We start from the raw sequence: 288358 nt of genomic DNA on the forward strand, positions 1-288358 counted from the left end.
TTTAATCCCAGCGCTTGGTAGACAGAGCTAGGTAGATGTCTGTGTGTTCAGGGATACAGCCAGCATTGGAGACATATGCCTTTAAGACCTGGAGGGCTGTACTTACAGGCAGTGACGAGGCAGTCATGTGTTTGGGTTTACAACCAATGAGAAGGCAGAACAGAAAGACTATTTAATGACATACACACAGGAAGTAGCTCTCTTTTGGAGAAGTAGGAGCACTGCAGGAGGAAGGGTAAGATTTTAGCTCTGAGCTCTGACCTCTTGGCTTTCTCTTTTACATTGTTTCTGTGTTTCTTATTTAATAAGACAGTTGGTTACAACTACATATAACCCTGGTGAGGGACCGTGTGAATCCTGCAAACTCCATTCTTCCTAGATTCTTCAGTTTGTTTGCTTCATGAGTTTTGTGACCCTCCCTCCCCTCTTCAGGAGACATTGGTCCAATTTGGAGGAAATTTCTACAGAACACACTCTCTCTCTCTCTCTCTCTCTCTCTCTCTCTCTCTCTCGTGTGTGTGTGTGTGTGTGTGTGTGTGTGTGTGTGTGTATGGACATGGATACAGTGGCCCAAGAATGTGGAGACCAGAGGTTCACCTGTCATTCTATGTCACTTTCTTCTTCTTCTCCTCTTCCTCCTCCTTCTCATCACCATATTTTTTTTATTATTCTTATTAGTTTTAGTGAGGTTGAGTCTCTCACTAAACTTGGAGCATGCTGTTTTGACTAGACTAGCTGGTTAGAGAGTCCATTGGTGTCCACCTGTCCCCACCTCTCTGCCACACCTCCCAGAACTGTGGTTAGAAGCACTCATTGCTATGCATGGCTGTCATGTGTGTACCTGTCGGAAATCAGATCCAGGTGTTTGCATAGCAAGCATTTTACCCACCACACCCTCTCTCTGTCTCCTTCTTCTACTTTTTATTCCATCCAGGCTCCAGGCTTTGGGGTGGGGCCACCTTCATCTAGTCCAGGTCTTCCCTACCCAATGGGGTCCTACCTAATGATTCTGGAAACACTTTCACAGACTGATCCACAGGAGTGTACTTTACCAATTTTCTAGTTCTGTTCTTAGGCTGGTAACCAAGGACTTTCATTATACCACTATTATTGTGCTTTTAAGTAGCTGTATTTAAAAAAATAAATTTGTCCTGTCTGAAATTACAAAGTCAAAATTCAAAGGTGACTTTTTGATTATACTTCATGTTGTTATGGATAAAGGGAAGATCAGGTCTCAAGATCACCAGAGATAATGACACTGAGAAAATAATTAAATAACCAACCATATTTCTGACCTATCTGGTACTTTGTCAAATATGGTGTCCTGTTTTATGTGGAGACATGTCAATGATACTTTAGCATGGCACTTAAAATGCAGCTCCTGTGACTGAGAAATTGAATTTCAATTTTCTGTAATTTTACTCTAAGTGGCTGAATATCAGATAACATAGCTTTAGAGAAAGTAAAATATAATATCTAAACGAAGAGGACACCCATATTCTCTTCCTGCAGCACTTTGTTTAAGAATGAAAGTTCATACTTCACATGATGAAACCCACATCTGGCACCATTATCTGGCCAAGGACCGATAGTGAGATCAGTAATAGTTTCTAGAAGAGAGCCCACTACTATCCTGCTAAATGGATAGAACATTAAACTAACCCCTAATGATCTATTGTTTTATCCATAGATTAACGCATTTCTCAGTCCTCCTCAAAAAAGCTTTTATTAGTAATATGTGGAGATGAACGCATAGACCTTCAACTGGCCAAGGTGCAGAGAATAAAAGACTGTTGAGTGGTCAAACCTAAATTGGGTATCTCTATCATACCCCTTCCTCTCAAGGCGAAGGGACCATTGTAGAGGAGATAACAGAAAAAAGTATAAGAACCAGAGGAAATGGATGGCTATGATGACTTATGGACATGTAGGGATTGTGATAACTTGCACAGACAACTTCAAGCCAGACAAGGATGTGAAGAGGAGGTGGGCATGAAGTCCCACCCCTAGGAGCTATTAGACATTGGTAGATATTAGGAGACAGAAAGTCAGATTTTTCCCTAAGAGTGTATCCCTTGGTAAGTGGGTCACACTCCAACTGAATGCCAAGCATCCCAGAAGATTTGGGCAATGAATATTGTTCGCGATGAGTTAAGACACAAAATAACAAGACACAAAGTTTTGTGTGTGTGAAAAGGAGGGGGATCTGGGTCTGGGAAGAGCAGGGGAGGAGGGAGTGAATATGATCAAAGTGTATCATACAAAATTTTGAAATAATTGACAAGATATGTATTAAAATGAATTCGGGGGAAGGCTTAAGAAGCACCTTGTAACATACCCAAAGATCTGATGATGAAATGAGTGAAAATAGTTATATCAGGTATACATGTATCAGAGTAAACATTTTCATATTCTAATATACAAAGGAGACTAGGAATGGTCTAGAGAAATCACAGGTTAAAAGCAGAAAGGGAATATAAAACTAAAAAATTTGTAATATTAATATCAATACAATTATGTTTTCAGCCTTCCATATCTGCTGGTCCCACATCCATAGGATCAATCAATCCCAAACTGAAAATACCCAAAAATGTCTATTTGCACTAAGTTGGAGGAGATATTTTTCTTTGTCATTTCTTAACACTCTAGTATATATCCATGCACATAGAATTTAATTATATGAGATATTAAAAGTAATCTTTTGATGACATAAATTATACAGGAAAACAATGGTGCATAAGATGCTGTGACATTTTATGTGAGGATGTAAGCTTCCATGGATCAGCTCTTCTTTGCAATAATGAGAATAGTGCCCTCATAAAAAGAGGTCACAGGGGGATCATTTGTCTAGTTTAGGATGTGAGGATGTGGTGAGCAGGCATCATCTATAAGACGAAGGCTCTGACCTCATCAGAGTCCAGCCAGACTGGCACCCTGGTCCTGGGCTTTGCTTATACATAATCTACATTGTGACATGTAGTTATATAGAGAACCAGAACAGAACAAACAAATATACTGAAAGCAAAACTGTTCAAAGGTTTATTTTGGTGTAGTGTAAGTAATTTAAGTTATACCATTTGAAAACTTTTATTTTTAAAATAGAACTTTCATATTTTTCCTTAACTTCTCTTTTCACTTGTTTTGTAATTTAATAGTGTTTCATAAAAAATGAAGACAGCAGTTCCTACCTCTAATTACATCCAAAAGCAATTTAATTCAAGAATGAGTACCTGAGTTGATCTCTGAACCCTAAGTATAATAGGCCAGATGTGGCAGTGTACATCTGTAATCCCAGCATTTCTATGATGAGATGGGAGACAAAGATAGAATTACCCAGAATCCACCAGGCAAGCTAGCCTAGAGTATGGAGCGTGAAAAGCCAGAGAGGTACTTTCTCAGCAAAGAGGAAAGATAATTGATTCCCAAATGATGTCATTTAACCATCCATACACACCGTAGAACATACATGCATGTACACACACACACACACACACACACTTTCTGCTAAAGATTAAAAACATTAAATTGGGCAAATTATCTGAATATATATTTCTAAAAGATAGACAAATAACCAAAAGGCTCATGAAAAAGTGTTCAAGACCATTAGTCATTAAATAACTCTAAGTCAAAACCATGAGAAATAACACCTTAACCCCAAGTTAGAAGGGATACTATGAAAAAGATCGCCAAGAACAAACATTGGTAAGAGCATGGATTCCATTCCCTTCTTCTGCTGTCAAAATTTGAAATACACAGCTGCTGTGGAGAATTGTGTAGAATTTCCAAAATGAGTAGGGACATGACTGTCCTTTGATCCAGTAACCATACCGCAAGTATATCCAAAGGAAATGGAAGCTGTGTACTGAAGAGCTAGCCACATATTGTGTCTATTCAAAGAGATCCAGAACATTTGAGATATAGAATTATTCAGGATGTCCATTCATAGGTGGGCACCTAAATGAAAAGGAATATACTCATGCATGATGGAATATGATTCAGCCATGAATAATAAGAGACTTACTCCTATCACTGTGACACTGTGGATGGAACTAAAGGGTGTTGTGAAATCTGACAGCATCCGAAAGACAAGCAGAGCATACTCTTGTTTATTCATTGGAACTGACAGGTACAGCTATAAAGAGCAGGATGACAGTTCGCAAAAGCTGGGAAGGTGATGTGGGACATGAAAAGAGAGGGTGGTTGTCAGGTACGAGGGAGTCATTGGGGATGAGGAATAAGTTCAATATTGTATGGCATAGCAGAGCATCTGTAGTTGACAACATCCTTGCATTTTCAAGTGTCTAGTAGAGTTCAGTGTTCCCTACACCAAGGCATGATAAATGTTAGAAATAACAGATACAACTATGATCCCGGTCTGATCAATTGACATTGTAAGTGTGTGCGTTGAAATATTACAAGGTACTCCCTGACTTCTCAAAGGTATTATATTTAGGCCAAAGCATCTGGCAAGAAGTTGGTACCATTGAAGGTTCATATTTAGTATAAGAATAAACAAATTCCTGGAAAGAGAAAAATTGATGTCACAAGACATTTTCCTTTCCTGACTGGAGTCTCTACCGGTACTATCCTGTTACTCCTCTGTACTCACTATCATTCTGCTTCCATGAACTCTGCCCATTTTTTTGGTAGTTCTGATATTCTATACAAGACTTCCAGAAGAGCAAGGTTCAAAAAAATGCTACAATGTGACATATTACCAAATATCTACTGGGTAATTTCACTTAACAACCCACAGTAAGCCTTTTAGGCTAAAAGGATAATTAAAAATACTAAATGAGTAGTAACATTTATATCTCTAATATGTATAGACATATTTTAAAATTTATTTTTAATTTTATTTTATGTATATAGGAATTTTCATGAATATAAAAAAACATAATTATATTTTATGTGTATAGGAATTTTCATGAATATATATCTGTGCACCACATGCATACTTGGTGCCCACAGAGGCCAGAAGAAGACTTCAGATCCCCTGGAACTAGAGTTACAGATGGTTATGAGCTACAATGCAGATGCTGGGAATAAAACCCAGATCCTCTGGAAGAGCAGACAGCACTCTGAACCTTTGAACCATCTCTCTGACTTCTGAATATATATACATATATCCATAGATATGTAATATTTGGTAATATCTATTTATGTTGTGATATGTGTGTGTTTCTGAGTATATGTAGGTGTACCACGTGCATTCAGAAACCATAGACATCACCAGATGCCCTTGAACTGAAGGGTTCAGTTGTCATGTGACTGCTGGGAACTGAACCCTCTACATCAGTAGTAAGTACTCTGAACTACTGAGCCATTTCTCTAGCCCCCCTAAAGATGCGTTTTTTTAAGCAACAGAAGCAAGATTCAGGATAGCATAAGGTTTGCTAGCCTCTGTGGAAAAAAAAAAAAAACAAAGGCAATAAAGTTATCTATTCAGAAACAATAGCACATGATAACCTAATAAAAGTGATTTTAGAAGGATGTAAACAAGTGTAGAAGCAAGAATAATTTGATTCTGAACCAACTGAAGGAATTACTGCCTACTTAAAAACTAAATTTGATTGAATGTTAAAAAGATTTAAATAAATAGGTCCAATTTTGCCATTTGATTATTTTCAATGTAAAAGTACATCTGTTACAAAGACATCTGATTTTAATCATAGCAGCAATTTAGGAAAGAAATTTGCTAAAAGATGTTAAGCAAGTAGATAATTAGTATTTAATGTGCAGATATTATCATGTGCAAAATCACCCATATTTCTAAAAGTTCATATTCTTGAGGCCTATCCTATACCATATATCAGTAGACTAGAAGGAGAGTTTGAAAACATATGTTTTATTAGGAAATTTTGGTTTGTTCATACTGAAATGTATTGATTCTACTTTGAATAATCATGATTAAATATTATGCTGTCACATATTAAAAATCTTTACCCTACAAAACTTTAACAGATTCTAGAATATAACAACAAATGTCCCTAAAGATACTGACAGGAGGTGTTTGCCATTTTCAAATTGACATTGTTTTGTTGTCTTCATTTATTCATTTAAAAAGTTCAGATTGACAAGTCCTTTTACTTCTCCAACTTAGTATGATTGGATAATGTTATGGAATCAACAACATGGATTTATAGCTCTAATATAAAGGAAAGGCTCTGCATTAGTCAGGCTTCACTAGAGAGGTAGAAGCCATAGGATACCAGAGTAAATTTATTCTGGAAGTTGGCTCAGTCAATTACAGGAGACATGGAATACCACAGTATGCCATCTGCAAGGCAGGATGAGTCAAAAAACTGTGTGGGAGAAGAGTCATACTGTGTCAGCCCAGAGTTCTGGCGACAAGCAAAGATAGTTGCTCAAGCTCAGAAAGAAAGAGAATTTACCTTTTTCTTCTCTGCTATGGATGAGAAGATGCCTATCTTTACTAATGAAGGTCATCCTTTATCATGGGGTGTAGTCACTCAAATGCTGACCCTTTCTAGGACACACTCAGACATGCTTAGAAATAATGTTTCAACACCTGTCTGAGCATCCCAAGTCTAGTCAAGTTAACATAGAAAATCAACCATCATGGTTCCTAAACTAGTTGCAGAAAATAATTTCACATGCTTAAAGTTGAATAGAGGACATTATCAGTCTAGAAATCTGCCACTGAACTTCATTACTATTTGGGAAATTCCATACTTTATAATTTGGGGTGAGCGGTAGTAACTTCCTTTCCATGCAGAACCTTGCACTTTCTCTGCAAAACATTGATTGTGACAACAATCAAAGTTCACTCAGATGCAGGAAGATAAAGATTTAAAAGAACATGCCATATTCCTTTCTGTACAGACAGTCCTGGTTCCCGGTCTCTACTGAAGCTGTCTAATGCCCTTTTAATATGTTCCCTTCCTACCTAATAAACAGAATAACTTGGTTCTGCTTCTCACATCTAAGAACTTAACACAAAGACTTGGGTTTGAAACCTGTTTAAGATGGGTCAGAGATATTTGTGGAGCAGGGATTGACAGACTGAGAGAGCCAGAGGAACAGGATGTTTGCTATGAGGTTATGTCTCCTAGAAATGTCGGAAGCCACACACCCATGATGTCTCACCAACATAGCTGCCTAAACATGAGCTGAACAAGGACAACAACAGTAGACATGCCAAAATGGACAGGGAAGAGACCATATAGCCTAAACCCTACACAAAGAACCACAGGCAGCTAAGGAATGCTGAGAGTGAGAGAAACAGTCTTCCCCACAACCTAATACTATACTACATGGTCAGCCCTAAAAACATACACATGTAAATAATATTATATAAACCCTGCAGGTTGCATTTACATATTTTTGAATACATACCACCACCACCACCACCACCACCACCACCACCACCACCACCACCACCACCACCACCACCACGAAACAAGTAAAGAAAAAGAGGTCATGGATTTGAAAGAAAGCAAGGAAATATGGGAGGGTTTGGAAGGAGGAAAGGGAAGGGGGAAATAATGTCATTATATTATCTCAAATTTTTAATTAAAAATATTTGAGAAAATGGGTAATAGCAGTTTATTTAAGGGGAAACTCAATAGATGAAGTTGCTTCTAACTTGATATAGTTCAATCACAATTCATGTTTGCTCTAAATTACCCATGTATGCTTAGGAAGAGGGCAGGGCCAAAGAAAAAACACAAAAAAGTGATTCTACAGTCCCACATTGGTGCAAAGACCTCACACACATGCTTTGGCTTTGTGCCTTGCGTCCTGAAGAAACCTTTAGGAATGAGTGTTTCAAGAGAAAGCCTTGAGCAGCCTAATAAATGTCAAAGCAAATTAAACATATGCCAGCACATATAGTAGATTTGATGATGGTCTTGTGAACATTAATTCTGAATACACCAAGCTATTTCAGGAGAGAGAAAATTTGAAACTTGTGCTGGTCCCAAAGAGCAGCATGTCCACAATATATTTCTATTATCATAAAGCAACCTTATAACAGTTTTCTTCAAATTAAAAGGTTCTATGCTGGACAATGGCTCATTAAAACAAAGAAACACACAACTCAGAAGGCTCACAAAGTCCCTAAAACTTAAAGAATTCACAAGGACCCTCAACAAGGTTATAGGAACAGTAAGGACTGCTGGAGAGAGAGGATTCTGACTTGTCCAGATTACTCCAGTTGTGACGAGTGCAGTGATACAGCTTTTGGGTGTTGTCATCTAGGCAGTGTAGGATTTTCTGTGATGCAGCTGCTTTTGAGTCATCTGTGTTTATATACATAACCCTCATTCATACTTTTGTAAGTAACCCCAAAACTCATTAGCTTTCTTAGTTGAATTTGGTGGAATAATTTTTGCCCTATTATCAGTGTAGCATCTGGGATGTATAGATGTTTGCTCTTATCTCTCCGGGAACTATCAAAAAATGCTTAATAAGTAAAGATACACAAGAAAGAAATAAGACCATTCAACACAGGCCTAATGATAATGTTCCAGAATGTAAGAAGTTTATAAATCATTAGTTGGAAGAAATTTGTTAAAATATAGATTTATTAACTCACAAAACTTAATTTATTTAAATGAAAACAGATAATTTTAATTGAAAATTTGCAATCTATTAGATATACTATGATCAATGAATCAAAAATATAAAGCACATGGGATCATAGTAGGTAAAGTTCTGAAAATAATTAGAGAGTTTAAACTGTGTAAACAGGCTGCATTATTGGGCATAAGGTTGTGTGTCCTGAGGTATTCTGTGAGGAATGTTCTCTTCCACTATCTGAGAATTCTAAAGTAAAATAACTTTCTAAAAATATCTTCAACAATGCCCAATGAGACACATTGGTACATGGTTCACTTAAAATTGGGTGTTGCACCTAGAGATAACTGGAAGTTTAAAATTTATATGCAAAGCAAGAGACATTGCAATTATTAATATCAATTCACCTTCCTAAATTTGCCAGAATGATCTTAAAGAAACATTAGTGTATAAGATTTTCTACCCTGTCTCAAAAAACTAAAAAAAAAGATTTTTGCTCAGCTATGTGTGTGTGTGTGTGTGTGTGTGTGTGTGTGTGTGTGTGTGTGTGTGTGTGTGTGTGTGTAGAGACAGACAATGTCTCATGTAGTCCAAGCTGGCTTCAACTCCTGTTTTTTCTGCCTCCACCTCACAAGTGCTGGGTTTACAGGTACCACCACTCAGCTCTTGAAAGACTTAAATAGCAAAAGCAATGAAAAAGACACAGGGAAGAGCAGCAGGAGGAAAAGAAGCTGGGTGAAATACTCATCCATCTGTTAATTTCCCCCCAGGATCTCAGCATCCAAACTCCTTCCATCTGATAAAGCCTGAGGCTGGTAAAAGGTAAAGCAGGATCGGGACTATTTCACAGTAAGATTGGCACTAACCCAGGAATAAAGGCATGTCTGTGAGTCTCTGAAAACGGAATGTGAGATCCTTTTGTGATGGAGTGTCTTAGGCTTTTCCAGGTTGGATACAAGCTCCATTTTCAGGCAAAGAATGAAATGAATATGCTTTAACCCATGCAGAGACTGGAGAGATGAAAGGTAAATATTAACTTACTAATAGCACCAGAACCCTAAGAGTCAAGAGCATGCTATTCTCTTTGTGTTTTTCAATTCTGCCTATGGTCCTTGTGAGAGCGACATTGTAGGGAAAAATTTTGAGTCTGATTATATGGTTGTGAAATACATACTTTTTTTTTATAACTGTTAGTTTTAAAGTGACTAAATGAGAAAAGAAATAATAGGTTAAGTTTTCCAGATAATTTTGATTTTTTTTCCCAAAGTAATGTAAGGTGCATATACACACACCAGGCAGGAGTTGAGGGCTGGCACAGGAGGCATGAGATAAAAATGAATGGCAAGAATAACTGGACCTGATTATTTATGTTGGTTGTTGCTCATTGGTTTTGTATTGTCTGAAATGTCCCCTCCATTTTTACATAAGACGTTCCTTTAGGATGCAGTCTGTTTGAGATGGTCGTAGCATACGACTTTTAATTATTCCCCAATAGTATAACCCTAAGGCTCCTCACAGAAGTGTTTTCAGAGAGTCACTCCTTCCCTTGTTTCCGGGCAGAGCCTGAGTTTGCTTTCCTCAGTAACCTCAGAAATCACACAACAACTCTGTTTTCTCCAGCTGTGCTTGAGAACGTCTGCGTAACCGTCTGTTCATTGCGGACGCTTTGTTCACTGTGGCAGTAACTTGACAATGCCCAGGTTCCTGCTGGTCATCTCTCTATCTCATGACTATGTTTCCCCCGCCACTACCAGTCTCTCTAACTTTATGGTCTCACTGGCTGGTCAACATGACTTGTTTACTTGGCCCGGCTACAGTTGCTTGAGCACTGTAGACGTTGACAACCTTTCCTCGAGCTTAGAGATATAAAAAGGGCATGAGGTAGTAAAAAAATTCCAAATCAGAAAAAATGGAACATTTCTCCACCACTAACAAAAATGATTTATTTATCATAATAACCACAGGTGCCATCCCACATTGCTCAGGACCTAGAATCTCCCCAATCAAGGCATTTTGGTTGGGTTTAAAACACTCTCTTTTGAGGACAGCACCACTGATAGATTGTTTATATACTAGTGGATAGTCCCACACCCATGTACATATGGGAAACACTAATCGGACTCAAGAGATATTTGATATATATATATATATATATATATATATATATATATATATATATAAATTTTGTTATAAATAACAAAAATTACAGAAGAAACTAGAAAACATTAAATTGGAAGGTATCTTAGTTAAGGTTATTGTTGCTATGATGAAATACCGTGACCAAGAGCATTTTGAAGAAAGGCCAGAACAGAAAAGAACAGAAAAGTGTTAGGGTTACGGGCACGAGGGGAAACTGAGATTAATGTACATTGTATAAATGTGTAAAATGTACCATGAATAAACAAAAATATTATTATTAAAACCCAAAAGAGATTCATCCTTCTAACACACACATCCCTCCCAGATGTACAAAAAGGGATCAAATTGATTCCTTCCTTTACTGTGCAAGTAGGCTGGTGGGGTGTTATCTCTTGACTACATGAGAACAACGCTTTAATTACCCTGTTAAGAAGGCATTCCTCCATGCCACATTCAGCTTAATGAGCCCCTGGGGTTATTTTCATCATTGATAGGGAAGATAAAACTCAAATTTTCAAAGTTTTATGAGATTTGTGTGAATGGCTCTGTGTAATGAAGTCTACTTCATAAATCCCCAACTAATTTTCTCTGTTTACTTCATCTACTTCACACTGTGCAGGTATGCCTCTTGCTTGGAGGTTCATGCCATAGCACTGGAAATTAAGCATCCATTTATAAATCCCTCCCACCACAGTAGTGCCCAGGCTGGGAGAGTTATCCCACCATCAGCTATGGTCCTCACAAGGGGACAATTTCAGTTCCATGTAGACCACCCCTACATTTTCAGGAGGAGCTAGTCTGAGATGCTCTTGTTCAGAGGAGTCCCTCACGGTTAGTCTGTAAATGACTGGTTTATGGGTTTCAACGGAGAAGGCAATGTGTATAAGGCAATGAGAAGGCATGAGTAACAGGACCCTTGTCAAAGTACAAACCATCTGAAGAGCTGGATGATTCACAAAACAGGAATCCGACAGTAAGAAGTGAGATAAAACGAGGAGGGCGGTAGGCAGTGCCTTCTGGAAAAAAAAAGCAGCAAATATTAAAATGAATTTGTAGATAAAGGGGGAACATGAGACTCCGAATATTAGCCTAGAAATTTCTGCCCTAGAAGCTGGGGACTGTAGGTTTAATATCTGTGTGTCTTTGTCAGAGATTGCTGATGAGATAAATACTCAGTAATGACAATTCAGCAATGAAGCCGATTTTCTCTGTACTGGTTCCTTTGATGATCATATCTAGTACTGGGTTCAAACCCCTCACTGGGGTCTATCCTGTTCATGTATCTGGGTGACTTCCTGTGGTATTACCTTCAGAGTCTCCTTGGAGACATAGACTCTTTCTCCAAGTTAGTACATCTAGGTCTTGTTCCCACACCTTTCTCAGCCCTCACTCCATAGTTTTCATACCAGCAAATGCATTAAGTGAGACTCACTATTTTTAGACTTAGATGCACACCATCCTTTATTCTCTTCCTTCACAGACTACATTTGCTCTTTAGTAATTTAGATTTCCTCACCAATATGCTCATTTTTTTCTTGCATTTTCATGTCCTTTTGCTTCTACTTGACTTTTCATAGACGGAAGCCACAGGTTGACTCCCCGACCAAACAAGCACACACTGGCTTCCCTGTCTAGAGCTACCTATGGCTCTTGATCTTATTCTAGAATTTCCATATGAGCCTTCCCTGGAGCAATTGTTTTACATTATGGATGGCGGGCAGATAGCAAGGGTCCTTAAGAAAGAGGTGCTAGGCTCACTCAAATTATGTAATTTTACTAAGTGATATAAGAGACTGGGATGTAATAATAAGCAGTTTCTCAACTGGTGTTCTTACTGGAATGTGTAAGTGTTTTCCTTTGAAGTTAAGATAAAGGAAATATTTCATTAAATGATTGCCAGACCACAGCCTTTTTCTGGTGTCTGAAAACCACCTCCTAATTTAATTACCCACACCACCTTCTCTGGCTACATTTCTGCAGACTATATCTTACTAATCCTAGATCTAGATTCATTTCAGCCCATTTGATACCAAAGGTGTATGGTCTTTGGGAACCTTTTCTGAATTATTCTAATTGCCCCACTGATTTTCCTTTCACTTTTCAAATAGACCCCTCTGTTTTGTCCACAAAATATGTCACCTCTTCCTCAGATGATTAACAAACTTGAAACTCTTCCACATCTGCTAACATCCACTTTGATTTTTTTTTTAAAGAATCGTGTGTGTGTGTGTGTGTGTGTGTGTGTGTGTGTGTGTGTGTGTAATTTTAGGACAATGTAGGATAACATATTTTGCTACAGATATTTCAAATAGCCTTAGTGTTATTTATTCTTCCTCTTTCCCTCTATATCTGTATCATCCTGCCTCCCCTACCTAATTAACTCCTCCTCTGTTTTTATTCCATTTCCTTCTTCATAGTACCTGTATCCTTTTATGGCATTGCTAAATGTACTCTAAATACTCGTCTTCATATTCACAGATAAGTCTAACTCTCACCCTTCATCTTTGATCTTTTTACAGCAGACAGAGAACATTGCAGATAGCCACTCCTGGTTGAAATAGAGAGCACAGCTGATTGTGAGGTGCTCAGCCCCCCACTGAAACATCTGTAACACAACCCCCTTGCCTAAGACATAGGAAACGGAAGAGGGGGCAGGAAGACTGTAAGAGGCTCAGGAAGTCTGCCGCCATGTGTCTTCTAGATGTGACTGGGAAGCTACAACCATGGAATCTGAACAATATGGCTGCTTCAACAAGACCTGGCCAAAGACAACAGTAGTACACATGTCAATATGGAGAGAGGAAATTTCGTGGGGTCCCTAGATAAAGAGCCACAGGCAAATAGGGACTGCTGAGAGAAGGAGTTTTAATCTTCCCCAGGGATGAGCCCCTAAATAGTTATCTACTACCAAGTGGTCAGGCACAAAAATATACATACAAGCAACAGTAAACAGACTTAATAGATTATATTTATATAATTATTCACACACACATGTAACAATACTAAAGAAAAAGAGGCCATAAATTTGAGATGTAATAGGAGAGCATGGGAGAGATGAGGGGGAGGAAAAGGAGAAGAGAAAAATTATGTGATTGTAATTAAATAAATAGAAATTTATAAATGCTATATGATGAAATATAGTTCTATACAAATGTATTAATCATTTTAATATTGGAGCATTGAAATGTATCCATCTGTTTGAATGTGATGGGTAATTCCTAGCAGTATTTTCTTGGCAATATGGTGTTCATTCCTAGAATATTATTTAAATCAATCATTTCACACTTACTCTTACTGTGTAATAATAGCAAATTATTTCATACAAATTGTTTCAGTCTAATGTTTTTTAATTGGACTAATTTCTTACTGATGCATGATATAAATCAAGAATCTTAATATGTGATTTATCTTCCCTCAGAAACAATTTTTTTGAACAGTAAAGTTTATCTTTACTATATTAAGAAGTTAATTACATGAAAATATTGAAATACAAGTGGTGTTGTTATTAACTCTACTTAAATATTTTAAGTAAAATAAGCAGTATTTTCTATATAAACTATAAGACTGTTTCATAATATTTTTATAAAATTCTTTTGGTCTATTAGGTTTCCTCAAAAAATTTTATTCCTCAGTAAAACCATGTATTACATCTTGAAAATGAGTATATTGATGTGATTCAGAAAAGATGCACTATTACATGTAGTACCAATTTAAATTTTGTCAGAGTTTAGAAATAGGGATATTGTGTCTACAGAACCCAATTCAATAGATGTCTGTTGTTGAGATTTATTATAATCTCACAGAAGTTTTTGTTGAAGAATTTTCATTGAGAAATACATATATATTAGCAGTACCCAAGCTATAAAAATCCATTTAGAGAACCTTGAATATCATGCTAGATATTACCAGACATTTATAAAGTGCCCCAGGTTGACACTCAGGAGTTCAGATTTATTTATTTCACATAATAAAAGAATAACTCCATGAAAATTTGATGCAATATAAGAAATTACTTTGAAAATTTGGTTTTCCTAATTCAAAAACTTCCAGTTGAATCACACTTTTCAGTAGAAATATTCATAAAGCTGTCAGTTGGTGTCAGTCAACTGCATTAGAAAGATGATGTACATTTTCAGAGTAAGTGTAACAGAACACTCATACTAACTTTTCTAACGCTTCCTTCTTAATGTTCTACTCCTCAAATTCACATTTTCTGAACTCTAATTCCCATGAGTCACGGATTCATAAAAACTCTAGCTATATATATTTCATAATGATTAAGTTAATTTAATTTTGGTAAAAAATTAGCAACTAGAGTCATTTTACAAAATTCAAATTCATCAAGGGTGTCCCTTTTGATTTTCCATTAGACAATAAAAATCATGACAGACTGACAGATGATATGGTTTAAATACTAGGAAATTATAGTGTTTATATTCTCAATTATCAATTAGAGGAGACTGTTAAAATTATGTAAGAGTAAATCATTTACAAAATGTGGTTTATCTCTATATTTTTAATTAAACTAAACAAAATAATGTAATAAAGTATAGAAAGTCTACGCTCTAGCTGTAGAATCATATTTTGATAGAATATTTTAAGTAAGTAGACTTAGTGTGATGAATAACATTGTCAGTTTGATGGGAACTGGAGTCACCATGGGGACAAGCCTCTGGGTATGCATTTGCATTGTAAGTGGTGAAAGATTATGCCTTAAAAGTGATATATTTGCAAGTCTAGTTGACAAGGAGTAAGAACTCTGAGGTTTAATGTTGACTGTGGACCTGACAGGATTTAGAGTCATCCAGGAGCTTGACCTAAGGGTGTGCCTGAGGGTTACTTAGATTAGGGTAAATGAAGTATGTAGACCTATCCTAACTTCTAGAGTAAATGAAAAGGGGAAAAACTTGGTGAAGCAAGCACTCACATTCATCACTGCTTTCTTATTGAAGACCCAGCATGATCAGCTGCCTCAAACTCCCCCAATCCTGACATCTCCTCCATTAAGGATTATACCCACAACTAAAAGTCAAAATAATGTCATTGTTTCTCTGGCTAGAACTTCAAGTACTATATTGAATAAGTATGATTGGAAAAAGCACAGGGACAAATAGCCAAACTAGTGGAAGCACATGAACTATGAATCAATAGCTGAGGAGCCCCCATCTGGATCAGGCCCTCTGGATAAGTGAGACAGTTGATTAGCTTGAACTATTTAGGAGGACCCCAGGCAATGGGACCAGGACCTGTCCTTGGTGCATGAGCTACCATTTTGGAACCTAGGGCCTATGCTGAGACATTTTGCTTAGCCTTGGTGTAGGGAGGAGGGAACTGGATCTGCCTCAGCTGAATCTACCAGGCTGGGCTGACTCCCCAGGGGAGACCTTGCTTTGGAGGAGGTGGGAATGGGGTGTGGATTGGGGGGGAAGACTGGGGGGTGGGATGAGGGAGGACAGGGGAATCCGTGGCTGATATGCAAAATTAAATTAATTATAAAATAAAAATTTAAAAAAAGGAAAAAAAAAAAAGTCAAAATAAATTTCCTTCTTTAATTGCCTCTTCAGATATTTTTGTCACAGCAACAACACAAATACCCAGTTCGTTTAGTGTCTTAAGCTTTCTTCCTGCTATCTGTTACATGGTAACAGCCAAGTCTATCCTTCATAACTCAGAGACATATCCAATAATACAAAATAGTGTAAGAATTAAAGAAATACCTATTATGAATTAGAGAGTGCGTGGAATCTGTTTTCTATGTTTAGTGTCATTTAGTGGTGTATGGTTGCTATGAGCCAAGGACGACCACAGATGACTCAATTAGAAACCCTGTGGTATGACATGTGACATATGACAAAGCTGACTGCCCTGCAGTATATCAATAAATGGTCTTGAGGGCTTGCAGTGTAGTGTAGTGATTGGCACTTGATTAACAAATACAAGTGACTATGTGAATATCAAGTGCTTTAAAACAACAGTAAACAGTCACGGTGCAGTTGAGAAGTTGTTCTTGTGGACAAACAATATCAAAGCTTACTTCACACTGCTAAAGTGTGTAACCCTAAATGTGAGGAGGGCAAAAAAATGCATCCAGGAGATTTAAATGGCACTGCAGTAGAATACCATCGTGGTCTTCATTCAGGGAGATAGTTTGTGAGTGGGACATTAAAAATAAGTAGTTAAAAAAAAGTAGTTAAAAATGTGAAAACTTGACGGCTTTAATGTTAAGACTCCCTTTATCAAAAGCTTCGTTGCAAGTATAAGAATGGCAGAGGATAAGAGAGGACTTTTACAGTGTGTGATTGACCGAGGGTTTGTGTTCAGGGCATATAGAACATGCTAGACTCTAAGCCCAGCAGAAGATAGGAAGCAAAACATGAACTCAGTAATGTTTTGAAGATTTTTTCTTTTTGTTTCGTATTGCTTTGATTGGCCATTTTTTTAAATCTTGCCAGTCCTTTGCATGTATTATGGTTTCCATTTTTTTTTTATTTTGGGGATTGTGTGTGTGTGTTATGATTTTTTTTGCAGTATTATTTCAATTCTTAAATTTAAATTTTTTAAATTTGCCTGTTTCATTTCCAAAACAGGAGAAAAAGAAAGCACGGAGTTTGATGCGTGGGGAGGTGGGTAGGATTTGGGAAGAGATGTGGGAGGAGAAACCATGATCAAAATATATTGTGTGGAACTTCAAAAACGTAATGCCTGGGAACCAAAAACAAAAATCACAAAATAAAAAGAGGAAAATGAAGAATTGCAACTTTCCAAATGCAAATAGGTATAGCTGGCCAATGTGCATATGAGTCCAGCCAGTTCTTATGGGCTGTGTATGAAATCTTACCATGCAGGAATTAATAAAGTGTTCAATTGTAGAAATGTTTGATGATATCTTATGTTAGAATATAAATGAACAGGACTTCTTCAATGCCTGTAGGAAAATGAACTGATAAAACTACCATAGAAAAATGCCTGGTGTGGTCTATTGAACTGGAAAATATACAAAACCTCAGAAGACTGAATCTATTCCTAATCTATATATTAACTATGGAAATTATTCATGCAGTGTGTGTATGTTGGAAATAGGATCACAAATGTTAATAACAACACAGCGGGAGAAAAATGAATTTCCATCAATAATAAAGCTGAGCCATGTGTTTTGATTCATTTGTACAATGGAGTAAGATAAGTTGAAAACTTATTGTGTATCACTAGATAAATAAAGAAATGTTAAACAAGTGTAACTAACCCTGAAAATAAAATCTCATACAGAAATATTTAATTTACATACAATTTTTAAACACACAAGCTGTATTACTTGGTTTAGGAATACATTTTGGCTGTACACCACTAAAGGAATTTGAGAAATAGAAAAGAACAAATTAGGAATTTTGTGACCTAGGTGGTTTATTCTTCATGTCCTAAAACTGTGAGGCTATATACACTGATTATATGTCTATACATCTCAATATATAAACTTAATCTCATTTGAAAAATTAGACTCTAGAAGTAAGATTAATAGACAAAAATTAAAACTGCTATAAAGGCTTTTAAAATAAAAACTGAAGAGCGCAGAGAAGACTTAGACCTGCAAAGACAAATCAATACCTTATGTAAACAGAACATTTAAAGCATATCTGAAGTATCCTATACAACTGTACATGACTTAACAACTTGACTTTTTGATGTCTTGTCAAATCTCTGATTTACGTCCCTACCAACCTCTGTTTAAAAGTATCATCTGCAAAGACCTCCAGCATCTATTTCTGAGTGCACACAGTAAAGTCATTTGTCTCCTATTATGAGAAATGATGACTGAGAAGCAGAACAAGAAAAAAAATGAACTGATACAACCAGAAAAAAAAAGTTTATGATGCAATATTACTTTTTACTCATCAATGCAAATGGGAAGTATTAAGAAATTGTGTTTTTATAATTAAATAGCATTTGGTGGGGAAATGTTAGATCATGCATGTACAAAATTTATCTGTGCAAAACTAGTCACAGGAGGTAAAATACGGTGGCCAAAAGGAAATGCACAAGAGAATGATGCAATCTATATCAATGCTTTATGGTTTTTTTACAAATTAAGCAATAGTGTTTTATGTTCATCTATCACATATTCAAGAAATGTAAGCTGCTACATGAACTACCTGCCAATATTTTTGGGAATGGGTGTTTGTAAATACACAAGTAGGGATTTTCACAACTGCAAGTGTGGACACTGAATAAGGGTGAAAGGCGTGGCAGAGTGTGAGAAATAACGGCAAAGGGCCAGAGTGCACCTCACTCCTGATGCCCAGGCTCTCGTCTTCCTGCTCCCCTCCTCAGTCACTTATGTCAGGGGTTTCTGGTCCCCCTGCTACTCCTTAACCGACAAAGGATTCTGCAGCACCGGCCTTGGTTCTCTGTTCTTTTCTGTTTGTTTTACTCAATAACCTCACTCTCTCAAGCGATTAAATAACTAAAATTAGATATACAGCATGAACTCCCCCAACACTGTTCATATTTACTTCTGTTATTTCAGTCATCTTCAGGACACTTCCATCCAATGCTTCAACTTTCCATTTACAAAACGTAATGTACCGCTTTTTCCATTAAAGCCAGACTTTCTTACATGCTTGAGTTTGACAAACAACTTTCCTATCCAAGAATTAGCCCAAGTAGAACCTGGAAATTTTGCTTAGTTCTTTATTCTCTACCAGCAACATATCCCATCTTCTTCTCCTCTAAATACCCATCACCATCATCATCATCTTCATCATCATCATCATTCTTATTATCCTTACTAGTCTCCAAATAATTGGGCTCTTTGTAATGCTGTCAATGTCCCCTGCTGAAAAGGCAAGTCTGAATCTACAACAGAGTTGCCTACTTAACATTCTGTACTTCTCCATAATTCTTCTGCCTGTCACTTAAGCAATGTTTAATAGTTAACAGCATATAAAAACCTAGTTTTAAGATCTGGTTTTATACTTTATTTGCATGTATATCTTCACTGGAATACAAATCTCTTAAGAACCAATCAGAAGCTTCAATCCTCTGCACATTATCATGTCTAATAAATATTTATGGCATGAATGTGTTTTTTGCATGGCTGCTTGCTATAGACCAATTAAACATAAAAGTAGGAATTATTAACTTGTAATCCATAGATAGAGCTCATGAATTGGTGTTCTCTGTGAACTGTGGCTAAAATTAGTATTGTTTTTAACCAGAAAACTATAGTCTAACCTGTAACCTTGACAGTAATAAAACGGTAAATTTTTCACAAATTTAATCTATTGAAGATGTTTGGACTATTTAACTCCATGAAATATCAACTATTCATTCCTTTTAGTATAGTCACTATTGTCACAGCTAACAGGCTATTCTTTCCTCATACATAAAGTCATGTAACTAAACAATAATTTAAAATATTTTAGCAAAAATATCCAGTACAGCATTTTTCTTCAGAACTCCCTTGTGCTTGATTTTGTTCCTTGAAACTGAGAGAAACAAACAAAATGCTAAATAGTCCACTTTACCTTTCACATTGAAAACAAAGTGAACAAAAGTGAATAAATCTCCATTAGGAGATTGATTGTGATCTTTCTGCTGGAGAAACAGCTCCCAGCAACTTTGCAAGAAGGCCCAGAAGCTTTGGGGGGTGGGGGAGGGATGGGATATGTTGTAACTAAAGGGGCGAGGGAAAAGGGTAGAGGAAAATTTAAATGTAAAATGTAACAGTATAAATAGTTAGGGATTTAACTGAGTGATTAAACTAAGAGCTAAGCCAAGGCATGAGTTAAAAGCAAAAGAAAACACAGCATTAATGTTAGATGATAAAGACGTGTGTGCTAAGAGTTCAAGAGTACTTGTACAGTAGAAGTAGGAGTCCGTTGGGCTGTATGATAAGAACCTTCTGTAAAATACTTACAGAAGACCAGAACCTTACCACGGTCAATCATATGCTCATCCAGAAAAGGTAACAAAGAAAATTTGAGGCACTTAGGAAGAATATGAGCAAAAATGATGAAAAAGTTAAAAAAAAAAACATAGACCTAACCTAATATATAATCCAGTGAATTATTATTAATCCCACATGGATGACAACTGATTGTCCAAACCTGTTGTTTATCACATAGACTCTCTTTAAGAAGAACCATTAAAGAAGCAAAATTTCAAAGAATCGTAGGTTGCTGGTTCATTTGACTTTCCATTGTCCAGCTCCTGAATCTGACACAGCCAATCTCAAAGTAGAAGGGATTCTCATTACATATATTGAGAGAGTTGGTTTTGAGGGGGGCTTGAGCAGGTAAAAGAAGCAATGATGTAGAAAGGGGGATTAGCTACTGCTGGGTTGCTTTTTCTGTAAGGGACTTCTATAACGCCCCTAGAATGGCTGGGACCTTTTTTTATGGGTGTCTAGGAATCTCACATTTCTGGTAAAGTGTGGATTCCTTGGAGATTTTGTAGCTTCCCTGACATTTCAGTTTTCTTACTTGAGACTGAACCCAAATGAATTCATTTAATGTCATCTGTTTTCATCTGTTTGGAGATCATTCCAAAACCAAGACCTCCTGTAATTTTATTTAAAAACCTGTTTCTAGATTTTGTGGATTTAACTTACCTGCTTAGTTTATTCAACTTTGGTTTTATTACACACAGTCTGTAGAATTACTTTTAAAAACTGCAGGCTTTTAACTTTAACAAATTTCAGTAAAAATTTAGGTTAGTTTTAATAAGCATTTTGCATAGACCTGTTTACCAGTGACCAATAACAGGGTGCTCTTGAATCTACCCTCTTGTTACAGATAAAATCCAGACTACTGTGGAGGAAACAGATTTACACAGTAAAACGGAGATTCTTTCAAGAGCCATGGGAAAACATGAGGGTATAGAGTAACATATTACAGAAGATACCATGCGCAATTCTTTAAATATTTTTCATTTAATTCATCCAGACACGCAGATTTCCATTTTCATTATTGACTATAAAAATGAGATGACAAGCAATGTCATTGGAATGTAGGCAGAAGGAAGCTTTTAATTAAATCAACACAAAAATTTTAACTCAATGTGACAAGTGTTATAAACACTATATAGAAAAAACATTCTTGGTGTGTAACAGCAAGACCTAATCTGGCATGCATTTTTAATATTAATGGAATGACATTTTGGCTGAAATATGGCATCTCTGGGGACAGGCGTGAACCAGAAGAAAGACAAAACTGAAGAAAGATAAACTGAAGGTGTGAAAGAATTTGGTACCGTCCAAGACAGTTGGGTAGTGGCAAGTCGTGAATGGCAATCAATGAACTATGGTAAGCATGGGGGAGGTGGCGGGGGCAAAGCCGGAAGGAAGACCACATAGGACTTGAGTTACTGATAAGTGAATATCCCCTCACCTTCACGTGACTCAGGTTTCACATGAGTAAAAACACATGACGATCACAAGTAGTGCATGTTACCTATTTCACAATTAGAAGTGGGACATACTGAATGTATTATTGTTTGAATTCTCAAAGTAGGTAGTAGGCTAAAATCATGATCTTAATTAGGAATAATGCTTGGTAGCTAATATCATGTGCCAGAAATAATTGATGCTTAAAAAAGATAGAGGATTAGCCTGTTGTAGAGGCCCCTTCCTGCAACCCCAGCAGTCAGGTGGGGAGAGGATTGGAGGCTTGAGCTTTCCCCAGGATGCAAAGTGGTACCCTATGTCAAAAATAATTCCAGAGCCGGGCGGCGGTGACGCATGCCTTTAATCCCAGTACTCCCGAGGCAGAACCAGGTGGATCTCTGTGAGTTCGAGGCCAGCCAGGACAGACACCAAAACTACATGGAGAAACCCTATCTCTAGAAACAGTAATAATAATAATAATAATAATAATTCCATGAACCTTTCTCTTAAGAGAAACCCACACCTATATTCTCAGGTGTCTCCTATCTTTTCTTTTGAATGCTTCTCTTTTTCTTAGCCCATATGCTTAAGCCTATTAAAATATTTTATTAAACCCAAATTCTACTTCAATATATAATGTGTATGTATAAAAATGAGATTTAATTTTCTATACTTAAAAACAAAGATAAAGAAAAAGGTAATAAAGCATGAACCCCCTAGCTTAATCTCATAGAATCACAAATATATATTTTTTCTTTGTATCTCCAACTTTGTAAATTTGGAATGAAAAAATGATATATTTTCTTCACTCGTTACATGCATCCTGGCTAACCCTCCTGTAACAAAAGACAGATTAATAAATGAACAAATAAATCAGTTTTGTACTGCAAAGAAAGCTTCAGAAATGAGAACTTAGAACTTAAGGAGAGCTAACTTCTGTGTTAGATCTGATGAGGGATCGGGGTATTTGTGTGGACACAATGAATTAAGAGATGTGAGACCTAATGGGGTAAGCTGAGGAACCCCAGCAGCTCCTGCTTCCTCATGCTTCCTCATTTTCTGATGGACACTTTATATAACCTTCCTTCCTTCTGGATATAGGGCAAGACTACAAGTATCTTTTGACCTATTTTCAGAAAAGTTATTTGGAAGAGTGACCTTTCTTTTAGAAAAGCATGTATATCTTTTAACATATCATTGTGCATATTTATCTGGTTTCTCTTCTAAACAGACAGATATTTTATCTTTGTTTTTAAGTCTATAAAATCAAATGCCATGATGGTGGAGCAAGGACATAGCAAGGCAAAGCTGAGATTTTATATTTTGATCCACATGTATCTGAGACAGATAGATAGAGAATTATACACATCTTTTGAAACTTCAAAACCCACCTCCAGTGACACACCTCTCTCAACAAGGCCCCACCTCCTAAAACTTCTCACATTGTCAAACAGTTTTCTATCTAGAGACCATGTAGTCAATGCATTCAAATATATGGATGGCCATTCTCATTCACACCACTACAAATGTCATGAAACACGCTTTAGATAGAATCCAAAAGTGGTTGCTTACTCTCATAACAGCTGTGACAGTATTGTGCCGGTGGGACTATCTTGCCATGACAGACACTATTGCAGTTCATTGGACTCACAGCTGGGTAAGACTGACGATTACTTTTTTCTTTTGGTAGCATTCCTAGCACCTCCCAGTGCTAGGAAAGCTAACTCCGAGAGATGAAAGTTTCAGGTCAGTACCAGTGTGGTTTCATCAATAAGTTCCATAGGGTAATCAAGAGCAGTGACAATAGCCTGTGATATTCAGGGGGAGTCTGTGGAATTCCACTGACGAACACATTTTTAAAAAGTAACTCATTCCTGGTGCTAGAATTTGTGTTTTCTAGTATGTGGTATCTTTGGGAGTTGTTATGTCCTCATTATAGGGTAATTTCATTTGAACTCCTTTTAAGTATGCACATGCATATATTTGAGGAAGCCATCTACAGTGGTAGATTTCTATATGGCCTTCTCAGAAGGCCTTTAGTGCTGCTTATCCATCTCCATATTCCATTCCCTTCCCTGCCCTCCCATTCACCAACCCATTTAATCCTACCAGCTCCACCATTCCCCTCAAATGAAAAGCAGGTTGCTAAGGGCATACTCTTAATATAAGCCATGCAGTAATTAGCATATAGACACTAACTTAAGTTGCAGATAAAAGTGACAAAACAAAAGAAACACAGGAAATCATGAGAACGGTGACCCGGGATCAAGATGTAAGTAAGGTCAGTCAGAGGCGATGGTGCACATATTTAAACCCAGCAATCAGGAGGAGGATCGTGTTAAGAGGATCATGAATCTGAGGGCAGCCTGGGTTACATACACAGTGAACCTCTGCTAAAAAAAAAAAAAAAAAAAAAAAAAAAAAAAAACCCTATCACCCAGAGTTATTGAAGATGTTGTTTCAAGAACACTGGAAATGCTTGTGTAATAATGCAGGAAGGCAAACGGGCCTGTGACATGAGAGAAGACAATGCAGAAGCATCTCGGTCATAGAAAGCGTTGAGAGTCACACACCAGTGAATCTACTTTACACCATCCTTGGGGGATGACTCCCAATCTTTCATACTCTTTGACTGAAGGCTCACTGGGGGAAGAGCATTGCCCTCTAGTTTCCCAAAGTCCAAATGGATCCTTCCTGTTAATGTTTGAGTCTTAGGGCTCTGGTCACTGAACCTCCTCCATTTTTATTTTAAACCATTTTGTAGCAGGTCTTTCGTGAGTGTATCAGTTCTTCTTGCCAGAATATGAACGCTGGCAGAAAGGCCTTTTACATTGTATTTCAAAGCAGTTGAAAGGAGAGTGTGGGTGGACCTCAAGAAGAAGGCGCAATCAATGCCCATGCAGGAAGAAGGTGCAACCAATGCCCCTGCAGAAAGAAGATGCAACCTATGCCCCTGCAGAAAGAAGGTGCAACCTATCCCTTTGCATGAAGAAGGAGCAACCAATGCTTCTGGACTGGCAAGAAATGCAAAGTGAAATGATTTGCTTCAGGAGCCAGTCTGTGCAGGATTAGAAACAGGTGGTCAGTCTTTCACGTGGATGATTTTGTGACGCTTTTAGATATATATGATCAGTGAAATATTAGGTTCAAATCTGTTCTTTAAAATTCAATGAGGAAAACAAGACCCACACACACATACCTCCACATACACACAGAAGAGACACAGAAAGAATTGGAGGCTTACGGAAATCAATTAAAGAAGCAATTATTATTATTATTATTAGTCCTTAATAAAAATAAACCATCTAGAAACAAGAGAAGATGGGTTCAAGGGAGATCATGGGGGTGTGATTATCAGAATAAAGAACCCATTAGATATGAAGAAGGAAATAGGTGAAGATAATGGTGAGTATGGGAAATCTCAGGGTGAGCTTGTGAATCCCAAGTTTTATAAATTACAGGTGGTTTTTCTCCACAATGTGCTTCTCTGAACCACAGAATCTTTAAACTTATGCCAGAATTACATTTCCATAGCAACCTGGAGGATCTAATATGTCCACAAAAGTGTTATCCCCTCTCCATTTCTTACCTCACTTTTCTCCATGGAAAAGCACTTCATGGCTTTGTCTCTTCAGGTCCATTTGTTTTCTTTAAAATACAAGTGCACCAACAATCCATGATATGTGCTGGCATGTCTCTACCTGTGTCACAGATGTTACCATTTAACTACAACTCCACACTAGATGATTAATATGGTTGCATACAGTTTATCAATGAGTACATTGGATCCAGGTTGAGGCTTAGTGCTCTCGTTACTAAGTTGCAGAAGGAGGGTTCAAACCCAGCTGTGTGAGGCCCTTTAGCACTGCCCTCGGATGCTCTCCTGCTCTACAAGGAGCTGTCCTTGCTCCCTCCCTCAGCAGGAAATCGCTGGATCGTTGTCTCATCTGAACTGCTAACCTGCTTGATCCAGAGGCCCACATGGGCTATTTCATCGCTTTGATCTATAATTGTCTATGTGACGGTTCTAACTTGACCATGCCCACTTTGCAAAGTCTTTTCAAGCGTAGACAGCTTCTCTCACTCCTCTCTGGACCTACAACCTAAGAAAGTGCATCCCCACCCCCACCCCAGCAGATTTGGTACCACCGCACATCCTGAAATCAAAGTTGAGTGGACTCAGGACTACTGACTTGCTTATGTGGTGGAACCCACCTGCCTCAGTCTCTTCTCATGAAAAATGGAAGAACATCTCTTCGTGTTTATTATGAAGATTGATTTTAACATATGTCCTGATATATACTTGGGTGTCTATTGTTTCTATTACTGGCTGAGCATAATGAACTGTTTATAAGTATTTGTAAATGTTTGATTTAGTCACTGAGATTACATGTGAATGTATCTGCTGGAAAGCATGAAGTAGCCACATCTCGTTAAGGTCACAGATGACATGTTTGGAGTGTAATTATAATCATGGGTTTTTACCTTAGTATATATTATGCAGTTAATCATCTACTTCAGGTCTGAACTTATAAAGATGAGTTTTATTTTGATCTGATACATTTTTCTTATGCATACAAAATGATACTCATAAATTCTCACACAATAGCAGATAGAGAAGACCTCAGTTCAGCTTTATTTGAAAGTTTACCCATAATATTACAGTATTTCCATCTTTACAATGAAAAATAACTCAAACCCCCTCATTAAGGCTAATTATATTTATAAGATAGGAAATTAAAATGAGAAATATTAAGAATAAATATCTAATAAGATCAATTGGGACTGAGAACTAATTATTTCATGAGTGTTTTATTGTTCTCAATAGAAGCAGTTTTCTTTGCTAAGAAATCATAGAAAATAATTTCATCCAACTCTGTGCTTTATTCTCTTTGCATTCTCATAAGGAAACTTTTCATGAAGAATGTTCTGACTCCAGGCACAATATAAGGCACATGTGATGCTCCTTTCTCAGACTGTGGAAAGGCACAGTGGCATGGGGCTCACCCACTTTGAGCGAGAGCTCAGAATCACTCTTTGCTAATACAACACAGGCTAGATTGTGAAATGTTTCATGGGCTACACAGCGGTCATCATGGCAAAGCAAATATTATATATGTACATTTCTTGCTTAAAAGTGTTTTCCAGACTAAGAACCATTGTGTTTCAGTAGATGAGAGAAGGCATTGCTTTAAACAAACATGGGTACCTTTTAAACCCCATACCCACTTTTAACATGTGGCATCTTCTTAGCCTTCACTTTCTTTTGCAATATAAATTTGTATATCTAGTTTAAACTTATGAATAAAACAGTATTTATAATGTATTGAAAGACCCCTGGCTGAGATCTTCCTCCGGGAGAGACCCCAAACCCAAGGAACACACCGAAACCACAGATCAGATGCAAAAGCAAGAGGGTTTATTTAGACCAGGTACCTGGGGCGAAGTCTCTTGGAGGACTTGCGCCCTTCCCTAGGGCAAGGGGGACTTTTTATGGGATCCCAGGGGCAGAGGCGCGGTTACAGAAGCGAGAAGCATAGTTACAGGGTCCCTATTGGTTGTTTTAAAGAAGGCCAGGGTGAACTTGGGGTCATATGTGTGTGGCTGATTTGGCCTTGTCCAGGCCAGCTGCTTATTCCTCAAGGCCAGGGGGCCAGCCATAAAATATCCTGATTTGACTTAACTGTCTTTCTCTCAAGGCCGCCGACCACAGTTATCTCTCTCAAGGCTGGCCATAGCTATCTCTGTCAAGGCCGGGTGGCTGGCTATGGCTGTGAACTCCTGTTTTTCTGATTCCATTAGAATGGCGTTTCTTAGGCTAAGTTATAGGGGGGGGGGGTAGCATTTTATTGGCCCAAAGCCCCATGTCCTCATAATGGAGCGGGGGTCTTTCAGTATAGCATGATGTCTTGAAGCATATACATGGTATGGGATGATTAAATCTAGTTAAGCAACACACATCATTTCACATAGATATCATTGCTATAGTAAGAACATATAACATCTAGTCTCTGTGTTCCTCAAGAATACATTGTCATTATCTATAGTCACTATTCTATATAACAGATCCCTTGAATTTCTTCCTCCTCGGTGTGGTTTTTTTTTTTTACCTTGTCTTTAAAAATCTTTTTGAGCAATATCTTCATAACAACCCTATTCCCTCATGATCACTATTCTTCTTCCCATGAGATCAACATTTTTAGATTCGATAAGTGGAGTCAGGATTACTTGGCACCTGATCGGTTGACTTAGAATGATGTCTTCTATTTTCTTCCATTTCTGTTACAAATAACAGGTCTTCCAGTTGAGCTGTATCCCACCTTGGGGATAGGATCATGATTCGATGTAGAGACACAGTGGAGTGTTTCTCAGTCTTTGCTTGTAGGCCTTCACTTTCATCAGAAAAGCTTCCCAGAAGGAATGTAATACCATACCTTCACAAAGGAGGAAATGCTGTGGGAGGAATAAGATTATATGCATGGGGATCATTTAGAAGGACATTTTAATCATCTCAGGGATACCTGATTAGGGCTTGAGTTAGGATTAATTCAAGTTGTCTAAAAATAACCTTTTCTCTTCTTAACCATCTCTTCCTGCAAGTTCTAGTAGCGAAAGTGTTTCCTGTTAAATGGACTTAGAATTTAATGAAGCAGTAAGCCGTCGAAGTCTAACGGTTATAGGGAGAAGATAGGTGATTCACTCAGAGGTACTAGAGTTGAAATATAAATTCATTTGAGCTCATGAGTCCCGGGGCCTCTTTGTGATCACTCAGTGCAAGAGGGGGAGGATTGAGAACCATGGAGCAGCGACCTCTGAGAAAGAAGGAGCTAGCTTGACTGATTGGAAATGGCAGAAGTTAAGTCCCGGAGCACAGAAACAAGTGAGCTGGATGAACACATTATGTCGAGTTGCAGAGGAAAACTCCTCAGGTGAATGTCAGAGCCTCTAGTGCTGTCCCGAGACTTTCCCCAGGGCTGCTGGGAGGCCACTGAATGGGGAGCATGCCTGTGTAATGGAATAACTTATCAAGGGAAAGAAACAAAACTACAAGAGATATTTTTTTTCTTTTGAGATTATAAAAATACAAAACAACATGAAAACCTAAATCAGTAGTTGCCAAAAGCTGGAGGTGGAGCTAAAGAGCTGATGGCTGATCATAGTACTGGTTACGGCGATGAGCACATTTACCGAAACTCAAGACTATACACCTACAATGTTTGAATTATCTTCAAAGGAAGTCATACTCCAAAAACCCTGAGAAAAATGTTAAAAATGAACATGTTTTACTTAGAAAGGTGGGCACAGTATTATAAGTAAAAAAGCAGATATGCATGAGTGACTTCATCTACAAAAAGGTATAGAATACTTCTCAGGTAAGAGATGAGTCTAGAAAGAGAGAGGGCCCTGTTAAATTTACACTGAGCTTGTCAAATATAAAATGCGCATCAACTAAAATGTACAAGTGTAAAATGCACTGGTTGTTCAGCCAACCAGGTAGTGTAAGGTGATCAATGTCTTGGATCAGTATGGGGTTTTGTGAAACGTTCACATAGATAGATACATTTCCTCATGATCCACCATAAATTAAGAAGGACTGAAAAGTTAGCATAGTCTTGAAGAAAAACTCCAAACGGTTATTTTTGTCCTTTAGTTGTGAATGTCAGCTGGTTCTTATATTCTCTTCTGAATGATATAGAAAAGAATCGACTCTTCCAAGCACCAACTCTAAGCTGCATACTCATGGCTGAGCCAACCTACTGACTCCATTCCACATGGCGGCAGTACCAAGGGCTATTGCTTAGCTGAGCTTGTAGTAGCTTATAACAGTTCCTCAAAAATGATGTTTATTATCCAGAACTGACACTTATTACCCTGAGATCATTACCCCTGCCTCCTTTAGAATGGCCCTGGTCTCCTTACTCTCCATAGTCCCCATCACCATGGGGTATTGGTTAGCTTTACCAAGTTGTCTAAAGAGGGTGAGCTGGGTTTGGAGACTTCATTTTGGCCTTTCTCACTATGAAGTCTTACCTAACATATAAAATAATGGTTCAACACTGGAGTTGCTTTTATTGTGGAGTTGGGATTACTGCATAGATTTTTTTCAAAATCTATGAACTGAAACTCTACCACAGACTGGTCATGCTTATTTGGAACTAAAGGTATAGGAAGGTAATTCAGTTTAGATGGGACCATGAAGGGCATGAGAATTCGTGTTCTCCAGAAAAACATAGAGCTTGCCACCAGGCTCTTTGTGGGGAAACAACTCAAAAGATGGTCATCGGCACATCTCAATTTAGTCTCTTACCAAGTACCTGGCCTGTGGGCACCTTACTTCCGCATTTCAGGCACAAATAAGTATGCATTGTTTAACGCACACAATCTGTTATATTCTCCAACAGCAGCCTGAGCAACCCAAGGCATCAGCATGTTAATCTCATAGAAGAATGGTTACTGAATGAGTGATCAAAAGAGAAAGCCAGCTCACTGAGCTGAACCTTGGTTGTATCACACTTGCTGTCTAGAACCCAGATACCCAAAGACTACATAGGGGAATGACAAATCACTGGATTTCTAGGTACCTACGTCAGTTCATGCACTCTATCAGTCTATTTGCTATGTGAATATCCTTTCTCCTAACACATGGGCATAGGTAACTTCAGGGAAAGATTGTGAAACCACTTAACAGTAACTGTCCTGGTCTTGCAACGGCTCCTGGCAGCCAGTCACCTGTGTAGCAATAGTGCTCCAGTTCTAAACCATGGCTCTAGGCGGAAAGGGTGAGAGTTTCTCAGTGTTAGAAATAATATTTATATTGCATAGTTTTATAAAAATTCCATTGACACACAATATATGGGTTTCCTTATGACATTTTCATATACAAAGGGAATGGCCACACACCTCTTTACCTTACATTAACCACCTCTAATTTCTTTTGCTGCTTCAATATTAGGAATATACTCTTCAGTTTCCTGCTAATTTTCCCTTTGGCATAAGAAGGGAAATTGATCATCTCCCTGATTCCCAACCATGCTTGGGGATGACAATAATTGTGGTATCCTAATCTCGGCAGGCACTGTTATCTGAATTATATTGGTGTCCTAGTTAGGGTTTTTGTTGATGTAAAGAGACACCATGACCACAGCAACTCTTATAATGGAAACATTTAATTGGGGTGGCTTGCTTACAGTCTCAGAGGTTCACTCCATTATCATCATGACCAGGAACATGGCAGCAGACAGGCAGATGTGGTGCTAGAGGACTTGCTGAGAGTCCTATACCTTGCAGGAAACAGGAAGTGGACTGATAGTCACACAAGGGAAGCTTGAGCAAAAGATACCTCCAAGCCTGCCCCCACAGTGACACATTTCCTCCAACAAAGCCTCATCTCCTAATAGTGCCATTCCCTTTGGGGGCCATTTTCTTTCAAACTACCACAATTGTCTTAGAACTTTCTCACCTTTATTGCTATCAGTAAGACAAGGTCGGTAACAGCTTTTCCTCCTACACTAAAGAGAACTATTGAGAATATTTCATGGATACATGCCCCCCCTCCCCCAGCACACCATGTAAGGCCTTGTTAAAAATGCTATGTGATACTCCCAGGGAATGCAACTATCTACAACAGTGGCTCTCAACCTGTGGGGTGTGACCCTTTAGGGGATATAATGACCCTTTCACAGGAGACATGTATCAGATATCCTGCATATCAGATATTTACATCACAATTCATAACAGTATCAAAATTACAGTTATGAAGTTCAATGAAAATAATTTTATGGTTGGGGGTCACTGCCACATGAACAACTGTGCTAAAGGGTTGCAGCGTTAGGGAGGTGGAGAACCACTGATCTACAAAGTCTTTTCTTTGTAGATAGTATTCCTTCCTATGAATGAACTTCCTGGGAACTTTAGTGTTTTCCATCATCATATGCCACAGTAAATTCTACATGTTTGCATTGCTGAAATGATTTCATAGTCATGTATCAGGGTGAATATTGCTGTGGAGGTATTTTTTGTAAAAGTGGTAATCATTTCAACCAGTAGCCTTTGAGTAAAGAAGACACCCTCAATAATTATGACTGGGATTTAATACAGTTAAATGGCAATCTTCGGAGACAAAACTAAGTTGTCTTAACTCAAGACTTTTTTTTTTTTTCTGAGACAAGGTTTCTCTGTATAACAATCCTGGCTGTCCTGGAATTCTCTCTGTAGACCAGGCTGGTCTTGAATTCACAGAAATCCACCTGCCTCTGCCTCCCAAGTGCTGGGACTAAAGGTGTGCACCACCACCACCACCCAGCAACTCAAGAACCTTGAGGAAGAAAGAATTCTGGCTCATCTTTGCAACATCTTTCCTCTCTACCCTGCATGCCCTGTGTGTTTCACACTTGCCACCTCACCTCCTTAAAATAAATCTGTTCACTTTGTCTCTTTATCAACTTAATGTCTAATGCCTGCTACCAAGGAAAAGCTGACAGCAGGAATGTGACTTCCTGTAACCCAAAAGGGATGTGAATCTGCTTGTTGGAGTGATGTTGGCTGTTAACTGAGACATTCTCCACTGGTTGGTGGCTGGTTGACCTGAGTAGAAGCTACTTTCAGGGGTTATTTTCAATATCCAATTTTATCTCAGTCTCATTTACTGAGCAACCCCAGAGTGCAGAGTCCTGTCACACAGAATCCTTCTCCAGCTCTATTGTTACACTGGAGTCCAATCTCTCATTGTTATGCATGCATGTAAACAACCTGGCATGTCTTTCATGCTAATACATGCTTTCACTCACATTTTCCCCCAATACTGCTGAATAGCTTTAATGAATGAACCACCACATTGTGCAGAAGATACTTGTATTCATTGACAGTCATTGGTAAATAATTCAGCTCAAAAGCCTGTACATATAAGTGCCTTCTCAAGAGTCTTCCTGAGATGAACTAATGTACATTCCTAAAAGAAGATTGGATATGTAGTAGTTATTAGGAATTGATACCTACAATCTGGGCATCTATCTTAGAGGAAAGAGTTCTCACCAAGAAATCTATGAATGGATACCTTAAGGAGTCAAAATGAATAGATGTCCTTTACAGAAATCACCCCTGACTGCAGTATTTTACATTGGGTCACAGTGAGTTGCTCACCTGATGTAGCTACTGAAGGAAGAAGCTGCTGTTAGAGGCACGGTTTGCTTTAACAGAAGTTGAAGTTGCTGCTATTTTTTTTTTCTGAGACAGGATTTCTCTGTGTAGTTTTGGTGCCTGTCCTGGAACTCGCTCTGTAGACCAGGCTGACCTCGAACTCACAGAGATCCACCTGCCTCTGCCTCCTGAGTGCTGGGATTAAAGGCATGTGCCACCACCGCCCGGCGATGTTGCTGCTATCTTGAGGCTGCCTGTAAGCCCATCCTTTAGACAACATATTTCTGTTTGCTTTTTGGTTTTATTGTTGTTATTTGTTTCTTATTTTAGATTTTAGTTCCTATCTTCATTTGCAGCTGTGTTTCCCAGAATTCTTCTCACAGGATTTTCAGCTTAGCTCTAAAGGCACATCCTTATCCTCATCCTTTAAAGGGTCTGTTGTTTTGTGAAGATGGAAGGCAACATAATAAGGAATTCTGGCCTCCTAACAGAGTTGAGTTGTTACTACTCAATGAGATTCAAGCCAGGTGGTGGTGGTACATCACTTTAATCCTTTAATCCCAGCACTTGGGCAGCAGAGGCAAACTGATCTCTGTGAGTTCAAGGCCAGCCTGGTCTACAGAGCAGGTTCCAAGACAGCCAAAGCTACACAGAGAAACCTTGACTCTGTCTTGAAATACAAACAAGCAAACAAACAAAGCAACAATAAATAAATAAATAAATCAAGAAAATGAGGAGTAGGGGTTAGCAATGTAGCTCAATTGGCAGACTGCTTGATTGGCACGCATGAAGCCCTGTGTTCAAGGTCCAGATCCACATAAGGACATGTTAGCTCAAGTCTATCATCCCAACAACTGGGAGGGAATGGTACTTACTAGAAACTGACACGTAGGAGCCAGGGACATTGCTCAGTGATAACAGTGCTCATGAAAAAATTTAGGAACCGATACCTAAATGGGAAGTGGAAAATCACAGGTCCCAGGTTATCCTCCAATACAGGAGAAACTTGTCTCAGAAAACAAAGTAACAACATAACCAAAGAAGACTTAAGCCCTATAACAGCATGGACACAAATCCTGATAGTGGATGTGAAGAAGCTTGGCAACAAATTTGCCTCCAGATTGTGAGACCCAGAGCAGAGAAACCAGCCAAACTCATCCAGACTGCTCACTTACAGCAAACTAAGTTCATAAATTGTGATGTTATAAGCCAGCAACTGTGGTCCTTTGTTAGAGCAGCAATAATGGGAAACTAATACTGACTTATGATTCCCTTGCACAAAGGAGAATTTGTAGGACAGTCATGGAGTAATTTCTGAGTCTAGGCTTACTTCCTCCTCGTTCTTGAAAACAGGGCTCAGTATACTTCCTCTTCGAGTAAGGCATCATGCTCTGATAATTCTAAATCACTTGGAGAAATCATGTTTAGATGATCCTACTGTAATCCACGTAGCAAACATGACTGAAGATGTTTCACTTGTGTCCAGACTTTTGACATTGTGACATGACGTTGTCATTCATAAAGTTTATGCTTGAGAATCATCCAGTCAAGTTAAGGGGAAAAAAAAGAAATTGGAAAAAATCATGTTGTAAGAAAGTTTGTGCTTTTGTGTTGAGACACACACATGGATGTCCTTGTAAGTTGCACATGCCTGTATGATATTAGCCCATATTCTTCTACTCCCCACTGACTAAGGCCCTATATACCACAGAGCGGACAATCAATTGATTTTTATTTTGCAAGCAAGATCAATAAGCACCATAAGATTGTTGTTGGTTTTACTACTTTTTTATTTTATTTTATAAAATTAGCAATGAGAGCAGAAAGGAAGGAGAAAAACGTTCCTTAAAATAAAAGGAGATATAATCTTTAAAGGTCCCACACCTGCAGCGGGGAAGAAGTGGGTTTCTCTCCAGAATGGGCAAGGGTCAGAGTTTCATTCTACAATCATAATTTGATTGAGTGACAGAGGACAAGAATCTCTTTGTACATCCTGCTCCCCAGCCAAATCCCTTGCTCCTACATGACAAATGGGTCTTCTTATGGTTAACCAAAGATATCTATCTTATCTTAATATGAGATTTATTTCAAGTAAGATGACATTGAAGTGATTAATTTTTCTATGAAAATTATGTCTGGATTATGCAACTGTCCAATTTGGCCATTAAAAGTGATTAATGAAAAAAGCTTTCATCATCTTGTTTTATTTCTGATGGATTATCTATTTCCTAAACATGTACATATATTGTTTTTAATAATACCATCTTTTATTTCTATAAAAAGATTTATAATTTACAAGTCAATTCCATTTACATTATCTGGCTGACATTTCTTTTTTTTTTTTTTTTTTTTTTTTTTTTTTTTTTTTTGTTTTTTTTTTTTGGGTTTTCGAGACAGGGTTTCTCTGTGTAGCTTTGCGCCTTTCCTGGAGCTCACTTGGTAGCCCAGGCTGGCCTCGAACTCACAAAGATCCGCCTGGCTCTGCCTCCCGAGTGCTGGGATTAAAGGCGTGCGCCACCACGCCCGGCCTGGCTGACATTTCTCAGTTACTAAAGTATCTTGTATCACTTATGAAGAATGTAAAATCATTTTTGTGGTCTTGCCCAAGCTGTGTATTAGTAGTATACATCTAGACCTAAATACATGTTCAGGTGCCTACTAAAATAATCATTTCAGAAATCTTATTATTTTAACATAGTAAAATACATTAATTTTATTTTGTACATTATAAAAGTCAATAATACATGTCTACAGAATTATTTATATTTACACTATATTTACACAATCTTAGGAATTTTCATACCATAGAATACTTCTTACCAAAAAAAATGTTTAAGCTACTGACTCATATCTGTACCTACATGGAAAACCAGAGTCTGTGGACAAAAAAAATGTGTATCAATCCAATTATATAACATCATATGTGGAAAAACTCAATTAGTCCCAGTCCAACAGTCTTCTGAGTTAGGAGAAAGAGTTAAAGAGAATTCAAGGAGGGCACAGCACGTTCTAGACTTATGAGAATGCTTGGGTATTTTCAAGTGCTAGTTCCATGAGTGTGTAAAATTGCCCAAATAAATCAAAATGTTACATACATAGAGGTTAATGTATTTGAATTATACTTTGGTAAAGTTTGTGTAAACTAAACTTGCAATATTGGCAAAAGACAAAACAAAATAAAAACAAAAACAAACCGCAAAAACCTACACTTTCCCTTGACTCTTTAGCTTCATAGGCAAAGCCCAATAACTTGAAGGCTACCATGGAAAGATTTCCACATCTGTTTGAAACATATTTTCAGGTCTCTAGATAGCATTGCTAGGTAGCCTTTTATGACTGTAACTAAGCACCCTAAATAATGTACTGAAACAGAGGTTCACTCTTTGGAAGTTTACAGTCCATGGTGGTTTGGCCCAGTTGATTTGGGGACTGTGGTACATGGTGGAGCATAATTGCTTGCTTCATGGCCAGTCATGGGAGAAAGAGAGAGACAAGCAGGGCCTTGATTCTGATACCACCTTCAGTAACATGCCTTGATTGACCTGCAGTTTCCATTATATCCATTAGGGGCTACCTCCAAAGCATTCCACCACCCCTCAATGGCATCACAGGCTATAGACAAAGAAAGCAATTAACACACAGGTCTAAGATCTAAGATAGAGCAATAAATAACCTTTCAATTATATAATTAAGATAATTTATTTCAATTTTATTAAAAACATAAAAATATTACTATACAAACCTCATGTCTCAAGGTTTTACTTCCATGTGTCAGTAGACATACTTATTTGGTAAGTGTTTTAGCATCTGCACCATACACACTGTGAAGGTTCAGGACCTAATGTATGATCTACTTAAGGTCATCACAATTAATAACTGAAAAATTATTGCAGACCCTTTAATATAATCAGCACTAACGTATATGCAATGAACAAGTGAAATAATTAAGATAAACATTCTAAATTGCTGTGGATCTTGTGATTCTAGGTCTGCACTGGCAAATGAACTCCTGATAAACTAAGGAAAAAAATAAGCAGAAAGTGTATAACACAAGTGATGACTAATACTACTTATTATACTTCAATCCAGTTCACAGTGTTAAAAAGCAGGGGCATAGACAAACGACTCTGAAAATACACTTCACAGGGTACAATAGACTTGAATAGATTACTGATAACTGCAGAATGACAAGATCATAATCACGAAACTATGAAAAAAGTTAAATAGCATTAAGAAACTGGCACACAATCTGTATTGAAACAGCGTAACAATTCCTGGTAGGTGGGAAGTAGAAAACCAGTGGACAATAGAAGAACAATCTGCCTTAATTTTAGAGAAATAAACCTTGCAATTGCACTGAAAATCCATCTTACTGGGAAATTCCCAGCTGAGAGAATTTTATGTGAAGGTCTCCTATGACCTTGAGTTATTATGTGAAAGCAAACAGTGACTAACCCCTGCTCACGGGCATTCTGAAGACATGACAAGTTTTACAAGGACTGAGCAGGCAAATCTATGGTGACATATTGTGAAATACCTTGTTTTTACATTGTTCTCCAAAATCTGAACAACAAGCCTATTTTTGTAAAATTTCCTATTTTTGGAAGTGAATTTGGGGGTTTCAAATAATAACTTGCTACATTAATATTTTTCATTTTTTAAGATTGTGCATAAATTTTATACTTTGTAGCCCTGAAATGCTTAATAATGTCATAGAATTTTGGAAAGTGAAGCTACCTATTAAGGTTTTCATGTAAATCCTGTGACCCTGAAAGGTTAGATGACTCTTCTTTGATTTACATGCACAGAAAAAGGCACTAAGCCCTTGGTTCTCCACCTGAGGGTCAAAACCCCTTTGAGGGTTGAATAACTGTTTCACAGGGTCATCTAAGACCATCAGAAAACACAGATATTTACATTATGAATCATAACAGTAGCAAAATTATAGTTATGAAGTAGCAATGAAAATAATTTTATGGTTGTGGGTCACCACAACATGAGGAATTATATCAAAAGGTCACAGTGTTAGGAAGGTTAAAAACCACTGACTTAAGGGAAGGGAGATTTACTTTGTCTTGCAGTGTGAGAGGATCCAATCTATTATGGTGGGGGGGCATGATAGGAGGGGTGTCTTTTGGAGGGTTATGGCATGTTGGCAGCCAGAAAGCAGCGGGTCTGTGTGGGAAGCAGAAGCTGGGCTCTTCTTTCTGGCACATTTCTTCCTATAGGTTCCAAACTTTCCAAAAGAGTACCACCAGCTAGTGCTGTGCGATGTCTTTCTGTGTGCTGTGAATATGTGTTCCTATGATTGGTTAATAAAGAAGCTGCTCTGGCCTATGATGAGTCAGGTTATAGCCAGGTAGGAAATCAAAGAAAGACAGGAAGAAGAAAGGCAGAGGCAGGAGAGACGCTGCCAGCCACCACTAGTAGAAATAGGATCTGAAAGTACTGGTAAGCCACAGACCACATGGCAAAACACAGATTAATAAAAATGGGTTAATTTAAGATGAAAAAGCTAGCTAGCAAGAAGCTTGCCTCCCGCCATACAATTTGTAAACAATATAGCCTCTGTATGTTTACTTGGGTCCGAGCAGCTGTAGGACCAAGGATAAGAGAGATTGGACTATGGGGGAGTGAGGAGTGGGGAGTGGGTGGGTGGGGTATGGGGACATTCTGTATTCAAACTTTAACAGGCACTAACTTCTTGGTTCTTTAGAGCCATATTTGGTCACTATGGAGCATACCACACAACTCACTAAATACTAAATTACAATAGGTGGCATTTCTGCAATCTCTACCTCTCTGTATGCACCTATGATAAAACTTCAAGTTTCCAATCTTGTATGCCTTCAGAATAACCAGAATATTTAGATGAAAACATCTACTAGATCCTTGGAATCCATTCAGCTTAGTTTAAAAATGAAATAATTATAGTGTAAAGTTAGGAAAACGCCAACTGATAGGTGTTTTTATATTATTTAATCTTTTAAAATTCTCTGTCTCTGTCTCTGTCTCTCTGTCTCTGTCTCTCTCTGTCTCTCTGTCTCTCTGTCTCTCTCTGTCTCTCTCTCTCTCTCTCTCATGTGTGTGTGTGTGTGTGTGTGTGTGTGTGTGTGTGTGTGTGTGCATGTGAGTACAGGTACCTACAGAGACCAGAAGAGACCAGAAGAGGTCATCAGACATCAGATTCCCTGGAGATGCAGTGAGTCATCCAACCTGGGTGCTGGTATCAGAACTCTTTTTCTCTGAAAGAAAAGTATGTGCTCTTAAGGGCTGACCCATCTCTGCTGGCCCAGAAAAGAAGTGTGATGCTGAATCTCTTGAAAGAACATCGAGATGGGGCACTGAGAGTCATTTTTCTTCTACAACAGATCCTGTAACACTATGGTCACCTTATTGACCACATGGGATGGATGAGACATGTGTTCTTCAAAACTTCATGAGAGGCTTCCACAGAAGACTTTTTCCATGTGACCTTATGAGAACGCACTCTAAACATGCAACAAGGAGGGAAGAAATGCCTTTTACATTTTGTACATTCCATGTGGCCAGGCCACAGAAGTCCCACTCAGGGCTGTGAGTCAGCTATAACCCTAGTCACAGTATGCCCCCAGGTGCATACTGTTTTTTTTTTTTTTACTCTGGTCAAGGAGGGTATTGGTAACTTGATCTTTTGTCCTTAGTTAAAAATCAATCTGTAGCATGACTTATGCATCTACTTGCTCTCAGTGCCTTGCTGTAGAGAGATTATTAGATGGATTTTGGGATCATGAGAGTGTTACTACAGCTTCTTGAAGGACACACTGGAACAATGCTGTAAATTTAATCTTGCACTGGGCTTTTGCCAATGTAACTTAAAAGCTTATCAAACAATATCCTACAGTGTTTATATTAAGATGGGTTATGTTCTCATGATGAACCAGGCCTGAAATCACAGAGGGTCACATGCAGACACAAAGACCAAACTTGTCATAATGTTTAGGGACTCCAGATTTTGCTGCTGCTTGTCTGTTGGAAACCTGGTAGGGTGGGAAAGACGGGGGTGGAGTAGCATGCTGGAACTGGACTCCCTTTACCCTGAGGTTACAGGCCACTTGAACTAGTTTTCAATGGGATCAACCAGGAGAGGAGGACCTTGAGGTTTATCTTTAAACATGAACTTTATTGAGACCCAATCAGATGTCCCCAATATAATTGCAAAGGAAGTCAGACCATGGCTCCTGGGGTTATTACCAAGAGCTTTCTCCTATTTGCCTGCTTGCAGTCCTCACAGGGCCTTTGCTGCTTTTTCCCACTAGCAGGTACAATTGATTATCTTTTGATCTGGCAGACTTTGTGAAGAGTGCTAGAAGATGTCCAAAAAATGAATGAAAATGATGTCTTTCTTTTTTTCAAGCAGCCTTGTCGATCACGGTGAGAGATATTTTAAAAGCTCCCAAGGTGTGCAGGTGTACCTTGGGTTGGAAGGAAAATGGTGTACACCGTGGTCCGTGGAAGAGCTTAGAGAGGGACAGATCGCTGTAGAATCCAGGGGAGGCTACTGAGGTGATGACCTATCGGCTGTGCCCGGAAGGAGGAAACAGATACAAGCTACACATGGACAAAAGGTGGGGGGATGTGAAAAGAGAGAAAAACATAAGAAGTTTAAGGGCTGGCTGAGGATGAGGATGGAGGCAAAGGACCTGAGCCCGAAGTGGGCAGCTGTGGGTGTAGACACTCGGGTTTCCTAAGTCTGCGCAGTGTATGAATTCACTAGTTTGTTTATTTGTGGGACATGAGCTGCTAGAGTCGCAGATAGCTTTTTTTTGTGTGTTTGTCTTTTTGCCTGTTTTTCCCATTGTTATTTCAGGTTAAGAAAAAAAAATGTCGGGGACATGCTTACGCCTGTGTTCTGGATTCTCTTCATAGGAATTCTCTTTTCACGGAATTACATTTTCTCCTTAAGCTCTGAATAATATTAATAACAAATCACAGGATTATATGCACTAATTAACTGAACTTGCTTTTAGTGCATTCTACTTTCAGATTCCTTTGTAATCCAAACAAATATTTATATACCGTGCCTGGCAATAGCAACCAGGTGATTCAGAAAAGAATTCCCAAACATAACTGGAGGGAGGCAAGACAATTAGATTCAGAGTTTGGGCGTTATTCTTTGTGTGTGTGTGTGTGGTCCTTGGAATTAAGCATAGGATATTGCACTAGGCACGCTTCATACTGTTAGGACACACTCTCGGCCTTAAAGAAAAAAAAAAAACAAAAAAACTTTTTATTTGGGAGCAGTAGTTTTCAACCTGTGGGTGGCGACTCCTTTGGGGGTTGCCTATCAGATATCCTTCATATCAGATATTTACATTGCAATTTATAACAGTAGCAAAATTACAGTTACAGAGTAGCAACGAAACAATGTTATGGTCCGGGTCACACAACATGAGAAACTGTACTAAAGGGTCTCAGCATTAGGAAGGTTGAGAACCACAGTTTGGATCCATTAGCTCACTCAATAGCCCAAGATGACCCTGAACTCACTGGGTAGCCTTGATGCTCCAGTCTTCCTGCCTCAGCCACACCACCAGGCCCAGCTGGATTTAGAGATTTAAATACTAGAAAAACGGCACCTACAGCAAAAACACGCTATGGTTCTAAAATGTTGAGTGTTGATGTCTGCCGATTTGGCAATGGGTGAAGTAAGACAAGAGACTGACAAAAAAAAAAAAAGATATAAAACACACAAGAGAAGGAAAGGAGAACAGATTGAACTCAAGAACTGTATGTTTCCTTGTGCTTCCTTTTCTTAGAAAAAGAAATAAAAGTGATGGATGAGCACACACGCACACAAAATCTTAATAAAAAATACCCAAGAACATGACCTTGCTTTGTCTTTATCTTGTTTCTCTTAAATGTTTATCACTCTTTCTTGGCAATGAAATAAAGATATTTATAGTCTTTGTTAGACATTCAAGTGTTATCTCCTACAAATATCTATCTAGGCTGAGTCCCCCCCCATTCCCCCCAAACCCCCGGAGAAAACTGGTTGCTTCTAGAATGTTCTGCCATAACTTTTAGTTTTGGATTTATTAACTTTCCTAAAAACGTTTAACATTTGTTATTATTTTGTGTGTATTGTGTTTGTGTGTGCATGTGTGTACATGTACATGCTTGCTAGGGGTGTGGAGGTCAGAGGACAGCTTGAAAGAGTAATTCCTCTCTGTCATGTAGATTCTGAGGATTGAACTCAGGTCTCCGGACTTGGTGGCACACATCTTTTCAGCCACTGAACTTTTTGGCTGGCACGTTGGGGACATGGACATCCACCGCTTAATCCCCTCAAATGCTCTTCTGATCACTTTCTACACTGTCTGACTTAAATCTTTTGGAAACAACAATCCTCTTTTGTCACTGCAGAAACCCAAGTTCTGCCCTTGCCTACAGACTGACTGGCTGGGGCAAAGCAGGATGTCCTGAATGTCTCCAAGTGGTACCACTTCACTGTGTCTATCTCCACATGTGTATAATAACGTGAGTAATTGTAGACTGCGTCTTATGGAGTACTCCATCACGGAATTAGGAAAGGAAAAGGCTGGTTAAGTGGGTTGAAAACTTCGACCAGGTTCTTATATTCAAGCACTTATTCTTCCACACAGTTTTTCTCCAAGCTGAGAGTCCACTTAAAGATACTAAAGAAAGCCAGTCTTGGGAGTTGTCTAACCCTTCCGTTTCCTCTTTTTAACTTCCCCTAAGAAGGGCATGTTAGGGGAAGAAACCAAACCAACATCTGTGGGGATTACCATCATTATCCTTAGCGTTATTCTTTGTCTTGAAAACTTAAATGTTAGCTACAAAAAGGGGGGGGGATTAGTTACGATTGACAGCCCCGCCCCCCCTCCCCAGCAACTCTCATACTTTCAGTGTCTAATTGTGCTGTTTTCTGTTCCCCTTTTGTCTTTTCCTTGGAGGGATTTGGCTCTGACCATAATCTCAACCTCCATCCTCAACCAGGGCCAGCACTCATTCTGCGCAGAAATCCTTAACTGAATGAATGAACCAAGGAAGGCATGGGCGGATGAGTCACGCGCCCTTTCCTGCCCCCAGCTCATAAGGAGGACTTGCTCTTTCCTCTGCATGCTGCAGGCTCCTCTCCGCATCCTTATCTAGAGATTGCATAACAGCCGAGGTCTCTCGAGCCGCCTCACACACCTGCCTCTCCTCAGGTTGGGCGCCAAAGCGCCGGGGTTGGGAGCGAGCAAGTCCGGGCTGCCCAGCCAACCCCCGATCGCTCCCGGTCAGAACGAAAATCCGAAGTGGAGCGCCGCCGGGAGCCACAGCGCCCGAGCTGATAGGCGCCAACCGCGGCGCCCTCAGGAGCATGCTCAGTGCGCCTCCCTTCCCTGCGCCCCCAGCCCGCGCCCTCCTCCCGCGTCCTCACCGCACCCCCCCCCGGCAACTCCCCTGCACCGCACCCAGGCGCCCCACCCCGCCTCTGCTCCCGCAACCTCCCCCTCCCTCCCCCAGGCCTCGGCGGGCGAGGCCACGTCAGGGGACATAAATAAATAAATAATTCCATTCCGCGGGTGACAGCGAGGCCGGCGAGGCGGCTGCAGCCGGGGCGGGGGCGGGGGCGACCCGGGAGAGAGCGGCGGGCGGTGCGCGCACCGGGGTGCCAGAACCAGGTAAAGGCGGTGCTCCCAGGGAGGACGAGGGGGAGGACGGGAGGAGGCGGGAGGAGGGCGAGCGCGGCTACCCAGCGACCGCACGCCCGGTGCAGAGCACCCGCAGCCCCGGCTGCCAGCCCGTGCGCGCACCGTGTGCCGTGAGCCCTTATATAGACAAAAATCCCCGAAGCTGAGCGGGCGCGGGCTCGGCCAGCCGGGAGCTGTGGAGTCCCCGAGGTCGGTCCGGGGATCCAGAGGTCGCGGGGTTCATGCTACCAGCTGCCGGTGCTGCTCCCCCCCATCCCATGCCATGCCGCCCTGCATCGGGCACGGCAGGACATTGGGCGGGTCCCGCAGGGCGAGTGCCCCCTCGCTCGCTGCTCCCAGCATCTTCCCAGGATCCACAGCATCCCGGGCGGTGTCCTTGCAGTGGGTGTGGATGGGTGGGGAACGTGCGCGGAGGGAATGGCTGCTCTTTCAGCAGAAGATGGGAGCCTGGGAAGAAGGGAAGGTGTTCTGTTTTGGTCCCCAGGAATCCGCCTAGTGAGAGGCCCGCTGGCAGGTGAGGCTTGTGGTCTGGCCCTAAGGTTGTGCTGTCTTTCAGATGCCTGAGAAGGGCCTGCGCCACCCTGGCGTCCTCTGGGCTTCCTAGGCCACTTCACCACGTTGGAGGTGCCAAGCTTGGCCAGGTAGCACACAGGTGGCTGTGAGCCTCCGAGGATGATGCTGCATCCCAGCTTGCCTCTCCATCCTTTTCTACTTCTGCTAGCTAAGGGGGCTGCAGATTGTTCTGGGAGGGGCGGTAGTGTTCTAGGACTCTCTCTTTTCTGGTTAGACTGCTCTGGTTATACTTGGGGAAATGGTGTCACACACACACACACACACACACACACACACACACACACACACCAATTTCTCTGCAAGTGTTTCTTTAACTCACTTTGGCGGAGAAGTAAGAGCAGGCCACCTTGAATGAGGGCTGTCTAGTAGCATTTCAAAAGCTAATAGTCCATGTCCTCCTCCGTCCTCAAACTAAAAGGAAATGCAGCGAAGGTATAAAAATAGCAGGGAATGACGAACATGACCCTAAAAAGCCCTGGCAAGAGGAAATCGTGGGCACCAAGGCCTTTTTATGCTGGCACTCTAGGCTTCGAGGCTGAACCCAGTCAGCTCAGACAGGAAGCCTTTCAAGGCCTGCCTAGGTTCGATTGCATGTCCCCCACCTGTGACCCCAACCACAAAGGTGTGCATTTTAAGAAGGTGGCAGGAGAATCAAAGCCGGGTGTGGGCAGCTGAAGGAAGATGAGAGTTGAACATTAGGTAAGTCCCGGGAGGGCAGTGAGATGATCCTAACTCCAATTTCTCCGTGCACCGAAGTCTGTCTAAATGAGAGGGTACCTGAATGACCCCAGTGACAGGGAAGGACGTGATGTGTGCACTGCCACAGCTCAGAGATGTTCATAGTAATACTTTGTAGTTGCACACTGCTCTTTCCTCCTCGGTTTTTTTTTTTTTTTTGGTTGTTTGTTTGTTTTTAAAGTAGTGGCTAGCAATCTGAATTTTTGTTGGGGAGCAGTAGAGGATTGAACCCAGGGCTCTATCATTGGGCAATGTCCTTACCCATTTTTTTTTTTTAAATTTCACTTTTATTTTGAAGCAGACTCTTGCCAAATGAGCCAGAGTGGCCTTGGATTCTCTGTGTAGCCTAGGGAGACTCCACATGGTCCTCCTGCCCAGGAACAGGGTTTTCAGTCAATCACACTCTTCTCTGACATGACCTGCAGAACAGTTTTTTATACACAAATTAGTGCGCTCTCCCATCAATTCCGGTTTGCTCCCAGACATGCATGTTTCTTTTATAGCATCTGCCCTGAAATTTAGGCTTTCATCTTTCCTACAGGTATGGAAGGTAGAAGGACTTAAAAAAATGCTCCTGAAAAGGGTGCCCTCTAGATGTATCTTTTGATACTGTTCTCATTCACCAAATACTTCAGAGATATTTGTGTGACAGAGGGAAACTAAATATAGAGTCAGATACCAAGATTGTTTCCATGGTGGCTGGGATTATTTTTCAAAGAATTATTTTGTTATCCAGGCTACCATTGTACACACTTTTATCCTTCAAAGTCCACACAAATTTTCCCAAAGGAAAAGGCATAATGGTGAGAAATCATTAATAATGAAAGTAAGAGAGTGCTGGAGAACTGTGATCCGCAAAGTCGAATTGCTGGGACTTGGTCAAGCAGCAATGGTCGCCATGCGGTTCATGCCACTGTAGTATCCTTAGCGTCTTTAGAATGCTATCTTCAGGCATGCTGCTGCTGTTTTCTGTCAGCATCTATGAGCCCTACAGGGTGGATTTGTCTATACTTATATCTACAGAATTGTTTAGGCACAGTTACAGGGCTTACTCTATCAACATAGTCTGTTTTTTTGTTGTTCTAACAAAATATCTGACGCTGCATAACAAATTTGTAAAAAAGAGGTTAATTTGCCTCATGATATGGATGGCTAGAAAAACCCAAATATCATGGTACTGGCATCTTCTTAGTGTCCCCTGGACAATGATAATATATTAGTGTAGTAGGGTGAACAGAGACAAACAAAAGTGGCCAAACATGTTGGGTGGTCTTAAGTTTCCACAAACTGCTGTCCTGGTAACTAACTCAGTCCCACTTGACCTGACTGATCATGAGAAGCATTATACCTCTAGGAGTGATACCCACGGAGTCCAAACTGCTTTCTCAAGTCTTCAGCACCTCTCAGCACAACACCATTTTCCAAGTAGTTCAAGGCTCTACATGTGTGTTTGGTGGGGACCAAGGAGATTCAAGCCATAGCAACTCCTCGGTGACAGAGCCAGCTTGGATAAACAGGTTGCCTGATCCCAAGATCTGTGGAATACAGAGTCTGCCTTGTATGACATTGATCAAGGGCAAAAGGCCTCTTTGTTGTGCTCTGCAGTGCCTGGCACATGGTACTGCTGAAAAGCAGATTATAGGAGGAATGAAGTCAAGAGCAACAGAAGCAGATACAACAGAGAAGAAGGAGGAGGAGGAGGAGGAGGAGGAGGAGGAGGAGGAGGAGGAGGAGGAGGAGGAGGAGAAGAAGAAGAAGAAGAAGAAGAAGAAGAAGAAGAAGAAGAAGAAGAAGAAGAAGAAGAAGAAGAAAAGCAACAAAGAGCACACAGACATCTTCTGTCTCTAGCTCTAAGTCAGGCAGGAAGTACCACAGGGATGTGTTTGAGGCATCTAGTTCGTGAGACTTGTTTGTGTGAAGTAGAAACATTGCTGTCTCCTGGATGGTGGGTTAGCAAAAGGAGCACAAAGCCCCTAATATCAGAGGGCAACCCCCTCAAAGTAGACAAGATAGAGTCAGCACACACAAAAGGCTCCTTTAGGGACTGAGTTTGAATGGCTCTTCAGACCAAGCAATTGGCTTTTGTCCTAGGTCATGTGAGAGTTGAACTTCTATGATATTTTTCTAATGCCAAAGAGGATACTGAATGTGAGATGACATAAATGGTGCCTGAGAAACAGAATGGACTGCCGCAAGTGCAAAGGACGCCCCTTGGCTGCCTTTGTCTCCCTTCCTACCCTGTCCTTTAACGGATTTCAGTGGCGAAGGCCCCTCCTGTTCCCATGACCTGATGACATCATCAGGACTCGCTTGATATTGACCTGGCAGTCTCTTCAGCCAGACAGTCCCTTTTTATCTTAAGTTCTGTTTATTCTGGAAAGCATTCTACCCGTGTTTCTGGGCTTCTTGGTCTTGAGAACAGAGAGCATATCTGACTGATCTGGGAAGCCATATGGATGGGACATAGCAGAGGTCAAGGCAGCGGCTCTGAAGACTAGCCGGTCTATATTATGATTTTTTTTTTTTTGGCTCTGTCTTTAGCCAGTTAGGACTAGTTGCCAAACCTCTTCAAATCTTGGTTCCTTCTTCGTAAAAAAAGAAGTTAAGAACAAAATTCATATAGATTAGAAAGACTAAATGGAATAGTATTTAGAACTAACCTATGCATAGAAATAATTTAAGGCATGGTAGTTGGATGATATTAATGATATTAATGATAATACTAGCCTGAGGGCTGAACAGGTCATTTCCAGCTTCACTGGCTTATTTATCTTAACTGATTGGAAACCCCAGCTTGACGACACATTGGTGGTACATAATTAAACATTGAACACACTGATTTTTTTTTTTTTTTGTATACTTTGTGGCAGACTTTCTCAAAACTAGATCAGCCAGGTATGCTTATCCATTATTCTAGATTTTGGGAGGTAGAAGCAGAATGATCAGGAGGTGCAGGGCCAGTATCAATTTCATAACTATATGGAGGCCATCCTGGGCTACATGAAACACTTTTATAGTAATTAAAAGAAGCATATTTGCATCGGTGTGTCAGGAGAAGCACTGGGAAATGATTGTATAGTGGTCCTTAATGAGTAACAACATTGAAAAGAATTTCAGAGAAAGTTTTATTTTTCTTACTTGGTCACTTAGTGTTGGACTCAGAAAGCCAGTCTACCTGTTTGGAAGATTCGGTGCTTTACATCTACCATATGATGGCGCAGCTTGCCATAGACAAACTTGTAGAAGAGTCAATATTAATAGCCCCGCCCATATTTGACATCCAGCAAATACATGGGACTGTTATGTGCATGAACTGAAAAAACAAAAAATATTAAAAAAGGAGCCAGGGAATGTATCTTAGACTGTAAACAGCCCAGGGTTCTGCCCCTAGCACTATAAAAAATGGAAATAATTAATTACAAATTAAACACTGAGCTTAGCAATAATAAAACTGGTCCAGGTAGGGCTGGAGTAATTTATACTTGGGTTCGCCAGAGACATTTCCAATATGTTCATATATACCAGGGCTGATAAATGATGCACATATTTTGTAAATAATTTTCCTGACCAAATAATAAGACTATTGCAAGCATTTTCATTAATATTCATGGAAATCCCAAAGGAGCTTCTGAAAATCCCCAAAGTTCCTGAGTGGCAGCTACACTGTGCTAAGGGAAATTTATTTTTTTCTTCAGTTTTCTTTTCTGTTAAAGGTATTATGCAGTTTATGGGTACTTCTGATGGTAGTATTCCTGTAGTTTAATTACAGAAATCAGTTATTCATATTTGGCAATAGTTGTCATAAATACAACAGCTTTCAATCAAAAGTATTTTGTATGAACAGATACAAGCGGAATGTTTGTTTAGATAAAGATTTATATAAATCATTGGTATTCTAATGAAAGCTATTTCAAATGCTTGCTGATTTCATCACTAATTATAATGCAAAACTATATTCTTAATTAGATTCCATTTAAAGCTGTTACCTGGCACAATTGTGTATTGGTTCAGACTCGTACTCCCAAGCTCTCTGAGACGGGGTAACTTAGAAATAAAATGTGCTCATTTAACTCACAGTCTCAAAGGTTCACATATCTGTGACATGGCAGGCACTGGTTTCTATTCGGTGAGGCGCATTGTCGTGGGCATGTTTAAAAGAGCAAAGGGGCGCATCCCAGAGAGGGGCTGGGATTCTGTATCCTCAGATAGCCTAAGGACCTCTTACCAAGAGGCCCTCTCTTAAAGGTCCAAGCAATTGGGTTGGGCTAGGGATGTAGTTGAGTGTGTAGATTGCTTAGCATGCTTGAAGTCCTAGATTCAGTTCTCAACACTGCATTTGCGGTGCGTGTAGAAACAACCGGAACGCTGGGCCTTTGTAGACATGCACACACCTCTGCTGGACAGCTCCCTACGCTATACTAATGTCACCTCCCACTTTGAGGTCCCTTAACCTGTCTCCCTCCTCCCTCTTTCCCCCTCCCCCCTTTCTTTCCTACTGTTTCTACATATCCTTCACGGGTGTCACATTAGACATTTGAAAGATCTCCTTGCTCAGCCTTTGTTCTCACAATCACTTTTATTTTTAGATGAGACAGTTATACATCCAAAATATACATGCTGTGAGATACTCTGCCTCTTGCAGCAGAGCCCCACCCCCACCCCCCCAACCCCCACAGATAAGTCGTAATAATAATATCAGCAATTCCCTCTACCTCTATCCCCAAAGGATGTAATTGGAAGCAGCTTTCCCAGGCTCAGCTTTTGCTGTCATCAGAACTGTAAGGTTTCTGTACTTCGTTCATCCTCATTCTATCCCCTACATCATGTCTTGGGTCATGCTACCCTTCCGTCTTGAAATGTTGTTGCATTCTAGTATTTTTCTTCCGAGTATTAATTTCAGCTTCGGAGTGGAGCTTACACTCTACATTCAGATTTCCTCTGGCCTGGGATAGGTTGGAGCAGCTTTCCAAATAACATTGTACTTCTTAGTTGAGCAGAACACCCCTGTATCTATCTGTGGTGTGACAGCTTACAAGTCCTATGCTTCCTCTGTCAGGTTAAGAGTCCCATTTCTTTTTTTCTATTTGCTTCTGCTGTGAGTTGGCAGGGCCCTTTTTCATGAACATTGCCTTCCTGAAGCATTCAAGATTAGGGAAGTCCCGAAACATGCCTGTGACTTCAGGGGTCATGGCACTTTTTTTGAACAATTTAAACAGCTCTTCATGACATATTTGATTATCAGTATAATCTAGTGAGGTGAAGTGGGAAGGTCAGGAAGCATGAAACCAAGGTGTCTATGGAGTCTACATCTGGAAGAACTCTTTTATGGTCACAGAATAAGCATTCTCTTGTGTGTGGCCTCAGGGTAATGAATTAACAAGTGAAGAAACCACTGGGAGGAATGAAGGAAACAGCACTTTAAATTGTGAATTTAACTGGAAATTAGGTAATTGTACTGGCTGGTTTTGTACCAACTTGACATAAGCTGGAGTCATCAGAGTGAAAGGAGCCTCCCTGGATGCAATGCCTCCATAAGATCCAGCTGTAAGGCATTTTCTTCATTAGTGAGTGATGTGGGAGGGCCCAGCCCATGGTGGGTGGTGCCATCTCTGCCTGGTCCTGGGTTCTATAAGAAAGCAGGCTGAGCAAGCCATGGAAAGCAAGCCAGTAAGCAGCACCCCTCCATGGCCTCTGCATCATCTCTTGCCTCCAGGATTCTGCACTGTTTTGAGTTCCTGTCCTGACTTCCTTCAGTGATGAACTGTGATGTGAAGTGTAAGCCAAATAAACCCTTTCCTCCCCAAATAGCTTTTTGGCCACAGTGTTTGGTCATAGCAATAGAAACCCTAACTAAGACAAGTTGGTACCAATGTTGTAGGGTATTGCTGTGACAGACCAGGCCGTGTTTGAGGAAGGTTTGTGGAAGGATTTTGGAACTTTGGGCTAGAAGAGCCATTGAGTGTTAAGAGCTCTGTGGGATGTTCTTTAGTAACTGGGAAGATAAGGATATTGAGAGCAGTGCAGAAGATGGAGGCCTGGCTTGTGAAGTTTCAGAGGGAAGTTTAAAGACGCCACCAGGGCTGTTTGCTATTTTGAATTAAGATTCTGTCTCCCAGGTTAGTTGGGGCTGAAGAGTCAGCTGTGATTAACAAGAGACAAGCCAAAGGAGTGACACCTTTATGTTCCTGGGACAGTTGATGCTGGTTGGCTGGAGCTAAGCAATTAGCGGAGATTGAGAGGAGGCCAACATCACTGAGGTGAAATCTTCTGGGAAGTGCTATCCGAGAGCACACAGAAGCTGTGTGCTAGAGGTGGCCAAGGCTGTACTTTGTACTGGTAGCTGGACTTGGTCATGTGCGAGAGTCACCCAGGTGGTACTGGTTTTGAAGGCCTGAAGGGATCGTGGAGAGCAGCGGAGACTTGGCACTGTGAGAGGCCAGGAGAGGATGTTAGTGAAGATGTAGCCTCAGTAGCAGATGAAGGCCCAGGACTGAAGGGGTCATGCAAAGAAGCTGAGTCTTGGCACCACAAGGAGAGCCGATGGGAGGCTATTGGTGAAAGGGCAGCCTAGTTGCAGCAGAAGACCCCAGCATTTTGGACATGCCGGTATCACGGGATGACCACCATGAACAGCAGCAGCAGTGCAGTGGAGCCAGCTGGAGCTAGAAAATAAGCTGTGTGTGCTGCAGAGGGGAGAGAATCCTAGATAGTGAATCCTGGGTAATTGGACATTGAGTCATTTATACTATTGGAACTTTTGGGTTATTGATGTTTTTAATATGGGATCTTGAGGACAAATGAGAAAGTAAGTGTTGTGGGTTAATAATTATATGTTTGTGTGTCAAATTGACAAGGGAATCGTTGTACTGACTGGTTTGTGTGTCAACTTGACACAAGCTGGAGTCATTAGAATGGAGCCTCAGCTGAGGAAATGCCTCCCTGAGCTCCAGCTGTAGGGCCTTTTCTCCATTTGTGATCAATGGGGGCAGGCCCAGTCTGTTGTGGGTATTGCTCTGCCTGGGCTTGTGGTCCTGGGTTCTATAAGAAAGCAGGATGAGCAAGCCAGGAGAAGCAAGCCAGTAAGCAGCACCCCTCCATGGCCTCTGCATCAGCTCCTGCCTCCAGGTTCCTGCCCTGTTTGAGTTCCTTTCCTGACTTCCTTAGACCATGAACAGTGATATGGAAGTGTAAGCCAAATAATCCCTTTTCTTCCCAGTCTGCATTTTGGTCATGGTGTTTCATTGCAGCCATAGAAAGCCCAATTAAGATAGTAACCAATAAAAAACTATCTTTTGTAGAGTAATGAGGTTGGGATATATGTGCGTAATAATTGGGCTTAGAGATATGAGACCAAGGAAGTTGTTAGGGAGAAATATGATAGATAACCTTTGAATAAAGATAGCTTTTCTTTATTGAGTACTTCTGTATGTCATTTATAATTACTGTACTTTATCTGTGATCTTCAAAAACTTTAGGAATTATTGTTTTTATACACTTAGGTTATTCGTGAGATTACTAATGCATCAGGCCAAAATATTTTGTCAAGGTTACATATCATCTTGGTAGAGCTCTCTGGATTTAGACTGTTAACCTCAAAACATATCTAACTTTGTATTAGTGCTGCTGTACATTTTCAGTAATTTAGAAGAAAAAAATCCCTGAGAAATGTTGAAAACAAGGAACTAGTGAAGTATAGTAATTTGGGGTCTATTACATATTTAGAAAGGATGGCAAACTTTCCTTCCTATTCGGAGGCAGTATTTGGGGGTCAGTGAGATGGCCCAGGGGTTTAAGAGCACTGGCTGCTCTTCAGAAGACCTGGGTTTGGTTTCCAGCACCCAGTTAGCAGCTCACAACTGTCTGTAACTCTAGATCCAGGGGACCTGATGCCTTTCTTACCTCTGTGGGCAATGCATACATGTGGTACACATACATACACCCAGATACACCCCCACATACACATACAATAAAATTAATAAATATCTTAAAAAAAAGTGAAGGTAGCTTTTCAAAGTGAGATAGAAAATTTAAGGAAATCCTAAAATCTTATCGATTATGAACACAAGAGAGGCGAGGACCATTATGGGCCTGAGAGTAATTTCAGAATCCCATTCTTCTCAGTTTACTTTGAAGGCATGGCAGAAGCCAGTAGAGGGCCGGGACCCTTTTGTGGTGGGTGCCAGTGGATACCTGAACAGAGTAGACGGACTTCACTGAAAGCTTTTGACACATCTAAAGGTAGAGGATGTGATCTTTTTTTTCAGACCGTTCTTCTAAATACCGCTTTAGATTCCCAGCGATGATTGTGAATGAAACAGTTAATGCTTTCTTCCTATGTACTTCTATGAATAATTAAAAAAAAAAAAAGAGTTAACAGTTACGTCTCTGACCCATGCTATTGATAAATCTAAGATGCCTTGTCTCTGTGGTCTGTCTCATTCTGCAGTTTCTGTTTTCAGCATTTTCCTGCTTTCTCAGTTTCTGTTATGTTTGATAGACACTTTGGAAATGAGCAGGTATATCTCCATTGAATTCTTAACTTAGCAATGACTGAGCTGTTTGAGCCAAGCTAGCGCATTTTCAAAACAGTCAGAAAAGCCCATTTCTTGGTTTGTTTTTGTGAGAGTAAATAATATCTTTAACTAGTAAATGATTGATGTGATCATTTAATTTTCATTTGATTATATTTCTGGTGTGTTTTCAGGAAGAACCTTTTTATTCATGAAGAATCCTTTTCTTCACATAACCGTCTGTGAGTTTTAAGACAGCGTTTCACAGCCTAAGCCAAATAGAAAGATTGAGACAGAGACAGCATACTGAATTCCCAATAATATGCACCTTTCCACTATGTAAAAATTTCTGGTTTGGGGAGCATATAGGAGAATACCCAACTATTGATATAATACTGCAAATATTTTCCCACATGAAGTTTTCATTTAGCTTTCAGGGTTAGTGTTTACATTTGGGTATTTCAAGGGCATTTCGAGGGGAACTTTTTAGCCTCCACAAGAATGTAATTGTGCACAGAAGCACATTGAAGAACCTCCACAAAGAGGAAGATGATCGTATTACAATGACTTAATAATTACTCACATGAGAATGTAAAATATATACCTACAGGATTATTGATACCATTTACACGCCTCCTATGTGTCTGCTTCCTTAACACACAGCATCTCTTCTCATCTCTACTACCATGTAAGACAGATCATATTAGTTTACAGATAGGGAGCATAAACACAAGATACCCATTAGAGTGTCCTGAGAGTCGCTGCCTCAGCAGATATTTCAGGGCTGGGAAGAGGCAAATAGCGTCTTGCTCTTCCTCCAACATCTTAAATCAGTGCAAACGAGTAAATAATTAAGGATTCTAGGTAAAGTATTCTGCAAAGAGGCTTGGGGGGAAATATAATAAAATCTTTTCTAGCTCCATCTCTTTCATGATACTATTTTTGGAAATATTATGTTCACTAATTAAAGATAAAAATCAAAAGTAGAGCTGTGTTAAAATGAACAGCAGAGAACATATTGTCTTGAACAATAGATGACAAATTACAGCTTTTGGGGGGCTGAATCCAGCCTGCTGTCTGTTTTTAAGCAGCTACACCAGTGTGTCTCCATATGTTCTAGACTTCTCTGTCCACAGGGAAGAGTTGGGTAGCTTCCAAAGTATGACACATACTATTTTGTACTTTAAGTGTTTGCCCTAGAATTTCAGAAAGGCATGTGTCTTATGATGAAGATGTCAGGTATTAGTGAAGCTAGAGAAGAGACTGTCCTTGGTGAAGTCAAGAGGAGGTGGTCATTTCAAGTACCACAAAACTAAACAATGGGAGCACTTGGATAAGTGCAAAAGTCTGCTTAACAGAAGGGTCATATTACTGCATTTGTTATAGCCACTGCCTGTGAGTGTTTTTAAATGTTCTTCTAGAACACTGTCCCTTAAGCTCAATATGTGAAATATTTGAATTAGTAGAATTTTTAAGGTAAGAGTTTCATTTTATTCAGTAGTACATGATGTTAAAGTGTAGACTTGTGGACAATCATTTTTCTAATGACTTTATTCATTTGCTAAGTTAATTTTCTGTTGATTACCAGGACTGTTATCTCAGTTTTCACTAACTATAGGCATGATGGTTAGAACACTTATATTTTTCTTATTAATGTCTAATAAGATAAATTCTAGATGTTACCTACCAACTGTGTACCAGCCCTGTTTCAAGAACATCCTATATCTTATCTCCTAAAAAAGTGCAATAGTCCAGTAAGGCAGATGTTTTCCTCTCCATTTTACCAAAGAAAGCACTGAGCAGCCAATGGGAAGGACTAGATCTACAGAACCAGTAGGAACATCTCTTTATACAACATTACCACGAAACAAATGAGAAATTTTTGCAGTTATGATACAGATCGGAATACACCTTTAGAAAATGCAAAATGAATATTCTAGCTTGTTTCTTCCTGAGACTCAATTCTTTTCTAGCCAAAGCATTGCACTATATGAAGATGTTAAGTCAGCTGTTAATACTGATGCTTCTGCAAATTTTCATTGAAAAATACTGGCTTTTAAGGAAGGAGAATTTGTTTTCTTTCTATCTCTGTTACTCTTCACAACTCCTTATCTCAGCTTTTTGCCTCTTGACATTGAACTGTTTGTGATTTCTTTTTTTTTTTTTTTATCTTGTGTAGTGTAATATCCCTTCCTAATAGTCATGTTGGTTCCACATAACTATTGTGTATCACTGACGTGCTTGATATGTTTTTGTAAAGCCAGACCTGCTTTCAGAGGAAAAAGAATCAATGGAACTTACTGCCAGCAGCCCCTGCATATCCACAGGGGATGCATTTCCAGACCCCAGTAGACGTCTTAACCTAATAGTAGTATTGATCAGCATTTCCTCCACATACATCCTTCATATATATATTTTTGCCTTGTCACTTCAAATAAGCTATTTATGGCGACTCTTTGGTGTGTTTAGACAGTCAGTACCACTCCTCTTGCCTGTGTGAGCATTGTTAAACACAATTCAAGTTCATTGAACATAGGCACCAGAGTGCCAGCATAGCATCGAGCATCGTACACTATGTGGATACACTGGACAGTGAAAATTCCTGCCATGGTTGGCAAAGACTTCATCATACCACTTGGAATGCCATCTAATTTCAAATGTCTGAGTTGCTTATTCCTGAAATTTTGCATTTATTGCTTTTGGATTGTAGTTGATCACTGGAAACTGAAACTTGGGGAAGTTAGCTGGATGAGAGTCTACTGTAGGAGCTCCCCTCTTTTTTTTTTTTCTGAACTTGAGTCAGATACCACAAAACTGTTAGCATCTCTCTCATAGATCTGACCAAATAATATGGAGATAGAGAAAATGAGTGACGGGAAGAAGCTGCAGGGAGCCTATGAAAATATGAGTGTTGTCCCGTGGGCCGCATTAGTATCTCTATGGAGAGTAATCTGGCCAACAGGCTATGGGGAGAACATTAATTACACACAATAATGACCTGCCACAGGAGGACATGCAGATATCAGATCTGAAGCTCATATGGCGATTGATCACTTTCTTTCATCATTAGTTTTCAAGTAACACATACCATTAACACAAGAAAAATAACCCAGTGAGGAAATGTATGGATATTTATTGTTTTTAATTGCATTTTTATTAATAACATAGATTTATTAGTCTGTCTTAAGAATCTGGGTCTATTATCTACATTTACTTCTAAAAATATTTAATCTATTTAGAAATTTAATTATAACTGTTTGCTAAGATATACCAATATTTATGATGACATTTCTTATGTATATGTCTTTCATGTTTCATTTTTTCTAAGGAGTGACTGTTCTAGCCAACATTGTTTTAGTCTCAAGATATTTTTAATTATTCCCCATTTTATTAATCTCTTTTTTTTTGTTAGGCCTTGTCTCTAAGTAATAAATAGTACTTAATATCCTCTGTGGTATGGACTCAGATCATGAATTATAGTCTACAAAGTTTAATGATTTTTTGTGTGTATGTGTGCCAGTGAGTATGAGCATGTGGTGTGTGCACATAGGCGTGTACAGGTACAGAGGCCGGAGGAGAATTTCATGTGACATATTCTAGAATTCATTCTTATTCAAATGAGACAGGGACACTCATTGAGCCTGGACCTGTCACTGTGCTGGCTGCTAGAAAGCCTTGGTGATTCCCATGTTTTCTCCCCAGGCAGCACTGGCACAGGTGTGCTCCTGAATCATAATGCCTAACTCTTCAGTGCTCTCTTGGTGTCGGAAAGCTTTTTCAAAAGGATTTACACACTTAGATGTCCGGGATTAGAATGTGAGAAAGAGAAGATGGTTAACGAATTCGATGTTGTTCTCTGCCAGCTCTTGGGAAGTGGGGCTTTTGAGATCCATTGCCGCACACAACTCTGCAAGCCATCTGGCATCCTCAACAGTTCTGTTCATTGTTACCACAGCCTCGTTCTGAAATGTGTTATAGAAACGCCCGGGTGAGTTAGGGAAAAGGTTGAGAAGTCTGTACACGCACAGCCCCTCCCCTGTCTCCTGGGTTCTTCCGTCCTGTATAGAATTGGCTCCTCCTTCTTTGTGCATATATACGATGCTAGAGGAAAATCATGGGCACCGTGAAAGAGAAATCACCTGTAACTTGGGCCTTTAGGTATTCCCCTGGGGGATTGACTTAATTATGTTAATTGATGTGTGAAGACCAGTCTTGACTCTGGGCAGCACTATTCCTGGACAGGGCATCCTGGACTGGATAAATGGAGAAAGCAGGGGAGCTGAGCAGTAGGACACATACATTGCTGTTTCTTGACTGTGGATCAGTGTGACCACCTGCTTCGAGCTCCTGCTGCAGTGACCGCCTTCAACTATGAGTTAGGAGGAACGCTTTCTTCCTTGAGTTGTTTTTTTTTTTTTTTTCAGAGTATTTCACCACAGCAACAAAGGAAAGAGACTAAGACATGTTTGCTTCATGCACTGCAATTAAAATATCACTTTCTTGACTCTCAAAAGATAGCCAGTCAAGGAAGTGTGAGAAATTATCAGGTACAATTACATACTACCCACTGAACAGTGCTTTATAGGGGAGAGCTGAGAAGGAAAACAAGAAATGCGCCATTTTTAAAAAATTCTTTATTCTCATACATTTACCTATTTACAATCTTTCTGTTTTGTTTTGTTTTGTTTTTCTTAAATGTTCCATTGTTAATTGAATGCTTTTGAAGGTTGGCCAAAATCACAGATTATGCCTTTTTTTTTTTTTTTCAAACAATCATTCTTTTCAAGTTGTTCACAAAAACCAAAGGACTGAAACCAGTAATTTACACAAGAGGGAATTATGTAAAGCAGGTATCCCTGAATGGATAAGGCTTCTTCTATGAATATTGCAATAAAAGGTCAAGTTAGAAACATTTAGGATTATGACCAGTATTCATGATCAGTCTCTTATCATGCTAAGTAGGATTAGCACATAAACAGTAGACACAATGGAGCCTCCAGGAAGCACATGGTTCCAGACTGTATCCCAGGGCAAGAAATGCTTTTAAATAGATAGTTTGGAATCCAAGGGAACACACACACACACACACACACACACACACACACACACACACACACACACACACATATTAATGATTGAAAAAGAAGTGGTTTAGATATGCGTCTCATGTTATTAAAATGGACCAGCATACTATGAGATGATCAGAGTGTCATGGCTTTAACTTTATTTTATGGTAGAATCCAACCTTACTGTGGGAAAGCGCATCATTTGCCGCTGTGGCTGTAGTGGCTTGGCCGTATGCGGGAACATGGCAGCCGGCATGGCAGCGTTCTGCAGTAGGGCCTTCATCGGGTGGTTCGGTTGTGAGGGTGCCTGCTTCGTCAATGGGATTAAAGCTTCCTGCAGGCCCTGGGCCTCTTGCCCTTCTGCCTTCTGCCAAGAGAGAACACAGTGTTCCTCTTCTTGGAGGGCACAGCCGCCAGCGAAGCAGCATTCTGGAGGAAGAAATGTAGCCTCTGTGCAGACTCTGAACCTGCCAGTGCTTTCATCTTGGACTCGCTTAACTGTGAGAGACAAGTTCCTGTTCTGTGGAGGTTACCCATTCCTTTTTAGTGGCCATCTTCTGTTCTACATCTCCAGACTGTGTCTTAACAGCCTGCAGTACTGAAACTTAATGCACACACGGTGACATAATTTTAGTATAATTTTGTTTAAAATTTTCAGTATAATCTCGTCTTAAATATGGCAGTTACCACGAACAAAATCCTCTTCTTCTTTTCACACTGACTTTTACATTTTGTTATTTTAGAACATGTCAGAAGGGTTTCCTGTCGGGGTGGGAAGCAGGTTTATTGAGAGACTCTCTTCCAGTGTGTCACGACTGGAGGAAATTCCGATGGAGAGTTCTCGCAGACACTTCTGTGAAATAGACACTGTACAGTCACAGTATCTGCATCGATGACAGCCCCCTCCCGGTTACCAGACATGCTTCTCTTGGTGACTATTTATACCCAAGGAGCATCATGGATGGTGCTGCCATTGCTCTGAAAATCCACTCCTGGACTTGCAAAGCTAGGTACTAACTAACCAGAATAAAGAAGTTTGTGTAAATGGCAATATTTTCACAAACTTCTCTGTACTCAAAAGAGTATTCATCCCGGCTAGCTCCGCAGTGCCAGAGAATCACCAAGGGGGCCTGCTGGAGCCTGCTGCTCCCTCATTATACACCCTGACCTGGTTCCTACCCTTGACTCAGTTAGTTCTTGGCATTAACTCTAGCCAAGGGCTGGTGACTATTCTCTGAAAGGCCCTTCAGTTTCGCTGAAAGGGGAAGCCTCGTACAACAGTCGTCGGAACCTAATCGTTCCCAGAAGCCAGACCGACAGAGAAAGGCGTAAAGGACACCCAGCAGCATGGGGTCTAAAGCAACTTTGCCACCTCAGGTCTCTGACCTTTAGGTGTAAATAGAGCAGACATTTCATTGTGCAGAGTTTCACTAGGCATATAGTAGAAAAATTAGGGACACTTGTCATTTACTGAGCATGGAAGCATCTTGGTCATTTATGGGAATCTTTCTTTTGGCTTTCAACACAAACATTTGGCCATTATTTTGAGCAAGACCAAATAGAACTAGATAACCAAAACTATAAAAATTCATTTCTCCCTCAACACAGACATTCTGGGCAGTTCACGAAAATAATCTAAATATGTATTATTTTCTTATAAGCTCATTTTCTTCAGCTCATGCCAACATTGATGGACACTCTGTTTTAATGAAAAAAGAATGTGTTAGCTATTTCTTACACATACAGTGGATAACTGTTAGCTGAGTTTTGTTTCATCTGACAGTCATTTTGGAAAATGACCTAGTGTATGTATATTTAAGGCTGTGCTAGATTTAACTCCGTGGTTAGTTGTTCAGTTGTTTGTCTTTGGCCGATGGTCAGAGTGGCAAGAAGGGATGTTTAATAAGAAGGATGAAGAAGAACTGGGTCATTTTTATTCTGAGGAAAAGTAGAGTTCCTAGCAATTAATTCTGGCATTTCTAGAGCTGTGGCATTGCTTAAACAGCATGCTTCCTTCCACAGTTTCCCCAACATCTGTCATTTAGAAGATAAATAGTGCTCATTTCTACCCAGGCTTGGTAGAATATTTTAGTACATCAGCCTGTTAAAAAATCATATTCTGTTGAAGATTTTATTTAAAATAAGACTTTGTAAGTTTTCGTTGTTATAGGTCATGGCATAAAGGCATTATTTGGTGACTGATTAAGTTGTCAATTTGCTGTTTTCCAATGAATAATTTTTGAGTTAATAGTGTGGTATGAGGACAAAATCACCTCCTTGTTTTAGTATTGTTCTTAGGCTCATTTCTCCATTAAATGAAGAATAAATGCTTAATATTCACATATTATCAATTTATTCTATCTTTAGTTGTATGAATACATTGTTTAAGTAATTTGCTCATGATACTTATACAGGCATCACACACACATTTATTACATATATGTCATCCCTTGTTGTTAATATACTCATCAAATGGCACTTGGTTAGGGTACCATTCAACTTAATCTACAATATAAACATTTCCAAACTTGACATGCATACCATTTTGGTAGAAAATTACATTTTCTAAATTTTATAGAATGCCATTCAGAAGAGAGCTTCTTCAGCCTTTTCCACTTGTAACACTTTGTCTCCTAGAATTAGTTTTATGTGGACCTGGGTACATGGATATATAAGATAATTATGCAAACATAGATTTACCAATAAGTTATTAATATGTGATAAAGTGATTTAAAAGCAATTTTACCATTTATCAAAGATGAAAAATTTTCATACTATTTAAATTTGTGTGTTTATTTTTGCATACTTAAATATTGTATGAATATTTGATAAACAGGATGTAACACATCTTCAGTATTCAAGAATGGATGGATATTTCAGTTTTCTAATTGTTCTGAGAATGCTGCTTCAAGTTAAGGCATAGTATAAAATGACAAAAGTGAATTGAGGGCCATTTTAGAATTTATTAATTCTGTCCTAGGCCTGTCTCTCTCTCTCTCTCTCTCTCTCTCTCTCTCTCTCTCTCTCTCTCTCTCTCTCTCTCTCTCTCTCTCTCTCATATCTATCTCTCTATCTCTCTATCTATCTATCTATCTATCTATCTATCTATCTATCTATCTATCTATCTACCTATCTCAGTCTGCATCTAAAGTAGTAATTTTAACACTCAAACTTGTAACATGGCACCAAGATATGCTGACCTGATTCTTCCTTGATGAGGGGTGATAGTAGGTATACTGATTACTTTTCAGTTCCTGTGATAAAACACCATGACCAAAGCCACTTATAAAAGAAAGAGTTGATTTGAGCTTTGTCTCTAGGAGGTAAGAGGCCATCAGAATGGGGAACATGACAACAGTCCACAGACAGAGACAGGGCAGCCAAAGCAGGTTTGGTACTAGAATGATATTTGACGTGGAAATTGACTTCATTTTCTGTGTAGACATTTAGGAATATATAATAATTTTGTGATTCTTTTCCTATTATATATTTATACTTGTAAAGTGATTATAATGAAAATCTCTACAAACCCATTGCTTTCCATCATCTCTAAATTTTAGATATTTAGATATTTAGATTTTAGATTTCTGAAATCTAAATATCTGATTTAGATATTTAGACTTTTAGAGTGGTTTTCTTTAACAAGCACTTCCTGTTCCAATGCACATTCACCTTTATATAACTGGATGTCATGGCATGCCCCTTTCCTTCTCAGATATATAGGATCCAAAGGGGGGACTTCTTTAACAATTCCAGATTTGCGTTGAGTTAATTGCAATTTAGTACCATGGGTTACTTCACATAGTCTCACCTTAACAAATTGAATTATGAAATCAAAGAATCTTAAAAATTGTTTACCTTAGTATTTGCTCAGTATTGCTCATGAGTGAATGCCCTTCAATCTGTGAAACACTATAAAATGGCTTCAGCTGAAAGAATTTTGGGAAAACAGTGAACTCACCACCATACAAGTAGCTATTTTTTTCTTGGACAACACCCTTGCTTATGAATTTATTTTAATATTGCATTGAGAGTGAAAGTACCTCTGCCTTGTATTCTTTGTGTTGTCACAACTTTATTACTCTCTGAATTAGGCCTGTGACCTCTTAGTGACCAATTACGAGGCTCCATGCCTGTCCACACACCCCGTGAGGAAGCCATGTATATCAGACTTGGCCTTTGGAGCTGTAAGACAGCACTCTCCTGGGCTGGTGGCGGTGTGGCACCTATGCAGTGACAGTCACTGGGTAAGGAGGGGGGTTAGAAGCATGTGTGTATATAACAAGTCCATTATGATAACGAGTTACAGTTCTTGGGCACCGTTCTGAATACTTCATGTGTTATTTTGTCTAATCCATACACCTAGGAGTGACTATTGTTATTTCCTTCTGCTGATTTCCTAGAAACAGAACCAAGACATTAAAACATAATATGATTCACTAATGTTCACCAAGTTTATAAATAATAAAGATGATGTTTGAAACTAGATGTTCTGACCCCACAGTCCACAGGCTAATACCTAGCCAATATTCCTGGCAGCTGAAACATCCAGGGCCCATGGGTGACAGAAAGTGTAGCTACTTAACACCTTAGCTGGGCAGTAGAAGTCTAGGTTGCTACATCACTGGCAGAAAAGGGATTACATATTATGTCCTTCATAAAGCAATACCTTTCTAACAAACGACAAGTTAACTGATAAACAATACAGATGTAGAATTATAAACATATATGTGTTTATATAAATAGTGACTATATATAATGACTATGTATAAATAATTCTATGCACAACACAGGACCTTAATTTTGAAGATCCTAAGCCTTAGGCTGATGTAACTCATTTTACTCTTAAGTGAAGAGTAGGTAGCTGTATAGAAATGATTGGTCCAAATGGGTGTGACCTATAAGTAATAAACTGAAGAGACTCTCAGCAAGATGGGTCTGTCCACATTGTTGGCTTCTATATGTCGCATTCCTTCCTCCCGCTTATGGTGTAGAATTCTTTCTAGAATGGAAGTGGTTTTTATCAAGTGGTCTTATTATGACTGGCAGTGAAGCACATGTGTGTGTGTGTGTGTGTGTGTGTGTGTGTGTGTGTGTGTGTGAGAGAGAGAGAGAGAGAGAGAGAGAGAGAGAGAGAGAGAGAGAGAGAGAACAAGCAAGAGAAAGAGAACGGTAGGGGGGAGACAGAGAGAAAGAGACAGGGGCATATAGAGTGTATGGGTGCATGTGCCTATGTATATATGTGTGTGAGGCCAGAGGCCAATGTGGGAGTCACCCTGTACCATTCTCCACAATTTTCGAGACAAGGTCTCTCACCAAACCTGTTGCTCACCTATTGGTTAGACTGGCTGGCAGCGAGCTTCGGTATTTTCCTTCTCTCCTACCCAGTACTGCAGTTACAGATGTTCAGGCCTGCCATGTCTGGCTTTTTATCCAGGTTTTGGAGATCTGAACTGAAGCCTTCCTGCTTGTGCAGCTTGGTGCGCTATTGACTTGAGCTCACCCCCTTAGACAATTTCTTTATGGCCAATCCTTACAGACAAATATTAGGAGGGGCCAATGCGGTGCTGTTGCCTGGCATTGGGGATAATGGATTCTGGTTTCTCCGCCCCTTCTTTGGGGGAAGATGAACAGTAGTTTCTGTGGCTTCCTTGTGCAGAAAAGAAGGGGCTGATGATGGAAGGCAGGAGACAGACGGGCAGGAGAAGGTCGGACACAAAACTTTGTTTCTGACACTTTAATTTGGAAAAATCATTTTCTGAGCCTCAGCAGTATTTTTATTTTTTTCTCTTCCCTTCAACTAAACTGAATAGATTTTGATTTGTTGGTGCCAAAAATACCTGTCCGTGAAACAGGATTGATTATGTATGTTATTCTGAGTTTTGCTACCAGAGGGGAGTCTCCAAGGATTATAGACTCAGTGTTCAAATTCTAGATGGAAAACAAAACAGGTCAACTTGGAAAATTATCTCCTACTTAGTATAACAGCTCTTTCCTCTGAGAAGTCCAGGTAATTATTGGCTGTACAATGAGGTGTATTTATGAAAGACTAAGACAGCACAATATTGTCAGTCTGCATCAGCATTAGCATTAAAGAGTCAGGTGTGACCTTGCCCAGGGGGTGAAGATATTTTTCTTGCCTGTGAATCTCAGAAGGGATGGCATTTGTCTTTACAGTTCTATCAGTCTGAAAAGTTGGTGACTATGGATGGGCCCTTCTGATTGCCTCTGTTCTTGATGTCTGTCTGCGGGGCAGAATAATGTTGTATGTCTCCAATGACGGAAAAAGAAACAGGAAGTTGGCTAGAGAAGATGAGTGAGGTCCTTGTAGAAGAGGTGGAAGCCTTAAGCATTTGGGAGTAAGAAGAAAATTAACAGAAACACTTCCACAGAAAGGAAGCACACAGGATTATTAGTGAGGAACAGATAACACACAAGAGTTCACCCCTCTACAGTGGAAGAAACACATAGTTTTTATTATCCCCAATATTACCTTTCAACAACTTACCATTCACCCTGGTTTCTAAGCTCAGTGGCTTTTGGTTTATTCATTGGTTTGTTTGACTATGCACACTTGGCTTGGGATGGCATTATTAAGCCAAGTACAGTTTGGTATGAGATACAATGTATAATTTTCTCTGCTAGGAACTGTAAAGCTCCTTGAGTGGTACTCCTTAATGACAACTGGAGGGACTTCCCCCACCTTACCCACCCCCCAGTGCTGGGAATTGAACCCAAGACATTGCTTGAACTGGAGAGCGCTTTACCATTGAGCTACACTCCCAGCAGAACTTCTAGTAGTGAGGCTTTAGCCCAGGGGCCCCTTAAGTTCTCCCTGAAGTCTAGACATCTATTTGTGTGTGTGTGTGTGTGTGTGTGTGAGAGAGAGAGAGAGAGAGAGAGAGAGGGGCGGGGAGAGAAAGAGAGAGGGGGAGAGGGGGAGAGAAGGAGAGAGAGGGAGGGGGGAGAGAGATTGAGAGGATTCTAGGCCTGTGTTCATAACCTGTGTTTCACAATGTCACATCCCTCTGCTTTGGGGGTTGGTTTATGGTAGCTCCCAACACAGTCTATTGATTATATTGAGTTTTCTGCCTTTGCAGCCCACAGTGAGTTCTGGAATTGTGCCATGTTTCCTCTAGTCTCTTTCCTTGGGTAACAGAGTCCTTGCTTCCCTGCCCAGGTGCTGAGATCCTGGTATCTTAGAGTAGATCATGTCTGGGAAGGTCTCTGTGCTACCTGAACTTCATGTCCTTCTCATCTCCTGGGCCAAGTATGGATTCCTCTTTCTAACTGACAGCCATGCTTCTATTTTCTCTAACATTTAGTCTTGTCTGCCTAGCTCTCTGGGACACCCTCTAATCAATTTGACTTTGCCTGAATTTCCAAACTGTTCTCCTTTTATTGTTAGATTACAGAGATTATGACAGGGAAACAGAGTATGTGGTCAGAACACAAGTTTGTTTCAAATGTGAGGAATGCAAAGATCATTTTTTTAATTATTATTTAATTGTAGCCTAAATTTTCTCTGGTCCCAGGTTCCTCTGATCCGATCTGGCCCTGTGGTCTCTCTGCCACTTATAAAATAATCATTCAGAGGCTTAATGTTATTTACAAACTCTATAACTTATAGCTTTAGCCACTTGCCAGTGAGCTCTTTCATCTTAAATCAACCCATTTCTATAAATCTATATGTTGCCACATGGCTGTGGCATCACCTGTCTGCTGACATCTTCTTGGGCAGTGGGGCTCATATCTCTCTGCCTCTGCCTTTCTTCTTTCCTCTCTCCTTAGATTTCCCGCCTGCCTCTAAGCTGCCTTGCCATAGGCCAAAGCAGCTTATTTATTAGCCAATGGGAACAACATCTATTTACAGTGTACAGAAAGACATCCCCCAGCATTTAATTTTTATTACAAGATTTTTTTTTCCACACAGAAGCTAGATAAGTGCATGTTTTCAAATGTCCCCAGTTAGTGTTGGACTGGGACAGAGGCAGAGGATGGTGCAGAGGATGCATGCCTTTTTATATTTATATATTTTATATTTATATTTATAACCTTGTCTACTTTTCCTCCACTGCTGCCCAGTCACTTCCCATTTGATCTCTGATTATTCAGGGTGAAGTAAATGGGAAAATGAATGCCCCAGTCCCATTAAGCCCTGCTTTCAAAGAGAGAAGATTGTGAGTGTCCTTTGAGCTTCTCACGTATGTCACCGAGTGCGCGGGGTAAGGTAAAGACAGGTTGTTAAGTGAGCTAGAAAACTGTCTTCTAATGAAGCAGAAGCTGATGGTAGAAGCACCCATTTAATTACATGTTCAAACATTACTATCAACCTACTCAGATGTTGCTGGGATGCCACGTAATCCACCATCATTTTTCTTCTCCTTTGAAAAATTTAAGTTGCAGTCGGCCTTCTCTTTCACTGGGGCTGTTTAAAATAAACATGCAGAAGTTTGTCAAATGCTTCAGTCACACAATATATTGATAGAGTAAGCCAGATTATAATTGTCTTTTCCCATCATCAAGTACTTGATAAATCTTTGTGCATTTTCTAGATGGTTTTAACTTCTTTAATTTTACATGTAATATAGATCTTGCATAGTTTTTATATATACATATTGCAGTGACATTATGTTGGATTAAAACTTTGTTTCTACTTCTTTATAGTATATCTCCACAAACGGTTCTAAATTTTAATAGATGAATTCATTGTTCCTACTGTTGTGTTATTTCTGTTTGTTATTTTTGTGTTTCACTGATTACATCTCTTCCAGTTGGTAGAGTGAAAAGTGATACCCTACATGTGTTTCACCTCTGTGTACTACACTTTTATGTAATGAATCATTTTTCAGTGATTGTTCTGGTGTTCATTTATTCCCACCATAGGAAGAAATACTCCAGTGCCACATTTCCCTATGTAGATGGCCATTTGTCCTAAAACTATAGCTTACATGCAGTGTGTGTGTGTGTGTGTGTGTGTGTGTGTGTGTGTGTGTGTGTGTACCTTTGTAATTGGTCCAAGCTAACACTAGTGTGTCGAAATGTCATGATCATACAGCTTTATGATGAGGCTTCATCTTTGGTAATGTGCATGACCTAGCCCCCACCTTGGTTCCTCTTTAGAAATAGCTTTGCTTCCCTTGGTCTTGATCTGTATCTCATAGATATTTTTGACTTCAGCTATAAAATAGAAAATAGCGATGGGATTTCCTTCATGTCACGATCCCTTTAAGATCTATGTTTCCTGAAATCAGGACCCAAGAAATGCTTCTTTATTTCAGATTGGCCAGTTTATTTCTGGAGTTAATTTGTGCAAGATGGTCTTTGTAGTTCAAAACTCCATTGTTGAAAATATCTAAACATTTATAAAATATGAAAAACAATAAGAAAGTATGAAACATGTAGAGGATAAAATTAACTGGCAAGGGAAACTGGGTGGTTAAAAGGATCTCTCAGGTTTCTTTCCTTAGATATTTGGTGCACTGGAGTCTCAAAGCCCAAATGATACATCTATATGAGAGAGAGAGAGAGAGAGAGAGAGAGAGAGAGAGAGAGAGAGAGAGAGAGAGAGAGAGAGAGAGAGAGAGAGAGGCATGGAGATGGAGACAGAGACAAATGTGTGAGGGGGGAAAAGAGGGAGGGGGGAGGGGAGGAAGGAGAGAGATAAAGAGAGGCACCTAGCAAATGCAGAGAAACCAGTCTACTTGTAAACTTGGCAGTTGTCTAAGGGAACAAAAAAACATAACCTGAGGATCTGTAATCAACAGTCATTCTTCAAATGATGGTGGAGTCCAGCATGTTTCAGAAGATCCACAGTCTACTGTGCTTGATAATGCCTTAGGCCCTGGCAGAAAGAAACATAAATTCTTAACTAGCAACCCAACTTAGCTCACCCTTTTAATAATTCCCACATGATAAAGATCCAAACAATGCTCATTTATAAGAGCTTCTTAAGCAAGAACCAGGGGAAGCAACAGATAAAATCGTCCATAAAGATGTTCATCATAAACTTGCCATGCATTTGCAACAGGAAATGATCTCACCCATCCAGTATCTACCACAGCACACTGATTCAGTCCCCCCATAGATTACTTAAAATTCTTGACATATAAACTGCAATTGGCTTAGCCACATGTATAGATAGCAGAAACAAACTAGTTAACAAATGTGTATAGAATGATTAGATCAGTAGCTAGACTGCCTGACTATCTCAGCTCCAAATTTAACTAGATTTACATCCTTAGAGAACTTTCCTGACCACCATCCAACTCATCTTCTTTCTTCAGTAAATGGAGATAATGACTAACCTAGTCAGCCTAAGGATTCTAAGTTTCTACGTGGACAAGTGAGAGGAATCTTTCCAATATAGCATTCATTCAATAGCATTATTATTTTTTTCCCTTGAACTTGATAGGGTCTATTATCTGTGAGCTGGAGTTAGGGACATTTGACACAAACATGTCTAGACATATTTCTTTAGTGCCATCTAGAAGCAAGTAGAATAATGGATGGCAATAACCGGCATTTCTAATACAGATATGAAATAGAAATCAAACAATGAACCAGGCTGGGTAAAAGTTTATTGTTTAAATTCATTTATATATGAAAAATTGAGTGCTAGAGTTGTTAGCCAAAGAGGCAAATTTTGTAAAATTTATTGACAATTATAATATGTGTAAAACTTACAAATGGAAGTTTTCCTATTTCAGCGTATCATGTATTTATTCATAATTATTGACAGCATTTTATATGTCAGCCCAACAGAAGTGGGCAAGTATGTGTAGATTTGTTACCAACACACACACACACACACACACACACACACACACACACACACACACACTAATGTATATGTTACTAACACATGTACATATATACATGTATACTAACATATATAGATATATACACATATGTGCTTATGTGTGCATTAGTAAGAATAATCAGACTATAAAATGAAAATCATGAGTATTTTAGAGAAATGAGTATTTGTGGTACCAAAATTCTAAGAAAATTATTTCAAAGAATAATTTTTTGTTCATCCTTTGAGCATCTGAGGCTTTGTGTTTGTTTTGAGGGAAGAACATGTGATTTAGAAGTGACGGTGTAGACTGAGACTAACTTGCCACAAATGAGTACAGTCAGTCATGTTCTGAGTATTCTCAGGACTTAGGTAACTCAAAAATGAATAATAAAGCAATCAGTAAGTACTTTCGGTGGGCTCTGCCTTCTCCATGGTCACAGTGCACTCATGCATTCGTCTTACTAATCTTAGCTGGACCACTCTGTGGTTATCAATTTTACAGATGATTACTACTGAGGTTTGGGGACTTTGGGGACTGTTTGGCCGTTGAACAACAGAGGCAGGGTTGGTCCAGACTTGGACACGGGAGTCCTGCTCCTTGCTGGGGAGTCTCACTGTGGAGCAAGCGTCCAGTTCTCGTCATAAATGAGCATCCTACTGTTTCTGTAGGAGAGCACACCCCTGAGGCCTGGCTGACTCAAATCTGCTCACTTTTCCTTTGCTTGCCTTTGCTTCTTAACTGCCAAGGTTATAACTCATGGCAACTTGGTCAGATTAAAGGAAAAGTCTAGTCTAATGCAGACAAATGCTCCTTAGATTTTTAAATCCTTTGCCAGTGAATAAAATGGATTCAAGCTTTCATCTGAATGCGTAGCATGTAACAGTCCACACCCACCAAGAGACTATTCTTTAACGTTCATAAATATTTATAAATACGACTTAATATCATTTTTCTACTTCCTAGAACATGGGTGAGAATTGTTAGAAGTACTCGACCTTTAAGTGTGGAGTGTTTAAATTAATTCATGTTATTACTTCAGTTTCACAGCTGACTTGTCTTGTAAATAAAACTTTTCCCTCATTAGAAATGAGGCCAATCCTGCAGCTTCCCCACAGGTCCCGTCTCTTTCACACCACGCTATGCTCTCACACATTGACCCAGACCCCAGGGGGAATCTGTGCAAACTAGTGAATTAAACCAGAAATAATTTCCTGTGGCATTGTGTCACAACCTCAGCGATGAAAAAGAAATCTATTCAGTCCTTTGCACTTAATTAGAAAAAAAAAATTAAATGAAATCTTCTAGAAATATTTAAAGTTTAATAGACCAGTATTCAGAATTTCTAAACGGTACCAATTTCATGTCTACCTCTTTGTTAAGTGGTGTTATGGAACTCTCTCTCTCTCTCTCTCTCTCTCTCTCTCTCTCTCTCTCTCTCTCTCTCTCTCTCTCCTTCTCTCCCTTCCTCTCTTCCTCTCTCGATTGTATTTTGTGATGTTTGTGATTAATTCTGCTAGAGAGAAACTTCAGCCTCAATAATTTACTTTTAGCATTTGGATAATGACATGCTTTTTGCCCACAGGTATGCCAAGGAAGTAAGATTAAACGGGACACCTTTCTTGTGGTACATACGTCATTTCTACTCACTCCCCATTCTCTTTGATGTGCGTGATGCCTCCTCTTCGCCCTTATCTCCTTCCTGGAGACCCCTTTTCCCTCTGTTACTTGGACGTTTGCCTATACCTTTTCTCGTGTTTCTTTTGTAGCAATACATCTTTCTTCACTGTCATGTTGCTGGAGAGCTTCTCTCCAGGTTCCACTAATCCCCACAGTCCCACAATCCATGTATAAAATAATCACTCAGACAGTTATCTTACTTATAAACTGTATGGCCATGGTAGACTTCTTGCTAACTGTTCTTATATCTTAAATTACCCCATTTCTATAAATCTATACCTTGCCACATGGCTGGTGGCTTACCGGCGTCTTTACATGCTGCTTCTCCTGGTGGTGGCTACAATGTCTCTCCTCCTCCTTCCTGTTTCCCCAATTCTCCTCTCTCTTTGTCCCGCCTGTACTTCCTGCCTGGTCACTGGCCATCAGTGTTTTATTTATATAGAGCGATATCCACAACACTGTCAGGTGAGTCCTGCTAAGCTGGAAAGGTTTCTGGGCTTCTGTTCTTGCTCTACAGACTTTGGTAGTGGCCCTCTTGAGTGACCACTGGCGCATGGGCTCTTCTCGATACCATGGCTAGAACGACAGACTCAATAATCAGCATGTAACCAGTGTTCAATGAGGAAAATGCCAGGGTCGTTCTTAACACTTACCACACTACACTTACACTAAATGCTTGGCCTCGATGCATTCTTAATTTTAACATCTTTTCTTTCACTGTTGCTGTCTGAGCTGTTGAGAAATTTTACATCGTCTTTCTGAATTACCCCACTACCCATCTATTTTCTCATTATTATTATTTTTTGATTCTCCATTGATACTGAACTAATTTTACAAGAAATTTCATCAACTCTTATCCTTGTACCTGGTGATCATCTACAGTGACCACGTGGATAGGGCTGTTGCAATCCTTAACTTTGTTTTTATCACATGCTGTCAGATACCATTATAGGCTTTTTCTCTCACTTCACACCCCTTCTGATCGTGGTGAAAGCCGTCACATGCTGCCTGACCCTTCAATCATTAAATCTGCATATTTTGATCTTACATCAGAAATGACTTCTCCAAACTTCTACTCAACTTTTCTTCCATGACCCTGCCAATTCTTACTTCCTCTACAAAGTCATTGCAAGGTCCCCTAGGGAATATTGGTTGCTTTCAAGCAGACTTCGTCTAAGCTTTAGCACATTTGACTCTAATTATATGCTTCTATATCTGCCTCTGCTATTATGTAATGATAGAAAACAAATAACACCCCTTTCCTATGTTTCCACCATGCTCTTGCCTTTGGGACTGCTGCATGGATAAATCCTCAGTTGATGACTAAATAACTCAACCGGTTAATTAATATCACACAATAAGCTAGTCAAACTAAATTTTTCCCAGAAGTCAAACTGGCTTAGAACTACATTAGCTTCCTCCATAATACTTTTGCCCATCTTCATTTATATTGCTTACACGTTATCTGCCAGTCAGCATATCTCTCTCCATGTTTATGTTTCCTTCAATTCATACCATATAAGCAAATATGAGCAACTATTTTGCTCAAATAACAGACATTTATTCAAGGTAAAGACAGTTTCTGATGAGTGTTCTCGCCATCTTCATTTATTGGGGGGAAGGAAAGAGAGAGAGGCCAAGTTTCCTGGACTCAGTGTGTGCTTGTTTGCAAGCACAAATACAGTATCATCTCACTTGCATTCACAGCCTCTCAAAGCTCTGTCATATAATGGCATCTCGTTTAGGACTGTAACATATAAATTTATGGAAGCACAAGCCTTTAGCCCACAACATTCTGCATCTAATTATACCCTTTGTTCTCTATTTCTGCTATGTTGTCCAGGGTAGAACTCAGCAATCATTCATTGTTTTATCAGGTATCTATGGTTGGTTCTCACTTCACAGTTGCATGTCTATTAAAATGACATATTCTCAAATTCCTTAAATGTTGTATAATGGCCACTGTATACATAACACAGCATACTTGCAATGTTTTAATCATAAGGAATAAGATGAAAGACAGTAATCTATTTTATGAGCAACTTTTAAATAGAGTGGAAGTGACTGACATCTTAAAATAACTCATTTGTCTTAAAAAATAACACTTATGTGAGAACTTGAGTTTCTTTGAAAAATTAAAACAAAGTAAGCATGAGTTTCTTAAACTTAAAATCTATTATTGCCCTTCTCTAGATTTTCATTATGTCTTTTTGGGTGCCAACTTTTCACCTGTCATGTAATCTGTATCTATCTTGTTCTTGCTGGACATCTCTAATTCCAGTTTCTTCACTGAGGCTCAGTTAAAGGACTCCAACCAGAAAATTGTATTCCTTTTGGATCTTCATAGTTCTCATTAAGTGATTAAAATCTTAAGAACTCATTGCGTGCTAAACTTGCTTTTTAAATTTTTGTGCCTATCCAGACCCTTTGACCATGGTAGGGTTCTCTTTTCATCCTGTACAACTGATACTAAGTGTTACATAAAGTCATCCTAAATCAACATAAAATCATCCTAAATGTGAGCGTGTGGTGAAACAAGGGAGGAAGCAGAGAGAACGCGGTGCTGTGTAAGAAGCCATGCATCCGACTCTCCTCTCCTCTTTGGATTTGCCTCTGAACTCCAGCCGGCGTGATATCACGTCTGTTTGCGGCTGCCTCCCTCTCCGTGCGGTGTGCTTCATCTCGGCCGAGCTCGGAGCCCGAGCCTCAGCCTTACCGCAGCCTCACATTGAGCTGAAGAGCTGGTCCGCCCATGGAATGCTCTGAAAACAGGAACCTGTTTTCTGCTTCTCGTGGCTTTGAACGTGCTATCTAGCACATTTTGTACCTGGCTGTGGGGAAACAGCTGGAAGAGCATGCTTCCGAAGTGCTGGCCACGTACCAGTGGCGTGAAAAGAAGAAATGTGCTTAGACACTCAGAGGTTCTTTCTTCATCTCGAGTGTGGGAGGCAAAGCCTCTTTCATCAGAGTGCCCTTGAAGCGAGTATTAGTGCAATGCATGTGGAAATGACTTGGCTTACTCTCGCCCTCAGATCAAGTCAGTTCTTCTCCCCCTGACATTAAACAAAACCACTCAGTGCAGAGCCAAATAATGCAGAGAGTCAGTCTCACAGAGTCAGTCTCTGACTACATGTTTTAAGACTTGTATGGCTATAAACGGCGGTGGTGCACGTCTTTAATCCCAGCACTCAGGAGGCAGAGCCAGGTGGATCTCTTTGAGTTTGAGGCCAGCCTGGTTGACAGAGTGAGATTCAGGAGAGGCACCAAAACTACGCAGAGAAACCCTGTCTCAAAAAAAAAAAAAAAACAAAAACAAAACAAAAACTTGTATGGCTACATGTGCCTTAAATTTTGAATAGATTTATTTTCTCATGATAACTGTTTCACAATAAAGTCATAATTTTGTATTCCCAGGGCCTAAAGTTTAAGGTGATTCCTTGATAACAGTTAGATAACTAAGATCAGTAGATTTCTAGTACATGCGGAATGAAAAGCCCTTGGTCATGGTTGGCAATGACGGGGATACATTTTGAGAAATGCATCATTAGGCAATCTTTGTTATTGCACGAACTTCAAACTTCATCTGGTGAACTTACACCCACTAAGGTTAGGTTAAAAAAAAGTTTCTTAAAGGATCTCTGGTAAAATGAATGAGCATGGTTCATAAGGCCTTATATATTTGCATGTTTGATCCAAAGTTGATGGAACTCTTTGGGTAGGATTAGGAGGTGTGGCCTTGGTGGGAGATATGTCACTGGGGTTGCGCTTTGTGGTTTCAAAAGCCCATCCCATTCCCAGTTAACTCTCTCCTGACTTATGCTTGTGGATCAGAGGTGAACTCTCAGCTACTGCTCTAACATTATGCCTGCCTGTCAATCTCCAAGTTCCCTGCCTTGATGGTCATAGTCTCACCCTCTGAACTGAAAGCCTTTAAATATATTTTTTTTCTATAGGATGCTTTTGACATGGTGTTTTTATTATGACAATTTAAAAAAATAACCTAGGCAGGTGGTTAGTAGCATGAACTCTAGTTTATAAATATGGGAACCACATGTAGCCAGGTTCCTTACCTTGCCCAGAATCACATGTGTAGGGTCATAGGCTTCCATTCTGTGCTGTTATATAACGCTTCAGAGCTGCGTGTAGATGACCTTGAAGCATGGGCAGAACACCTCCAACTGGTGACACTATATACCACATGAGCATTCTGAGATTTAACTTACAGATGTACAACACATGCCAAGTGAATTATACCATGTCTATTATTTATTTTAATAAGGAAAAATGTTCAAAGATATGGGTAGAAATGGGATAAGGGAAGCTTAACACAGTGCTGTTGTACTAGGAAGAGAGCATTGCCGTGGTTCCGGCCCTGGTGTAGAGGTGTTGACCTTGACTCTAATGACAGCACAGGTATGTGGGAATTCACTGGGGGAGACGGGGGACAGAAGATTCTTAAGGAAGGAAGGTTAGGGTCATAAGACAGACCTCCTGTGGCTGTTGACCCTGATAAATTTGTAATTAATGTGAAGGTCTCTTGCTAGCCTGTCTCAGCAAACTCTTTTGAAAAACTAGATTTTTTAAAAAAAATAACATGTAGAGGGCCTTAGGAGAAGATGCAAGAATGTTATGAAAATCAGTTTAAAGAGAGAATTTTGTCAAGTATTGATTTTTTTAAAGCGGGTCTCGGGGCCATCTCCTCCCTTCTCCCTTCCTTTTGTCTTTTTTTGCATCCCTCCCTCTCTTCTTCATTCCATTCCTCCTTCTCTCCTCCAAAAGAAATGGGCCTGGGTGTAAGTTAAACTGAGAGAAGGAAGCAGTTCCCATGAAAGGTTCTCGCTGGCCTCTTGTGGTTTCTGCATCCCATGCGTCTGGTACAGTTAGAATGAAACATCCCAGTTAGAACTCCTTCAGCTAGCATTAGTGAAAACTGTAGAATGCCACCAGAGTTCTCTTCCTGACGCCTCCGGCTAGAATATTCTCTGTGCATTATTTATTACTGCCGTGGAGCCATTAGCTTTTGCTATTAGAACTCTGCTTATACCAAAGGTGTTACGGCTGGATGTATGTGCTCCTGATTCTCATTACGGGCTGCTGACCTCTCCCTATAAATCTCAGCTTGGAGTTACCAGCTTTCTACTTGTTGGCCCTAATTGGAAAGTTCTCTGCTATATACAGATACAAAATGTACGATCAGAGCTTGAATTTCTGCCCCTTATTAACATTGCCTCTGTGACTTATTCCCTCAATTCTCTTTCCATTGGAAATCTAGCCGAAACAAATTCCTCAGCTTTGTATACAAGTGAGCTTAGGTAGAACCCATTATATACTGCACAATCCACTAACCAGGAGTAGTGATACTTGGGCAGTTAGAAAATGTTAAAATGGCTTTAAATAATTAAGTACTTGTACACCATTTTTTGAAACTGAGTAATCTAGATAAAAATTCATGGAGTTTTCAAAGTTGGAAAATTATTTTTGTGTTTGAAAAAAATTCAAGCATCAAGCATATAATACTAAATGGTGTGATGGATCTGTGGAAGATGTATACTAATTTCATGGAACTGTCCCTTCAGATGGACTCTATGGGCAAAGACTGATGGGTGTCCATAGGAGGAAGAGTGAATGTTACTGACTTCATCTATCAGAAGAAAGTATTTCCCTGACATAATATTTTTAATTTCTCATTAAAATAATATATTCATGCTGGGATATTTGCCAGGAGGCTATCATAATATTCATTTTAAGAAAAAGTATTAACTGTACCCTGTACTCAGAAACTGTTTAACCCAAGATGTCCCAGGACTGAGTCTTTACATATGACTTGACTAGAAGTCAGTATAATCCAGAGACTCATCTCTAGTATACACATAAAAGTGTTGATATATATACATACTTAAATAGTTACACTACTTGTATTTAAGTAGCATTTTAATAGTCATGTGGGATATTTTAAACAAATTTTATTCTCCTCAGATTTTTATCTTTTTATATTAAAAATAATTCTGAAGCAGTTTCAAAGAAGAGAAACTTGAACTCCACAATCTCATGAGATGAAGTTATCATTAACTTTTAAATTTAGATATGTGTAGAATTATTGTATCTCTAAGAAATTAAACATGATTACTCAAATATTATCCCATGTCATACAAGTACTAAAACAATATATAGCCTTTAAATAACCTAGGAAGTATTCATATTTGAAGCAGAAGAAACTGACTTTTAGTGATTAAGATTTTCAGGTTCACACAGCTCATCAATGATTGAACCAAATATGCAGATCACTTTTTTTTTTTTTACATATTCTGTAAGTAACTATCTCCAATCTTAGTAAGTGCAGTTAAAATCCCCTTCATGTTTATATGCTGGAGACCAATAGAACTCATAATAATCGCGTTGATCAATAGTTAACACATAGAAAACATTACTATAGATACTATATAGCAATTACTACTTATGGATATCTTATGAATTGTAAATATCAAATTAAAAGGAGGCCATGGTATTTTCATAGGTCTTGATGGTTTATTAAGTTTCTGGTCCTTTTTTGTTATCATCTGAGATATTCTATACCTTGGTGGTTGGACCCAGTGTGAGGTATACTAGTCAATTTTAATTTTAGCTTCAAATACTAATATAGTCACTTACCTTTCTATCCCATTTCTGTTACTGTGAACTATCAACTCAAGAGGATACATGTGGCAAAAGTTTGTAACCTCTTTTTCTTTCCTGGCTTGGACCTGAATAATTATTTTTAATATACTGATGTATTTTTGAAAGATTCTCAGTCATGTCAACATTTGGATCAGGAGTTGAGGACTCTTTTTTTTTTCCATAATACTCTTACCATTGTTACTATCTGAATCATCCAGGGTCTAGAACATAGGCCCAACAGAATACTTTTATAACAAAGAAGACTTATTAGATTGGCTTGTAGAATACTGTGTGGGAAGTCCAGTACCAGCTCCTTCACATGGGAGAGGCTGGGCACTAACTGCTTCATCCATGAGGTTGTGTGCTTTGGCAGTCCCAGTCTGGTGCTGAAGGACTGCAGGACTCCTGGAGCATCACTAGTCTTCAGTCGCATAGGAGGATGAAGGATGGTAGAGGCAGTAATAGGGTAGAAGAACTTGCAAACAACGTAGATGCACACTCTCCAGCAAGATGAAGCACTGGCAAGCAGGCAAAATAGCAAAAATGTTTTCCTTTGTCGTCTGTATATCTGGGCCACCACTGGAAGTGCTACTTACATTCAGGGTGGGTGTTCTCAACGTCAGTGTGTACAGGGGCTCTTCTCTTAGTCGATTCCAGATCTAGTCACGTTGACAGTGGAGATTATTCATCATGCTGTCTTTGTTCCTTCCTGGGGGAATTAATTTTCGGTGTGTTCCATCAATTTTTTGTTTACTGCAAAAAAAAAAAAAGCATTGTTGTACCCCTGACGAAATCTTCCCCCTGTTTAAATTTCTTATATTAAAACAGATAAGCAGAAAACAATCTACATCCATAACACAGTCTTTGTGACAGGGAGTGTATAATCAAAGAGCCGAAAGCAAAACAAAGTGACTGTTTCCAACCCCCTGACACTAGACGTGGAGATTTGTTTCCTGCTTCAATGGATTCTGCAATCCTCAGCCAACATAAGTAGATTCTGTGTCTCACGGTTTAAGGCCCCAGTCCACGAGAGCACTACCATCACACACCACAACTGATATTCGAGGTTTTCTACAAATCTGTCAAAATTTTTTGCAAGTCAAGAGTTCCCAGGACTCCCTCTCCCATTCAGTAATTCCCTAGATAAGCTTCCCAGACTTGGCTAGCATTTTATTGATTGTTTTCCCAGGTTGTGAAAGGACACAGATCAAAATGGCCAGTTGAAGTGGTACATGGCGCAAGGTGGGTGTGAAATCAGAAGACTCATACCCTGCCTGTATATAGACACTTCCAAGGAGTTGGCATGACCTTTGTGGTGGTGTCTCTTTCTCAGCTCTGTTTAAATAGTTGAAGGGAACTAAGAGGTGTAGCTAGGGGAAAATTGGAGCTATCACTTAAGTGAGTTGTCCCAAAAGAATTGGTGATTTTTTTTCTGTTTCTAATGTTTGACTTGGAGGAGGAGCACATCATGATTACAACTTATGTGTTTTATTTAAATTTTTGCAGATGTCTCTATTTTGTTGTTCACAATGTAGTCTTACTTTATCACGTACTGTTTGCAGACTGAGGAAAAAAATCAAATTCCACTTTTCTAAATAATGTGATTATTTTCGCTTGCTACTAGAAACTAAATGACTGCAGTTCTGAAAAAAAGTTGAGTGTTTTGGAAAAAAAAAAAAACCAAACCCTTGCATTCTATCCACTCAAATATCAAGAGGATTCCTGTTTGCTATTGACTGCTAAAAACCATTTATCATGCCAAGTGTTTGTGATTGTTTAGGATTTTTTTTCAGTGATTTCCTCCCCCTTCACTTTTACCATTTGATTGACAAGTATAATGAAATTTGTTGGCAGCCCCCATCAGACACAAGTGCTGCCGTGTATTATCAACTGGAAACAGTCACCTTTCGTCTCGGCAACCTCAAAAAGAGTCTAATATTCCAAGTTCCTTTTCTAAGACAATACACAAAAACTGAAGTATTTTGGAGTTAAAAAAAATTTCCGTGGTGAACGCATAGCTCATACATATTATTTGAAACCTCCCTGTGCAGTTTTTTAAGCTTTAATTTCTGTAGACAATTGAATCATGGTGGCTATTAGCACATGTGTGTGCCAGTGTGAACTTGTTTGAGAAGCACATGGAAAGTAAGTCTGTAGGTGGCTGTCTCCTCCATCTCTGTCCCAGAGGCCTTTCATGTTGACCAAAGGAAGCATCTCTCTTTCTTATTCCTACATTCTCCTCTGACAAATTTTGAATGCAGTGGTTCTTTTAATTTGCCTATTGTATTGGCAGAACAAGTCTATGTTCAGTTGATGCCAAATCTCCCATGTTATTAATAATCATAATTAGCCTTCTCTTATTTATGCATTCAAAAACCTTGCTAAGAACCATTTTCTTTGAGAGAGATATTGTGCTCAACAGTATGCAGTTCCTGCCTCGTAGGGCATAGTAAACTTATATTTTTAAATGAATATTTTAGTCATTCCAAACATATAATCATATAGTGATTTTTGAGATATATTCTTAAATTTTTCCAGCATAAACACAAATTAGTCTGTTATAGTTTTTTTTTTAAATTGCAACATATGCCTTTGTAGCATTCCTGCTTTTATATTCTAGACAATCATTTTGTGTAGAAGTTTCTGATTTGAAGAGAATGTCTCAGCAGTATTGGATATTCTGATACTTTTCTCTAGCCCAGACCTTAATGAAGCATGGCTAGTCATTCCCCCCCCCTCTACCCCCCCCCACCCCGTGTGGGTCATACTTGCTATAGAAAGTGTTTGTGGATTTTTCTGGATGTCTCTCATAGGGAAGGTTGCCTTTGCTGGTAGGATGTGTAGCCATGGCTCCCCCACTATAAGATCTCAGACTGGATCCATGTGCCCAGCAGTGATGGAGCACATCCAAAACCTCAGATATTTCCTAATGTTGCTTACACAGTGTCAAAAGGAAAAAAAAGCCTCTTTAGCACTTGCAAAGAAAATATATATTTTTCTCTAGATATATTTCTTTATATATTTTATTATGTATTTAAAATATATATTTAAAAATATGTTTTAATATATATTATATATTACATAATAAATAGGTATATAATATATCATATAATATACATAAAACTTATTTTATATCACATATAACACATAGTATCTATGTTTTATATTATATTTATATTTAATTATATATAGTTTATATATTTTTATATGTATGCTTATTTATACATAAAAGAAAATATATATATATACATATAAAATACATTTAAATAAGCACAATCTACATTATGCCTTTTCTATACATTTTCCTACCAGACATAAACTTTGTGAGTTGAACTACAGTATAACAAGAGTTTCAAAATAAATTTCTATCTTCAGATTTTATGAATACATGTACATTGCTTATATAAGCCTAAGCCTAGTATGAGCTCTTTGTCTTTTGGTCTCCTTCTTTCCTCCTAATTCTATTTTTTTAATGGAAATTACAATTTTATTTCATTTTTCTGTGTCTATTTTCTCAATTTTTTAACAAAATAAAATATAGTAACATGAAACAAAAACTATCACATTGAAGTCAGACAAGGCAAACCAGCAGAAGAAAAAGAGCCTCAAGAGAAGGTACAGGAATCAGAGACCCACTCTTTCACACATTTAGGAGCTGCATACAAGTACTAAACTGGAAGCAATAGTACAAATGCAGAGGACCTGGTGGACACCCATGTAGGACCCCTGTTCATGCTGTTTCAGTCTCCGTGAGTTCATATGAGCCTTGCTCTGCTATTGATTTAGGGGGCCTTTTATTCCTGGTGTCTTCCATCTCCTCTGGCTCCCACATTTTTTTTTCCTGCACCCTGTTCTGTGGGGTTCCCTCAGCTCTGAGGGGAAGGATTTGATGGAGACATCTCCTTTAGAGCTGTGTTTTCCAAGGTCTCTTTCTGTGTAATGTTTGGCTGTGGATCTCGGTATTTGTTCCCATCTGCTGCAGAAGCCTCTCTGATGATGGCTGAATAAGGCAATGATCTATGATTGAAGCAGAATGTCATTAGGAGTCATTATTATATTATTCTTCTTTCTCCTCATTCTTTTTTTACCTGTAGTATTTGGTTGTACCCTATGTCTCTGGGCTATCTAGTCTTTGGTTCTTGGTCACCTAAGCAGTATTAGGTATGGGTCCCATCTCCTGGAACCTTAAATGATACTGTTTGTTTGCTCCCACAGGCTTTGTGCCAGGATTGTTCTAGTGTATTTTCCAGACAGGAGAGATTATAGACCAAAGGGTTTCTCACTGGGTTGTTTACTTTCCTCTTCTGGTGGCCTTCAAAGTACCTTCACATATCAGAGTCACTATAACATGTGGGTGAAGGTTCTATGTAGGTACCAGCTCTACCTCTCAGTGTTCAATGAATTGGATGAGTGTTGTCTTCAGAATGACAGCTCCCACTGTCAGTCTGTGGGGAGCAATGTGTTGTCTTGGCAACAGCCTGGGTTGTTTGGGGATTTCCATGGGAGCCCTTTGGCCAACAACTCAATTAGATGTGACTGTCACAATACTGGAAACTTCTGGTGCTGGAAACTTCATTTGGTAACAAGACAATGGCCCTGTTGGGACTCCATTTCACTCATTATTGGGAGACTTTATTGGGATTGCTTTCATGTATTTTAGGAAGTTTCCGCTGTGCTAGGTTCCCATCCTACCCCTCAAATATCCCCCAATTCTAGCTGACTCACTCCTTATTCTGTCACACAACCTCATCTCCTTCCATTCCTGTCCTCAACTACCCCCAGTCCACTCATAAAATCTATTCTATTTCCCTCTTTCAAGGAGATCTGTGTGTTTCTCCCTTTCCTCTATGCTTAACCTCTCTGGGTCTACAGATTACAGTTAGGTTATTATTGATTTAAAGGCTGATATCCACATATAAGTGAATATATACTGTATTTATATTTCTAAGTCTGAGTTACTTCACTCAGGATGATTTTTTTTCTAGTTCTGTTAATTCTCCTGCAAATGTCATGATACCATTTTTTTTTTTTTAACAGCCGGGTAATACGCCATTGTGTAAATGTATCACACTATCCTTACCCACTCTTCTGTTAAAGGGCATCTAGTTTGTTTCCAACTTCTGGCTAATATGAATAGAGCAGCAATGATTGTGGTGAGCAAATATCCTTGCGTTAGGTGGAATGAAGCATCTTTTGGGTATATGCCCAAGAGTGGTGTAACTGAAGTACATGGATCCCCTTCTTTCTGAGAAACTAGCAAACTGATTTCCATAGTGGCTGTACAAGTTTGCATTCCTACCAGCAATGATGTCAGATGGAAGCTCAAAGTAGTTTTGTTTTTCTCACTCTTCCTTTTCTCAGGTTCTTTCCATGTCCTGCATCTTTCCCAGGTTGACTAGATATCCCTTCACAATCTTCACATAAGATCCATCATGCCTATGTTCAGTCCAGCTACTGCATTTTCTATAATCCTTTGCTTCTTCATTTGCACCCCTGAAATTATGAGTCTTTTGATACTTCAGGACCTTTCTGCATTCATGTTTGTGACTCTGTACCCACCCCTCCCAAACAGTACCTGGTATACAGTTGAGTCTCAGCAAATACCCATTGGATAAATATTTGAATGGATATTAAGGATTAAAATCAGGTCTGATTGCTCATTCAGAGGGCAAAACATCCAGGCAGGTGTAAGCCAGGAGAGAGCACAGTGTCTCCTTCAACGTGTGCAAGGTTGCTGAGTACAGGAGTACATGAACGTGAGCTGAGGAAGAGCATGAAATGTGCTTCAGAGAACTGACATATCAGTGAATTAGGACTGTTGTTATGTGGATCAGGCAAGACAGATCACAGCGTGCTTATGAATAGCATGGACATAATGCACGGTAAAGCATGCTAGAACTTAATTGAAAGAAATTTGTTGAGAAGGCTGGTGATAATTAGAAAAATAGGCACGAAAAAGTTGAGAGATTCATTTAAGTACTGTGAATCATTGATGAGTTATCACCGCCCGTATATGTTCAAAATAGATTTATATTGTCAAGCTTTAAAAGGATAATTTAGATTAATATAATTCTCTTAAAGTGACATAAATATTAATAAGTGGTATTACCCCTCTCATGTAGATCCTGCTCCCTGATATAGGCCATGCTGTAAGCTCTTGTACACATTACCTTTACTTATTGCAATGCCATTATTCACATTCTACAGATGAGGAAACAAGGGGCCTAGAGAGTTCAGTTCACTTGGTTTTTTTTTGTTTTTGTTTGTTTGTTTTTTTTCCTCACAGAAATTTAAATACCAAACATGGCATTAAATCTATCCCCCTTGAATTGGAAGTCTGTGCTTTACCGTATGATGACTCAGAGTCTCCATGAGTGCATGCTAGTTTTCTGCATGAGTTTAAAATTACTTAAATGTGTGTAAACTTAGCTGTCTGTGTTCCTTGTTCCACTTGTTCATCATTTATTGAAATTCTGGGCACTATGAGAGGTATTATGTATGTAACATATCCATGAGCCCTTGTGGGATTTTTTTTTGTGGTAGAAGATATGCCATTAGAGATATAAATAACCATGTAATAACAATTTTGATAAGTGCTTTAAAGAAAACAGTAGTGTCTTTCCTTAAGTAGATTACAGAGAAACATTCTCAGGTACTTTCTTCCCTGTGGGTAAGTGTAATTAGATTTACAATATAGCTTACTGTAACCTGAGAGGATGCTTAAAATAGCTTTAGGGAAGTGTCACCACACAAGTGTAATCAAGCCCAGAAATACGAAGACATCAGCCTTCCAGCAGACTTTTCACTGAACAACAGGGAGTTTTGGTGAAATTTGCTATTGTCAAGGAAAAGTGTGATATCTAATCAGGCTTTGAAATCTGAATAAATGTCACAGCCACCTTCCAGTTTGAGAGGGTGATTTTGGGATTATCTAGATGACCTATATCAGCTCACAAAGAAGCATGAATATCCATGGTGGTGATGAATCCATTACTACCCTTTAGAGAGTGACATGCCTTCTTCTTCAGCTCTGAACATGAAAGAGATACTATGCCAGAACTGTGGGTGGAGTAAGTATGAATTGACTAAGTGTGAATATTGACCTTCAGATATTGATGGCATTTAACGTAAAATAAAAATTCTATCAAGACAGGAGAATTTATTTTATTTAAGACACAACTCTGGGTGCTCAAAACAAGCAAAAAACTACACACACACACACACACACACACACACACACACACACACACACACACACCAAACCAGACACCAATGTTAACACATAGAACCTGGGGACTTTAGGAGGTCCAAAGTTAAAATCTTCAATTTCAGTTTCAGAACATACTTTGGACTTATTTTGAAATATCATAAATAGCTAGCCCTTAAGTGATTTTTGGACTGTAGAAAAATCAGTGACCTGTTTGTGCGATGTTTCCTTTCTCCTCGATGAACACGAGATGCAGCCCACCTTCTCCCCTTCTCTTTCCCTCTTCTGAAATCTCTTCGCAGGAAAGAGAACATGGCAGTTTCTGAACAGTCGGAGATGCATTTGTAATCGCTGGAAAAAATCTCAAAAGCATGAGACTATGTTTCTGAGCCATCGGGGAGTGCTTTATATGCTTTCGCAAATTGCAAATGTTTGTGAAAGAAAAGGAAAGCAAGAATTGAAGTCATCGTTGTTAATGGAGTCTGTAGGGCATGCTCAGCCCTTCACTAGAAACATTACCATTTGAGAAGTTCATGCTTAAGAACTTTGCAGTTGAGCTGCAAAAGATAAACATTAAGCAAAATTTCATGATGCATGGAGTCCGCTCAGGACGTTGAGTTTGGCCACATTCACAGCTGGAGTGTGTGCCTCTTCAGCCTGAGGACTCCTTCTTACTGCGTCCCCTGAAAATTTATCCTCTGAGTGAGTCTTCTGATTCCCTTTTTAATAGTCTTTCTGGTGTGCCCCACTCATAGGAGAGAAGCTTTAAAAGTGGTTTTGAGGGGTAAGGAGGAGCTCGCTTAACTGCAAAACCAGACAATTCTTTAATAGGACCTCACACATTAAGGGAGGAAAGACTCGGAGAGGTGAAATAATGTGAAAAGATCGGGGTGGGGGTGAGATCATTAGAACATTAAATGTCATTAGAACATTTAGTACAACTGTAGGAGTGTCCCAGGTGGTCTTTTAATTTCTACTTTGGATTTTTATGATTACTCCCATGGGTGGTTTGATAACAAAGACAAGATGATGGAGGTGGCTTCAGAATGGGAGCCATGGTGAAGATAGGATCCGTGGTGGTGGTGATGAGAAGTCATCTGAAGACCTAGAGAGAGTAACCAGGGCAGAAACGAATGGCAATGGAGACATTAGATACCCAGAGGGCCATGCCCAGCTCTGAGAAACTACAAACTCTGGTTATAGAAAGATTCCCAAGAAGCTGTAAAGACTTTAAAGACCGAGGCTCTCAGACGTCTTGACTCCAAGAGCTGGACCAGTGGCCATTGGGAGTGCCACACATGCAGTTGAGTAGTGTGAGGGTCTCAGCATCCAAGGTCTATTCAAGAGCTGTAACAGGAACAGACATTGTCTGCTCTTGGTTGCTGCTGCCTGCTGCAGCTCCTCCTCCCTGCTGCTAGAAACCTAGAATTACAATGAACTGCCAATCCCAGACTATAAGCCCCCAACACAAATATCAGGTGCCATGTTCCATGGCTTTTCAAGTCCAGAACAAAAGGCTCCTAACTCATAGATTAGAACTGTAAGACTGTGAAATCTAGCAGTACAGCACTTAGACATTGGGCATTGTAAGGCCTGGGGTTGCTGGCAGTTATTACCCACCAATTATTACTACTTCGACAGAGCAAAAGGACCATGTGTTCAATTGGTTGGTAACAAAATTAGAATTATGCTGAGCTTCCTGATGAAGCCCTGAATGTGTGGAGAAGACAAGTCAAGAGGCTGGGAGATGACTCTTAATTTGGAAGATGTGTCAAGGGCCTACCCAATGTCAAGGAGATTCTAGAAGGATGGCAAAGACTGTATAAAAGACAGGCATCTATAATTTGGAAATACAGTATCAATATTGAAGACCCTTGTAACAGAGATAGTCACAGTGAGCATGAAGTCCAAGTTGGAAGCGAATTCCTTTAGAAATAAGAGTCCAGTAGAGGTCATGAATTCTATGATGACATTATTGATTGCAGTCTGTGAGTATTGATTACCATAATTAATTATGATAGTATTTTGGAATGATGAAAAATGGGTCTTGAAGAAATGATCTCAAAGAAGATAGATGAGTCTTGTTATTTAGGATGATGTGGCTTTGAAATGAACCTCAAATAAGATGGATTTCTTTTCGTGAAGGTTAAGAGATAAAAATACAATGGCCACAGACTGATTGCACTGAGCCTTAATGTATAGAGAAGAAATTCTAAATCAGTCTTTAAAAGAGAAAAGAATTTGATGATGATACAGTGTCCTGGTTGAAGAGGTGTTTTTTGTTTTTTTTTATTTTTACTGTGGAAGTTTACAGGGTGGAAAAGACTGAGAAAGGCACTCAAAGTTGTATGACTAAGTAGAGAGAGTGGCCCAAATGGGAATTTGCACAGCTGGGTGAATAATATGCAGAGAAATAGAATTAATAATTAGAGGAAGTAGCTTATTTGTTTAGTGAGAGCAATAACCATAGAGACATCATGAGAACTGGGGCTGTCATGTTGGTAGATTTTTGACTGAGTTTTCCTGCTTCTGGCAAATACTCATATGCCATGATTTAACATATTTTCTTTGAAGGAAGTCAGCATGATGCACTTCTTAGGGTACTAGTCTTGTGTTCCTTGTGACTGAATTCAGAATAGCAACTGGATGAAATTAACTGGGTTTATGCATCTGGTTTTGTGGGTTTGGTTAATATTTGACTAATAAATTCTAATGTTGATATAAGCACATATTTAAAATAGTTTTTATGTTTCATTTTTGAAAGAATTAGTCTATATTTAACATTTGGACTTTACATGTCACAATTTGTGCTTATGTGTAAGCATCTTCATCCTCAATGAATTTATACTGTCGGTACATATTAAACCAATACCATTTTAGCACTTTGGTAACTGTAATATAAGTTAAGCAATTTGAGTTTGCTGAAGTGATTCAATTGTTCAATAATATATAAAAAAATCAAGGTTGCTTTTCAAGGGGATGCATGACAGTATTAAGTGAACTTTTGCAGAAGACTTAATGAAGCTTAGCGTGAATGTTTTCTATATCATGTAGTCCATTCATGCATTTATTATGAATACATTAGATATTTGTTTATAAATGATATTTCTAACTGTTTGGGTTTGTGGACAGGATGAGAAAGCTCAAGATCCAATAATAACTCCTATCCTTAAAACTCTACAACATCAAGATCTCAAATTCATTGTATCTAGTCTTTCTTGCTTCTGAAATGGGGATGTTAGCCTTAGCAGAATGTTTGGGAAGACTGGAGTATTCAATTTTACTTTTAGATTTTTTTTATATTGAATTAAAAAAATCTATCTCTGTAGTTCTAATCCATTTCCTTCAATTCCATATCCTAGAATTTAAAAAGTTGAAAATTTCTTAAAACTGAATTTCATTGTTAGTTCAGTTTCTATTATTTATGCAGCAAAAGTTTGGGGAAACTTTTTTTCCCCCAAAATAATTCTCCAAGGACAACTGAATAGGAAGAATAGAACAACCAGGCAAGGCCAACTGAAAGTCCCCCAGTCCAAGTCAGTGATCAGATTCAGGAACATGTCTGCTTTCCTCTTGTACTCAAACCCAAGCTGAGATCCACCCATGGTGGATGTGCACTCCTAGTGAATTCAGCAGGGAACTTCAGAATGGAGCAGCATTGGTTCAGGCTCAGCCCCACACTCTCTAGCTAGAGATCTCTGAGGTCTCTTCTCCACAGCTATGTGTCATACTTCACCATCCTAATCATGTGCAAAGACAGTATCTGTAAAGGATCTTGTGTACAGATGCCTTCAGAGAATGAAAGGTGGATATAAATCAGGTGTCTGTCTTTATTGCTGTCTGTCTATTCCCTCTGCATCCCCCGCCCCACCCCTTCACTGCTGGCTACACCTCTAGCTTAGTATTACCATAACTCTACCTGGTGAAATTTTGACTAGACAAGCTGATACAGATAGATGTTTGCAATGTATTTTGGCTTTCCAGCTCTTAATGGTTAATTTTTAGTACAACAGTGAACAGATTGGTTTTCACTGCTTGTAGACGCTTTTCATCTTTGACTTGAATAGGAAAATAGAATGTTTACACCCCTAGCTCAAAGATAGGTGAATTCATTCATTCAATATTTTTGCTAAAGCTTTGAGATAAAAAAATGATCTTTAGGGTAATGTTCTCTCTTTTTATTTTTATTCTAAGGCAGTGGATGCTGTTCCTTGAGTTTCTAGTTGCCTCGTAGTTCAGCTGTTTTAGACTTGTTGACAGATGTTAGGTGATAATATTTACTGAAGAATACAATAGAACTCTTTTGATTTGACCATGAACCTGCATTCACATTGTAGCCACAGGAAAGGCTCTGTAGTTGAATGTAAAGGCTTTTGTAATCTGCCTCCTGATTTCCAAAGGTCACCTTTGGTGAGTGCATAATCTTAACACAGTGGGTTTGTTTCGGGGGAGGGGGGTTGTTAGAGGAGGACATGCTGTCTCATACCAGCCTTTCAGCTACTAAAGGAATGTTATTCTTTGCCCTTGAATAACGCCCTTGCATTCTTCCACCTCGGGTTAGTCAGCTGCTGGTCAGCTGATGTGACTCCTATGTGTTTGCCCTTGTCATTACTCACTCACTTTAAATTCTCCTTCTGCACTGTTCACCAGTTGCTTCCAAAACAAACATGTTTGGGGGGCTTTTGTGGAAGGAGAGAGGAGATTTAAAGGAAGGTAGTAGCTAGCTTCTCTGTTGTTTTGTCTTCGTTATTAACACTAACTACTGTAATAATGCATGGGATTATGATCCAGATATTAATCAAATTTTATTCAAGGCAATTTTTGCTAAGCTCTAATGACCACCAAGTATTCACAAGCATGATCCTGACTAGCAAATGCTTCTGAATTAAAGGGAGAAACTTTCTTCTAAGACAATAGATGATCTTTCATTTCTCCTGAAAAATCTGAATGGGAATCTCAATAGCATTACATATTTCTGCTACATTTACTCTGGTTTCTGAAATAGTCCTTTATTTTGAGCCAGTTCTGCTTTGTTAAGGACATCAGCACAATTTCCATTCAACAGCTTAAATTTTTCTGATTTTATCACGTTGCAGATAATAAACCATGAATGGTGTTTAATTGCCTTACACTTTATATTTTACTAGGTAAATAGCGGCGCCTAACTAATTGCATTACTCTTTAAATAAAGAACTTTATCAAGTGTATGTCACTTCCAAGTTTATTAAAATGTGTTTGCTCCTTGGTTAGAAGGTATCATATGTCCTAGCTAACTCATCTTGCTCACAATTGAAATTTTTAAATCAAGTCATGAGAAGGCTAGGTACAGATGGCTTACAAAATGCCAGAGTATAAAAATAGCAGAATATATATAGGAAATAAATGGCCATTTCAACTACCTAATCATGCTCTCCAAAATTTGGAAATGAAAAATATTGTTGAGTGTGATATGTGTCTATAATTACAGTGAGTGGGAGGTTGAGACAGGAGAATTGCCACCAGTTGGATATCAACTTGAGATACATAAGTTCTAGGACAGTTACAGCTGCAACGTTAGGCTATGTCCAAAAGAAAAATGTTTGTCTGATAAAAGATTATACATTAACTTAGCTTTCCAGACTCAGACATTCATACCTGAACTTTTTTCTCAGTATTTTTCATTCCTTTTGTATTTGTGTTGAGAAAATTCTATTACTTTGGGGGCTCTTTTTAAATACAGCCTGTGGTTTTATATTCATGGGATTGTGAAACAAATTGTTCTTAAATACATGAAAGTCTTGTTAAACTTTCTGTGTTTTAGACAAGGGTTTTTAGAAGGTTGGATACACCAACCCTTGGGCAAGGTGAAAGTTACTTGTAAGGTCAAACCAAACCAAAAAGAAAAAGAAGTTTTATTTTTATTTAGCTGCCTCTTATTTATTTTTTTTAAATGTATCTGATAGACATGATATAAATGTCAAACTGGTCTCAATATTTTAATATGTCAGCTCATAAACATATGAACTTCAGGTCAATTTCTTTCATCAAAGAAATTAAAATCAAAGGCACATCTTAATGCAAATAAAAAGGCTTTATCAGCCTACTTCTATATGACAAAATAATGTAAATTGAAGAACTAAGAACCCAAAGTTACTGATGAAAATCAGCAAATTTCTTACGTTTCATTTTTTTTGGTTTTTCGAGACAGGGTTTCTCTGTGTAGCTTTGCGCCTTTTCCTGGAACTCACTTGGTAGCCCAGGCTGGCCTCGAACTCACAGAGATCCGCCGGGCTCTGCCTCCCGAGTGCTGGGATTAAAGGCGTGCGCCACCACCGCCCGGCTATCTTACGTTTCATTTTTAAAAATTTATAGTTGAGAGAAAAGGAAGAAATAAAAAGGAAAACTTCCTTATCTCATTCTCGGTATTACTATTTTCCCTAGATATTAGTAGTTTTTTTTTTATCTCACTTGAGAATCAAAATATGGGCACTATTGCTTTTAAGATCATGATGCAAGTAACATAAATATGTAGACAACCGTGAATTGTAACATAATATCAATAAACCATCATATTTATAAGTGAAATAAATCCAGAAGTCCAGTAAACCATCATATCTATAAATGGAATAAATTCAAAAGTGGCGTGTTTCCATAGCTATCACTGAAAACATGAAGTCAACCCTAGTAGATGTTATGGCTTTAAATACTCAGTCAAATATGTCAGTCTTACTCATCATAACATGGTAATTGGAGTAACTTGGTGAATTGTATTTTACTCTGCATTTTAAAATCAAGTGAGTTTAATTACTGTGACAAGGAGGCTTTTGCATATAGAATTGACATATTTTGCAAGACTTCCTTTTTTTAACTACATGAAGACAATATTGTGTAAGAAATCTGGTTATTATAATCTTGGAATTTATATAGTGAACAGATTGCCTGTTGAATCCCCCTCTGTGTACACTACATGGTCAATCAGTGCTCTCTGACCAGGTCAGGAAAATGTAACAGCTCTAACTGCAGAGATCATATACCTCTGTCCTCTCTTATCTTTGTTCCTGGGAGAGTAAGCATTCTCTGACCAGCTATAGATGTCTGATCTTCTCAGTCACACCTGAAAGTTAATTACATTGCTTTAGTAATCAAAAAAATGTATCATTTACATACGTCTTATTTTTCAAATAGAGAATCAGCAGGGATTTTGTATTTATTCCTTTATATTAAATAGTTATTTTTTCTGCTTAAGTAACAAATATTAATAGTGGTGACTTATTTTATGACTATTTCATTGATAATTACTACACAAGATATTTTCAAAACATTAATTTGATTAATAGTTATGATTTGGGGGTAGATACTATTGTATCTTTTCTTTTCCCTTTTCCAAGTTAAGTGAATTGGACAAAGAAGTGAAAATTTTGTTACAAATTCCACAGAATCAAGGAATATAGATGGTCAGATTTTAATTATATTCTGTGGTGTTTCCGGAACATTGTTTAATGTCTTACTGAAATGTTGCTTTGGGTTTTTAGTTAATATCAGTGGAGTTTCTTGTGTTTTTATGGAAATCTCAAGTTTTCAGTTTGCAAACACATGTACACTCTCATATACATTATCGTACTAAAAGTACAGGGAATCACCACTCTGAGGAGGAAAGAACATTATTATAAAAGTTCAATGGCGGTCGATTGAAATGAATCTACAACTTTTTGCAAGAACCTCTAATTGTGTAAACTTGAGCAGGGAGAGAAGACAGGAGAGGGGTCACCGCAGTTAGAACACAGGGCTGCTGCTGCTGCTGGTACGAGCTCACTGAGCTAAACGATCCTTCCATGCCTACTGGAGAACTTAAATCACATTACAGCGTTTAGAGAAAGTCCGCAGCAATTATAGCCGAGGCAAGAGAAAGCTGAGTGGTAGAACTAGTTGAGACATACAAGTGCGCACCTTCCGGTTAACATGTGCTGCGATACTTAAGTGCGTACTCTCTTGTTGATACTTCCAGGAGTCAGACGTGGGATGTGACACTTTCCTGGAGCCAGACAAGGTTATCCGGGCACCGTGAACTCAGAAGAGAGTGTCCATAGATCTGCCTTGTGAGTTCCTTTGATGTGCAGTGTATTGCCGTCTGTCTGTTTCCCTGAATCATGACATTTGTTGAATTGGATATTTTAACAGGAAGAGATCTTGACTCTCATCCTGACTTTTGTCCCCTAACAGATTATGCTTGTTGAGCATGTTTGTCATAGGTTATGTGGCTCATGGTGGATACACTTCCCTGGCATGTTCCATCATCTTCATTGTTAAGAGCTCAGACCATAGCCTCTGTTGTCTGGTTTCAACTCTTAGCTCTGTTGCTTCCTGATTAAAATCTGTTCAATAGAGTATTTTTAATTTATAAAATAAGAACATTACCAAGTTTCTTCCTATTGGCTGTATCAAAAATTGTTTTGGTGTATTTGAAGTACTTGGAGCAAATTTGACAGATCTTAGAAGCCAAATAAATGTATTGTTGTGATTGTTGTATTTATTTCTTAAGTAATATGTCCCTAAATTTACTCTCTTTTTTAAAAAAGATTAGACCTAATGGTGTCCAAAATTTAGGAGGGGGCTGCCATTGGGCTAGACATCTTTTAATGAAACTAAATACTGTTAACAGCACAATGTGATATTACCTCATTTTTTAAATGCCATGCTTTTAAGTCATTCTCTGCCTTGTTTGGACTATCACAAATATTAATGAGTTAAATATTAATTAAACATAATTAGCAGACTGCAATGCTTCCTTTCATGGGAATCACTTACCTTTCTGTCTTAGCCTCTTTATAGCTAGTCTGTTTGTGTTGATGTCACTGCTCAAGCATGCAGATATCTTGGCACCAGCAAGTATATAACATCCTGTAAGAAGGGGCCTAGATAAGAAATGTTTTGAAAGTGAAGGAAATGTATGCAGAATGTTGCTTTCCACGATGTACTGTAAGAGGTGCTTGTTAGGTGGATGGGTAGAGATGTTCTTCATCTGGCAATGGTGGTAGCTCTCTAGGTAAGAAACATAGTTGGTCAATCTGTTAGAAACTTGGTCATAAGATATATATGGCAAGATACATATTTTAATTTATTCAGCCAACATGAGATACATACATCCTAAATGGTAATGGAGAAGTGGTATCTGTACGAGGCTTTCCAGGTACAGGGCTGAAACCCCAGTGATCCCTGAAGTGGGATAGAGGCACTCAGCAGAGTTACCAGTGTGGTAAGATCTGTCTACTCCTTCCAGCTTCCCCCACACAGGCCAGTGGTACCGTGCCGTGTGTGCCAAACTGTTTTTAATTGTGCATTACTCTTACAGAGCAGCCTGTCTGTGCTTGTCTTTGTACACCCCCTGCATTCTGTAGGGGAAAAAAATCAAAACAAAACACGTTCTCTACTACCCAGAGATCTGAAGCATGAGGGAAGCCACTTATTTCAATTGGGGACTTAGACATTCTACTCACGAGTCTGTTTGGTGTGTGATTAAGAAACAGACAATGTCACTGCGCTGTGGGCTAAATGAGATTTCTGTGTTGTTCTCAAATAGAGCTGGCATATTTGTGGTACTGTTCAGGCAAGTCCTTCCATTTTCACGCTACAATTCACTTTTCCAACACTTCCTAATTCATATCTCATTTACCTAAATACAGCTGAGAGTCACGGAGCTCCGAGGGGCTTTCCCCAAAGCACTGATGATGTGGACATGTACAGGCCTTTGGTAGCCTCAAAGATGAGTTTGAAGTCTATACAAGTCATTGCTCGCCACTCAATCCACTCATCTGCCACTGTTTCTCTTCAGATACAGGCGGGCCGCTCACGGATAACAGCCAGCCAAAGTATATCAAGTTGCAGTGAGACTAGGCTCCTCCTCTTCTGTTAAGGATGGATGAGGCAATCCAAGAGGAGGAATGGGCCCCCAAAGGCAGGCAGCAGAGTCAGAGACATTCCCTGCTCTCACTGTTAGGAATCTTACAAGAAAGACCAAGTTACACAACCATAACGTAAGTGCAGAGGGCCTAGGTCAGTCCCACGCAGGCTCCCTGGTTGTCAGTTCAGTCACTGTGAGCCCCTATGAGCCTTGGTTAGTTGATGCTATAGGTTTTCTCGTGGTATCCTTGACTCCACTGGGCCCTACAATCCTCCCCCCTCCCTTCCACAGGATTCCCCAGCTCCACTTAATGTTTGGCCGTGGGTCTCTTCTGTTCCCATCAGTTGGTTGGGTGAAGCCTCTCTGATGACAGTTAGGCTAGGCACCAGTTGGTTCTGGCTGATTCATCAGCCTGCCTCGTTGTTCTTCCTTGCTCCCCCTTTAACTTAAACCCGGAAGTTAACAGAACAATAAAGAAGAGAGGAACCATCTGAATTTAAAAAAAAAAAAAAAAAAAAAAAAGCCTCTGCAATGAGTTAGGAGTTAGCAGGAAGTGTCAGGCATATTCCATTCCTCAGTATGACTTCTTTTTCTCTGGCCCTCTTTCCGAATTGTGCGCCCAGGCAGCAGCTATCTCATCCCTGTGAGAAGTGGACCACTCCTCTGCCACACACAGTCACTGTGTCCTCATTTCTAGACTTACAATGCTGATCTTGTGGGGTTACATCAGGGCTAATGAGCAAATGGGGCTTTTCCTTTCAGGAACAAGTGGCCTGATAAACATTTTGGGCAGTGTCTTTTTTGTTGTTGTTGTTGTTGTTTGTTTTTTTTCATGCAATGTATTTTGGTCATTTTCTTCTTCCCCCAATTTCTCCATTCCTTCTGGATTCTTCCCACATTCCTACCCACCCAACTTCATGTTCTTTATTTTCTCTTTCTCTCCAAAACAACAAACATAACACACACACACAGACACACACACACAGACACACACACACACACACACACACACACACACACACAGACACACACACACACGACAGAGAGAGACTAAAATCAAAATAAACAAGTAAAAACACATAAACACATAAAAACATAAAACAACAACAACAACAAAATGCTCAAGCAAAGCAAAAATGAGACAAAATTCTACAAAAATACTATTAAGTAAGTTTTGTTTTGCCCAGCTACTTTTGGGCATGGGGCCTTCCCTGAGGTATGGGTTGATATACCCAGTGAGACTTTACTGAACAAAACTGACTTTTCCCTCTGCCAGCAAGCATCAGTTGCATATAACTTCTTGGTTAGATGTGAAAGCCCATATCCACTTCTCCTTTCAATGTTGTGACTCTGTTTATCTTGAATCTGTGCATGCCTTGTATGGCTACAGTCTTGAATACTCCTGAGAGTTCGTATGGGCATCAGTCTTCTTGTGTCAGGAAGAGGCCGTTTCCTTGAAGTCGTCCATCACTTCTGGCTCTTAAAAAAATCTTCCCACCCTTTCTTCTGCATAGATCACTGAGTCTTGCTTGAGAGGAAGGCTCTGATGAAGACATCCCATTTAGGACTAGGTGCTCCAAAGTCTCTCACTCCCTGACAATGTCCAGCTGTCTGTCACTTTGTTAGTTTCCATCTACTACACAGGCAACATCTATCTTTTTTTTATATTTACTTTATTAATCTGATCCATGAGTACAGCAGAATGTCATTCCAGTCATTTTGTTGATTTTTTTTTTCTTTTTAGAACAGTAGTAGTTTCCCCCTAGGTCCCTGGCCTATCTAGTCTCAGGTTCTTGGTCACTCAAGTGGTATCAGATAAGGACTTGATCTCATGGAGTGGGCCTTTACTCAAATCAGATATTGGTTGGTCACTCCCACAAGCTTTTTGCCCCCATTGCACTATCGTATCATATCTTGCATACAAGACACCGTTGTAGATCAAAGAGATTGCAGCCGCCTTCATATTTATATTTCTCTATTGGTAGCCTACAGGGTGCCTTCCTGTACCAAAGAGACTAGAAAGTATGGGTGAAGGCTCTCTGTGGACACCAGCTTGACTTCTGCATGTTCAACGAGCTGTGTAGGTGTTTTCTTTAGCAATGAGACCTTGCTGCCAGACTGTGGAGAGCAACCTATAGTCCTAGCAACAGTTTCCAGATTCCATGGGCAGTGTCTCACACCTAGGAAAAAATTCAAACCTAGTATTTGTTTTCCTCTACCTCTCATGTGGTTCAGAACAACGAATTGAGAGTTCCTGTCAAGACTAAGTCATTAAATTTGCTAACACATCCCTAAAAAGTTGGGTCAGAGAGGATGATGTTTTCAGATACGAGGAAATGATTCTTTTATATCATCCAGAGAATCAGAACCTAGCATTTCTTAGAAGCTTTGTGATACAGAAGACACCTGTAGTACATGGTTTTATGAGCTTGCTATCACACATGTAGTCTGTGTGAATGCATGTGCTGCTGAATTAAATCCTACCAGGCTCTACAGGACATTGATGACTCAATTAAGACTAAGCCTCTATTATAGCTTTAATAATTCTGGCTGGGTAGCTCTGTACACATCTATATTCATCACAAGGAGAGCACATATAAGAGAAAAGAGCACCAGCCTTACTTACCTTGACATCGCTCCTTGTCTTTCCATAATGGCTTTTGTACGCTAGCCACCCACTAAATGTTGGCTAAACTAATTAATTAAGCACAAGGAGGAAAAAAGGCAGATTCAGCTAGCTTCTCAGATGCATCTACTCAATTCTTAAACCTGGTGTTGCACTAGAGAATGTGGTTTGAATACATAATCAAGTGGAGATTTTAATTTGAATTTATCTCCAAGCTCAGCTTTCTCTTCTTAGAGAGAGAATCTGTCCTAGAAAAGGCATCACAGTGTTCGCCTCCAATTTCATCTCTCCTAAGTAAGACACCTGAAAAGGAGCATGGAGATGACCTCACCACCCTTGCTTAGCTTTTTGGGGGGATGTGTATTTTTGATTTTTTCCCTTTTCTTGAAAAATTCAGCATCTAAATGTAGAATAGACTATAGCGTTGTTTTAGCAGATGTTTTTGCATAAGAAACTATGTGAAAACACTAGGTAGGTGGTAAGCCTGAAACTCTGGTTATGCAGCTTGTTCAAGGTAAGAATAGGCTGGAAGTCCACACTGATAAGTAAAAGCCAATATCTATAACAAAACTGGGAACCTGAAACCCCAGTCCTATAGTGCAGAGAATTGCAAGCAGTGGGTTATGTTAGACTATGTAGGGAAACAGGTGAGAAAGCAGGACAAAGAGACCCAGGGAGGACTCTGGGCTGGTGACATGGCCCATTCAAGGCAAAGGAGGCCTTTGTCCTTTGTTGCTAGGGGTTCAGCAAGGAGATCTAGTCTACGCAGAGAAATAGCAGACAGGAAGATAACACTGAAGCCTATCAAGCCTCAGGTATGCTATAATTTCCATTAACTGTCCTCGTGTGTAAATTTATAATAATGTTCATTTTTAAAGTTTACTTTTAATTATGGCATTATTATTATTATTTTTATTATTTTTATTATATTTGTGTATTGCTATCAAGCTTCAGGCATGATTAAAACTCCTGTTAACTGTGTTTCCTGTATGACTTTGCATTACTTTTCATCCTTTTTTTACTAGATTTCCCTTTTTAACATGTTTTTGAGAATTTCATACAACATAGTTTGACCTTATACTTTCTCTTCCCCTACATCCTCCCAGATCTTCCTCCATTTCCTTACCCCTAAGTGCATGTTCTTTCTCTTTATTTTAAAAAAGAAGGAAAAAAAAACATCACAGAGTCCCATTTCTGTTGGCTGACTACTGCTAAGCATGGGTGGATATACCCAGTGTCACTCCATTGATGACAACTGACTTCTCCCGTCCCAGAAACTACAGGTTACAAATGTTTTCTTGACTGGAGGTGGTACTTGTATCTACTTCCCCTTCTCTGTGCTGTGGTTTACATCTGACTTGAACTTGTGTAGTTCCTGGACATGCTCTCACGGTCGCTGTGAGTTCCCATCAGTCCTGTTTTATCTGCACAGTGTTGTTTCCTTGACGCCATCCCTCATCTCTGGAGCTCACAGCCTTTCTCTTCCGTCTTCTGCATAGATTCCCCGAGGCTTGAGGGAGAGGCGTGATGTAGCTGCTTCATTTGTGGCTGATTCTTCTCAAGTCTCTCGTTCTTTGCACTCGGTCCAGTTTTAATTACCCTAGTGTAAGAGGAAGCTTCTCTGATTAGGGTTCAGGGACACATTGGGCATCTGTCATATGTATACACTTATCTTCTATTGAAGAAAGTTGAATTTTAGTTCTTAACGTTATTTTGTGTGTGTCTGTGTGCACATGGGTGTGTAGGTATGTGTGTGAGATATACATGTGACATAACACTGATATGGATGTCAGAATACAGCTTTCCAGAGTTGGTTCCCTCCTTCCATGTCTACATGGGTTCTGGGTTCTGGGAATCAAACTCAGGTCATCAAGCTTTTATGGAAAGTTTATTCATTGAATCATCTGGCTGGCCCTACATTTCTTTATTGCTATTTTCTGATGTCATCAGGTCAAGGGCTTATGCTTTCCTTTAAAATAGCAGTAAAAAGAGGTTTTTACCAAAATATCTTAGAATGACTTAGGAGCTGACTAATTTATTCATTTAAATCATTCTCAGAATTGAAGCGGCTCACTCCCAGTGAGGTGATGTGTCTGAGACAGTCTGTCTAAAGCAGTCTTTAACTTAACTTGTGGATACCTTGTTAAGGGTGAATGCCTGTGTGTTTTTTAAAAACAGTATAAATAACCGCTCCTCATTTTACAAATGACATTAAAGACCCAAAGGACATTGAGATGTGTATGCATCCTGGTGCTGTTGCCTGTAACAGTGCATGGAATGCACACTCTGATCATACTATATTTTATTTAAAAAAAAGTTTCTGGAATTTCCATGGGGGTTGGGCAGGTAGGCAGGTGTGGTCTGTAATCAGACAGATGGATGGATAAAAATTGGAGGCTACTACAGTTATTGAACTTCAAGGCACCCATGAAAGGAAAGAAAGAAAGGTGAGTCTGTGGGGTCGGAATCTTTGATCTCGTAAGGTAGCGGGGACATCATTTTTGCCAGTCTGGACTTCGTGCTGCGTCACTGGCAGAATGTTGGGGCGTGGGACAGAAGGCAGCGGGGCTGGTCCATGCTGAGGGCGATGCCACGGAGTTCTGTGAAATCACGAGTTCTGAGATGGGAAGGTGCACTGTTTCTGAATCTGCCCGTCTGTTAGCTGAATATGCTGTGGTGTACTATTGACCCGACAAAACCAAAGAAGGAAGGGACCTAAACCTCTCCTGCGCCTAAGTCACCTTTTCGTGCTTCTGCTCTATTGACTTCCATGAAGGAGAGATGCTCTGAGGTGGTAGAATGCTTGCATATCTTTTTAACATCTTTGTCCACCCTGTTTTATTTTCCTTTGATATGTTGAAACCTTAAAGGGATGATTCCATGATGCAAATTTAACGGGTAGCTCTCTTCTTGTCCTTGATACCAAAGTTACAAACAAGATGCCTTTTATGTTGTGACTCCGAGGGATAATTAACTCAGGAAATGAACTAGGATCGTTTCCCTCTGCTCTTTGCTAATTTTGAGTTCTATTGTGTTCTAGAATTCATAATGTAAAAATCACAGTGAGTTCTGAACAATGAATATGAAGGGTATAGTACTTTTTCCAGGAAAGAAAACAAAGAGAGAAAAAAAAAAAAACTACAACTCAGAAAACAAATAGATAATCAGATCACGTTGAGAGTCATTTGTTTTATTTTTGTCTGTTTGCTGTTCAACTAATTTCCTTCTAAAATATGTACCTGGGCTCTCTGTTAGGCTTTTTAATCAGGTGAAAAGCATGGGTTTTGCTCATTCTTCCAGTTTGTAACATTTAGTCATAATGTGCACAACATCAAAACCTCACAAGGGAAATGTGCAATGACTGCGTGAAACTTGGGAATAAGAATATAAACAAATCTATTGCCAGGAACTTATTGTCACGATTCAAGCATGGGCTAAATAACCCGTTCCAAGACCACACATGCTATTCATCAAGATTTTCTAAGACTATGTCCTCTTTCTCTTGTCCTGAGCTGATTGAAGCGTGCTAAAAACTTGGGGGTCTGTAAGGAGCAAACCTTTTCATGCTCGCAGCTCCAGAATTACTCTTGAGAGCATGTAACCTTGGCAAAGGTTAGTCACCTTCTGCCCAGTTCTCCCTAGGGCTCAGTGAGCAGGAACAGGGCTCTTTTGCCTTTGTCTTTCTCAGAGGTACATGCAGCCAACACAGCTGTCTTTATCTCACAGCCCACAGAGTTGACTGTACAACTGCAATTGTGGGATTTCTCTGGGCGTATTTCTTGTTAGTTAAAAAAAGAAGAAAGAGAAAGCTTGGATGGCTCAGTGGCACAAGAGTTGTAGCCTGTGCAAGGCCCTAGACTCAAGGTCCATGCCGTGCGGTGAGTCAAGCCAGCTACACTCGCTATTTTTTTTTCAACTACAGCAAATGTTAACCCTTAAAATGACTTCTAGATAAATTTACTTTTTGGTAGAGTTAATAAGAGTGGATATTTAACATGTTAAAACAATTTAATAAAAACAATACTTCGTGAGAAGAAAAAGTACCTTGTATATTTACAAAGCAAATGGATGACAGAATTTGAGCTTTGTAACCTTTCCTAGCATATTCTGTAAACCTAACAATGTGATTTTAATCAGCACAGAGACTTTTTAAGGATTGAACATTGTAATAGCAGTAAACGAAAGACACTAAAAGTGTAAAATATGTTATCCATATTCTTGACAATCATGTAGGTTTTGTGAAATTATTTATTGATTACAGAATTGCTTTTATTTAATTTTTAGGATTACAGTATAATAATTTCTCCCTTCCCTTTCTAACCCCCAAATTTTTACATATCAAACATAAGCATATTTTTTATTTCTCTACTTAGACTATCTTGTTATATTGAAACAAAATATTATACATATAGAAGCTTAATCAAGTGATCACTTGTGGTACAGTTAATAGTGCTTATTTATTGACATTAGTGTTCTTTTCTATGTATAAGATTGAGTATTATTACCACCCTTTAATAGATAAAGCAAACAACTTCATGAACATTTATTCTTTAACAAATTATTTTTTAAGAAATTGAGGTAATGTGGAGAGTGCACAGTGGAGTTATTTTCAGTTGCTCAGTCATTTGTATTACATAATAATTGTATCCCCAGTGAATGTTCTGAACCCTGAATAGTGTTAAAAATTATAAAAGAGGCATTTTTTTTCTGGTCTAAGCTTCGTGGTCCCCACTAGACCAAGTTGAAAAGTCAAAATGGAGTCACCCATGATACTGTGTGGTTGGATCTTAACGATAATCCAGAATGTCTGGGTCACCAAGAGTGAAAATGAGCTGCATGTCTGCCTCGAGAAAGCAAGGTTACGGAGATAATCAAATGCATTTCCCAAGCAGGCCGGTTTCAGTTGGTGAGATAATGCCTTCCCCTCTCACCTTAATCTCACACAAAAGAAGCCAAATATTAACCAGTCAGTTGCGTTCAGTCCTGCTGCCCCCAGGCCCCCAGTTTACAAGGCAAATATTTGAAATGGCCAGTCCTTCTCGGTTTTTGAGGGGGTGGGGGTGTGTGGTCTGTTTTCCCTTTCTCTGTGTTCAGGGTCAACCTCTTGAGCGCAGCCCATTAGAACACTCACTCTGTGTAGTGGGAGGAAGTGCTGCTTGATGTTAAAATAGAAATAAAGCTGTTCGGGTCATTAAGCTAAGGTGCTGAAATCTGTCCTTTGACACAAGTGCTAAGTGCTGAGCTTTGTTAAGACAAAGGTGTGTTTGAAGAGGTTTCTGTAAAAATGTCATCTCTAGATTGTCAGATGTTTACTATGTCGTGGGAAAAATCCATGCAACAGTTTGTCACCATATCAAAACCTCAGCGTCAGTCTATATTTGTAGAAGGAAAGAATTCCCTTATGCTTCTATTTTATTTTACTTTGTAATTTAAGATTTTAATAGAAGAAGCAGAAACCTACTGTGTTTTTGGAAAAAAAAATAATTGCTGTATTTGGTCAATTAATCAGAGAATTTCTGGAAGAGAATTGTCTTTGTTACTTGGTCATTATAACTATTATACACATTATTAAAATCTTTGGGAAGCATATTTTGCAACTTGCTGGTATCTGGTGTGCTCTGTTCTAGAGATCTGAATCTTTCCCTTTGGAAACCATGAGTCTTGTCTTATTTCTTTGACTGTTATTGTGATAAAATACTCTGACCAGAACAACTTGAGGGAGAAAGATTTCATTTCTGCTTGTAGTTCTGGCTCCCCGCCATTGTGGGAAGTCACAGAGGCAGGGGCTTGAGGGAGCGGTGTACATAATATCTGCCCCCAGTAAGAGGCAGAGATGAAGGAATGCATGCATGTTGGCACTCCAGTCATTTTCCCCCACCAAGGACCCTCTTCCTAGGACATGAGAGATCCCAACCTGTGTTAAGATTAGCCTTCCTCCAACAATAAATGTAATCAAGATAATCACACATGCTTGCCCACGTTCCCATCTTCCCGGGTGATTCCAGGATTTGTCAAGTTCACCATTAGCATTTATGATCCTACTGACTGTGGAGACATTAGTCTGCTGTTTAGTAGAGAGGAATATGGTCCTTAGATCCATGAAAAACTAGAGAAGGAATCCAAAACCCAATATTCCTAAGCTTTAGGACCTTACATAAGTAACTGAAACTCTACACCTCAGTGTCCCCATACTTAAAATGTTTATGTAGCACCTATCTTATATTATTTAGAGAATGAGTGGTGAATGCAAATTATTTGGCAAAATACCTCAGTGCTGCAGAGAAGAAGGCTGTCAGTGAAGTGCCTGCTGCCTGTGTCCCCAGCACCAATGTAAAAAGCCAAGAGTGACAGCATGCCTCTGTCACCACAGCCTGGAGGAGGTGGAGCCAGGACAGTTGCTGAGGCTAAGTGGCCACCTTAGTCTAGCTAAATCTATGACTTCAAAGTCACTGAGAGGCCATGCCTTAATATAAGACAAGGGTGGAGAGCAACCTAGGAAAGCTACCTGAAGACTACTTTAGGCAACAAAATGAAACTCTTTGACCTTGACCTCATCAGTATTGTTCATAATGCTGTCTTCAGTATTCAGTATTCAGATTCACTTAAGATTCACAGACACAGCATTGCACATTGTACAGGGTTTCTGCTGTGTCTTCCAGACATGGTATCAAATTACATGATGAAAAAAAGTACCCTTGAAAATGTGTTCACTTCAACAACAGAGGAGAATCAGAAGATTAAATGTAGCAATTCAAAGTGCCAGACAGGTCACCTTCTTTGACCCTGGATATAATTTAAGCCCAGTCTATGTTCCACTGTGTGAAGTATGAACTAATTGTGCATGTCATAGCAAGTTCTTCAAGAAGAGAGAGGGAGCTGCCTTTCCCCTATTTGAGAGGAGAGAAGGGAAGGGAAGCGGAGACGTGGCCTCTGGAGAGCTGTGTGCAAGTTTGCTTCTGGCTAAAAGTTAATCATCAATCGCTTGTGTTCTGAGGTCTGAGTCCCCAACAAGCGGCTAATGCAGCTTTTTCCTCTCTCTCCAGGTAACTTTAAATTTCTACAAACTGTGCTCATGTTGGCTCTGGTAGATTATAGGCATGTCTCTTTTTGTTCTTTTCATTCTTTTTCATGTTTTAAGATTATTGAAAGTCGAGTTAAAACTCATGGAAAAGTACTTGATTTCTAAAGTGGACTGAATTGAGGTTAATGAGAGATTGTGTGCTTGGGGTAGCAAAGAGAATTTTTAAATGTTCTATAAAAGTTATTATTGTTCTTAGCCCTCTTGGCTGAAAGATAAACTAACCATAATTATTTAAGAGACTACCTCACATTATGTAGCCTGCCAAGTTTTGGTTTGGAGGAAAGGTTTTAAATCATCAGTACCGAATTTTTGAAAATAAATGTGATTCTTTACTCACTAAAATTCTATTTGTACCTTATGTTATCTACCAATAAAGTGCCTTTTTTTCCTATATAAGTTGTTGCATCTTATAAGTATGTGTGCTTGGCTGAAAAATAGTAAAATGAACTCTGTTGGTTTGAGTATGTAGGTGAGGTAAGTTGGCTCCTAAATGTTTGGTTGGTATGATGGAAGAGAGGAGGTGATTTCTATTTCGGGTAGTACTTCTGCAAAGTATTGTTGTGACTAAAGACCTTGCCCAATAAATTTTCACGCTTAAAGCTAGCTGCTGAAGATGACAGTGTACACTCTGTGACCTTCAGAATCAGTTATTCTGCATTAAGTGTTCTTCATTGAGGGCACAGTTGCTCAGTCACAGGAGAACATGTTAGACAAATTCAGAGAGTTTTTGTTTCTGAAGTGTCTGCCCACTTGGTATCTTTATTCGACAAATATCTAAAGCCAAGAAAATTTGTGTTGGTTGGATTTAGACTCAAACCACATGAGCTTTGAATAGCATCAGCAGCTAGATATTTCTGTGATGCTACATATGTAGTCTTCCGTTTGTATTTTTCCTCAGCTGAAATTCAATGTCAGACAATGAACGATGATTTTGCAATTGAAATTTAGAGCTGGTAGGAATACAAACAAACATCCATTTTATACGCCAGGAACAGGGTCCAGAGAGGGGACATAGCCATGTTATGGACAATGCTGGAACTAAAACAAGGCCTCTATTCATGGGTGACAAGTTGAGTTGATGGTTTATTAGTCTACACTCACGCTGGTTTTGAAAGGGAAATCATGCGTTATTCCCTAGCCAGTTTCCAGTTTGGAGCCGAGCTGGCAAAGCATGCGCAGTTAAAGAGCAGGGGGCCAGTGATGTTTTCTGGTTCACCTTTGGCCTTATAAACCTTTATCAGTTTGACTTGGAAAACTGGATCTTGTCTATTTGCTTAGGTTTATTTAAGTTCCCCATACAAAAGGAGTTTCTCAGACTTAAAGATAAGAATATCGCCAGTCATTTTGATGCACACAAAAACAACCTAGAGAAGTTTGCAATTTATAAGTTTTCAAGTGGCTGAAGTTTCCTTAATTAAGGAAATTTAAGTTAGTGTTAAAATGAAAGTATACAGTAATAGTAATAGATGAATATTCAAAGTTTGAAGTGATCCACATATAATCTGAAGATAGAGTGATTATTTGCCATGATACTGTAAAATATTTTAGGTTCTAATGACTAAAACTGTGTGTGTATCTGTGTGTGAGTTAGTGTCTCTTTGTGTATTTGTGTCTCTGTGTCTGTCTGTGTGTCTGTGTCTCTGTGTATGTCTGTGTGTGTGCATGCCCACACATTTGTGTGTGGTGTGGAATGTTTGCAGCATGCTTGCGGGTGCTCAGGTACACATTCATGTTCATGTGTGCAGAGGCAATGACAGGTGTGTAGAGTGCTTTCTCCCTTGATCTCCATGTGTCTTATTGAGAGACACAGTCTCTCACTGAACCAGAAGTTGGCCATTTTGACTAAGCTGGCTGGACAACATTCTCCTGGAATCCCCCTGTCTCTACCTTCCAATACCAAGGTTACAGGCACACAGCCATACCTGATTTTAAATATGAATGCTGGGGATTCCATAGCAGGTTTTCACGTTTGCAGATCACGCATTCTTTTTCACCTAGACATCTCCCCAGCCTGAAGTTAGGTTGCTTTTGTTGTGGTTGTTGTTTTTGTTGTTGTTCTTTCTTTTGAGTTGGATATATTCACATTTCTTCTTATAGTTGTAGTATACTCTTCAATTAGCACGTAACTCGTGTCTACTCTGATGCACTGTGCCTTTTGTCATTTCCTGCTCAGTTTTCCATCACAAGTTTACACATCACGTGACCATCAAAAAGCTTATCTCTGTTTCTTTAGCCCGTTGATTAGACATGGATAAACTGAATTATGCACTGTTGACGTCTGTCAAGGTTCTCATAGACATTAAATAACACGGAGACACATAAGATTTCAGATTCTCTTCAAAACAAAACAAAACAAAAAAGCAATTGGGCATCAATGCCACGGAGAATGCAGGAGTTAGAGAACCTGGCTTTCACCCACTGACTTCTTAGATCATAGGTGAATCACATGACCTGTGAGAACCCCCATTACATGAGCTCCAAGAGTCGGGGCTCTAGCAGTTGGCAAGCTTGTCTTTCTTGATGCAGCCTGCCAAGCAGGCCAATTACAGAGCCTTGGACCTGGTATGCGATGCAGCCTTCTTGGCATTCCTAGGTCTGCCCGAACAAAGCTGCATCAGGTGGGTGGCTTAGACCCTCTGAAAACTCTTCTCATTCCATTTTGGAGGCTGGCGGTGTGAAAGGAGGTGATGGTAGGCTGGGCTGTATGTTCTTGTCTCCTCCAGTTCTGACCTGACCTAGGCTTTGCTTGACTCACGGCCCTGTCATGCCAGTATATATACCTCAGTCTTCACATGACGCTCCCCCCATATTCCAGGGTTGCCTTCTTATAAGGACACCCCTCATGATGGCAAGCAACCAGACCACGTGTTTAAAGCAGGCACATCTGCAGCAGCCTTGTGCTAGAATTTGCATGTAGAATATCCCTCGGAGCCCTGTGTGTTAGAAGCTTGTTTCTTGCTTGGCAGTGGAAGCTCCAGGAGGTGTGGGTTAGTGGGACAAGTTTGGTTATGGTAGACATGCCCTTAAGGAGATAGTAAGATACAAGCCCCTCCTCTTCCTGACTTTACCTCTCCAGCCAGGAAGTGAGTGGTTTTGTTCTCCTATATGTGATGCGCAGTCACAAGCTCAAGGACAGGGCAGACTGATCGTGGTCTACATTATCCAAACTATTAGGCAAAATATGTGTCCTGCCTTTGTAAGTTGATGATTGAGTTGGTTTTGAAATAGAAAGTTGACCAGCATACGTTGTTTCCAAATCCTGACACACTATAGAGGAATTCCTGCTTTTTAGGAATGTAATCTAATCAGGAGATTCTCTGACCTTGATCCTGCCCGTCCCCAGATACATTCACTAGATCCCAGCGTCTCAAATACTAGCCCTTTTAACATCAACTCGTAGTCTACATCCTACAAAAATAAATGGAGAGACATGGAGTAGAGCCCAAGTTCCAGAATAAAATTCTTCTCCCCTGTGGACCTCTGAAACCTTGGAAACCAGTGTCGTGAATTCCAGGCTAAGATCAGGGGAGAGAAAGGCAAGACATTTATTCCAAAAAAGAGGAAGTTGAAAGGAAGGAAGGAAAAAAAAGGAAGAAAGAAAGGTTTCACTAGTGTAGAAGAAGCTTACAGCCCAGGAGAACAAAAATCTAACAGTTATGCACATGCATGGCACACTGTCTCCTGAGCCTGCCACAGGCGATGTGGACCTCAGTCCAGAGTCTCCAGCCTTGCTCAGTTCTGGCCCGAGCTCCATGGCCCTTCAGCCCTGTTTCTTCCATCCTTGGAGTCACCTCTGCCCCCTCATCCCTGGGTGTGGTTCTTCTCTCTCCAAACAAGAAGGCCCTGTGTCTGGAAGGGCAGCCATAGTTCTACCCCCTGTGTCTGGGAGCGCAGCCACAGGTCTACCCTCAGAGTTCTTCTTTCAGGTGGTTGTTTGTTTGTTCTTTGTTTTTGTTGCTTTCAGGGCAGGCTGGCAGTTTTCCTGATGACTGGAAGAATTTCAAACATCTGACATCCATATGTGCAGTTCAAGGGATGCCAGGTCCTCAGACAAGATGGTCCTTTATGCCTCTTTTCTTATATTCTTTACTATCTGTTTTGAATTTTAAATTTACACGTTTCCTTGAATGTTTTATTTTGTTCTTATTTATTTCATTTTTTGAGAGTTTTGTGTGATACATCTACTGTCTTTAAGATTTTTGAGGTTACAGTATTATAGAATTGCATCATTTTCTCTTCTCTTTAAAATTTCCCGTATATCCCTTCTTGTTCTTTTTCAAATTCATGGCTTTATTTTTTAATTGTTGTTGCATACTCTCTCTCTCTCTCTCTCTCTCTCTCTCTCTCTCTCTTCCTAAATACATAAATACAACCTGCTCAATCTGTATAATGTAACTTGTATCTAAGTTTTCAGGGCTGACAGTTTGGTACTGGATAACCTGTAGGTGTGTGCTTTCCTAGGAAGTCTAAATCTCCCATCCCCAGTATTCCTAAGCTGCCTGTCATTCTTTGTCTTGGGCTGAGACCTCTTGAGCTTTCCCTCTGTACACATTATCATTTCTATTGGTGTCATCTGTGTTCAGTTCCTGTTCAGGAAGCCATGTTGGTGAGACTTTATCCCTGTCACTTCTGACATCACTAGAAGACGTACTCTCAACAGTAAATGCTTCTGACTCCTAGTTTCCAATCAACCCTGAGCCTTAGGTATGGGAGCTGTGTTGGTGATGTATCAGTTGGAACTGGTCCCCACAACTCTTCATGTTAGTTGGTTGTAGTTGTCAGCAATGGTCCCCTGTTCCAAAGAGGAATTTCCTTGTTGGGTGATGAGGACTACTCTGTGTGGGTCTAAGGAAAAATAGTTCTATTTAATTAGGGATTATGCTGACTATTAACATAGCCATTGTATGTTTTCCTCTAAGATGCATGACTTCACCAGCCCAGAGAGGTGACTAGGTTTCCAGGACCAGGCATGAATTCTCTCTTGTTGAAGAGGTCTTAAGACTAATTAGAGAGCTGTCAGTTAGTGCCAAAGTGTATGCCACTGATGCACTCTTAAGGTTATTGTGCCATGCAAGCAGTGGTGGTTCCTGTGTGTCACATCTGGATGGAACTGTTCATTACTTCACCACCTTTGGAATCTTGCATGGTGCCTTGTGGTACCACAAAAGCTAGTAGCTTTCTTCAGGGAGAAAGCTGGTAGGATTAGTTCTAGCTCGAAGGCCTCTGGGCTCTGCATCTAAGTTGCATAGTGTCTTTTCAGCATTAAGGATTTCTCTTATACCTTTGAGGGCCAGCAAAGGGCAATAGGAATCACTTGTGATATTTTTGGAATCTCTTGGACTCCTCTGACCAACAACCCAAAAGAGGCCTTTTCACACCTGGTGTTCTTGCTATAAGCACATTTTACCACTCCCAATGGATTTTTGGTCTTCAAACTTACATGGCAATTGCCTGACTGACTAAAATATCCTTCCAGCTCTAATTATATATCACTTTTATTTTTTATTAAAACATTAATTATACACATTAGTGGATTCCAGTGTCTTTTCCCACCCTGCCTTCTAGTCCCTCCACCTCCACACCTTATTTGATTCCTGGGAACCATGATTCTACACTCAGGTTCATGATTTTTAACTTGCAAAGGCAAGTGGGGGTGCAAGGCATATGTTCCTTCCTTGGTTACGTCACTGAGCTTAACGCAAAAGGCAGGATTTCATTGTTTCCCGTGGCCTGACTAAATAATACTGTACACATGCTACAGTAAACACTGGCAGGCAGGTGTGTCTTTATTGACCTGATTTCATCTCCCTCAGCTGCACACTATCAAGTGGGCTGGTGGGTTCCATCTATCTACTTTTACTTTGGGGAGGCACTTCTGTTCTGTTCTTCCACGTGGAGGGGTCATTGAGGGGTCCTTTCACACTGCCAGTTGATTGTCCTTCACTAATCCAATACTCTTTGTTACTCACTAATTTTAAGTTGTTACATAATAACAGTTCTAAGTGGGTGAGAGAATAACTCAGCCCAGCTTTGGCTAGATTCTGTGACTGACTCAGGATACTCGGGCTCATCCATTTTATTCCTATACAAAGGAAAATAATAATAATAATTAAATAAAAGAAATCCACTTCATGAGTAGTTGGACCTTCTCAGTGTCTCTGTACAGCCAGCCCCCTGTGAAGTGTTTGTGTTTTTCTATACTGTGTAAGTTGTGCCAGAAGCAGTTCTTCGGTGCAGATGTGCACATCTGGAGAGAAATGAGTGGTTGTAGGTTATTCAAAGTTTTGAGTCATAGGCTCTTTTTTTTTCTTTTATCTTAAGAGAGAGGTCACATGTACTAGGTCATGTACTAGTTTGGAGCTGTGGAAATCCAGGCATCATTCTGATTTCCATGTGCAGCCCTGCCCATGTCCTCTTGGCTGAACTGTTTGTTTTTGTTTTGTTTTGTTAATTGTCCTGTGTGTTTGTGACCTTCAGGAGGACTTGAGGACTTGGAAAGCAAGGGCAGGTGGGTACCGGGCTCGTACCAGTAGCAGTCTTTCTAATCTTCCATCTTCACGGAGCAGTTAACCTCCTTCTGCTGTTTGGATGTGAGCTTCACTGACAGCCTCCAGGCTCCAGCAGATCGCGGTTTCACAACACTGCTTCTGTTCTGTGTCAGGGCAGTAGAAATGTCCATCAGTACTTAATTTGGTTTTCTCTGTTCAGCTTTGATTTTGCTTACAGCAGAGGAGTTAGCACCAAATGTAAATGCAAATGTATAGACTTTCACGATCTGGTGGCTGATTTTTGACTAAACCTAAATAGAATGAATCTACAGTGGTCAGCACCACAGTTTTCTGTGTTTCTATTGGATGTAGTTGATTTGAATTCTCATTGTGGGGTTTGACAAAATGATATCCTTATATAAAAGTCAAAGAACCATATTTGTATTTTCCCTAGATGGACGGGTGTATCACAGCTCTATAAAGATGATTCTGCTTTCATGCTTTGCAACAGCCTGAGAATTTGAATTCAGCTAATTGTCTTTGGATTGATTCCGTCATTTGAACCAAACATTTAATGAAGCCATGGAGCTCTATATCATAAAACATAAAAGACTTGATCTGACTTGAGATATGTTTCAGGCAAAACTTCCTCTTCTTTATCGCCCTTTTCTTAAAACTTACAAGACTCTTAGAAGATTCAGGACGTGGAACAGTGTAAGAGACCATCTGAGTGGCTTTGCTGGTTGACATTCCCACATACAACGAAGCCCATGTGTTGGACAGAAATTTTATCATTTTGCTTCTGAGTGTAGAAGGACATTTGCCAAAACAGATGAGTTTGTATTGGCAAAATGAGTGTCGAGCTGTTCTCTCTGACAGTAATTGGCAGGTAGATTTAGTTATTTCTTGAGGCTAGTTCAAAAGTGCACTCTAATGCGTGTCATCGAAATATACAGAATGAATACTGGATCTGAGAATCCCGCCATACTGGGCCCGCTTCAGTACTATGTCATTGATGTAGTGTATCATTTATAGGCCATGCACACCGCCGGTTATGCCACTGACATAAACTATTCACAAAATGAGAGATTTTGCTTTACTCATGGCTTAACAAGTTTAATTTCATGTATTTTTTGGTGCTATGACTTTGGCTTCAGCTGAAACAGAAAATTATGGCAGGATGCATTGTGGAGAAAACTCTGTTGTCTCAAGGCAGCAGAAAATGGGGAGGGCCAGTCAGGCAAGGGGGCCAGAGGGAGAGGGAGAGAAGAGAGAATGAAAGGAAATGGCTGGATCCCAGTGTCTTTAAGATGCTCACAGTATTTTAATGTTCTACGAGGTTGGGTCTCCCACATCCCCACCACCTACTCTTAGCCTCTTGACCTTGAAACTAAGCTTTCCATATATAAAATATTGGGGAACTTAATATCTAAACCATAAGACTAGTGAATGTAAGTTCTTTCACTTGTAATCCCCAGTACATCTAGTGTTTGTTAGCAATAAAATAATTTGCATTGGTATGTAATTTATTCATTTTTTCCTCCTTAGTATATTCTAAAAGCCATAGGCACATTGAATATCTTTCTCATAAAAGCCAAGAGGAAATGGACAAAGATAATGGAAAAATCACAAAGCTTATTTCTTACACACCCAATAAAATATTTTTTATAAAAAAGAAGTTATATGTGCACTTTGTGTGCCAATCTCTCCAAGTGACTGACTTTAAGCTCTACTGGACTTGGTTGTAATCTTTGTTGGGCACCACTAATAAGTAACTAGAAGAGGGAGCCACTGTATCCATGAAGAACATCACCCCTCTCACAAGAACCTTAGGAGACATTCCTGTTGGGTGTTTTTTTTTTTTTTTCTCTCATCTTGTCATCTTAGTAAATCATTTCATCATTTCAGGTTAAGCCAATGGAATCATGATCAACTTGGCTGTGTAGTTACACTATTCTATACAGGCGTTATTATAGACCAGCTTTGCTCAACCAGTTTGATAAGAAAATTATGCCCTCATGTCATTTTTCTCAGACCATGAAACACTCACCTTATATACTGAGCTAACTTTTTTCCTGTGCACCGAAGTATAATATTTACATTACAGAACTAAGACAGAAGCCACTAAAGCCATTTTCTCTTTCTGATGGTACAGTCAGCTCAAGCGGAGATAAGCTGCTCTTGAGGCCTATAACACCTTTTTGCGTATCTGTTGTTATCTCCCAAGCAACTATGCATGGAGTGAAGACATGGGCCCCGGCTCCTTCCATGACTGTGAGTTTAGTACGACCGACCCAACTCCTTCCACGAGGGCTGATTTTATAAGTCTTGTGGATGAAATGGTAGAATCGAGGCTTCTTTTCCGTGGCAGAACTTCAGCAAGAGAACTCTCCAAGGTGACCGATCACTCAGATCACCGGGCACAAGGAGCTCAGATTATATACGAACTGGTGTTGACATTTGAGTGATGTAGTCAGCGAGTGAGACCAGCAGTTATTCTGAACTGTGTTGATACTTGGTGTCAGGGCACCAAGGTTATCTCCACTGCTGATAGGTCTGCTTGGGGAAGGTAAAGTCACGTGTCTTGTTATTGTTCTCTACAGTGAGAGACACTGTGTGCAAAGGCTAGAAAGAAGAGAATAATGGCGGAAACGACACCAGGAACCTGTGTTCCTGTTACTGAAACATTAGAACTTAGGCAAGGAATCAATTAGTTAGTGTCTGGAGGGCAATTCAGCAGCCCACAGAGGGGTCATGTTTGACAAAGAATGATATGACTTCAAGATATCCTAAACCAAACTTGCATGTGATGGGACCAAAAAGAACTCAAGTACTTGAGAGGGCTGGGAAGGCCCAGAAATAGTAAGTTATACTTCTCTCAGAGAGTGGAATGCTGATCTTTTCAGGATTACTTGCCTGTACCTTAACGTGCCTGGGTCATCAAGGATGACTGTGGAACCAGCCTCATATCTTTCATGATTCAGTAGATGAGCTGAGGTTCCTTAGTGGGGGTTTTGTGTGTGTGTGTGTGTGTGTGTGTGTGTGTGTGTGTGTGTGTGTGTGAGAGAGAGAGAGAGAGAGAGAGAGAGAGAGAGAGAGAGAGAGAGAGAGAGAGAGAGAAGAATCAGAATATACCTTTGATGCCTGGTAAGTGAAAACAGGCTCAACCATACAATTCTTCTCAAAGGGCTACATGATTCATGTCTATCTACTACTGACTCATTCATTGGCTACAGTGTTAGAATATTCATGTTCTCCAAATTTGTGTAACCATCTATATTGCCCTAAGTGATGGTATTTGAAGATGGAGCTGTTGAAAGGTAATTGAGTCATGAAGGGAGACTCTGGTCTGGTGACATTAGTGTTCTCATAAGGACTCTTGAGGTCTTGATCTCCATCAGTCCTTTCTTGAGCCATGGCAAACAGATGATCCCACTGGGAGACATCCCCCACCAGAACCCTTCCACACTGAAAACCTGACCTAGGCCTCCAGCTACTGGATCTGGGAGAAAATCAGTTTGCATTGTTGAAGCCACACAGTCTGTTGAACTATGTTACCACAGCTTGAGTAAGCTAATAAAAGAAATCACATGGCCAAACCCTAGAGTAAATATAAAAGCAAATGGAGCTATTTCAAGAGGCAGATGTAAGAGAGGGAAATTCATGGCCTGTTTTCCAATCAGCCATAATTGCACCATAGTCTGAATAAACAGAATCCATGATGCAATGGCATTTGAGTAGCCTTTGTAGATTAACAAATGATACTTTATTTGATACATACTAATGAGTGAAATTTAACCCTATACAAAATACATAACTTGGGGTCAGGAGTTCTGAGGTTTCCTTGGTTCTTTCTAATTCTCGCATTTATTAAATGCATCTTAAGATCATTACATACTTTACTAAATTTGCATTCTGAATCATATTTACTACTGCATATGTACATAAAATTAAATTACAATGCAAGGTAAATATTCATTAAAACCTTCTCCCCATATATTGTTCCAAACCTATGATTTCTATGATTTCATTGCTGATTGACCTTCAGGCAAATTGTCAAGAAATTTATGAAGGCAATGGTATGAATATGTGTACCCGGGTGTCTCTTGGGCAAACGATGACTCACGGCTTTCTTGTTCCTGAAATGATTAAGCCTCGAACCTCAAGCTGACAGCAGAAGCGCTGTGCAGATGGATGGTCTCAGTGACTAAGGACTGGCAGTTTGGTTCTGATTGATTATGCTTCTGGGTAAAAACAATTTGCTTCATTTTAAAAGCATTTTACTATGCTCTTTCAGTAATTGAATGAAAAAACTTAAATTTCTTTTTTATTGAGGACATGTGCAGTTTGAATAAACTAATGTTTTTAAATTAGATTTCTGTTTGGAAAAAAAAGCACAGTTTCAGTTGTTTTATAGTATAGTGACATAATTTTCTTTCTTTCCTATTTAAAAAAGTGTCAAGTAACTCCTGATTTTTTTATTATATTAACAGTAAGGTATTACTCATATGAAGGCTACTTAGCAGCTATAGAGTTTTGTTAATTTATCCAAGTCCATTAATGTACTTTAAGAAAATTATAGACAATTAGGCACAACTCTTACTAACCGAAATTATAATTTCTGTAAAGCAAAGACACAAGAAATCACTTTTCTTTTTCTCCTTGAGAGTGCTTTGGATTATAATAATATTTTGAAAATTTAAGAAATAAAACATGCCACATTAACTTACTGCTGTGTTCTTCCCCTTCCTACCCCCTCTCCTTTTCTCCCTTTCCATATCCTTCTCTCTCTCCTTTCTTTCCTTCCTTTCTTTCTTTCTTACCATCTTTATTTTAGCGAGGGTCATATGTGGTCAAGACTGGCCTTTAACTCACTGTACACTCAAGGATGATCTTGAACTTCTGACTTTCATGTTTCTACTCCCAGGTGTTAAAGTTACTAGTGTATGTGCTATTATGTCCAATTTACATGGTGTAGAAGGAGATCACATGTAGGGTTCTGTGCATGCTAGACAAGTACTATACAGATTTACATATGTAATTTGCATTTTCCTCATGGCAGAAGTATCTAATAAAAGATTGTGATTTTTTTCATCATTTGAATTTTCAGTGGAATCTTCGATTTTAAGAAACTCTGCTTTTTGTTTTCTTAACTACAGTGTAATTTCTACTAAAAGCATAAATTTAGAAATTATGTGGAAGTTGATAGGTCTAGCAGATCATTAGTCTACAGACCCTGGCTCTGTTGGAAATTCTAACATCCATGCTGGAAATATCTGGGGCCACATAGCATGGATTTGGGGGGATGACCTTAGTGAAGTCTCTGTTTAAACGCTCATTATTAAAGCCAGTGGTTACTTGTAAAAGTTGCTACTCCTTGGAACTCACTCTAGGTTAAATGTGTCCTCTTCTACACTCCCTGTCTTAATGAAAGATTTCACTGAGGCCCTAACTTCAAATGTCTGTCATCTGTTTAGCCCCTGTTTCCCACGGCTCTTTAGTATCCATTTCCCAAGGGTTGGTATGGTCCTAATTCCTTGATGGTGCTCAGATCTGCCCTCTGTCTGCTTTTCCCCGAGAAATCCTCAGTGCCTTCTCTTTTCTAGAACACTACTGTGAAAGACGCCAAAGCTCTACCAGCGAGCAAAACCTAGACAGCGACTGCAGGAGAATCTAAGCAGGTTGTCATAGCCTCTGTCCTCAGCCATTTTTGCATTATCCTTAGGGTTATTTATTTAAGATGTAGGCTACCCCAATTTTGTCCTTGCTAGTAAAATGAAAAAAAAAAGTATAATTTCCAAATGGATTTTTCATTTTCACTCTCATTTCTCTCTGATTCTATATATCTTGATGTAGTGCTTTGTCTCTCTTTCAGGGAACAGTTTACTGGTATTTTTGTGATCCCCTGTTGCTTCTTCTATTCCCACCCTAGTGTAACACATCCTGGGAGTTAACAGTGTTCATGCAGTTCAGCGCTCCACTCAGTATAACTGTGTCTTCGTTACAACCGACCTGAGACTGGGTGACTTACAATAATGACTCATTTCCTAATAGAAGTGGGTAAGCACTAGGTCAAGGTAAGGGTACCTGATGATACCCATCCTATGTGCCATGATATCAGAGCATCACAGAGTGAGGCAGAGGGCATGAGGGTCAAACCTCTCCTCCTTCTCTTAGAATGCCCTGATGCAATCTCTAGTGGCCCTTAAACTCTGAATGCCAAGGATTAGAGCTCGGAATTTAGTGGTACATGGGTGTGGAACTTCCTTAGAGATGATAATTGTAACAAACCTTAAAATCTTGAGGATGTCATAAAATGTGAAAAAAAATAATCCCTACTATGTTCACTGGTTTTATGAATCCTTTGTATGAATATTAGCAATTACTAGTCTCCACCAATGTGGTATCATAAAGTTTGTATGTGTTTCACATACAAACTCTCAAGTGTTTTGACAATTTTTTAAATGCTATTTTACATGAATTTCTCAATCTTACAGGGTATGATTGATATGATTGTCATTTGTCAGTTGTGCAGTACATGTTTCTGATAGTGTATAAATTATTCAGAAACAGAGAACTGTATAAAATACCTAGTTTGTGAGTGGAGACTGCAGTGCTTTCAAATACTGAATATATAGACATAGGATTCATGGTGTTGTTTTCATTTTATCTTCAGAAATAGCTTCATGTGATTGATTTGTGGCATTGAGCCAAATTGTCTCGGTTTTATGGGAGCATTTTCTTTTAAATAGCATGAAAAATATACTTCTCCATTTTGATCTTGATTAATGAAAACTACTCCCATGATTACCAGATTCTCTGAGGATCCCCTGTGATAGCTTTTTATGGGAACTGAATTGTGGTTTGAGACTGGAACAGGACTCAAAGTACTCGTTTAAGAAGGAAGACTTAGCCTCAGGAGCATGTGGGCTTCATGGCCGAGGACAGACTGTGTCTGCTTGGATCATGCAATTCTTTCCACGATTCTTTGAAAAGCACTTTGCTCATTCAAACCAGTTCTTTGAATCTTGGGGAAACTGCACACAGGTTCTATAGATGTTCATTATTTGGTTTTGGATAGTAGTGCTGTTTCTTGGATCAGGGAAGAAGTTTATATTTCCCACTAGGAAAGTCTTCGGAAGAAGAATGGTTCAGTGTGATAGACTGACGCAAAGGGAACTCCAAAGAACCTTAGAAAATGCGACCTCTCAGCCTGTCGTTCTATGGATGAGGAAATTAAGACCCAAGTATAACTGCCACCTGCCTAAATGGTGACACATTATTATGTGCTCTGATGTGTGCATTGTGTTCTAATTCTGAAAATCACGTTTCAAATTACTGCCTGTTAGCGTCGCGCCGGTCCTTTGACTTTTTCTGTTTCTGGTACTTGTTGCTTCCCCATGAGTTTGGCACTGCATGTGGTAGCACAACTCTCTTCGGAGCATTTTTCAATCACGTGGGTGCGGATTTCGCTAGTGCAAACATTTGCACTGTACGCTTTACTGTTTGCACTGTTGTGTGTGACAAAATAACTCTCACAGAAGCGACGTGAGGAAGGCAGGGTTTACTCCGGCTCGAGGTTTTGAGAGGACAGCCTGTCATCTCCGGGAAGCCGTGGCGGCAGGGAGGAGTCACGTTGTACCCATTGTCAGGGGAACAACGGACAAAGGCCTGGTGCTCAGCTCCGTGTCCCGTTGTGTTTCATTCCTAGACCGCAGCCCGTGTGATGGCGAGGCCCATCTGTAATCCTCAGTCCTCAGTGCACCCTTCTGGAAACACCCTCGCAGACACACCCAGAAGTGTGTTTTCATGGTGATTCCGAGTCCAGTCAAGGGGACAGTGAGGACTAACTGCGACGCACACCATCACTTCTGTTTGTCTGCCACACCTCACTACATAGGTTTAATATATAATAAGGTTTGAGTTTCTCACATCGAAAGGGGTGACACACTGATCTCCACTTTTTTCTTTATTATTAAGAATTTTTCTATTCATTTTACATACCAACCACAGGTCCCCCTCTCCTCCCCCTCCTGCCCTCCCCTTTTCCCCCAATTCACCCCCCATTCCCACCTCCTCCAAGGCAAGATCTCCCATGGGGAGTCAGCAGAGCCTGGTCCATTCAGGCAGGTCCAAGGCCCTCCCCTTGCACCAAGGCTGTGTAAGTTGTCCCATGATAGGCACTGGGCTCCCAAAAGTCCACTCATGCTCCAGGGATGGATCCTGATCCCATTGCCAGGGGCTCCTTAAGCAGGTCACACTAAACAACTGTCTCGCCTATGCAGAGGGCCTAGTTCAGTCTCGTGGAGGTTCCACAGCTCTTGGTCCACAGTTCATGATTTCCCAATAGTTTGGTTTGCTTGTCTCTGTAGGTTTCCCCATCATGATCTTGATGCCCCTTGCTCACAGAATCCCTCTTCTCTCTCTTCAACTGGACTCCTGGAGCTCAGCCTGTTGTTTGGCTGTGAATCTCTGCATCTGCTTCCATCAGTGACTGGATGAAGGCTCTATGATGATAGTTAAAGTGTTCACTGATCTGATTACCAGAGTAGGCCGGTTCAGGCACCCTCTCCACTATTGCTTGTAGTCTAAGGTGGAGTCATCCTTGTGGATTCCTGGGAACTTCCCTAGGACTCTTGTTTCTCCCTGTTCCCATGATGTCTCTCTGTATCATGGTATCTCTTTCCTTGCTCTCCCACTCTGTCTCTGTTTCAGCTCAACCATCCCATTCCCTTATATTCTCACCCCCTATCCCCTACCCTCCATTGCCCCCCCACCCCCAGTTTGCTCATGAAGATCTCTTCTATTTCCACTTCCCATGGCAATCCATATATCCCTCTTAGGGTTCTCCTTGTTAGCTAGCTTCTCTGGAGCTGTGAGCTGTAGTCTGGTTATCCTTTGCCTTACATCTAATATCTGCTTATGAGTGAGTACATACCATGTTTTTCCTTCTGAGTCTGGGTTACTTCACTCAGGATGATATTTTCTAGTTCCATCTATTTGCCTGCAAATTTCATGATATCTTTGTTTTTTACTGCTAAGTAGTACTCCATTGTGTATAAGTACCACATTTTCTTTATCAAATTTTCAGTTGAGGGGCATCTAGGTTGTTTCCAGATTCTGGCTATTACAAATAAAGATGCTATGAACATAGTTGAGCATGTTTCCTTGTGGTATGATTAAGCATTCCTCGGGTATATGCCCAAGTGTAGCATGAATCTTAAAAGTTCTTATTAATAAAATCAAACCTGAGCCAGGTGTTGGGGTGAACACTGGAAGATCAGAGAACCAGAACAAGCCACAGCTAACCTCACATGGCCAACTTCTCAGCTGATATTCTCAGACTGGATGCTTCTGTGTCCTCATCCCAAATGGCTCTCAGCTGAACTGCTGCTCGAAAGCTTGAAAGCTTAACCAGGCCAAATGCTTAACCAGGCCAAATGCTTAACCAGCCAAATGCTTCTAGTTTCTGGTCCTCACGCCTTATATACCTTTCTGCTTTCTACCACCACTCCCTGGGATTAAAGGCTTGCTTTCTAGGATTCAAGGCATGATGAGTCACCATGCCTGTCTTGAACACATGGATTTCTGCCTCTGGAATGCTAGGATTAAAGGTGTGTGCTACCACTGCCTATCCTTTATGTTTAATATTGTGGCTGCTCTGTCTCTGACCCCAGATAAGTTTATTAGCATGCACAATATTTGGGGGAATACAATACCACACCCAAGAGTAGTATAGCTGGGTCTTGAGGTAGATTGATTCCTGATAATCTGAGAAACCACCATACTGATTTCCAAAGTGTCTGTATATGTTTGCACTCACACCAACAGTGGAGGACTGGTCCCCCTGCTCTGCATCCTCTCCAACATAAGCTGTCATCAGTATTTTTGATCTTAGTCATTCTGACAGATGTAAGATGGTATTTCAGAGTCATTTTGATTTTCATTTCCCTGATGACTGAGGATGTTGAACAATTCCTTAAACATCTTTCAGCCATTTGTGATCTTTACTTATTTATCTCCTTCCAACAGACTTTCTTTTTTAACTGAAAAAAAAACTGTTTAGATGTTCTCATAACATAATGCTATTTGCCAAATGATAGGTCAAGTAACTTGATTTAACCATTCCACAATGTATAGTTCTACCAAAACATCATGCTGTACACTAAAAATGATAGACCTTATTTTGTCAATTTAATCTAGTAATAAATTGCACATAAGATAAAGAAAAATTTAAAGTATGCAAAGACTAGGCTCACAGTTTCATGTTAGCCCTGGCTTGGTAACTTTGCTTTTGACATAACTTAGTTTGTTTTTTTTTTGTTTTTGTTTTTGTTTTTTTTTCTAGACAGGGTTTCTCTGTTAGCTTTGCGCCTTTCCTGGAACTCACTTGGTAGCCCAGGCTGGCCTCGCCAGGCGGATCTCTGTGAGTTTGACTTAACTTAGTTTTGATGCAAGGTTAAAGATGAGCAGACATGAAAAGGCTGTAGTTTCTATTATCTGTAATTTCATTTTCTGCAGTTCCAATTACTGTAGCCATGCTCCAAAAATTAAAAAAACAAAAAATGTAAAATTCTGGTAGTTGTGTACCATTTAAAGTAAGATGATGAAGTTTCATGGATTTTAGTACCATACTGACAGAGTTTTAAATCATGACTTTGTCCAGCCTGGGGCAGTCTCCACTGTGAGTTGCCATTCTGCCCATCATTTAGTCGCCATGTGGGCCATTCCATATGTTCTCAGAGCTTCAGATTTTTGTGTTCGATAACTCCTATTGTGTATGTATTAGTAGCCTCAAACTACCAGAGTTATAAGACTGACCATTTGATATGACAAAGAAAAACTATAAATAACTTCATCTAAGTGAAACATGAAAGTTTCTAACATAATTAGGAAACAGAAAACTGGAGCTATAACATGGTTGATAGAAGGCTTCCTAACATGCATGAAGCCATGGGTTCATTCTACAGGAGAGAGAGACAGAGAGAGAGAGAGAGAGAGAGAGAGAGAGAGAGAGAGAGAGAGAGAGAGAGAGAGAGAGAGAGAGAGAGAACAAAACAAAAACAAACACCTGAACAAAGTAGGCATGACGGCTCATGACTGTAATTCTAACAGAGGCAGGAGAATCAGCAGTTTAAGGTCACCCTCAGCCACACATGGAATTGAGAGCCAGCAGCCTGAGATACATAACAACCTCCCTTCCAAGAAAGTCCAATGAAAGTGCTCATGTGATGAGTGTTGTTATTGTTCATCTGTAGACAGTAGTCCCTCAAAAATGTTCCTCTGTGTTCCTGTGAAACATCACAGTGAAGAATAAATGAGATTTGAGTACAGAATTAATGTAATCCAGTCTTATCTAAGGTGTATTTGCTGAGGCCCTTGGAAGATTCTGCCCAGTGTTTAAAGTTGGAGGTACTGTGATGGCCAGTTCCGATGTCCCTTAATGCATGTCGGTTTTCTTTTGACATCTCTGTTTGCAGGCCTGCTAAATATGGTAAGGTGATTGAGCTTCTCAAAATTGCCAATTAATCTAGTTAATTACAACATCTGAAGCTGCCAGCATCTTATCCTTACCTCTTTCCTGGAGACTCAAATACCTTTCTAGGACATCACAGGAAAAGGGGTTTACCAGATATTTTCCACTTTCTAAAATAAGTTGCCATTTCCCTAACCTTCTCTGATAGTGCCTCCTTGCTAGCTGAGTGCTCAAGTCAGTCTCTGTTTTCTGAACCCAACCTCAGATGGTCTCTCTTCTATAAAGCCATGCCAATGTCTTTGCACTCCCAACAACGTAATTTGCTTTTTTTCTTGCCTCTTGGAGATTCATTGCCAATATTGCCTCCAGTGATGACTACAATGATTGCTGACTTTCAGGAATGTTTTTATTTCCCCCCCAGGAATCCAGGCTAATGAGATATGATGTCATTTTAGGAGGCTGGGTGAAGTTGAATGTGCCAACACAATTTTAAGCTTACTTTTGGTTGTGGCTTCTACGGCACTGGCATATTCCGTGGCTCAAAGAAGTCACATGGCCACACTTAAAGTTTGTAGTCGAGAACTGCATGCTGCCTACATGGAAACATGGTAGGGATGAATGCCAGAGGGTGAATTTTTATGGGAACTGACACAGTTTGATTGACCTAGGAATGTATAAACTGTGCTCAAATTGTGAGGTTTGACTTGTTTTTGTTTTTGTTTTTGTTTTTGTTTTGCTTGTTGTACTTTGATATTTTAAGATTAGAACATACTCAGTTGAAAGTGAATTTTGAACTCCATGCTCTTTCTGGACTTGTGGCCTGAATGCTGGATGGCGCTGGTGCATCACATGACTCCCAGTTACATGCCCTGTCATGAGAATGAACAATCTCGTCTATCATGTACCATATTGCTAAGCAGTGATGCTCCTCCGGTTGGCAGGCAATGTTTCCTCAACTCAGCACTTTTCAGTTCCCAGTAGGTCTGTGAGATGAGTGTCACTGTATACACTGAAGAACGTCTGTAGTGGAAAAAGGGAAGTGGATCACTTTCTTAGGTCCCCACAAACCCACAGTCACTCCCTTCAACAGGTTTCTATCACCACCCTGACTAAATATTATGCAGTCCTTCAAAATCTATAAAGAACTCTAGGTTTCCTTTCTTCTGCCTGTTTTGGAAATTATAAAACAACTGTTTCTTTAAGTCAGTGGAAAAGCGTTATCCCTGGACTACTAGAGGGCAGCATCCCAGTCCCACTGTGGAACACATAATGACAGCCAGAGGGAGAAATCGGAGTTGAATGGATGGCAGCAGAGGGTTCGGAGCGTTTAACCCTTCAACAGCCTTGTTCTAAAGTGAGATTCTTCCTATGGGAACATACTAAGGCTTAGAACAAGACATGAAAGTACTTTAGTTTTGTGTCTGCAGAATAGGGCCCACAGCTACCAAATAATACTGCCTGCCCCAAATCTACAAGTTGAAGTACCAGGTGCCCTGTTCGTTGACACTTAACTAGAATGTGACTGTATAAATATTATTTATACAGTTTGGTGCCAATCAGAAAATGTTATGTACATCTGTAATGTTTGTGTGGTTGCCTTCTCTGGGCACATGCTTAAAAATCTTTATAGTTATTCAGGCGTATTAATTCACTTAGGTATAACCAAAACAGAAAAGCAATAGAGGCCAACACGGAAATATTTTTCATTTAGATACAAGTTTGGCTTATTTTTAATTCACTTTATGATCGTATTTGACTAATTAAAACCATTTTCAAGGTATGTTTTTAAAAGACCCAAAAGAGCAAGAAAGCAACTGTGTACGTAATATTAACTCAAAGTATTTTGTATTTATTATATAATGGTGTGACTACACTCAGCTACTTTGAGGACATGTAATTTTTCCTACACTTCTCACTCGAGCACTACAGCTAATAGCATCACTATGACACTTTTCAATACTTCTTTGGGGGTTTGCTGACAGTGGTTAATATCTTCATTTTCACTGAACAGTTTATAATGGATACCATGTGTATTGTATACTTTTTACAGCTTTGTCTATGGAATGTATAGGAACCTAGCCAGATCATAGTATTCCTTCTAGCCAGTGTCCAGGGGGAGCATTTAGACAGTCTAGTTCCCTCATGATATTACCATTACGACTCAAAGGAGGTGGGGGCAGAAACTGTAGAATCCTGTGACCTAACCTGACTTAGCCCTGAGTGACAGAGATATGTGTCATAAATGAAACTAAGTGCCCAGGATTCTGAAAGGAACAATGGCTCACAGGAGAGACCCACTGTCCGGTGGCTAGAGGAGTCAGTAGACCGAAGCGGCTCATCTTGGTGACACGAAAGACTGTGTGGCCCCATGTCTCTGGCCAGACCAACTCACTTTGTTGTGATCATTTAATCCTGCTCGAATGGTACTGTTCCTCCCAGAAACTTTGAGTAGATTCTAGCTTATTTCTGATTCATATTATTGAGACTATAATAATAATAATAATAATAGTTAATAATGATATGGATTTTTTTCTTACTTGATGTTTGAAAAATGAGTATTTTAGTGGGAGAGTCAGAAAAGTATTCTCTGGCTATGTACTTTTGCTAGAAATATCCAGGGATTTTTAAGGATTCCGTTTTTAAGGCCAGTATTAATTTAATCCTTTTGAAATCGAGGAGGAATCTAAGGGCTAGTGTGATACTTTTTTGTTGTTTGGTTTGGTTTGGGTTTTCTGTTTGTTTGTTTTTGTTTGTTTGGTCAGTTTGACACAAGGCAGGTTCATCTGGGGAGAGGAAACTTCAACCTAGAAAAATGCCTCTACAGAGTTGGCCTGTAGGCAAGTCTGTGGGGGTGTTTCCTTCATTAATGGTTAATATGGGAAGACACAGGCAGCTGTGGGCAGTGCTTCCCCTGGGCAGGTGGTCCTGGGTTGTCTAACAAAGCAGGATAAACCAGCCAGGAGGAGCAAGCGAGTAAGCGGGTTCCTCCATGGCCTCTGCTATCAGGTACCCACCTTGAGCCCTGCCCTGACTTCTTTCATGATTGACTGTAAGCTTTAAGATAAAACAAATCCTCTCCTTCACAAATGGCTTTTGGTTATTGTGTTTATCACAAGAGGAAGTGAAGCAGGACATTGAAGATGTCCATGTAGATTGATCCCAAATCTCTCAAGTCCTGTTCAAGTTCTCTGAGACTGTCACTAGGCATGAGGAGGAAAGTTCTGGCCTTGTTCTGAGAAGTTCTAAGCATTTTATGCATACCCCAGGTTCTGTCTCATCAGAAATTCAATATTGATAGTGGGAGATCCAGCTCTCTATGGTCTCATCACCTGAACCAGACTGTCTGGTTTGGGTGGTAGGATTACAGGCAAGATTTTTCTTTCTTTTTACAAATTTTTTTTTTCATTTCACATACCAACCACAGTTCTCCCTTCCTCCCCTCTTTCTGCTACCTGCCCCAACCTCCCCTCCACCCCACCCCACATCTACTCCTCAAAGAGGGTAAAGTCTCCCATGGGGAGTCAATGAAGTTTGGCATATCAAATTGAGGCAGGACTAAGCCCCTCCCCCTGCATCAAGGCTGAACAAGATTTTTACTTCTAATGACTCCTAAAATCGTCACAGCCCTGTGCCACTGGGTTCAACTCTCTTAATATAAATAGAACAACCAGCTACTGAATACAACCATCTTATAGAGAGCAGATTTATATGTACATATTAAAGTTTTGTATTTTAGCACTTTTATGTAATAAAGCTTATAATGGAAAAATAATATGCATTCATCATATAATCTTTATAAACCTTTTTAAAGCCCCACAAGTTATATAGAGCTACTTCCCAAAAACTATTTGCAGTTAATAGCTTTTTATGTGTTGCTCTAGGTAATTTGTATGTGTATATAAGCACATGCACATTGTATGGTTAAAGGAAAATCTTCCCTAATCCCCTCTAGAAGCTTTCTTGAATGGGCCCACAACGGATAAATTAATAGGGAAATGACATATTTTTTGTTTGGTTTTGAAGTAGGATTTTACACATCCTCTGGTCTGGCCTCAAACTTGAGATCCAACTTTGTCAGCCACCCGAGACAATAACAGGCATGAGCCACCATGTCAGGTAGTACATATAAACGTACTTAACCTGTACAGTGGTGAGTAATGGGAGAATGATTACCTACCTGCCCAGGGAGATTTCAATGGTTACTTCCATTCAGGTATGGAGGGAATGTGGACCATTCCCTCTGAGGGGTAGTAAGAGTTGTTTGTCTTTTTTGTTTGTTTGTTTATTTCAGGAGAATAGAGGGAATTTAGAGGAAAAAAAAGAAAACCTATTTGCAAACAATTATCTCTGGAATTTGAATGCATTCAAAAGACAGACTTCTATGAACAGCATATTCTATCTGTGCAAATTGAGGTCATCAATCGCCACTTCTGCCTTGTTATCTATGAGATTTTAAGGTGATGGTGGAAAATAATTGTGTTCTGTCAGATCTAGTATTAAAGAGGATCAAAGGATAAGATATGGAGGCATGATGGCCAGCAATTATAATTCTCAGATTGTTTCTGTATCTCCACACTTTGTGGTATTGTTCACTCAGCCAAACACCATACCGGTATACCTGTGCAGTACATACTTTAAAACACACAGAAGCTGACTGGAGAGGTGGCTCAGCAGTTAAGAGCACCTTCTGCTCTTGTAGATGACCTGAGTTTGGTTTCCACACCCACATGGTGGCTCATGACTATCTGTAACTGTAGTTCCAGGTGATCCTCTACTCTTTCTGGCCTCCAATGACATTGCATGCGTATGATGGATACATATACGTGCAGGCAAGACACTCATGCATTGAAAATAAAAATAGATTTAATAAAGTAAAATAGAACCACATTTTACTTTTTATAATTTACTTTTATCATTTGTTTCACTCATCAGTCATATAGATCTGCTGCATTACTTTAATATTATTGGATTAGTGCTTTTCTTAATGAATGAAACAATTTGCCCTTTTATGATGACTTTCCTTAAAAAGTATTTTCAAATATCTTTGTATGATTATGTAATTAGCCATGAAAGAGACAATGTTACAGTGCAATCCCTGTGCTTATGGCTTTTAGAAACAATTTACCATGACATTATGGGAATTTCCCATGAAAATTTTAAAACATTAGTATAAGCCTTATGCTGAGAACAGTGCAGACCCGCTCTTAACACTAATGGAGACCAACATGCAGGACAGCACTCCCCAAAGAGGTGTAGAGGACTCAGCTCCATGCCTTCTCAAGCTTCTGGTGGTCATTGTTGTTACTTGATGTTCTGTTCTGTGGTCGTTTCAGTTTCTGCTTGCATCCATGTCTGTCTGTCTGTCTGTCTAAACTCCATTTCTCTAGTCTAAGGATAGTGTGATTGCAAGCAGATCTCACCTCAGGAATACTGAAAAAGCTTTTTAAACTCCTTATGTATTTGCTGTACCAGGTACCTTTACGGATCCTTGGAATTGGGACATGAACATAGCCACCACTTAGACTATTGCAGTTGTTGTCAGTGTGAGTCTAAGAGCATCATATCATAATAAGCCAGGATGATTGTCTGGTGTGAATGGTTCATTTCTAATTCTTCGCAGTTTATTATGCATTAGTTCATTATTTTTCCTTAATTTTCCAGTTCCAAAGAAATCTTTAGTTAGTTTGACCCTTAACATCAATTAGAACTCTGAGTTGTTTTAACTACAGCAAGAGTTTGCATCTAAAATAGGTTTTGTGTGGCTGACATTTTGAGGGCCATGTACTATTGATATATTTCTTGTCTGGATGTGAAAGTAAGTCAGTCAATAGGATTTAAAAGATGGTCCGCTTAGAAGAGAAGAGCCCCCAGGATCAGATTTCAATTTTTAATTCCATTACAGGTTGGAAAAGAAAAGATTCATTTCTACTTAGTTCCTGGTGTTAAATTGGATGAGCTTGCATCTCAACTTAAAACTGCACATTAATTTGGCATTGTTATACTGTTTTGTGTACGAAAGAAGAAATAGAGAACAAAAAGATCACATGGTTGTTCTTTATGGAGCATATTAATCTACTTAGCTGACACATAGGCCAGTGTTGGGAATATGTGAGAAAGAGTTCCTGCTTTAATCTAAAAATTCTGGGGGGATTTACAGTGGAGCCAATCACCTCCTAACCACACTTAATCTGGGCCTTCATTTGCTGAGTAAATTATTTCAGGATCTTGTTTTTAAAGATTATATATGACAGTATCTGGTTAAGGTTTGAGAAGTTAAAGAAAAGGACCTTCACTGTTCATAAAGGAATGTGCTGATATTCTGCAGTGTGGAATGCAAGAGAACATTGAATAGAATGGAGCTAAAAGTTCATGTTTTTGTAATAATTATTATTAAAAACAAATTCCTAAACCATGATCCTGCATTGTTAAAATTAACAATAAGCTCATATATCATGTGTATATGTGTGTATGTGCCTAAGTGTCTATAAACTACACTATGATTAATCAAAATCAGTAGGGGAAGGATGTAACTAGATTATTTGAAACAACTAAGTTGAGGCTTCTGGATTATTAAACTGTTTGTTGAAAGGTACCTATGATACAGATTTTTTTAAATATGGACCAGTTAGATTGTACACTGAAAAATTTCATGGAGACATATCCATATTGATGAGCAGGTGGAATTTGTAGCATCTGGAGATTTTTCTGGGTTCCTTTTATTCTTGCTTCTTAACTAGTGTGTGTACGACAGGAGCAATTAATTATAGCCTGTGGGTCAGAACCCAGTTTTCAGGGATGCCTCAGGCTTTCCTCTGAGGCTATGCCCTGGACTCAGTCAAGTTTACTATGCCAGAGAAAAAAGAAGATAGAAAGATTTCCTACATTAACATGGACTGGTACTTGGGATAGCGGGAGTTCATGACGTACCCAGCTTTTGAAAACTATGGCAACTCCCAAGCATTCCAGTAGGACCAAAGCCCACACAAACTACTCTACAGGCCCAGGAAGTCGACTGAGTGAACTTTTCGCTCCATTCCTTGTCAGTTTCTTAGATTCAGTCAGTTTCTTTAACACTTCTTCACACTCTTTATTGGTCGCCACACATCCTTCATCCGCTTACACAAGCACCTTTGACCCAATGGTCACGATGTCTTCTTTCCACACTTTATAACAGGTAGCTCTATAACCAAGGTGGGTGGCTGGTTATTTCCTTGGAAGAATCTAGTTTTCACTTTTTTCCTTTGCTTACTCAAGTCAAAATTAAGCTATACCAAATTTTATATGTTCAGTACCATATTAAAGTTAATATCTTGAATAAAGATATTTGATCTATTAGACATGTAGACCTGATTAGGAAGTTTGGATTTCAAATCAGATCCCTAGAATATTTTTTAAACAGTGCACTGTTAAAACCTGTTTATTGATAGTATTTAGAATTACTTTGTTAAATGTTGTATGTACACACTCACACTCACAGACATGTACACACACACACACACACACACACACACACACGCAGCTGATGTAGCACCAAATTACTTAAAGAGATAAAAGGAATTGAGTGGTAGCTAATGAATGTCAATACATTTTCTTTTTCCTAATGTAACCTGTCTAGTCCAGTCTTGTGTGATGTGTCTGTATATGTCCCAGTGTGTGTTCATTTGTGTGTGAATTTAGAAGGAAGCCAGAGGCCAACCCCCATTGTCATTCCCCTGGAACCCTTTTCAGTGTTTTTGATGCAGGGTCTCTCCCTTGGATCTGGAACTCATCTGTTCGGCTAGACTGGGTGCCTAGCCAGCCCCAGAGAGTCTCCTGTCTCCACTTCCTAGAGCTAGAGTCTTGAGAGTAACATATGCTGGACTAAATACATGGATGCTGGGAGTTTTGTTGAGTTCCTCATGCTGGCACAGAGGGCGCTTTATCCACTGAGCTGTTTATCCCGTTCCTATAATTTGTCATTAATTTTAAAGAAAATGATTTATCTTTGTCTTCCACTTTTCATGTTTGGCTTCGTGTGTGTGTGTGTGTGTGTGTGTGTGTGTGTGTGTGTGTGTACATATATACATATATATGTGACTGACAAGCATATCTATGTGCCTACACATACTTATTTAATTATTGGAGTTATAAAAGATGTGCAGAATTACTGGGGTGAATTAAAGCTAGTGACAAATGAGGCAATGGAATATGGTTATACATTTAATATTTGTTTCTCTCCTTTTTCTTTAGGTAATCTGGAGTCTGCTCTACCTCTCCCTTCATATTGCCTTCAAATATTGCTCATCAACATAAAGTGACCAGGCTTACATATACACAGCACCCAAAGAAATCTGTTAAAGTGGACATCTGACAACAGGTAAAAGAATATTTTTATTTCTGGTTCTTTTGGTCATACTTACAAATAAAATGGACAAAACATGGCAGCTTCCAAAAAAATATTATAGAACTGTTCACAAGGAAAATCATCATGAAGGAGTATGTATGTTCAGATTGAATCTTGACAGTTGATCAACTCTAGCTGCTAGTGAGAGTTTCAGAAGGTGCTGTTTTCCAAGGGTAACGGGCTGAGAACTTCATACTATGAACCATTAGTAGAGTGCCAGTAGTAAGTCCTCCCAAGGGCCTACGACCTGTCAACCCACAGGTTCTCAGGCCCAATAACTGGAAGATGCATATTCCGTGTTGTAGAGTGTGTCATACATCCAATCAGAAAGTGGTGGTTTGTTCTCAGGCCATCTGTGGCACTGGAGCTCTTTGGTTCACAGCTGGATAAGATTGATAGCACCCTTTCTCCTCTGGTGGTAATGCATACCTCCTTTAAGGGCTATGAAAGGCAGTAGGGATTAAACTCCAAGACCCCTAACAACTTGATTTCTCTGTATCTGTGACTCAAGTATGGCAAATCTCCAGTCTTGGGGTGTTACCATCAAGTTCTAGACAATAGCCAAGAGCAATCACAATAGACTTTAATATTTGAAGGTCTGTGGGACCTCAGTAGCCAACAACACCAATAAATGTAAACCACTCCTGGCTTTGGGATTTTTGGTTTTTAGCCTATATTTTCTTGCAGGGGGATTTATGCTGCATTATAGGGTAATTATATTTTGGCTTTTTAAATACATGTATGTGCTTAAATTTTAGAAATGTCCTGCAATAGTTTTTTTTTATGATTTTCCTGAAAGTCTTTAGTGTTAGTTATCCCTCCTTGAATTTCTTCCTCTACACTCTATTCCTCCACCGCCTTCTATCACTCTGTTCTGTCTTCTATCTCTTGAAAACCTCCTCTTGCCATGGCACTTTACTAATTTCCTGACCTGTATGGGTATTTCACATGAGATGTGTATATATAAAAACTCAATGCTAACATCCTCAAATAAGAGAAAATAGCTATTTGTCATTCTGGGTCTGGGTTGCCTCTCTTAGAATTATTGTTTACAATTTTATCAATTTACCTGTAAATTTTGGATTTTTTTCCTTTGTATGGGTGAATAACATTCCATTTTGTAAATGTGCCACATTTTCTTATCCATTCATTCATTGATTAATATTTAGGCTTTCAAATTACTGGTTATCATGGATAGAGCCTCATTGAACATGAATGAGCTCTCTGTAGTAAGATACAGAGGCCTTTGGGATATGCTCAAGTGGTGCAGTTGTATCATGTAGTAGATCTGTTTCTAGCTTTTCCCAGAACTTCCATAATTCTGCAATGATTGTCAAAGTGACTCCTATCACCAGTGAGTAAGTGTTCTTTCTCCATGGCCACACCAGAATTTGTTGGGTTTTTTTTGTTTGTTTGTTTGTTTTTTGTTTTGTTTTCATCTTAGATATTTTGACTGGGGTAAGATGAAATCTCAAAGTTATTTTACTTTGCAATTTGTTGCTAAGAATTTTGGCCATTTGAGAAATATTTTTCAGCCACTTATCATGTGAGAACTTTCTATTTAGTTTGGTGCCTCCTTTATTAATTGTGTGTTTTCTTGATGTTTGGCCTTTTTACATTTTTGCATGTCTACATACTAATCCTCTGTCAGATATATAGCTGGTAAAGCTTTTTTTTTCTAATTGTGTAGACTCCATATTTACTAGAAGTAAAACTCAATGTCCCAATTAGAAAAGTCAGGGGAAATCCTTACAAATGGAATGCATAAGAAGAAGAGCTGGATAATATAAGCAAAGGAAATTAAAGATGTTAATAAGCACAGGATAGGAAATATGGGAAATGCAGGACACTATACAGAAAATACAGGACACCATCAAAACACAGGATCTTCAAATTATAGGCATAGAAGAGAGAGAAGAATCCAAGGTCAATGGTTTAGACCAGATTTGTAGGAAGGCTATAGAATAAAACTTCCCCAAACTAAAGGAGGACATAACCATGCAAATGAAAGAAGCCACTGAACCCCAACTAGACAAGACCAAAAAAGAAACACCATGTAGTATATAATAGTCAAACACTAAATATACATAATAAAAAATATTGAAAGATGCAAGAGAAAACATCCAAAAGACACATATAAAGGAAAACCCACCAGAATGACAACTGATTTCCTAGGAAAACTCTAAGAGCCACAAAAGCCTGGAGTTCAATAATTCTAAAAGACCATGTCCTCCAACCTAGACAAATGTACCCAGAAAAACTACCTGGCATAGTTGAAAGAGAAATAAAAACTTTTCATGACATAAACAACCTAAAAAATTTAATACTAAACACAAGATACTGAAGAGAGTACTGGAAGCAATATTCTGAACTGAGGAGAGGAACAAACATAGCCAGTAGACTCTAGAAAGGAAAAAAAGCCATGACTTGATGAACATACACCACAGGTAAGAATATAAACCATCAGGAAACATCCAATGGCTTCAGTCTGTGCATAGCTTTCAATAATAACTCTATCAATGACTGAAACGCTCCGATCACAAGACACAGCAAAAGCAATCCCAAGCAGAAAGAACAATACTGGATGGATAGCTATTGCAGACTCAAAGACACATTTTAGAACTATACTAAATAAAAATAATATTATACTGAAAAACAGAGAGACCAATGGAACAAAAGAGAAGACCCAAATAGGAGTAAGCATAACTACAGCCATCTGACTTTTGACATAGGGACAAAACACACATGGCAGAAAAGACAGCATCCTCAACAAATGGTGTTGGGAAACTGGATGTCCCCATTTAAAAGAATGAAGCTGGGTCCATATCTATAATCCTGCCCATAAATTGGGCAAGTGGATGGGTGATCTCAGTTTGAAACCCCAAACACTGAAACTGCTAGAAGAAGACCTAGTCGGTACCAAAGACCTTACAAAGTACAAACATAGTACCCTAACCAGACATGGGCCTAGGGAAAGGACTTTGCAGACAGAACTCCATTAACAAAGGAGTTAAGGCCAAACTCAGATCTCATAAAACTAAAAATTGTATAACAGCTAAGAAAAAAAAATTCAAGTGAAGAAAAAACCCCAAAGAAAATCTTTGCCAGCTATAAATCAGAGGATTAATACCCAGAATATACAAAGAGCTAAAACCAGCCAAAAGATGTTGAAAGATGACCTAGGAATCTAAACAGAGTTCTACATAGAAGACATAAATGGCTAAATGATACCTCAAAAAGGGATTCATTTTTCCTTAGCAATGAAAGGAATGTGGGTTAAAGTAACTTTGGAGATGTTACCTCACCCTAGTCGGAATGGCTAAGATACACTACTCTCTTCTTCCTGAGGGTAGAGAAAGGAGGAATATTTTAACTATAGTCTCATAAAATAAAGATTGTTACTGCATGCACGTTTGTATGTGACGTATATTACTAAATATAACTTGTTTCCAGCTGTATATAACCCTACCTGTATGTTTTCAGGGCTGATCATTTGGCCCTGGACAACTGCTGTGCACCCTGCTGGGGAAGACCACCTCTTCCCCTGGCAGCTTTCTTCAGTTGGCCATAGTTCTTGATATAGAGTTGAAGTATGAGTACCAGTTCTTAGCAGAGACAATTGTGTTGGTTAGTAGGTTGTTTGTTTTTATGGGAACTAAAGATATAGAGTTAGGTCTTTGGTAGTGTTTCTTTGTGTAGAAATCGTGTTTCCCCTTTGTTGAATGAGTGTTTAGATGCCGGTTTTCTATTAGCACAGTTTATCAAGACTGAACATCCGTTCAGTCTTGGGGCAACTCACTGATGGGGTTTGAATGGAGTATCAGAAGTGATCCCCGCTCAACCCAGGCATGTGGAGCAGACTTATGCAGAGTGGGGGAAATGCTCATAGTCCTCAGGAGGTAAGAACTTCCCCTCAAGTAGCTGGAGTGAGTGAAGTGGCTATGGGTCTCTGAGGTCCCAACCTGGGAGCTGGGAAAGCATGGAAGCACAAGACACAGGGTCCTCAAACAAGCTGCCGGTGTGGATGTGTTGGTGGCAGGAATCTTTCCTTCCTACATGGTGGGGAAGGGCCAGCCAGTAGAAAGGAACATGTATCCTTCAGGAGGTTGTGGGAGCAAGAGGAATTGGAGTGGAAGTGATGAGTCTGGTGTCCTTACCTGGAGAGTGGTGTGTGTGTGCGTGTGCTTGTGCGTGTGCGTGCGTGCGTGCGTGCGTGCGTGCGTGCGTGTGTGTGTGTGTGTGTGTGTATGCCTTCAAAAATGATAGGAAATGAATCACGAAATTTTATGTCTAAATGTTTGCCATATCAAATGTGATCAAGACTACAGTCATTTGAACTCATGGATTAGTAATGAAAGATAGTTTCTTTTCCATTCTGCATTTTGGAAATTACAGGGCCACATCTTTACCACTAGTAACTGTCTGTACATTCTACAAGAAAAAGCTGTTTGCTACATAAATGCCTTCTGGTTTTTCCTCAGTGATTCTCCAGCTTTTCTTTTTTAGTTTACAAGCAAGAAGGAAATTGGTCACTTCACAATTTAATTTAAAAATGTGTAATGAGCTCAGATTCTTAAGACAATTTTCAAGGCCAATTGCTGTTGTCTACTTATTTAAACAATGTTTGCAATTCCCCTGTTTTCTTTAAGTATTTTGCATTTCTAAAGATGCTATTTTTGGAATGAAATGTCGTGAATTGATCAACATACAGAAATAGTACTATTTTAAAACCTAATCAGAAAATAGGAGAGATAATTAGTGTTGTGTCCAACAATTAAAAAAGATTATATCATACTGTAAACATAAACTTTTTAAAAGTAATTCTTAACAAATGTGGTATTTTTTTACATAACTTGTAACCTCTATAGAATATTAACCTAATAGAAGTGTTTTTCATTAAAAAAAAAATACACACTTTATATGCATCAGTTGTCTATGTTTAAACCTTCCATCCTGTTGCTGGTTTCTTTGATATTTTAGTAGACTTTTGTTGTGTGAGTCTTTTTCCCCCTGGGAAGACATCATAGACACACACACACACACACACACACACACACACACACACACACACACACACACAACTTACTCCTAAATGGAGACTGCCGACAGACCAAAGTCACAGTCTCACCAAAGTACAAGTTGTTGAACGAGTGAGATTTTGGGGGGTGACTTACAGGTGTACAGACGATCCCTGAAAGCCCCGAAAGCCAGGAGCTCCCTGAAGCTCTGCAGATCTCAGAATCCCCTCTCCTTTTTAGCAGCCCTGTCAGCCACTCCTTCTGCTGCAGTCTGGACCTCTGCATCCTTGGGTAGCGGCCCTGGGGAGAGGTTCTGCTTTCCCTGACTTGTGAAGTTGGCTGGCCTCTCCAGTCTCACACATCTCCTGTCTCTGTCCTGGAGGGAATGTTTCAGAGGACACTGTGAACACAATAGTTTCAGTGTGTCGAAGCTTCCCTGTGCTAGCCGAGATTTTAACTACTGTGACAAAATACCTCATGAAATTAACTTTAATGGAGGGAAGAAGTTAGTTTTATCAGATGTTCCAGAGGCTGTCATCACCGTTGCTTCATTTCCTTGTTGGGGACCACTGTTGACAAATTGTCCACCCCAATAAACCTATCTGGGGTCAGAGGACAGAGCAACCACTATGTTAAACATAGGTTAGGCAGTGGTAGCACACACCTTTAACCTTAGCATTCCAGAGGCAGAGATCTGCTTGGATCTCTGTGAGTTCAAAGCCACACTGGAAGCAGCCAGGCATGATGACACATGCCTTTAATCCCAGGAAGTGATGGCAGGAAACAAAAAAGGTCTATAAGGCGTGAGGACCAGGGACTAGAGGCTTTTTTTAAGCTTTTAGGCTTTTAGCAGCAGTTCAACTGAGATCCATTCGGGTGAGGACTCAGAGGAAACAAGATCAGCTGAGGAATTGACAAGGTGAGGTTAGCTGTGGCTTGTTCTGTTTCTCTGATCATTCAGCTTCTACCCCAATACCTGGCTCCCATATTTTTTATTAATAAGACCCTTTAAGATTTGTCTTGTGCCTGTGGTGTGACACCTTGCACAGCCATGGTGCAGTGGGAAGGGGCTTGAACCTGCCTAGGCTCAGTGAGCTGGGCTCTGCTGACTCCCCATGGGAGACCTTAATTTGGGGGATGTGGGGATGCAGGGTGGCTTGGGAAAGAAGGCTGGGGGTGGGAGGAGGGAGGAGGAGGGTCTGTGGAGAGCATGAGGAATGAGTAGAAAATTTCTTAATAAAGAAAAATAAAATAAAATAAAGATTGTCTTACAGGGGACCACTGTGAGAACACCATGATAAGGGAGCATGTGATGTATTATACCAAAGGTAATCATGATGGATGCCATGAAAAAAGTCAGAAAAGGCCACAGTCCCAGAGTTCTCTACAAAAGCTCACCCCAGGGACCCAACTTCTTTCTCTTAGGTTCCCCAACTTAAAGGTCCAACTTTTTCTCAACAGCACTAAAGGCCTGTGCCTAATCCTCCAGCACCACATCACTGAGAGATGTTTAAGATCAAACCATACAATTTCTACGGAGTGAAATTTTTAGGCTAATGATGTTTTGAAAATCAAGTACTCTTGACTGTTTCAATCCTAAAGGACATTTAGATACACAGAATATAATAAAAATGTCAAGTGGTTTATCTTTAACTTATTTTGTTCCCTGAGTACATAATAAAGTAGACTTATTTCTAATTCTTTGTATATGGCTTTACCAGCAGTTATTAATGATATCCAGTTGCTCACATATTACTTACACTAAGTTTCTTAATATTTCTGAAATTTGTCTCATCTTAAAAATAGAGTATCAAAGGATGTCTGTGGAAACTAAATTGATTAATAAATGCTCACTGGAGATAATAAGGACTTGTTAAGCAATAACAGTGATTCAAAATTTATAAAGGTATATCCCTTTATCCATATCATTTTTGTGTACCATAATTATATTTAGGTTAACTTGAATATCATGCATTTAGGTCAGTAGAATAAGAGATGCACAATTTGAAATGTTTTTAATATTTTAAATAGTTAATTTTATTTTTAAGTTGAAAATAGTTTTTTCTTATACTATGTTCTGATTATGATTCCCCTTTCCCCAAATATTCCCATATACTTACTACCTCCCCACCCTCCTAAATCCACATTCTTTCTTGGTCTCTTTAATTAGAAAACAAACAAGCATCTTAAAAAAAAATAAGAGAAAAATAAAACTTGGCAAATCTGAACAGGACAGAACAAAGAAAAAAAAAGAAGAGCCAGAGCTAAATAAAGCACAAGAAACATATATAGACACAGAGACACAAGGCTCAGCTCACAACAAAAATATAAAATGTGTGTGTGTGTGTGTGTGTGTGTGTGTGTGTGTATGTATGTGTCTGTCTGTTTGCTGTGGGGCACATGTGGAGGTCAGAGGACAGTTTTCAGGAAGTAGTTCTCAGCTTCCACCATATTGGTTCCTGGGATTGAACTCAGGTTGACAGAATTGGTTGCAAACACCTTTCCCTGATGAGTTATATCTTGCTGACTCTAATTTGAATGTTGTATTGTTACTGTGCTTGGCTCTAGCCCCCAAGCTCCTCCCTCTCTCTTTCTATGTAGTTTGGAATAACTTGTTATCATACTTTATCTTCTTGGGGACACTAGAGGATTAAAAGAATCTGCCTTTTCCATTACCACTCAGAAATTCTGTTACACTCATTTCTCACCATCTTACTCTCCCAAATAGAATGGGGGGGGGCACATTGTCATTCATTTCCTGAGTTCTTTTTAACTGTAATTTGGGAGTGCTTTAAAAATTATCATCTGATCCGGGTGGTAGTGGCACACACTTTTAATGCCAGCACTCAGGAGGCAGAGGCAGGAAGAGCTCTGTGAGTTCAAGGCCAGCCTGGTCTACAGAGGGAGATCCAGAACAGGTACCAAAGCTTCACAGATAAACACTGTCTTGAAAAATAAATAAATAAATAAATAAATAAATAAATAAATAAATAAATAATAAAAATTATCAATGTCTGACTAAGCAGTGTATGTAATAGAGAGCTAAAAACAATACAATATAAAATATAAACTTTCTATTAACCATGGTTCAATGAAAAGTGAAATCTTTTTTTTTTAAATTATGATTTATACTTCCTGTATTTCCTATGTTGTCTAAAACTTGTGTAGCTACAATAGAATTTTACGTCAACTCAAAAAAATTCATAAAATAACTCATAAAATTGCAGTTGTATCTCTGGGATTCATGAAATTACATTATCATTTAAAATAATCAGGCAAATAGTCATATGGAACAATAATGAAAATAAATATGTACAATTTTTAATAATAGCCATTAGACTGAGTGTTTTTCCTCTTCTGGGCTTTCTTCTCTACTCTCTGTTATAGGCATCATTAAACTGCACTTGTCAGTACTAGGTGAAGAAAGTGTCATCGGAAAAACCATACTCAATTATGTCTGTCATCCATGACATTAAAATTCAATTTGGATAAACACTCAGTGCAGACCATGTAGCCAGGAAACCTTACAGATTTTATTTGTCCTTTACAATAAAATCTTGAAGACCCTTATCTTATAATTAAAGTTGATAAAAACACCATTATTGATTCTATTCAAAGGCTTGTGGGATCTAGTCACCTTTGTGACAGCATGTGAGGACTCAGAGGATATTAGACTAAATTATATACATCTGACCTCAAAGAAAAAAAATACTGAAGGATCTCACTTTTTTTGTTGATTGTTAAAAAGAAAACAAAATCTGAAATCACAGGCATCAAGAATAGAGGGGTATTTTCTTAGGGTTGGAGGCCAAAAAAAAAAAAAAAAAAAGAAGAAGTTGGTATTCAGAAGAAGGTGCTGTTCAAAGGCTCAGAGCTGCAGCTGTGCAGGATCTGTTAGCGTCTGTCTCCTTCATATCACAGAGTACTGACTGTATGCCCTGAACCTGCTAAGATGGTAGACTAGGTAGTCTCAACACACACATGTATATGGGGGGGGGGGAGAGGGATGGAGGGAAGGAGACAGGATGATGGACAATGCATGAGGATATGAGTGTCAGGTTAAATTGAAGGTTGTTGTCATCTAGACATTAAAATATCATTACTTGCACCTTATACACTCGTGTGTGTGTGTGTGTGTGTGTGTGTGTGTGTGCATCTGTGTGTGAGAGAGTGAATGTAAAAACCATCTACACATTTACAAAAGCAGGAAATAAACATATCCATAGGCTGATTTTGGAAAACACTTTGAGATACACACACACACACACACACATACACACTCACACACACACACACACTCACACACACACACACACACACTCACACACACACACACACACATATAGCTTAATAACAGGAATTCTTGAACACAGGAATGTTGCTTTTTTTCCTATATTTCAATGTAGCATCTCTGTATCCCAAGAGGATGTGGAGGCAAGGTTTTCACTGTGTGTAATTTCTTACATATTAAACTGTGTATCATCTCCCTCCACAGGAGAGTATTTAAGTGTTCTTAGGTGTGTACATATGGAAGAGACTTTTCTCTATTCCCTCAACAAACCAGCACATTTATCCGTGTAGCTGATAGAAGTTCTTGGCAATGAAAAAGGAGGAGACATATTTACAAAACTGTTGGTAGTATTAATTTTGGAAAGGTAACATTTTAAATTAAGCTATTATCAGGGCTTGGTGATGGCTCAGTTGTTATGTGCTTGCCACAAAATTGTGAGGACCTGAGTTCAGTCCTCCAGAATCTGCATCACAAACAAAAAACAACAAAAACCCAACAATTCATATCATCGCAGTGCTGGGGAAGCAGAATGAGGAGAATTCTTGGAGTGGTTGCCCCTAAGAAGAGCCACATCAATAAGCTCCTGATACCATGAGAGATCCTTTCTTGAAAAATAGGTGGAGAACAATTGAAGAAAATACCATATATCAGCACCTGACAACACACACACACACACACACACACACACACACACACACACACACACGCACACGCACACGCGCATACACGCACACATACACACACATGCAGACACGCACACATACACACATATGCACACATATGCAGACACACACACAGACACACACACACAGAACAAAGCATTTTTATTATTGAAGTAAAGTAGTTATATTTCCTTTATGCTTAAAAGTGAGATTGGATTAATATTTATTTTTGTTTACTTGGTTAACACTTCAAGGTTATATCTGTCTTTCTTAACTTCACTTTCAAATGTTTTCTTTTGAAATAAATAAGTACTTTCAGATTTTTCCTCTTAATAATCAAGGCTGTATATCTCACATTTTCTGTTTTCATTTTTTTGGTAATTTTCCAAGCACAAGAATACTAAATATATTATTAATAAAGTAATATTGTAGTTACAATGAGAATGCTATGCCGGCAGCTACCAAGGGTGGTACACAAAAACAAACATACATAGAGGATGAACTGTTGTTTCTTTTTCAATAGGTTACTTAAGTCTCCAGAAGAGGTGCAGAGATGCCATCGGAGACTGGTATACCACCTCCACACCCCCTCCCTCCGGATGGAGGGTGGGGTTGGGCAGTAGTCGGAGCATCCTTTATCTCCATTGGATTTTCATATGCCTTCCCCAAAGCTGTCACAGTGTTCTTCAAAGACATTCAGGAAATGTTCCACGCCAGCTACAGTGAAATTGCGTGGATATCATCCATCATGCTGGCTGTCATGTATGCAGGAGGTAAGGTCCTTGGTGTAAGCATATAGTTCTTTGTTAACACATACTTTCTATTGACCATGTGCACATACTAAAACTCTTATTATATTATTATATCAATCAGTTAAAACCAATCAAAAGCATAATTAGAACTGCATTTTAATGATTTTTTTATGATTTAGCATCATTATCTATTTACTTCACTTTGAGTCTTCATAGAATATTTTGTGGAATGGAGAATTGTCTGTACAAATGAGGTTTGCCACATTATCAAGATTCCAAATGAATCATCTGCTGTTCAGTTTGGAATGAACGCCATACTATAATGTAGGAATTATTTCTCACCATTGCTCTAGCTGGCAAAAATGCTTTTTTATGGAAAAGGAAATGCATATTTCTGTCAGTTTATAAACCTATAACATACTCCATTTTGCACTGCCCAGAAGGACTGCTTGCATGTACTTTCTACACACATTCAAGTTTTATATGTGAAATAATTCCTTAATGCTTTAGGACTCCCAAAATAATGACATCGTTTTATTTAAGTGGCTGCTTCCAATTATCTTGTTAGAGTCTATGTTAAAACAGGAGTGTAAGTCATGAGAGAGAATGAATATATCAAACCACCCTGCATTGGAGTGTTAAATAATGGAAATTCCTCATTATTACATGATCTATTGTCTTTAAAATATTCTCAACAGTAGACCAGACTTTTATAGATTTTTTTTTATAAATCATTACTTAAAATACATGGGTTTTAGAATTTTCATTTGTCAACTGGTAATTTAACTTCAAGGGACAGTTATAGACTCAGAATATAAGAATTCAAAGGTATCATATAAATCACCTACTGTCATTTTTTTATTATATAAGTAAAGATAATGTGATCCCTAGTGAGGAAGACAGAACATTAGCAATAATAACTAATATTTATTAGAATTTGCTCTTGGCCAAGGCCTCGTTCCACACTTGATTTGTGTGATATTTCCTAATCCTCTTGACAGCCCGGGAAATGATGGCCACCTTTCTGTTCTGGGACTAAGGACACAGACAAACTAGCTTTTCAAAGACACAGGGCTCATTTCTGGATAAGAAATCTAAGCCTTCAGACATGTGGCCACTGTGCTTCCATCCTCCCTCATCTCTCTCCCTCTGTATATCTACAAAATGGTGGAGCTAGGCTAAACCAGTTCTTTAAAAAACCCAATACAAATGCTCGTGCCTTGCAGGATTGGCACACGTTCCATCTGGACCAGAGGTGTACCATTTATTCTTTAAGATGTTATCTCTCTAATGTACTACCCATATAAACATTTGATCCATAAATAATCCTACCTTATGTATATGTGTGTGTGTGATAAATGTCACAGTGTCAGTGTGTATTTTCCACTTTTTTGTTTTAATGATTCTAGATTAATAAGACTGACATGTTTAAACTGTTGAGTCTTTATTTGATTATCAAAATTATCATTTAAATTCTATTTGAGCATGTATTTGAAAAACTATGCTTCAAAAAATCTTTTCTGGCAGTCACTTTTGGATGCTTATTTTAAGGATTATAGCTGTTATTTCTTACATGTATATCAAGATGGTTGTTCTTGTGAAGTGCATCTTGTTCTTCGATAGCTCTAGCGTTCTTTGATGATGCTGTGTTGGGCCAACCCATTTGTCTTGACCTGACAGGTCAGGGTAAATATTAAGATACCTCTGAGATAATTTTTTCCTGCATTTTAACTGGATGCCTCTAGAGCTAGACCTTGGCCCATTGAATTTGGATATCAGGCTCCATTATGCCTTTCACAATGTTCTGTTGAAAATATTGTTGACTGACAGTCAGGATGCAGCCTTTGATGTTGTTAAGGCCAATATCTGAGTCATCTTCTTTCAACCTTTGATAATAAGAATAACCCCCAGTCCTCAGTGACTTCAAGACAGGCCAAGTTCATTTCTTGCTCATTCAGTGCTCTCTGTCGTACCTGCATTAGCACCCATGACTTTGTGCCCTTCTCTAAACCTACGCCCTCTATGAGATGAAGAGAAGGGATATAGCATGGAACATCATCTGCAGTGTTTGGTGTCCAGGCTTGGAATTTATGAGCTCCATTTCTAACTGTATCCTACTGGTCAGAACTGATGATTGCCCTACATGGAGGCAGGGCCCACAATAATTGAAAGCTTCCTGGAAAAATGAGAACTGGCTAACATACAGTAAGTCCTGGACAGAGTTTCCTGCTCAACAGCTGTTCTCTGCAAGCAAAGGAGAGCTGGTTTATAGAGCTGCTGCTGTCATGGCACAGACTGTGAGCTGCCTAGATCAAAAAGGGTATGAGGGTAAAGAATGACATCATTTTAATTTAATTCACCATGACTGTAATTTTTTCATATTACTTAGTGTATGTGACATCTTAATGAATAATATTTATCCGACTCATCATATATAAATGATTTTGTGAATACATTTGTTTCATTTTAAAGATGTGTATAGTATAAATTTGAAGAGGCACAAAGGAGAAACAGAGTGTCTCATGTATCCCATTCTGGCCTTGATCTCATTGTATAAATGATGATGGAAGGCTGACCTTGAACTTCTGATTCTTCTGCTCCTACCTTCCAAGTGTGGGTTATGTATTTCAGGGGTTGAACACAGGCATAAAGGCTAGATAAGTTCTCTAACAATGGGAATACATCTCCATCGCTCAAAAGAAAACTCTTGAAATTAGTAAGTACAATGGCAACGTGATATTTATAATTTTTAGGAAGATCATTAAAATATTTACAGTAATAGAAGAATCAATTATGTCTAACATAAAGTGAATAGGTGTTTTGGTTTTGGTTGCTTTGAGAAAATAACTTAAGGCATGTAAAAATACTGTGTCGGAACTAATAATGGTGACATCTAGGAGAGATACAACTAAGCTCTTGGAATATGGCCCCCAATCCTCAATTATCAGGACTGCAGCATTTTGCATGCCATTCCTGGTTATGTGGGAAATTATTCGACCTTGTGGTATTTAGCTTAAAACTGTAAATACAACCAAGGCCAGTGTCTAGTGAGAAGAAAACCCATTAAACTGCAATCCATACTGCTGGATATAGAGTTTATCCGTTCACCTAGTTCCTCAAACTGACTGTGTTTTATGTCTTATCCATATAACCAGGCTTTGGTCTCTGAACAAAAAAGTGTTTTGCATGAGGCGTGCTGGTGACCACCCAGAATCCCAGGACTCAGTCAGCAAAGGCCAGGAGGAGTGCCACAAGCTTAGGGCTAGCCTGGTCTATGCAGCAAGTTCTAAGTCAGCCAGGGCTACACATTGAGACCTTTGCTCAGAAACTAAAGGGGCCAGCTGTGGTATGGTCCATGACATGAATTCAAGGCCAGCCTGGTCTACATAGTGAATTCCAGGAAGGCAGAACTATGTAGAAAGACCCTGCCTGAAAACAAACAACCAAAAGACGAATAAGTAAATGAATAAGAAGAGCAAGGGAGTCTGCTAGGAGATTGTTTCGTCTAAATATATAACAGGGGTGCTGCATCCTTGAAATCTCAGCAATATGTAAAAAATGAAACACAAACGGTTTCGACACCAGTTGACATTTCAATGTAGCTGGGTAAAATTTCATAGAATCCTACCCCTAGACGAAAAGTTACAAGAAATTAATGACTGGTGAGGGAAGGAACATTAATCTTCCCTAGGGATGAGCCTCCTAATTGGTAGTCATGGTTACCTAATATCAAGCGGTCAGTCCCACAAACATATACATACAAATAACACTAAATGGACCCCACAGGGATATACCCACACAAAGACAGCCACATAACAATAATAACTAAAGATAAAAGAGGCCATGAATCTGAGTAAAGGAGAGAATGGGAAGGGCTGAAGGGGAGGATAGTGAGAGGAAATGATGTAATATAATTAAAAATGTAAGGGTGCTGGTTAGCTTTCCATGATTGATGGCTTCCGGCAGGGGTGTGGGAAGGGAAGGACTCTGTTCTATCCAAAGGGCAGGTCACTGAGGATTTAAACATGCTCCAGTGAATGTATAGATAACCCAAACTGGACTTGTTTGTTTTTTGGGTTTTTTTTGGTTGTTTTGTTGTGGGGGGAGTTCACAAGGGTGGGGTGGCTGACAATGAAGGACTGGGAAGTGAGTGTGATTGGGATGATCAATGTGAAGTTCCCAAAGAATCAATAAAAATATTGTGTTGAAAAAGTATTTACATTAATGAAGTATAAAATAAGACAAAAGCAGAAATGAAGGAAGAAAAGCATTGGTACTAATAAGAATAATACATTTTCATATTAAGCTATAATCTTTTATATTTAGAAAATTATATGTATATGCATAACAACAATTAATTAAAAATAGGCATGATTTTGAAAGAGAGCAAGCAGTGGTTTATGAAAGGGTTTGGTAGGAAGAAAGGGAAGGGAGAAATTATATAATTATACTATTATCTCAAAAATAAAAGAAAAGGAAAAGAATACATTTATAAAGCCAAGTAACAGAAAATGATCTGTCCAAACAACATTCCACACAAAACATGGTGACAGATTCATGAGAGCTTTAAGAATTCCTTCAGAGTGTGCTAGCCTTTGGTGATTTCTGATGAATGGGGCATTGGCTAATCTAACAGAGAATGAACAGAAGAAAATCATGATGTGTAATCCAGAATCAGAGGGACAATTTTTGTTTGTGATGGTTTACAGGTTCTTTTTGGCTAAAAGAAGAGGCACTATGCATTTAAAAAGCACAATGCTTTTTGAGATATAGGTCAAATACTGTGAGATTTATTCATTTAACATGTGAAAGTTGGTCGATTTTTGGTATGTCCATAAAGTTGTGTCAATACTGCCCCAGTTAATTGGAGAACATTTTTGTCACTTCAGAAAAAAGTATTGTAGACCCCAGTAGTTTCTTCCTATTATTTAGCCTTCTGTCTTAATGAATGTGCTTATTCTTAGCAGTCTTATAAATGTCCTTTTTCATTACCTCCTTTCACAAGGTAAATTCATATTATAGGATGAATCCATACTTCACTACTTTTTATTACATAGTAGTCTATTATGTGGACATACCACCTGCTGGTTACCCATTCATTTATCAATGGATATTTATATTATTCCCACTTTTAAAGTTAATACAAATGGTTCTCTACAAATACTTTTTGTGTATGTTTCTGTGTGGACCCATATTTCCATCTTTGCGTGGCATGATATGCTTACACTTCTATGGAACTGACAGATGCTTCCAATATTGCTAGATGGGTTTTCATTTCTTCTCACGTGCACTGGCTTTGGCTCCTTCATGTCTGTGTCCGAACTTGTGTTTTTCATTATAGCCTTCTTAGTAGATATAAAATATGTCACTGTGTTCTGATTTGCATTTTCTATTTAAGGGAGTTTATTCAGATCAACTTTCTATGAAAATGTTTCTTGTATTTCTCTCTCTCTCTCTCTCTCTCTCTCCCTCCCTCCCTCCCTCCCTCCCTCCGTGTGTGTGTGTGTGTGTTGGTCAAAGGACAACTTGCAGAGGTCGGTTCATCTTCCACCACGTGGGTACTGAGAATTGAATTCATGTTGTCAGACACAAAAATAAACTATTTGTAGAGACAATGGTTTAGAATAGAGTCTGATATATTTGATTAATTCAGGTATTAGTATTTTTACCTTTCAGTATATTTATTTCAAGTGTGATTGACAACTTTTCTGCTATGACTATTAAGTTTTCTGTCAAAAGTTCATTGTCCTAGGCCTTACCCTCAACTCCCTTTTATCATGATTTTTATGAGTAATTATGTGTAACATTGCAGTTTGTTCTTATAGAGGACAAAGTCAATATTTGATTCACAATATTTAAATTTTTGCTTACTGTTGGGAAGACCTCTACTTACAGAGGCTTTTCTTGGTTGATGATTATAAATATATTCAAAGACCATGAGGGGAAAAGGCCTATAGTTTAGTGTGAAACATAATGAAGTAACTGAGGTTATGTTCAACACAATGCTAACTTCATTCGCCTAGAGAACGTCTAAGATCTGACACTCTCATTAGGACTTTGCATTCCACCTATTAATCACTGCAGTGGGGTCACCCAGAAATATGGAGCGTTGTTCTGAGGTCTGGCCTATGATGTCAAGGCTGGAGCCTCTTGTAGTAATTAGTTGGCATCTGGGCCCTGGTAGCAAGGCATTATCTTCCCTTCTGATGTCTAAATTAAAAATGAAACTAATAAAAGGTATGCAGAAAGGGCTGAAAGAATGCAAATTACATTGATACATTACCTTATCCTTAGAATAATGGCACTAAATTACAGCAACCCATCTGGCTGCCCATATGGTCTCCTGGAGTTCTAGCAAATTTCGGCAAATAGGTCAAGCTGGGTGGTCATCCCATTAATACAGCACTAAGTGGAGGCAGAAAGTGTAGTATAATCTTAACTTTTTGTGTTATTTAGATGAAGGTGGGATTTATTGCCTGAACAGTGATGATACAAGGTAGTGTGCACTAGAATATTGTTTTGAGCTATGTTACTTTTGTTTATGTTGCATTTGTTTGACTCCATGAAGCTATGTGACTATACCCGTATAAAACACCTGATGTTCTAATAAAGAACTGGCCAATAACAAGGCAGCAAAAAGGATAGGCAGGGCTAGCAGACAGAGAGAATATATACAGTAGGGAGAATCTAGAAAGGGAGATTGAGGAGCCAGAAAAAGAGGAGGACTCCAGGAGCCAGCCACCCAGCTACACAGCAAGCCACAGAGTAAGAGTTACAGAAGTAAGAGAACCAGAAAAGCCCAGAGGCAAAAGGTAGCTGGAATAAGTTAAGGGCAGCTGGCAAGAAAGAAGCCAAGCTAAGGCTGGGCATTGATAATTAAGAATAAGCCTTCCTGTGTATTTGATTTGGGAGCTGGGTGGCAGACACCCCAAAGGAGCAAAAACCACCACCACCAATAGTGTTTTAGTGGAAAATTTGTCTGTTAGTCTGCTGAAAGATAACACAAGGGTGAATACATGCAGGACTTCCAAATACAAATTTTGAGGAGCCATTCTATATGATTGCTTCTGTGTGTGTGTGTGTGTGTGTGTGTGTGTGTGTGTGTGTGTGTGTGTTTTCCCTCTAATTCAATTTGGAGGGGAAAAAATGTCGTTCTGGTGAACAGAATTGACTATGTCACCCTGGAAACTTGTTCTGATTCATGAGGGAGGAGACTAACAAATGTGATAATGAAGGGATATTGTTTTATTATGGACCACTGGGAAGAGGGGACCAAGCATTAACCATTGATCTTCTTTCCCTGGAGGCTAAGAAGCAGAAGGTTTTAATGTAACAGATTGGTGGACATATATGATTTGTTTCTGTCCTTTATCTCTGTGAGTTCGAGGCCAGCCTGGGCTACCAAGTGAGTCCCAGGAAAGGCACAAAGCTACACAGAGAAACCCTGTCTCGAACCCCCCCCCCCAAAAAAAAAGAGATTTAAATAAAGCTATTATTTCAATTTGCTTTGTGCTTTATAGTATTTGCATATTTGGGGGAGAACATTAATATAATTCATATAATAATGCTTTCCTAAGAGCAATAAAAGCAAAGTTAGTTCTAGTCTTCTGTTAGAGATAGCTAGGGATTTCCTCTTAGCTTTCTAAATCTCAGAAAGTCTAGCAGGTCTATTTAGGCAATCTTGTACATATTACACTTACGTTACATTAGATTTTTTTTTTATCGCTGAGTATTGCCAAACATTTCCTAGGAAGCATGGAGCACTGTGGAAGAAACTATTATGCCCATCACATATGCATATTCTCTTGTATTCCTAGTTCCCTCCTCTTAGGTTAGGCCAAGTTACTGATTTTTCCAATGAAAAGTGACTGAAGGGTATTTGTCACCCTTGGATACCTCATGGACAAGCTTCCTTTGTCCTAACCCAAAGGAAAGTCCATGACCTAAAACCAGACTTTGAAATGGGTGTTACATAACACATACAATGTTGAGAATTGTTATGCAAAGAACTCAAAGTATACTTGCCATTCAAATAATGAAAACTTGCCTGTTGGGTACACAGTATAACTTGTGCAAAGTATTTCCTAATAGCTGGACCAGACTATGAGAGAGTCTTAGATTGTAGGTGAAGAATGGCTGTACAATAAGTACTTGGTTCTCTGTTGAGGGGAATGTGGAGGTGGGTGGAATCTAACACAGAAGTTCTCATGGCTATTGACCTATCCCAGCGTTCATGGGAGTAAAGGTAGGGATAGGGAATGTCCAGTGAAGGAATGCTTTTGTCCCCCCTAAGATGGGAATTAAGAAAATTAAGAGTCAAAGACATATTCCAGGTATCCGACCCATTTGAAAGTTTTCATGAAGACTGCTTCCATAGAAAGGGATTACATAAATAATATCAGATTTCAATTAAATGCACATTGACCATTTTTTAAGAAAATATTGAGAATTTCATAAATGTATTTAACATGTTTTGATCAAATTCATCCCTCATTCCCTCCTCTAATATCTTCCCATCTCACCCACCACTGTTTGCTTCCAAGTTCACATGATCTTTTTTTTTTTTTTTTCATAACTACATTGAGTGCTACCTACAGGACCATCTACAGGAACTTGGTAGCTTTTCAAGGGTCACATCCTTGAAGAAAACTTACTAACTTAAATAATAAACTTAAATAATAAACTCTATTCTGAGGACAAGTCAGCATCCGTTTATGATGTTTCTGTCAATGAGCAGCACATGTCTGTGTCTTCTGTCTTTCTATTCTAAAACGTCTCACTTAATTCCATTCTTGAACGATTAACATAAACCTTACCACAGACAGCATTGTAAATGTGCTCCGGATGAGGCTTCTCTCACGTGTGTTCTACATTAGCATATCCCAGACTTCTTATGCTTATATTCAGTAGCCAGCGCATCACCATCAAGCCTGAGGACAGCAGACCCATCAAAATCAGAAAGCACAAAAGTGCAGGGAATTTGGTGTCACTGGGAATCATGAAAGGAACCTCTGCTCACAATCTCTGAGCTCCAATAAGAAAGCTGAGCATTGCCCTCTTTGAACTCTTACCGAGAATGTAGGTGTCAGCCCATTCAGATTTTCAACACATGGCACATACCCACTAAGGACTTTGAGAGCACTTGAGCACTGATGTTTGCAATACAAGTATCTTTTAGTGAGGAAGCACATTTGCAGATAGTCTGATATAACAAGGATGGGCCATACACTTCTAGCTTTTCTGGTTGAATTATATCAGACTGTTTCCTCTGCTCCATGTATCACTAATTGCTCATCTTTATTCTAGTAAAATTCTGCCTATTGTTTTGTGGCAGTGAGAGAAGCCTGTTCAATCACAGTGCTAATTTATATAGAATATTTATGCAGCCAGACATCATTTATCACCTAGATTTTATGACAGTTCTTAAATGAACACAACTCTCACACATTATTAAAACAGTAATAATTACAGCTAGGTTTTTTTCCTAGTCACACCAACAGCACTAAATGTAAAAGCTCTGAAAAGCTGATAGGGAAGATTGACAGAGTTTTTAAAACATCAACTGATGAGCAAATAAATGATGATTCAGAGTTTTGGGTTTTTCTAACTAGAACGTGTTGTGTATGCTGTGGGGGTTTGGTACTATGGTGGTCTACAGGTTCCTGCTCTTGTTGCTTCACCTTTTACGCAGACCAATGACTTCTACCACTAAAAGCAACCTGTGTATTTTCTCAGCACACCAGGCAATGAGTGAGCATTTATGGAAGGTTGAAAGCAAATAAGACCATTCAGAAAAGCCCTCACCTGTAGGTGAATTTGTAACCAGTCTTATTAAATGAGAAACACAGAGCCAAATACAGGGGTGAAAGCCATAGAGATCAGAGAAATAGTGATAGCCACCAACTAACCTTAGCTCACCCTGCTGCCAAGCTTCCCAAGAGAACCATCTTCTTCCTGTCTAACCTGTGCCTTTATTGCCTTGCTGTTCTGCCTTCTCATTGGCTCTTAGCCCAGCCACCTCACTTCCTCGTCACTGCCTGTCTATGCAGACCTCCAGGTCTCTATGGCTGGTACTGGGATTAAAGGGGTGTGTCACCATGCTTGGCTGTGTCCTTGAATGCACAGAGACTCTGCCATCCATGTGATCAGATTAAGGGCGTGTGCTACCACCGCCTGACTTCTGTTTATACCTGGCTATCTATGTCCTCTGATCTCCAGGCAAACTTTATTAACATACAAATAAAATATTACCACACTCACCCATTACAAATTGATCTCTTCTGTTTATAACATGTGTAAAAGGCATCTCCAAATGAGGCGGGAATTGGAATGTAGATGGAGAAATGTGGAGCGAAAAGACAGGTGTGATTTATATATAGGTGATTTGGGTTTTCTTGTACTTTTTTCAGGGTTTTTTTTTTTTTGATAAACCTATGCTGATGTCAGTGACTTACATTAATATGGAAACAGAATCACCTACAGGGTCTGGGATGATGATGCTATGTGTATAAACCCCTGTGCCGGGCATGAGGACCAGAGTTTTTATTCCTTGCACCTCCATAAATTCTGGGCAGGTGTGGAAGCCTACCTATAATCAATCTCTTGCAAGAAATGCAGACAGGGGATTCCTTCCATGAGCTGGCTAGATCAACTAAACAGACCAGGGGGCTCTGGGTTCAGGTGAAAGACCCTGTCTCAATAGTCAAGGTGGAGCATAACCAAAGAGGACAACACAACCTTGACCACTGCCCTCCACATGCACGCAGACAAATGCTCAAAGGGGCGAAATACATAGATGCACACACACACACAAAAAAACATTTTCTTAAAGACTTATCTACAGAGCAAAATAGTATTTTGGTATCCATCTGAACTACGTATTAGAAAAAAAATCGAAGATTCAAACCCTTAGAAATTTTATCTCGACAGGTGTAAGCTATTGTGGTATTGGTGAAACTATGAACTGGTGTGTGTTTTTGGCAAGGACTGTTGTAAAATCTGTGTGAATAACCTGTAACTGCTGGTTTGATTCTGAGGCAAGAACTGGCTGCAGATTCTGCTGTCTTCTGGCGACACCCACCCACCTAGAAACAAAAGCCTTTGAAAGGCACACTTTTAATTCTTTGACCTGTGTTTTCTGAGAAACTTTGTTCTCCCGTTCTTGTTCCCCTCCATTAGTGAAGAGTTGAATTTTAACATCTTCATGAACACTCAGAGGCTCTTATTTACCTCCCAAATACCTGTTGGGCATCAAGAGTATTTCACAGTGAGTTTAAAAGTTATATAAAATTTGGCTCATTCTGTTAATTTAATGAGAAGGCTCAGATAAAACGAACTGTAAACATGAACATTGCTCTATATGAGAAGTACTCTTAAGCTGGGGTAAAAAAAAAAAGTGTTAATTGGTGATTTTTGTTAAATCATATGCTTTGGGTTGTAGAGGGTGGAGGGAGCTTTCTTAATCAACATAACATCTCTTCAGAACCAGCCTCAGTTTCAAACATGGCTCATACACAGCTCGCTAGAAGCTTGAGGTAAGTCGTCCCCAATTGGGAAAGTGTTTTCCAAAGGAAAGGTACCTCTTGACATAATTTTTAAGTGCACATATGTAAATTCTTGTTTGGTTTCATTGGTTTTATTCTATGAGATTCTCTATTGTTGGTTGTTTTTATTCTTTGTGGGGAGCCTGCCACCCAGCTCCCAAATAATACACACAGGGAGGCTTATTTTTTTCTTTTCTTTTCTTTCCTTTCCTTTCCTTTTCTTTCTTTCTCTCTCTCTCTTTCTCTCTCTCTTTCTCTTTCTTTCTTCCTTTCTTTCTTTCTTTCTTTCTTTCTTTCTTTCTTTCTTTCTTTCTTTCTTTCTTTCTTTCTTTCTTTTTCTTTTTCTTTTTTTTGAGACAAGGTTTCTCTGTGTAGTTTTTGGTGCCTGTGTTGGCTCTCCATCTGTAGACCAGGCTGGCCTCAAGCTCACAGGTGGCTCTGCCTCCTGAGTGCTGGTATTAAAGGCATGCACCACGGCTGCCCGGTGGGAGGCTTATTCTTGATTATGAATGCCCAGCCTTCACTTGGCTTCTTTCTTGCCAACTTTCCTTAACTTAAATAATCCCTTCACCCTCATGCCACTGGGCTTTTCCTGTTCTCTTCTGTAAATCTTGCTCTGTGGCTTGCTGTGTAGCTGGGTGGCTGGGTGGCTGGCCCATGGAGTCCTCCTCCTTCCCCTACTCCTCCTTCCTTTCACTCCATCTCTTTTCTTTTCCCTCCTCTCAGATTTCTCCTACTACATATTTTCTCTGCCTGCCAGCCCCACCTATCCTTTCTCTTGCCTTGTTATTATAGGCCAGTTCTTTATTAGACCATCCAGGTATTTTAGACAGGTACACATTTTACACAGCTTCACAGAGTTAAACAAATGCAACATAAAAGTAACACACCTTAAAATCATACTTGACAACAATTCACTGAATGAGAGGATAAATGTTGAGAGTTATTTGGTGTAGCTTTTTCCAGGCTATTCACGAGAAAATACTGTTTAAAAAAGAAGTGCTTTTCCCCATTTTAGTCCTTTGGGAGGTCTAGTCTGGGAAGAGTGATCAGGGAAAAATGTCTCATAAAGCACCTTTATTTCTTCTTGCCTGCATGCAGCCCTTTCTTGTTGCTTTAGCAAACTTATAAATATTTACCACACGATGAGTTTAATAAGTGGCCAATTAAATTAGCCAGATACGCGAACACCAGTTTTATCCTCTATGAATCTTGCGTCGTATTCATAAAGGCTGGGGTGATGGTTCGTTTGGTGCTTTATTCTACAGATGTTTCTTTTCCACGGACAGTCTTTTTCATTTGCCCTCTGTGCCTTTCTTGATTCTGGGTTCTAAGATTTTTACACTGCCTTCTTATTCCAGCGTGGACCCAAACTCTTAGAGTATGTAACTGGCTTTTTCACCAATCCCTAAGCAAAATTATCTCTCTTCCTTTTCCCTCAGTTTCACCTCATTTAGTCTTTGAGACTTGGTGCCAGGGTGGGGTAAGGGGTAGCGATTTAGAGAGAGGGCACTTCACGACACTTCATTCCCAGTGTTGCCACTATGAGCTGGGCGCTCAGGACAAGACACTCGGTATTCCTCTGGCTTCACCCCACTCCACATTATAATGGCCCACATTTATTTACACGGCTATCGTTTCTGAACCGCACTGGCCATCATATCTCTGATCACACTCACTGAGAAAGAGCTTGTGAGTCTCTGGGTAGAAGGCACTCTACTATCGAAATCGGCTTATATCAACATGATGTGTCAGCTTTGAACCCATTTAGTCTATTTTACCTATCCAAACTTGACGAGTTATGTAGATCCTTCTATAATTCAGGAGCCTGAGTGGATGGATAGATGAAAAGAAAGTATCCTATGGTAATGCCTGCCAGGCCTTCATTTTCTCCTAAAAAGAATCATGTCCGAGGGATGAAAATGGGCCATGTTCCCATCACCTTAGTTATTTTCACATCTCTAAGTACATCTAAATTAGACAGTCCAATGCTTAGTCTAGGTTTTGTGTTCTGCCTTTTAGAATCCCTTCCATGTTTTTTTTTCCTTTTTTAAAATGTAATAATTAGAGAAAGCGTTTCTTGTGTAAAAATGCATAAATCACCAAATCCATACTAATTAGAGATGTCATTGCGCACCTGTGACTTTGGCTGGAGATGGCTGTGTTTAAACAGATCGTAAAGTAATGTGTGCCCGTAGGAAACCTCCCCTGTCGCATAGGACAGCCAGAGAAAGTTCAAAGCAGAGGTGCTGAGACCAGGCTAAACACATTTGTGGGTTGGTGTTTGCCCTTGAAGTAGTCATTGTCTCTCCAAGCAGGACAGGCAAATCACGTTCTGCCTTCATTGAGCAGAAATTTCAAGTCTAAGAAGAGATATAATAAAACAATATGAAATTCTGAGGGGTATGGTTTATGTGAATAGACGTATTAACTAAATTCTACTATATTGGAATTTCAGCAAAAAGGAAAATGGAGAAGTCAGTGCCCAGAGAAGCCTAAAAAGACTGATTTTACAGCATGTGGTGTCAATAGCCTAGCGAAATTATGATGCCAATAATGAATTAAAGCAAATTCTGTAATCTAATTTAATATAATTTAAATAAATTCATTAGTGATAAATCTAGACAAATGGAAGCAATGATATTTAATATATTCCATATCAATCCATCAATCTATACTTTACTGATGATTATTATATTATGAATTTACTACAAATAAAATAGTGTTGAAAACAGGCTTAATTTCTAATCTATGTGACTATAATGTTCATGCTTCCATTCACTTTCTGTCTAGGGGCACGTAATCTGCCCATCATGTACTTTTCCCTTTTCTTTTATTCCCCTTTTCAGCATGGTGTTGTATGCTGGAGTTGAATATATTCTCTTGAAGTTTCCCACCATGGGGCATTGACTGACCAAGGAATACATTCTAGAGAAGGCAGTCACTTTGGCTCCAGATCTTTTCTGATGACAGTGTTACCTACATTTATAATAGACTAAATTTCTCTTTTAGCTTTTCTTTAATCCCATTTTTTTCCATCTTAGCAATATTTATGAATTTGGCCTACATTTCCTTTGAAGTAGAGTTAGTCTTTGGAAGGCAGAATTGGTTCCTATGCCAATTACAATAAATCTTCTGTTTAGAAAAGGATTCCTTATGGTAATATGAACTGCTTTTATTCCAGAGATAAAAAATAAAGAAGAGAAGTATAAACTGTTAAAGTAACAGACTTAGGCATGATCTGTTTGCGGTATCTCCTTAAGCATATTCCTATACCCTCAGAGATTTAATATTTTCTTTACCATTTATGTGGCCACTTGAATGAGAATGTTCCCACCATAGGCTCATATATTTGAATGCTTGATCTCCAGGGAGTAGAACTGTTTCAAATGATTTAGAAGGATTAGGAGGTGTGGCCTTCTTAGAGTACATGTGTCACTCGAGGTGAGCTTTGAGGTTCCAATAGCTCATGCCAGGCCCAGTCTATTTCAGCCTGTGGATCAGGCTGTAGCTCTCTGCTACTATACTAGCAACATAATAATGGACTCCGAAACTGTACAAAAGCCCATAATTAAATGCTTTCCCTTAAAAGAATTGCTTTGGTCATGGTGTCTCTTCACAGCAATAGAACATATGAAAAGATGTTACTATATGAAAAGATGTTAAATTCCAATCCAGGTCTTGTAATCTTTGATGAAATATAAGAAATAACTTCTATTGACATCAACATCATCATTTAATCTAACCATCTCTCCTTTCAGTCCTGTACCTTCTTGGTTTTGAAACTTGTCATGTGTAGGAATACCCTTATTTCTATGGTCATATCCTTAGACTCGTCATTACCAACAATTTTGAACGTCTTAATACCAATTTTATAATATCTTATTTTCTACCTACTGGACTCTATCTTCTAGAACATGACTGTTAACATCACAAGTATCACAATCTTTTAACACTATCCTGCTATTAATCCTCTGATACTGCCACATTCATTGATGCCCTCCACATGTTTTCACTCTGCTAATGTAGATAAGTGGTTATCTCCTGCTTGCATACCTAATGATAGTTTTCTTGGCACTATGGTATGAAGGAAAATGTGGTTAAATTTAGCTCTGTACCTACTTAATCCTTGTGTCTCTGTATTTAACAAAACCAGACAGTTGGATTCCCTGGTCTTTCTTAGTTTATCAGTAACCTCAAATGGGCCTCTAATGCTGCATTCTGTTTCCTAGCCTGAGTTCTCCTATAGTTGATGGGATAATTTTTCTTTTTCTTTTTCTTTTTCTAGTGAAAGATTGTATTTATTTGTTTTGTTTCTGTTTTTTTTTCATATTAGACACCTTCTTGGGATTTAATTCTAGTTTCTCCTAACCTCCTGGCTATCTCTGCATTGAGAAGATGAGCTTTTGAAAGTCTTTCCTATGTATATTTTTAGGTGACATCATGCTTTTTCTCTTTGATTTGAAAAGAATTATTTTTTAGTTTATTTTAAATTTCTGGTTTAGGTCAAGTATTTTTTCCCCTATTTTCTTGGGGTTATTTCTCTTTACCCTCTTGCATTTCACCAAACTTCTTTCAATGATTTTGAATTCTTTGTCAAGTAGTTCACCTATTTCCAGCTACTGGAAAAATTTCACTGTCTTATTTGGTGATTATTTCTTTCCTTGGTTTATGTGTTTGCTTTACATTAACAACTGAATATTAGAAGTAAGGGCTTATTCCAGCTTTTTGCAGACTTAATTTTCTCTGGTAAACAATCTCATTAGTCATCCAGTACAGAGATTCTAGGCAGGCTGTCTTTCTTGCCCTCTTTAGGCAGGCTATCTGGTGCCTGAGTTACCATGCAGGCATCCTGGTACCTATATCTGCAGAGTCTATGTTTACAGTGGTAGACCTGCTGACTGGGTCTTTAGAGATTTTTGGGGATCCTGGGTTCATCCATGAAGGAATGCCTGGATCCTGTACCTAAATAAGGCCATTGCGAAGTCTCAAGTTATAAGAACTCACCTAATGCTAGGTCTGCCTGGGTCTCAGTCTTTGAATGTAGTTCTTTTCCTGGATAGGTCTATATTCTGTATCTACTGGAGCAAAGCAAGCCTTGGCTTCAGGTCTGCAGAAAAGGAAGACCGACTGATGCTGGGACTAACATAGGGCTCAGGGCTGGTGACCTCGTACTTTCTCTAGCTTAGAGATTGATATTTCTTTTTTTATTTATGTCTAAACACACCTCTTCCGAGTCCAGACCGAGACTTACATGGCTTCCTTCTAACGCCTTCAGATGCCTAATAAACGTTTTTAATTTGGCCTGTTTTAATGTCTCCTCTCCCGCACTGTTCTCCAGGTCAGATGAACAGACAGCAGCACTCACGCTGTGCTTGTTTCATAATCCACAGTGAGCGAATCTGCTGTTTCTCCTGACTCAGTATCCGCAGAAATTACTTCCACTACTGCTGTTGCCATCACCTCATCCGTGGCACCGTTAGTTGCAGTTCAGGTTATTACTGATGTCCATGATTGCATACTCTCTGCTCTCAAACAACCACCAGTAGAATACAGGAAGCCAGACTCAGTGAAGTCTTCTCATCTCAGGGTGAAGACCTACTTCCCCATTTCCCCCTGGCCTTGACTCCTATCACCCCTCCTCTTGATCATTGTAATTACAGTCTCCACCTGCTGTTCCTAGAATGTGTCAGCATTTTTTTGTTTTAATTTCTTCTTTGTCCATAACGATTTTCTCTAAGGCTAAGAAATGACTTTAACTTCTGTCCCACTTGTTTTAGATCCTTGTCTGAAATTCATCTTTGTCTAATGATATTTTAGAATTACCATAAATATCTCAATATTATATCCCCAAAATTATGCCCATTTTTTCTTGCATTATGTGTTTACATTCACAACATGTCACTATCTAATTGTCTGTGAGGATCACTCTGTCCTATAGAGCTTTCCGCAGTCATAAAAAAAGCATCCCTTAAATCCGATGGCCCAGTGAATGCTATACACTAGTCACATGCGGCTATTGAACACTTGAAATGAAGCCAGTTTGCAAAAGTAATTGAATTTTTATTATATTTAATTTTAAGCAACTTAAATTTTAAAAGGCCTTGGTTAATTACAGGTTACTATGTTGGACACTACACATCTGGAACATAAACTCCTTCCCTTTACACTGGAATATATGCCTCATGAACATGCCTACACTGAAACAAAGAAATATATTTTAATGAATGGATAAATGGATGCCATTGTCAAAATGACATCACTGACCATGTAAGACATTGAAAAACTGACTCCTAGTCCTACTGTTTGACTCAATGATGGTGTGGTTGTGCAGGAGTCACGGTCTTGGTGCTTAGATTTCATGTTTGTTTTCAAATCTAATAGGAGGGTATTGAGATTCTCCTTTGTTCCCATAACCATGAGATGTTTATATATTTAAAAAGTCACAGTTTATATATAAAAATGCAAAAGTATATAGAAATGCAAAACACTACAAAAGAGGTTTCTCCAAGAAGGAAGTAGAATTAAGTTATGAAAGCTGTGTTGTGGTCTGCACGATGTAGCCATACACCGCTATTAGGGAAGAGAGAAAAAACAAAGGAGCCAGAATGCCCAGAAAATGAGTGGAAAAGAAAATAGCAAGACTTTGGGAGGAAAGAGAGGGTTTGAGGAGTTTGGAAAAAGTCAGCATTTCAGTGTCCAAGCAACAGAGAAATGTTTAAAGTTAATTCTTTCCCATAAAATGAAATGTGCAAATGCCATGGGCATAATCAGGCACAAGACATCCCATACTGCAGCTCTGTGCTCGTGTGAGGTCACAGTGTAAATATACGAAGGATCACTCATCAGTTTTGATAACCCTTCAGCTTCCTATTACACTTTTCAAACAGCAGCTACTTACTTTCAACTATCATTCTCTTTTGCATTGTCTTTTTGTTTTTGTTTTTTTGTTTTTGTTTTTCGAGACAGGGTTTCTCTGTGTAGCTTTGCACCTTTCCTGGAGCTCACTTGGTAGCCCAGGCTGGCCTCGAACTCACAGAGATCCACCTGGCTCTGCCTCCCGAGTGCTGGGATTAAAGGCGTGCGCCACCACCGCCCGGCTGCATTGTCTTTTTATTTCCACTGTGTTCTTTCTTCTGTGTCAGAAGTATTTTCCTGATGCTAGCTAACCAACATTGTGTGATGCTTCTTCTTTCCTTGGTAACAGGACATAAATATTGCAGAAATTCAAAGTTATAAGTAGAGTTGTAGAGAAAAAGAAAACCCAATATAGACAGTGTCTATTTCACAGGCGTTCACAGTGCTAGAACGTCTTAATTAAAAATTGTCCACAGTACTCTCCTGTGTCCTTATATGATTTTAATGTTATAGGTACTTCCTTGATTCCAAAAGCTGTCAGGTGCTTTCCAAGAAAACCTTAGAGCTGAAAGGCTAAAAGCAGTGGGAGTCTAGAGCAGCCACTGTGACTTTCACATGCATCTTTCTCCTGCGGAGGATTAAGTGACAGTAGAATGAGAGGACCAGTAATGTGAGGAAACGGGGCAGCTTTTTACCTCCTGCATCTGCCAAAGTACATATTGAGTGTCTCTCTGAAAGTTAAACGGTACTCCCCTAGCTCCATACCAGTTTTCAGGTATGTGTGCTCCTGTGGGCACTTGTGCATGCATGGAAAGGAGAAAATAGTCTGTAGAATTTTCTATCAATTGCAAATAATTAAAACTGAACTAGTTAATCCATCATATTAATCCCCAAGCATGCAAATGTCTTTCTATATGACAGATCACAAGCTGTTGGAGGTGCTTGGATGCTTTAAACTCAGGTGTTTGACAAGTAGCATAGAGAGACAGAGCTAGAGCTTAAAACCCAATTGTGACAAGATATATCGTTTAATTCAACAGCATTACCTATTAGTAATTTCACTCAGGAGTCTTAATTAAAACTATATTTAAAAGAAGTAATACTTTTTAATCTTAAGAATGATTTTCATACATCTAACAATAAATCCTGTATAAATTCTATAAATATGAGAGGAAAGTATGTTAGGAATTTTTACCTAGGAAAATAATAGGTAAGCTAAAGTATGCAAAGTTTACTATACTTCCTGATGAAGAATTACTACAATATCACCACATATTATTCTAACATGAAGGAATAATAAACAATGTGTCTGCAAATACATGGTTGAGCGAATGCGTTCCCTGAAGAACATATCCAGTTTAGTCACAGAGACCAAGGCTCAACTTTTTGTTTTTATTCATAACTAAGTAGAAAGCTGCTGGTGAGGTCTTACTATTATTAAGTATGGGTTGCAATTAATGAGCTGGGAATCTCTTAACTTCACATACATGAATGGTAGTATGAAGAAACACCATAGTTTTAGCGATTCCTATATTTGTACACGATGCAGGGCGGTTTCCTTTCTCACTTTACTTTCCAGAGGAAGGATGATCGGAGTGTTCTGAAGGCTGCAGGGAGGCTCAGTATAGACTATGTGATCTTGCTTCACCCTGACTTCCCTGCATTTGCAGCCCTGTGCGCCGAGGTTTTCAGACGCACTTCTCCATTGTTATTAATAGAAATAATACGTGAGGGAAAGCAAGTATTTCAGAGGAGGAACTTTGGCTTTCATGCATAATTATTTGCCAGCACAGCAAAATCCAGGTAGAAGAATAAATAAATAACATAATAATTTTTCTATTAGAAATCATTTTCCTCAGCCAAACATATTTCCCCACAAGAATATTTTCTGTGTTTCAACAGGATTTCTAAACTTCTTAATTAGCCTCTAAGATTTTTTTTTAATTGTCCTAAAGAAATAGGAACTAACAGTAATGGTCATCACTATCCTACTTGGTGAATACAATGTAGTTTTACTTTTCAGCATGCTTAGGTTTAAAAACAATGAAGTCACCACATCACCCTCCTTAGTATTCTCTCACCCAGCTCCCCATTTGTTTTGTCTTTACTAAGCATCATAAATCAGCTCTGTAACCTGTTACACATCTCACTTGCTTCTCCCTGAACTGCCTTCTGCATGCAATTGTTATAATTTATTTTTTGAGTGTTGACAGTTTACATGGCACCGCTCAAAACTTAACATCCTGCCGGGCGGTGGTGGCGCACGCCTTTAATCCCAGCACTCGGGAGGCAGAGCCAGGTGGATCTCTGTGAGTTCGAGGCCAGCCTGGGCTACCAAGTGAGTCCCAGGAAAGGCGCAAAGCTACACAGAGAAACCCTGTCTCGAAAAACCAAAAAAAAAAAAAAAAAAAAAAAAAAAAAAAAAAACTTAACATCCTGTCTTAAAAACTGCGTTGTGCCTAGTGTGGCCTCAGTAGACGAGAGAATGAAATCCCAATGTGCAAACCCACTTCATCCCAGTCCAGGATCACAGGAAGGGTTGAATTTGAACAGTCAGTGATTAGAGTTCCAGAGGGATTCTGAATTCTAGTTTCATTTTCCCCTGACCATGTTCGTACTTTTCTCTGCTAAAATTGGGTGGGTGGGTGGAATAAATAAGTCCATTGCAACTAATTTCAAGATTCTAGCATTCCAATAAAGTCACAGGAGACATTTGAAAAATTTTTTAATATAAATAATGATGTAATATTCAAGTAGCTGAAGACTGTGTATTCAATCAATGTTTTAAAATCTTTTGGAAACACCAAATACTAAAAGTTTGCCATTGTAAACTAATAAATGCCTTAAGTATAGTTCTTCTAAGTAGATGTTCTGTTTAAAAAAAAACAGGAAAAATAAGGGGCTGCAAGATTGTTCAGTGGGTAAAGGCTCATGCCATCAAGCCTACATACTTCAGTTTTCTCCCTGTTATCCACATGGTAGAGTTAGAGAATTGATTTCTTAAAATTGTCCTCTGACCTCCACATGCATTTTGTAGTACTTGCACACACACACACTTAATAAATAAAATTTAAATTTTAATTATCAAAATAGAAAAAAATGGAGGTCAAGGGAGTAAAGGAAATGGAAAGATGCTGATTAAATGCATTGTAGCAAGGAAGCTTTTTGGTTGTTTGTCTAGTACAACTTTAATGTTCTCACTGCCCTTGGGTGCTGATTATATGACCTAGATTTTGATCTCTGTGCACTGTGAGCATGTGAGTAGAGAATGCTGAACATTAAAGAGTTTATGGGATAGTTTAGAGGGGAGAAAGAGAGGAGGGGATAATGTGGTTACAATCTCAAAAAATAAAACTAATAACACACAAATGGTTAACGAGGACCAGGAGTTCTGTTTATTGGAGTTCGGTCCCTATCATTTAGCTGTTGGAGCTGCTAGGTCCTTGATTGTGCTTTACACAGTCCTGAGCTGAGACCCATAGTCTTCCTCAGTGTCTTCAAAACCCATCATTCAGTAATCATTACTTACGTATGTGAAGTTAGAGATTATATATGGTACAGCACGTGGAAAGAAGATGATAGCAGGATTTTTGCTTTTGGTCTCTATATAATAGATCAGATTAGGAGTATACAAAGCTACCTAAAAATCAGAGAGCCTCCTGTACTGCAGCAGGAACCATATTAACCATAATGAACTTATGCAAAGAAAGACATCAGAAACAGAAAATCAACAACTCTCCAAAACATCTCCAGTCTTGTGGCAAAGGGACATCAGCCAACTGACAGTGTAGTAGGAGTCTGTCATCAGAACAAAAGTGGATGTAGATATCACATTGGGAGGGAATAAGCTGCATATTCAAGTGGAGTTGGCCATCTAATCTGGAAAGATGACACACTCCTTGATGATCACTCTTTTGTCTCAAATTGCTTCTGTTCAGGTGGGTACTGAATGAAAGAATGTAGCAGTGACAAAAAATAGAGGAATAGGTATGTGGAATCTGAGAGAGTAGGAAAACACAATTATTTAAAATGCGTATAGCAGTATCAGCATACTATAAAGTCTCCTTGGAAGCCCGAGGTCCTGAAATTTAGATGCCTGTTAAAGCAGCTTAGTGATCTTATGGGGGCAGTTTTCAGATTCAAGGAAAATATACTGGTTGAGCTTCTTCAGAGCTTCAAATTCATCAATCAACAGACAGCAGAGTAAATGAATCAACACCTCCTTCAAAGAAGTTTTTGCCAAGAATCAGCGATCCGATTTAACGGTGGTAGAAGAGGGGAAAGTAGACCTTGGGGACTCTAGAGGGATGCCAGAGCATCTGTGCGGGGTCCTTGGTGAAGTTACGTGGGTGAAATGCAAGGAGAGGAATCCAAGTTGGTGAATGGGGTGGGAGCTAGCATTGGAAGTGGAGTATGGAAAGGTGCCATGTTGGTCATTGACAGATTCTAGCTATGTTCACTCAGGATGTGACTGAGTTTGATGATGACAAGACAGATGAACTCAAAAGGTCAAGGGAAATAAAAAGAGTAGAAAACTTAAAGGGGACCATGTATACTATGGTATTAGGAAAGACGACTGGATATGGAACAGGAATAGGTTCTTGGCCATGAGCCAGTTAGTTGAGAGTTTCAGATACCAATTGATAAGAGCAGCAGGAGCAGCAGAGGGTGTTAAGGATGTTATACAACCTAACAAAAACAGCTTCAAAGAGTTGGGTGAAGCTGTAATCCCAGCTACTCCTCAGAAAGCCAAGATGAAAAGATGCCAGGTTTATACAGTGAGACCCTGTCTCAAAAAAGGGAAAAAACATAGCTTCTAAGAAGCAAAGATTTACATGTGAACATGGTCTCAAGTTCAATTCCTAGTGGAAAAAAAAGATGGGAAAGGAAGAAAGAGGAAAGAACGTAGACGAGACATAGTAGATGGGGGCGGGGCGGGGCCTAGAATATGGTGATCGGGGAGAATCATGTCTGGGTCAAAAGTACTCGGTTGTGAGATGAACAACTGAGATTGTTTGAAGGAGAATACTTCTTTATGGAATGGTGGGGGGGAGTGACACTAGAAGAAAACCCAAATTCCAAAAATGAAAACAACAAGACACTCAGCATCTTCCTGGTACAAAGAACTGGGATGTGGTTTTGATCAGCAGCCTGGATATAGGGAATAACCGTGTTGAGTGGTCAGGAGCAATGAGGACTCAAGGAAGAAGTTCTCAAGCCAGAGCGGCAGAGCATATGACACTCATTCCGTCTTAGCTTTTGGGTTATGAAGGTATTTTAGTGGCTTGGTGACATCCATTTTCTCTCATCTACACACTGGGGTAGGGTCTGTTAGTTGTTAGCAAGCATTTTTAGTCAGTGTACTATGGGTCCGTGGCAGTTCTTTAAGGAGAAGAGTTAAGTGATCAGCATGAATGGTTCTGAGAAGTGGGTGTGCTCTTCATGTAAACAACAGTGGGATTCAGCTCTCAAACTAATGCCCATCATTACTGTTTCAATAATGAAGACATGCCATGAAACCTGTGGGTGGCACATAATGAATCTAGCCATGCTTCCCTATGAGGCACTGTTCACTTTTGTACACCATGGTGTACTTTATTCTGATAGAGGAAAAGAGAATCCTGGATATTCTGAAAGTGTGCCAACACCTTAAAAATAGGAAAATATTAGAGATGTTCCATCTAGATATTGCTTGGAGTTACTTACACCGTTTGTCTCAGCTTTCATCTTCAAAGTCATTTTTGTTAAAAATTGCAAAATCATTTTTGGCTTTCAGTTACCAAAGGCGCCATGAAATCATGGCTATGTCAAGCCCCATGAGTTCCTAGATCCTGAACATATTATTAGGTGTGTGTATGTGTAACTGGGAATCATCAATTTCATAGTTGTTCTCTTTTGCCAGCAATCATTTATTATTTTTGAACTAACTGTTAATACACGCAAACTTTATACAAATACATAGAATCCATAGACTTTAAGAGAATCTTTGGAGTAAGCTATCATATTCATTACCAAACTGGATTTTCTCCTTCCCATACTCTCTTCTTTTGACTTCTACCTTCTCCAAGAGAAAGGAAAGGGCCATTTGTCTGAAAACAGAGGTCTCCTCTCTCTTCATCTTTCTTCTGCTCTCTTCTCTATCAATAGCATCTTGTAATTCCCATATCATCAAATACTGTTCATCTCATTCTTTGGACATAAGTGTATTTTATTGCCCTTAAGCCTTTACACATATGAAAATCAAACTTCCTATGATTCACCTTTCTCTACAGGAAGCCTAACCCACCCCAACCTCCCTTAATACCTGATGGTTGAAGAGTCGCTGAGATAAGAATGCATTGCTAATCACATGTTTTTGTGGTTTTACAATGGTTATATAATAGGAAAATGAACCCTCTACTTTTAAACAGATCAGTTTTGTGAATATGCAACTCAGATCAAAGTGATTTGTCACTTAAAATTGGACTTAAAAAAGTAGACAACCGAATGCACATTGACAGTTCAAGACAAGTTAAACCCAACATTCAGATACCACAATGAGGCTCGCTGACAGTTTAGCTGACTTGAGATCTGCATGAAGCCATCCAGTTTTCCAAGTTAAAAGGAGCTATAGGAAGGGATCATTCTTTCAAGGTGTGGAAAAATCCGTTTGTAGAGGCATCCACCAAGCTGCCTTCTCTGCAGATGGGTTGGGCAGTTCTGCACATTATATCCAGTCTCCATTATGACTAGGCTCATTATTAGGAATCTAGGCTTGAAATTTCAAAACAGGAGCCTTCCAGCCATCACTCCAGACAACACTGAAGATATTTCCTTGCAGTTATTGCTAGCATACTTTCTCATGTTTATCAGAGTTTGTGGAATTTGCAATGGTAAAGGCAATAGCAACCTCTAGCACCTTGTGTAAGTTCATTGCTGTCTGGACCAACTTCCTGTGCTGAACCCTGACTCCTCTAATGTGTGTTCCCATACATAGTCTAATGTCTGCTCTCAAATTCAAAGTAGCCAACAAGGACAACTCCTAAAATGATAAGCCGCTGGAATTTCAAAACTTCCCCCCATTACTACCTTACATCATTATATTGTAAATATTGGGCTAGGTGGTGTGATATGGGTGTATATTAAGTGTAGCTGCATCTGAATTTTGATAAAATAAAATATTAATAAAATAATATAAAATAAGATATTAATAGAGACAGCACATACCATGGGGAATGATTAAGAAAAATTAGGTGGGCAACCTTACATCTAGGCAAAGTTCATGTATTCTTTTTCTAATTAATTTTGAGAGATTTAGATTCCAATTGGCATTATTAAAGTCAGCAACTCTCTCCTGAAATACTTATTTTTCCAGTTGGAGTTGTCTTGTACTATTCTATCCTACTAAATTATGATTTTGTTGGTCAATTTAAAGAAGTTTCAGGCTCTTAGTCTTTTGACACTTATTCCATAACATTATTTATTTAGCCAACATTTCTACACATGTCCAAAGACCTTGGAGACCACCATGTTGTTTAACATATTAACTTTCATCAAGAATAGATCCAATGGACAACACCCCCACTGGTTCTCTCCTAATTTCCTTTATGAATTATTTAATTCTGCATGTTAAGTAGTAATCCATCCTCACATAGGTCTAAATTTGTACATTGTATTCTTATGCAGATTCAATTTATGGATCAAATAACAACCTTTTCTAAGACTTTGGATTTTCTGCAAATGAACTAGCAGAAAACACTGATGCATTACATTGTAGGTGTGTTAAATGTATAACATCCACCCACAGGCATTGATTTCTTTGCATTTTAAGAAACTGAATTTGGGAGTGTTAGGATCATCACTTTCTAAATAGCAATTTCTAACTGAAATTCAAAAGGTTAAAAGATTGGCAGAGATCACAGGACTAGCTGTTGAAAGGCAAACCTGGCAACCTATCACCATGGCTTCTTAGCATGGGGTGGAAGGGAAGAGTCATGGATAAATGCTCATTAACTATTTTTTTCTTACAACAGTCAGTTCATTGGGTATCTAAGCACTTATTTGAAATGCAAAACTGTGTGCTAATCTTTATTCTTTTATGTGATGACCATGTGACTCTTACACAACTCAGCTCAACTCTCGGAGTCTGACTTCAACAGTAACAGGTTTGTTTATGTAAGCCTTGGCTCTTTCACCAAAGGTCATATGACCCACACCACAAAGAGAAAGTATTCTGGAAATGACTGAGTGCTTTTCTAAAATATAAACAAACCTTATTTCATGATACCATGGCATTTTATAACAAGAAGTATCCCAGAATAAAAAGCTATGAAGTCAAAGCTTGACTCTACCACTGAGAGTTACACGATTCTAGCCAAGTCAGGAAACTAAGAATCTGCTTTGTTCACTATAAAACAAGGCATTAGGTGGTGTTAGTATCATTAAAACATTGGGATGTATGTACTACAGGCTGTGAGGGGTCAGATAAAATGAACAGGAGTGTAGAAGTCTTCAAACACTGAAAATGGATTCTAATAGGATAAACATACAGAGAGAGAGGGGGAGAGGGAGGAGGGAAAGGGAGAGAGAGAGGGGAGGGAGAGAGAGAAAGAGAGAGAGAGGAGGGAGGGAGAGAGAGAGGAGGAAGGGGAAAAGAAAAAAGAGAACCCTCTTTAGTCTGTAGTGTACTAGACATACTCTTATGTCTGTGTCAGAGAACATAATTATCTCCATAAGTTCTAAAAGCAATAAGCCAAAGCAAGCAGGAGAGGGGGCAAACGACAAAGGAAGGTCCTATGTGACCTAAACCTTACATACAACTCTGGAGTGGCGTATCCTTACACTTCGAACTTTCTCCAGGAGTTTGATCCCTTTCTTCCTGTACCTCTTAATTTTCTCAAGCACTCAGAATGCTTGTTTTTCTACCACTGTATCCGGGCCCTCCTAAGAGCTGACCTGACAGTCCATACTGACTCAGCCCTTTGTGGATAATTCATCACCCCACTCACTCTGCTAAACCAACTTCATGCCTTAACTGGGTCCAGTGAGGCTTCTAGATTCAGCCATTGTAGGCTCCGTACCCTCTCCCTGCAAACACTAATTTTACAAATGAGAGTGTGTCGTGTCAAGGCCTGAATTCTGTAAAAGTGAATGTAGGGGATGACTATGGTGATATTTTATTTGTACTGAAATGCGATTTTAATTTTATGTTAATAAATAAAGTTGCCATGGGGTCAGAGCTATTAGAGCCATAGCAAGAGCGTGATGGTTAGAAGAGCTAGGTAGATTTCTGTGTGTTCAGGGATACAGCCAGTATTGGAGACATATGCCTTTAAGACCTGGAGGGCGGTACTTACAGGCAGTGATGAGGCAGTCATGTGGTTGGGTTTAGAACCAATGAGAAGGCAGAACAGAAAGACTATTTAAACACAGACAAACAGGAAGTAGTTCTCTCTCGGGGAAGTTAGGAGCACTGCAGGAGGTAAGATTTTATCTCTGAGCTCTGACCTCTCGGCTTTCTCTTTTACATTGGCTCTGTGTTTCTTATTTTAATAAGACGATTGGTTACATCTACAGATGACTTTTAATAATGTCTCGAAAAGAAAGGATACTTCATTCTTCTTGGTATGAAAAAATATTCTGCAGTTGTCAACACAAAGAAGACCCAACAAGCGCTCTGAAAAGTAGTCAAGCATATTTAAATGGTAACCATATTCTCTCAGTGTACAACTGTTTTTCTTTATCTGAACTCAAACCTGATTTTCTGGCTATAGCAGCAATGAACAGAACATTATGAGAGGCTCAATTAGAATCAGAATATACCTAAAATTTCTTTAAGATTATAGTCAACATTGTAGATTTTGCTAATTTAGATCATTGTCAGTTCCTCTTTTTATGTAGCTAGACCTTATTCAGATTTGTTAAAAATAAAATTATGATAATAGAATAGCCCATGATTCATTTTATTTATAATCTTAATTTTTTGAAACCTTCAAATACTGCTCCAAATACATCCATCCCTGAATTGTTCTCTAGTTTCTTAAAATGCAGCTTGAAGTTTCCATTTCCCTGACAGCAACTATAAAGCCCAATACATGTCCCATATAACTAAATCATCTTCAGAAGAATTTAAAACATGATACAAAAATGAAGGCAAAATTGTTTTTTATAGCTCATGAATATAATTTGAACACTCCCTTTGTGCTTCGTGATGCAGTATGAAAACAGCTAAGGCATGAATAGCAGAGTACAACTGAGCTCCGAAGGACTCAGTTTGATATGAGGCATATTTAACTTATACCTCAGAGCATAGTTTTTATGTCAGGAGAAAATGTTTTTACTACTAGGAAACCTCCATCCTATTCTTATTACAAGTCTGAGATGTCGCATCTTTTCTGAAGCTGGTGTATTTCATTGAATCATTTTAATGGGCTCTGGCTGCAGAATATCAATATCACTCTTCAGCTGAAAGGTGGTTCCGGTAATGCCTGATGCCTCAGCATCGTCTGTAACACATGATGGGGAGCTTGTGGCTTAATGGCCACTAATTTATTTTGAATGTATGATAGATAGCATCCATTAGTAGTAGGCCGTCTTACTTCAGTTTGTGAAGAATAGGAGTTCGGCTTGCAGAGAGTTTTATTCTTTAATATCAGATGGGGAAATATGCCCATTTCAAGAGAAAAAACAAAAACAAAGTTGGGAAGCACTCTGCTGTCATGTCATGATGTGGGGTTAGCTTATACGTTTACCAGTCCGATGTAACATTCTCCTGTGTCATGTGTTCTGCCATGCCTTGTAATGGGTAACCATGGCAGTGCTCCTAAACAAACAAACAAAAAACAACCTTTGCTGGGTTTTGCCTTTATTTAAGCATGCAGCTTCCACTGGTTTTGGAACACTGTTTCTTAATAGATACCTATCATGACACTCTTCTCCAAAAAGATTATATATTGTATTTTATACATCAGAGCTGCTGTATGTCTCAATACGCACCAGTATTAGATTAGATTGCCAGCATTTTGCTTAATTACATGGTGGAGGAAGGCAAGTTTGCCCAGGTTATTGGAGTTCTCAGAAGTCATTTTTGCTCAGTGATGGACCTTTCAAAACAATCAATGTAGTCTCTAAAACCCCTGTCCTCTGGTAAATTACTGTAGCTGAAACTGTGTTCTTTGGCATTTGATTTTTAAGCATGTTGATGTGACGCCCTTCATTGCTATGATTGTAGTTATGAAAAGGGCCAGCGGTCTGAGTGAGTGTGTGTATGGAAACAAGGCTTTTCTATTTTTTTTCCGTGATGATTCAGGATCTTAAGATGTCCACACTCTTGACTTGTTCCTGTCACACTTTCTTTTGTCCTTGAACCAGTGTTCCTCTCCCTGATGGCCCAGCAGAATTGATGAATGCCTTCTAGGATTATGTTTCAGGACCTCCTACTTGACTATCAATACCAGGGTGCCCTTGCTTCCCCTCCAGTGTTTCCCTATTCTGGCTTGTCTTCTGCAGGTCAATACTCTGTATCAGTGTATGTGGCACAAAGAGCTATTGGAGTGCAGAAACAGGTGATGCTTTGCCACTACACTATGTGATAATGGCCACCATTCCCATATTTCAATTCATTATTTGTATGTTTATATAAGAACTAGACATGGAAAATCCTGCGAGGATTCAGCTCTGTACAGAGAACTAGAGGCAACTAAGGAAAGCTGGGAATGGGAGAGATGGTCTTCCCCAGGAAATAGCACACCAATTGGTTGTCCAATGCTGAAATTGTCAGCCTGGAAGACATACATACAAGTAAAATTATATGGACTGAGCAGGTTATATTTAGGAATATATGTTAATATATGCAAATGCAATAACAATTAGCAGAAAAAGAGGCCATGAATCTGAAGGAGAGTTGGGAGAGATACATGGGAGGGTTTGGAGAGAGGAAATGGAACAGAGAAATGTTGTAATTATATTAATCTCACAACTATAAAACAGACTAAGCCTTAAAAAATAATATTAAATTATATTCTCACAGAGCCCCCATTCTTCTTATGGGTTATCCTAGAGATAATTGGATTTATAGAATGTGTCCACTTGTCCACATCAACTCTAGATCAGATATCTAACCTAACCTATTTTACACACCACACCAAGAGAAACCCAGTTCCTGAAAGGGCACACACTGAAGACTGTGAAACGTAACTATCAACCTGAGCTGATCAAGGGGTTCAGGTGACCTGGAAAGTCATACTAAGGCATGAAATCCTGCAGAGTGTTTTTTGGTAGGACTTAGGGAAAATGTGAAGGTTTGCCCCGTCAGGTTGAAGTGGTTGCTTGACCATACGCTGTGTCTTCTCCAAGTAAACAGTTTGGGAAAGTCATTTCCTCCAGAGAGACAGGGCAGAAAGAAAAGATCATGGAAATCTGAAGAGTTTTTTGAGGGGTGGGGGAATATTATTGCCTGGAATTTACTCGACTTGCTTAGGAACTACTGAGGATACCTGAGCAGCTTAGGAGACAAGAGATCTCAAGAAGACCGTGGATCATAAAATGTGATTATTGATTTTCACTCTAGCCAAAACTTTCAGAGATTAAGTATTAACCGAGGTTTGGTGAAACTGGTTCTGGTCAGCGGCTTGTGGCCTTGTCAGACAGCCCAGAGCAGCCTCGTGGAACTGGCAAGACAACAAAGAACTCATTCAAGCTGGACTGTTATCACCGTTGTAAAGGGGCGGGGGTGAGCCAACAATAGGAAGCCTTGCTCTTTGAAAACAAATGTGGACTTGAATCATTTCCCCAGCGTTGTCACCCTCTTGGCTGTTATAACACATCTGGGGAAAGACCCCTGACGCGTTTAGTTCTATTTCTCAGAGGCAGACAAAAATGAGACCAGTCAAAATGCTCATCTTGTTTCCAATGGTTCCTGCAAATCTTAAAAAACAAAAACAAAATAAAAACCTCTGGGTCATTTCCTCATGATCAGTCTCCTTCACAAATGTCCCCTGTGGGGTTTTCAGGTAGAATGACTCACTCATTTCTCACAGCATCCATACTGGATGTTTTAAAAATCTATTTATCAACTCCAAACTCTGCTCTTGATCATAAACCATAGATGGTTATGGCATTCTGCCTACCCTTTGCTGGTATTTCAGCCTTTTCCTTGTCGCGCATTCTGACTCTTACCGAAGACAGCTGGTAGTCTTAGTGGCACGACCTGTAGCCTTGCCTTAGAGGAAGGAAGTGCTGATGATTGGCCACAGGTGAAAGGCCATTGAACACAGAGCTTAAACTCTTAAGAATTGTGACCTTTAAGTGGAAAAGAATCAGTTGAGGATCCTGATTTCTCTCTACAGATGTCTGGGTCTAGGGCATCTCTAAAGATTCTACTGCATAGGGTGGATGGCATGGAAACACTTTGAAAGGTTTTAGTGTGTTTGCAAGTGTGTTATGAGGAAGCGAACATTTTCCAGAGGTAGGCTGGACCTTCTCCTTCTTAATGTTTTGCTCACTTATAGCCTTACCATGATTCCTTGTGGATGTTAGTTAAAAAATCAGGCAAAGGGGGACTGGAGGGGAGGGCTCAGTGGTTAAGATCACTGGCTGCTCTTCCAGAGGACCTTATTCCCACATGCCAGCTCATAAATGCTAAGTTCCAGGGGATCCAGTGCCCTCTCCTGGCTTCCACAGGCACCAGACACGCATGCACATTGATGCATCATCTCATAAATGCTAAGTTCCCGGGGATCCAGTGCCCTCTCCTGGCTTCTACAGGCACCAGGCATGCAAGCACATTGATGCATAGACATACGTACAGGAAAGCAATCATACACATAAAATAACTGAATAAACATTTCTTAATCTTGCAAAAAAAAGATCTGGATATAGAGTGAAAGGTTCCATTCCTGAAGAAGGAAGAGCAGGGTATGTTTTCCCTTGGGCTCAGGCTAATATATCCATAGCTTTCAGTTAATGGCATCCTTTTCACTCAGCCTTGGAGCTCTTGCAAGAAGCAAAAAGGCATTGACTTGAACCCTTGGGGGCTCCTGAAGCCAGTTGGGAGCTGCGAGTGGTAACTTATGCTATCGATTTGTTGGTTTGCCGTTAATTTTAGCTTGTAGAGGAAAGCAGGACCTTAGGGTTCAGATTGTGCCAGCCTGTACTTCCTGAACTTCATGCCCACGTATAAAGGAAGTAAGAAATCACCATGAAAATGAAGGAATCGCCCGAGATTTGTAATGAAGAAATAGGAATTTAGACAAGGAGAATATGTTAAAGATATTGGGTGGGACTCTAGGGAGACATTTAAAATTATCAAGTTGTTGCAGAAGATAGCATGATGTGAGAAACAAAAAAGAAGAATGAAGAGAGAAAAAAACAGATATTCCTATAGAAAATCATCACTATTATTGATCAGTATGAGATTCTCTAGAGTTCCCTAAGGCCGTACTAAATATAAGAATGAATAGTTCTGATGCTACACCTCCAGCAGTATCTTTTTTTAAAATATTCCCTTCTTTTCAGTATGTCTTGTACATCTCTGTAAATCCATGCACTATTAATTACCTTCATAATTTCCCAGGTTTTAGTTTTATTTGGTGACTGAGTTGACAGGGAGTGGATGTTTCAGAAAAAGAAATCTTCCCATAGAGAACTTGTATGTATCTGTATATTGTCTAAATAAGTAGATGATTTAGTGCATAGAAATTGTCCCTTAAAGGAGCCATATCTGCCTGAAGAAGGAGGAATACCTGAGATTCCAGAAGACAGTCCCTGTGGATACCAAGAGGGTAAGGAGCTTACAGTGTTCTTTCACTAATAACTAGCGACGTTGAAGTAGTAGGAGAAAAATGGAAAGCCGGGTGGTGGCGGCACACGCCTTTAATCCCAGCACTTGGGAGGCAGAGGCAGGCGGATCTCTGTGAGTTTGAGGCCAGCCTGGTCTCCAAAGTGAGTTCCAGGAAAGGCTCAAAGGCAGACAGAGAAACCCTGTCTTGAAACACCCCCCACCCCACCCCAAAAAAGAAAGAAATAAAAGAAAATTGGGATTCTCAAACTAAAAAGAGAAAGGTTTTAAAATTACAGAAGTCAAAACTAAAAGCAAAATTATTTATATTTACCTATGAAATAGAGTTTTCTTTCACTGGCATTTCATATACTTCAGAAAACGTTGTGTTGGTATAACATGTCATTTGTCCTTAATGCTTTAAAAAAAAACCTGTTGGATCCTGCTTTTTTTATTGCATATTTTTATTATTTAAAATAATTTTTAAATTTAGATATACTTTGACTATATTACTCCCTTCCCTAAGTCCTTCCAGACCCTCGTCCCCATCCTACCCACCCACCCCACTTTAAGTTCCTTATCAAAATTAAAACAAAAGACCCAAGACAACAACAAAATCCTCAAAACCAAGGAAACAAAATAAAGCCATACACTCACCTAAGAAAGAAATGAACTGTAACCAAATAAAAGCACACACACACACACACACACACACACACACACACACACACATACACACACACACCCCAAACAAACAAAAATGAAAACAACAAAAACGTGGAGTCCATTATATGCTGGTCAGCTACTCCTGAACATGAGGTCTGTCCTGTAGTGGTTAATATACCTAGTGTCACTCTGTGGGAGAAAAATGATTTTCCCTCTCCTAGCAGGTATAAGTAACAGTTCAGTTGTTAACCTTTATCCTAGTGGCTAGGTTTTCAATCATTAATGTATTCATTTTTTAAATAAAATAAAACAAATATCACATTGAAGTTGGAAAAAATTCATTGAGTTTTTATTTATTTTCTCCAAACAAGAGAAACATGCTAGGAAAAAAGCAAACTACCATAATCATGCAATTCAATCCATATGTATTTTAACTATATAAATCCCACGGATGTTGAAAATGGGGGTTGTAGCTCTTTTGTTTATAATGCTTGTACATAGCCTTAAAATTGACTACTAAATATTTGTTGAATAAATGAATGAAATGTTTTATTTGTAGCAAAAATTTTTCCTGAATTTCCTCTTAAATAACTTTAAATTTAGAAGTACATTATTATATATGAATTTAAAGTGGCATATATCATAAGGTTAGTTGATTCAAGACTCGCGTGATGTCACCAGAAGATGCAGTCATGCCTCACCCCACCTCCTCCCTTTTACTTTTTCCTTAACCAAGTTCTCTCCCTAATTACCAAGTGGTTATTACCACGATCAAATAGGCAAGGTGCACTCTTTCCAAATATTAAAGAAAAAGAAACACAAATAAAATGATGGAAGAAACTATGTATAGGTGTCAAAGCAGAAGAAATCCCAAAGTAGAAGTTAGTAGACAGGTCACCAAAATCACAGTAATAGCAGAATCAGCCACATTTTAGTAAGGGAGACAGAAACATCAGAATTGCAGTAACCATACGTATACTAGAGAAATGTACCAATTATGATACATGCACAAATGAAGAAGCAATGATTTCCTCCTGGGAGACAAGGCAGACAGATGTACACAGATGTGACCTTTGAGAATTTGGGATTTGGTGACTTACGTTGTATATCAATGTGAATATACATGTGGGAAGGTGCGTGTATGCTTGAGCATGGGAAGGCTAGAAATCAACTCTGATTGTCATTTCCCAGAAGCCTTAACTTCTAGTTTTTGAGACAGGGCCTCTCACTGGGACTTGGGGTTTGCTGATTCCGCTAGGCTGGCCAGCTAGCAAGGCCCAGGGCTACTTCTGTCTCAGATGCCCTGGCACTGCCACCCTCTACCACACCCAGCTTTTCACATGGACGCTGAGGCCCTTGTGCTGACATGACAAGTACTCTACCAATTGAGTGATCACTCCTGGACCTTGAGTCCTGTGGGATAACACTGTTGTAGTATGCTGGCTTAATAAAACGCTGATTGGCCAGGAGTCAGGCAGGAAGTATAGGCGGGGTGAGCTGACCAAAAGAATTCTGGGAAGAGGAAGGCTGAGTCAGGAGTTGCCAGCCAGACACAGAGGAAGCAAGACGACAAGGCAGAACTGAGAAAAGGTATCAAGCCACGTGGCTAAACATAGATAAGAATTATGGGTTAATTTAAGTGTAAGAACTATTCAGTAATAAGCCTGAGCTAATGGTCGGGTAGTTATAAATAATATTAAGCCTCCGTGAGATTATTTTATAAAGGGCTGTGGGACAGTGGGTGAGAGATTTGTCCTGCCTTGTGAGTTTGGGGATTTTATGCATAAATATATATATATATAAACTTATGCATAAAAGGACATATATAAAACATTACATGAAAATATTTTCATATGAATATATAGGTTTATATAAAAATATAAAATATATATGTAAGCATAAATATTTACAGAAAAGCCATAACCAAACAGAAAGGATTGCCTTCAAATACTAGAGACTAGGAAGTTTCTGTTTTGTCCATTCTATATACTTAATGCCTAAATGTATGGATAAAGCATAGAAGGCATTAAGTATTTTCAAGGTGTGTTAATGAACAGCACTCACTGAGAGAGTAGATCATAAACAAACATGGAAGCTAAGGAGTTGTGAAGGTGAAGACAGGTAACATGATGAATGCCCCATGTCTCATTTTAAAATATTTCAGCTTTATTCCAAAGCTGGTCATCAATTAGGTGTTTTACCAAAGAAAACTATGATCGATATTATGCTTTTATAGAGATTACTCTAGTGAGCAATTTATGTCCAGTAAAAGAAGAGATGAGTAACACGTAAGGAAATGCCAACAAGGGAGAAAAAGAAAGAATTGTCTGAGAGGTATATTTATGACCTAGAGTTGATATTATTGCCAATTAATCTGGCATAAAATGTGAAACACAAGCTGACCTAGGATGAGGTCTAGTGTGGGGCTTTGTTGAAAGGACAATACTGCCACTCAATGAAGCAGTTATACAGGAGTTGGAGCCAATTTTATTTCAAGAGCTTGAAGGAAACCAAATTTGTGTCTCCAATTATTTTGATGTCATCTACAGTGTCCCAAGCTGAGGATGCTGGAGAGGGCTTGTTCTGTGCTGCAATAAGAGCTCTAGTGCAGTAAAGTCTAAAGAAAGCTCAGAAGGTGAAGTGAAGATTCCTAACATTTTCATCATTTAGAGCGTCCTGAAGAGCACCCTAGTTAGTTGGGTGTGGTAGTTCATGCCTCTAACCTCAGCATTTGGGAGGCTGAGAGATGAGAATTCTCTTGGGTTCAAGACTAGCCTGGGTTACATAGTGAGTGCCAGGCTAACCTGAATATATATATAATAATGAAGAATGAGCATCCTAGTTAAGTTCTATCCACGTTAGCATTCTACACCAGCTCACTGTCTGCATCTAAACCTAGCAGAAAATTATTGTATTTTTCCTTCAAAGAATATTGACAATGTACATAACAAATAATTAGATTTTTTTATGGATGAGTAGGTTCTTGCAATCTCATTTCCCCCGCAAGGCAGGGAAGCAGTATTGAGTGTAATTCTTCTTTAAAATAAGTAATAGATTTCTACCAAGAAGTACACAGACAAAATAGGTATGTGTGTATATATATATATATATATATATATATATATATATATATATATATGCTATTATAACAGTATGAAAGAAAGTCTCTAAAACGTTTACTATTTAAACAGAAAAAGCACAACTGCTACAATGCATTGTAATAAAATTAACAAACTGTACATTTGAACAAACCAGCCATTAAATAACCTCTAGAAATACAACAAATTATTATTTAATACAATAATTGAAAATATATTAGTACACATTTAGGATTTGTGATCTTGTCCCTTTCTCCTTGGCTAAATGGAGGAACAAAATCAAAAAAGAGAAGACTATAGAGGTCAGATTAGAAACATGAGCTTTCTTTCAGCTGATAATCTTGAAATATTTGAGCTAATAAACTTGCTACTTACTTTATATATGTGGCCTATTATTTGTAATGGACCTATAAAATCCAGTTGGCTTTGGTGCTCCCAGTAATCAATTTTCTAACAACTACAAAAAAACAGTAATTTACCTGGAATCCTTGGTAACATTTGAAGAGCCAATCTCATGTAACATAACCTTACTATAATAAAAGGAAGATTTTTAATAATTACCTTAGAAAATTAGAGAAAGGAAAATTTGTAGTTAGGTTGCATGTTTTTCTAGAGAGTATTGTTTCCTGTGGGTAATGTGGTATTTTTCTCATGCAACACCTACTTTACAAAGGAAAATTAGAACTGTTCGCTTCAATTCCACGACTCTGCTTAAATGAAATCAATGCCAAGCTACGCTCAGCAAGAACAAAATCTTCATCCCATGTAATTGTTACTGAGTATCAGTTTCATTCAATATAATCTATAGGATAACAGCATACAATAATATTGATCAAGGCAATAAAACTAGGAGAGTGAGAAGAATAGCTACATTCAGCTGAATATAAAATTAATTGCTAATGATTATTCTGTTTACAGGTGCATAATGCAGATCTTAAAAACAGCAACTGCTGTCTCTTCCTGAGTGTCATTTCTAGAGAAAACAAAACTTAACACTTTTCCTAACTGTGCTAATTATTCACCCCCTTTGCAGTACACACCCACATCTCTGTGCCTCTGTATTTTAAGATAGGCCTGTAACTCACACTTAGCTGGTTGTTTGACATCCCTTTCTGAAAAAAAAAGAAAAGAAAAGAAAACACTTTCATTTATCAGATCACAGTAAAACATTTAATTAGTTTTTCTTTATATTTTCTAGCCTCATTGCCATTTTAAAACAACAGAACTCTTAGCTGACATAATATGACAGAGAGTTATGTGAGGGTCACTTGGTCTTTATTGTAGCACTTCTACACTTTAGTTTTTGTTTGTGCATTTAAGGAGTGACTTTTGTATATTCTGAACCCAGACATCTACTGATCCACTGTCTGTTAATTGTTAACTGTGGGTATCTTCTTGTGACTATGAGCTAGTAAAATGAAACTGCTGTGGGATGGTCTGTATGTCAAATGTGTTGCTCTGATTGGTCAATAATTGGCCAGGCAGGAAGTATAGGCAGGACTAACAGAGAGGAGAAATGAGAGAACAGGAAGGCAGAGGGAGACACTGCCAGCCGCTGCCATGACAAGCAGCATGTGAAGATGCTGGTAAACCACGAGCCACGTGGCAAGGTATAGATTTGTAGAAATGAACTAATTTAAGATGTAAGAACTAGATAGCTAGAATCCTGAGCCATTAGACCAAACAGTTTAAATAATATAAGCGTTTGTGTATTTATTTTATAAGTGGACTTATTTTATAATTGGGCTTGGCAGGATCCAGAGAGAAAACTCTCCAGCTACAAAATTTATCTTTTCCCAGAATAACGAAACTAAGCAAGTATCTTACAGTATATATGATAAGATGTGAAGAATATCTGGGGTATTATTAAGGCAATCTCTCTTTACATCTACATATTTACTCCCTTATCTACCTATCTGTTAAGATCTCTTCTTTACACTAGATTATCAGAAGCATTTTCCAATCACTAAATCTATATTCTTTTCATTGCTCACTGAATGGAATTTGAATCACATCCCAGAACCACTTCTTGCAGGCTAGTGGCAATAGATAGGAATATAAGCAAACTACAAAGATGTTTCCCTCAAACTATTACTCTGTAGAGCACTTTTAGCTATGATTTTATCATTTGCTTTTAGACACTAAGCACCTATGTCAAAAGCCAGTCAGGGTGTTATGACCCTAGCACCCTAGTATTAGGAAAATTGACAGAAGAGTATCTTTGGAGTTTGTTGTTTGGTTAAGGTTCCCAAATCAGTTTGCTGTAGGGTCAGTGAGAGACCCTGTCTCAAAAGCCAAAGTGGAAAACATTTGAGAAAGACATCTGACATCAAACTCTGACCTTCATGTTCCCAAATGCATGCACATATGCACATGTACCTTCAGGCACATATATACATACACAGATACCCATACATACACACATAAACTACACACACACACACACACACACACACACACACACACACACAGCCAATTGTCTAGTGCCTTCATTATCATTAATTAAATATTGGATATCAATACATGGATTATTTCATTAAATATACAACTGAGGATATTTTAGAGAAGTAACCTGAGATTTTAATACTTGATCCACTTAAAAATATTAATGTGTCTTGAAAATATGATGTGCCACACTTGTGTTTGCAGACTGAATATTTGAAGTTCTGGATTAGGGCAGCCTTCAAGATAATGCAGCAAAATGGGGGTGAATCACATAGAACATGCAACTATTGTTGACTGTGTGGTTATAATATTTAGGGGTCTAGTTTGAATTTTTTTAGGTTTACAGTTTTCTAGGGTTTCAGGACCCGGCAATAGGTTTAAGATTTTTGGAATATTTCAGTTCATAAACCTTCTGCTTTTGATATTCATATGTTTCATTGTTTGGGGTGTGCCTTATAAAATCTGTCTGGATTTGGCACTATTTCTATTAATCTGTTTTATAACAACTGCAGGAAACAATACTTGACTCTTTGGTATGTTTGGAACATATGCTGAATTCTCTTATTACTTTTACTCTTTGGCTAACAAAAAGCACTTTATTTAATTTTTCTCTTTAGTAATCATGACAATGACAAACCTTAGTACAGTTTAATTTGCATCTTAGGTAGCATATCTCTACCCTCTCTTCTACAATGATCCCTGAGCCTTAGGTATTGGAGTTATGTTATATTTAATTGCATGCAATTAATATTATACAGGCTGTGTGTGTGTGTGTGTGTGTGTGTGTGTGTGTGTGTGTGTGTGTATTCAACAATTAAAAAGAGACCATGAATTTGAAAGAGAGCAAGACGGGGTAGCATGAGAGAGTTTGCAGGGAGGAAAAGGAAGAGTAAAAGGATGTAATTATATTAAAATCTTCAAAAAATCAAAATGAAAATTCATTTTAAAAAGGAAGTTTAGAGCCAATGTGTATATCAATAAATGTCTATCATCTGCCATTCTACATTAACTAGTAACTATTCCTGTGAAAACATGGGTTCCTCCTAAAAACAAGAAGCAAGTTGTTCTGGAGCCTGAGCAGAGCTCTATGGAAATCCTGACACCAAAATTTCCAAAGAGACTCGTGATAGGGCTTCATGTTTTTTCAAAGGTTTGTCCATGACATTTCTTGGCATCGACACTCTGAAAATAAGTTCACAGGTGTCTGTGGTTAGTTTTCCTTCTTATTCAGAGAAGATGAAATGTTTTCATTTTGTAGAAGGAGTAGGCAATCTTCACACATCGCAGGTGAGCATGCTGGTTATATAACTTGTATTTTCTTAGGGCTCTGCCTTTGTGTTTTCCTTCACTGCCTTCTCTGGGCTATGGCCATGTAGGTAGTGTACACAGTACACTTAAGCCCTGCTCAATTGTTCTTTAGTATAATTTGACTCAGGGTGGATGAACAGGATCTTTGCCAGTCTACTACTTCTTTTGTGTCTTTGTATCTTGAGTTAAAGTTTTTCTGCCCCTAACCTGGTACTTAATATATATTTCTTCTTATTTCTCTGTTTGGTTTTTTTTTCCTTCAGAGTCAGAGATAAGAAACAGCACCAGGGCTATTGTCTTCTGTGCCAGCTTTTGACCACCTATGCCCCAGCCCCTATCATATTTGAGACATTTCCCTCTTGTATGTGAAGAAGGCAGGAACTCCTCATATATGGGTGCTTTGTTGCAACATTATGACACATTATGAATTGAATAAAATTTATTACAGATTTCCAAAATCTGCAATGCTTTGTAAAGCTATGTTCCAACCTGTATATCATTTTAACCACATGTACAACATTAATCACCAATGCTGCGAAATTTCCATTACAGGCACCTTGACAATTAAAAGCTCCCAAGAATGAAAACTTGACTAACAATTCTACTTAGAACTTTTTCATCATTACAAATATTTGCACAAACATAGAAATAGTAATTTCTTTCTATAATAAAAAGGTAATAAATTTTCATTCATCCTTTTCTGAGTTTGTTGTTTCTGTTTTTTTTTTACTTTGTACTTTTAGTTTTCTTTCTTTTCAAAAACATTACATCCATATCTTATTATTGAAAATACTGTGGGCTACTAGACCCTAAGTCTCCTTTACTAGTAGAATTATATAATAATGTTACAGGAGATTTAACCAAAAGAGAGAAGTGTCAAAGAATGCTAGATTGACTGCTAAGGTGTCTTCCCTAGCCTGGCTAGTTGTTCTTTGTAGCCTAGGTAAGTAGTCCTTATTAGTGGGTAAGCAGATACAAACTTTTCTTTTGTTTTTCATAAAGGCAGTTGCTGCATAATTGTTCAACTCAGACTTTGAAGACAATGGAGAATATTTGACTTCATTGGTCATATCAATCAAATCTTTAACTTACCAGAAATTTATTAGTGATACAGTTAAAAAAAAAAAAAAAACAATCATTCGTAATGATCCACCAAATAACTATTTTCTACAATCTTCTCTCTGTTTGTGAAAATATAGACTTGTAATCCACCCATTTTATTAAAGTGCTGTTTCCAGTCACTGAACTTCTCTACTTCTAAGCTGACTAAAAACATTTACCAGAACTTGCAAACCACAGACCACTGCATTTTTATCATTTAGACACAATTAGTTTTAATGCCGTGTACCCATAAAAGACAGGGAAAGTGGGGCTGGGGAGATGGTTCTGATGTCAAGAGTTCTGCCGCTCTGGCAGATGACTTGACTTCAGTTCCCAGCGCCCATGTGGTTCACAAGCACCTGAAACTCCAGATCCAGGGGGTTTCTGATGGTGTCTCATGGTTTGTGCAGGTACCAGACCTGCACAAGGTGCACATGGATCTATGCAGGCAAACATCCATTAACACAAAGCAAAAAAATCATAATTTTAAAGAGAATAATTAATTATATGTATATATATATATATATATATATATATATATATATATATATATATACCTGTATTGTTAGAAATGGATGTTTTTCCTACAAAATTTCTTTTGATAATCCCAACCTCCACATGGTGATATTTGGAAATGAGGTTCCTAAGGAAGAGTACGAGGCTGTATATTCTGGAGTTCTAAACTGAGAGGATAAGTGTTTTTTAATGAGACAGCAGGGAGCTCTCCATTTCCTGATGTATACATATGGACACACGGTGTGATGGCGCACAAAGGACTGAGGGTGAAATGTACTTTGTTCACACTCAGAGCTTGGACTTCCCATCTGTAGAAATAAATTTCTGTTCTTTAAGCCACAATGTGTCTGGCGTTCTGTTATGGCAGGTGAAGCAAACCCATGCACAGGTCAAAGAATTATTCATGATTAAAGGTTTATATTCTCATACGTTTCAAGTGTGTATTTGTGAACACCTTAGAGATGCAACTTTACCTCATTCAATGTGTTAAAAAATAGCTTCATGTAACTTAATTACCAAAAATGGAAACCCACTTGCAATATCCAATTTACTTTTTGTTAGCGTCAAATAAACACTTTAGATGCATCTGAGGATTATTTGTAAAAGAGATGCTGAAAAGTAAATTATATAATTATGTCTTATCAAGTGAGGACATAAGAGACAATATTATTAAATATGTGAGAATAGTTTAAACAGAGGTATTTTAACAGGCATTATTACTATTCTTCAAATTTAATGAAAGATAAAGGTATATTAAATATGGCCTTAGAAGGTTATCTTTTCTCAATTTTCACACCTGTGGACACTAGTAGAAGTAAGCCACACACAGAAAGAGAAATGTTCACATATAGCTCATATAAATGACAGAGATAGAGTGGGGGGGAGGGAAGACAGAGGAGGAGAGGGGGGTAGAGGGGGAGAGGAAGGGAGGGAGGGAGGGAAAGAAGGAGAGGGAGGGGAAAGAAAACAGCGGGAAGGGTGAATGCAAAGGATGAGTTATAGCCATCTCGCCTTCTACGACCCCCATCCCTATTATGTATCAGTTATTACATACCATGCTAATCCCTTTCCTTGGTATCTACAGTTACTCAAAACCCTCATTCAAATATCTTCATCTTATCTGGGCACTTGAAATGCTTGCTAATTCAAAATACCTCTTTGAAAAGTACATCACATATAAAAGCTGTTGTTTTGAAAGTACAACTGTAGTGAACTTAGGTTCATTTCTATAATTGCAAATAACTTCTTTGAGTCCTACGCAGTTGCTTAGCCTCCTTTCATTTGCCAGAATACCACAAATTCAAATTTGAAATATTGCAAATAAAAAAATAAATTACAATATTTTATCACTTCTGTTAGTGTTTATCATGTGTTTAAAATTTTATATCGCTCCAATTGATGCTCCATTCCATCCAATTCCTGTATGTAGATTTGATCAAGTATATTTTTTGAAACATTTATTATTTTACACTCCAAATTTTCCCATAGACTTTATCATGTACTCTTATTGATGGAGAGGGGAAAAAACAGGAGTGAGGGAGAACGTTGAATCTGTGTTTACAAAACGTAACAATGTATGAAACAGACTCGTTCTTATAGATGTAGATCATAACTGAGCTTTGCTATGGGAGGGCCAGTTGTGTTCAGAGACTCAGACAGTTTTCTGCTTCAGCGATTCACTCAAAAGATCCTCAAGACCCAGCTAACCTGTGAGGCTAATTCTTTGTTGTGGCTTTGATATATTACGGCAAAGACACAAGAAGTCAAAACAGGAAAGGGATAGCACATAGATAAAGTAGAGAGAATATCAGGTCCACACTTACCAGGCTTCCTTTCCTTTCAATGGAGTCACACTAAGTGTTTCGTATTGGTGAAATTATTAAGGCCACTCCATGTAGTTAAAAGGAAGATTTATTTAGTGGGTGACTTACAAATGAAGGAATAGGTAGATTACAGGGGTCTGGGGAAGGTGTATCTAGGTCCAGCGGTGTTCTCTGGAGCTCTGCTCAGTCAACCTCCACTATCTAGGGTCCAGGAACAGAGAGAGCGCTCGCCCATCCAGGTCTCAGGTCTCCACACGCCTCCCTTGGCCCTGCCTCGTAGGTGTGACAGTTACCAGAGTCTCAATGGGGGTTGGAACTTCCAGATCCAAGCTGGAATGGCTACCCACTACATCTCCCCCTTTTTTTCTAAATAAGAAGGTTCTAAACTAGTACAAGACTATATACAAAGGAATGGTTATCAAATATTGTCCAGGAATAATGAGGGATAACGATCTAGATAAGATGGAACTACAACCAATGCAAACAATATCAAGCAAGAAACACATACTAAAATCCAGAGAAGTATAGAGCATAGATAAATGACATGTTATAAAGATCATTCCAAAAGGTGTCCTATCTTAAAGAACCTGAATCTAATACTTAATATGTTCTATCTAAGATATTATATATACTAAGTTGTAACTATAACTGCTAGTCTTCAATCCCATCAAAGACCTGAGAAGGAACATAATGGTACCTGAGAAATGGAAGAGTCATGAAGAGTTGTCTACCAGGAAGCTGATTAGAGGGTTGGTATTGAGTGCTTTTTATTAGTGAGCTGGTCTCAAAGGCAGTTTTTGCAGGTGTATACCACTGAGTGTGTACCAAAACATCAGATTCCCCAAACGAAAAGTAAATATCATATTTGTAAAAGGTGGTAAATGTCACACAAACACACACACATTTGCACAGACTAGTCTGATTTAGCTATCCTGTTACTAATCACTAATTATGGAATACTACTGTGCATCTATCATTTGCCATAGATTACAAATTAAATGGTGATTCACAGCTTCAGTTCAATTTTATAATTTTTCAATTTAGGCAAAGATACTTAGGAATATAGTAATGAATTATAATGAATTTGTCCATAAGTTAGTTATTCAGTCACCACACAGAAAAATGGAATACACAATAGAAGAGCTAGATTAGTTTTAAGATTCTAGCATGTTTTGCTTATTATTTTATTCTTTATGTAAGTCAGTTGGCTTTATCCCAAGAGCTTGAGTAATGATGTCTTGAACTCAATCCAATTAAGCTGAATTAAACTGAGTCAGTTAACTAATTTTGAGAAAAGAAATAGGAATAATCCTTTATGAATCATCTACACCTGAGTTTAATAATAATGACCAATTTATTCTGTTTTTCCTTCCTTTTCACTCAAAATTATTTTAATTTTGCTATATGCCTTCCAAAAATGATGTTTTATTCTATATAATAGGGTCATATTATGTATTATGTAATATGTAATTGTTTTGTTCTTATCACATCTTCAAGGGACTTTACCATATTAGGAACACAATGGTGGTTTTCACTTGTCTTAATCGTTTTTTCCTTTATTCTTGTTTCCCAGCCCCATAGTTTTGGAATATCTGCATTCTGTTAAGTCTTTTAAAAAATGTTTTCTTGTCTGCTACTTTAAATATAAGATTTTATCTTTTTTTAGTTATCTTTTTTGAAAACTACATTGTGACTAATTATATTGAATGAATTTAATTTCAATTGCATGAAAGAATGTGGGCATAATGATAACTGAATTGCAGTATGTGTTAACTTTATCCATATAAATATTTTCAAATGTGGCATGATCAGATTTAGCAAAAATTGAAATTGTACTACAAGTTAAAAGTTTATTTTTCTAGATCCAATTTTGGCTGGCAATTCTGACCTAATGTTGTATTTTATTTCCCTTAAGCAGTATTCCTAGTATCAGGTGAAACATAATTTTAAGTTATGGAAGAGATGTCAAAGGAAATAGTTTCTGTATCGGCAGATTGTGGGAAATGGACTTTCATCACATCTGAGTTTACTTATCAAGTTGCATTAGTGTTTTGAGAGACAGAAATACTGACCACTAAAGTAAAACACAATGCTTTAATACTCAGAACTTACATTTTATAATACTTAAGACAGCTTCCCTGCACTCAATTAGATGTGCATGATTTTAGCGATCTTAATTTATTCACAAGTTGTTTTTTTGTTTTGTTTGTTTTTTATTTTTGTTTGTTTGTTTGTTTTTTACTTGCATGTCCATCCACCCAAATGCACTGGAAAAGATATGTTAAATAAATGGTGTAAGTTATTCCCGAAGCTCCTTCCCTCTGAGTCCCAGACTCAGACCTGATTGTTCTCTTTGCCAGGGAGGTAGGATTACCTCCTACCAAGGGCAGCTGGAGGAAGCTGCACTCATTCTGTAAGCTTCCATGCTGCTGCTTACGTGCTGTTAACAGAATGGGTCACACAAAGAACTTTTGGGCAAAGTCAGGATTCATTTTTACACAGTTGATGTGTGAGTGACTGTTCATGGTCATGCAAATCATGGAGTGTGTGATGTAAAACCCAAGCATGTGTAGCATGACAGCTATACCAGTGGTGGTGTGGTTGGCATGGACCAGCAACAATCAAAATCTTAAAAGAAGGAAGTATGGGCTTGGAAGACAGCTTAGAGGCGCCATGCGTTGGTGGCTCAAGCCTTTAATCACAGCACTCGGGAAGCAGAGCCAGGCTGATCTCTGTGAGTTTGAGGCCAGCCTGGTCTACAGAGAAAGATCCAGGACAGACTCCAAAACTACACAGAGGAACCCTGTCTCAAATAAATGATAGTTCAGAGGAAATTCCAGCCCCCCAGGAACCTGAATCTCTGAGTGCAGCAGCACTGACATGCATATATCCATGCATGCATTGTGTCCATGTGCGTGTATGCACACACACACACACACACACACAGACATGCACACACATACATGCATGCACTGCATACACACAATTTTAAGAATACTATCTTTAAAAAGTAAGAATCAATAAAATATGGTATTAAAGAAAAGCCATATTTGTGTGTAATTCACAACTTGAACTCTGGTTAATGACATACATACACATACATTATTTCAGAAATATAGACTAAAGCTGTGTATAATACCCAGATTTTTTGTAACAAAAATTTGGCATCATTCTAGAGATGTTTGAGGCTCGTTTGGCTGTGTTCCACTGAAAGCTTTTGCATTACATTTGATTGGTGTCAGTCTTAAAAACTATACATGTTAAATGTTTCCAATTTATTTTCATGTGTTTTTATAACATGGTTAAAAAAAAAAAAACGGAAAGGGACTGGAGCGTTAGGCTCAGCAGTTAAGAGCACTTACTGGTCTTGCAGAGACCTGGGTTTGGTTCCTCCAGCACTCACATTTGATGGCACTAGCTCTAAGGAATCTGATTGCCTCTATGGCCTTTACACACACACACATACACACACACACACACACACCAGATAATCAGGCCTTTGGGAAGGAAAAATCACCCTAGTCCAAGAATTTGAGACTTCCATCTCAAAAAAAAAAGTAATGCAAAACAAAAGTGAAAAACAAATCAGTCTGTGTGAAATGTTGGAGCCCTAATTATTATATTACATGCAAACCAATCTATCTTGATCACTAAACTTCACTTTCTCAGCATTCAGAACAAAGAGATAGTAAGGATAAAACCGTATTGTGTCAATCACTTGTCTGCCTCAGGTCCCGTCAGCAGTATCCTGGTGAATAACTACGGCAGCCGGCCAGTGGTGATAGTTGGAGGGTTGTTATGCTGTACCGGAATGATCTTGGCTTCCTTCAGTAACAGCGTGATACAACTTTATCTCACGGTTGGCTTTATCGGAGGTAAGTCAGGTTCTCTTCTCATCGGGACAGTTTGAAAAGGGTGAGGAAGATACAAATTCTTCATGGTTTGTTTCAGTTTGTTTTTAGAAAACAAGTCTATTCTGGGGCCTTTTTATCTGATGCATTAAAATACTGCTTGCAGTAGGGCTACACGTTTCATTTTAAGACGTGGTTTTTAAAGGTTATCGTTTGGCCACGTGTCATCCTACAGATATGGGAACAGGAGAAGCCTTGGTTGTTTTTGACTTGGTCACTTTTTAATTGTTGAGTCTTGTGAATACCTCCTAGTACAACGACTTCACTTATAAAACACATTTTTATTCCGGCCTAGAGTATTTGACTTACCACTAATGATAAGTTAAATATGCTGTCAAACACATATTTGGGGATAGCGGTGATTTAACACCCACGGTAAAATTACTGCCAGCTCTGCTTTGATGAGTGACAGAGAGAGCTCATTAGTCTCTAATCTAGGTTTCCCTTCCTGAAATGACCTGCTTATGAGCACTCACACAAACCCGGCATCTGACATGGCTGTGCCTCATGAGAGAGTCCTTTTCACTAACCCGACCTAAACTGTATATTTGAAGAGCACCACTTTTATTTTCCTTGTCAATAAATTTTATTTAAAAATCTACATTCCATGTTTAAAAAAAAATGGCCAATAAGGCTAAATTAACATTCTTGTCTCGTTTTTTGAGTTGAGATCCATCTCAATTTATACGTGTAAACCATTTGTTGAAGAGAACAGGTAGGTTTACAGGCTACTGTGCAGCAGACATCCTAGTTCAAGCTTATAAAGCCAGCACTAGGAAAACTGAGGCAAGAGAGTCTGAGTCCAGTGTTAGTTTGAGCTGTACGGTGAGTTCAGGACCCACCTGGGCTACATACTGAGAACAATAAAAACAAAGATCTATAATAATAATGATAATAAATGTCTGTGTTTGTAACCACTCTGTGTCACTCTGACTTTTTATACAGCAAAACACTTTTTTTTTTTGATTGTTTAAACATCAAATCTAAGTACTACATATTGAAGCTAAGCATTGCTGTTGTGGAGAGAGTATCTGTGTTTCCTTTATAAACACATCCTGACTATCTTCTGTCTCACCAGAGAAGAGAAAGAGGCTAGAGTACAGGGGCCATGGTTTTGATGTTCCTATACTAGAAAATTCCTATACAGTAACATCATTGCTATTCCAACACAATTTCGTGTGTTTGGGTCTTGGTGACACTGCTGTCTCTAGAATGAACCAGTGTATATCACTTACCTTGACATAACATCTAAAGGCAAAAAGTCCTCCTCTTTGTTCAGGGAGAAAATGAATAAAGATAAAAGAAAACCAATACGTAGGTTTTTAATTCAGCTTCCTCTGCTTACAAGCTACCTGCCCATAAACTGATGAGCATCGGTCTAATGATTCCCAGTCTGCATATCTCAGTGGTGTGTTTAAGGGAACGCATGAGGAGTTGCAGCCTGTTTTCCCTAAATTGTAGCTTTGGTTTCTTCCATGGCTTTTAGAGAACTTATTTCAGAAAAATGTCATCAAGGGTTGGAGTATTTGTACTTAGTGTTGCATATCCCAGAAGTTGAGTACTTAAACACTAAGCAACATGGCTTCAATTCATCCAAATTAGCAGGCTAAAGAATTTTTACCTTAATAGTCCTTTACATATAGAATAGTACCAACGCTATTGTAGGAAAAGAGATAGTTTACATAAATCAGTTTATATGCTTTTCAAAGAACTGGTCATCTATACTGCTGAATAGTATCATGTCTGGGTGATCTGCAAGAAGTAATTTGTCTCTCAAAGGTGGAACTAGCACTGTTAAGCATATTATGGTGGGAACTTGGCCCCAAAGAATCAACTAAAACTCCCTAAAATAAAATATATTCCAAAATTTTTTACTCAGCCCATTTGTAGATCTCTAGATACTAAATTTAGAATGTGATTGATGTGGAATGAAATAATGGAATAAATTTATTTCTCTGTTTTATTATTACATGGTGTTGAAAGGAATATTTATGAGAAGATAGAAGATTGTTAAAAATTGTGACTTTTTTAGTCTGTCCATAATTTTACTGCAATAGCAGAGTACCCTCATTTTTAAATCTCACTAGAAACAAATCTAGCCTATTTGTTTGCATAGAAGTATGCATGAGAAGGAAGGGGTTAATTTATCTGTGGGATTATATTATTCTGATTAAGAATTCATAATTTTATATGAATTGTTATAGCCTATTTTATGGTATTTCTTTCATACCTCAGTAGTTCCCAGTCTTATTTCTGGCTTTAAAACAAAGGACTCTGAAAACATTCTTAATGTTTAGTTATGAAAACCAATTTAGTTTTTTTTGTTCAATTATATTTCCATTTGTAATCCTCAAAGATTGGGATTCACAGCTGCATATCTGATTGCCTTATTCTCCATAGTGAACGTTTTGAGGAATTTATTTGGTGAGTGATATAATGCGTTTGTATTATCTATTGTTTTTGGTTTTGTGTTTCAGGTTTAGGATTAGCGTTCAACCTGCAACCAGCCTTAACAATAATCGGAAAGTACTTCTACAGGAGGCGCCCCATGGCGAATGGCTTGGCCATGGCTGGAAGTCCTGTTTTCTTAAGCACACTGGCCCCTTTCAATCAGTACCTATTTAACAATTATGGCTGGAAGGGAAGCTTCCTGATTTTGGGAGGCATATTTTTGCACTCCTGTGTGGCTGGGGCCCTCATGAGACCGGTCCAGAAAACCCCACGTAAGTCGAAGTCTAAAAGTAAGGTTGGTTCAAGACATGATGCAAATATGAAGAAAGTCAGCAAGATGTCAACAGCAGAACAGATTAATAGGTTTTTAGATTTCAGCCTTTTTAAGCATAGAGGATTTTTGATCTACCTATCTGGAAATGTCATTATGTTTCTAGGGTTTTTTGCCCCTATTATATTCTTGGCTCCATATGCTAAAGACAAAGGAGTGGACGAATATAACTCAGCTTTATTGTTGTCTGTGATGGCTTTTGTTGATATGTTTGCTCGACCTTGTGGAGGATTAATAGCCAACTCCAGGTTAATCCGCCCACGAATCCAGTATTTCTTCAGCTTTGCGATCGTGTTCACTGGCATAGTCCATCTCCTCTGCCCCCTGGCAGATACCTACGCAGCCTTGGTGGTCTACGCTATATTCTTTGGCTATGGATTTGGAAGTGTTAGCAGTGTTCTCTTTGAAACTCTCATGGACCTGGTTGGACCTGCCAGATTTTCCAGTGCTGTGGGACTCGCCACAATTGTGGAATGTTGTCCTGTTCTTCTCGGCCCTCCTCTTGCTGGTAAGCATATTTCTCATCAAGGATAGCAAAATGAATAGCATAAATATATATGAAGAAGTATGTTCTTTGCACTGATTAATATGCTTTGAATAATTCTAGTTGCATAAAAGACAGGAGGGATTTTACACTTGAAATTGTCATAATTGGTTGTTGTAACCCAAAATTTAGAACCCTGGACTTAACAAAAGTCATGAACTTAAATTAGATTGATGGTTAGTATAACTTTAGGATTTTTATATACATCAATTATTTTATGACTTTTTAAGGCTCTATCACAAGCTATTTTTGCTGAACAGAGTCATGTTTCACACAAAAGTAAGCAGAAATATAAAATAATATCCTATAAGGATTAGAATCTGTATTTTTATGAGAATACATTAGCTATGTTGATTTTGAGTTTTTACCTAAGGTATACTTTCATATCATTGACACAGAATATGCAAGAATGAAGGAAAATGCATTCAAGTTCAGTTTTTTGAGTAAATAATATCTGTTACATATTCATAAGTGACAAAGATGACATGTAGACTTTTAAGATGTTCAATGGTTTCTAAGTTGGCTATAGAAGTGTCTATTCTAAAATTCTGCTGAAGGAATCAAGTACATGTAGGTACCACCATGTCAAGAGGTTGAGAAAAAGGCTTGATATTTGTCTTTTTATGAAAGAAAGAAAGAAAAGAAAGAGAGAAAGAAAAAAAGAAAAGAAAGAAAGAAACATAGCCCAGTGGTGGTAGTGTACACCTTTAATCCCAGCACTCAGGAGGCAGAGGCAGGAGGATCTCTAAGTTCAAGGACATCCTGGTCTACAGACTGAGTTCTAGGAGAGCCAGGGCTACATAGAGAAATGCCGTCTTGAAAATAAATCAAAAAGAAAAAAAAGAGAAAAAGAGAGAGGAAGGGAGGGAGGAATGGAGGGAGGGAAGAAGGGAAGGAGGGAGAAAGGAATGAAGGAAGACTGAAAGAGAGAGAGAGGGAGAGAAAAAAGGACAGAGAAGACAAAGGGTAAGAAAAAGGATAAAATCCTTATTATAAAAATATTATGTTTTGTTGATTTTCCTATGGATTGTTTTGTGGCTTCCTTTTGAAATATGTTTGAGAGTACTCCTGGAAGGAAACTATGATAGACAGTTGTGCAATTTAAACTTAAAATATAAAGGCAAATGGCAAATGCATTACATGCATGATTTAATTTAAAATCTTCTTTAGTGTTAGATTTTAAATGTTTTTGATGATGGTGATGGTGGTGACACTAATGGTTATTTGTGGTATAATCTCTAACAGTCCTAGTATATGCATAATGAATACTGAGCTCATTCATTTAGGTTCTTGGTCTGCCTGCCTGCCTGGTGCTCAGAGCCATGCTGATAAAATTTTTCACACATCTTTAGTCAGTTGTTAAACTGTTTTCTTTAGAACATGAAGCTCCTGTGAAGATGGGAAATTCATTATCAATTTTTTTCAGTCTTAATGCTATCACTGAAATTCCATCTTCCACTTTTTCCTGATTAGAAAGAGATCCAAGTCATTGTCAGACCTTAGTGGTGTGGCTGGCACCTCCATTAGTAAGAAGCATGAATGTCTTAGATGGTAGGGCTTTCAATGCAATGCCACATTGTCAACAACACAGTTGTGAAAAGAGCGATGATCATTAGGTCTTAGTTTTATCAATCGGCTTATTTTATTGCATAAAAAAATTGCACAGCATGTCTAACTTTCCATGCTTACAGAATCAATTTCATGAATCTTGGAGCTTATGAGTTAGCGATAATAATCTATAAATAGGAAAAAGTTATGTGTGACTATCATTGACAGAATTAAAATAAATGTTAAATCAAGCAAAAGAGACACTAAGTGAGCTCTAGGGATTGAAATCAAAGAGACGAATTTGGCCACTCCTGCCTCTGCTGAGAAACTCCATGAACTAAATAACATCACTATTATTCTTACATGAAATTAATTATTGCATACATATCATATGCCATACTACACCTTTTGGAGGGCAGTGAAAAATAGGGAGTGTGTGGCATTTTGTCTATCTATTTGATGAACTATTTCATTACTCTACAAACAGCCGGTGGTTTGTTTCCCTGGAAAGCACACCTTATTTCTTGATGCTCAACTTGTTCAAACTTTTAAAAAATATGCTAAGGTGGCAGTCCAAAGTGATATTTGTTGATGAGGCCACGGCCGCTATATTTGTATGTTTATAAGTATACTAACCACTGCACTAACAGACCCCTTTCACAGAAGTTGAGGAAGAAACCATGAATGCGTAATGCTTACTAAGATAAACCCACTGAACCCTGATTGGTGCATTACAATTGTTTCTAAATTAAACCAGAGAAATTTTCTCAAATGGGTCAATATTTCAAGTAGCTCAATTTAACACTAACTATATTGTAGTCAAATTGCCAGAGACTCTGACTAAACTGATGCACTTGGAGGTCTACATCACAGTTACCTGGGGTAGAAGTAATAAGTAATGAGAATCCTCAACATTAACGTTTGTCCTTAGGAGTTATTAAGAATGTAATGCTTTCATGAGAAAAAAGGAAAACTAAATGTGAGCTGGGGGAAAAAAAGGTGCTGTAAAGTCAGCTAACCTTCAGCTTTAGTGGCAATAGTTCTAATCAAATGGGACCAAATAGATCCTTCCAGGCTAGTTTACAGATTCAATAAAACCAGGAAGGTGTTTGACCTCCAAAGTGGCATAACACCTGTGGAAAAGTTTGAGTAAGAACATCCTGCACCCTGGTTAAGAGGGTGAGCTATGATGGTCCTCTTTTAAAAGTCCACAGTCTGGGGAGTAGAAAGATGGCCCAACAGTTAAAAGTACTTGCTGCTCTTCCAGAGGACCAGAATTCAGTTCCCAGCACCCACCTTAGGGAGCTCACAATGGCCTGTAACTCCCTCTCTATGGTAGCCATCTCTCTCTTTTGGCTTCAAAGGGATACACACAAATGCATGTGCATAAACACACACACACACACACACACACACACACACACACACACACACACACACAGAAACACACACACACACAGAAACACATACACATATATGAAAGATAAGTTTTAAAGAAAGGAAAGAAAGCAACCAGGCCTTATTTTGATAACTATAGCAATGAATTTTTTTTTTTAAAGAGTATAGTCCACAGGGGCATTGGCCATGTAATCATGGTCAGATTGGTTCCTAGTCCTGATAAGGGAGATTAGCACAGATAAATGATCAGCCATTAGTGAACCACACAGAAGGCCATTGGGTCTTCCAAAATAATGTACAATTTTCATTATAAAAGTAACAAAGAAACATGGGAAAAATGAAGTGATCTCAAAGTGTCTGATGGAAAGTAGTAGTTAAATATATATGAAGCCACATGCCTGTATAAAAAAAATACATGTCTCCTATTCCTATTTATCAATATACAAACTCATGTGTGCCTAATTTATCTTGATGATACATTTTCTTGGCAGAAATAGTTTTCAATACATGTGATGTGCTGGTAAGGCAATTCTGTGGATAATTGTTCACACCTTTATTGAGCATCATCTACAGTATTTTCTGTGTTGGAGTGGGATTTGATGCTAGTTTAAATAAGAGAAGTACAGTTTGTCTGAGGAGTTTCTTGCCGTTGTATTGTCATTTTATCGGGCTCCCTTAAAGGAGGTTCTTTTATCTCGTAGGTAAATTGGTCGATAAAACCAAAGACTACAAATACATGTATATAGCCAGTGGGGCAATCGTGGTACTGTCGGGCATCTGGCTCTTCATCGGCAACGCCATAAACTATAGACTTCTTGCTAAGGAGAAGAAGAGAGAAAAAGCAAGGAAGAAGAAGTCCACCACCTACCCGTCCAGAGAGTCGGAGGCTTTGAGCAAGTCGAAAGAGGATGCTGTGGCTGTCCAAGTTTCAACCGCAAACACTCCTCCCTCAGACAGAGAAAGGGAAAGTAATATTTAACACGAGTCTCGTCTCAAATCAGTGTTTATGAATTTACTGATGAGTTTCTTTGTGTCTTTCAAAGTGTTGGAAAAGATTTTTAGCTAGAACAAAGGATCGCAGCAGACAATGATGAAACTGAGATTTTTGAGATCATGCATACAGAAATTCCATGCAGTGGCCTATTTGCATACCTGACTTGGGGAGTTGTCAGGAAAAAGAAGAATTTTTAAATCTTTCACTGACGTTTACTTTTAACTGTAGGATGAAATCTGCACCCCAGGCTCCTGGCTTACTTTAGCATATGTTGAATTCTATACAACGTCTCTCTTCAAAGTTCATTTTTTTTATTTGACATTGTTATGAAGTAAATTGGGGACAATTATATCTCTTTTCACACACAAAGAATCACATATATATCCACACAAACACTGAGCATCTGGAGACCATAAAGAAATAAATGAATTTGAAAAAAAAATTATTATAGTCATTTTTAAGTAAAAGAAAAAACTTGAGGGAGACAATGGTAATGTGTTTTATTTCCGTGCAGTTTTACAGTATGGATTAAAATAACAGTATATGTTGAAAATCAAGATGCTATTAACTCAAAAAAGTAAGTAACTTCTACAACAAGAAAGAAGAAATGTTTGTAAAGTAAGTTTGGCTAAAAAAAAAAAAGACCCCTTTGCACAATTACTTCTGTACACTCATGCTTAATCTGTGCAGTTTCTTTAAAAGGTTGTGATTAGTGCCTAGTGCTAGATAAGAGAATAACTCCCCAAGTAATTTCTCAAATTCTTAGCTAATACATGAGTTGAATGAAAATCTTAATGACATTGAACAATCAGGTGAATCCTATTGATTTAAAAAGCATCTTAACTCATAATGTACAACTTAATGGTGACTTTTTTAAACCAGGGCTCAATTCAGATTCAATGTTGTGCTGCAATATCCAAGCCAAATAAACTAGAATCCTAACTGACACTTTCATGTAGACCAGGTTCTATTTTTTTCCCCAACCAAAGTAGTGATACAAGCTCAGTCTTATGAATAATTCATAGGCAGAGAGCTGACAAGAGTAGGGGCCATTATTGAGCCCACTAATATCTTCTAATTCTTTACTAAAGTTAAAAACCAGAAACACCTAGGACTTGAATTCAGTCCTTGAAGATCTCTCATGGTAGAATAGAGGGTGAGGAAGCACTTGAAAATTCTGCCCTCTACTGATTTAAACTACCTGCTGCCTAAGCAGAGAACCAGGAAATTGGGGTGTGGGGGTGGGGGCGACACGTCTAGAAGTACAAGCTGTGGGGACTTGTAGGTATATAGTTTATAACACAGTGATGACATGTGGAAGGATTGTTGCTCAGGTTAATTTAGCATGTTCTCATTTTCCTACATAAAAGTACCTGGGATTCAGAATCATTCTTAAGACACTTTGGCAGATCTGTGATTTCATTACATATAAATATCAACTGAAATTAAATATTCATGTATGTCTCTTTTAATTTTATGATGACTAGAGAGAACTCAGTGGTCTATTACTAAGTGATGCCACTCTAACAATGTCCTTGTCTTTCATTCTTTGCAGTAGAGGTGGGTGCTACTCTTACTCCTTAGGAGACTCTACCTAGACCCTGTACTTTTACTACATTGACATTAAAGGTTTGACTCTGTCATAAAATGTATACACTGCTTCAAACATGTGGTTCATATGTTCACATTTAGGGATTTGGTGTTCCTTCATTTAACGTTTGCTTTTTTGAATATGGAAATATTTCCAACTTTCAGTTATTTAATAAAAACAAGATGTGCCAATATCCTAGGGAAATGAATCAGGACAACATGTGACACCATATGACTTACAATGTCTTTTCTTTCTTTCTTTCTTCTTTCTTTCTTTCTTTCTTTCTTTCTTTCTTTCTTTCTTTCTTTCTTTCTTTCTTTCTTTCTTTCCTTCTTTCTTTTTTTCTTTCTTTTTTCCTTCCTTCCTTCCTTCCTTCCTTCCTTCCTTCCTTCCTTCCTTCCTTCCTTCCTTCCTTCCTTCCTTTCTTCTTTCTTTCTTTTTGCAGCATCTTTCCTTTAACTTGGTTCCACTACATCTTGAGTCAGCTCCTTTGACAGGATTATCCCTTTCATACTCACTTCTGTGGTCCTAAGTCATTCTAGTCCATCATAAACACTTCCAAAAAGAATGTCTTGCACTCTTTGAAAATACCTTTTTAAACTAATATACATATCAGACAGCAGAAGGAGAGGAACAATAAGGCAGTGACCATGAGATTTTCGGGCAAACCCGTGTGCTCTGACTACCTGCTCATGGAGATGCAGTGGGTGGGCTCTAGTGCCTTTCTTTCTCCTTGGGAAGAGGTTTAGTTACGTCAATTGCTGGTGAATCAAATCAAAACCAAATTACATTTCCTTTGCCGCTTCTCAGTTGCCTTAATTCACTTCATTTCTAATGGTTATTGCATTGATTTTTTAATGGAGTGGAAGGATTGCAAAGCACATGACCTGGTACGTAGCATCATGCCAGAAACATGGCATTATAAGTATGTATATCTATCACAGACGTGCTCTAAATTAAGCCATAATTCACCCGAATCAGTAACAAAACCATTGTAGAAATAAATCTACTTGCTTGCTCTTCCCAGTCCATTGCACCCATTGAAGCACTTGTTGCTTTAATTAAGTCTTTCAAAGACTGAGGAAAGACTATTGGCCCAAAGCTTTTGTTCCTACTGTCTGCAACTTTTAGGGCTGAATACATTCCTATCACAAAGGAACAACAAAGTTTAGATGTCCAAGATAAGACTAAAGCCATATCATTAAAATCCCCACTAAAACCTAATTATCACAAAATTATGCAAAAGGAACTAGAGTACTCCTAATTTCTGATCATTAGCTGGTTTACATATTTTGCCATTTGCAAGTTGAGCACTTCTCATTTATTGGTATTTAACCTTAACTATTTCTTCATTGTCCATAGAGAGATAAATAGGTATGGATTTGTTCTTACCTGGTCTTCTCTCTAGATCCTTTTTTGAAGAGGCAATGGGCTAGGCAGTAATATGTATCACATTGAAGACATGATGTTTTCTCATTATAAATTCATGATTCGTAGAGCTCCCCTTTTTGGTCTGTGTTCTAACCACCTTCACTTCAATGGGCACATGCTCGACCTGGGTACCAGAAAATAAGTAGAACAATTCAATTTGGTATGTTCAAAATATTCTGTAAAGACGTAATTGTCTACTTACTTGCTTCCAGCCCTACAACATGACAATCAAGAACATAGAAAAGTATAAATAGAATTTTATACAGATGTTATAAATAGCTGAAATCACATTTTATCCAAAGATGCCTTATAAAGAATAAACATATATAGACTATTTCCAATCTTCAATAAAATAAATTATCCTAAATATTTGTCTTAATTTAATGGGAGAATACAAAGTGAAGAAGAAGCTAAGGGATTTGTGACATTTATTTTGCCTACATAATGCCTTTTAATATTAAAACCAAAGCCATACTAGGAGTCATTACCTTGATATAATAATAACACACACACACACACACACACACACACACACACACACACACACACACACACACACACACACGTAAGCTCAGGAAATTACCCTAGAGTTAAAAATACTATATTGTCAAACCAAAATTTAAATTTAGGTTTACCTAAAAGCAGAAAGAGTTCTCAGTGAATTCACTCAGTTTACAAATACAGTTAATAGTATCAAAAGCAAGTAAAAAGATAAATGCAAAAAAGCAAACTTTATAGGGAAATGAGACCTAACTGCAATCTGTATGATGATTTACTATAGATTCATTAGCAGCTGAATTTTCTATAAGGAAAACATAATTTCCAATTGTCTACTTCCCTTATCAAATTATCTCAAGTAAAGGTAATAATCATAATAGCTAAAAGTGCTTTAATGAAACATTTTCTCATATAAATGATGGCTTACTTACATGACATAGGTGTCATATATTTTCCCTGAAGATGGAGTAAAAGAAAATGTTCTTTATTACACATAAGCTATTCCTATATTTGTTCCAACCTGTGATGTAAACTGTAAAAATTACTGACTGCAGAACATTAACAATTGAATTTTAGTGATGATCCCATTTATAGGATTACCCCCAAGAACCAAGAAACACTTAGGAGATTAGAGAGATTAAAGTAATTCAGTTCATTAATACAATGTCTACTGATTTTCATTATTTGCAAAAACATTTCCTAAATGGTTACTTTTCAACTTCCCCTGAGCAGGCTCCTTGTTCACTTGTCTCACGGGGAACATGACTATTTCTGCTTTTGTCATCTCTGGCTAGAGTGTTGAAGCTCTTATGCATCCCTCCTTGTTTGAGGAGATCAATCTTAATGGAGTTTTCCTCATGACGTCAACTGTGGATGATGTCATCCGTGGATGACATCATGTGTGGATGAACTCCTATGTGGAAGGCCTCAGCTGTGATGCAGAGGGTCTGATTCATTTGTGCAACATAAAAGTATGCCCACCCCCCCCGAAGTACTACCTATACTTAACAACTACTCATCTTCACAAATAGGAAAAGCCCTCCTCCATCTAGGGTTGAGCATTTCTGAGATTGGAAAGGTGTTTGTGGCTTAGAAGACTTCTTTCAAGTGTGGATTTTTCTGTGGGTAAGATAAATACATAATTGAGTCTGATTTGGCAGAACCTAGCAAAACAAATCATTCTGTCGTTGGCACTTGCCTTCTGGAATTTTCCCAATATTTTTGAAAGTGTCTGAGACCTTCAAGAAGTCAACTCAGCAGTGGCACCCCACTATTTTGTCGATACAGTAGTAGCACAGTGGTATCCACAACTGTTTGTGATTCCAAAGGTCATTCATATTTTTTTTAAGCCTTGAGTGTAATCCTATCAATTTTACAAATTTGACTTCCGTGCATCCATATACCTCCACATGTTTGAGAACACAGGTAAAAAGCCAAGAGACACACATGTCAGAAGCTCCCATGTAATAATACAAGTGGTCTTTGTCGACACACTTAAATGAACAATGGACTGAGGCCATCGTTTTTACCGTTCAAACTTAGTCTTGTTTGCTTTGAGTGTTCATATTCAGTCGACTTTGAATCTTCACACAGTATTATATGGTTAGACGTCCTCTCTGTGCTTTCTTTGCTTTCATACCTTGGTGGACAGAGCCTTAGAAACTTGTGGTAATGAGCATTATGAATGATGTTTTTACAAGTCTCTACATTGAGCAAAATTAACATTGACATTGAACAAAATCACCCCTATTCCAGTCCCAGCAGTTTTCTGTTCCTACCACCATCCTCTGCCACTTAATTTTTTTACTTTTTAAACTAATTTCCTCTTTTCATAATGTTTGGATAAACGTCTTTAAGATTTTTGTCCTCCTCTTCTGGACATTTCCCACATAGAATATTCATCAGTGGTGGTGGTTCAATGATGCTGTCATTGTTCTCATGGTCTTTTGTTTTCTAGTCTTCATAGAGAATTTGTTAATAAGGTGATCAGCATTCAGCAGTAATAAAGAAGGCCAGTGTATCGCAAATTTATTAACATCACAGTGCCTAAATTTTCCCTACACACAAAACAGGCATTTGTTTCTCTGATTTTAATTTGAAGGACAAAATAAGTCATGGATGAAATCAGCTTTATATGCAAAACAAGCCCTGAATGAGTGACCAGTGGGGTATGGTAAAGTAGGAAGCATTTTTTTTCAGAAAGATTTTTATCTCACTAAATTCAGCGTGAAATTTCAAAACATTTGGCAATGATGTTTGTTCTGTAGTTTTGTTGTTTGCAATTTCATTTTTACTTTTATATGCATCTAATAATGCTTTTGATAGATCTACTTTATACACAACACGTTTGTTAAAATAGACTGCAGGTTCCGATGGCCTTTGCTTTCTACCACCTGCATTGTATTGACTGAAGTCTGAACAATTCTAGACTTCTGGCATAGGAGCTGCCAATTGAAATGCTGATTTTGAAACATTGAATGCAATTGTAATTTGACTTGTGACACAGTTTTTCTGGGCACACACAAATATCAAAGTTATGTTTAATTGATTGATTGCATTGTCTTGCCCCTCTAAGCTATTTCTTGTTAGTTGTCCCCCACTTTGCGGTACTAGAACAGAGCAGATTAAAACATCTGCTTAGGTGTATCCCAGTGCTCGGGGTAAGAGCAGGATTAAAGATAGGGCCCATCTTTTGACTTCCAAAACATTTTTTATTTCTATTCACAAGATAAGCCCTGCTGTCAGCAATGATGACCTTATAGAATTAATAAAATATTTTCCCTAGAAACATACTTAATAATTCTTCATATTCAATATAAATATATTTCTTCGATCCTACTTTGCAAAGTCAAGTTTACAAACAATTTGAAGAATATCTACTGATTGCCACAGTAGAGAGTTCTGGATTTGTCACAGATAGTGACTAATATGCTACTAAATTTTGCACAATATATGATATTATAGTAGTATCAAAGTCATTCTAGAGATACCAGTATTATGCTAATAGAAATTTATAAGTTTTCCTTTATAGCCCTTTTTGCCTAGACCTAGACCTTATTTTAAAAGAAACATTCGATTGTTTCCTAAGTAACTGCCATCATTTAAATTAAGGGCATCACTCATACAATGTTGTAAGAAGCTGAAGATATGTTAAGGAAAGTACTAGCATGAGTTCTACCAGGCAAAACTAGAAACTTAACAGGATGCTCACAACAATGTAATTAAAACTTTAATGTCAGAGAACACCGTTTACCTCTCTTCTGCCTGCATTTCTAGACTTGCCCTTTTTTTCATACCCATCCAGAAAGCAACAACAAAATCCCAAAATCATCCATAATGAGATAAGTCTCAGGAAGACGGGTGGCGACTGTTTGGAATTCATTTTTGCAAAGTTCAAAAACAGTATTCTGCACTAGATAGTGTTTGCCTCAGTCATTGGGGACATCTGCCATAGGGTCCACTGTAGTAAAAGTGTTGATAAACCAACACGGCCCAGGAGATTATCGAGTGCATATGAGAGACCTTCACACCTCCCCAGGCAGGTGTGTGGGGGTTGTACTCAGCCAGACGGATGCCATGTAACCAACTGCCAACATTGTGATGGGGAACAGCCTCGGTAACTGCAGCATTACCTATCCTGGTCATGATAAAGTCAATTATCATAATTTAGTCAGCAGTGTTGTAGCATCATTTCTATGTTGGAGGTGAAATTAGCAGGATCTTTCCAAATAGTCATTAAAACTGTCACTTGACTTGAAGAGTTCTTGTATAATGTGTTAATGAATTATTTTCTAAGTTGAAAAATTCTCCATTTGTGAAGGAAATTTTGAAAAATTGTTACAGCTTCTATGCTTTGGATAAATGTTTTCTTATCATAGTTTTAAATCGGAGCTAAGGTTGTTGAGGGGAAAAGTTAGACATAACTTGTTATTAATAAGACATATATAAAGTATACTATAACCACACTTTTTGAAAAAAATCCTGAAGAGATTGGGCATCAGAGTTAATCTGTAAAATTATAAATTATGCTGTAAGCTCTACTTCTAAGATTTCCAAGTGCAACATAATGTGTTTTGTTCTCTATGTATCTTGATGACCACTGAGCAAACCACCACATGATCACATAAATATGGGTATTCCCAGCTGTGCATAGCAGCACTTGCTTTTGATCCCAGCTCTCAGGAGGCAGAGCCAGGTGAATCTCTATGAGTTTGAAGACAGCCTGGTCTACAGAGCGTGATCCAGCTATATTCCCTATGATAGTGAAGTAAAGATTAAGGTAGCCTTGCTTGACACCTAAGAGGATTCAGTCAATTCTTTCTACGTGAGCTAGGTCATGGCCATACCTGCCTCACCTTTTGAAAGTAAAGTATAAAATAATCAGTATGGATGCTTGTCAAAGTTTAGAAATATAAGATGATAAATTGCTCTTCTGTTGCCTTCCTCAAGTGACTATACTTTGAGTCAATCTTTGTGTATATTTCTGGAAATGTTTGTAGATATAGCAATCCCTAATTAAGGAAATAAACGTATAAAAGTGACTCCCAAATGAAAGATAACTGGTGTCTTCATAGAAATTCATATTTTATTTTAGTTAAATATTATGTAGCTTTATTTAAATCAAGAATACATTGTTTGGGTGATGAGCTCATTTTTAAGAGAACTTTCCTGAGTACTAGAGTCTTGCCCTGATGTGGTGTCATATGGGCATAAAGGTTTCAGAAAAGGACCTGGTAGAATTTCTCTGTTTCGCTGTTTAACAGGTTTGAAAGAAATGTCTAATTCTTCTGTGAGAATGTGTTTTGCTTGCTGTTTCAAATATATTTCCAAGGTAGACTAAGAAATCCTTGTAGACAAGGATGCTTCTAGAATAACAACATTTATGCCCGGCATAGGGCCAAGCATAGAATAATTCCTCATGGAAATGAATGAATGGAATGGATAGACCTAGATTGTCAAGAGTCCCACAGTATTCTATGATGTGGCCTGAGGGGGATTTTCTGACTAGTTTCAAACAATAAGATGGGAAACGCCTTGGAGTCTTTTGCCTACTCAAAATTGATAGTCTGTCTTGAGGGATTCATTTTCATTTCCTTAGTCCAACTGTCTATGCAAGTATTGAGACATGCAACAGGTAAACTTGTTGGTATTTATCAATTAGTTTTATTTTCTTTATAAGGTCATAAATGCTCTATTTAGGCTTCCTGGAAATATTGACAATCATTTTAATTACTAAAGGTGCTACTTATTTTCCTACATTGACCTTGATCATGAATGCTTCTGTCGGCTGAATTTTGTGTTTTCTTTTTTTTTTAGGGGTGGGAAGAGGTGCAATAAAATTAGATTATCTTTTTGTGTGAATTATGCAACTTAGGAAAGTCTGTATCTATTTGTACTCTATTGTTACTGTATTTTAATTATTACTGCTCATAAATTTTATTGCAGGTATGTGCTATTTATTAGAAATTACATCCGTATATATTTCTATAGTATGTAAGAACAACCTGTATTGCTCCTTAAAGTTAAAATTAATGTTCATGTTGAATTTTTGAAATGAAACCTGTAACTGCTTTTTCTCAAGAACCATTAAATGCTATGCTATTCTATGCTGATCAAAACAATGTCCAACTCCAGCCCACATGTAAGGACACTCTTTTGTCTGGATGTATATAACTGATCATTGGCAATGGAAAGATTAATGTCAACATGAAAAAATACAAACCATTTCTGATGGCTGAAAAGACTGTGTACAGTTTGTTTTTCATACGACTTGTTTGAATGGATTCACACAGAGTGAGCATAAATATTTCAAAAGATTATTGTCTGCGCTGTAGAAGCTCTTTCCCTTGACTTGACTTTACAATGATCTCTATCTTTTGAACACTTTTAGAATAGTAGCAATATTAAGAGGAAAAGAATAAGATGTCCCACATACTACTGACCCATACACTTCCCAAGACCCCTTAAGTAGTATCAACCCCCACCAGAATGGGATCTACATTAGCAAACCTTCACTAACATTTTTACCTAAATCCCTTAGTTTATGGGCAAGAATTCACCCTCAGTATTGAGCATTCTAGAATTTTGAACAAAATAGTGTGTGGATATATCGTCTTTTTGATGACTTTTTTTGTGGAAGACATGAACAAGCACATAAGACACCATAAGAAACCAAAGAAATGATTCTGCCCATATTTAGCCAGATGCACCAATAAGTTAAACCTAGGTGCTTAATGGGAACATTTGTGAATGATTTTTTTATGGGAGTGTGGATGGAAGCTTGTCTGTTCACGTGTTTGTGACTTTATAACAGTTGATGCATCTATTTCTCCTTTCCACTCTCATGTTTTGGTTCTTATAGATGGTACCGTTATTCGCCTCACAAATTAAGTGGTCTTTCCTATTGGAAAACTGACTTTTTTTATGTAGCTCACCTTCTTTTAGGCCTGATTGCTTTTCTTAATGTGAAATCCATTCTGTTTGAGATTAAGTTTCTCCCTCTTTCATTTGATTAGCATTTACATGGTGTGTCTTTCTTTGCTCACTTATTTTTAACCTACATGAACTAAAAGAGGATTTCTATAGGCTGTATATCTTTTGGTGTTTTCTTTTAATGACACCTGTCAATCTCTCACTTTGTGCATCGAGACAATTAGTACTCAGAGTGGTTACTAATGTATTTAAAATCAATTATATCTCTTACTATTTTCCTACTTATGGCCTTTGATTTTTTGTTTTGTTTAGTTTTTGTTTTTTGAGACAGGGTTTTTCTGTATAAGAGTACTGGCTGTTCTGGAACTCACTCTGTAGACCAGGCTGGCTTCAAACTTATAGAAATCCCCCTGCCTCTGCCTCCCTAGTGCTGGGATCGAAGCTGTGTGCCACTGCCACCCAGGTGTTTCTTTGCTGTTGCATTTAAATTCCACTCTTTCCTGTCTTTTATCATGGTTTAAGTTGAGTATTGTATAGGATTGCAGCTTGTCGTCTTCTGGTTTGTTTGTTTGTTTGTTTTTTTGCATAAAAAATACACTGATGCTATTATTATTTCCCACTATTATCTGTTAGGTAAACTAAGAATGGGTAATATGTTTCCACTTTGCATTCACTCATTCCTATTCTTCTCTTTCCATAGATCTAAGTGTCCAACCCATGTCATTTTTCTTTTTTCAAAAGAACTTTTGCTCTAACATCTCTTTAAAGTAGGATTTTTTTCTGGCAACAAATTCCCTCAGATTTTGTTTGTGTTTAATTTGTTTTCTCTTTTGAAGTTAATTTGGGGAATATAAAACTTTAAATTGGTGGGCTTTTTAAAATACGCTAAATCCTTTCTCGTTATATTTAAAGGTTGAGAAGTTAGATGTAGTTCTTTTCCATGTTCCTCTACAGGTAAAATTCTTTACCGGTTTAGCTTCTAACATCTTTTAGTTTTCAGTAGTTGGAAAATTATATGCAAGATGTAGCTTTCTCTGATATATGCTCTATTTTTCTGTCCTTCACGATTTTCAGTCTGTTTCTCAGTGTATGATAAGTTGTGTGGTGATATATTGTGTCCCCCAATATATTGTGAACCCCAATAAAACCCATCTGGGGTCAGAGAACAGAACAGTCACTAGATTAGACATAGATGCCGGACAATGGTGGCACACACCCTTATTCCTAGCATTCCAGATGCAGAGATCCATCTGGATCTCTCTGAGCTCAAGGACACACTGGAAAGAGAGTCAGGCATGGTGGCACACACCTTTAATCCCAGGACTTGAGATCTTATGTCTTTCTTGGGAAAGACACACGCCTTTAATCCCAGGAAGTGATAGAAGGAAGCAGAAAGGTATATAAGGCATGAGGATGAGGAACTAGAAGCCTTTAAGCTTTTAGGCTGAGATTCATTCAGGTGAGAACTCAGGGGCTTTCAATCTGAGGAAACAAGATCAGCTGAGGAGTTGGTGAGGCGAGGCTGGCTGTGGTTTCTTCTGTTTCTCTGATCTTTCAGCATTCACCCCAATATCTGGCTCCAGGTTATTAATAAGGCCTTACAAATTTGTCTTACAAAGTTGGACAAATGTGTATTTTTATACCTTTGTAGCTGTCACAGAGTCTTCCATACTTTGTTATGACTTGTTTCACTTCAGTCATTTTTCTCTTTGCTTTTCAGTATTTTGAAGTTTCCATGATGATGTCCTCAAGCCTAGTTTCTCCAGGGGTATCTAGTAGACCAAGAAGCCTGTCAAAGGAAGACATTCTTTACTTCTGTCACAGGAATTTTGATCTCTCACATTCCTTTTTTGCTCGTACAATTTCATCCCTCTGTTTACATTGCCCATCTGCTCACTCATGATGTTTATCCACTAAGGCCCTTAGCATATTAATCATTGTGGTTGAAAATTTTCCAATCTTGCCATTCCAATATCCTGGTATATGCCATGAGTCTGGCTTGGATGCTTGCTCTTAAAATTCCAAAGTGGCTATTTTTGGTTGGTTGTTTGCTAGTATTTTATTTCTTTGTAAGGGTTGAGGGTCTTTTTGTTTGTTTTGATTTTAGTGTATAGCGGATTTTATTTATTTTTTTGAGCCTTTTACTATCTTACAGATTTTTTTTATTTGCTTGTTTTTGATAGCTAAGCATAATGCATGGGTAAAAGGCATTGTTGTAAATGGCACCGTAGTCAGGTATGAAACTATTTTATAGCCCCCTCATTAAGTCCCAGTGTTTTAAGGAAGCCTGAACTTTTGGGTTTTAACCTTTGCACTTTAAATCTCACCCCACACCCCCTTTAGGTGGGACAGGATGTCAGCTTAGTCTAGATGGGGTTTCTCCATTGTCCTAGTCCACAATTTCACAGCTTCTGTGAGGCAGACCTTGTTAAGAGCAGAATGCTTGATGTATTTCAAAAGGATTCCTCTCCTGTTGCTGCTAGAATCTTGAGAGAATTTTTCCCTGGCATTTTGCTATGATAGAGTTCCTGGAGGTAACTCATTTACCAGCTAATGTAGTGGCATCCATTGGTGAGTCCTTCCTGACATGGTGGCTCTCTGCATCTGCTTTTTCTCTCTCTGTTGGGTGGGACAACAGTTTGTTCTTGACCTTGCTTCTCTTAGAATCTAAAAAGGAGCTACTGGTTTGTCAGTCTGTCTGGTAAGTGAGGCTTCTTTGCTTCTATGTGCTTGGAAATCTACCCCCACTTTAATATCTGAATAATCTTTAAATTGGGTCTCATCTTGTAATGATATTTAAAACTTAGTGATAATATTCAATGTTTTCACTGTTGTGAACTTTTAGCAGCATACTGACCTTTTTAAAGATGGTGGTGTAAACTATATTTTGTCACAATAAGAAATGACTCTGGGAGTCTTCAGCATGAACATTATTGATCATGTCATTCAGGACTTTTAATAATTATATGCCATGGGGCATTGATCTGCAGTTTGTGCCAGTGTTGCATATTAACTAAACTATCCTGATGTAGTCTTATCCAGTGCTAATTAGTGATATCAATTATTAGGCATCACTTATTTTATGATTACAGTGCTTGGAAAATATTTTTTAAGAAAATATTTGTATAAAAAGGAGCTTGAGAAATAGTAGATACCATAAGTTTGTATTTTCTTTCAGAAAAAGAATCATCATGAGTATAGAAAGTATTTTCAGTATAAACCACTTGTAATGCTACTGCACTTCAAATTATATATATATATATATAAAATTAACTGCTATATATAAGCATGTATATGTGAACTATTATTTTTTATTAATTTTGAATATCATTTTACCTCAAGAAGACATGAACCCACTTTGATAGGTTAAAAATTAATAGGTAGTTCCTTAATATTGTATTAGTACTTTAATATAAATCATCGCTTTCCAATAAAGGATTTAGCAAGGAATGCATGATTGTAAATAAACAAGGTGTATGATACAGTGCTGTCTACATCAACATATTTGAATCCCCAACTCATTATCGCATCAATTAAGAATAATCTAGAAACACCAAAAAGTCTGTCATGTAGTCACATGACATAGTTGTCACAACTGGGATTCACCTCAGCAGTGCCTGCCCTCGCAGAACTGGGCCATCCACACACCATCACGGGTACCTGAGGAGCTGTAGGCAGTCAATGGTAATCTAACTGCTGGTACATTGTCAAGTCAAAAGCTCCCCACCATGTTCATAAAGGAAACGTAATTATATGCAGTAGGCTGTATACAAAGAAATGAAAGGGGTATAGTGATATGGGAAGAAGTGATTCAGTGGGCAAAGAAGAAGGGGATAGATGAAAATTTGGAGGGAAGACTTTGATTAAAGAATATGCCACTGGTGTCCCCCAGGATGTCCCCCTATAGAACTACAATGCTTGTGAGTTGGTAAAGGGTTCTTGATCCATATGAACGATGACTTATATAGCAGAAGCCTCTCCACTGTGTGTGGTCAGCACCTCACCCTAGCACTAGACTGGACAGTGAGAAGTTGTACCACCAGGATCTCCATGCAGAAGAAGCTCTTAAAATGAGATGTGGAGCGTGCAGACTCTAGCAAGACCAGTTATCTACTTACACTACTTCAGAATTCAGCATTCTGACTTCTGGGAATACTTGGGAGCATATGCCACACCTCTTACTTAGAAGCACACTATGATGCCAGGCAGGGGTGGCACACGCCTTTAATGCTAGCACTCCAGAGGCAGAGGCAGGCAGATCTCTCTGAGCTTGAGGCCAAGGTCCAGGATGGCCATGGCTATATAAAGAGAAACCCTGCCTTAAAAGAAGTATAGTTTGCCAGGTAGGCTGGATGCCAGGTCATGCCTGACTACATTTTTCTCTTATAAGAATATTGTGTGTGTGTGTGTGTGTGTGTGTGTGTGTGTGTGTGTTAATTTGTCAAAGAATAAGTGAAACCCAGAAAGCTTCCCCAAGAGCTGTTTCCTAGAAGCTACAAGGTGTGTATTTTGTCTTTGTTAGTTCAGTGCCCTCGACTGTACCCCTTACCTGCTCTGTGGAAGCCCCTTCCTCCTCACATGTACTTTATGGTGGGGAGAGGGAGAAAAAAAGGGACAGTAGTGAAGTGTAGAGGAAGAGAGTAAGAAGTCTAGTTTGGTAGACTTCCCCTTTGATCAGTAAACAGTCCTTCTCTAAAACTCATTTTGGTAGCTCCTCACTGCCATCCCCAAGAACTGTCCCCAAGAACAGAATGTCGTCATTCCTAAGCCAGTCTCCAGCCAAAGGAACTTTCAGAGTACTCTGACTCTTCTCCTGTAGCACTGGCTCAAGGGTCTTTTCTGCATTTTTGGCCTGTAGCAATAAGAGAGGGTCAAACAGACATTGTATGCCCATTGCTGTTCATTGCACATATGACAAAGGCTTAGGGGAATCCACCATGTACCATGTCAAATAGTATTCCTCTGCATCGCCATTGCATCAGAATCAACAACCATGTTCAACCTCATATTCTCTTGATTTTCTCTATATTGCTCAGTCAGATTCACATGGTGGGGCTTGATCCTATGGTTCTCTGGGTCGCATAAAGGACTTTGGCTTCAATGTTAAGAAATGTAGCTTTTTCTATAATTACTTTTCACAAAAATAGAAAAGAATATCATTGTAGAGGAATCTATAAGCAAAGAGTTTTTCTACCACGTACATTGCCACAGAATACTATGAACAAAACACAGTATTCTCTCATGTACATTGTGCCATGGCCCCTTATCTTAAATATTTCACTTAATATTCACTTAAATATTTGCAGTCTGCCATTTACTCCTCATCTCCAGTCTCTTATTTCCCCCTTCCAAGACAATTTTATATTTAATCTTCCACTCCATTTCCTACTGCAACTACTTAACCTTCACATCCTAGTGAGATTTATCAAACTACTACTAACCTACCAGGTATCCAGTGAATTCCCTAGTTTGTGAAGAAAATATCAAAATCCTGATCCATATTAAAATTCTTCATTATCTGTGACTGCATATTTTCTCAGACTTATTACTTGAGTCCTTTTATAATTTCAAATATATACTCAGATGACTCTCTTCTTACTTTCATAAATCATGTAATTCTTTCTCCTCATGCTACTCCATTCTTTTTTCCCTATTTCTTGACTGGATGAATTACTACTAAGGTCCACTGGATTTTTTACAGCTACTGACTTTTTCAATGAGACAATTACTAATTACACTTCCATTAAGATAGAGTCTAGAATGGAATCCATGCATCTAATTGCACACAAATTAATTTCTGAAGAAAATCATCAGGCTGAGGAACAACTGCATATATTTGTTGAAATGGGACAAAGAACATAGGTGTACTGGAAGTTGAATTTTCTTATAGATTAGGTATAGAGTAGGCATGTGCAAAATGCTGTAGGAACATTTTGATATTTGCTACCCCTCATGTGGCCTTCCCTTTAGAAGCTCTTACCTTACCCATATTATCATAGATGTCAAAGATACACCTTCTCTCATCAAATACTCATCCTCTACTCGCCAATCATGTCTTTGGATTTTAGCCCATTGTATAGTTAAATGATTTGATCACAATCTTTAATTATAAGGCAGGGATGATGGTGATTCATTCACTTTAATATGTTTTTTATTTAAAAAATATACTGCGAAGTCTTTAACAGCAAGCACCATGCTCGTGTTCTGCTGTATTTGTCAGTAGTGAGCACACACTAGATGTCTGTGGATTTGTACCAATTTTGAGTACAGAAACTCTCCCTGTAGATAAACCTTGTGTACTGATGATGCAGTGGACTATATCTCCCTTAACTAGTGGTATGACTTTTACAAACATCTTTAGGGTGACAATTTACCTGAAGGTATAGCTAAAAATGTACAGATTCTTCATTATTACTTGATAGGAAGCACAGATGCAGGGTTCAAATTAAGTCCCCGTGATGGAGTCTTTATTATTCATATCCGATTTCTCTGTGGTGGCTAAGATCTAGAGAGGTTTTCTTTGTTTAACCTGAAAAGTATCTGTCTGTTGTTTAGGGGTTCATACTCCGAAATCCAAGCCTATCCTTACAAATCCTAGGATCCCTCTAATTGGATAAACTCGGATCAAAGCCTCAGCTTCAGCCAATCATTGTGTCTATGACAAATCAGGTCTCTGGCTAGGCCATTGCTCAAGTAGCCTAAGACAGGCTTTTCTTGAACAGAATGAGCTGTATATGGAGGGATGGAGGGATGGAGAGAAGTTGTTTCTCGAAGGAAGCCAGAGAAGAATGGCTGCTGGATAGGCAGAAAGGAAAAATCACCACTACTGTGTACAGTTCTAAAATTGATAACGTTAAATTACTGTTTCTATTGACTGCATTTCCTCATTTCTAATCTACTTTAATTGAGCTTACTGGGCCCTCATGAGATTAAAATTTAAAAATAATCACCATACAAAGTTTCTGACTTCTATGCAAAAGAAATATCATGAAAACTGTTTGCCCATTACCGTAAATTGAAAACAATTTAGGCACTTCTTATTCTATAGAATAATTGAATATAAAAAATAGAAGTATTTTCTGTAATGAAGCTAAGTTTTCATATATCCTTTTTTTCTCCAAGCTTAATTACAAGAAAATCTATTTAAAACAGTTGTTCACGTTTTCCTCTGGATTTTTTAAAATCTTACATATGTAACTATTATTTTAAAATTAAGTCAACCTAAAGTTTGGATTTGTTAGATTTATATAATACTCAAACTTTAAATTCTATAAATTCAAATTAATTTGAAAATATGTTTTTATGGTGATAAAATGACATGAATATTATTTTCAGAAAAACACATAATACAATTTATATTCATGTCAGTAAAGAAGTTGGACCATATTTCTCTAAAATGATCATTGTTTTCTTGCCTTTCTTTCATGTAACACATTAGGTAAAGAATGTCTTTTAAAGTGTATGAAGCTATAGTTAGGAGAATAAACCATAATAGAAAGGTGTAACTATACTTATGTATGCTTTTCTATAATATTTTATATGTTTCAAATTTCTTGCTAACTATTGCTCATTAATTATTTCAGTCACAGGTGTTTGGTGCCAACTTAATTCATGTTAAGTCGAAAAGTTACTTACTTTTATAATTTTTATTGAAAAAGTTATTTAATAGAGGAAAGTAATAGAATGAAAGAAGTTACTAAGGATATAAAGGCATCTCTGAAACATTTAAACAACAGTTGGGATAGTCTCTGATAACTCAAGTCTCTATCTTCTCCACAAAGACATATGCGCCACCACACACACACACACACACACACACACACACACACACACACACACACTCTCTCTCTCTCTCTCTCTCTCTCTCTTTCTGCCTCCTCTTCTGCATGGTTGCTTGAACCCTGAACCTAGGTATTTTATGGAGACATCCTCTTTAGGGCTGAGTGTTTCAAGGTCTTTCATCTTCTGTATAATGTCTGGCTATGAATCTCTGTGTTTGTTCCCATTTGCTGAAGAAGGTAGTTTCTCTGATGATGGCTAAGCAAGGGACTGATCTCTGATTAGCAGAATGTCATTAGGAGTTATTTTATTGCTACATTTAAATTATTATTATTAAGAATAGTAGTACTTGGTTTTGTTCCAGGTCCCCCGGCTATATAATCTCAGGTTATTGGTCACCTAAGCAGTGTTGGGTACAGATTCCATCTCATGGAGTGTGCCTTAAGTAAAACCAGATACAGATCAGTTATTCCCACAGGCTTTTTGCCACCATTGTGCTAGCATATAGTACAGGTAGGACATAGTTGTAGTTCAAAGGGTTTATGGCTGGGTTGCTCTTTACATTTCCCTTTTGGTGGTGTGCAGAGTATCTTCCTATACCACAGACATTAGAAGGCTGTAGTGGTATTTGCTCCACCCATGACCTCGGGCTCGAAGGCCCAAAGGAGGCAGTGCTTCCTGATGTTCTTTGGTGACCTCTTAAAAGGAGAGGGAGAAGGGTCACCCTTCTCCCTGATCCTGCCTGCAAGGAGGATTCGCTCCCGGTCAGATCAGAGGATGACTTCTGCTGTCTGATCCGTTCTGTATTTGTGAGTGTATTTCCTCAATTTACCTTAATAATTTTCCCCAAAACCTCTTAAACAGAATTCCGTGGATTTATTGCTTTAGAGTGTAGTGATAAAGACTCTATGTAGGCACAAGCTCTACTTCCCCTTAGTCATTGAGTTGTGTGGGTGTTGTCTTCATCAATGGGGCACCTTGCTGTCCGTTTGTGGGGAGCAACTTAGAGTTTTGGCAACAGCCTGGGTTGTTGGGGGACTCCCATGGGACCCCTTTGGACAACAACTTAATTAGATATAATCCAACCCCGACCCCATTCCTGGGAGCTTCATTTGGTGACAAGAGATGTCCCGCCAGGGCTCTGTCTCCACATTATTTGGTGATTTCATTTGGATTGTCTTCATATATATGTATATATTTTAGAAATCTTCTACTATATTAGGTTTTGATACTACTCTTCAAATGGTCCTTAATTTTATCTGTCTCTCCCCATATTCTCTCCTTCATCCCCCACCTTGCTCCCCTTCCACATTTGATCCTCCAGTTCCAATCACTGTCCCCCCATCTATCCATAACCATCTATTTCTCTTTCCTAGGAAGATATATCTGCATCCCCAAGACCCTTACTCTATACCTACACTCTGGGATTCTATGGATTGTAACTTGGTTATCCTTGACTTAATAGCTAATATACACATAAAACTGAATACATACCACATTCGTCTTTCTGGGTCTGGATTACCTCACTCATGATGACTTTTTCTAGCTCCATCCATTTACCTGCAAATTTCACAATTCCATTTTTTTTAAAAAAAAAATCACTTTATTAGTTTTTTCTCTCCCCCTTCCCCCGACAGCTGTGTAGTGAGCACAATAAAAAATGCTTTTTAGACGTGTGGAAATAGCCACTACAGGAATGCCACTACACCAAGGCTGCACCTGATCACCAGAACCCAGTGTCATCCCTCACTCAACATAACCAGACCCAGCCCTAGAACCCCATGATGCCCATGGACAGTATATATATATATGTGTGTGTGTGTGTGTGTGTGTGTGTGTGTGTGTATATGTATGTATGTATGTATGTATGTATATATATATATATATATATATATATATATATATATATATATACACATACATATGCATAGGTCAAGAGCAATGCTCTGCTGTGCACATCTGGAGAGATGGAGAGATGCCACCTTGATCTGCCCTGGGGCTGGAGAGTCTCCCCAAGGATCTGGGCCCTCAAATCAGAAACAACTGTTAGAGACTGGACCTGACCTTCAGCTAAGATAATGTCACACAGGTGAGCAGCCCTGGGGAGACAGGACTGTGCTTAGAAATTGATAGTGTAACCCTTGTGTAATCTCCCTCAGCTTCATAAAATATAACTTTTGTTATTCTAACTACAAGTTTCTACCTTCTGGCTCTCAACAGGCTGTCACTGATTTCTCACAGAGAGTTTCTTCCAGTCAGTTTTTGTTCTCTGGACTGGAGTAGACCCCAGGGCTACAGGATTCAGGTCTTACCTCCAATTCTTCTCACAGCTCAGAGAAGATTGTGCTGGTATACATTGGGGCAGAATACTTCCAGACTTTTGCAAGGTTTCATTGATAACAAGCAAGGCTGACAGTTTTCATAAGACATGCATCAGTCCTCTGCCCTAATTGTGCAGGGCACATGATGAATGTCGGACACACTTCAAGTTCTGAAGCACTATCACTTCCTGTCTGTCTCAGGACAGACTGAAGAGAATGTCCCATTTCACTTTAGCTGCTTCCTGGAAATGACTCTAGCCATTGAATTAATTTCTTACATAGCTCTTAGACGCAGTGGACTCTAATCATTCCCAGGTGTCTGTGTGGCCTCAGGGGCAGTAGTAGATTGAAGGGAGTTGGTCACAGGTGCTGTCCTCATCAGGGTCTCTTCCCCGGGCACCCCCGGAGCTGCTTTCTGAGGGTTTAGAGTAATAAAGACTTACTCCATGGAATGCTCCTTTTTTCTTTTTATCTCTTATCTTTTTCTTTGTGTCAGATGAATAGATTCAATAATTTTCTCTGCTCTCTGAGCAAAGGAAAATGCTACATGTTAATTTCTGAATTAAAATTAATAAGAAGGAAGAGATAAATGCCATAATCCCCCATTCCCTGCTTGATTTGGAATTATTGATAAATCCAATTATTATTTTTTTGGTTAAAAAGAGGAACATTTCAAAGTTCTTTGCACATTAGAATTAAATTGTCCTAATATTTCAAATTTGTCATAGTAATGCATGTAAAATTCTATCACTGTTTCTAAAACCTCAGTGCATGTGTATAAATGAGGAAGATATGGTTTAATAGATGCTCATGAAAAGATGGGCTGTTTCCTTGATCATATCAACAATATGATTTGAGACATGGTAATGTGAGGGGCGAGGAGGGCATCTCAATAGTAGAATTGGTGCTGAGCATGTACATGGCCCTGAGTTCAGGCCTTAGTGTGCACCCACGCACACGCACACGCACTCGCACCCCCCCCCCCCACACACACACAATCTTTCTGCTTCCGTGATGATCCCTGAGCCTTTGTCATAGGAGCTGTATTATAGGTTTACCAGTTTGGGTTGTACACTCTAGGTGTCTAGGTAACTTATTCTCTACTCTTTGTGCTGTTGTAGATATCTGTAATCATCTCCATCTGGTCTCTAGGTACCAGGACAATTATATTGATTAAGGAAAATGACCATAGTAGGTACTTATTTAGGGTCCATGACCTGTCCAGCCACAGATCACAGTAGTTGGGGAAGTTTACAGTACTGGGCTCAATAGATGACAAATCATGCAAAAGATCCAATTATTAACTCACTGTTAGAATTTGGAAATCACTTCCTGAGACCCCATCTGTTTATTGGTCATCATCCATCGATGACACGTGCAAACAGATTATATAGCAGAGACATGCACTTGTAGTCTGTACAGCCACTGCCTCGTGTCCATCTTGGTACATGTGTGGAATCTTTGTTAATGCTTTGCCACCATGGGTTTTACATTACCTTTGGAAAGTTTACTTGTAGTATACATAATTCCTTTTCATTCTTGAATATACAAATTATGTAGAAAAAGAGGTGTTCTGACTGACTCCAGGTCCCACCAATCCTACTCTTAAATTGTTCACATACCCTCCCTTAGTAAAACAAGCTAGTTAGTCATGGCAAATTAAATTAACAGGAGTTCTTTATAACATATTTTAAATTCTTTTAAAAATGTATTCTTCGGCAGTTTCATGTGCATACAAAATATAGTTTAATCATATTCATCCCCCATTACCCTCTCCCATTGAACCCCATTTTCTTGCTAACAAGCTACTCTCCCACTTTTATGGTGTGTGTGTGTGTGTGTGTGTGTGTGTGTGTGTGTGTGTGTGTGTACTGATGAGTTTAATGAACAAAGGTTACCACAGTAAGTGTGAATGAAAGGTTATTTCTGTGCACATGGGCAACTTACCAACGGGGCTACAACACTGAGGAAAATTCTCCCTTTTAACCATTAACATTGAATAGCTCCTCAGAAATGGGTAGGGCCTAAGGAGGCCCTCTCCCATCCATGATAGAATATCGACAGGCTCAGTCTTGTGAGAGTCTTGGGTTGGTAGGTACCCACTAGGGCTGTGATTTCATGAGTGTGATGATCATGTCACATTCAAAAAGATCTTTCCACAGCACTCTTTACTAACCTCTGGCTTTTATATTTCCTCTGCTCCTTCTTAATGATGTTTCAAGAGATTAAATTTCTTTGTCCTTTTATTCCCTCAAAATTCTCTTGGGATAAATATCATATACAAAACCACTCTCATATATTTAGTGAGCCCCTCCTATGTGTTAGACATTCTTTTTTTTTTTTTTTTTGGTTTTTCGAGACAGGGTTTCTCCGTGTAGCTTTGCGCCTTTCCTGGAACTCACTTGGTAGCCCAGGCTGGCCTCAAACTCACAGAGATCCTCCTGCCTCTGCCTCCCGAGTGCTGGGATTAAAGGCGTGCGCCAACACTGCCCGGCCAGACATTCTTATTGGAGTAATGGTGTTACTTTACATCCTTCCTTCATGGATGAGCCACCAAACAGAAGATGGAGGGAAAGTATGTGATATTAAGATAAGTTTTATTCAGCCGGTTTTGTTCCTTTACAGTCTATACTCCCCTGCCAGGTGATATATGCTGCTGTTTGGGTGTTTACACTACAAAATCAGATGGAAAAGGGAGACATAAAATAAAGCCTGCTTCAGTCCTACAGTGGTCAAAGACAGAGTCCTGAAGCCACAATTTTAGATGAAATACAGAAACAACAATAAGAGGAGGTGGCTGTTATAGCAGAGATGTAGATGAAAGGTTATTTGCTTTTCAGAGAATAAAAAGACACATTGCAGCCCTGGGATGCAGAAAGGTTTCTGGTATAATGTAAAATAGTGTTCTAGGGAAGACGAAATTGCAAAAGCTTGGTAGTAGGAACATTTCACCAGGTCTTTAGGAAAGATGTCTTTTGCCACGTGGAGTTGAAGGCAAAGGCACTGCAAATAGACAAAATCATGAGACTCAAGAATCTTTGAATAATGATATCTATCTGCATACATGGGATGAACTTGGGTTTTACTAGAAATAATGAATTAGTGGATAACTCAGAGTGGAGAGTTCAGCTTAGGGAGATAAATTAGAAGAGATCACAAACGTTGCTCATGCAAGATCCAAGGAGTTTTGAGTGACATATCGATGTAAATGTGAATATGGTCTGCTTCAATTTCCATTTAAAGAACTATTTGGGGTGCAGCCCTTGTTAGTATAATAAAGAAAATCTCAAGAGTCAATGGAGAGCAATGGAATCTTACCATGTACTGCATTGCCTGGTAGTAGCCAAAATGCTGTTATAAGACTTATTTCATTAGTTAATTTTCCCACAACTTTGACCTGGTATAACAAAATGTAAGGGAAGAAAGTTTTATTTTGGCTTACAGTATGAGTAGAAACCATGGCAGCTGCTCATATTGCTTCCATTGCCAGAAAATACAGAGAGAAGTAATTTGCATTTGGCATACTTTCTTTTAGAGAATGGTGCTGCCACATTCAAGGTGAGCATTCTTACCTCAGTTAAATGTATTTAGAGATACACACACACACACACACACACACACACATATACACACACACACGGATTTTTCTCCTAGGTGAGTGTAAAACTTTTCTAGTTGGCAATCAAAATTAGCATCACAGCTCTATTTTTTTTTTGACAACTTGACATCCAAGCACTTCACTTTAAATAAAACTATTCTGTCCTTGACTCCTAAAGTTTCATAATGCAAAATTTATTCAGTCCTTCTTGAAAGGTTTCTGCCATCTTTAATAGTCCCAATACTGTTCCAAAATCCAAAGTTTATTCTAAGACTAAACTCCATCTCTTAACTGGGAATATATACATACATACATACATACATACATACATACATACACACACACATACATATAAACGCGCGCGCGCGCGTGTGTGTGTGTGTGTGTGTGTGTGTGTGTGTGTAATTTACAGTTACATGCTTCCAAAAGACAATGATACCAAATAAACATACTCATTCCTAAAGGGAGGGATGAAGGATGACAAGGAAAACAAAGAACAAATCCCTAAACCAGCAAACAGCAAACCTCACATCAGCTCCCTATCTGCCATCTGGAACTCATGGACTCTAACAGCTTTTAGCGGGCTGGCTTCTCCAGCTTTGCTACCTACAGTACACACAGACTCTTCCGTTGGGCCAACTTTACTTCAAATTTGCATTTTCTTGCATGATCCTCCATGTTCCCATGGTCTGGCATCTCCAACATCCTACAGTCAACCTTACAACTTATGCTTTGCTCTCTCCCAGCTTCATACAAAATCCCCTCAAGACCTCATTTCGGGGAGTCTAACCCTGCCACCAACTGCCTTGCATCAGTAGTTTCTTAGAAGCATGATGGAAGCCTTACTAAGCTCCTTACTTCTGTATTGTTCACACCTGCAAAAACAGTATCCCTCAGGTAAAACTTAAAACTTAACGCTGTCAGCTCAACATGTATCTGGTCTCCTTCAACCACAACAGCCTCAGCAGCTTTTCAATCCCTTGAAGTGTAATCCTGGGAAAACACTCTGCTAGGTGTCCATTTTGGAGCAGACAACCCATTCAATGTCATTCTCAGTTGAGGATTTCAATGTATAAGGCCTTGTCCTTGGGGGATTTTTGTTGTCCCCGTGCAGAGGTGACTGGAGTGATGCAAAAGTGAGGTGTAGAAAATGCCTTGATGGCCTGCAACACATCCTCTTCCACCCTTCCCAAGTTTGTGATAGACACTTCCGTACACACCAAAGCTTGCCTCCTTGGACAAGACACCCGTAACTTACTGTCTAGTACCTTTCCTTGTAGATGTAGAAGGCCCTTCCACTTATCTAGCAGCTACTGGTAGATGGGTTTGGATTTGGTGGGAAATACCCCACTTCTGTTTGTGTACGATTTTGAGTCACTCTACATGCTCCTATCAGGGTTGGGTAGAGCCCTTCTTTACCAGCATCCCTGACCTCACGTTTCACGGATATGGTGGCCCGTCTCGATGATGAACTTGATTGGATTGTGAGGCACTCAGGAAGTTAGTAAAGCAGATTTCTTAGTGCATCTACGAGGAGGCTGCAGAGAGGATTGAGTGGTGAGAAGACCTGCCTTATATGACAGCCTGAAAGCTCCACTCAGTAGGACAGGGGCTGGATGGAATAAAAGGGAGGAATAAAGAAGTTCACCAGCACAGACATTATTTATTTCATTCCATTATGCTGTTCTGCCAGAATGGTTTGCCTTTCAATGAGCAAGAAACAATAAAGACAGCCAGCATGGAATAAACTCTCTAAAACATTGAGCCAAAACAAATCTTTCTCCTTTAATAGTTTTATTCATATATATTTTTTTCTCATAAATATATATAGTTTATATATTTACAACAATAAACATTTTACCTAAATACAACTTTGGATAATAAAGATATGCTAATATGATGAATACACATAACTAACTTGAATGCCTTAGGAGTCAAACAAGACAAAGAAAAATTAAGTCCAGTTATTCAGCAGCAATCAACACTTTTACATAATATAAGTTGGATAGTCAGGAAGAACTTTAGTGCTGAATAAAAGTCCATCTGTCATTTTTTGCTGTGATGTTTATGATGGCGTCTTCCGTTGCTGTGTTTTGTGAACCAAATTAAAATGAATTGAACAAAACAACCGCACGAGTCATTCATCTCCTCGGGGTCTTTGTAAAAGCAGGCACTTACTACTTGTTTCCCATTGATAAAGTAATAAATATTCATCATAGAAAATGTGGGTATTACAGGAGTATACAGACGCATTACTGTAAGTCTACTATTACCACCAGATAATATAGTATCTGTTTAAAGATGCGCTATATAGAATTGATTTTATTTTGTTAATATAAATATGACTATCTTTATGCCACAAATATATAAAGAATAAAACCTAGACTATAGACTCTATATGAAGCTCAAATAAGCTTTTCTCCTGCTTCATCATTCACTGTTAAATGACTCTGAGGAGCCCCTCAGCTTTCAAATGATTGACCACAAAATAGCCTGTAAATATGCCATAGATTTACTGACCTAGTCACAGACAAACAGGATTTTAAAAGCTATATGAGTACAATATTGTGACAGTGCAAATATATAATACAATTAATGAGAGAAAAGTTAAAAACTTATTTTGCTTTCCAGAATCATGCCAAGTTCCTTTCTAAAGAGTGAAATGAGTCACTCTCTACCATCTAGCATTAAACAAACTCAAATGCTCTCACCCATACCAGCTTAATTTTTTATTTAGTATTTTTAATAGAGGTGAGAGTTCTGGATTGCTAGCAGCCCCATATCAAGAAAATACTGTGTGGAGGATATTTTAACAGTCCATTTCTGTTCCTTAACAAGCAGGTCCTGGTACAGAATGACAGTGAACCCTGGTGAGAATGTCACCAGAACCTAGCTAGCCCTGAGTTAAAGATTAGAATCTGCATTTAATTAACAGTTACTTGTCCATTTCTTCAAGTCTCTATTCTGGGTTTAGAATACAGAAATCTATTTAAAGAAATGTGACCCTCAGAGGTGTGATAATTTAATATGAACTGAAACTTAAAAAAAAAAAAACCTGAACATAATACTGTTTATCCCTTGAGTCAAACTCAATCCTTCCCTCATGAGTAATGCTGTCCTCATTAATGCTTTTTTTCTACCAGATGGCTTGCTAATTCAAAATCCCTGAAGTGATAGGTGTTTTATTATAGACAACCCACTTGGGTGGAAAAAGTAAGACCACAGCTTTTCACACCTTCACAATGAAGTTAATGAGTTCATATCAACTTTATGAAACTTACCCCACTTATTCAGATTTACAGAGTTGGAGTTGAGGAGGACCAATATGGATTTCAAATTCAGAAATATTTGGAGGAAGTCTTTGACCTAAAAGCTATAGAACTAAACTAAAGACACAGTGCTCGCCTCTGTTAGTATTGAATACATTGAGGACTCACTACTCAAAGCTCATGCAAGCATTCTGAGTCCACTGCCAGAGATTCCTGTTTTTATGCTTTGAGCATCTCACATCTTCAAATCTCAGTTCACACAGTAATCAGGGCAAAAATCCATCCACATCCCTCTAATATTGTGTACTAATGACACCGATTAAGGAATAACTTCCTTGACCCATCATTCAAGGTCATTTTAGTCATCCATGTCCTTTGCTTGTATTTGTCTACAGAAACGTTTATGTTTCTACAAAGATTATTCAATTAGCAGTCAATTTATTTTATTTCAGACCTTTGTTGTATTTTAATTCATGGTTTTAGGGGGTTTGGGCTGTGATTACTTGCCCCCACTCAGTTGATCAGAGTATCACGGCAGTGGGAATGTGTGGCTAAATGGAATTTGTGGTAGACGTGAGGCAGAGTTTGAAGCAGTTATGGCCAAGACCCAATCATGGGTCCACCCCAAGTGACCCACTTCCTTTGACAAGGCTCCCACAATAGGTCAATCAGCTATAGACCAAGTCCTCATCACACAATTATTTGGGAGGATGCTTCATATCTAGGCCTTGAAGTTCTGTATACTTGTATTTGTTACTGTCTAAAGGCTTTGCTGAAGGTCATATCTCCTATTCAGTCTCATTCAACTCTTATTCTAAGTTACCCATGCCTCTTTTGAATTCTCACAAAATTTATTTTCTGTAACAGTCATCATTGTCGACAAGGATATGAAAATGTAAATAAGTAGAAAAAATCATAAGAACTATATTGTGCTATGCAATATTGCTTAATGATACAGAATAATTGACTAGTTACCTCATACTGGATATTCTGGGAGGTGGAAGGCTGAGTTAGGAGACACTGACAGCCGCTGCCATGAGAAACATGCGGTAAAGATACCAGTAAGCCATGAGCCAAGTGGCAAGGTATAGATTTATAGAAATAGGTTAATTTAAGATGTAAGATCTAGCTAGCAAGAAGCCTGAGCCATTAGGCCATGCAGCTTTAATTAATATAAGTCTTGGTGTGTTCATTTGGGTCTGAGCAGCTGCAGGATCAGGCAGGACCAGAAAAACTTCAGCTACACTCACTTAGAGATATGAGGCATCATCGGGAATCCATGCGTGAAATCCAATAAGAACATAGCACAGGAATTCCTGGGCCAGCACAGGAATGCAATCACCAAATCTGTGCTTTAAACAAAAGATTTTGATTGCTGTATAGCCATAGATTGCTGAGAATAATGGAGACCATTTGCAACTGTGAGGTAGGACATAATACTGGCTTGAGGGAGGTAGAGGTCAGAAGGATGAGGAGGAGAAATCATATTAGTAGTGTTGTTTGGAAGCAAAACCCACAAGACTGGTGGATACTGTGACTATTTGAAAGCCAGAAATTAACCAAGATTCCTTGGTGACTAGCCTGGGAGAAAGAATGCTACCTTTTCCTGCCCAACAGAAAACACTGACCGAGATGAGCAAGGCTGAAAGGGGTGGCTACAAATTAAGAATTCTGTATTATTTGGGATGTGTTAGGCTATTTAAACACTTGTGTCAACAGATCAGGTAATGAGTTCCCCATGAACTGAAGGTCCCAGGAAGAAACCTCAGCTGGAAGCCAATCTCAAAACTAACTCACTACACAAAATGAATAAAGTGACTTCAACTGTATGTTAGAAATTTGCTTAGAAATGATACCACCCTGTTTATAATCCCCCTAACTGCCTCATCTGTAGGTAACTGGGACAGGAGGCAGTTCTTGCTTGATGATAATCAGAGGCTACCTTTGAAATTGAAACCCCATGGTGGGAATGAAGAAAGTGGCTGTACAATTAGCAATTATCCTCAGAGCTCACGTGGCTTCAGGTGAGTTGTTGACACAAATTCAAACAGTTCTTCCTGGAGTCTTTTACTGTTGGATGATGCTTTTTCTTTAAACCACGGTTAACTTTTTTTTCTTGCAAGAATAAGTAGGATTTTGACAGGAAAAGGAATCGGTATGGTCGAGCCTGGTGCACCACGGAAACACTGTCCTTAGCTGAAGCCTTATTGACACCCCCCATGCCCCCACCCCACCCCCACCCCAGTCTTCCTTACTCTACATTCCAGGCTTTGACTCTTCTCCACTGCCCCTCTTCCCTCCTTTCTTCTGTCCCCTTTTTCTTTTCTTTCTCTCTCTGTCTCTCATCTCTGCTTCTCTCTCTCTCTCTCTCTCTCTCTGTCTCTCTCTCTCTCTCTTCCTCTGTCTGTCTCTCTGTCTCTCTGTCATTTTTCTCTCCCCATTCTTCCTCCCACCCATCCAGTTCTCTCTTCCCTTTGTTTCTGCAACAACAACGACAACAACAAAGAATTAAATCCTGAGCTCATCTGGAGGAAGTTGCTTTTATGGCTTGTGTTCACTATCAAGTCCATAAATTTATTAATACTGCTAGCTTTACTTTTCCTAAGTAATTACGTAATTCCGTAGTCTTCAGATTGCTTACATGTTTGCTTGCAGCCGTCTCTCTCTAAATGCAGGCCAGAGTGGCTGGAGTCCATACGTCTATGGACTCCACAGCCTTTTATTTCTCTGTTGTTTGTCTTGTTGCTGCCGTCTCTTAAAGAATGAATGACTCCACCCTCACCCATCAGTATTATAAGGGAAAATGTGAACCGTGGGATATATTCAGAAACACAGTCCCATAAATTGTATTAGTGGGTATCACTCGCTTGGTGAGTGAAAGTGCATATTTTAGACACCCCATAATTCATAAAACTTTTCAGAGAAGGTTAAAAAAAATCAGTGTACTGTAAATCTCGGGGCAGGGGGAAGATATAGAATAGGATTAGAAAAGAGTACATTTGATATATTTCAGGTCCTAATCATGCTGTCACCAGGGGTACACATGCTCGTTAAGTGATGGCTGTCAAAATAACTTGAGGGCAAGAGAGTAAACTGTAGTACTCATCTTGAATTTGGAGACCAGAGGGCAGGTTAGACTCCCCCCCGAAAGCTTGCAGCAAGCAATTGGTGCAGCATTATTTGATGCTGCGCAGCTGAACCATCTGCCTCTCTGCCTGTTGTGAAACGTGGACCACTTGAAGCCAACACCGCAACACATCCTGTTTCTCTGAACCTATTGTGCCAGCCACGGAGGAGCCAGAACGACCTAATTCAGGGTTGTGTGTCACAGAACTTGATGTTGTTTTGACTGGAGACTAGTCGCAGTCATTTCTTGTGAACACCCTTTAACCTTCTATCCCACACTTCTCTGCTTCCCCTCGCTGTTTACGACACCAGCTGTCATTGTGCTACTAGCCGAGGTAGAGATGGCCAGTCCTGTTCTCCTTCAGATTCCCTGCCTCGTCTGCAGAGGCCTCCCAGTCCTACCACATGTTGCCACACATGAAATACAGATGAGACCTGGCACAAGGCATGTGGAGAAGTTGGCTTCTCCCTCTTTAAAACTAAAATGATTATTCTTCTTCTAACCTTCTTGAAAGGATGAGCTTCTATTTAGCTTACCCTAGGAAACTACCCTTTTCATTTTCACAAGACAAATATGAGTTTCTGTGAAGTAGCTGCTTTGTCCAATAGGATATCCTAGAGTTGAAGGTAGGGTCTAATTAAATCAAAACTTTAAATGATTTTAGTTTGTGTTATTCTTCATGCAAATTTATTGACAATGTCTGACTAAACCCATTAAAAACCTTTTCTAGGACAATATGAATAAAACCAAAACAATAGACAGAACTTCAAATAATACTCAAAAAATGTTTTTCTTCACAGTGACATGATTCAGTTCAAATTTAGGTGGTTATATTCCTGCATTTAAAAATAAAATCAAGTGAGATCTGCCTAGGCGTTCTGGAGCTCTCAATTCAGAGGCCACATGGGGAGTTTAAGGACAGCATGTGCTATATAGCGAAACCTTATGTCAATCATGACAGTCTGGGGAATGCAGTATTATCATGTGTGAGACACACACACACACACACACACACACACACACACCTAAAAGAACACATTCCCATACACAAATACAAATATGTTTGAAACCAAATATAATAAATTTTCTTCCTTAGTAGGAAATGTATGCTGGTTTTGTTTTATAGATTAATGAGCTAAGAGAATACAGAACTCATTTTTTCAACAAAAATGAGACAATATCTTTATTTCTTTTTAGATATTCATCCACCCATCCATCCATACATCTATCCATCCATCCATCAATGCATCCATTCATGCATCCATCCATCCATCCATCCATCCATCCATCCATCCATCCATCCATCCATCCATGCATCCACTAGCTATCTGTTGAAAGGCATTCCAGGGTAGAAGGGTGGAGATCAAAGGACAACTTGAGTTGGTTCTCTTTGATTACAACGTGGGTCCTGAGGATTGAACTCACAATGCCCACCCCCCCAACCCCAACCCAGGTTTTACTTTTGAAATGAGACAGTTTCTATCCTCATGCTTGTAGTTGTCTTGAAGAATACATTTTCTGATCTGTAGAAGATTAGAAACCCACAGCAAACTGTTAAGTGCGAAAATTTCCTCTGTTTCACCTTGGGCTTTTGATGTGCTCATTCTCACGGTTCTTCCTCTTTTGTCCCAGTCTCACTCACAGAGTGAGGAGAGCCTAAGAAAGGGTCATTACTCGGCAACACTTGCTTTCAAACTGTGGGAGAGGTTGCTCAGTGCTGCATAGCTGTTTCAGTAGCTTTCGGTAAGACTGGAAATGGAGTTGCACCTGCCCTCAGAAGAAAAAAAAGGCAGCGGAACACTGAAAGATTCACCCATTTCAACACTGGTTCATAAATCCTACTTGCTTCATAATCCAAGACCCTGTCCTTTGAAGTCTGGACATTTTCAGATGGGCTTTACAGAGGCGTTTGAAGTCTATGCCTATTCCCGCCATTGCAACGTGCAGTAAGCAGTGTTTCTGAAGCCATTATTCAACTCCACAGATGCTGCCGTATACCTTGCATCCAGCACAAACCACTAGCACTTGGTCCTCTGTTTATCCACAAGATTTATGAATGCAACTAGGGAATCTATCATCCTTCCAGGTTTTCAGAAGTCTTTTAACCAAACATTTACGAGTAACCTGCCATTGTGTAGGTAAGCCAATTCACTCTGAAATATCATCTATAATTATCGTTGTCCCAACGTTCATTTCTTGGAGTTTTTGACTGCCGGCCTATTTCTTTCTTTTGGTTTTCTAGACAGGCTTTCTCTTGTGTAACCCTGGCTGCCCTGGAACTCACTCTGTAGACCAGGCTGGCCTCGAACTCAGAAATCTGCCTGCCTCTGACTCCAAAGTGAGTGCTGGGATTAAAGGCATGCACCACTACTGCCTGGCTCATATTTCCTTTTTAAAAATATCATTGTGGTGTTGGCATGGATTTACAAGGGAGGAGAGACTTCTTATCCACACAACTGTTGAAGGGATACAGTGAGTACTAAAGCCCAAACATGGTCTACCAAGACAAAATATGCATTTAAAAAAAGTTTACATTGGACTGTGCCCTTCTATTCACTTTTCTACCACAGAAAGTTTTTTCTTTTTAATTTCATTGCAATTTAAAAATCTTAATATGTATAGCAGTGACATTTATTGATGAAATCTTTTGACTCATCTGTTGTAGAATATTAGTTAAAGATGTGTTACATTTGTTTATACTATGGAATATTTGTTTAATGATGCAAAGGTGTATAGCATTCTTTTATTTTGCACTTTTTAAACTCTGAAGTTTTGCTACTTTTCCTGTCTAAAACACCTGATTAGTCTAATGAAGAACTGAACAGCCAATAGCAAGACAGGAGGAAGGATAGGCATGGCTGGCAGGTAGAGAGAATAAATAGAAGAAAAAAATCTGGGAGGAAGACATCTAAGGGGAAAAAGAAAAGGAGAGGAGTGAGAAGAGAAAAGAAGGGACCAGCCACTCAGCTACACAGCCAGCCATAGAGTAAGAAGTAAAGAAAGGCATATAGAATAAAGGTAAAAGCCCAGAGGCAAAAGATAGAGGAATAATTAGTTAAGAAAAGCTGGTAAGAAACAAGCCAAGTAAGGCCGGGCAGTCATAAGAAAGAATAAGAGAAGACAACTCTGTGTGATTAATTTTGAGGGTGGGGGTTGTTTCCCCAAGAACAAAGAATAAAGAGCAAAGAGGAAAAGATAAAAAACAAAAAACAAGAAAAAAAGCAAACCAATGAACAACAACAAAACCATTCACCAGCCTGAGAAAGACTCTTTTGTTGTTCTGTTTATCATTTACAGCCTTTTCAGGGTGATGAGAGGCATCATCAATATGTCATCTTATTTACTGTGGGAAAGCAGGACCTTTCTGTTCCTTCCGCTGTACCTTGCTGAACATTTTGCTCCAATTTACATGCTGGCATTATTAGTTTTATTTTTCTGAGCAAGAAGTAGATCTGCTAAATAAATGGCTTCTAAGCCCTCTCAACACTAGAATTTATTCCCATTAGTTTTGGGAATGCAGTGACTGTTGAAAATACTAACACCTTTATTAAATGTCTGAGAATTTGATGTATTTGCAAGACATTTGTCAGAGGTTTGGATTACCAAGCTACGTGAACACACATTGATAAATAAGTGCCATTCTAAAGGTGATTTTCTGTCCCCTGATGAATTGTGGTGAAATGATGCAAAGATTTTTAATTCTATTTATTTCTTTTTAATAGATTTTATTTTTAAATCACCACACAGTAATTATACATATTTATGGGTTACAGTGTGTCAATTCAATACAATGTTCATTTAAGTAATCAGATCTGGGTTACTGGCATCTATTGCCTCAGACATGAATAATTTCCTTGTGTTTGGAATACTAAGAGATCCCAAGTGCTTAGGAATATTTAATTTTAATCAGCTATGTGTTGCATTAGAGGACATCAGAAGTCATTCCCCACGTGAAACCTCACCGACCCTCCTCTGCCCCTCCCTGCCCACGCTCTTTCCTGCTCTGATTCCCCATTTCTCTGAGATTGACTCTTTCCAGCCTCTACCTATGAAAGCACGTGGCCAGTTGTCCTCTGAGGCCTGAGATTTCAACTTAACATGATAGCCAGTTCCATGCCTGGCATTGCCAATGACAAAATCATGTTCTCTTCGTTAACTGATGTTATTCTTTGACAGTTTTACACATGTACCCAATGCAAGCTGATTGCTCTTTTTCTACCCTCTCCTCTCTCCTTCCTACCACTGCTATTGTCCTCGTTTCCCTCAGATCCCTGTCCCATATCAAAAATTCCCGGAGCCTTAGCCTTAGAATTCTCTTCTATCTTGACTTCAAAAAATTTGTCACTTTGAACCTCATATCAGTGTTTCTAAAACAGAAAGAGTGATTAAATGTAAATTAAGTAATTAAGCTGAAGATTATAAAGCAGACAAAAGTTCAGACATACACTTCCAACTTAGATTATCCATGTTTTATAATATTGGCCATAAGAGCAGAGCAATCTGCCCAAGGATGCCTGGAACACACGGGGAAGTTTCAACCTGAAATACTGGGAAAGTTTGCAGGGATTCCTAGATCCATAAAATACTTTATATTGCTTTAAATTCCCTCTAAGCTGCCTCAGATTCCGGATCTTATATTTTTACACCCTGGGGAAACATAAGAGAATTTTACTTGAAATATGCCTTCTCACAGTGCTCGGCATGCTTATTTAGGAAAGTACAGTCATGGCTTCATCAGATTCCTGCCACATACCTCAGACCCCAGCACCACAGAGCAGCATCTGTTACACTCCCTCAACTTTGTTGCTGATGAGAAGCAAAACAAGCAGTGTTTTCTCTCTTCGCACAACAGAAGGTAAGCCATGGGTGCTCAGATGCTCAGTGACGCCATTGTAAACAGGGCTGTGTACCGACAGGAGTTAAAAATAAACGCATCCCACTTGAAGGCTATTTTTCCTTTTCAAGCTATGACAAGGCAAAAAAACAAATAACTCCTGATCACTTTTAAGTCTCTCCTGGGTGGAGTAACAAAAACGTGGGATGTTTGAAGTTCAACTTCATGCTATAAACTTATTTCACTGACATCAGTGTGCTCAGCTTAGCCCTTTAAAAACACTAGATTATGTGTAATCCCTGACATGAATAAAAGTTGGAATAGCATCCTACATATTTCTCTCTAGATCCCAAGTAGTATCTCTCTTTCAGAATTAAGATTTTAATAGTTAAACTTGGGTGACACTCTGACAACTTCATTCACAATGGCTATACAGAGATAAAGCAATAATGAATGCAATATTGTGTGTGCTGTGATACTAATTTACTTAATCATGGATGGAACTTCCATTCAAAGATGTAATAATATTAGTATCAATAATTGTCATGATGTAAGCTGAGGCTTGAGAAGGCTAGTAAAGGATGACTTATAAACTGGCAAGAAAGAACTTCCTTGCCAGATGGGCTGGGTCTGATGAAAGCTCTACCTCCTGCCTTCTGGATAAATGAGAGTTCTCTCATCCTCAGGTCATCGAGGCAAGGACAAATCCATAGTGTTCTCATTAGGTAGTTCATGAATTCAACCAGTCAGCACATTGCCTTGTACACAGAGTGTGCAATCACCTTTATCTACTGCTCCAAGTGGCTAAGTTCCATAGAGAGAAAGGTCAATAGCTCATTGACCGTTGGAGTCATTGCACTATATTGAGTCTTCTACATTGTAGACTGTCTCTTGTTTAATTTGTCTATCATTTTTCTGCCCTGATCCAACAGTCCTAGTGTGTTCTAAAATCTTAGAAGCTCCAATTGCTTCTCTTTTTCTTTGAGCTCAGCTGAGTTTCAGTGTCTAAGGATATAGAGAAACACAGTAACATAGTTGTATAGAGGCTAATGTTTGATTCTTTTACTGGGGCCATTCAAAAACAGCTCAGCAGAGGGTCTTTAGCAACTCGTGAACTACACATACCAGAATCCTTTCTGTATTCACTAGCAAAGCCCTGTGCCTGCTCAGAAGAGCTCTGCTTGCCTGCAAAGAATGCCTTGTTATGGTCTCACAAAGAAGCATGCTATGATAGTTGTGTCTACCATTCCTCCTCCTTGACAAGGTCAGCACCGGAGTAAGGCCAGCTTTCGGCTTACTCTGAACACTTTCACATGTGATTGCTTACAGACAGTGGTTTGTCCAGTTGTTCTTGTAATGAACTCTCTCTCTCTCTCCCAACTGCCTGATTTCTTGTTCGGTCCTGCTATGGAGGTAGAATATTTCTAATATGGAGTAAGTTACCTGATTACATATCTGAAAGAATGACTACATGTAAAATTGCTGTAAAGAAACACAATTTTACTGCCTTTATTGGTATTGACAATAGTCGTATTGATTTTTTATCCTCTATACTTTGTATTATTTTTCCCAGTAAATTATGTAGGAAAACAGAAAATAAAAATAGTATCCGCATAAAATCCTTTGGCTCATGACAATTCAGAAATCATGACTCCATGAGTATTTTATAAATGTTGGATTACATACTTTTTTCCACTTAAAAAATAGCAGCCTAGGCTGGAGAGATGCTAAAGTATTTAAGATCACCTGCTGCTCTCATAGTAAACCCAAGTTTGGTTCCCAGCACCCACAGGGCAGCTCATAACCATCTATAACTTTAGGTTCATGCGACCCCGATGCCTTCTTTTGGCCACCATGGGCTCATACATGGTACATACATGTATGCAAGTAAATATGCATGTGCAAAAAATAAAAATAAATAATATTTTAAATGGAATAAAAGTGAGATACCTACACACACACACACACACACACACACACACACACACACACACACACACACACACCCCTACCAGTACCTGTCCTACCCATCTGTTTATATTTGTTTTCTATGCTCAGTCTCGTTTTTTAACCACTGTAATTCTGGACTTCCTGAAAAGGCATTTTACATTATAAAAGAATTACATAGAAGAAGTTGTTTGTAATCAAGGATTCCTGCAGAATCCTCATTGAAACACAGTGGCACAGAGAGGCAACTGTTCTTAGTGAGAACCTTTCACTGTATATATCTATCCATTTTTTTAGCTACCTTTTAATCTTTCAATAGTAGCATAAGCTATGGGACCAGTCATTTTGTTGTTGTTTTGTTTTTGTTTCTTTGTTTTTAGGTAGAAAGAGTCTATATGAATAGCGATAGGTCTCAGGAGGTGCATATACCTAGAAATGAGCTCAAGTAGGTCTATAGAAAGATTTTTTGGCAGTGAGATAAAAGCCAGCATTCCTCAGAAACTTGTGAAACAGGCCCTTGTCCCCAAAAGGAGTCATTTCCCTGTGGCTGGCTCTTTATTGACATGCCTGTGGTTGGATATCAAAGTCCATGCTGACCTCCAGGCTCCTGCAGTTCCTATTCACAAGCAACCACTACACATTTCAAAGTCCTGGCACTAGCATCTTGGTCCTTTTCACTTCTTCAGGCTTCCCTCCCCCGATACCATAATCTCCCAGGCCTGCTCCAGCTCAAGAGCTTCTATCCTTCCCAGCTACTTCATCTTCCTTATTACCCAGCTGATCTCGATATTCTCTCAATTGTCTCCACTATTCTCTCTCTACTATTCTCTCCCACCACAATTCCCTAGCCCTGGCTGTGTCCAGTCTAATTTTCCTCTTTGTTCTAGATGATTCCTGATGCTTCTGGATGTTCTCTCTTGTATTCACAGTAAAACCCTTCTCCCTAATGGAGCACTCATTTATGTTTCTTTCCGGTGGCTCTCACGTATAAATAGAAGGCTTAGGCTGAAATTCATATTATACAACTGCACCCATTAGCTTGGAACACAAAAGAGCATAGTACCTTAACTTTGAGGATCTTATACCAAATCTTCCCATGTCTGGTAATGAGAACGCTTTTCTTCCTTGCTAAGAATCCCTTTCTTGCAAGTAGTCAAAAGCACTTTAAGGAAACCCTCCCTCTCCGAGTGGGGTGATGTTCTCAGGCATTTCTATCAGAGTGGGAAGCTGGGTGTACCCTTCTGGGAAAGGAGGAGTACAAAACAGGGGCTACCGTCTAGATATCAGTGGTGTTCTTGGGTGCCTGGCAGTCTTAGGTGAGACTTTCTGCTGACTTCCAGACTCCTCGGAACCCCCTGTGCCTAAAAGGCATCGTTAAAAGGATTGCCCTTCTCCCTACCGTGGCTGGACCTTAGCAGAATGCCCTGAAGCTTGAGAAGCAGTGCCAGTTACTAGAATTTAATTGTTCTGCCTTCTGTGTGTCCTGGGATCTCTGAGCCACAGTTCTGCTGAGACGCGTTTCCCAGTGTGAACACATACAACCTGCAGTTTCTCATCTTCACTTTTTATATTACTGCGGTGAGTTTGTTATCATTAAAATGAGGTAACTTAGATGCATTCTTATTAATGAAATCTATGCTTTATTTGGATTTCCTCCACTTGTACCTAATGTTCTTTTCTGTATCTGCTATTTTGTAAAAACAAAAACAAAAAAAGGCCGTATTCCTTCCATTCAGTACATCTCAAGCTCCTCTTCGCTGTAATCACACATTTTCCTTGGTTTCCATAAAAACCTTAATGGTTTTTAGGTATTTTGTACAATGCAATTCTGTAAGAATTGTTTGGACATGTTCCTTGAGACTAAGCCAAAAAAAAAAAAAATGCATTCTGGGGAGGTAAGGTACAGAGATAGAGAACCACCTTTGTCACATTCTATAAAAGGTATTTGCTTTCAATGTCATTTGTCCTTGGTCACCTGGTTGATATGGCCTTTGTTATGTTTCTCCATTATGAACTTGGTATTCTTTCTGTGAGTTTACTAGAGATAAGTAACTCTTATTGTGAAGTAGTCAATCATATCTTTTCATAATTTAAAAAAAAAACAAAATTTTTGCATCAGAGACTTGTCTATTCAACTATTTTCCAGTCATTTGTGTGTGTGTGTGTGTGTGTGTGTGTGTGTGTGTGTGTGTGTGTGTGTGTGTGTGTGATGAGCCAGCAACATTTGCTTTCAACTTTAGGTTAAAAACCAAATATGAAGCAAATGGCTTTGGATCAAGGCATTCAAATTCAGCCACCTATAGCACGTCCAGCTGATCCCTGAAGCTCTTCCTTGCTTTTTGCTAAAAAAGATCCAAGTTTAACCTGTATATTTATTGTCTAGATCTGAGAATCAGCCCATTTCCCCAAGTGGTCCTTTTGTGCTTGTAACTGGCTCATTTTGTGTGTCAACTTGACACAAGCCAGAGTCATCAGAGAGGAAGGGGCCTCCATTGAGGAAATGCCTCCCTGAGAGCCAGCTGTAAGGCATTTTCTCAATTAGTGACCAATGGGGGAGGGCCCAAACCATGTGGGTGGTTTAATCCCTGTGATGCTGGTCCTGGGTTCCATAAGAAAACAGACTGAGCAAGCAAGGGAAACAAGGCAGTAAGCAAGCAGCACCCCTCCATGGCCTCGGCATCAGCTCCTGCCTCCAGGATCCTGCCCTATTTGAGTTCGTGTCCTGACTTCCTTCGGTGATGAACAGCAATGCTGAAGTGTAAGTCAAAGAAACTCTTGCCTCCCCAACTTGCCTTTTGGTCATGGTGTTTTGTCGTTGCAATAGAAACCCCGACGAAGACAGTCCTTTCATTGGAGAACTTAGTTAAAACACAAGATGTAAGTTTATGTCACTACTAAGATACCAATCCTTCTAGGCCCTCACAGCTACCAAAAGAATTCTCCAGAAAAACAGAACCACTATGTTATGTGAGTGGTTACAGCTGAGGTATTGACTCTCATTGTCATAATTTGCTGTCTGTAGGGTGTGGAGGGAAGGCTATTATTAAGATACCAGAAGATGAAGCTGGTTTCATTAGGGAATTTTCATAAGCTTGGTCCAGAAATCCCAAATGGTAAAACCTGCAGGCAAAAAGTTATTAGCGGAGGGCTGTAACCTCTGACCTCACAGAGCTGCCACTTCCCTGCCCTGCGGCCAGACTTTGACCAGGACTGAACTCTGAGTGCCCTTATATGCATGGCCATATTTGACTGGACCTCATTTTCCTAACAGAGTTCGCATAGAATAAAATAACATGCTCAGTGGCTCCTGCTGCCTCCTCAAACCGTACACTGGTCAATCTGGACTGCACTCCTTCACACGGTTTCACAAACCTACCAGTAAACTACACACTAAGACATTCACCCTATCTGAACAAGCACTTCTCCAAAACGGAGATCGCCCCACGCGGCTTATAACACTGCACTTACAGGAGGGATTCTAGCTATTGGCCAGCCATCTGCCCTCTTGAACCATGCCCATTAAAAGGTTTCCTGTTCCTATTTGGATCTGAAGGATCAGTTCAGTCACTGACTGCCAATCTTTATCCACTAAGGTGTTGGTCGATCTACTACAGTTGGTGTTCAAATGGTTTGAGTCCGAAGGTCTGAGAATAAGAGGCCATAATTCCGTGTCCTAGTTTGAGTTTAAAAACAAACTTGAGACCCAGAAACCCTGATGTGTGAGGGCATATTGTGGCTGTCTCAGTCTGTGACTACACAGATAATTTCTGGATGGGCCTGAAAGAATTTTTCAGCGTGTTTAAGTAAGTCTGTTTCCTGTTTTCATTCTCAACCTAATTCTGACCTCTGCTTCTAAGTATTTGTAAGCATAGTCCAATGAGAAATAAATAGCACCATCAAATGTTCTCCTGTGGGTTGGGTACTGCTCTCCAGTTACCACTTTTCACTGCTCTGAACTAACACCTTCAGCTGACTATGGTGGAGACCTATACTCCAACCACTTAGGAAGATTAAGCAGGATATGTCAGCCTGAGCAAAAGTAAACCAAAACAGCATGTAAAGAGCACCCTCAAAGAATAATTTCTCTTACTCATGTCTTAATTTATTAGCTTTTCCTGTGTCTCCCCTGAATCTATTTCTGACATCACAACTTTTCAGTTCCCATATTGAAATATACTGTTCACCAGATGCCATAGTCTACTTTTTCCTTCCAGACAGTTTTCATTCTTTAATTTCATTGACATCATATTTTCTTCATTTCCTAAACATTCACTCTCATTCAAAACAAGAGAATCCTTCTAAAATGCATAATTTATTATCAGCATTCAGTCTAAACAACCCCACGAATCCCTATGGGACTAAGGATAATTGCAGACAGCTTGGCATGCTATCCAAGAACTTTTGTCCAAACTTGGCCTGTGATGCCCAGTTTCCTACCTCTTATTCCATCACTCTAAGACCTAACTTTATCTATCATTAACTTCTTTGCTCTGTAATCAGTTACTAAAAGCCAACCAGTGATGCATTGCATGCAATGGGAGGTGCTATAGGAATGAACATGAAAACATGTCAAGATAGGTGCTGCCTATCTGGGACCAGAATTTGCCAATTACTGTAAGACTGGGGAGACAGCTCAGTGAGTAACGCACTTGCTGTGAAAGTGTGAGGACCTGAGTCGGATCTCCGTAAGATTCACAAAAGCCTAGCAAGCAAGGTTGAGCCATCGTAGTCCCTGAATACAGGACCATTATAGTCCCCAATACAGGAGGTGGAGACATGGGCTCTCCAGATCAAGATTCCTTCAGTAAACTACCGAGCTGACAGAAACATGTGGTTGCTGTTGAGAAGATCTCATCGAGGGTGCAGGCTTCCCTGGGTTGTTGAATATCATCTCTCACTAAGAAATTCTAAAATCAACAGAGGTACTTTTCATTTGTCTTTGAAGTGGTTCTCATACTCGGGACCAGTATTAGCCTTCTGATGACAATTGTTCAAAACTGACTTGTGATTTCCAAAGCAGTCAAATTAGTCTTTATTTTTTGAAACTTTTGCCTACTTCCAGCCTTTAGCTTAATATATTTTATTTCTCATTCAGACAGTGACCAAAAAAAAAAAAGTCAATGTTACATAACTGTGAGGCAGTCGATAGTAAAACACACGCTATTTTTTTTTTTATATTAGTATTGGATTTTCGTGTGATGAGTTTAGCATTTTAACATTTTATATTTAAATTCACACTTTGTCTCAACATGTCCCTTCCCACTTTGGGAGACAAACAGAAAATTGACATGCTTCCAACTTAAATTTATTCTTATAGGTGTTGGTTGTCTCATGAGTATCTTTAGTCAAGGGCTGAGAAAGCTTGATCCAGGCTCGTAATTCTTTTCTATATTCATTCAAACAAGGAAAAACCTCCACCAGTTCAACTGGATTGCCTCCTATAACAAATTGCTCTCCTAGCTCAGTGAGTTTTCCCTTTAAGCATTTCCCACTAAGCTCGAGATTTTTATATTAAAGATCCTAATTTGGTTTTCCAGTCCACTGTCTTACTGACTAAATATATGTATGCAGCAAGCTGCTTTCAGCAGAACCTCTTGCTTAGGTCTAAAGCTCTCTCTTTCCTTTATAGAGACCTAATTTCCTGCCTTTATTCTCCATGATTTGTTTCCATAAACAGGCTACCATACAGAGGTCAACTGTGAGAGTCTAACATCCTGAAATTGAGCACATGATTATCATTTAATGTGCCTCTTTTTTTTTTTTCTCATTCAGGGATAAAATAAACCTCTCTTGGAGGTAGGATGGAAGAATATTTTATTTGCTGTATGGAACAAATGCATTTGCTGAGAGCTTGGGACCTAAATGCTTTTGCTTTTAGGATGAATTATATATGGGTGAAGCATCTCCACTGTATCATATACCCTCAAACAAAGACAACAGAGGGTTCTTGTACAAATCAGTATTTAAAACAGCAGGGTTGAGGGGAGCTTAAGATGCCAAATGGACCATCTTTAGACTGTTTTTAGATTCCTGATAGGCCTCTGCAGTCAGTGTGCCAGCTGCCCTGTGCTATTGTGCCATTATGCCCAAGTCCTGACCTTAGGGACCATTACTGAGATGTAAAGGGCCGTCCACTTTCAATGACGGTTGATTACTTTGAGGCTCTGCTGAGGACTTCCAATTACAATGTCAGCTAGCAGGCACACACTGGGCCCTGCCTCATGGCCTGTCTAGTTCTTTCAGCAAGCCACTAAACAGATACTCTTTCATATGGCTGTAGACTACTCTTGCTCTCAATAGATTTACGCCCTTACAGATAAAGCCAGGCGTGCAGGACCTGTGTAAGTTGTCAAGAAAAAGTTTATATTACACAGAATTAGTTGAAAAATATGTATAATGGGAATATAGGTCCATTGTAGAGTGCTATTGGCCTAGCATGCATATATATATATATATATATATATATATATATATATATATATATATATATATGTGTGTGTGTGTGTGTGTGTGTGTGTGCATGTATATACTCTAATGTACAATGTATATATAATACACTAATAATATAATGGGATATGTATATTCTAGTGGTCAGTGGAAATATAAGGGTTAACATAATGAAGCTATAATTATGTAAGTAAAATACTTGCATATTTTCTTTGGTTTGATTTTCCCTCAGGAAATCAACAGATTGTAATAAAATTAAAATGATTAACTGCTAAAGTGAATTCTTCTCATGTAAATTTTATTATTTATCCTTTCTTAAAATAACTCTTGCTATTTGTCACCAATACTTTCTTGTCCCAAACTCTCAATTCTAGTCGGACTATTTACTACATTCACATTCATTTCTTCTTTTATCCCTGAGAGTTTTCATAAATCATCCTCCTTTGTATATTCCTATCCCTCTGCCATGTATTATCTGGAACTCAGTGCCTAAAGCAGAGATGGTTTGACCCTTCCTTCAGTTAGGCTATGGTGTTAAATATGATCATTTCAAAATTTAGCTGAAAGTATTCATAAAAATAAATAAAATATAAATAATCAAATAAAATTTCATAATAATAAACCATGTTGAGGAAGCACTTTGTCTCATTCAATTCATATTAATTTGCATTAATCTTCATATTCATTTTTAGGGTCACTGTGACCCCTCTGTGCTGGTGAGAACCATGCAGGACACATAGACTGTTTCCAAGTCCACATGACCAAAGGGTGACAGAGCTTTGAGACCTGGTAGTCAAGCATCATAATTCCTTCTCAACAACCATTGATTGAATAGTGACGGTGCTTTCCTATGGAGGCCCACAAAGGTTTCCTAGTAAGACATGAGCTTGCTTTATCCAGCATGACTGCATTTAGGGATGGCTTGACCCTAAATTATGTGTGGTTACCTGGTGATTGGAAGGGTCTGCACTTGGTTGTGCTAGAGGAGGTCTTTTGCCCTGCCCCTTGGCATTCCTATAAAAAGCTCTTTAGAAGAGACAGAAGGGGCCGGTGGGTATTGATTCAGGTCCTCCCGAAGCTATCCTGTGTTGCAGTCTGTTTCTTTCCCCACGATATTTCTAAGGTTTCTTATCCCTCTCTTGTCAAGAGTACCCTGGGGAAAATGTGGGAGCCCACATTTTCCTATAGGAGACCTGTCAAAAAACACTAGCGCCTTCCATGTGCTTTTCTCTTTATAAACCTTCTTGAATTCACTCAAATAGTCCATTTGATAAATACTCACCCCACACCTAACTAGATGTTACCTACCATCCTCCATGCTAGGATGATGGATGGCAAATGTGAATGTGACCTGTAGGGAATGTGACCTCTTCCCATAAAAGCAGTCACTGGGTGTCCTCTTTCTCCTAACAGTTTGCTCAGAGTTTAAACACTGAAGTTAGAGCAGAGCTATCCAAAAATGGGCCTCAGTTCCCACATTAAGAGCAACATAGTGTCTGCCCACTAGAGTTGTGAGATAGTTAATGATTTCATGCACAGAAAGTGGTCAGAACCATGCCAAGATGCTATGGAGGGCTCCATTGCTCAGTGACTGCTCATTTTCCCTGCCTACCCGCCGCCACCCCAAAGCCATTCATGTTCACAGCTGAATCTCTCAGTAATTATTTGTTGAATAGATGGATACAAGAAAGAAGTGCTACACCCAAAACTTCTGAAGATAATGTTATTCTTTGAAAGCTGCCGCTGCTTGACTAATTTGCTTTGATTTTTATTTCCTTTAGCACATAATGCTGAGCACAGTTCTTACATTTGCCAAAGTCTGCCTTTGGCCCCTAAAATGTGTGCTTTCATCATTAGTCAGCTAATGAATAAGAGTTCAGTCGTTGCTGGAGAGACTTGAACTCAGAAAGAAAAAGGTTATTCTTTTCACGGCAATGAATCTATTTATATGAGAATAGACCATTATGTCTTTGGTGTGAAGTCCGTGAGTTCTGAATGGTTTCTTGAATTTTGTTCTTCCTCTTTTCTTTAAACAAGCCATTATTATTCTTTTACTTATTACTTATTCTTTTTTGGGGGAAAAAAGGTTTTATTTTTTTTTCCTCCCTAAAGTCCAAGTCAGCACAGTTTCTGACTTCTCTTTTGTTGTAAGGAAAACTACATTGTCTTTGACAAAGAATTTGGTAGGGATAGACTTAATTCAGACTTAGTTCATAAATTCTTCAAAGTTGAAAGGACTCACTGAATTTTCCACCCGAATAGCAACCAGGGATATTTGTTACAAGATAAACTCTCAGAATCCAGTGTGTCCAGACCAGGGAACTGGAGGTATGCTGTCTGCTGCATCTGGGAATAGCATCACACTGGACCTGAAGCAACACAAGAAACAGCTAACAGATGAGATTAAAGGTGGTGAAGCATTTATCCACAAACAGAAAGTCTGTGGCAGATTATACTCTGCGTGTGCCCATTTAGTCAAACATGTACAGGCGTCGGGCTCCACCATGCTAAGCGGTGAACTAAAGGTGACATTCATGCTTATGTCTTCTACTCCAGTGCTCTTTGAAGAGGGGAGGGATGTTGATAAAAATAAAATTGATTGGTTTTGTTGATGTTTAGGAAATGATAGGGAAATGGAAACACACAGAATGCGGGAGAACCTGCATCGAATCTGCAGGAGTAGTTCCTGAAATAGGCAATGCCAAGGCTAAGATTTATATGTTGTGGAAAAAATTAGTTAGATAAGGCCTACAATAACAGCATTCTAGTTATGGAAATGATATGAACAAATGCATGTGGGAACTTGAGTATAACTTGCCTACAGATGTGTAAGTGTTTCTGTGTTGCTTGAGTATGAAATGTACGGCAAAACAGCATGAGATAAGCTTGAACAGGCAAGCAGAGGGAATTATGCTTGGGAATGGGAGGCATGTGTGCATATATGTATCCTCTTAAGGGGATTTTACTTAAGTCTCTGAGCTACACAGAGATAGTTATGGGTTTAAATCTGACTTGGTCAGATTTACATTTGAATAGAACAGTCCATGAACTGTGTGGGGACTTTATTTTAGAAATTCAAAACTGGATATAAGAAGATGTTGCTACAAAAGATTGTGTAAAACCTAGAAATCAGGTTGGCTTATAAAGCCAGGAGGGGAGGAATTTGAGAAGAAAGTCAGGAAGAGCTGAAATCTGTAGGAATTAAGTATTTTTAAGGATTTGGAGGATGATAAGTCAATGGTGAATTTAAGATGTATTGTTTAAAAAGCTAAGTGGATAATAAAGAGGTCAAATATTTTAAATGAATCCCTTTTATGTAATGTACACTTGGTGTATTTCTCCATGTGCACTACTAAAACAAAACAAACAATTCCATGTGTCATTATGAGCAGGACACAATTCCAAAGCAGTCTCTCTCTCTCTCTTTTTATTTTCTTTTGGCTCAAAAATAAGTGCAAAAAGACAAATAGCAGGCTTTATGAATGGACTGAAATGGGAGAAAAATCCATCATTTGTAGAAATACATGGGAACAACTCATAATTGAAGCTAAGGCATGAATTAGTTGGCCGTCTCAGGCTAGGTTCTTTAATGCCACATTGGTAATGGAACCAGAACATGGAGTCTTGGTTCTGTAATTGCACAGCTGTGAAAAACCATAGAGAGTTAAACAATGAATAATCTTTTGATGCAACTTAATGACATGCAGAGAGACAGCCTTCACGTTTGTTTCTAACTGCTGGTGTTCAATTTCTGCCAATGCTCCAAGTCCGGCTGACTTAGACTCTGCTTCCTTTGAGTTGAGGATTGTCTATACAGGACTTTCCACAGACAACAAGAAAACTCAGACATTGTAGTTTTAATCTAAACACAGTTGATATTTATTCCAATTGTATTCCTTATAAACCCCAGTAATACCTAAGTTAACAGATAAGTAAAGGAAAGTAGGAAGACATAGGGTAAATAGTGGGAAGGGTCATGAACCTTCTTACTCTGCCTGAGTTGGCTGTTCTAGTTCTTGAGCCTAGAGAACAGAGATAAACAATTCCTATATGTTGAATTCTTTGTTGTTGGTCACAACTTATTTTTTCCTGACCTTTAAAATAAATATGTTCACTTAAAGTTTGTAGAAAACGGAAATGAAATACACTAAACGCTCACTAGGTGCCTGACACATGGTTTATCGAAAGCAGGCTGCAAAGACTGTGGAGTCACAGACAGGAGCTGGGTCAGTCAGTCTCGTCTCTTTCCCAGCTATAGCCCAGGGAGTGGGGGCAGGTGGCGTCAAGGAAACAATGCCTTCTTGACACAACAGAACTGATGCACATATGAACTCTCAGATACTATGGCAGAATATAAGTTTATATAAGTCTGAGCCAGATGGAGTTCCTTTGCTGAGAGGGGAAGTGGGCAGAAGCCCCCATCCCTAACCCAGGTGCTATTGCCAATTGATAACTAATTGTAAATGAAAAACTTACTTTTCTCCAATGGAGTCTCACTATGTATGAAATGATACTTAAGGGTGATCCCCATGCCCCGCAGTGATGGCCAACACAAAGGAACTCAATGCTATTTTGGGAGTTTTTTTTTTTTAATTTTTTTTGCCTCATTATGTTTTCAGTTCCCACTTATAGGTTTTCTGCTTATATATGATGGTTTCCAATTTTGTGTCTTGATGGGATTTCTCTGTGTGTGAATGTGCGTGTCTCTGTGTCTGTATGTGGTTCTTGTACTTTTTCTTTGGCTCTTTTTCGTTTTTCTGTTCATTTGTTTTGTCCTATTCACATTTATTTTACTTTATTTTTCTTTCCCTTTCTTTCTCTCCTTCTCCTCCTCCTCCTCTTTCATGAGTGTTAGTTTTTGAGTGAAAGCAAGGTAAATGTAGACTTGGGTGGGTGGGGAAGCAGGAGTGTCTGGGAGGATTCGGACGAAGGGGAACTATAATCAGAATATATTTTAGTAGAAAAAAATCTGTTTGCAATTTTTAAAGAGAGCGTGATATGTGATGTTTGGAGAAGTTAATGAACTCACCCTAGGCCACATATTCAATGGTGTCCAATTCACTAGAAAACAGCACAAACTCTTACATGATATACATAAATTTTAAAACAGCAGTCTTCTCATCAGTCTAGTTTTCACTTGATGTTGAAGACTAGTAAACATTTAAACTAACAAAAGTAAGGTTGAAGATTTTTCTTCTTTTAACCTGTGTATAATCAAAACTAAAACATATATACCCATCTGTACTTGGACTACCCCAGAATTTAAATACAAACAGTAGAAACTAGTTTTATCTATTAGTAGTGTAAAAGATATTTATTGAAATAGCATTAATTAGTTTGGTATTTTACTGTAAATAGAGAAAGAAATAAAATTTCTTAATAATAAGGGAGAAAGATTCACATGAATCAAACCAGCTGAGTGAAGATGGACCTCATGTCACCTGGAGTCTCTTTTTTTTGCACAGCATCCTTCTCCAGTATCCTTTCCCTGTGTCCCTGGGGACATCCACACTGATTCTGATGCTGTGCTAATGGCCTCCAGACTGATCTCTAAGGGCTTCCGCATTGAGCTGTGCGAGCCTGTCAAAGCAAGGGCACTATCAGGCAGTCTTAGACTCAGTCGTCTTCGGTGGACTCTGTCTCTTCCATCTAGCAGAGGAAAGAATTTAAGACTCTGAGGAGCAGTCTCCCTCTGCAAAAAAGAAGAGTTTATCTTCTCAATGCATAAACAGCGACGATCAGGCAGTGGGACAATTTGTTTTCAGTCTGGGCTCACTATGCCCTCTCATCATATATTTGTTAGTGCCTGGAGGGATTTTTTGTTTCGTTTTGAGCTGAGTTAATAATAAATGTAGAAAGCCATTCTGTGCCATGCATTTTTAATTGACCTCTTGTATAGTACACTTTGTTAACTTTTTTTATATAAGGGGAAATTTAGGAAAACTTTGTGACTCAGTAACAACTACTCCTCAAATCTTGGTGACTAATATCCATAAGGCAATTATGTCCTATAATTAGTCAGGCAAGTGACTCATGGCATTCTAAGAGGTTAAGAAGGAAGGAAAAAAAACATTAAAAATTGGTCTGGTGAGATGACTCAGTGGCGAAGGTGCTTTCATGCAGGCCTGATGACCAGTTCTCACAAGGTGTCGGGGAAGAACTAGCTACAGAGAGAGTTGTTCTCTGACTGGCCCGCCTGCACATCTGCACTGAGGCAGTTGGTCCCATTGTATCCGTCCAAGCAAGGAAGCAGAAAGTGATGAATGCTGGCGTTCACTTCCTCTTCTCCTTCTTACATAGTTCAGTACCACTAGCCCATGAAATTGCACCACCTACATTTTAGAGTGTGTCTTCCTATATCAATCTACAAAATCCTTCACAGTCATGCCCAGAGATTTATCTTCAAAGTGACTTGAGATCCTGTCAAACTGACAATCAGTATGTCACTGCAGTTACATAGAAAATATAGACTCAATCTGTATTGAAAGCAGATCAGTTAAAATGGACAAATACTATATTACCAACTTCTAAAACTCACTACATAGAAAGAGAACACATAATTTTTGCTTTTATCGCATATTATGTGTCTCCCCATCTCATTAGGTTCTCTTATCATAGAAATAGAAGCAGGACCTGAAAGACAGGAAAAAGATAAACAGCAGGCTGCTATGTTCTGCCCAAGCACATGTGTTTGTGTGTATGTCTTTCTCTTTAATATTTTGCTCATCACAGTAAGCTGCAAACTTTCAGACAGGGAGTAGATGCTTGAACGATACTGTTCCTGAAAGTTAGAATTAATCCTTCCTGGAAAGGAATAAAAGAAAATATATATGACAGTTCAAGACAAGGCCATGTTATTGAGCCACTGAAGACCTCAAATAGCTGTGTTACGTACTATTTCCACTTACAAGTGGAACAGAGGTACCTTTGTTATGGTTATAATTTGAGAAACACTTGGCATTTTATCTCAAAAGCAAGAGGAAGTCAATGATGGGTTTCAGGCAAGGTGGACTTGGTATAAAGAGAACGTTCCAAAGACGGATTAGAAGGCAGACCAGGAGATGAGATGGAATGTTGTGGCAATTGAGAGGAATGAGGGCAGCAGGTGGCTGGCCTTACTCACTCGTCAGCTGTGATGAGAAAGGAGAGCGAAATCTAAAGCAAATTCCTACATGTAGCTTCAGACTTCCTTACAGCTTCTTGGGTATTCAGATTCCTTTAGCTGGTTTCTGAGATCGTGAATTCCCATCATGCCAGTTCCTCTAAACCCCACAAAGATTTCTCACTTATAGAGCCTCAACATTTGGTATTCTACAATGGTTCAGCGGAATCCCTGCTTTGGCCCTGTATTAGACCCAATGGCTTATAAGTCCTGGTTCTCACTGCGTTAGTTAGCCTAGGCTTCCAACTAGTCTTGAAATGATCTCTATGTGCATCTTTCTTTTAAAATGCATAAAACCAAATATGTGGTCTTCTGCTGGTTGTGTTCAGAGTCCCTGCCTAACACAGGATGCCTGTGCATACTCTCTATGCTGCCCTCTCTTGATCTTTTTAGCTTACCTACTTACTGCTTTCAGCCTTCGGAAGGAACACTTCCCATGAAGAATGAGAAATAACAGCACTTTTCAGTAATTTCAAGAATGAGACAAGTGAGCAAGCAACTGTATTTTAGTCTTAGGTGTAAAGTCTGCAGAATCATAAGGCTATTATAGAGAACAAGGGAGACCGGTTACCTTCATCTCCCCCAGGCAAGTACCTGAGGGGGAAACACAAACCTGTGGTTTCCAGAGAAGAGAATGTATCTCCTTGTGTCAATTAGACCTTCCCTGAATTATTGACCGCGGCTACAGATAATTTATTTAAAGCATTGCAATGCACTTAGCAGTGCTCAGAAGGCAACTACAGCTTGTTTATAACTCACGCAGACATTTCCAGCCAGGCTATTCCTAAAGCTTCCATTTTCATGTCACCGGCATACTCAGGGCAGAAGCCAGGATTTCCAACGTCATTTCTCACAGGCAGGTGATGCACTTGTCACAGTCATTCCACGATGAGGAATCTGACTGTTCCCGTTAGAGAGAATGAAAAGTGCAGCCTGGGCTTCAGTGAGTTGGATGGGGCAGGCGTGCATGGAGGTTATAACCGAGCAAAGCATGCATGGAGGTAATAACCGAGCAAAGCATGCATGGAGGTAATAACTGAGCAAAGCATGCAGTGAGGTAATGACTGAGCAAAGCATGCAGTGAGGTAATGACTGAGCAAAGCATAAAGAGGAGGTAATAACTGAGCAAAGCATGCATGGAGGCAATGACCGAGCAAAGCATGCAGTGAGGTAATAACCGAGCAAAGCATGCATGGAGGTAATAACCGAGCAAAGCATGCATGGAGGTAATAACTGAGCAAAGCATGCACGGAGGCAATGACTGAGCAAAGCATGCAGAGGAGGTAGTAACTGAGCAAAGCATGCAGAGGAGGTAGTAACTGAGCAAAGCATGCATGGAGGCAATGACTAAGCAAAACTAGAGGGTGGGAAGCAATAAGGAGACATAAACCCTTCTTAGCTTCACAAGTTTTTTCACAAGGACATCCACTCAACCTCACAGTTATCATCATTGCTCCATTTTGATCTTCTGGGGAGGGACCCAGGATCATGTGCATGCTAAGCAAGTACCCTACCACCGGGCTCCATCCCCATCCTTAATACTGCTTTTCATTGAACAGAAAACACTATATTTTAGTCAACAGGGGTGGATGGGATGGGGATGGGGGTCCGTTCATCCTTCAAAGACTGCTTGTCAGCTGGTGAGCTGCAGTAGTCATATAAACTCCTTGACAAATTGGGGTGATGTTGATTGCTTCGGGTGATTTTTTTAAATCAAAATAATGCATCTAAGACTATGATGTCAAGCATGCACTTAACTGATTCAATTCTGATTTTGGGTAGACAACAGCTGGATAGCCATTTGAGCAGAATGTTGTAAGCAGTTTCTTCCAGCTTAGTGTGTGTTAGATAACATGTTATGCTCTTTCAGTGTGAAGGTTTGTAGGCCCAGCTCCTTGCAAGTGGAGAAAGCATCTTTGAGTTAGATATATGGGAATTTAAATATCCAAGGAGAATCCTGGGAGACTGATGACATCAGGTTCTCATATACCATGAGAAAAATCTTATAACTGGGTAAGAACACATCAATTAGGCGTGGCTACTTACTTATTATTCTGACATTTTCTAAGTTGAAGTCCTTATAAATTATCTAGTACAAACTCAAATTCACATCAAAGGAAACTAATAATAATAAGCTAAATGACAGAAATATATCTGTCCTGGGTGATAGGGGAAGCAGGAATATAGATACACTTTTAAAAGTAAGCTATAGTCGGTGAAGTCATATATTTAAGCCAAAATTATCTGTGTTTTCTATCACAGCTATCCTAGTGACTAAGAAGTAGCATTTCACTGTGGTTTGTGTTCACCATCCATTTGTGTATCCCCTCGGGAGAAACTCATACACAAATATGGCCTCTTTCTATTTGGATCATTTATCTTCTTATTAAATTGTAAGAGTATACTCTAGACTTTCCAATCACCTTTTCAGACATGATCAGAAAATGTTGTTGTTTTTTTCATCCTTTGTGAGTTTTCTCTTTGTTTTGGAACAGCTTCACAACTAGGCCAGGCTGGCTTTGAAACTGTCATAGAGCCAAGTATTATTTAGAACTTCTAATCCTGCTGATTCCAACCCCTGTGTGCTGAGAGGCTTGTACCCCGACACTGACACCCAGTTTTGTGTGGGCTGGTGCTCAAACTCAAGGCTTTGAGGAGGGAAATAAAGCACACTAACAAGTGAAATTCACTCCAGCTCCTTTCTTTTGTAGCTTTCATGTTATGTGTAAAACTGCAGGGGGACAGAGAGATGCTCAGACTGACATCAGGAGCTATTGACTCCAGCTCCAGAGAATCCCACATCCTCTCCTGGTCTTGGCTGCCACTGTGATCACCTACACATCCACACATAACTTAAGAGAAAAATCTACTTTAAAATAAAGTGTAGCCATGGCTGGTTGTGTACGCTTGTAAGGTCAGCATTCAGAAAAATAAGAGTATAAGTGTAAGAAGTTCAAATCCACTCTCTGCTACATAGCAAGTTCAAGGCCATGATACATAGCCAAGATACATGAATGCATTACAAAAATTAAGTGTATCTGGTCAAAATGTATACTTTGATGGTTTAATATTCATTCACACTGTGAAATCATCACTATAATTTTGATAACTGATATATTAACTTACATAGTTACCATAATTGACATCTGTGCACTGAGAGCATTAAAGATCTCCTTCAGCAATTTTTATGCAAACAGCAAAATAGTTTGGAGTGTGGTCACATTATGGAGTCATGCATTAGACTTCCATAACTCACTCATCTTGTAAAACAAAACTTTATATCCCTTATCTAACAACTGGAAATATCAGAAGCCATGTTTCTTCATCAGATCTACAGATTGAACACAAGGTACAAAAGGCAAGCCTAGAGCTGATATCTTCTTGGATCCACGGACTGTACTCTTAATTTAATTCATATTTCAATAACTCAAACATCTAAGGGATTCCTGGCTTTTTACACTTCTATCCACCTTTATCAATATGGCTGTAAAATTAGGTCTGTCAAAATGCTGAATTTAGGGATGTTTGTTGACTTGATTATTTTTAAGAATGAATAAAGCCGTTGCACACTCTCCCTCCATTTAAAAAGTATATATTATTTTTTCTAAATGTGATTGTTAAGAATTTCATACATGTACAGGCTGTCTTTTGAGCATATATACAGTCCTGCTAGACCCCCTCCAACTTCACCTAGATCCTACCTTCCACCAGGTCCTCCTCTCAAACTCAGGCCCTCTTCTTTTAAAGTTCTTTTTACGTGTGTGTGTGTGTGTGTGTGTGTGTGTGTATGCACCACATGTATGTGTACCTGCAGAATATAGAGGCATGGAATCCTTCTGGAGATAGAATTATAGGAAGTCATGAGCTGCCTGATATGAGTGTTGGTGACAGCAGAGGTCTTGGGTGGAGGGGGACAGGGCACTGGGGATGGGACAGCAAACCTCCTAACCAGTGAGCCATCCCTCAAGTCCCTCCCCTTTCTTTTTAACACACTGTGTGTGCACGGGTACAGGGCCATCCATTGGCGCCTAAACAACCTACCAAAGATCACATCCCTAAAAGAAATGATTCTCTCCTCTAGCAGCCATCAATAGCCCTTCAGACAGGAGTGGCATCTCCTAAGCCTCTCCCCTTCTCATGCTGGAAAGTTGGCTGGCTTTCTCAGGGCTGGTAATTACTGCTGCTGTGAGCTTGGGCATGAAGTGACCTAGAGGACTCTGCTTCTCTGCAGTTCTCCTGACCTCTGGCTCTTATAAGCTTTCTGCCTCCTTCTCCTCCTCCATCATGTTCCCTGCACCCTGAGGAGAAGGGGGGTGTGTATTATAGATGTCCCTTCTTAACTGACCCCTCCCTTGGTTGCATATTGATCAGGTTCTATGTAGTTTATGAGTTGTTTTCACCACCTTCATGCAGAAAGGAGCATCCTATTATAGATGTTGTGGCCTATTATCCTTCATATAACTCATAACTAAAATAAATTTACTTAAAACCAAAGCAGTGTAGTGTAAACTCTGGGTTGTGAGTTAGAATCTTGGAAAACCACGTTACTAATTTGAAACATTTTTTTTCACATCTCTGAAGCTTTAGCAGTAGTTTGCTCTCTCCCCTCCTTCTGCTGTATTTCTACCATCTTAAATGCCTGCATTATTGATGCAGCTACTGACCCAGGAGTGTAGTACATTTTGCCTTAGCCCATTATACAAACACTGTCACTTTGTCAGTCCCTAACTTGGGTGGATCCCATCTCTTTCCTCTCCCATCCTTGTCATCCACCTTATCCACGTTGCTTATTTAGACATGATCACATACTGTCTTGATTGCTTCGACAGTGTTTTATCTGGCTGACTTCTTCCCCGTGGTGGCAGATCAGTGTTTCTTAACAGCAATTTAAATCACATCTTTTAATATCTCTCCATTGCAGTCGAGGAAACATCCAGTGTCCTTGTGGCCCATGTGGTCTGAGGACCACCTCTTTCTGACTTCATGAACACTCAGAAGTAGTTCTTTTTGGGAAAAGTCCACCACTACACATGTGCTCTCCCCTCATACTTGACAAGTTTTAAACTTTCAAACCTTAGCGCATGCCATTATACACTTTTAAACCCTTCCATTGATTCTTCAAAGTTTTGTCCATTGCTAAGCAAAAGATCATTTACTCAGAGAAGACTTGGCACCGATATTAAGTTTACATGCATTAGATATTTACTGTGCTCACTATTCATGATTATGCTCTGGTGAAATACCTGTTTTATTCACTGCCTCTCCTGTTATATTTCTTAAGGTGAGAGTTTGAGTTGCAGCTTGTGTCATTTTAAGGCCTAGTATAATGCTCAGACAATGTGCATGAATTCTGATTAAAGAGAAATATGAAGGCAAATAAATTATTCTTGGTGCAAAAGATAATGAAGCAGATCATTTACATTAGTAATTGAAGAACCAGAAAATGGTGGATCATCTCCATGAATATCATCAGGCAGGAGGCAGAGACAGGGGGATCACCGTGAGTTTGTGAGATTTCTTTTCTATCACAGTTGGCTAGCTGACAAGGACTAATGTTCCATAAATCTCTTGCACCTGGAAAACTTTCATTTCTTCAGAGGCTCCATTGTATCCCTAGAACTTCATAGGTTACAGAGATCAATTCCTTTTGCCTTTTATTTATTTTCTTTATGCTCCTTTCTACATTAGTTAATTCAGAGTAAACTATGAGGTTGAAACTCTGCCCCTGAGGATCACCAAGTACCCCCTTGCATTTGGAACTAAAGACAGAAGCCATCTAGGCCATATGCACTTCTTGCTATTCCTGTTTGGGTCAGGACATACCATTTTACAAAGAAGAAATTGACGTGCTGGGCCACATGTATTTCTGTGTTTGACAGCCTGTGCTATATAACAATATCTATTCTTTTTTAAAGATTATTTTATGTGTATGGGTGAATCCTGCGTTTATATCTGTGTACCATGTGCAGGCCTGGTGCCCTTAGAGTCCAAAGAGGGTGTCAGATGCTCTGGAACTGGAGTTACAGTGGGTTGTAAGCTGCCCTCTGGGTGCTAGGAATTGAATCTGGGTCCTATGAAGGAAAAACCAGGGTTCTCAACTCTTCAGTCATATCTCCTCCAACCTTGGATTCTTATAAAAAATTGAAATACTTTATGTTCTATTCAAAGGAGTCAATCAGTGTGTAGATTTTTCTCAGTATTACTGACATGTATTAAGCATTCCAAGTTTTTGAAAGTATTGTATGAATTGACAGGTTTATGTATTTTATATATGTTTTTCTTCTAAATAAACAAATATGAGATTTTTTTTTTTGACACCAGACTGTCTGGTCAATCTTTAAATGCTGGTCAATGAGTAACAGATATTGAATGTTTTGTAAATAAGATAAATTCTTATTTTTACTTCAGATAGTAAAATATTAAGAAAATATCATGGTTGTTTTACCCTTCTAGATTACTTCTACTACAAAACCATCCAAATTGTTTGACTTCTCTGTGTGCATTTGTACGTTATGTGGGGGAGGGGAGGAGTCAAGGTTACTACCATTTTGCATGCTTCTCTCTCTCTGAATAATTGTAATGCTATCTAAGTATTCTATCCATTGTTTTTTTGAAATTGCTTGGTTTCTTTTGGAGTGTCACTATAAGCATGTGACAAAGGCACATTTGATGATAAAGTACCCTGATGGATAACAAAAAATGCAAGTTATGTGCATTCAATACATAGGAAATATCAAACTTCATCTCTTAAGTGCTAATAATCAGTTCTGAGTGTGGACTCAGATAATTTAAGTACTTAGGATAAAAATAAGATTATGACAAGTTACCCACCAGTACTATTATTTGTGATAAAATAAAAAAGGATATACCACTCTTTCTTCCTTGTGAGACTAGCACATTAATTAGAAGATGAACATGATAACTAATGTGACTGGCTATTTAAAAAAGCTTACACAAATGGGACTCTTTGAAGTCATTCAAAGATGTTCTGTCAGTTCCATCGAGCATCAACCTGAAATTTGGAAATGATTCCTTTAGTAGATATTTTCCCCCAACTAGATCCCTATGAACTCCTCTGAGCTCTTCCTTGGGACCATCTAATGAGTCTCAAGTTGAGTGAGAAATGTTCCCAACTGTGAGACTGAACTACCTTGGTTACCTTATTGTCGTTGACCTCACTCAGCTTCAGTGTCTCTGTTGTAAAAAGATCTGAAGACTGAGAGAGATCCACGCAAAGAGGTCGTTTCTGCTGTGTGGGTGAGTTCTTCATTTCACACAGGTAGAGGAGCCCTCACACAGATTGACCTTTCTTTTGTTATTGTTTGTTGCCTGAGACATACATGGTTTGGCAATGTCCGGAGGGTGGATAATCTCTTGGACTTTGAGTATTAATAGTTTGTCTTCCTCCAGGCTCCTCTGCTGTGTCTTTTCTAAGGATCCTTCCCACCTTTATAGCCTTTGCTCTACCACCCTGTGGTGCCCTGGCTTCTCTCTCTGTTTCCCTTGTAATCTTGCTCTGCACACACTACTTTTCCAGAGCCAATTTGTTTCCCAGAATGGAAGAGACTGCTTATCTCGGGGAGAGGAACTTTGCCCGGGGGAGCTGTTCTGGTCAGATAAGCAGACAGCTGCTGATTGGATAGGGACAGGATTGGCTCTGCTCCCTCCTGGTCTAAACTGAGTCCAGGAACACAGCCATGCAGGGATGATGGGTTTGGGGAGCAGAGCAACACCTCAAAGCTGATAGAAGGGAATGTGTGTGTGGGGGGTGGGGGGGGGGATGAACATTCAGGGACTCTAAACTGGAAGATTTTTTGTTTGAATTGATCATTTAGTCACAGGTGTCTCTTTTTGGCTGCTGCTCTTCACTATATTCCTAGCGGATTTCTAAAGACCACGAAACAGGCAGTGCATCATGGGCCAGAGTTTTGAAAACATCGGTCTCCCTCAGAGAGCCCTCCCACAATACCCCTCTGCTAGCAGCAAGCCTCCCAGCGTGTCCTAATACAGTTTGTTCATGAAAATTAGTCCAACCTCTGTGTGGCTATATTTCTGGCATTTCATAGTCAAGAGGACCTTTCAAAATGACGAGTTAAATACTTGTGCCTGGTCTTTTTTAAGTGTGCACCAGGAGTTACAATGAAAGAACTATTTGCCCAGCTCTTTGCCACTGAGGATGATGCGTCTGACCCTGCAGCTGTGTGTGGTAGTGACCACGGCTGCACAGGGACAACCCTTGCCTGCCACAACACTTTTGTTTATTTTGTTGCTGTTGTTTGTATGTTTGTTTGTTTGTTTTTGCATATGTAACTTGGGAACTGAGACCAGCTCCATGTCTAGTTGCCTTTCATGGTGTTTTTATTTTCTTTCATTTTTCCCATAGGATAATATTACCCTACATATACTACATATGTTCTATCAATGGCAGGGGTTTCTAATATATCACATGGCCATGCAAATTGGAAGCGTTTGGCTATATCCATGGTGCTTAATCCAAAACAAGTGTGTGAGTGTCACCTGGAGACCCTGTTGAGACACAGGTCACTGACCTCACCCTCAGGGGTTGGATTGACTCCAGATGTTTTGGGATCCAAGAGTTTCTAGCACATTCTCATGACATGCTGGTACCAACCTTTTAAAGTGTCTGGGATGGAGGGAATTGTCCTATCAATGCCCCATCTGCACAGTCTGCCTTTCCATCCCCTCTGTTGTACATTTCATGGCCTTGCCCTTACCCCTCTGCCCTGAGCATCATTTTGTAAGCAGAGGACATGTTTCAGCCTGATTTTATGAATTTATAATCTCTCCCCATCTTCCTCTTCCCTCTTATTTCTGGGACGGTTCAAGGTGCTCTATTTTATGGAGATAGTGTCTTTCGTGTCTGAGAAAGGCAGTTAGTTACACGCCTTGAAGTAGACTGGCTATGTGAACTTGACAGTGGCTCCCTCAGCCGGGCTCCCTGATCTAAGTGAGCCCCTCTAAAGGGAGGCTCATGACTATCAATCTAGATCTGTTCGTTGCAAAGTATAGGCAGCAAACGGAGATTGTAAGTCTGGCTTGGCACTTAAAGCCTTTGCTGTCTTACTGTGAATTGTTTTGTGAAAACTACACACTGATTTACTTAATTAAAAAAATTCCTTGCATAGTCTTGAGAAGGCCTAATAAAATTAGGCCTGTGGATGCTGATGTTTGCATAGATGATCTGTCCAAGTATGGTGACTTTTAAGAGTTTTGAGCTGCATCTTAGGCCCTTGTCACTTGTAAAGATAATTACTGGCTACATGTAACTTTGAGACTATGATGGCAAGGACTTGAGGATGGATCACAATTAAACTCCAAGACTCCTAAAAGAGTCATAGCAATCTTCTTAATTACACTTTTAAAATCTTTGAAATACATTGTCCACATATTTGAAGATGTCGTGTTGAAATCAATATTGTTTAATTATATTATTTTTTAATTAATAAATGCAAATAAAATCATTTAAAAATCTTGACTATATTATGCCTTTAAGGCCCACACTTAATCCATGTAGTAAATAAGTAATATTAACATAATGATGGGAAATGAAAGCCCTAAGATAATGTGGGAAATTGGAACTTTAGTGTCTTAGAAGAAGTATAGATGTAACCAACCGTCTTATTAAATAAGAAACACAGAAACAATGTAAAAGAGAAAGCCGAGAGGTCAGAGCTCAGAGCTAAAATCTCACCCTTCCTCCTGCTGTCCCAGCTTCGCGAAAAGAGACCTACTTCCTCTCGGTTCGTTTTTTTATAGTATGTTGTTCTGCCTTCTCATTGGTTGTAAACCCAAACACATGACTGCCTCGTCACTGTCTGAATGTACAGCCCCCTAGGTCTTAAAGGCATATGTCTCCAATGCTGACTATATCCCTGAACACACAGAGATCTTATGGGATTAAAGGCGTGTGCCACCACCGCCACACTCTTGCTATGGCTCTAATAGCTCTGACCCTGAACACACAGATATCTATGGGATTAAAGGCGTGTGCCACCACCGCCACACTCTTGCTATGGCTCTAATAGCTCTGACCCTGAACACACAGATATCTATGGGATTAAAGGCGTGTGCCACCACCGCCACACTCTTGCTATGGCTCTAATAGCTCTGACCCCCAGACAACTTTATTTATTAACATACAATCAAAATAATAATTCAGTACAATTAGGTTACCACCACAAAGAAGTTTTCACAAAAGAACATTGAAAGTGTCAACAGAAATCTGAGTTTCTCTCTCCTCAATCTCTATACACATAATAAGTAAATGAAGGTCTCTGGGTTCTGGTGGCAAAACAGTATAATAATATTCTCTCAACTTTATTGAGGTATAATTGGTGAAAAAAAGTTGTACTAGTACATATTTAAGTTGTAAATCATCATGATTTGATATATGCAGATTTCCTTTAAAATGATTTCTACAATCAGGCCAATGACTACATCTGTTGTTTCATAGTTTCTGTACATGAGGTTAAAATATTCATGGTCTATTCTCTTAGTAAATTTCAAGTATATAGAAAAATATGATTTAGTAAGAAACACACTGCTCAAGGAATTATCTACTTTGGATATGTCAACTTTCACCCTTTACCAAAATCTTCCTGTTTTCCCATTTCTTCTTTTCTCAGGCATGATAATATGTGAAAAGCTAAAGCATTTATTTAGGATTGTCTAGCTTCTGATCCTCTACATTTCAGTTCAGATTTATCTTCTTTACAAAGACTTAAAAAAAAAAAAAAAACAAACCAGCTCTTGAAACTGTTCTTATAACAACCCATGTGGGGCTTTACCTAAAAGAGAACTATAGTGTAAATAGAAATAAAACTCAGTGAGTACCTCCATTGTAACCCACTCATATATTTATACACATATATGCACATACATAAGCATATATGCACACCACACACATAAACACATAATTATTTATATACATCACATGCATACACACATACATATATTATGTATAGTATATATACACACTATATAACATATGCATGGTACTTTACACATAAACATATACACATGTATGTACACACAATATAACATACACATACAGACATACATATATATCTTACTTGAGTTTCTATTGCTGTGGTGAAACACTATGACCATAAACAATTTGGGGAGGAAAGCGTTTATTTCAGCTGACAAGCCCCAGGTCACACTCCATCACTGAATGAAGTCAGGACAGGAACTCAAGGCAGGAATTGAGGCAGAAGCCATGGAAGAATGCTGCTAACTGGCTTGTTCCCATGGCTTGTTCATACAGTCTTTGTACGGCACCAGCCCAGGGCTGGCCCCGCCCCCAATGAGCTGTGCTCTCCCCCACCAACCATCAATCAGGAAAATGCCATAGAGACTGACCTATAGGCATAGTCTCTGAAGTATTTTCTTAATTAAGGTTTCTTCACAGATGACCCTAGCTTGTGAAAAGCATCATAAAAACTATCCAGAACAATGTACATACACAAAAGACGTATATACACCCGTCTCTATACACACACACACACACACATACACACACATATGAAAATACACTCACATACACTTACACACACAACACACAGATTCACACAGATCCATATGCAGCACACTCATACAAACACATATACAAATGTATGCCCACACCACATCTATATACATATACATACATAGACATATTCCAACATCTTTAGTTATGAGAAAACACTCTGCATAATGCCTAGACAGGAACTTTTGTATTTCATGAACATTGCAGAGTGAACTTATAAGAACCAATGTTTTACTAGTGGATACAACATCATGGGGCCGACATTGTGATATGTCCTGAATAAAATGTAATTTGAATTTGCAGCATATGACAGCACCCCCCCCACACACAACACATACATACCAGTCTTGCAGTTAATTGTCAAACATACCATCCAGTCACGTCGCCTTATGCTCACTTTGCTGATGATAACTCTACACAGTGGAGATATTAATCAGTTAACCCATGGTTTCCCACATGTATGTCATTTTACATAATCATCTATGGGAAGTGTAACACAGACTAAACACTCAAAGGGTCAGGCCCTTGCTTAGAGTAATGAATAGAGTCAAACACAGACCTTTATCTCTGCAGACTTCATCTCTTGTTCCCTAACCACACTGTCAACCCTTTTTTGTTTTGTTTTGTGTCTACCACTTAAATACATCATTTTCCTCTGAGTATTTTGTGAATGACTTTAAATCATAATGCTTTATAAAGATTTGACCAGAGAAGAGTCCCTTGACATTGTTCTCACTGTTATCTTCTTCTCCAGTTTTCTGATCTCAGCGTCCCAATTTGTCATCTCACCAACAGCGTCCTCCTGAGGTTCCTTGGTATTTCTTCCAGTGTGGATTTATCCCGGCTTGAGGATTTGTTGCTTGCTGTTTTCTACTTTACTCTCTTTTGATACATTGTTTTTTATTTACTTGTTTTTCCCCTGATGAGCCCAAAATTTATGTCTTAAGCCATGACCTCTCCCCTAAGTTTCAGGATTCCTGTGAAATATCTAATAACCCACTGTGAGCTCCAGCCTTAAGTTTCACAGGGATAACAATGTTATCTGGTCACACTGAGTCTCCACAAAGCTGTTTAAACCACTTTAATCCTTTATTGTTAATGTCGCAAGCCTCAGTCATTTGCTTATATAAAAGTACTTGACACAAAATAAAGTCACTTACCTACAGGACACCTCCAATGGAGGAATTGACTTCATCAGAGCAGCCTGTGGGAATTTCTATGAGATATTTCCTTAATGGTTAAGTGATGAAGGTGGGCCCAGCCCACCATGGGCTGTACCTTCGCTAGACAGGTGGATATGAGCTACATAAAAATGCTAGCTGTGTAAACCAGGAAAGTAAAGAAGTAAGCAGTCATCTTCATTGTCTCTGCTTTGGTCCTTGCCTCCAGGCTCTCATCTTGAGTTCCTATTGTTGCTTCTCTAAATGAAAGACTATAACCTCTCAGCCACATGAAGCCTATCCTCCCCCGAGTTGCTTTTGGTCAGTGTTTTATCACTGGTCACCAAACGGAAGCAAACTAAGGCAGAAATATTGCCTCAAATCTCTCCTTAGGAATTCTTACCAATCTCACTTCTAAAACAGTCCTTGTAAATGTCTTGTTTCCTCCACAGAGGCTGCTACCACCCTCAGCCAGAATGATAGCTCTTCCTGGGCAGACTGCAATTGGCTTCTTAGTGGGTCATGATAATTCGCCTGCCACTCTTCAGATCTCTCAGTTCCTTTTTATGCAGAGCACCTGGGGCCTTGCAGATGCTAGCCAAGTTCTCTACTGTGGAGCTACATGCCCAGCCTTGCCTTGAAGTTTTAACTACACATGTAGTACCATGTCACATGTCTCAAATCTCACAAGTACTTTTGAAGATAGATCAAGTAAAACTTAGATGCTTGATCATTACCTCCAGTGTAAAACTGTGCAATGAGGGTACTACTTTCTTACACAATATGTGATTTTTTTTTTTGCTGAAACTATAATATTTTATTTACAAATCAGTCTCTCTGACTTTCTCATTCTCTCTCCCTAGACACTTTTCTTCTTCTTCTTTTTTTTTTTTAACTTGGAAACATTTCCATATAATGTTTGACACAGAAATCATCAAATAGAAGTATACAATATTGACAGGAGGCAGTATATTTATAATTTATAACCCCCAATGTATTTATAAATTAGAAACAGAAAGATCTACAAATGAAATTATGAAGGTTCACCAAAGTCATTTAATCTGTCAGTTTCTCATTCATTTTTATGTCTTAATAATATTCTATTGTATGAATAAGCCACATTTTATTTCTCTCCAGTATTTGATAGCTATTTGAGTTGTTTTAACTTTTTTACTATTAGCAACACACTGCTGTAAACCTTCATGTACATGTTTCATGGGTGCACATTTTCAGTAGTTTGAGGATATATTCCTGAGGGTAGAATTGTTGAGTAACAGAGTAACAATGTTTTGCATTTTGACCAACCACCAAACTGTTTTGCCAAAGTGGCACACCATTTTACAATCTCACCAAACCCTTGTTTTTAAGGCTCTGATTTTTGAAGATAGATCAAATAAAACTTAGATGCTTGATCATTACCTCCAGTGTAAAACTGTGCAATGAGGGTACTACTTTCTTACACAATATGTGATTTTACTCTTCCAAATGTACTGTAGCCACACCAGCCCTCTCTCAAATTCTCCAAACTTACTCATTTCTTCCTTAGCTCTTGGCACTTTTTCTGCGTCAACTTGTTTTCTGGTTTGTATGACAAAGTTCTCAATTCAGATCTTCCTTCCATTGTGTTCCCCTCTAAGAGACCTTCTGAAATTCCCTTATCTACCCTTAGTTAACTGCAATCATATAAATATGCATTATTTTCTTTGTGGATTATCACCGGTTGGAAGTTATTCTGCAATGTTGCTTTCATTTTAATTTTTGTGTGTACCTCAACTGAAATGCAAGCTACTCTTTGATTGGTTGTCTTATCTGGTTTCATTTTTTTTTCCTTGTGTGAAAGACTTACAATAGCATGACTAGATAATGAAAGGCAAAATACAAATTGCTTTCAAAGCACAGATTGCATTATGAATGCATAAAAAACTGCAACAATGGCTGCCGTTCTCTAATGGGAAGAGTCGATTGTGCAAGGTCATTAAAAAGTAACTCAAACTCCATTATGTTAACAAAAGAAAAAATTCCCACTAATGTAGGGCTGGGAAGTCCGCTGGTAATTAAAACTATAGTGTTTACCCATGTACATAGTCCTTAGAAACCAACCTAGCTTTTTTTTTCCTTGCAGTAAGCCTATGTCAAATGATCGTCGGCAAATGATAAATATGACTTTTACTTAATGAAATAATGGAGCTAGCATATGGCAGTTGGTGGATGTTAAAACATTAAGAGAGATGTCTATGTGGAACTATTTAATGGGAGATTGAAATGAATAGATTTATTCATTATTAGCCTAATTCACATCATAGTTAACATCAAGAGATTGAAACTTTGTGTTGTGTGCCTTCTGATATAATAGCGAATTCAGAAAAAAAAAATCCTTCCAGATAGCCACAAAAGTAGAATTGAATAAGTCTCTAGATATAACTGCCAGCTAACAAAATTTATAGAAATGGAGGCACATGTACAGATACATGACACATATATAATCAAGCACATTTTGAATGCAAGGATGCAGTGATACACACTGTGATGGTTTGAAAGAAAATGGTTACCAAAGGGAGTGGCATTATTAGGAGGTGTGGCCTTGTTGGAGGAAGTAAGCCACTGTGGAGGCGGGCTTTGAGTTCTCATATATGCTCAAGCCACTCCCAGTGGAACTGACTATTTCCTGTTGCCTGCGCAAGATGTAGAACTCTCAGCTACCTCTCCAGCACTGTGTCTGCCTGCATGTCCCCCTGTCCTACCATGATGATAATGGACTGAACCTCTGAACTGTAAGCAAGCCACCCCAATTAAATGTTTTCCTTCATAAGCATTGCTGTGGACATGGTGCCTCTGAACAGCAACAGAGACCTGTATTGAGACACACACTAAAAGCCAAATAATTACATTTTAAAATCCATACTAACTAATCTGAGGAACATCTAAACATGATGGTGGTGGCTGTGGTTGTGGTATGATTTAAGCTGGCAATGAATGAACTGTTATGTGAAGAATGTTTGTGTGGCTTTTTGATATCATCAAGAAAGCTACAAATGTGAAATGTACATGTGAACAGCTACAGGTGTAAAGTGAACACATTGCTTTACAGTGAACAATTTTTTGGAAAGGAAAGAGAGTGCACTGTCAAAAAGTGATAAGCTTATACTAGCTAGGTATATGTCAGAGTTAGCTTCAGCTGTCAACTTGACAGAAGCCCAGAATCCACTAGGAAGAGGAAACTCACTGATTATTTGCCCACATGAAGTTGGCCTATGGCCAAGTCTCCTTAGTTGCTAATTGATATACGAGGGCCTAGCCCAGTGTGGAAGATGCCCTTCCTGGGCAGGTGGTCTTAGAGTGTGTGAGAAAGCAGCCAGAGCAAGGCAGAGCAAGTAAGGCAGTAAGTAGCACGTTTCCATGGCCTTTGCTTCAGTTCCTGTCTCCAGCTTCCTGCCTTGAGCTCCTACCCTGGGTTCAGTTGATGATGGACCTCTAAGCTGAAATAAACCCCCTCCTACCTTAAGTTGGTGTTTATCACAGAAAGCAAACTGGGACAGTATACTGATCAATGACATAATCATTTATTTTCCTTACCATACAGTTACACACAATGCTTAGTACTTGCATTCCTCAAGTATGAGTGTGCAGTTGTTCGCACTTTTCACGCCACACTTCTATACAACTGGCTGCAAGATGAGGTTAAGTCACAACAGAATCACCACAAACACAGGAGTAACACATTGTGTTGAGATTTTATGGTCACCACAATGTTACCAGGCAATGGTAATTTTTACCTCCATTGTAACTCACAGGACCACCGTTGTATATGCAGTCTGCTTTTAACCAAAGCATGACTGGATGTCCATACCTGTATATGTGTAATTCACATATGTACATACAAAACCAGAGTTGTATACACTGCTGTTCCTCACAGTGACATACTGCTCTATTCTTTTGGGCACTCAAACATTTCACATAATTTCCCTACCAAGCATGAGGGCAGTAAAATTCTCTCCATAGAAAATTCTAGAGAATAATTGCAAAGACAATATGGCGAGGTTTACAAAGTTACTCTGAGAATGGTGGGATTCTGAATTCATCAGATTGTTAGATGTGGTTCATCAAAGTATAGACTCGTTCTCATAAAATTTCTAGCCACTTATCACAAACACTACTCACTTCAATAATTACAATTATTTGTGGCATTATATGTCCTAATTTACTAAGCCTTTTAGTGCACATTTAAACATCAGTATTTTAAACTTGTGTCTAGCTTTGTATAAAAACCAGAAAAGTGACTATGCTTTCTCTAAATGCTAATTCATTCTTATTTAATACTTAATCTTCTGATTAAAGTGGTTAAAAAGTCAACAGGATACACAAGTTAATTTACATATAGATATAACATATTTGGCAATGTTATATAAACGTTTACAAAATATAAAAATGTAGATATGGCAATGCTAAACTCAGTGTGTACCGAAGTAAATTGTGTCTATGGTAATACACAGGGTGCCAAAGCTAAGCTGTGTGTGTGACTTGATAGATTTTTGCCACATTTTGAGAAATGGCAGGCTGAGTGAATTTCATTTTATTTTATTTTTCCTGATCCAAGAGGTGGTAGGCCACAGAATCACAATCTCTTTTCCCTCTCTGATTCCATATTTTCAGCTTCCCTCTGTCTCTAATCTTTTTTACCAGGCTCCACCTAGGAAGCAGGAATTACATCTAAGCAGTGCGTAGTTCATTGCAGGGTCTGCAGAATCAAATCTTGAGAAGGGAAAAGTTATAGCAGTTGTCATAACAGCAGTTCATGCTCACCGCGAACTGAATATAAATGCATGATCACCCCTGTGTAATTTTAATGGTTGAGCGATTGTTATGCAAACTTGGTCTTTCTCCTTTGCTTCTTCCTGTATCAACCTAGATTTTAGAAATCAGACAGAGGTTCTTCAAAGAATAATATTTATCCAGGATCAGGAGAGAATCAGGAATGCACATGTTTCAGTGAACTACATGTGTATTCAAGGAGACAGAAGCAAGGGGAAGTAAGGAAGACCACGTCTGGTGTTTGCACACAGTGGCCACTGGCCACAGTACTGGGTAGCAGAAGATGAGCAGAACAGAATGTTGTTGGACAGCCACCAGGTCGGGGTTGTGTTTTGTGCAAGTGTGTTGTCCTGTCAGTCTTTTGTGATATGATCAAGTGATCATGTGAGGTCCCTTTGCAGCCTCTCTAGTTTTGGTTCTCACTACAGCCTCTCACTACAACAACATCTCCATGGATCATCTTTTCTTGTTACAACCATTCAGAAGCCACATCTAGATTCCATCTATACTCATGATCCTTTTGCTGTAGTGTTTATCCTCGGAGGAGGAAAAACCTTAATATTTGAGTAAACTGTCTCTCAAATTCCCAAGACCAGTCCAGATGTTTGACACCCACTAGAATTAATTTTCAGGTACAAAGGTAGAGGAAAATGAATGTTCCTTCCTAGCAAATAGCTTCAGTTTGGGGTGAGGTGTTCTACAAATCACCATCATTTTATTATTTATCTGCTTATTTTTACTTTTGAGATTATAATTGCATTTCTTCCTTTTACTTTGAGATCATGACATAGTTTTACTTCTGCGTAATACAGTATTTTTAGCAATAAGATACTCAAAATTTATTTTTTTAAAATTAATTTGAGTAATCAAATACTCAAAAATACTTTTGAGTAGTGAAAATAATATAATGTTACTTTTGAGATTATAATTACAGTTCTCCTATTTCTCTTTATGGCCTCTTATTCCATTACTTTTTCCTGCATGTGTATATGTATAAGTAGGTGTATATGTATTACATATATATATATACATATACATATATATATATATATATATATATATATATATATATATTCCCAAATATAAGTTTCTTGGTCAATATAGTGTTACATGTATAAACTTTTTCAGGGCTGAGCATTTGGTATTGGATCATGGATTTCTGTGCTCTTTCTGGGGGAAGACTTTCTCATGACTTAGAACCCGTCAAAGGACCATGAGCACAGGTCAATGCCAGAGAGGGTTTCGAATAGTGACAGGGATGTGTGAGGATTATCCACAGAAACTGCCAACCAGAGAAGTTCCTCTGAGCTTCAGTGACCCGCACCATCAGGTTGTTCTTCCTGACAGCATTCTGAGGGGGAGAAGACAGACCAGGTGGGCTCACAAAGTCTTGCACAAGCTGTGTCTTATGCCAAGCAATTTTATGAAGAAGTTGTTATATACTAAGTGTGGGGGTGGGGGGGATGGGACTAAGTCAACAGAAACTATCACGCGATGGGATGAAATCAATAGGAAGCTAATCGAGCCACATTGCACCGTGGGGGACATTTGATATCTCAAGGGTACCAGAAACCGAGCACCCAGTAACCTTAGGGCTGACTGTTTACTGGGAAAACCTGTCTCTAGCTGTGGTGTGGCTCAGCCCTAGGACACATCTTTAATCTAAGAGCTTTCTGTTTGAATATTGTAAACAGGATTAAATAAAGTCAACCCTATAGGTCAAGAGGCAGAGCAAACAACCAGTTGACAGGAAGTGAATGTAGGATTTAAAAAAGAAAAAAGAAAAACAGAGACTAAGAAAGATGAAATCAGGAGGATGGATAGAGAGAGAGGCGCACAGAAAGTAGAAGAGAGGGCCATTCAGCTTGAGGCACTGGTTTGAGATGGCCTAGGAGAAAGGAGGTTGCTGAAATGTTGGCAGAGGAGGAAGGTCAGGTGGGTGCTTTCTTAGCCCCTCTGAGCTACCAGGATTTCACCCCAGCTTCAGGACATCCCAAGTCTTTAGTGGTAAAATCAAACAACTGAGATTTTTGTTAAAAACAACAAGCAGTTACTTACTGGTGACTCTCCTGTAAAGAAGACTGACTTCTTCACTACTCCATCTAGCACAGGGGAGACTTCAGTGGATAGCCTGTCTTCCTGCAATGATCTTTCCATGACAACTCTTCCTATTTACACTGGATAAAAATGTCACAGAAATCATGCTAGATACCACTCGTAAAGGACATTGATTCTTTCTCAAGACCTGCGCTGAATCCCTTCAAAACAATTCTCCTATGCTATAATTTCATGCTAATTAGATTGATACTACTTTTAAAATCTGCCTATCCCACTATAATCTAGATAACAAGAATCAATACTTATACATTTCACCAATTCTCCCATAGTATCTGACACACAGTAGGAATGCAGAACTCTCTTCGAATGAATGACTTCATAGACGATTAACTCTGCCTTACAGCAAGAAGAGTCTAAAGTCTTTGAAATAAATTAATCTTCAGAATCCTGCTGGGTGTCTGACACATACAAAGCTTACAATTAGTGTGTTTAATGACTGAAAATGAATTAAAGAGCTCTCTATCTTACATTCAGGCTTAGAGACATTAAGAGATTAAGATGTTAGACTTTAGAAAAGATTTTTATGGAGCTATTAGTTGTATTGAATTTATAATTTCATGTGAAGTGTTCTGATTTCACATTTAAAATTTCTTGTTTCTTTAGATGTGGGGAAAATTGCCATAGGTAGATGCTGTAACAAACACAGCAGTGAGTTTTGAATGTGAGGATCACCTCATTTATTATGTTTGTGATCTTAGAGGTCACCTATGCTCTCCCAACAATAAATTATTATTAATTAAGTGAGTGCTTCAGGCAGTGTTGAGGATCAAACCCAAGTCCTTCTGCATGCTAAGCAACTACTGTACCACCAAGCTTTAATTTTCGTTTTCACTTTTTTTTTTGAGATAGAGTTTCTCTATGTAGCCCTGGCTGTACTGGAACTCACTTTGCAGTCCAGGCTGACCTCAAACTCACAGATATCCACCTGCCTCTGCCTCCTGAGGGCTGAGATTAAAGGTGTGCACCACCATTCCTTGCTTAATTTTCATTTTTAGAAGCAAATAAAAATAATTATATTGAACAACAAAGAACATTTGTGAAGGCAACTTCTTAGTGTTTACCTTAGCAAATAGTTTAAAAAAATATTGGAAAATTTTGTTTATTATTGTTATTATTATTATTATTATTATTATTATTTAGTGTGTGTGTGTGTGTGTATGTGTGTGTGTGTGTGTGTGTGATACCTTGTATGTGCAGGTCAAAGGACACCTTTCAGCAGTTGGCTCTTGCCTTCCATCTTGGCATGACAGAGTCTTTCACATTTTTGATCTAGTTTAATCATGATTGTGAGATTTCAGCCTGATTCTCCTGTAACTCCCCAACATCTCAACATAGGAGTGTTGGGATTGCAGATACATGCCACCACATCTGGCTTTTTTGTGGGGGTTTCATGAGGGTCTCTGCAAACACCATGGCTGACAGAGTAATGATCCCTGTGAGGCAAGAAGGAAATCCAGTTCTGTAGTGGGTAGTTGTTCCAGCTTTGACCTGAAAGTACTGCCCCTAGTGAGGCTTCTGGTAACTGCCACACTTACCTACGACCTGCCTCTGGGGTGGGGCCAAGACAGGATCCCTTAAGACCCAAGCTCTGGATGTGCCAAGTCTCTTGGTTTCTTATGATCCTGGATGCTGGATGGCAGATCAAGCAGAGTGCTCCAAAGAACACTGCTGGACTGCATTCCACCTTTCCTGAATCCTATAATCAACCCCTTTACTGGCTGTAAGTTACCCCAAAATAAACCTCCTTTTTAACTATGTCGAGTTGCCTTAATACATTCCCCCAATACAGTTCAACATGACTCAGTAGCTGGTATTGGTTCAAACTTCCAGAGTCTGACTCCTTGCAGTATTTTTTTAGTCATATTTAAGAACAATACAACTTTAGAAAAAACATTTACTGGTGCTAATTATTGAAAGCTTAAGGTATGACTATATGGAAACTTTTGCAAAGTATGTATGACCTCTTCCATAAGAATGGCTTCTATAGCTTAAGGGCCTAGGGGAGGATCTGGTGTAGTCTAGGTCTTCGTAGAGGTCCCAAGCTACAAAGTGCATGTGACATCTACCCTAGGAATGGGTTTTATTCACTGAGAAGCAATGCTCAAGACAGAGTTCTGGGGAGGAAGAGTCTGGATAAATATAATAATCTGAGGGATTGAGTGTGGTCTGGCCCTGCAGATAACACAGATCACCAGGCTATTGACTACACCCACTCCCAGCTTTTCAGGTGAAAACAGATATACATCTCTGCCATTTGGGAGACAATCTTGTGTGTTTAGCACTCCTGGTTTCCCTAGTGCTTATCTGTGAGCAAAAGGACCTGTTGTACCCTCTACAATTGTAGGTCATCAGGGTTGTGTCATAAGTACTGTCACTCACTGTAATGCCTTACTGGCCACAAGCATGTCTTTTAAAAAGAACTCTTTCATATCTACCCCAACTGACCTGGTTTCTCTTTATTCCTCACACCCTGATGGGTCTTGTTGGCTGTGATATGTTGGAAATTGAGCACAGTGTGTTCCTAGCTGTTGGGACTATGTATATAGGTTGCACAATATTATGACATATGTAGATGTATGTGTTACACAGATATAAGAACAACATCTGTCTTAGTTGTGTTTCTCTTCATATATTTGGTAGCTTCTCCAAATCCTTTCAACTCAGCATCTGGACAAACAAGATGAATCTGCCACAGTACATAACAGTACCAGACATGTAACTATGTAGTTACAGCATTTCTGCTCCTAGGCATGCAAATGGAAAGAGCCACAATTTTACTACCTGGCAAAGAATCTTGACTATGGAGGAAGTGAATCATTCACAGGATTCATTCCCTACACATGGAGCAAACATTCCGGAGGTACCCATTCTAGCAAACTTTGTCAGATATATTCAGCTGTCCATTTTAGATATTTCTTGGCAGTTTGGAAACATTGTTTTATTTATCCCATTATGAAAATTATGCAAACAGAATCACAGACTTCAAAGAACTCAGCTGGCTGCATAAATCAAGCTAAAGTCAGTGAAAGGCAATATTGAAAGGGAGAATTTGATATAAAGCTCCACAGTGCGTCTTTGAATAATGAAAGTTTAATTTTTCTTTTCTCTTTTATTTTTCTTCTTTAAAAATACTAGCATATAGTTCTGAAAAACGGCAATAGGAAATTGAAAACTATTCCTCAGAAAAGCTAATATTGTGAAATAAACTCACTGCAGGGATTCCCGAGTTTGAAATCCTCAAATTTTACAATTGTTGATTGCAGGGAATGCTAAGAAGTATCAGAGCCAAAGTATGTAATTTTTCATAAAGTGTCCTGTGTGTCAACCTTCTGCACATGACTAGGCTATGCATTGTACTCACTATTATATGAACTTGAATGGCATTCAGTTGCTAGGAAGTCTGTCAACACATATTTAAGGGAGGCTTCCTAGTGACAGCACTGCTTAGGGACCCAAAAGAAACTGCTTTACAGACTGCTGTAGATCCAGTTTTCCAATGGGAGGAGCTAGCAGTAGTTCATTTTGGTATTAAGGTTATTACAACTAGCCAGGGGGAGAAGGAAATAAGGACAAGCGTTAACCTATCCTCAGGTTATTTCTCTGAGATAGTTAGGCTTTAACAGAGATCTTATTTAACAGGTTTAATTAAAAGACAAGAATTCAAGTAATAATAATAATAATAATAATAATAATAATAATAATAATAATAACAATACAACCTAAAACCCCGAAGTAAGCAAGACTTGCCATATTCAAGAAACTAAGCAATGCTCGGTGTATAATAATGAAAATGCAATGTAAAACCCTGATGTCACCAAATACAGCCAAGTGATTTTCTTTCTTTCTTTCTTTTTTTTCTTTTTCTTTTTTTTTTTGGTTTTTCAAGACAGGATTTCTCTGTGTAGTTTTGGGCCTTTCCTGGAACTCACTTTGTAGACCAGGCTGGACTCAAACTCACAGAGATCCACCTGCCTCTGCCTCCGGGGTACTGAGATTAAAGGCGTGCGCCGCCGCCGCCGCCGCCGCCGCCGCCGCCGCCGCCGCCACCACCACCACCACCCAGCCCAAGTGACTTTCTATATCAGTGGGAAGAATGCACAATGAAGAGAAAACAGGCTCTTTCGTGAGGGGTGCTGTGACTCCTGGCATCCACAGAAGAAGATGGACATGAACCTTTTCTCATAACATAAAATCATCACTGTTCATCACTGAAACTTAAAGCAGCACCACAGTGACAGATGACTTTCGCCCGGAAGAATAGCTGCTGAAGTCAGCATGGGGAATTCTCAAAAGCTGAAAATGATCTACCATAGGACCCATACAAACCATCTCTTGGCACATGTCCAGAACATTCGACATCCTGCTCTACAGATACTTGCTGGGCCGTGTTCCTTGCTGCTCTATTTATAATAGCTAGGATGTGGAAACAATCTAAATGTGCTACAGCTGAAGAACAGATAATGAGTCCAGTCAGCTGGGACTATGCTCAGGCATTCTGGGACCCGAGTGTAGCCCTAAGCATTTGGAGCAGTGGTCCGCATCCTTCCTAATGCTGTGACCCTTTAATACAGTTCCTCATGTTGTGGTGACTTCCAACCATAATATTTTGTTGCTACTTCATAACCGTAATTTTGCTACTGTTATGAACCATAATGTAAATATCTGATATACAGGGTATCTGAATGGTGACCCCAAAGGGGTAATGACCCCTGATGAGAACCACTGATATAGAGCAGAAGAATTTTAAAGGAAAAACAATACATCTTGGTATCTGTAACTTCAGTGTGGGGTTTGGGAGAGTACTGCACAAGTGAGTAGTTTAACAGAAGCTACATTAGCTGGGGCATCTTAACCGTGGGTTCGTAGATTAGAGATGGGTAATTTTCCACAGGATTCTCTATCAAGGAGATCAAATTCTGCTTAAATCTTTAATGGCTTCAGCAAGAATACAAGGTAGAAGCCAGGCAGCGGTGGCACATGCCTTTAATCCCAGCACTTGGGAGGCAGAGTTAGATGGATCTCTGTGAGTTCGAGGCCAGCTTGGTCTACAGAGCAAGATCCAGGACAGGCTCCAAAATGACACAGAGAAAGCCTGTGTCGAAAAACAAACAAACAAACAACAACAACAACAAAAAGATAGAGGAAGTTCTGCACCATCTTGCCTTGTCACATTCTGTATGCTATAAAGAGTTAGAAGATCAAGGCAACAAGCAAGCTTGTTGGAATACAAAGGTCATGAAAGATGATTATATTTGGAATAACTTTCTGTTTCCCAGATCTCTCGTGTAGCTAACCTAGTACATCCAACAATAAAACAGCCTTCTCTGGCAGTGCAGTCCTTAACGGGTTAAAGTAGTGGAGGTAGACCTCCACTTATGTTGTGAAAAACACTTGGACAGGAGACTGGATTTACAAGCTGGGACAAAGGCCACTGGCAAGCTCAATGTGATTATAATCATTCTGAAGATATGCTGGTGACCTGGATAAGAATGTAGACATATGGGAAGGGGCTACAGAGTTATTGGTGACATGGAAGAAGTTGGTATTCAAGTAGTATCAAGTTTTGTGTTTTAAGCACCTGGGTAGATTATGATCATTACAAAAATGAGGACGCAGAGTAAAGAGGTACTGGGAGACAGCTCAGGGTTGTAGGAATAGGTGGGGTGTTGAGCTTGTGGGCTGCAGGTTGGACATACCTGCAATTCTAGACTCACATCGTTGTCACTAGCAGGCATGTATCCATAGATTCGTGCATCAGGAGGAAGGACTGATAGAGAAAAGAGAAAGTAACCAAAGTCTCAATTTCAGCATGACCCACCTGAGAGTCAACCCCCGGCAGCTGTAAAATAGAGTAATTGAGTGCAATGGAAGCAGGTGTGCCCCCACTTCAGCTGAGAGCTGATGTTGGAGGATGAAGGCGTTCAGTGAACAGCCCGCTCTTCTCAGAAGTCCCCGTGGCTGACTCGGGTCACATGATGACAGTGGGGATGTAGCATATTAAGGAGAAGCATGTGCCTGTTCTTAGCTTGGCCTAAGAAGTCCCCTGCCTGAGCCTCTATGAAGCCCATTTGCCTTGCACTGTGGCTACATGGACAAAGCGTCAGAGGCTCCATGGCAGGAGGACACAGGTGAGGGGCACATGGGCAAACCCTGAGTGATGCTAATGACATTAATCCAGCTTTGAGCCACATTTGATCCCATTCCACGTGAAAGTTCACCACAGTAGCTTGTAAATTTGGAAGTGGAAGAAACCACCAATCGATGACTGTAGATCTAGTTTAATTTTATTTTTTATAACCCCAAATCTAAGAAAACTGCCCCCTTGATGACTTGGTTTGAACTGTTAACTGTTGGACAATTTTTACCCCTGTGGTTTCCTTTCCTTGACTTTTTTTTTTCTTTCACTTCTATGCTATAGCAGTTTAGCGTGTCACCATTCTACTGTGCAATATTGCAGTAGAGACCGAGAAAAGCATTTATCATTGCAATAATGTCTGTTACCATCTTAGATAATTTCTCTCTGGTTTTCAGCGGTTTAGATGTGACCATACCTTCTGTATTTTGTGACAAAAAGTGGGGGTTCCAGGTTCCTATTTTGGTTGGTGTCAAAATAAGGACTTACAGCATATTAAGGTTTATTCACTTTGAATTAATATATATATATATATATATATATAGCAACAAAGGAAAAACAGAGAAGTATCGTCTTCATTATTCTTCACTTTATCTAATAAGCAGCAAAGCTAGCTGATGGATTTGCTAAGATGGTTTGAGGCTTGGTTGCCCTCCTATCAATATTTAAAGCCCATTAATTCAGTTTCCATTTCTTTCCTTTTAGACATCACATGCAATGCTCCACAAGCACGCAAGCTTCCCCCCACCTCTAGATTTTCACAAAAACTATTGAAGATAACAGCATCGTTTTTGCATTTTCCCCGTGTTTTTTACTGGACTGATTACCGTCAGCTGATGCTCTCAGTATTTTCCTTAAGACCTACGTCCAGCTGAATTTTAGACCACAGTATGCTCTATTTAGTGGCCTATTGTTGAGGGTTAATACTTCAAAGTTTCGACTGCTGTCTCTAAGGGGCTTAGTGTTACAAACTTTGTTTAAAATGTTGCCCATACCATGACAGTATAAAAGAAAATTCTTCCTTCATGTTATACTTTCTATTTCTTTCTTCTTTCCTTTTTTAAAAACATTGTTATATCCAAGTTTATGGTTTTCTGTCTCTCTTGCCTTTCCCTCTAGCACCTCTCTTCTCCATCCTGTCAAGCTGATTGCATTTAAAGGAAAGACACTCCAAAAAAACAACAACAAACAATAAAATGAAATCATCTTCTTTCTTAAGTCTTATTCCCAGCTCTAACACTTGAATCACATTCTCTTTCCTACTTTTTTTTTCTTTTGAGAGTATTTCTTTCTTTTTTTTTCTTTCTAAATTCTTCACCAGATTTTACCAGTGTGGATGTATTTACCCATAATCTCACAGGGAGTGGCACTATTAGGAGGTGTGACTTTGTTGGAGTAGATATGGCCTTGTTAGAGGAAGTGTGTCATTGTGAGGGTGAGATTTGAGGTTTTTTTATGCTCAGGATACTGCCCAGTGTGTCAGTTCAACTTCCTGTGCCTGCAAGTTGTAGGATCCTCAGCTCCTCCAGTACCATGTCTGCCTGCATGTCCCCATGCTCTCTGCCATGATGATAAGGGACTAAACCTCTGAAATTGTAAGTGAGCCCCCTCAATTGCCTTGGTCATGATGTCTTTTCACAGCAATAAAAACCCTAAGACAGGTGGTTTTTGAGTTTGAACAAATTATGAATATTGGCACTTGAGAGAAGGCTCAGCCATTAGGAGCACACACTGATCTTGTAGAGAACCAAAGTTGGGTTCCAATCTCTTAGGTTGGGCAACACAGAACCATCTGTAATTCTAATTCTGGGATCCAGAACCCTCTTCTGGACTCTGTGGGCACTAGCACTCATATACCCCCAACTTCTGCCCCACCTCATTCCACAAAAAGGGGTAAATCTGTGATCTTTTGCTTTATCACTGATACTTTTGTGTGATGCATCTTCAATGAATCTACTCTTGCCCTGTGACATTTCTCCAGAGCTTGAGCTGTCCTGGATTCCTCATAAAAATAATCTTAGGACCTTTTGAAATTTACCAAGAATGACTGGATTACCCATGTACTGGCTTCCTCTTAAATCTTTCTGTTGAGGTTTCTTGCAGTCAGAGTTTCTGTGTAGTGTCATTCCAATTGTGCAGGTCCAAAACGACCACACCTCAAATCCTTTCAACCACGTGTAACCAGTTTAGGATGCTGGCAGCACAACATTCTGAGGTTTTATTTTCCTAGTTTCTTGGACCATTAACATTTTGTATGTGGAATCTTTGGTTGAACTATCTTTTTCTTTCTTTCTTTCTTTCTTTCTTTCTTTCTTTCTTTCTTTCTTTCTTTCTTTCTTTCTTTCTTTCTTTCTTCCTTCCTTCCTTCCTTCCTTCCTTCCTTCCTTCCTTCCTTCCTTCCTTCCTTCCTTCCTTTCTTTCTTTCTTTCTTTCTTTCTTTCTTTCTTTCTTTCTTTCTTTCTTTCTTTCCTTTCTCTTTCTTTCTTTCTTTCTTTCTTTCTTTCTTTCTTTCTTTCTTTCTTTCTTTCTTTCTTTCTTTCCTTCCTTCATTCCTGCCTGCCTGCCTTTCATTCTTTCCTTCCTTTCTTTTGTTATTTCTTTCTCCTTTCCTTCCTTTCTCTCATCTATCTATCTGTCTGCCTATCTATATCTATCTATCTATCTATCTATCTATCTATCATCTATCTATCTATCTATCATCTATCTATTTATCATTTATCTATCATCTATTATCTATATCTATATCTATCTGTCATTCATCTATCATCTCTATATCTCCCTCTCTATCTTATCTCTATCCATCCATCCGTCTGTCTGTCTATCTATGTATCTACTCCCTCACCACTGAAGTCTTTGACTTTTATCATTGGCCCAGTAGCAATAGAAAAACCAAACCAAACTGAACAGACCCTTTCATTGCTGTATCTGTATTGAAAATGAATTCCATTCATGGAGTGCTGCTGTGTGCTCTGTATACTTTTCATCTGCTTTCTCAGACTCTGATGCTTCTCTTGAGAAAAATCCACCTATTTCTGCTAGTTTGCCAGTTACAGTTTGTAATGTTATAAATGATCCCTGAGGCGAGTTCAGTGCCCTTTACATCGTATTGTTATGATTCAACTTCCTGACCAAGTTACATCCATAGTTTCCAGATCACCATGATACTCCACTCCAAGTCTCCCTCAATACATGTGTTTTGCCAATAAATTTGATGATGACTTCATTTAGCTTTTCTTCCCCTTTAACTCAGCAAAAAGAAATAGTCTCCATGTGATGTGAGTTTGCTATCCTTCCTCAGTCATTGTCCATTAATAAGCTATACTCTGTATGTGGATGAACATACTCTGAGTATTTGCATAGCATGTTCATTGAGTATTTGCAATGTTCAGAGTGGCAGGAGAAAAATGGGAGAATGCTTTAGTCTTTGCTCTAACAAACAGCAGAGAGTAGGTAGTTCATAAGCAGCAGAAATATACATGTCAACTTCTTGGCATGTGCTAGGTACAATATTAAGACATAGGTCTATGCAGTGTTTGATGAGGGTTCACTTTCTGGATTATAGTTACCTTGATGTTCTTACAGGGTAGAAGAGAGCAGCTGGCTTCAGAATATCCTTTTACAAGGACATCAATTCCATACATGAGGGTTATAGCACTGTGACATAATCAGTTTCCAAAGATGGCACCATCATCTGGTGGGGTTAGGGTTCAAAAGGACTTTGGGGGATAACACAAATTTTCAGTATGTTGCAGAAAGGAGCTTGTAGCTAGTTTTCCTGCCTTGTCCACAGTCAGGACAAATCTTTGTCACCCGCCAGTCCCTCAGCCACTCAGACCTAACCAAGTAAACACAGAGACTTATATTTCTTACAAACTGTGTGGCCGTGGCAGGCTTCTTGCTAACTGTTCTTATAGCTTAAATTAATCCATTTCCACAAATCTATACCCTGCCACGTGGCTCATGGCTTACCAGCATCTTTTCATACTGCTTGTCAGGGTGGCAGCTCGCAGTGACTCCTTCTGCCTTCCTGTCCTTTTATTTCTCCTCTGTTAGTCCCGCCTATCCTTCCTGCCTAGCCACGGCCAATCAGATTTTATTTATTGATCAATCAGAGAAACTTGACATACAGACCATCCCCCAGCACAGCCAAGTGCAGACCATCTCAGACACCTGCACTCAGGCCTGTGGTCCTAATCATCCTCTATGCGGACCTGCTGGGTAAAGCCACGAGGAACCCGAAAATGGGTTCCCACAGGACATACAGAACATCCCACAGCAGGAGCGAATCTAGGAGTCCTAAAAAGGTCAATATGCATTAGCACTTTATTTTTTTTCCTTTTTACTCATGACCTAATTTTACAGATTGGGACTTGTGATAAAGGACTGTGAAAAGTTTATTATGATTCTATGTGACTGTTCCTTTTGGGCAGAGGTGTCTATTCTTGTATTACAATTTCCTCTGAATTGAAACGTTCCATACTGGCGGAAGTCTCATTAAGATGCAAGAAGTACACAAACATACATGACTCAGGGCAAACAACTCACTAGTCTTAGGAAGTTCCTGAAACTTACAAGAGCTCAAGGCCCCTCCCCAAGGTTAGATGAGCAGTAATCATGTCTGGGAAAAGGACACTTTTGGGGATACTTGAAAGTCACGTAGGGAGATGGAGGACATAGCTTTTGTGAGATGTCAGTCATACTTGGGTAGTCTTTTCAGTGATATAGCTACATTTGTGTCATCCATACTCCTGTGAGTAACCTCTCACCCATGCTCAGTAACTAAGCCCAATAAACATTTTTTTCACCAAGTTGGAATTTAGTGAAATTGTTACTTTCATCTGTAGTCCTCCCTCTATCTAGGGTAGACTCTTTTTCATGTTTTTCCACTTGCGCAGAGATCACATGATCCCCACATACATTTAAATATTTAATCATGGAGAATGTCTAGCAAATACTATGTTAGGCAATATATTCTCCATTGTTAGTCAACTGTGGTAGTGTCAAGTTGGAAAGTTTACAAGGATGGAGATCTTTTGTCTACTGCATTTAACAGTGCAGCCTTACCTCTATTAGTACTAAAATAGCACAGAGATGATAAAGCTTGTTGTTTTGAAGGTTCCTGAAATCCTGTTTCAGTAAGTCTGAATAGATACAGATTCTCATCAATTCTACCATTCAATAAATGCTTTATGTATTTAATTACCTGGAAATTATGAAGAGTTTTGCATATGTGTGTAGATTAAATGATATGTGATCCCATTAAGTTTAATCAACTCTTAAGTCAGAAAAATTCATTTTGTGTGTGTGTGTGTGTGTGTGTGTGTGTGTGTGTGTGTGTGTGAGCTGATAGTGGAGATTGAATCTAGGACCTTCAACATGTTAGGTAAGTACTTTTTAACCAAACTATATTCCCTACTCAGAAAATATACATTTTATGTTTTTATGTATGTTAATGATATATAATTATCTATCTATCTATCTATCTATCTATCTATCTATCTATCTATCTATCTATCTATCTCCTGCTCATTCTCTCCCAGGACTGTTTTCTAAAATGAAATTGATATGCCACATGTATCTTTTGTAGATTTCCAGTTCACACTGTTATGTTAAATGTTCACAGAATTTATAAACACTTGATATTTCTCATGTATTTCAAGAAACTATCTACCACTAGTTTTTACTTTTTATTTTCAAGAAAAGTGATAACCAACCAAGGTCAGTTCAAGAAATACCATTCTATCCAACCATGAATTAATTACCTTGGTGGTAAAAAAGAAAAAATCATTCCTTCTTCTTTTGATATAAGTTTACCAAACTAGGATGGGTTAGAACAAGGTGTTTCTTCAAGCATATCCTCCATATCTGTAAATATATACATATCCTTTTAATTGAATAAACATAAATTTTATAAGCAAGTATACAAACATAACTTTTATGCTTTTGATACGTACTAAAATCTGTTGTTTTAATCTAGTAATAGGCTTAGTGCATTAATATTCAAAAAGAAAATGACAGAAATATGTTTGTTTCCTACTCTAAAATTATTGTTGGTATTTGAGAACAGATGCATTTAACAAGCATGGACGAGTGAGAAAATATGCAGTTTTAACCTACATTAAGAAGTTAAACATAGAAATGTTATATAAATACATACACAATCACACACACGTGTGGTGATATTGTGTTCCCCAATATATTGTGCACCCTAATAAACTTATTTGGGTTCAGAGAACAGAACAGCCACTAGATACAGAGGCCAGAAAATGGTGGCACACATGCCTTTAATCCCAGCATTCCAAAGGCAGAGATCTGTCTGGATCTCTGTGAGTTCAAAGCCACACTGGAAACAGGCAGGCAGGGTGACACATGCCTTTAATCCCAGGAAGTAATGGCAGTAAGTAGAAAGGTATATAAGATGTGAGGACTAGGAATTAGTGCCATATTATACTTTTTAGGCTTTTGAGCAGCACAGTTCAGCTGAGATTCATTCTGGATGAGGACTCAGAGGCTTCCAGTCTGAGGAAACAGGATCAACTGAAGAACTGCCAAGGTGCGGTGGCTATGGCTTGTTCTGCTTCTCAGATCTTCCAGCATTCACCCCAATAACTGGCACCGGGTTTGTTTTTATTTATAAGACCTTTTAAGATTCGTGCTATACACACACACACACACACACACACACACACACACACACACAGAGAGAGAGAGAGAGAGAGAGAGAGAGAGAGAGAGAGAGAGTTGCTGGAAGTTTTTCTGTGTCCCACTTGGTCCGTAGCCACTCAGACCCAAGTAAACACGTACAGGCTTATATTAATTAAAACTGCTCAGCCATTAGCTCAGGCCTACCACTGACTAGCTCTTACACTTAAACTCAGCCCATTTCTGTTAATCTGTTTGTTGCCACGTGTTCTGTGGATTTACCTGTGTGCTATTACATGCTGCTCCCTGGATGGTGGGCTGGCCTCTCCTGACTCAACTTTCCTCTTCCCAGAATTCTCCTTGTCTGCTTATTCTGCCTATACTTCCTGCATGGCTACTGACGAATCAGCATTTTATTTATCAGCCAATCAGAGCAATATATTCACAGCATACAGAGCAACATCACACGTCAGAAAGAGAGAGAAAGAGTGAGCGAACAAGTGAGAGAGATAGAGAGAGATTGTACCTCAAGCATATTTCTTCCTTTCCCAAACTGTCATGGAAAGCCATTACATTCAATTTTATGCCTTATTTATTATTATTATTATTAAGTAACATTTGCTTGATCTTGTTTCCCAAATGTCAAAAGTCAATGAAATATTTATCTTATATGGTAATAATATTATATTTCACAATATTTCTTTCATGCATTAGCTGTCTAACCTACATACTATAATTTATTATTAAGGATATGAGAGCACCGAGGAAGACCTATTCAGGATGGGGATTGTGTAGGCAAGTGGATTTCTCTCATTGTACTGAGAAAACTGGAAATTCCATACTGTATTATATCTCATAAGGAGAACAGGTTTCTTCCTTGAGTGCTTATATACTGCGTAATGTGGAAAGGTTATCAGCTACATAGTAAGAAATGTTTTAATTTAATTTTTATTTTGATGGAGTCAAATGATAGGGACCACACTCTTTCAGGTTGTGGCCTCAGTACTGGCATCACCACCCACACCTCAGGTCGTAGTAGGTGGAAAGCATGAAGAGCCATATCCACAGTGTCCTGATCATGGGCTTGGTGTAGAATAGAGAGGAAAGAGGATTATATTTGTCACTGCAATTTGAGGGAGTCCTGATATCTACCCTAGACTGAGTTACCCAAACTGTTTCCAGCACTATTTGACATCACGGGATGCTCAGAGGGTGCTCTGCCTGTGTGTCTAAAAGAAACCTCAGTGTTCTCTTTCTTTGAGACCAGGGATCAGACTGTGGGATTTTAAAAGCTATTACAGATGCTAGTGATGGTTTACTTCACCTCATCCTACTGAATGTACTTCCAAAAATTTAAACCCACATTTGCATCGTTATTGAGACAGGAGTCTATATTTTGAGTCTAAATGCTTTTGTTATTTGTACAAGAAAGTGATGATGGCAAAATAGGATGATTCTTATAACCCTGAGAAACTAGGACAAGAAAAAAAAATAGACCCTAGGACTTCTCTTTAGAATCGACATCCTGCTCTGGCCTTTTCTGGACACTGGTTTTATTTGTTTGATCATTTTTAAATAATGCAATTGGCTATTTTCTCTAGTGTCAAATGAGCCATGCTTTGCAGACTTCCCTCTCTTTCCCAAAGCGTGAGCATGGATGCAGAGGACTTAGAGTTGATCTTAATTAAATGTGCGTGATGCTGTAACCAGAAAAACATGTTATTTTCTTTTATCACCATGACTTAGATAAGAATTTTTAATATTAAGCATAGAATCAGATATAACTTCTTATCTATGTAATTAAATGTGACATTAACATTTGAGATAAACATAAGGTCATATTTTTTTAGTATTTTTTTTTTTTAAGACGAGATGACTGATAGAGCGGTGAGCTTCATGAGTATTGAGCAGATCATGAAAACATCCTGAGATGGAGGAGAGAGCTCGGCCCAGACAGCTGGGCTTCAGTGTAGGGCTACAGGTGTTTGCTCTCACTTTTAGTTTCAAGTTTGTTGTTGAATTTTGACATTATGAAGGACTTCAATGCAATAAATTCTGCAGAAATAACATGAGCTCTGTAAAATTCTGGAAAAGCACACAGTCACATTTTTGAAACCATGAGAAAGCCAACTATTGTATAAAATAGGGAATTGCAGCTAGACCCTTTCACATCTCTGTACAGGATATTTATTAGCCAAGGTGATCCCCCTCTATGTCTTATATCTTTTATTATTTATTTATTTATTTATTTATTTATTTATTTATTTATCTATTATCAGCTTGATACAGTATAAATTCTTATCTTAACAGTGAAATGTTTGATTGAGGCTTGCCCAGTAATTGAGTAAAACCCAAACTTATTATAAGCCACAATCATCCTAGGGTCCCCCCTTCTGTATAGCCTCCCTGGTTCTGTGGGTTGTAGTCTGTTCTTTGCTTTATATCTAGAATCCACATACGAGTGAGTACATACCATGTTCATTTTTCTGGGTTTGGGTTACCTCACTCAGGATGGTATTTTCTAGTTCCATCCATTTGCCTACAAATTTCATGCTGTCATTGTTTTTCTCTGCTGAGTAGTACTCCATTGTGTATATGTACATATTTTCTTTTTTTTTTTTAAAGATTTATTTATTTATTATGTATACAGTATTCTGCCTGCATGTGTCCCTGCAGGCCAGAAGAGGGCACCAGATCTCATTACAGATGGTTGTGAGCCACCATGTAGTTGCTGGGAATTGAACTCAGGACCTCTGGAAGAGCAGTCGGTGCTCTTAACCACTGAGCCATCTCTCCAGCCCCGTACATATTTTCTTAATCCATTCTTCAGTTGATGGGCATCTAGGTTGTTTTCAGGTTCTGGCTATTACAAATAGTGCTGCTAAGAACATAGCTGAGCATGTATCTTTGTGGTATGATCGAGCATTCCTTGGGTATATGCCCAAGAGTGGTATGGCTGGGTCTTGAGGTAGATCGATTCCCAATTTTCTGAGAAACCGCCATACTGATTTCCACAGTGGTTGTACAAGTTTACATTCCCACCAAGAGTGGAGGAGTGTTCCCTTTGCTCCACATCCTCTCCAACATTGGCTGTCATTGGTGTTTTTGATCATAGCCATTCTGACAGGTGTAAGGTGGTATCTCAGAGTCGTTTTGATTTGCATTTCTCTGATGATTAAGGATGTTGAGCATTTCTTTAAATGTCTTATAGCCATTTGTGATTCTTCTTTTGAAACAAAAGACCCAGGATAGCTAAAAGACTCCTGTATAATAAAACAACCTCTGGAGGCATCACCATCCCTAACATCAAGCTCTACTCTAGAGCTATAGTAATAAAAACAGCTTGGTACTGGTATAAAATCCAACATACAGACCAATGGAATCGAATTGAAGACCCTGACATTAATCCATGCACATATGAACACCTGATTTTTGACAAAGAAGCCAAAACTATACAACGGAAAAAAGAAAGTATCTTCAACAAATGTTGCTGGCATAACTGGATGTCAATATGTAAAAGATTACAAATAGATCCATATCTGCCACCATGCACAAAACTCAAGTCCAAGTGGATCAAAGACCTGAACATAAATCCACTTACACTAAACTTAATAGAAAAGAAAGTGGGAAGCACTCTTGAACGCACTGGCACCGGAGATCACTTCCTAAATATAACACCAGCAGCACAGACACTGAACACAATTAATAAATGGAACCACTTGAAACTGAGAAGCTTCTGTAAGGCAAAAGACATGGTCAATAAGACAAAAAGACAACCTACAGAATGGGAAAAGATCTTTACCAACCCCACATCTGACAGAGGACTGATCTCCAAAGTATATAAAGAACTCAAGAAACTAGACATCAAAATACTAAACAATCCAATTTTTAAAAATGGGCTAAAGAGCTAAACAGAGAATTCTCAAAAGAAGAATCACAAATGGCTGATATGACTTATATCTATATGTGTCACATGCCTTGAGTGGAAAAATAAGGGAAGGAGATAAATACATAAGAGGATAGTGATTTTAGAATTTTTAGTTTTTGAGATTATAACATTTTCCCCTTCCCGTCATTCCTTCCAGACCTTTCCATGTACCCCCTCCTTGGTCTCATTTAAATTCATGGCTTCTTTTCTTAATATATATATATATATATATATATATATATATATATATATATATATATGCATGCGTACATATACACACACATATAAATATATTCCTAAATATAGTCTGTGATTAATGATTTAATGTGGTACTAGCATAGATTTAAAGTGGTATTAGCATTCCTTATGTACTGCTAGGTAACACAGCACCCTCAAATCTTAGTTATATGAAACAATCTCTGGCCTCCAATGGTAGGCTGATAGTCTCAGATCACTTACTGATTTCCTGTGATCTAGGCTCGGCATCACAGCCCCCCATGTTTACAGATTAAGAATTGCTAAGAGTGGTTCACAAGTTGGCATCATCTTTGGAGAGTAGTGATCACAGTGAAGATGATGGTCAGTGCTAAGAACATGAAATTCCACAGCAAGACACATGCCTTGCTTTCCTTATAATAAAAAAAATTAACCATTCAGTCTTAGAACAGAAGCATGTCTCCACAGTATAGAGTTAACCGTGCAGAAACCGAGGCTCAGCTAAGAGAACACAGCTGGTTAGACTTATAGAAACACAGCCATTTATTATTCTTCAGTGTCATTAAACTACGTGAGGTCCAAGTACTTAAAAATCAATGTAAACAAGAACTGAGGTATAGAAAAAGGAACATCAGCTGTGTCTGAAGAAATAGGCAGGGATTTATTTGATACAGCTGGCAGAAATCTTGGCAGATATGCTTAAGTTAGATAATAGTTTAAAATTCCTTATTTAAAAATAAGAGAAAACAAAGACAGTGTTTGAATCCAATTAAAACACTTTGGGTTCTTACAGTACTTATTATGATGTCATTCATAAATCTGAGCCAGGACTTCTCATGTACTACTCCATGTACTGAGTGGGGATGTTTTCATTTCTATCTGGCAGAGATGATAAAGATATGAATTATTCTTATTCAGCTGAAGTTATATTTTAAAAATAGCAAAATGGTGGTAATCCACCTGGGTCTTGCCATAGACTAGAACATTATCAGGGTGAGCGAAAATGTCTAAAACTATGTGTAAATAAATAAGTAAAGTAAAAACTTTACTTATTTTTATTTTATGAATTCTTTAGAAAGACAGGTATTATTAGCAGGAGGAGATCTCATGCCTCATGCCTGTGAATGTATATCGAATGCACACACGGGGGCCAGGGTCTGTGGGCACAACCTTTAGATTGGATGTATAGTTTGCAATGTGAGAGCTCCCATGTGCCAACTTGAGAGCACACAGAGAGAAAGGCTTCTTTATTTCACAATATCACATTGAAATATGTCAAGCACACGGCCTGAGACTCGCCAGGCTGATATGTGTTCTGAGAATAAAAGAAACATAAATTGCTAAGGCTCGGGAACATGCCCATTCTATGAATAGAGATTGACTTAACTGCCGGGGGAGGCCAGCTACTTGGACTTCTGGTGACACGTTTCCACTCTTGACTTTACCAAGAAAAAGGTTGGGAAAGCAAACTACTTGAAATGTTTTCCCAGAGGTTCCCAAAGAATATCAAACCCATCAAGCATCACATTTATTTCAGATGCGCACTCAACGCCTCAGGAACTTTGCAGCCCCGATGTCATTGGTCCCCCTGTCATCCTCCTCTGCTTTGTGCTGTCAGGCTATCCATGCCTGTGAGGTAGGTCACCTTCCTTTGTTATTCTGCCTCTTTATAGGTTCAGAAACTAGAGTTTGAATTTGTCTTTTGCTCTTTTTTCCCCCTTACTTGCTCTACCCATTTCCTATTTAAGGCTTAGAACATTAACTCTTTATGCATTTATCCAGAATTCACCACATTTAGCCATATAAATACTATATCTTCAAATAGTCAATACTCTAAATCCATATTTCATTAAGCTGTTATTTGTTGATCTTTCCCTATGAAGCATAAGTAGCATTAGAGGAGAAACATAAGGGGTAGGGGTGGAGAGAGGTTTCAGTGGTTGAGATTGCTTGCTGTTCTTAGAGAGGCTCCAAGTTTGATTCCCAGTGCAAGCACCAGCTGGCTCATAATTCCAGCTCCAGTTCCAAGGGATCTGATGCCTTCTTCTGGTCTTCTTGAGCAACCACATACATATGCCATACATGTACACACACACGTAAAACCAACCTACCTATCTGCCTGCCTACCTACCTACCTACCTACCTACCTACCTACCTCCCTATCTATCAGTATAAAGTGGTATCTTAGTCAATGTTCTATTGCTGTGAAGAGATACCATGAGCACTGCCAATCTTTTAAAGGGAAGCATTTCATTGGGGCTGGCTTATATTCAGGTGTTTAGTCCATTGTCATCATGGCAGGAAGCATGGCAGCATGCAGGCCGACATGGTGCTGGAGAAGGAGCTGAGAGTTCTACATACGAATCTGCAGGCAGCAGGAAGAGAGAAAGACAGGGCCTGGCTTGATCATTTGAAACTTAAAAGTCCACCCTCAGGGACACACTCTCTTCAGTAAGGCCACACTTCCTAATAGTTGCCAAGTATTCAAATCTATGAGCCAGGGGTCGTGGTTCTTACTCAAACCACTACAAATGGGAAGGGATATGGATGTGTCTTTCAGTCAGTGAGGATGAGCAGAACAATATCAAAAAGAAGACAAAGATATATACATATACATATACATATACATATATATGTATATATATATATCCACTCAACAAAATTAAGGTCTGATGACCCATATTATTTTTAAGAGTTATTGTAGGGTTGTCCTATGATGAATATAGCAACTTTGATTCCCATTACCCCTGAAAGTTTGTCAGATTCCTCCATGAGGAAAGCCATCACAGTCTCTCCCTCTCCCTCTCCCTCTCCCTCTCCCTCTCCCTCTCCCTCTCCCTCTCCCTCTCCCTCCCTCCCTCCCTCCCTCCCTCCCTCCCTCCCTCCCTCCCTCCCTCCCTCTCTCTCTCTCTCTCTCTCTCTCTGTACAAGAGTGCACATGTGCACATGCATGTCTATGCCTGTGAAGGTCAGAGGAAGAGTTGAAGAATTTGTTTCTTTTATTTTCTTTCTTTCTTTTTTTTTTTTTTTTTTTTTTTTTTTTTGGTTTTTTCGAGACAGGTTTTCTCTGTGTAGCTTTGCGCCTTTCCTGGAACTCGCTTTGGAGACCAGGCTGGCCTCAAACTCACAGAGATCCACCTGCCTCTGCCTCCCGAGTGCTGAGATTAAAGGCATGTGCCACCACCACCCAGCCAGAATTTGTTTCTTTTTTTTTTTTTTTTTTTTTTTTTTTTTTTGGTTTTTCGAGACAGGGTTTCTCTGTAGTTTTGCGCCTTTCCTAGAGCTCACTTGGTAGCCCAGGCTGGCCTCGAACTCACAAGAGATCCGCCTGGCTCTGCCTCCCGAGTGCTGGGATTAAAGGCGTGCGCCACCACCGCCCGGCCAGAATTTGTTTCTTAACCACCATGTGGATGCTGGAAATCAAACCTAGATTGCCAGGTGTGGCAGGTAGCTCCTTACCAAACCACTTCATCACCACTAATATTTAGTTACTTCTGACAAAAAATAGAAACCAGGCATTCAGACTCCTCTCCCGAGTTGTTTCCTTCCTGGTTTAAGAGAAAATGAGTTGTTCCTTGGTTCAGTATGCAAAGTTGTGTCTGGCTAATACACCTTTGTTTTATTATTCTAGAAAGAATGCCAGAAGCCTCTCAAGGTTAATCAGGTACACCAGAGGTGCCATGGGGACTGCAGAATCTGATTATTATTCCTGTGGCTTCGAGGCCAGCTTCCTCAACCCACTGCAGAACTGTTTCTGAGGCAAAGAACATGTTCAGAGCCATGTCCGTATACAGAGCTGTTCCCTGCCCCTTACCAGATCCTGAAGGGCAAGATGAGAAGGAGAAGAGACATCACTTGGCTTCAAAGAATGATTGGAGCTGAATGTTCCTTTATTTAGAGTTAGAGATGGTCAATAATGAAAAGAGAAAATGCTTAATAAGCATCACAAGTAACAGGGTACTTTGAAGAAACAGAGAGAGTTTGTTTTGAAGGGAGAATTAGCCATGTGCTGTGTGCATTGAGAGTGTAGTTGGAACAGACCTCTTTAGAGTGAGACTATCACTCTCTAGAGGAACAAATAGAGAGCCGTCTTCAGGGTTCTATTCCAGCACAAAGCAATGCTGGAGATCTTTAGTTGTTGTTTTCTCTGTTATCTCTTTTTCTTTCTTTCCTTCTCATTTTCAATATTCTTCTAGCAATAGTCTTAAGTAAACTTAATGACTTCAGAATTACTGTGTAACTGGACCTGATCTTGAACTTATGGCCCTCCTACCTCTACCGCTTACTTGTTATGATGACAG

General features: G+C 39.0%; 1 protein-coding gene across 10 annotated transcripts; it reads left to right on the forward strand.

Annotated features, from left to right (window-relative positions):
- The first annotated feature begins 43804 nt into the window (after window positions 1–43804).
- Slc16a7 (solute carrier family 16 member 7) lies at window positions 43805–206328 on the forward strand. 10 transcript variants are annotated; one of them, XM_076554145.1, is made up of 8 exons: window positions 43808–43866; window positions 66899–66963; window positions 93108–93198; window positions 130901–131027; window positions 141549–141798; window positions 189622–189765; window positions 192279–193091; window positions 196775–206328. In XM_076554145.1, the coding sequence occupies exons 5-8, from the start codon at window positions 141579–141581 to the stop codon at window positions 197050–197052; spliced, it is 1455 nt and encodes a 484-aa protein (XP_076410260.1). In that variant the 5' UTR covers window positions 43808–43866; window positions 66899–66963; window positions 93108–93198; window positions 130901–131027; window positions 141549–141578; the 3' UTR covers window positions 197053–206328. The 10 variants fall into 10 exon arrangements, with proteins under 10 accessions (XP_076410263.1, XP_076410260.1, XP_015847707.1 ...); XM_076554144.1 differs by lacking the exon at window positions 43808–43866 and adding an exon at window positions 43923–44410; XM_015992221.3 differs by lacking the exon at window positions 66899–66963 and having other exon boundaries at window positions 43811–43866.
- The last annotated feature ends 82030 nt before the right edge of the window (window positions 206329–288358 follow it).

Source organism: Peromyscus maniculatus, chromosome 18 (genome assembly GCF_049852395.1).
Source record: "Peromyscus maniculatus bairdii isolate BWxNUB_F1_BW_parent chromosome 18, HU_Pman_BW_mat_3.1, whole genome shotgun sequence".
In the NCBI taxonomy this organism is placed as follows: Eukaryota; Metazoa; Chordata; class Mammalia; order Rodentia; family Cricetidae; genus Peromyscus; species Peromyscus maniculatus.

What these genes read in the sequence shown, in the direction of transcription:
- Slc16a7 (XM_076554148.1), top strand. Translation starts at nt 141,579, where the DNA reads ATGCCATCGGAGACTGGTATACCACCTCCACACCCCCTCCCTCCGGAT. An exon ending in GGCTGTCATGTATGCAGGAG is followed by an intron (nt 141,799 to 189,621) that starts GTAAGGTCCTTG and finishes TGTCTGCCTCAG; the next exon opens with GTCCCGTCAGCAGTATCCTG. An exon ending in TCTCGGCCCTCCTCTTGCTG is followed by an intron (nt 193,092 to 196,774) that starts GTAAGCATATTT and finishes TTTATCTCGTAG; the next exon opens with GTAAATTGGTCGATAAAACC.